Source organism: Salmo salar, chromosome ssa11, assembly GCF_905237065.1.
Source record: "Salmo salar chromosome ssa11, Ssal_v3.1, whole genome shotgun sequence".
NCBI classification, from domain to species: Eukaryota; Metazoa; Chordata; class Actinopteri; order Salmoniformes; family Salmonidae; genus Salmo; species Salmo salar.
This window is the reverse complement of record NC_059452.1, coordinates 96,448,424-96,736,781: the sequence shown is the minus strand read 5'-3', so window position 1 is coordinate 96,736,781 and position 288,358 is coordinate 96,448,424. Positions and strand designations below refer to the sequence as shown.

Sequence of the window (288,358 nt, the reverse complement as noted above, 5' to 3'; positions counted from 1 at the left end):
TTCCCCTACCTACATGTACATATTACCTAAATTACCTCATACCACTGCACCTTGACTCGGTACCGGTACTCTTTGTATATACAGTTGAAGTCGGAAGTTTACATACACCTCAGCCAAATACATTTAAACTCAGTTTTTCACAATTCCTGGCATTTAATCCTAGTAAAAATTCCCTGTCTTAGGTCAGTTAGGATCACCACTTTATTTTAAGAATTTGAAATGTCTGAATAAAAGTAGAGAGAATGATTTATTTCAGCTTTTATTTCATTCATTACATTCCTAGTGGGTCAGAAGTTTACATACACTCAACTAGTATTTGGTAGCATTGCCTTTAAATTGTTTAACTTGGGTCAAACATTTTGGGTAGCCTTCCACAAGCTTCCCACAATAAGTTGGGTGAATTTTGGCCCAATCCTCCTGACAGAGCTGGTGTAACTGAGTCAGGTTTGTAGGCCTCCTTTTTCAGTTCACGCTATTTCAGCTCTGCCCACAAAATTTCTATAGGATTGAGGTCATGGATTTGTGATGGCCACTCCAATACCTTGACTTTGTTGTCCTTATTAAGCTATTTTGCCACTACTTTGGAAGTATGCTTGGGGTCATTGTCCATTTGGAAGACCCATTTGCAACCAAGCTTTAACTTCCTGACTTGATGTCTTGAGATGTTGCTTCAAAATATCCACATATTTTTCCTTACTCATGATGACATTTATTTTGTGAAGTGATTCAGAGGTATAAAAGGCATGACCAAACTCAAGACTCAAAACCAAACGAAAGGCCTCATTTTCTTTGTCTATGTTATAATGGCGTTCACAATAATTAAATGTGCGTTTCGCAACCTACTGTCCGGGTGGATAATAAAGACCCCGCCCCTCAAAAAACGTTAAAAACCTAATTCTAATCAGGTCTCAACACAGGCTCAGAACATTTCCTAGCATCAAAAGTCCTTGTACTGCTTCTGATACCCAAACACTTCTTGGCTGCAGATATAAGGATACCAAGCTTCTTTGACTTCTTTGACTTCTTAGACACTTGTGCTGTACTATTAATCACTGTGACTTTAAATGCCACAAAATCCACCTTCTTCTACATTGAGTGTATCCAGATCACCCGATTGACTTAAAACACTAGCAACTGTTTGCAATGCATCCACCGCCATGTCTTCAACACTATTGCCTCTTGCCCCTTCGACTTTCTTCACTGCCTCCACATAAGAGATCCGCTGAGCAGCCCTGCTCCTTGACACCTCGACCTCGTTCACCTTTACAGGGCACTCAAGGAAAGTCCGGAGTATGATCCCCAACACAGGTGTAACATTTAACATTCACAGATTCTTCAATATCATACTTCCCCGTCTGCATTTGACATTTGACACAAGACCATTTCCTTTAATATTTCTACACTACAACGGTTTGGACACAAATACTCTTACCGCATACCTCACATACACAGGTAGACTCTCCTCAAACAACAATAATAATATCAATAGGCTTTTCTCCTTCCTTACATTTACCATATGGGTCAAGTGATGTACACTGAGCACTTCTGGGACTTTGTGACTACATTTTAGTCATTTAGCAGAAGCTCTTATCCAGAGAAACTTACAGTAGTGAATGCATCCATTTCATGCATTTTTTTTTGTACTGGCCCCCCGTGGGAATCGAACCCACAACCCTGGCGTTGCAAACACCATGCTCTACCAACTGAGCCACAGGGAAGGTACTCATTAGCTATATCCAACGAGACTCCAGCTATAACTTCTTTGGCAGGCGCCCTGCTCAGAAGATCAATACATGTTACTTCTGATGTGGACAATTTTTCCAGATCCAGTGCAGCTTCTTCTGTTCGTTATCAACACAATTAACCAAAACAAGGCCCTTTTAGTCACCTTGATTGAATCCACCTTTCCCACTGCTTTCTTCACAGTCCTCAATATTACAAATGGATTTACCAAATGAATCTACTTGTCAAAAAAACACAGTCCAATAAGAAATGCATTTTTGTACCAGACCTTGTCTTCTACTACAACTTTTGCTCGTTTTGTTCCATTCTTTGATTTCACTATTTTCCATTCATGATCACACACTTTCAGATTCAAGCACAGTCGTCATTTCCTTCCCTGGTAGCTACCTCGCCCTGACAGTTCCTGCTGCTACTACTGTCAACACAGCTTTGACACTTGTGAGCAACGAAAGGCCTCATGGCTGGGACATTCACTGATGACCACCTTAATTGCCTGAACCTGATGTGCTTATCAAGGCTTCCTGGCAGAGCACAGACCTTGACTTGGTTGGTGCTGACACTAGCCAACTGTATGCCCTTCACTATAATATTTAAAAATGTATCTGTTATTTATATGATACGTTATCTTTTGCTATATAACTTTGACAGATATTTAATATATTCTTATGCAGGTGCAAAGACCAAATTTAGGACTGAACTTCACCGAAACAATATTGTTAATAATAATAATAATAATTACCTGCTGGACAGGAAATGCATTTTACACTCTGGGCCTAGTTTAACTTCCCTTATTCTGATGAAACACATCAAACTGTTTTCAGAACAGACTCACCAATAGCCACCTTTACCACAGCTCTTTCTGCTGAGAACATGCACTGCAAAGACTGACTACTGAAAAACACATCTTGATAGATTGGTTACAACTGAGATGTTTTCTATTTGCGGACAGGTATCTAAGCAATTAAACTGGGCCTCAATCATATGAGTAAGCAATACAGAGGTTTTGAGAATGCATCAGGTCTGAACAGAGGCCATGATGCCTCTTTCCTCTTTCCTGAAAGAAGCTCTTCTGCTACTAACTTTACTGTAACCTTAGTAAACTCATCTAAAGGAAGATGAGAGTTCTGGTGAGGCATGAATGCTGGGGATATTTACAGTACATACTCATGTGAGTGTGTTTCTGTTTCAATGTATAACCTTCTGCTGTTTACTTGTTGCATGTGGGAATACTTTTCCTGCAGTTTTGTGTATGCTGTTACTCAAAGAGAAACTGAGGTAGATTATTTATCAAGCAAATGTATTTATTAAATTATATTTACATCTGATAAGATGTCATCCTTGTAAAATAGCTTTTCAAGTTTAAAAATAATTCAAGGAAGATAAGCTATCATGTTCATCAATGTTTCTCTCTTACATTTAGCATTTAACACTCTGACATTGCCAGATAAAGTACACACCCAAGTTAGCAGCAAATGAAGGAGAATGGATGGCAAACACACAATATTACAAAAGATCCCAAACACTGAAAACATCACACAATCATAAAATTAAGATATTTAACAATCATCTTTTGTTTCAGACCGACGTCCCTCCATTTGCTTTAGAGGTATGGTTGAAAAGGTTAAAAGTTCAAGATTTGAAACAATACACATTACCATAGACTCAAATGACAACACAAACATATACAAGGGAGTAATACACTCCCATATTTTTGGATTCTACTAAGTCCTGCCGAAAGTTGTCAGAAAAGATGTGTCATATGTCTGGTTGGTTGACAATTCCATGTCCTTCTGATTCTTGGGGCTTTCTTCCTCATTTAGACTGGCAGCCATTTTGATCTCTCCATACTCCACCATCTCTGTAGCTTTCTGGTTGACTTCTCTCTTTCTTTTATTGAATACTTCAGTGTATACAACAGCAGCACCCTCATCATTAGAGCAACCTGGGGAAAGACTGGTTAGAAGAGCAATAAAACAGCAGGTGTCGATTCTGGCCAAGAAGCAAACATTACATAATTTTACCTGAAGTAGTATGTAAAAATCTCAGTTTCCCACAGAGACGGTTTATGCCAACAAACACCGCAAGAAGTAGGACAAGAGTTCCAACAGCTAGAGCTATAGCTACTGTCACAATTACAAAACGAATCTGGGAGGAGAAAACTGGGAAGAGACAAACAGAATTCTGAGAGTAGGATTAATCAACAGTGTCAACAGTAACCAATCAATAAAATGATCTTATCGGGCAAGTCAAATTCACTTTTCAAATTCACAATTTTTACATTGTGGGAAGGAAACTGTTCTGACATTACCTGGGCAGGCCAGTAGATGAATAGTAGAGTTGCTGGTGCTAACTTTATTCTGAACCATACAGGTCAGGGTTCCTGTCACATCACTCTTCAGTATGATGTCACTGGTAGTGGTGTTCTGGTAGTGGTCATTGGCCACACTCCTGGTCAGATTCTGGCCATTCAGGGTCCAGCTGTATTGAAGACCATCTCCCTCTGAGGAGCATGTGACCTCGGTCTCTCCACGAGGCAGACAGAGGTGAGACAACATTGGCTCTGACACCGGGGCTGACAGATCACAAACATCTTACTGCCACTTAGCATGATCTAACAAAACACTGGTGAACTTTCTTATGGTACTTCTTGGTATCTCTGATTCATGCTAATATCATATTATACATTTTATACTGTAACTATAATACTGGCAGTTTCAATTTTCTCCCTTACTACAGGATACATGATTCTCTATATAAAAAGCACTTCTGTACCTTGTATCTCAAGTTGCATGTTGACTACCCGCAACTTTGTTCCCTCTGAATTAAATATATCCAATTGGTAATCTCCAGAGTCATCCTCTATAACGCTGTCCAGCCTGAATGTTCCATTGTTTAAGAACTCGGAGCGATTCACATAATCCTGATGCAATTTAGATCTCCAGTCTTCTCCAGTTTTGAAGTACAGAATACGATTATCACCTTTCTTCAATGTAATTTTTTCTTCAGCTGTGTTTGCAGTCAGATGTAAGGACAAAGATTCTCCCAGAGCCCCATAACATTGATGATTTCCACTCTCCTCTGTGAGATTACAGAACGTAGCACTAACTGTGGAGAATAGATATTATTTTAGGCACACATAGTCATTTATTAATGTCTGAATGTGCTTTTAAGAAATATTTGTATCAAAGGTGACAAAAATAGCATTGATCTATTGATTTAAACATTTGGTAGCCATTAAAAGGAATACATGTAAATTGGTATTTACAGAACATTTTCAACAGTTTTTCTGATATTTCTGTTTTGGATACAATAGATTCCATTCTAATCTTTGTAATATAATGTCTTACCTTGTGCCGCCGCTGTAACCACCAAAACTTTAATTATCAGGGGGATCATTTCTCTTCTGCCTGCACAAGAAGAGTGAGTTAAGCTACAGGGTTATTATAAAACAGTATAGATAGCAGTGGATGATGATGATGCACTATAAATGAAAGACAGGCTGGTTGACAACACAACTTACTGGTATGTCAGGGAGAGAACACTTCTTTATGTCACATGTTGCTTGGTGTGAACGCCCAACCACAAGTACCTGTTTCAAAAACAGAAGTTGTAACTTATTACACATTGTGAGGTATTATTCACTACCATGTAGTTTGATGAGAACAAGGGATTTTGGGACCATCTGTAAGTGTCAGCAGTACTGAAGCAGGAAGAGGAATAGTAATACAGAAATATCTGATATCTGTAATATCAATACATTAGCAATGTAAGTGTATGATTTCAGTAAAAACAATCATCTTCCACAATTTCAACATCTGTTGTGGGTCATCAGAATTAGTCATCTTATCCAAGGAATTTAACTTACCAAAGCCAAAATCTGGAGAAAAATAGTTTACTTTTTCTAGAATAAAATGGATGACAAATGCTGTAGATGTATTTTAGAAATGATATGCACTCCGCATACCTATCATAAATCCTCTCTTTTACAATATGAAAACAGTTTGAACTACAGTTTGTGATGTTAGTTTGACCTCTGCTCAGTGACCACACTCTACTTAAGACATGTGTAGGTTGGCTGACACACCTTTCATTTATAGCTTCCAGACAACAACAGAAAGGTCAATAATTAGACTCTAAGACTTTAACCTGAATGCCCATAATGTTACTATTCTTACAACATCAGTGTCTTCCTAGTTATGTTTTCCTTATGACTACTTGAAGTATTTGTTTGTATGTCATCAAAAAAGGCAGGAGATTTTGTTTTTTGCAAAGTAAGTACACTGTATGGTCGATCATTTCACTTTCATGGTCTCTCTTTGACTTCCTGTTGGTCTGTTTGTGTGATACAGTACACAATATCTTCAAGTAGAGTCTCTTTTCACAGGGAGACATTGTCTGGTTTATATTCAAAAGGTGTGATTCAATTAAATATTGTGCACTTGATGTTTCAGATTCAAACTGTCCAATATTTTACATCGATGGTGATCTCTAATGTCTCACCAGTGGTCCTCACACCTCCATAACAGATCATGTAACAGTCAGTACATTGTGGAGTGAACATCTTAAAAATATGAACTACCCCCACTGACTTAAAAAGTAAAATGTTGAGTTTACTTTTTTGTAATTTATACAACTATATGCAGTTTTGTCTTATCTTTTATTCTCTTACCAATATAATTTTGCAGAGTTATCACAGCAACAATATATGTAAGAACTCACACATGAATATCTCTAAATACTTTAAACAATGTAAAAGATGTACAAAGCCTTTATTTATTTACAGCCCCTCATTAACAATATATTATATAACAATTGTAAATGAGTATTTGAATTTAAAAGAAACATTGGTACAACAACATGGATTTCTCAAAAGAAAGAAAGCATTACATTTACATTATGATATCGCAGCTCAGTTTACAGGAAATGTTCACATGCGTTCTCTCTAGCATTAGAACTAAGGTCTGACTTGCCTGCACTCTACTCAGGATCCTTTCAAACATTGAAATAGAGAAACATTGATATTATGGTTTTAAGGAAAAGTTACAAAAAAACTGTACACTTTTTATAACATTGTACAATATACAATACAAAATTAGATAGTTATTCGTGTTAACAAACTCAAAACTACATGCAGTGCATCTTCCTAGCATTCCTTGCATGATGCATGATGTCATCTTGTTGTGTTCATTTGACACTAGTCTTTAAGTTTGATGGTCTGTCTCATCTACTCAATCAGTGCATCCACATAATGTTCAGTCAACCCTTGTCTTAATACTGCTTTACAAAGCTACATGTGGTTAAAATGTCTACCCTTGAGTCTATGGGTAGCCTGCCGCTTCTGGGTACACAGCCATTTTGATCTGTCCATACTCCACCATCTCTGTGGCTTGGGGCCTCTGCTTCCTTGCTTGATTTCTTTGCTTGCCTGTTTTCACAGCAGTGTAAACAAAAACCTCGTCAACTCTTTCTGAAAAATGAAAGAAAAGCTGTAGTACAATCTGGACATTAATCAAAATGTCATGTGTATTCAACATTTCAAATGTATGTTCTGGATGTGAAACTAAATTACTAATAACATTTTACCTGAAGTATCAAATCTGGATCTTTGTTTCTTGCATAGATGGTTAATAACGACAAAATGTGTAAGTAATGTGAGAGTTCCAACAGTCAGAGCCACAGACACTGTCACAGCTACTAAAGGAAACTGGGAAGAGACAACTAGAAAGAAAACATCAGAACACAACACTTGTTGACCATGTAAATGAAACAGAGTTGTACTCTTAATTCAAAAGGTGGGAATGAAGTCAACTGTCCTGAGATTACCTGAGCAGGCTAAGGAGAGATCAATAGTAGAGTTGCTGCTGCTAACTTTATTCTGAACCATACAGGTCAGGGTTCCTGTCACATCACTCTTCAGTATGATGACACTGCTCTGGTAGTGGTCATAGGCTACACTCCTGGTCAGATTCTGGCCATTCATGCAAACATTATATATAAAGTAAACCTTCTTGATCCTAATCAGTCAGGTTTCAAGACTGGGCATTCAACTGAGACTGCTCTTCTCTTTGTCACGGAGGCTCTCCGCACTGCTAAAGCTAACTCTCTCTCCTCTGCTCTCATCCTTCTAGACCTATCTGCTGCCTTTGATACTGTGAACCATCAGATCCTCCTCTCCACCCTCTCCGAGTTGGGCATCTCCGGCGCGGCCCACGCTTGGATTGCGTCCTACCTGACAGGTCGCTCCTACCAGGTGGCGTGGCGAGAATCTGTCTCCGCACCATGCGCTCTCACCACTGGTGTCCCCCAGGGCTCTGTTCTAGGCCCTCTCCTATTCTCGCTATACACCAAGTCACTTGGCTCTGTCATATCCTCACATGGTCTCTCCTATCATTGCTATGCAGACGACACACAATTAATCTTCTCCTTTCCCCCTTCTGATAACCAGGCGGCGAATCGCATCTCTGCATGTCTGTCAGACATATCAGTGTGGATGACGGATCACCACCTCAAGCTGAACCTCGACAAGACGGAGCTGCTCTTCCTCCCGGGGAAGGACTGCCCGTTCCATGATCTCGCCATCATGGTTGACAACTCCCTTGTGTCCTCCTCCCAGAGTGCTAAGAACCTTGGCGTGATCCTGGACAACACCCTGTCGTTCTCCACTAACATCAAGGCGGTGACCCGATCCTGTAGGTTCATGCTCTACAACATTCGCAGAGTACGACCCTGCCTCACACAGGAAGCGGCGCAGGTCCTAATCCAGGCACTTGTCATCTCCCGTCTGGATTACTGCAACTCGCTGTTGGCTGGGCTCCCTGCCTGTGCCATTAAACCCCTACAACTCATCCAGAACGCCGCAGCCCGTCTGGTGTTCAACCTTCCCAAGTTCTCTCACGTCACCCCGCTCCTCCGCTCTCTCCACTGGCTTCCAGTTGATGCTCGCATCCGCTACAAGACCATGGTGATTGCCTACGGAGCTGTGAAGGGAACGGCACCTCCATACCTTCAGGCTCTGATCAGGCCCTACACCCAAACAAGGGCACTGCGTTCATCCACCTCTGGCCTGCTGGCCCCCCTACCTCTGAGGAAGCACAGTTCCCGCTCAGCCCAGTCAAAAATGTTCGCTGCTCTGGCACCCCAATGGTGGAACAAGCTCCCTCACGACGCCAGGACAGCGGAGTCAATCACCACCTTCCGGAGACACCTGAAACCCCACCTCTTTAAGGAATACCTAGGATAGGATAAAGTAATCCTTCTAACCCCCCCCCCTTAAAAGATTTAGATGCACTATTGTAAAGTGGTTGTTCCACTGGATATCATAAGGTGAATGCACCAATTTGTAAGTCGCTCTGGATAAGAGCGTCTGCTAAATGACTGAAATGTAAATGTAAATAAAGTATTGTATGATATAACAATATACTCTCTCTGCTGCCAAGTCCTACAGTACAAACCTATTGAGGTACTGACATCCTGGCGACCTTTCAGAAATCCCCCTAAACAGTAAAAGGATGCATGAAGTATTTAGGCCTAACTAAAAACAAAAAGGTTCTGTACCTTGTATCTCAAGTAGAAGGTTGACTCTGCGCAACACTGCTCCCTCTGGATTATATGTTTCCAATAGTTCATCTCCACAGTCTTCCTCTATAACTTTGTCCAGTCTGAATGTTCCATTATTAAAGAACTCAGAGCGATTCACATAATCCTGATGCAATTTGGATCTCCAGTCTTCTCCAGTTTTGAATTGCAGAATTTGATTAAAATCTTTTTCAAAGTTATTTCTTCATTACTGCTGTCTGCAGCCAGCTGTAAGGACAAAGATTCTCCCAAAACCCCATAGCATTGATGAATTCCAATCTTGTGAGAGAGATTACAGGCCACGGCACTAACATTGGAGCAATGATCTTAGGTCAGTATGTTATGATATGGGGACAAGGTTAGTGTTAGGACATAGACCAACACTATACAGCATATACTTCCACACTCTATTCCCCCAGGGGACAGCAAACGGGCATTCTTGAGCATGGGAGACATTCTTGCTAATCTGCCAGAGAACCAGTTTGGATTTAAGAATAACTTTTGTATGACTAAAGTCTTTAGTGAAAGGTCTAATGCTTTAATATTTAATCATTTCCGCACTCCGAATTGATATTCATTATATGAATAGGCCCGTTTTATTTTGTCTGGCTTGCCGTTTCAAATAAAATGGAATATTGTTTTCTCATATAATTAAAAAATAAGTTGTTCTGTGTTGACAAGGCCATAAACAAATAGGTCAACTAAGATATGAATAATTAGTTAATCAAGGTAATTCTTCCACAAATAGACAGGTATTTTTTTTCTGGATTGACAAAAAGCTATCTTTTAAAAAGCATGTTGTATAATATTTGCAATTACATTATGTGTTTTAAATTGTGTGTAATTGTATTTTCTGTAATGTTTCCATGGCACATTTGCAAATGAGACCTAGGTCTCAATGTCTTTTTCCCTGGTTAAATAAAAGTAAAAAAAAAAAAATACATGGTAGCAAGAGCTTATCTATTTTTGCTAACTTTTTATTAAAATGCATTGACAAACTGACAAACTGGGATGTAGACAAAACTATCAGGGGACCATGACACAATGTCCTAAGAACGTCCTGAAAATGACCCTGGGTCAAACCAGGACCTATTAAAAAGGTCCCCCAGAGAACGTTCCCTTTGGACCATCACGAGACATCCTAAGGACTTGTAAAATGAAAATCCTGAGAACGTTCTAAAAAGGTCCTGACATGGTCCTCAGTGACATCCTGGGAACATACAGGGAAATAGACAAAGGTCCCCCAGAGAACGCTTCCTTGGGACCATCACGCAACGTACTGAGAACGTTCTCAGAACGTCAGTGGGATAATGTCACACCGAAACCCATAAGGGACCTAATAGGAACGTCGCCGAATGTCTTCAGGACACTGTTTGCTGGGTCCAGACTCCAAACCTGGAAATCTATTTCTACAACAGCGCCAACTAACGCTACCAAAACCATAGCCAAAGTGGTCAACACAAAATGTTCCTGCCCACGAGCCAAAAAAACATCAGCCCTACAGGAGCTAACCACTACCAGCTGCAAACAATTGACTAACCTCCTGGCTGCCACCCCAAACATTTCTGTTGACCAAAACCATGAGCCAGCTTGCTATCCAGGAAACTGAAACTCACACTAGCGCTACTGCAAACTTCACCTAGCATGCTAGCTCGACACAAACCCATGTTACACACTCAACAAAATGCACAACCAACATTATGAACCATACTCGTTAAAAACCACCCAGACTAACACCACCAATGCTAACCTCTAACAATTAACTCCCATATGTTATGAAACTAATAATTAGCCAACTATATTTGCCGTGCTCGTTATGTCTAGGGGTCTTAGGCCTAGCTAGTTGAACTGTAACCTGACTCGTTATGTCTAGGGGTCTTAGGTCCAGCTACATGGTCTGTAACCTGACTCATTATGTCTAGGGGTCTAAGGCCTAGCTACGTGGTCTGAAACCTGATACGTTATGTCTAGGGGTCTTAGGCCAAGCTACATGGTCTGTAACCTGACATGTTATGTCTAGGGGTCTTAGGTCCAGCTACATGGTCTGCAACCTGACTCATTATGTCTAGGGGTCTAAGGCCTAGCTACATGGTCTGTAACCTGACATGTTATGTCTAGGGGTCTTAGGCCTAGCTATGTGGTCTGAAACCTGATACATTATGTCTAGGGGTCTTAGGCCTAGCTACGTGGTCTGAAACCTGATATGTTATGTCTAGGGGTCTTAGGCCTAGATACGTGGTCTGTAACCTTACTCGATATGTCTTACGCCTAGCTACATGGTCTGTAACCTGATTTGATGTGTGCATAAATGTTGGAAGTAAGCACGTGCGTCTAGGTGTTGAATGTCTGTACTCAAGAGACTGCAACCTTACCATATGTCCAGGTCAAGCTCCTTCTTGACCTCTTGTTTGGCCAGTCTAAGCAGGTTATCATTTGTTCAGATGGTGAAGAAAAATAGATATGTACAAAAATGCATGCCAAAACTCAAGACTCAAAACCAAACGAAAGGCCTCATCTTCTTCTTGTATGGTATAATGGCGTTCGCAACAATTAAATGTGCATTCCGCCACCTACTGTGTGGGTGGATAATACAGACCCCCCCAACCCTAACCCCCCCCCAAAAAAAAAACGAATCATACAAACTACCAAAAAAAATATAACTAAACAAAATCAACCTGCTTTTCAGTAAAAACCTAATTCTAATCAGGTCGCAATAAAGGCACAGAAGACTCCTGTGAATGTGGGATATTTCCTTCAGTCAACGGTCCTTGTAGTGCTTCTGCCGTGAAGTCTCGGATGGTATGTAACCTGACTCATTATGTCTTGGTGTCTTAGGCCTAGCTACATGATCTGTAACCTGAATCGTTATGTGTATGGGTCTTAGGCTTAGCTACAATGTCTGTAACTTGACAAGTTATGTCTTAGGCCTAGCTAAGTGGTCTGTAACCTGACTCGTTATGTCTACAGGGTAGATGTTAAAACCTACAGGACGGTAGCTTACCCATGTGGGTAAGGCTACTGTGACAGATGCAAGCATCTGTTGGGTGTCCAATGTGGTTTAATTGGTTGTCATATGACTGTAAGAGGAAGTGGGAGAGTTCTAGGTCCATTTCCTTCTTAGACGAATCAGCTTTTACAGTATGTTACAAAGCAGACAATCCAAATGGTAACAATCCAAATATAAATATCATTATTCATTGTTTTGGATATAATTAGCTAGTTTTTACATCATACCAAAAAATATATATTAAAATGGAGTACTGAGTGCTTATCTACCAAAACACTAGCCAGTTCAGTAGTTATTTTATAGTGCATATATTTAGAAAAATATTTATAACCCATCTTTCATCTTCATATATTTCCTGAGATTTGGAACTTACAAAGACCTTAGCTATTTCTACAGCATTACCTGCACCCTATTAGATCATCATTTATTTATGTGCAGAATACACATACGTCCTTCTTTATTACACAAGTCTATTGAAGATCATGGGAAATACATTGGAAATACCTTAATGTTTCTTATACCAATTTTAGAATAGCACATTTGGATAAAGTGTTTTGAAATTAGTAAATTGACTTTTATTATTACAATTGATGTGAACTACTTAAGCTACTAATTATTTACATAGTTATTTCATGAAAAAATAACCTGCAAATGTCATTAACTATCCCAAAATATATTTTAGTTAAAAATACATCTAAATATGTACTTTACTACATTTAGAAGATAAAAAAAGTTGTCTTCTCAAAACGTATTTTGTAATAAGTCCTTGTACCTATTACCTAAGATCAGCAATGAAAATCAATTTGCGATTAGAGCCATTGCTACACTGCTAAATGCACTTTGTGTGCCAAATCGTAATTTAAATTGGGGAAGTGACTATATACTGTAGATAGGTGACATTATGCTAGTGTTTTCTTCAGGATTACCAATAGCAATGGTATGAATAAATGAAAATTGGCTAAGATGAGGTTTAAAAACAATCAACATTTACTAAGCTGACATTGCAATTCATACAGTAAAATTATAACAATTATATGTATGCATATATAGTCTATTTGACACTAAAACAAAACTTGTAGTAAGTATATTTACATGTATTTACATTCTTCATTCTAACATCACCTGTAATGAAACTGGACTGATGACTTTAACAATGTAATGAGTGTAGTATGTAGTGCCAGGGCTCTCCAACCCTGTTCCTGGAGAGCTAGCTACCCTCCTGTAGGTTTTCACTCCAACCCCTGTTGTAACTAACCTGACTCTGATTATCAACCAGCTAATTAGTAGAATCCGGTGTGCTAGGTTGGAGTTGGAGTGAAAACCTACAGGAGGGTATCTCTACAGGAACACGGTAGGAGTTAAAACCTACAGGAGAGTAGCTCTACAGGAACACGGTAGGAGTTAAAACCTACAGGAGGGTATCTCTACAGGAACACGGTAGGAGTTAAAACCTACAGGAGGGTATCTCTACAGGAACACGGTAGGAGATAAAACCTACAGGAGGGTATCTCTACAGGAACACGGTAGGAGTTAAAACCTACAGGAGGGTATCTCTACAGGAACACGGTAGAAGTTAAAACCTACAGGAGGGTAGCTCTCCAGGAACAGGGTTGGAGTTAACACCTACAGGAGGGTAGCTCTCCAGGAAAGAGCCCTGGCTATACCTTTATTTAACTAGGGAAGTCAGTTAAGAACACATTCTTATTTACAGCGACTGCCTACCCCGGCCAAACCCAGACGACGCTGGGCCAATTGTGCACCACTCTATGGGACTCCCAATCACAGCCAGTTGTGATACAGCCTGGAATCAAACCAGGGTGTGTAGTGACACCTACAGCACTGAGATGCAGTGCCTTAGACTGCTGCGCCAATCAGGTGTCCTTTAACTGGACGTTTTGAAGAAAAACATATGTTAGACAATAATAACCAGAACCGTTTGAAATGGAATAATTTACAGTCGTCCCAGCAGCGTCCATATATTTTGAAACAACTATTGATGTAATGACAGTAATCATGTGATGTTTCTTCTCACCTCTAGTCACCCTGTTTCTTTAACATACTGTAATGCTTTCACCTAGTGGTTAAGTCTGAAAATGAAGTTATGCGACTACGGGTATGATAAAATATCAAAATACAGGTGAAATAATGCCCTATATGTCGCTTCTCTAGGCTCTACGACTATACAACAAAAATACATCTATCACAAAAATACAACATAATGAATTGTAAAAAATTATCAGTAATTATGGTGCGTAGTTGCATATTTCACATTGAAAAACAAATGGATGCTATTGAAATGTAATGCCATTAACACATTGTTCTTCATACATAGATATCATTCAACTCCAGTGATAGTCTTCTCTTTCTCTGGCTGGAAGCAGGTGCAATAGGTCTGCAGAATTCTGCGGTAAGACAATTTCAACATCTTACAAAATATACATTCATAATCATAAAGCGGTGTTAAAATAAAATACTTGTTACTGTACACAAACTATGATGAAATGACGACGACTGTGATATGTGGTTGTCTCACCAACTACCTTAAGATGAATGCACTAACTTTAAGTCTTACCTCTCACTTAATAAACTGTGATGGAAATGTACTGTGTGTCATTGTCTGTTACCGTAATGGGAGGTGTCTTGGTCCAGGTGGATTGTGGTCTCCTCCTGAGGACATTTGTTGCATAAATTCCCACGCATCTCAATGTAGTTGTTCTCCTCCACATCTAAACACACTACAGTGCAGTTTGAGAAATGGAATATCCCATGTGAATTTTCCATAGAAATGTTTCATGTGAATTTTCCATAGAAATACAACAAAACTGCATAAAGTAGATACTTACATTCAGTCTGACTTTTACCTTTTTTCTTTTTCTGACACCTCATCTTCAAATTTAGAATGGCGACGGCCAGTGTCGTCATTGCAAATGCAAAGAACCCAAATGCAGCCACCGCTGATGTGCGACCTTTTCCCAAAACAAATGCCACAGTTTAATTCTAAATATAGTCATGAATCTTAAAAATGGTACTTTGTTCTGTAGTACCCTGTCACCTGACTCATATGTGTGCCTTCAAAGCTTGGTTCAATACATTCTGTCCTACCCAATTAAAGGACAAGTAATGGGCAGGTCTACTGTACTGTGCAGAGAGAACGGTTCTGGACCAATAGTATGCAGAAAGTCAATGAGGAGTTACTGTACCTCTGCATGTCGGGACAACTGGACTGAAGCCTTCTTCACTTATTTCGTTCATTGCCACACAGGTCAGTTTTCCAGGCGTATAGCTGTCCAGGAATAGAATAGGACCTGAGCTCAGGGTCTGATTGGACCCTGTCCAGGCATATGGCTGCTTGTTCCAGTTCATCACAACTCTGTCTCCTTTATCAACAGAGCAGGTCAGAACAACTCTCCCATCAAAAGTACAGGAGGTTCTCACCTTTGGTTTGGAGACGGGTTCTGAAATGTAAATCAATCATGTCACACAAATATACACTCACACAGTGCAAAGTCAATCAACAAGCTACAACAGAGAATATTATTTTCAGTCAAAATGAAGCAAATACATTAACATTAATGGACAATAAATGAACGAAAGCCAAAATATAAAAAAACTCATATTCTTACATTAAAGGGGCAATTTGCAAGTGGGTACATCGATATTTGGACTTAAATTAATGATATACCCATTGATTCTTGAAGAATATTACTTATACATGCCTCATGAGCTTAGTTCAACTGTTGTACCCCACCAGAAACCAAAATATAAGCCTGTTTTACTCCATTGTTTATAGACAATGTGATTGTAAACAAACTATGTAGCTTCAAAACATTGTTAAAACAATAATTTTGATATTGTGCATCCATAACTCAGTCTGAATTTGAGAGTGGATACAATTTTACAGCCCCATCCCTCAGCTGTTTACCAAAACAATGGCTGGGTGTACACCATTATTGTTTGAATTGCAGATTGCCCCTTTAATCAACATAGATGTGTATGCTTGTGCTAAAACTTCCCTGACGAATTGAAAAATTATGTTTTAGATTATAGCAGATGTCAAAATTTGCAGTAATTTCAAACAACTCACCTAGAATACTGAGCTCAATGCGCCGCTCGGATAGACAATCTCCATTTTCACTGAATTGTTGAACAGTATAAATTCCACTGTCTCTTTTCAGTCCTTCATTAAACTTCAGTGAACCATTTAGAAAGATCTCACACCTATCCGTTAAATTAACAAGCGTACCATTTCTAGCTATTAACATATTTGTATTAACATATTTCCATCTTACGTCAGAGATCTTGGCGTGCAAGTGCATTTTAGGGTGAAGGAATATGGAGTTTCCTACTCGTCCAACTACTCTGGTGTCTTCAGCAATAACTGAAAATAAAGCATTTCAATGCTTTAAAATAGATGAGCAAAAAACTATTGTTTAAAATATTTTGGGATTATCAAGAAAAACTATTCAGCCTACTTACCATATCTTATGTAGAGGTGAAGAAGCAACATCCACATTGGAAGCCCACCAGTAGATGTTAAAGCTCTCAGAGTATGGGTTGAGGACATGTTTGTAAACTAGAAAGTTTGGCAAGAAATGAATGTGTAGTTGTCATTACGCTCAGACAGTTCTGTTTCCTGCTATGGGGAAATGGCCCTCTAGTCATGAAACCACAGCATATGGGTTTAAACAATCTACAAGTTTCACTCACTGAAGAGAGAAATGTAAAAAAATATTTGGTGCTTACAAGTAGCCACAGTGTATACAATGTCAACTCACCTCCATGTCCTACTCATGTTTTCACTTTAAAAAATATGTACATTATTTCACCTTTTCTTAACCAGGTAGGCCAGTTGAGAACAAGTTCTCATTTCCAACTGCTACCTGGCCAAGATAAAGCAAAGCAGTGCGACAAAAACAACACAGAGTTACACTTGGAATAAACAAACGCACAGTCAATAACACAATAACACTTCTTCTTCTCTCCATGAAGAGCAGGCTGACCACAGGCCAGGCAGAGCTACTGAGCTGTAGAAACAGCCACGCTAATAGGTGTGGCTGCGGGACGCTGTTCATATGCATGCTGTACCGCTTCTTTTTTAGCTACTCTGCAAAACACACTCATAACCACTTGATATAAAATATAGAATAATAACCTGCTAAAGCACCATATGCATTTTACACTCTGGGCCTAGTTTAACTTCTGTGGTTTGCCTTGCTCTGTTGATGCACATCAGACCGTTTCATTTTCACATCAGTTAGCCACTTTACCACATTTTGCTAAAACAGTGTACTTGCAATGCAAAGTATCATTCCTTTTTTCTTATGCACGTTTCAAAATCAGTTATTTCTGAAAAGACAATCAACGATGCAATGGAAGGCGTTCCATTGTCTTGATCTTAATAGTTTGGCTACAACTGAGGTTGAAGCAATAGGTTGTAAACTGGTATAGTGAATTAAGCAATTGTAATAGCCAATATGCTGTGAGATGCAAAATGAGATACCTGGATGTGTTTTTCTGCTTTGAATAGAGGTCATGCTGATTCCTGGACAGCCTTATTTTAGTCCTCATGACAGTTGAATACTTTCAGAGAAGTAGCCATTATTTACTATTTTACACTATACATAACTTTAACCCATTGTATAAGAGATTCTCAAAAATTGAAATTTTCCAGGCTTTTATATATAAATTGCAGTTGTACTTTATCAAAAGCCTTTTCAAAGTCAGCTGTGAATATTGGGCCTTGTTTCCCAGATTGTTCATAGTGTTCTATCGTTTCCAGTACTTGTCTAATATAATTTCCAATGTATCGTCCATGTTAAAAACATGTGTGACTAGAATTAATATCTGACAATACCTTTTTAATTCTATGCGCTATTCATTTTAATATCATTGTTGCATCACAACACTGAAGAGTAAGGGTCCTCCAGCTTTTTTTATTGACTTGATCTTTATATTTACCATTTGGGTCCTGTTTCAGAAATAGTTAAATCAGACCTTGTTGAGTATCTAATAATCTACAATTTTTATAGGAGTGGTTAAAACATACAATAACGGTCCTCTGACAACATCAAAAATGGATTAGTTTACTGTGGTGGCTCATTTCTGCATTACCAAATGAGGAGAGTTACAAACACAACAGTCCGAGTTAACTACATCTTTAATAATTAAGATACTTTTGCAAAAGTACTTTCACCTTCAATAATGCACTCTCTCGAATGAACCAGGAAGGTTTTAACACAATGGCTACTGAGATATTTTATACCCAAGAACCACCCCTTCAACGTACATTGACGAACCACAAATCTTAGGAACAGTTCACAAAGGTTAAGTTTGGTATGAAAAGATATCTATAAAACACAGCAGACAGCAGCTGCTATGTCAACAGTGTTCATTATATAGACGAGTGTCTGGTCTTCCTAGAACCGTCCCTCCCTGGTACGGTATAGAACAAAACCATTAGCTCATGTCCTCTGGAATGCTTTTTAGGCGTTCTTATCAAAATACACCATAAATCTCCTCTGTCAGTGCTATCTCAGAGGCCCATCCTCAGTAAGACAACTCTTGTTCCCACTCCTGGACAAGCTCACTGAGGGGAGTGACCTGCACACAGACATTGTGGAGACAAATAATTGGTTCCCCATTAATCACGCCATCCCTTCACATGGTTTAAGAATAGGTAAAGACACATTCACATATGAAGACAATATTTCATTCTGTCCTCCTCTCTTACTGATATTCTGCATAGCAACAGAGACATGTAAAAAACAAGTCTGACCTCTCCCCTCTCTGGGCCCCAAGTGACTGAGCCAAGGGAAACGTGCAACTGAAAGACACCAGATTCCAAAGGACACTTTCTAATGACAAGTATCTCACATAAGCATATTATACTAATAAAACATCTTAATTATCTATGTTACCCAACTAATTCTGATTCATCCACCATATTCCCAAAGGACACTTTCTAATGACAAGTATCTCACATAAGCATATTATACTAATAAAACATCTTAATTATCTATGTTACCCAACTAATTCTGATTCATCCACCATACTCCGTCCCTTCTAGAGAATCAGAACAGTAACTTTACAGGAGACCCAGTATCTAAACACAGACTTCATCACAACTGGAAAGACAGTCAGTCTTCCCTTCTAAACTTAAAAGAAAATCACAAGATTTAAGAACATTCATTCACATGGAAAATACATATATTCTACATAAACCAAAAATCACAAAACAATAACTCATTGCATGGGGTTCCTGCACATGACATCCCAAGAAACTCAGCACTGTCTCTTATTTCAATCCCCCAACATTTACTAAGCACTCTAGCAATTTGTCTGGGAAGGTTATGATACAGTCACCGGTACGAACCCACAAAGAAAAACAAAAAATGCATACAGTTTGAGATTCAAAGCTATATTTTCCATAAACAGTGAAATTCACATAATTAATGCATAATGCAGTGCATGCAACAATTGAGTTTAATAAAATAATATTTAGTTATCTATCACACTCCAATGGATCAGCATAGTATGTTGCCAATGACTATTTCTATCCCAGAAACCAAAATTAGCACATCTTGTTGTACAAATCCAGGTAGTGACTCCTAGTTAAAATATATCCCCTTGGTGCCTAATGAACATCACCCAAGAGAAGCATCATGATTCCACTATTAAGGCAATGCCTATAGATCAAAATAGATTAGAATCATTTTCACTCTCCAGAGCAGAGTTCACCCATGGCAGTCACCATGGCATGCTTATAATAGCGTCAACATCCTTAGTTCAACAACAATCTATCTCCAATACATTAATTCCTTCACTCATTTAGATATTAACATACTCAACTCAAATCAATCCTTCAGTTTTAAAAATCATTCCATTTCCAAATAAAATCAGAACTCAGTTAATTATCCAACCAAAATGTTAAAATGACATTGCTCAGTGATTCAAATTGGTACTATCACTCAAAATAATAACTCAATTTTAACTATCAACATTAACATAATGTACATTCATTTTAACATCCAGTATAATTATCCCATCATTTCTACTATTAACTTTTTTTATCATGATTATTCTACAGATCAGTATCTCAATGCATTCTTAATCAAAATTACTATAATTTCACGTGGTATAGACCTCTACAATCAACCTGAAACCCCAAAAGTCTAAACAGCTTTGGGCACAGTTGACCAAACCCCTCTCTCCAGGCACTGATTCTTCTGGCGTCCTCTTCATTCTTCTTCAGATAGCTTTAAAGTTCAAAGTGAATGGCCCATTATAATGTCCCAATGTCAATGGTCACCTTAGATGCCCATTATGTCTTGTCCATTCGTCAACCAATATATCAGCAACATAAGAAAAGTTTAGAACAGCAGATTTCCCCATGCTCACTCCACGTGGACTCCTCTCACAGTCCTGAGAGAAACATGAGAGAAAAGCAGTTGATAGCTTATATCGGATACTGTACACCGGTTGCTGGCTTGGCTATTCCTCTCGGTAGAAATGGTTTGGACAGGGCCATATTCAACACCTTCGTCACTCCTTCTTCAGTCAATTAGAGGGGGTTTGAGGTACACACACTTTTCGGTCCAATTATCTCTTCCATGCATTAAGATACCGTCTGATGTCACTTTTCATGATAACCTCGAAAGAACAGATCAGAACAACAGTTTAGTTCAGTTCATTAACTACATGATAAATTATTACTTTTACCAATTATTCTTAATACAAATGTCTAAACATATTTCAAAGAGAATAACAACACATTCTATTGGAACTATTCTTTCAAATTGGCTAATACTTCCCATCACAATTTCAACTCCATCGCAGAGCCACAGAATCAGGAAGTTAGACCTATAACCTATCGGGAATAGAACATAACAAACAACACAATACACTCCTTCACATATGACTCAAGGTGTGTAAACTTCAATACAAATTTTAAAGAACTGAATCCAAAACCTCAAAGGACTGTATCCTCCCCCATTTTTAACACATAACTCTCCATGAGAGTAATGTATTTAAAAAAAAAACACTACTGGTCAAAAGATAAAACAAATTTCAAAAGAACATAATCAAATGAAAATCACAACTCTGAAAACCTCCACAAAGAAAAAAATTATTTACCCATATGGTCATAGGAAAATAGACTTAAAGCAGCCTACCCTTAGGTAAAGGCAATGCCCTATATCACATAGGTGCAAATTACAAATGTCTAAGAACTTTAAATTCCATCATAATTATAAATTACACAAATTACCTTGACATCAGCATAACAAATGACCTAAAATTCATTATCCAAATGGCTTTCCCATGAGGCTGATCAGACCACACAGGAAAGCCCTGACAAAGGTCATAAGTCATACCACCCCGTCACAGAAATGTTTCTTACCATTTTAGACAAATTAAAGAAAAACCCTCAAACATTTTCCACATCTTGTATCACAGGTACCCAGAACATTTCATTATCAAAAGAATACACATCTTTAATTAAAACTCAGGAAAAAAACTTCTAAAAATTCCACGTATGTATACCCCTTGAAGATATCTTAGCACAAAGTCAAATGGAAAACTCACCAACCCCACAGGAAAGAGAGAAAAAAAAAATCAAACATACTATTTGAAAAACACCAACAAATAGTAATAACAAATGTTTTGTGTGTGGGTATTTGCAAAACCCTAAAGTAAAGACAAACAAAACATTTCCAGGCCTTTTCCATTTTGGTAGTTTCACTCACCCAAGATTATAGCCCCAGGAAACATTCCAAAGAGAGACAATGAAATCCCCATTTTCCCAAAGAAAAACACTGAAATCCCCATTTTCCCAAAGAAAAACACTTCGGTAGCATTCATTATACTACACCAATTCAGAAACCCAAAAGTTAACTACAAACAAAACCTAATTGTCATATGCGTCGTAATGATCGGACCAAACTGCAGCAGGGATGTGAATCATCTTCTTGATTTATTAAAGAAATGAACACTGAACAAAAGCGCGACAAAAACAGTCCTGTAAGGTAAATATACTATACATGGAACAACCACCCACAAACACAAGAGGAAATAAACCCACTTAAATATGGCCTCCAATTAGAAGCAACGACAACCAGCTGCTTCTAATTGGAGGTCGTTCCCAAAACTAACATAGCAATAAAAAAAATAGAAAACACACATAGAAATAGAAAACATAGAACATAAACCAAAAACCCCGAAACACCCAAAACAAACACCCCCTGCCACGCCCTGACCGAACTTCAATAACAAATAACCCCTTTTACTGGTCAGGACGTGACACTAATGATAATTCCACTGTACTCCCTCAAATCATTAATCATTAGTTTTAATCTACATCAATGTATATGTATGCTTAATTGAACATGCACTACCCTTAGATACAATTATCCTGGTATCATTACTAGATACCAGGATAATGATCCAACAAATATGTGATAGCATTTTTCACCTTTGGATTGTTCCTGTTACCCCATTAAATTGAAAAAAAAATTATGTCGCAAATGTAGGACATTTCTCAGCGTAAGGAATCAGCAATATTTAATCCCAGTCATTTAATAAAATGTAGTTTGAGACGTGTTCTCCCATGTCACCTTTAACATACATACTTTAGTTGACTTCCATCCGTCCTGGAGGAAAGAATCCTACTCAAACACATCAGAAAATACAATGTTTAATTAAGTGAAATCAACACCAAAAATAAACAATAAACAGTAAACAATAAACAAACCCATAACCTCTTTCCAGCAATCAAATCATTTCAACCTGTTGCATAAATTTAGTAAAAACACACATTTTGTTAAACAAATCAAACCTTTCAAAAGTTTGTGCTGTCTCATCAGCGTAAGAATCAAAACTAACTTTTTTCCACTCATAATATACAACGTTTTCATTCCCCAAAGGTCAGTACTGTTCAGCTCGTACATGAATGATCTTCCTTCTGTCTGTACAGGGTCTGAAGTTCCAATGTATACAGATGATACATTGATCAATGCATGCAAATAACAAACAAGCTACACAAGAACTCACTACTGTAATGGTTCAGATGACAAAGTTGCTCAGAGACTCATGTTTGCATCTCAATAAAATAAAAAAAACACGGTCTGCATGTTCCTTACAAAGAAAACACTGATGCCCCTGAGACAGATGTCTATGTATCCAGGGGAAAAGTTCCACGTGAAATCTGATTTTAAGTTCCACTGCATCATACTTGATTCCAACCTCTCTTTTAAAAGCAAATGAAAAAGGTAATTCAAATAACCAAATGCAACCTAGCTAATTTCCAAAACATATGAAACTGTTTTACTACAGAAGTAACAAAACTATGCTTCAAGGTCTCAGAGCGAGTGACGTCACCGATTGAAACGCTATTAGCGCGCACCACCGCTAACCTACTAGCCATTCCACATCGGTTACACTCACCCCCTTTACAAAGATCAAATCCTCGTGCTATCTTGCGGCTCTACGTTTTACAGGAACGCGCTCACCGGCCAAGCACACGCACAACTGTGATTCATTTGCACTGTCCCTGTAAATAAAATTAACTCAACCTGCAATTCACTGTACTGTCCTTACATTGTTCCACGTAATGGAAACAGAGTATAATGTTTGAATACATAAACTTCCTTTTCAAATTCACTGGTGTTACCTAAACATTGAAACCAAGAATCAATAACCAGCTTTCTATCACAAAATGTTTCCTTCTAACCAAACATAGCCCAAGCATAGCCCAGCGCACATAACCAATTCTCTTCTTATCTTTATTTTTTACCCGTAAGCAAAAATATAACCCACTACTCAAACAACTTTCTGCCTTACCTCTGTCGTAAGATTAAAACCAAACTTTACAACTTCCTCTTCTCTTTCGGCTTCACACTTATGAAATGTCCAAGACTTTAAAAATAACATGTAAATCGCCAAATTTATAAAATACTTCATTCAACTCTTTCCCTGTATGTCATTTCCAGCAACAGACAACGTATTATATCAAAATTTGCCTCGCTTTTATTTTGAATGAATTAGTCTTTCAATTTAAACGAATCAAGCTATCAAAACATTACGTTTATATCTTAAACGAACACTAGCGACCGTATCTTTCCAGGCAAAACATATCAATAGTTGAATTACAATCAAAAACACAGGTTTTAGTCCATTGGCCGGGAAACAAACCCAGGCCTCCCGCGTGGCAGTCGAGAATTCTACCACTGAACCACCAATGCTGTTTAAATGGACAAGACTCCCAGCAAATAAACCCATTTACAATTGTCTGTAGTTGTAAAATCAGGCACGTATTACCGAGACAATTCCCAGAAAATAGCCCTAATTTCAAAGTCCAAGCTTTACTCCGGCGATGATTCTCACATGCCAAATGAATAGATTTAGCAGTCAAATAGTAAAATCAACATTCATAGACTAGGAAACAGATCTTGCGCCTTTTAATAAAAGTAGATTATGTTTTCTCATCGTATTTCAATTACTTTACTTCATCACATTAAAATCAGGCAATGATAATTAGTTTGATGGATACCCTAGGATTTGTCCAACTTGATAAATTATGTCGAGATTCCATCTTAATTCGCTCTAACTTTATGGAAAACGGTATATTCAATAAATCCAGCAACTCCTCTCATACTGGGAGGAAAAAAGAAAACAGTTTCAGACCTTAAGGGCATTTTTATTTCAACTGTTGTACCCAGACGGAGATAATCCAATAAGCATTTATAGTTACATCGTTAGGGTGAGATAACCAAAAGTGGACACAGTCCAATCAGATTCTAGAGCACAATTTCCCAAACATTATAGACAGTTTAATAACGCTTAAAACCTCATCTTTATCAAATTATCCATTAAAGATACCAACTCAAAACCTACGAACGTCTACGAATGGGTGGTTTAAATTGTATCTAATTATATTCTCAGCATTCTTTATCAAATCTCTAGTAATCGATTATACACACATACAATTTATCATATTTTCATATATTCACAGAATCCATATAAAACGTTAGAAATGTTTAGGTACTCACACAGAACTTTAAGGATCACCCACACAGGATTGGCACGATACTCACACAGAACTGGTCAGATGTCCACACAGAACATCAGAACATAATTGAAAGGTTACCCACACAGAGTCAACCTACCCGCTCACACAGAACGCTCCTACAAAGATTACCTAATGGTAACTTTAACAAAAATACTCACACAGAGTAACCCAGGGCATACCTGGCTAGCACATTTAAAATAATTGGAATTCACAACCTCTGAGGGTCACTTAGAGAGTCACACAGACATTCTCAGAACTAGGTCCTTATTCCAATAGGGCTTCACCAAGTACCATGTTTCACACAGAACACACAGTCACCCTGGCCCCTCACCCCCACAGACCGCACCAATCCCCCACTGTGATCAATTCAGTGTCAGGACAGCTCTAGGTCGCACGCAACCGACAAGTGGCAGAGTATCATTGAGTCCGCAAACTCTCAGATTTCTCTCCTCTGACTCGGCCCTGTTTACGCCTCCAAGGTGCCCCCCTCACAAAGGAATACACACTCAGAGCTCACGTAACAGAGGCTTTTCTAAAAACTCGACTTCAAGTGTGTTTTGCTCACTTCTTTCTTTAAAAAAAAAATAAGTTGGAGATGTGGTATCCACTCGGCTCGCTGCCTCTCAGATCAAAGGTGGGTCCATCTGCTTCGTTCCCGAAGTGTGGTTTCCCTGAGATCCCAAATTTGAGGGATCCCTCATGCACGGTTTACCCAGATCGTCAGACGCGATCACCAAGTGAAGATTCACATCCCACATCCCCCGTCGCCAAATGTGGTGGCTAATTTCTGCATTACCAAATGAGGAGAGTTACAAACACACCAGTCCGAGTTAACTACATCTTTAATAATTAAGATACTTTTGCAAAAGTACTTTCATCTTCAATAATGCACTCTCTCGAATGAACCAGGAAGGTTTTAACACAATGGCTACTGAGATATTTTATACCCAAAAACCACCCCTTCAACGTACATTGACGAACCACAAATCTTAGGAACAGTTCACAAAGGTTAAGTTTGGTATGAAAAGATATCTATAAAACACAGCAGACAGCAGCTGCTATCTCAACAGTGTTCATTATATAGACGAGTGTCTGGTCTTCCTAGAACCGTCCCTCCCTGGTACGGTATAGAACAAAACCATTAGCTCATGTCCTCTGGAATGCTTTTTAGGTGTTCTTATCAAAATACACCATAAATCTCCTCTGTCAGTGCTATCTCATAGAGGCCCATCCTCAGTAAGACACCTCTTGTTCCCACTCCTGGACAAGCTCACTGAGGGGAGTGACATGCGCACAGACATTGTGGAGACAAATAATTGGTTCCCCATTAATCACGCCATCCCTTCACATGGTTTAAGAATAGGTAAAGACATTCACATATGAAGACAATATTTCATTCTGTCCTCCTCTTTTGCTGATATTCTGCATAGCAACAGAGACATGTAAAAAACAAGTCTGACCTCTCCCCTCTCTGGGCCCCAAGTGACTGAGCCAAGGGAAACGTGCAACTGAAAGACACCAGAGTCCAAAGGACACTTTCTAATGACAAGTATCTCACATAAGCATATTATACTAATAAAACATCTTAATTATCTATGTTACCCAACTAATTCTGATTCATCCACCACAATACCTCAAATGGTAATCCATCCAGCCCTGGAGTTTTCCCAGTCTTAAAGGCTTTAATTGCATCAAGAAGTTCCTGCTCTCCAATTTGGCCTTCACATTACTCTTTCTGTACAGCTGTTAATTTTACATTATTAATAAATAAAAAAATCCATACAGTTAAGTTCAGTTAGTGGAGATGGAGGAGACTGAAATGAAAACATGTGAGACAGTACATAAAGCACTTTGTTTCCTCCTTCAAAATATTGTTGGGTGACTGTCACTTGTAACAGCTATCTGCAAATTTTTTTTGCCTTAATGTAAGTCTGAAGGTGCAAAATATAATAATAGCACAATACAAAATATTCACACTTTTGCAAAGCAAACATTTTATATATCTCCAGTTCTTGATTATTTATCTAACAGTTGTTATTAGTGGACCCACTCTTATATATGGACTGATTATTATTATTGTTTCGTGTACATTTGGTAACAATATTATCAAATAAAATGTGGTCCCGTGTGGCTCAGTTGGTAGAGCATGGTGTTTGCAATGCCAGGGTTGTGGGTTTGATTCCCACGGGAGACCAGTACAGAGAAAAAAAATGTTGGAAATGTATGCATTCACTACTGTAAGTTGCTCTGGATAAGAGTGTCTGCTAAATGACTAAAATGTAAATTGGATAAGCAGAACCTGTTCAAATATTAGGATCATTGCTGTTTGTGTCTTATTAATGCTTGGCTAGGCCTCTGTTCTGTGTAATATCATTTCTCACCTTGTGCTGCCGCCACCACCAGAACTATAGTAATCACAGGATCCATTTCTCTTCAGGCTGCACAAGACGAGTGACATTTAGCAGAAGTCTCACTGGAGCACTACCATAAATACTGAGTGAAATCACGTGAACGGATCATAATGTGGTGATACTCGACAAAAGAAAGACGGGCTTGTAGACAACACAATGTGATTGTTTGTCAGGGTGACAGACATACTTTGACACTTTTGTACGCAGTGCATAACTGGTGTGAACAGAAAACCCCAAGTATACTGTGCCTGCTTGCAAACTTCATATTTTATTCCACTTAACTTGTTGTTAGGCATTTACTACCATATTATTTAATGATGATTGTCCACAGGTGAGGTGGCTGAATAGAGAAAATTAAATATCTAAAATATAATCCAAGGAACACAATTAAAAGGTTACTAACTTTAACCCTTAATAACTGCAATGGAAAAATATAATAAAATACAGAAAAACTATTAAATTCTCTGATCCAATACAAACATTTTTGAAAGCATTGTAGAGATCCTGACAGTAGTTCCCACTGTTGGTATTTGTTTGTTGGAAAAATATGTTTCAAAAGTCAATAACTGTTACTGTTTTCTTTGTTGTTGTAAAGATTGGTTTCATTAGTAATGATAGCTTGGGAAGGTAATACTGTATGGGCCAGTTTCCTTAACAGAGATTAAGCCTAGTCCGCAACTAAAAAACATAATCAATAAAGAATGTCTATTGAAATAGCTTTTTAGTCCAGGACTAGTGTGGCCGGCAAACCAGCAAAGCATTCATATACAGTGAGGGAAAAAAGTATTTGATCCCCTGCTGATTTTGTACGTTTGCCCACTGACAAAGAAATGATCAGTCTATAATTTTAATTGTAGGTTTATTTGAACAGTGAGAGACAGAATAACAACAAAAAAATCCTGAAAAACACATGTCAAAAATGTTAAAAATAATTTGCATTTTAATGAGGGAAATAAGTATTTGACCCCTCTGCAAAACATGACTTAGTACTTGGTGGCAAAACCCTTGTTGGCAATCACAGAGGTCATACGTTTCTTGTAGTAGGCCACCAGGTTTGCACACATCTCAGGAGGGATTCTGTCCCACTCCTCTTTGCAGATCTTCTCCAAGTCATTAAGGTTTCGAGGCTGACGTTTGGCAACTCGAAACTTCAACTCCCTCCACAGATTTTCAATGGGATTAAGGTCTGGAGACTGGCTAGGCCACTCCAGGACCTTAATGCGCTTCTTCTTGAGCCTCTCCTTTGTTGCCTTGGCTGTGTGTTTTGGGTCATTGTCATGCTGGAATACCCATCCACGACCCATTTTCAATGCCCTGGCTGAGGGAAGGAGGTTCTCACCCAAGATTTGACGGTACATGGCCCCGTCCATCGTTCCTTTGATGCGGTGAAGTTGTCCTGTCCCCTTAGCAGAAAAACACCCCCAAAGCATAATTTTCCACCTCCATGTTTGACGGTGGGGATGTTGTTCTTGGGGTCATAGGCAGCATTCCTCCTCCTCCAAACACGGTGAGTTGAGTTGATGCCAAAGAGCTCCAGTTTGGTCTCATCTGACCAGAACACTTTCACCCAGTTGTCCTCTGAATCATTCAGATGTTCATTGGCAAACTTCAGACGGGCATGTATATGTGCTTTCTTGAGCAGGGGGACCTTGCGGGAGCTGCAGGATTTCAGTCCTTCACGGTGTAGTGTTTTACCAATTGTTTTCTTGGTGACTATGGTCCCAGCTGCCTTGAGATCATTGACAAGATCCTCCCGTGTAGTTTTGGGCTGATTCCTCACCGTTCTCATGATCATTGCAACTCCACGAGGTGAGAACTTGCATGGAGCCCCAGGCCGAGGGAGATTGACAGTTCTTTTGTGTTTCTTCCATTTGCGAATAATCGCACCAACTGTTGTCATCTTCTCACCAAGCTGCTTGGCGATGGTATTGTAGCCCATTCCAGCCTTGTGTAGGTCTACAATCTTGTCCCTGACATTCTTGGAAAGCTCTTTGGTCTTGGCCATGGTGGAGAGTTTGGAATCTGATTGGTTGATTGCTTCTGTGGACAGGTGTCTTTTATACAGGTAACAAGCTGAGATTAGGAGCACTCCCTTTAAGAGTGTGCTCCTAATCTCAGCTCGTTACCTGTATAAAAGACACCTGGGAGCCAGAAATATTTGTGATTGAGAGGGGGTCAAATACTTATTTCCCTCATTAAAATGCAAATCAATTTATAACATTTCTGAAATGCATTTTTCTGGATTTTTCTGTTGTTATTCTGTCTCTCACTGTTTAACCTGTTGGGGATAGGGGGCAGTATTTGCACGGCCGGATAAAAAACGTACCCGATTTAATCTGGTTACTACTCCTGCCAAGTAACTAGAATATGCATATAATTATTGGCTTTGGATAGAAAACACCCTAAAGTTTCTAAAACTGTTTGAATGGTGTCTGTGAGTATAACAGAACTCATATGGCAGGCAAAAACCTCGAGAAGATTCCTTACAGGAAGTGGCCTGTCTGACAAGTTCTTGTTCTTCTTGGCTCTGTTTATTGAAAACTGAGGATCTTTGCTGTAACATGACACTTCCTACGGCTCCCATAGGCTGTCAGAACCCGGGAAAAAGCTGAATGATGTAATTCCAGCCTCTGGCTGAAAAACATTGAAAATAGCCCTAACAGGTTAAAATCGGACATAGCGAGTGCATAGAGGAGTTCTGTATCTATAATTCTTAAAATAATTGTTATGTTTTTTGTGAACGTTTATTGTGAGTAATTTAGTAAATTCACCGGAAGTTTGCGGGGGGTATGCTAGTTCTGAACGTCACATGCTAATGTAAAAAGCTGTTTTTTGATATAAATATGAACTTGATTGATCAAAACATGCATATATTGTATAACATAATGTCCTAGGGTTGTCATCTGATGAAGATCATCAAAGGTGAGTGCTGCATTTAGCTGTGGTTTGGGTTTGTGTGACATTATATGCTAGCTTGAAAAATGGGTGTCTGATTATTTCTGGCTGGGTACTCTGCTGACATAATCTAATGTTTTGCTTTCGTTGTAAAGCCTTTTTGAAATCGGACAGTGTGGTTAGATTAACGAGAGTCTTGTCTTTAAAATGGTGTAAAATAGAGAGAGAAATTGAAGTTATTGCATTTATAAGGTATTTGAATAACGCGCCACGGGATTCAACTGGCTGTTGAGTAGGTGGGACGATTTCGTCCCGCCGACCCTGGAGAGGTTAAATAAACCTACCATTAAAATTATAGACTGATCATTTCTTTGTCAGTGGGCAAACATACAAAATCAGCAGGGGATCAAATACTTTTTTGCCTCACTGTATGTTCAACCATAACATTTTCCATAATAATCACAAATTATTCTCAATTGCATACAATTTATAGTAACCTGGAGTGTTTCTATGTATACAGTTTATTCAGAAAGTATTCAGACCCCTTGACGTTTTACATGTTTTGTTACGTTGCAGCCTTATTCTAAAATTGATTAAATCTGGAGAGTTTCTCCCATTCTTTTGTGCAAATCCTCTCTAGCTCTGTCAGGTTGGATGAGGAGCGTTGCAGCACAGCTATTTTCAGGTCTCTCCAGAGACGTTCGTTTGGGTTCAAGTCCGGAATTTGGCTGGTCCATTCAAGAACTTTCAGAGACATGTCCCAAAGCCACTCCTGCGTTGTCTTGGCTGTGTGCTTAGGGTTGTTGTCCTGTTGGAAGGTGAACCTTTGCCGCAGCCTGAGGTCCTGAGCACTCCGGAGCAGGTTATCATCAAGGATCTTTGTGTACCTTGCTCCGTTCATCTTTGCCTCAATCCTGACTAGTCTCCCAGTCCCTTCTGCTGAAAAATATCCCCACAGCATGATGCTGCCACCACCATGCTTCACCATAGGAATGGTGCCAGATTTCCTCCAGACGAGACGCTTGGCATTCAGGTCAAAGAGTTCAATATTGTTTTCATCATAACAGAGACTCTTTTTTCTCATCGTCTCAGAGTCTTTCTGTACTGTTTGGCAAACTCCAAGTGAGCTATCATGTAACTGAGAAGTCGCTTCCGTTAGGCCTCTCTACCATAAAGGCCTGATTGGTGGAGTGCTTCAGAGATGATTGTCCTTCTGGAAGGTTCTCCCATCTCCATTGCTTGTGTTTCTTGACCCTAGCAAGTCTCTTCTTATTATTAGTGTCCTTTAGTAGTGGTTTCTTTGCAGCAATTTGACCATGAAGGCCTGATTCACGCAGTCTCCTCTGAACAGTTGATGTTGAGATGTGGCTGTTACTTGAACTCTGTTAAACCAGGTGATGTCACCGCATATGTGGGAGGTGGAACTAAGTGGTAGGTTAAGGCATATTGAGCAGGGTTAGAGGCTCTGTAGTGAAATAAGACAATAATCACTAACCAGGACAGTGATGGTCAAGGCATATTGATATTAGGGAGAGGCATGCGTAGCCGGGTGATCAATAGGGGTCCAGTGAGTGGTTGGGCTGGCTGGAGACATGGCAATTCAGACAGCTATCAGGCCGGGGCAAGCAAGCTAGCAGGCTGGGGCAAGCAAACTAGCAGACCGGGGGTAGCAAGCTAGCAGACCGGGGCTAGCAAGCTGGCAGAAGGGCCTTAGAGGGACGTCTCGACGGAGGAAAGTCTGTTTTGGCCTCCGCGTAAGGTGACGTCGATTGACCAGTCGTGATGGATTAGTAGGGTTCCGAGTAGCAGAGGGGTCCAAGTCCAATTGGCAAAATAGTTGTAGTGGCCCAAGAAATTGGCCGATGGATCTATACAGCTAGCTGGCTAGAGCATATTGGACTGTAGTTAGCGGATGGGCATTCAGGGGACGGCGCGATGTAGATGCCAGTTGAGTACCCCCTCTAGCAGATTACGTTGTAGTCCAGTCGTGAAGGATCGGCGGGGTTCCGTGCCCCGTACCGGCAGTAGAAGGGGTCCGGGTATTGTAGCCCAGGAGTTGCTGATAGGCCTTTTTAGCTAGCCGGGAGAAAGGTTCTTGCATGGGCTAGCTCCAGGCTAATTGGTGCTTGCTCCGGGACCGACGTTAGCCAGTACTCGGATATCAGCTAGCTAGCTGCGAAGATCCAGCTGAAAATGTCCAGAGCTTGCGGTAGGAATCCAGGGATATGGAGAGAAAATAGGTCCGGTATGCTTTGGTTTGAGTCGCATTGTACAAACTGGCGAGAGCTTTCAAAGCTAAAGGTTACCTGATGACCGCTAGCAGTGGTTAGCTGACTAGTAGCTAGTAGCTAATGAGCTGGCTAGCTTCTGTTGGCGGATTCCGGATTCGAGGTGAATAATACTTTTAAAAAAACAGATCCGCACCACATTGGGTGAGGCGGGTTGCAGGAGAGTGTTTTGAAGTTGAGTTTTAGAAAAAAATATAAAAAAGATATGCGAAGAAAAAAGATATAAAAAGATATATACACGGGACACGACAAGACGAGGACAAAAGACGTCTGACTGCTACTGCTACATCTTGGAACAATAACTGTACAGTACCATAATGAGAACTAGAAACACAAGCAGTGAGAGCCAATGCTCAGTTATAAACTTGCATGCAATAAACAGTGATGTTAACACTGGAGAGTGACAAAATAGAGGGAATGGGACACAAAGTCACAAAAAAGATTTGTCATTTTTTTTATCCACAACTAATCTTTATCAGAAGAACACACTATTTAGTATAAAAACACCAATCTAACTTATTGCAGAAAATCCTGGGGCAGTGTTAGTGGTCTTTTTGAATTGCTTCTTACTCTGAAGTAGGCAGAATACTGTAGTTTACACTGTCTGCTGCAAGTAAGATAACTGCTCTAACAGGTAAGAGAGGGTTTGTATTGACAACAATAAAAAGTGAGAAAGATATATGGTATCTACCCTCAGTCCTCATTGGAAGAACCTAAAGAAGTGCTTTGATGCTCCTCCCACATACAGTATAATATTATATTATGTAGATATTTATGTGACTATTACTTGTTATTTCTGACTGGACTCTTAATGTTATTATTAAATATTAATGTACTGCATTGTTGAGGGAGCATTGTTGAGGGAGCATTGTTGAGGGAGCATTGTTGAGGGAGAATTGTTGAGGGAGCATGGTTGAGAGAGTTAGCAAATAAGCATATCACTGCACATTTTTTACCTGCTGTAAACTGTGTATATGACTAATAAAATGTTATTTTCGTACCCATGTTAAATATACCTGTTTCAACAACATGTTACTATGTATTTCTGTATGGCATTGAAGCCCAGAAATGGCAGACTTCTGCCCTAGTCATAACATCACATGAGGTAAGTGTCTATTCAGACCAACGGTCAGCCATTTAGTAATTTAAACCTGTGAGGGGAAAGTATGGCTTCCTCTGTTGTCTACGTTAAATGTGCTCTTGAGGCGCCATGATCATGTGGTAGTGGATTACCAACTCTGGAACACACCATAAGACATTCATAATCAAAAAGGTGCTGTGGAATTTTTGGGTCGACGAGGGATGTGGCTGAGGATCATTTATTACGAGGCGGGTTTCTCCGCTCTGCTGACAAGTATTGTGCTCTGTTCATACAGGAGTAATAAAGGCCTAGTTCATAAATTTTGTGGGTATTATTAAAAAGACAAATAAAATATATTAGTATAATGTTGTTGGTTTTTTTCAGGGGGTCTGCAGCACCATCAGTATCCCTACTTCCCTCAGCTATACTTTAAATATTGAATCCTACTCATATATCCATTTGTACAAATTGTGCCTCTGCCAAGTACTGTAGTATGACAAGAGACAAGAAAGTCACAGAAGGACGGGTGGAGAGACAGAATGACAAGGCTAAAATGTTCCTGAAACGCACAGCATATGCAGTACGTACATGAGAGCGTGACATAGTGTGACAATGCGATGGAGTTGAGAAGAGGCGTAAACTGATTTCAACTGATTCCACAAATTCACTTTTAACAAGGCACACCTGTTAATTGAAACACATTCCAGATGACTACCTCATGAAGCTGTTTGAGAGAATGCCAAGAGTCTGCAAAGCTGTCATCAAGGCAAAAGTTGACTACTTTGAAGAATCTAAAATGTTAAATATATTTCCATTTGTTTACCACTTTTTTGTTTACTGCATGATTCCATATGTGTTATTTAGTAGTTTTGATGTCTTCACTATTATTCTACAATGTAGACTTTTGACCGGTAGTGTATAAAATGTATGTTTCTTTGTATACTGAACAAAAATATAAATGCAACATGGAACTATTTCAAATATTTTCCTCAGCAGCCCCCACGCCACCTCAGTTGATCCCACAGGTGAAGAAGCTGGATGTGGAGGTACTGGGCTGGCGTGGTTACACGTGGTCTGGTCTGCGGTTGTGAGGCCGGTTTAACGTACTGCCAAATTCTCTAAAAGGACATTTGAGGCAGCTTAGAGAAATTAACATTGAATCCTCTGGCAACAGCTCTGATGGACATTCCTGCAGTTAGCATGCTAAATGTATGCTCCCTCAAAACTTGAGACATCTGTGGCATTGTGTTGAGTGACAAAACTGCACATTTTTAAAGTGGCCTTTTATTGTCCCCAGCACAAGGTGCACCTGTGCATTGATCATGCTGTTTAATCAGCTTCTTGATATGCCACACCTTGGGGATGAAAACAAATTTGTGCACAACATTTGAGAGAAATAAACTTTTTGTGCCTTTGGAAAATATCAGAGATTTTTTTATTTCAGATGCCTAAAGCTCTGACGAAGGCCTTGAGTCCGATACGTAAAGCTTATTAAAGAGCAGTGATACTAGCAAGAGCAATGTGCAGGTTTCTTCTTTTTTCTCATCTCAGATACATGAAACATGGGACTAACATTTTACAGGTTGTGTTTATATTTTTGTTCAGAGTATATATGTTTGGATATAGATGATTAGATAGACTTAGTGGATTACATATTATGTTTTTAAAACACCACAGTTCTTAATAAAAATCATTGACATGGCTAGTTCAGTGTTAGATGTGCAATTCTATACACAACAACGACTCTAATTACTAATATATAAATGTAATAACAAGATGTTCTACTTTATGGTTTTTCATTCAAGACAACATTAACTGACATCAGATACTGTAGACATAAACATGAAACAGAGCGGGTGGAGCACCAAACTGCCATCTCTCAAAAGTGGTTTCATGAAACTCGCCATGCTCAACAGATGGAGCAGTTTGAAGAGAAATGCCATACTGCTTTGAGGAAACAGGTCTCACTCAACGGCCATTTTACATTTGACATTTGAGTCATTTAGCAGACGCTCTCATCCAGAGCGACTTACAGTTAGTGCATTCATCTCCAAAGAGGTAGGTGGGACAAACACATATCACAGTCATAATAAGTCATTTTTTCTTCAACAAAGTAGCTATCAGCAAAGTCAGAGCTAGTAAGGGGGAAGATATTTGTATAATGTTTTTTTATCAGGGGGTGCTGCAGCACCCTCAGTATCCCTACTTCACTCGGTTACACCTTACAGATTGAATCCTACTCATAGATCCATTGGTACTAATTGTGCCTCTGCCAGGTACTGTAGTATGACAAGAAACAAGAAAGTCACAGAAGGACGGGTGGAGAGACAGTGTGACAAGGCTAAAATGTTCCTGACACACACAGCATTGACAGTACATACATAAGAGCGTGACATAGTGTGACGTTAGTGCGATGGGGTTGAGTGGAGGCGTAAACTGATTTCAAGTAAAGAGATGAGAGATGGTTCCTCAGGCCGGTTGGTGGGCTTCCCTCTGTGTCCACATGCAGCCGGCTAATCACCGACCGGTGTCACTCAGACCCTCCTGCTCTGGAGCTCAGCTGGGGTCCTAAGGGGAGACTAGAGGTTAACTGACCTCATTCAAATACAGATAGTAGGGAATTAGAGAAAACTGACCCTTATAAAAGAAGCCCATGCCTGTACAGCTACAGAATCTCAGGCATTGCATAATAGCAGGCATACATGAAGTTGCTACATCTCCCACCAGATGGCAGGCCTACATTAAATTGTTACTTCTCCCACCAGATGACAGGCCTATATTAAATTGTTACTTCTCCCACTAGAATGCAGGCCTACATTAAATTGTTACTTCTCCCACTAGAATGCAGGCCTATATTAAATTGTTACTTCTCCCACTAGAATGCAGGCCTACATTAAATTGTTACTTCTCCCACTAGAATGCAGGCCTACATTAAATTGTTACTTCTCCCACTAGAATGCAGGCCTACATTAAATTGTTACTTCTCCCACTAGAATGCAGGCCTACATTAAATTGTTACTTCTCCCAATAGAATGCAGGCCTACATTAAATTGTTACTTCTCCCAATAGAATGCAGGCCTACATTAAATTGCTACATCTCCCACCAGATGGCAGGCCTACATTACATTGTTACTTCTCCCACCAGATGACAGGCCTATATTAAATTGTTACTTCTCCCACTAGAATGCAGGCCTACATTAAATTGTTACTTCTCCCACTAGAATGCAGGCCTACATTAAATTGTTACTTCTCCCACTAGAATGCAGGCCTACATTAAATTGTTACTTCTCCCACTAGAATGCAGGCCTACATTAAATTGTTACTTCTCCTAATAGAATGCAGGCCTACATTCAATTGTTACTTCTCCCACCAGATGGCAGGCCTACATTAAATTGTTACTTCTCACACCAGATGGCAGGACTATATTAAATTGTTACTTCTCCCACTAGATGGAGCCCTGCACTCAATTGTTACTTCTCCCACTAGATGGCAGCCTGATCTGAGCTGAGTGTTTCCAGTATAGACAGTAGAGGATGGGGGAATACTTTTCCTGCAGTATTGTGTATTCTGGAGAAAACAGCTCTGCTGTGTCCACCGGAACTATAATTATCAGGGGGATCATGTATCTTCTGCCTGCAGAGTGAATTAAGATACAGGGTTAATATAAAACTGTGTAGATAGCAGTAGCTGAGGATGATGCAGTATGAATTAAAGACAGGCTGGTTGACAACACCACTTACTGGCTTGTCAGAGAACACTTCTTTATGTCACATGTTGCTTGGTGTGAACGCCCAACCACAAGTACCTGTTTCAAAAACAGAAGTTGTAACTTATTACACATTGTGAGGGATTATTCACTACCATGTAGTTTGATGAGAACAAGGGATTTTTGGACCATCTGTAAGTGTCAGCAGTACTGAAGCAGGAAGAGGAATAGTAATACTGTAATATCTGATATCTGTAATAGCAATACACTAGCAATATAAGTGTATGATTTCAGTAAAAACAATCATCTTCCACAAGTACCAACATCTGTTGTGGGTCATCACATTCAGTCATTTTATTATAACACAGATTAATTTGATAGAGAAAATATTAATTCATACAAATACCACTGAAATTAACTTACCAAAGTCTAAATGTAGAGAAAAAAAGTTGTCTTTTCCGAGAATGAAATGGATGACAAATGCTGTAGATGTATTTTAGAAATTATATGCTCTTCTCATACCTATCATAAATCCTCTCCTCTACAATATGAAAACAGTTTGAACTACAGTTTGTGATGTTAGTTTGACCTCTGCTCAGTGACCACACTCTACTTAAGACATGTGGAGGTTGGCTGACACACCTTTCACTTATAGCTTCCAGACAACAACAGAAAGGTAAATAATTAGACTCACAGTATAAGCACATGTTTTAACCTGAATGCCCATAATGTTACTATTCCTACAACATCAGTGTCTTCCTAGTTATGTTTTCCTTATGACTACTTGAAGTATTTGTATGATGTCATCAAAAAAGCCATCTTTAGTTTCCTGAAAAGTAAGTACGCTGTATGTTCAAAAATGTTACTTTCATGGTCTCTCTTTGACTGTCTGTTGGTCTGTTTGTGTCGTACAGAACAACATAGGGGGACATTCTGTGATTTATATTCAAAAGGACAGACTATTGATTTACTTTCAAGCACATTCCAGCTGTCCAATAGTACACATTGATGGTGTTCTTTAATGGGTCACCAGGGGTCCTCAAACCTCCTTAACAGAGCATGCAGGGGTCAGTACATTGTGGAGTGAACATCTTTAAAATATTAGTTACCCCCACTTACTTAAAAAGTGCACTTTTGTTAACTTAACTTGATTTCTTGAGTTCACAAAATGTATCTATTTATATACAAATACATTATGAGTTATCACTGCAACAATATAATGTATGTAAGAAATCTAACATGATTCTCTCTAAATACTTCTAGCACCGTAAAAATACATTTATTTACAGCCCCTCATTAACAATATATTATATTACAATTGTAAATCCAGACTTGAGCTCAAATAAACATTGGTACAACAACATGGATGTCACGTCCTGGCCAGTATAAGGGTTAATTGTTATTGTAGTTTGGTCAGGACATGGCAGAGGGTATTTGTTTTATGTGGTTCGGGGTGGTGTGTTAGTTAGGAGGGCGTTTGATTTATTATTTCCGGGTTTTGGGTTATGGTTTGGTGTTGCCTTTGATTGGAAGTCCTATATTAGTTGGGTGTGTTTGTCTTGTATTTTGTGGGAGATTGTTCTTGGATTGCTGTGGTGCCTTCAAGGCTGTCATTTTGTCGTTCATCGTTTTGTTTATTTTTTGTATACGTGTTTGTTTGGTTTTTCCTTCTTTTCCGGTAAATAAAGAAGATGAGTATACACATACCTGCTGCGTTTTGGTCCGCCATTTCTAACAACGAGCGTGACAGAATCTCCCACCAACTAAGGACCAAGCAGCAGAAGAAAGGGGACTTCGAGTTGGACTGGCGGGAGAGATGGACCTGGGAGGAAGTTCTGGACGGGGCTGGACCTTGGCACCAGGCTGGGGATTATCGCCGCCCACAGTGGGAAATTGAGGCAGCCAAGACAGAGAGGCGGAGGTACGAGGCCTTGGACGCGCTGAGGGAGAAGCACGAGAGGCACCCCCAAGACATTTTTTGGGGGGGGCACACGGGTAGTTTGGCTAGGCCTAGGAAGAGCCGGAAGCCAGCTACCCGTGGTTATATGGAGGAGCGTATGAGGTGGAGAGCGTCATGTTTTGCTGAGGAGCGCACTATCTCACCCATACGCACGCACAGTCCGGTGCGCGTTATTCCAGCCCCTCGCAGGTGCCGTGCTAGAGCGGGCATCCAGCCTGGTTGGAGGATGCCTGTGCAGCGCATCTGGTCGCCGGTACGCCTCCGAGGACCAGGCTACCCAACTCCCGCTCTACGCACGGCTACCATCAGGCCCCTGCACAGCCCAGTCTGCCCTGTACAAGCACCCCGCTCGTACAGGGCTACTAGTTCCATCCAGCCAAGACGGGTTGTGCAGGAGGTAAGATCAAGACCGCCTGTGCGCCTCCATAGCCCTGGGTTTCCAGCTCCTGTCTCTCGTGCGGACCCGGAAGTGCGTCAACCCAGTCCGACTCAACCTGTTCCCGCTCCCCGCACTAGCCTGGAGGTGCGTGTTCCCAATCTGGTACGCCCAGTACCAGCACCACGCACCAGGCTTCAAGTGCGTAAACCCAGCCTCGCCAGTCAACAGTCAACAGAGCTGCCCGCCAGTCAACAGTCGCCAGAGCTGCCCGCCAGTCAACAGTCGCCGGAGCTGCCCGCCAGTCAACAGTCGCCGGAGCTGCCCGCCAGTCAAGAGTCGCCGGAGCTGCCCGCCAGTCAAGAGTCGCCGGAGCTGCCCGCCAGTCAAGAGTCGCCGGAGCTGCCCGCCAGTCAAGAGTCGCCGGAGCGGCCCGACCGCCCTGAACCGCCGGAGCGGCCCGACCGCCCTGAACCGCCGGAGCGGCCCGACCGCCCTGAACCGCCGGAGCTGCCAGACCGCCCAGACCGCCCAGACTGTCCCGAGCTGCCAGAGTGGCCCGACTGCCTGGAACGGCCAGAACCGGAGCCACCTCCTGATATAGGTGGGTTGGGGAGGGGGGGTGTAGCACAGTGCCGTCGTTGACGGCAGCCACCCTCCCTTCCCTCCCTTTTAGTAGAGGGGAATTTTTGTTTTGTTTGGGGTTGTGTTTTTTTTTTTTTTTAAGGTTCTTCCGGGGTTAGCACCTTTAAGGGGGGGGGTACTGTCACGTCCTGGCCAGTATAAGGGTTAATTGTTATTGTAGTTTGGTCAGGACGTGGCAGAGGGTATTTGTTTTATGTGGTTCGGGGTGGTGTGTTAGTTAGGAGGGCGTTTGATTTATTATTTCCGGGTTTTGGGTTATGGTTTATGTATTTCTATGTGTAGTCTAGTGAGTGTGTTTCTATGTTGAGTTAATTGGGGTGGACTTCCAATTGAAGGCAGCTGTTTGGTGTTGCCTTTGATTGGAAGTCCTATATTAGTTGGGTGTGTTTGTCTTGTATTTTGTGGGAGATTGTTCTTGGATTGCTGTGGTGCCTTCAAGGCTGTCATTTTGTCGTTCATCGTTTTGTTTATTTTTTGTATACGTGTTTGTTTGGTTTTTCCTTCTTTTCCGGTAAATAAAGAAGATGAGTATACACATACCTGCTGCGTTTTGGTCCGCCATTTCTAACGACGAGCGTGACAATGGATGCCTAAAAATAAAGAAAGCATTACATTTAAAGTATGATATTGCAGCTCAGTTTACAGGAAATGTTCACATGTTTTCTCTCCAGCATTAGAGCTTAGTTATGACTTGCCAGCACTCTAGTCAGAATCCATTCAAACATTAATATACAGATAAATTGATAGTACGGTTAAGGAAAAGTTACAAAATACTGTACACTTTTTATTCCATTGTACAATATACAATACCAAATGAGGCAGTTATTCATGTTAACAAACTCAAAACTACATGCAGTGCATCTTCCTAGCATTCCTTGCATGATGCATGATGTCATCTTGTTGTGTTCATTTGACACTAGTCTTTAAGTTTGATGGTCTGTCTCATCTACTCAATCAGTGCATCCACATAATGTTCAGTCAACTCTTGTCTTAATACTGCTTTACAAAGCTACATGTGGTTAAAATGTCTACCCTTGAATCTCTGGGCTTCCTGCCTCGTCTGGGTTTACAACCATTTTGATCTGTCCATACTCCACCATCTCTGTGGCTTGGGGCCTCTGCTTCCTTGCTTGATTTCTTTGCTTGCCTGTTTTCACAGCAGTGTAAACAACAACCTCAAACGCTTTCTGAAAAATGAAAGTAAAGCTGTTGTACGATCTGGACATGAAACAAAATGTCATATTTATTCAACATTTCAAATGTATGTTCTGGATGTGAAACTAAATTACTTTTTACCTGAAGTATCAAATCTGGATCTTTGTTTCTTGCATAGATGGTTAATACCAACAAAGAGTGCAAGAAGTAATGTGAGAGTTCCAACAGTCAGAGCCACAGACACTGTCACAGCCAGTAAAGGAAACTGGGAAGAGACAACTAGAAAGAAAACATCAGAACACAACACTTGCACCTGTTCACTACACTCTGCTCTCCTGCACCTGACTTCACCTCTGAGACACACGCCTAACAGACTGAATATTGTTATTAGTGGACATACGGAATAATTATTATTTTGTGTACATTTGGTACCTATAGAAGCTAATAAATGTAAATTGGATAAGCAGAACACGTTCAACTATTAGGATCATTGTTTGTGTCTTATTAAGTCTTGGCTAGGCCTCTGTTCTGTGTAATATCATGTCTCACCTTGTGCTGCCACCACCAGAACTATAGTAATCACAGGATCCATTTCTATTCAGGCTGCACAAGACGAGTGACATTTAGCAGAATTCTCACGGGAGCACTACCATAAATTCTGAGTGAAATCACGTGAACGGATCATAATGTGGTGATACTCGACAAATGAAAGACAGGCTTGTAGACAACACAATGTGCTTGTTTGTCAGGGTGACAGACATACTTTGACACTTTTGTAAGCAGTGCATAACTGGTGTGAACAGAAAACCCCAAGTATACTGTGCCTGCTTGCAAACTTCATATTTTATTCCACTTAACTTGTTGTTAGGCATTTACTACCATATTATTTAATGATGATTGTCCACAGGTGAGGTGGATGAATAGAGAAAATTCAATATCTAAAACATAATCCATGGATCACAGTTAAATGGTAACTAACTTTAACCCTTATTAACTGCAATGGAATAAAGATAATAAAATAATCATAAACCAAATAAACTATTTGATCCATTACAACCATTATCGAAATCATTGTAGAGATCCTGACAATAGTTCCCAATGTCGGTATTTTTTTGTTGTTGAAATATATATATATATATATATATATATACAGTACCAATCAAGAGTTTGGAGACACCTACTCATTCAAGTGTTTATCTATATTTTTACTGTTTTCTACATTGTAGAACAATAGTGAAGACGTCAACATTACGAAATAACACGTGGAATAATGTAGTAATCAAAAAAGTGTTAAACAAATCAAAATATATTTCAGATTTTAGATTTTTCAAAGTAGCAACCCTTTGCCTTGATGACAGGCGGGCTCGTGGTTCCTCAGGCCGGTCGGTGGGCATCCCTCTGTGTCCCCATGCAGGCGGCTGGTCACCCACCTGTCATACTCGTCATAGTGATGGGACCAAACTGCAGCGTGTATGTGAATCATCTTCTTGTTTTATTGAAAGAAAATGAACACTGAACAAAAGAACGACGAAAACAGTCCTGTAAGGTACACTGACTATACACAGAGACAACCACCCACAAAACACAAGCTGAAAACCCCTACTTAAATATGGCCTCCAATTAGAGGCAACGAAGAACAGCTGTCTCCAATTGAAGGCCAAACCAAAACCCTGAACATAAGAAATAGAACAACTAGATAACCACATAGAAATAGATGACATAGAACAGTACCCAAAAAACTCTACACCACAAAAGAAACACACCCCTGCCACGTCCTGACCAACTACAATAACAAAATGACCCCTTTACTGGTCAGGACGTGACAGTACCCCCCCCCACCCCAAAGGTGCAGACCCCGAATGCACCTGAGACAAAACTCACAAAAACAATAACCCCAAAATAAAGGGAGGGAAGGGACGGTGTCCACCGTCACCGACGGTTCTTGTGCAACACCCCCCCTTCCCAATCCTCCCCCCTATGGAGGTGGCTCAGGAGCGGGACGCAGACCCCGCTCCACCACTGGCTCACCCCACTTTGGTGGCGCCTCTAGAGTGAGGTCCCTCGCCGGCGGGCGACTCTGGCTGCGCCGGACTGGCGGGCGACTCTGGCTGCGCCGGACTGGCGGGCGACTCTGGCTGCGCCGGAAGCACCGGAACGAACTGACGCACTGGAGGCCTGAGGCGTGGGACTGGCTTAGGTGGCGCCAGACTAGTATCTATGATCGTATGCTATCCATTTGTTCTTTTGTATGTTCTTTGTATGCTCATTCAATGCTGTCTTAGTGCCAGCCTCGGACTGTGGTGGTATGTAAACAGTTTAGAAAAATACAGATGAAAACTATTGAGGTAGATAGTGTGGTCTACAGCTTATCATGAGATACTCTACCTCAGGCAAGAAATAGCTTGAGACTTCCTTCAATATCATGCACCAGCTGTTGTTTACAAAAATACATAGTCCGCCACCCCTTGTCTTACCAGACGCCGCTGTTCTATTCTGCCGGTGCAGAGTAGGTCATCAATTTTATTCTCCAAAGATTGCACGATTGCTAGCAGAATGGAAGGAATTGGGGGTTTATTCAATCGCCTACGAATACTCAGAAGGCAGCCCGCCCTCCGGCCCCTTTTTCTCCACCTCCTCTCCACGCAAAATAAGTAACAAAATAAGTTACAAACAACGCAAAAAACGAACAAAAAAACACAATCGGTTGGGGACATGTAAAATGTCTGCCTTCTCTCGAGCGCCATTTTAAGAGTGTTTTTTCCTGGTTATCATAAGTCCGGTCCTCTACAATATGAAAACAGTTTGAACTACAGTTTGTGATGTTAGTTTGACCTCTGCTCAGTGACCACACTCTACTTAAGACATGTGAAGGTTGGCTGACACACCTTTCACTTATAGCTTCCAGACAACAACAGACAGGTCAATAATTAGACTCTAAGACTTTAACCTGAATGCCCATAATGTTACTCTTCCTACAACATCAGTGTCTTCCTAGTTATGGTTTCCTTAGGACGACTTTAAGTAGTTTTTGTATGATGTCATGAAAAAGGGCACGAGATGTCATTTTAGTTTCATGCAAAGTAAGTACACTGTATGGTCAATCATTTCACTTTCATGGTCTCTCTTTGACTGTCTGTTGGTATTTTTGTGTGATTCAGTACACAATACCTTCAAGTAGAGTCTCTTTTCACAGGGAGACATCGTCTGGTTTATATTCAAAAGGAACGATTCAATTAAATATTGTGCACTTTGAAGTTACACATTCTAACAGTCCAATATTTTACATTGATTGTGCTTTCTAATGTCTCACCAGGGGTCCTCACACCTCCAGAACAAAGCATGCAAGGGTCAGTACATTTTGAAAAAGGTGAGTTTACAAAACTTTTTTTATGTGCAACTACATATAGTTTTGTCTTATCTTTTATTCTCTTATCCATATCATGTTTTCACTGCAACAATATATGTAAGAAATAATACATGAATAGCTGTAAATACTTTAAACAATGTAAAAGATGTACAAAGCCTTTATTTATTCTTTATTTATATTATAGAACAATTGTACATGAGTATTTGATCTCAAATAGACATGGTACAACAACATGGATTTCTCAAAAGAAAGAAAGCATTACATTTACATTATGATATCGCAGCTCAGTTTACAGGAAATGTTCACATGCGTTCTCTCTAGCATTAGAACTAAGGTCTGACTTGCCTGCACTCTACTCAGGATCCTTTCAAACATTGAAAGAGAAACATTGATATTATGGTTTTAAGGAAAAGTTACAAAATACTCTAAAATTGTTATACCATTGTACAATATACAATACAAAATGAGACAGTAATTCATGTTAACAAACTCAAACCTACATGCAGTGCATCTTCCTAGCATTCCTTGCATGATGCATGATGTCATCTTGTTGTGTTCATTTGACACTAGTCTTTAAGTTTGATGGTCTGTCTCATCTACTCAATCAGTGCATCCACTTAATGTTCAGTCAACCCTTGTCTTAATACTGCTTTACAAAGCTACATGCGGTTAAAATGTCTACCCTTGAATCTCTGGGCTTCCTGCCACGTCTGGGTTCACAGCCATTTTGATCTGTCCATACTCCACCATCTCTGTGGCTGGGGGCCTCTGCTTCCTTGCTTGATTTCTTTTCTTGCCTATTTTCACAGCAGCGTAAACAACAACCTTGTCAACGCCTTCTGAAAAATGAAAAGAAAGCTGTTGTACAATCTGAACATTAAACAAAATGTCATGTTTATTCAACATTTAAAACGTTCTGGACATGTAACTAAATTACCTATAAAATTGTACCTGAATTATCAAATCTGGATCTTTGTTTCTTGCATAGATGGTTAATACCAACAAAGAGTGCAAGAAGTAATGTGAGAGTTCCAACAGTCAGAGCCACAGACACTGTTACAGCCAGTAAAGGAAACTGGGAAGAGACAACTAGAAAGAAAACATCAGAACACAACACTTGTTGACCATGTAAATGAAACAGAGTTGTACTCTTAATTCAAAAGGTGGGAATGAAGTCAACTGTCCTGAGATTACCTGAGCAGGCCAAGGAGAGATCAATAGTGGAGTTGCTGTTGCTAACTTTATTCTGAACCATACAGGTCAGGGTTCCTGTCACATCACTCTTCAGTATGATGTCACTGCTCTGGTAGTGGTCATTGGCTACACTCCTGGTCAGATTCTGGGCATTCAGGGTCCAGATGTACTGAAGACCATCTCCCTCTGAGGAGCATGTGACCACGGTTTCTCCATGAGGCAGACAGAGGTGAGACAACACTGGCTCTGACACCGGGGCTGACAGACACAAACACAAAAGATCACTCAAATACCCTAATTCTGATTCATGCAAACATTGTATCTAAAGTACTGTATGATTTAACAATATGCTCTTTATGCGTTTACTGCTGCCAAGTCCTACAGTACAAACCTATTGAAGTACTGAAATCCTGGCAAACTTTCAGAAACCCCCCTCACCAGAAAAAGGATGCATGAAGTCTTTAGGCCTAACTAAAAAATAAAGGATTCTGTACCTTGTATCTCAAGTAGCATGTTGACTCTGCGCAACAGTGTTCCCTCAGAACTATATGTTTCCAATTGGTATTCTCCACAGTCTTCCTCTATAACTCTGTCCAGTCTGAATGTTCCATTATTAAAGAACTCAGAGCGATTCACATAATCCTGATTCAATTTATATCTCCAGTCTTCTCCAGTTTTGAAGTTCAGAATACGAGTAGAATTGTTTTTCAATGTTATTTCTTTGTTACTGCTATCTGCATCCAGGTGTAAGGACAAAGATTCTCCCAAAGCCCCATAGCATCGATGAGTTCCATTCTTGTGAAAGAGATTACAGGCCGCGTCACTAACTGTGGAGCAATGATCTTAGGTCAGTATTTTGCTGATAAAGGGACAATGTTAGTGTTAGGACATAGACAAACACTATACAGCATACACTTCCAAACTCCATTCCCCCAGGGGACAGCAAAAAGCCATTCTTGAACATGGGAGACATTCTTACTAATCTGCTAGAGAACCAGTTTGGATTTAAGTATAACTTTTGCATGACTAAAGCCTTTAGTGAAAGTTCTAATGCTTTAATATTTAATCATTTCCGCACTCTGAATTGATATTCATGATATGAATAGGCACATTTTATTTTGTCTGGCTACCAGTTTCAAATAAAACTGAATCTTCTATTCTCATATAATTAAAAAAATATGTTGCTATGTGTAGACAAGGTCATAAGCAAACAGGTCAACTGAGATATGACTAAAGAGTTAATCAGGGTGATTTTTCCACAAAGAGACAGGTGTTTTTTTTCTGGATTGACGAAAAGCTATCTTTAAAAAGCATGTTAATGAGTTAGTGAAGAAAATAAGAATTAAGTTGGGCTTCTTCTATAGGAATAGGGCTTGCCTTTCATTAAATAGTTGAAAACAGATAATTCAGTCTACATTTATTCCTGTTATAGATTGTGCCGATATTACATATACATGAATGCAGCTACTAGTGTTTTCAAGCCCTTGGACAAAATGTATCATTGCGCACTTCGTTTTATAACATCTGACAGTTTTGACACCAATGTATCCTTTATCATAAAGTTGATTGGACCTCGTTAAAAACACATAGGTCACTTCATTATCCTGTTTTGTTTATAAAGCCTTAGACAATAGACTACCAATTTACTTAACATCCTTGTTGAAATATAAAGATCACAGGGTTGGTTAATGATGGAGACTCCACGTGTATCCACAGAGTTGGGTAAATCTGTCTTTTCCTCCCAGGCCCCTATCATGTGGAATAATTCCAAGTAACGTATTGTAGTGAGATCATTTCTTTCTTTCTAGATATGAATACCGTGTATGTCCACGTCACCGTCAGACCATTTTATTGGTAAACTATATGGTAATGTAAAAGCTTTTTTTGTGATCCAGTAGGTACACTTATCATAATTTGGTTGTAATCCAGAGAAGTTAGAAAAAGTATCTAGATCCTCTATGAGGCGATGAAGGGATCCAGAATGTGGATTTAAAAGAAAACAGGAATCATTAGCGTACAATTGACACCTCAGTTTTCAAACCCTGGATTTCTAGCACCTTGATATTATTGTTGGATCTGATTTTAATAACAAACATTTCAATTGTTATAATAAATAGATATGCCGATAGTGGACAGCCTTGTTTTAGTCCTCTTGATGGTTGAATACTTTCAGAGAAGTAGCCATTATTTACTATTTTACACTATACATAACTTTAACCCATTGTATAAGAGAGAAAATTGAAATATTCCAGGCATTTATATATAAATTGCAGTCATACTTTATCAAAAGCCTTTTCAAAGTCAGCTATGAATACCAGGCCTGTTTTCCCAGACTGTTCAAAGTTGGCAATCGTTTCCAGTACTTGTCTTATATTATCTCCAATGTATCGTCCATGTTAAAATCCTGTGTGACATGGATGAATAATATCCGAAAGTACCTTTTAAATTCTATGCGCTATTCATTTTAATATCATTTTTGCATCACAACACTGAAGTGGAAGGGGCCTCCACATTATTAAATGGACTGGATCTTTATATTTATCACTTGGGTCCTGTTTCAGTTCAAATTAAATCAGACCTTGTTGAGTCTTCTTATCTGATAATCCACCATTTTTATAGGAGTGGTTATAACATGCAATAACCATCCTCTGAGTATATCAAAAAGGATTTGGTATACCTGAACTGGTATTCCATCCAGATCTGGAGATTTCCCAGACTTAAAGGCTTTAATTGCATCAAGAAGTTCCGCCTCTCCAATTTGGCCTTCACATGAGTCTTTCTGTACAGCTGTTAATTTTACATTATTAATAGATAAAAATGTACTTTGGTTAATGGAGATGGAGGAGACTGAAATGAAGACATGCTTAAAGTACTTTGCTTCCTCTTTCAAATTATTGTTTGGTGAATCATGGGTGACACTGTCATTTGTAACAAGTTTATGTGAATTATTTTTGTTAGCAATTCTATGTTGAAGATTAAAAAATAATTTGGTGCATTTTCCCAATACATTTTTATAATATATTACACTTGATCTTTCTTGAATAGGTTCCTCCATTTATTTTGGTATTTCCTCTAACTTATTCTTTGCCTGTCTGGTTCAGTTTTTATTGCCATATATCTGTACAATTAGTACTTCTATTTACTTTGTTAATACGAACTCTTTTGACCTAAATTGCTTTTGTTTTAAATATGATTAATGTAATTGCATGCCCTCTAAAGGCACATTTAAAAGTGTCCCATACAATAAGGGGATCTGCTGTACCTACAGTATGTTATGTCAGAAAAAGTCAGTTCTTCATTCTTTTGTCCGAGATCTTAAGGATCCGCCTCAATTTTCACCTATGCATGTTCTTGTTACCATTTGAAAGGAAACACTCTTAAGTTTGTGGAAATGTGAAAGGAATGTACATTTTACATTTACATTTCAGTCATTTAGCAGACGCTCTTATCCAGAGCGACTTACAGTAGTGAATGCATACATTTCATTTCATGTATTTTTTTTTTTTAAATTATTTTTTGTACTGGCCCCCCATGGGAATCAAACCCACAACCCTGGCGTTGCACACACCATGCTGGCGTTGCAAACACCATGCTCTACCAACTGAGCCACAGGGAAGGCTGAAGGGACACTGATCCCAAAGAAGTTTTAGAAACAAGTTATCATCAAATTGGCTTTGATTACATTTCCAATATCCTCACCCACGTGGAAATTCTGTAACAATAATGTGTATGCCAATTATTTGATGGTCCGACCGCATTCTATCCCCTATCAACACTTTTTAAACTTTTTGTGACAACGAGAATTACATCTGTATATTTCACTAGGTCAGGATATGTATGCCTCCATATATCCACTAGTTCCAATATATCAATGATATTTGACATTTCCTTAAGTGCAGGAGGGTGATAGTTTGTAATATGATTTCCTTTACAGTCCATTGAGGTATTTAAAAACGTATTATAATCTCCCACCATAATAATAGAGTTTTGTATTGCTTGTAGGCTTGATCAATTATTATATACATTTTCAAAGAACCCTAGACTTAGCGATTACACCAGTATTAGCAGGCTAGTTAATCGGTTTCATAACAAGTATGTAAGTGTATGTCTGTGATGCATTAATGCAATACCAAATATTCACATTTTTGATAAGCAAACATATTAACTTTCTCAGTTCTTGATTATTGACACTTGTTATTAGTGCATACGGACTGATTATTATTATTTTGTGTACATTTGGTAACTATATTATCTAATAAATGTAAAATTGGATTAGCAGAACATTTCCAACTATTAGGATCATTGTTTGTGTCTTATTAAGCCTTAGCTAGTCCTCTGTTCTGTGTAATATAATTTCTCACCTTGTACTGCTGCTGCTACTGCTGCCGCCACCACCAGAACTATAGTAATCAGAGGATCCATTTCTATTCAGGCTGCACAAGACGAGTGACATTTAGCAGAATTCTCACAGGAGCACTACCATAAATACTGAGTGAATTGTCGTGAACTGATCATAATGTGGTGATACTCTACAAATGAAAGACATGCTTGTGGAGAAGACAATGTACATGTTTGTCAGGGTGACAAACAGACCTTGACACTTTTGTAAGCAGTGCATACCTAGTGTGAACAGAAAACCACAAGTATACTGTGCCTGCTTGCAAACTTTACATTGTATTCCACTTAACTTGTTGTTAGGATTTACTACCATATTATTTAATGATGATTGTCCACAGCTAAGGTGGATGAATAGTGTCAATTAAATATCTAAAATATAATCCAAGGAACACAAATAAAAAGTCACTAACTTTAACCCTTATCAACTGCAATGGAAAAGATAATAAAATAAAGAAAAAACAATTAAATTCTCGGCTCCAATACAACCATTATTAAAATCATTGTAGAGATCCTGACAATAGTACCCACTGTTAGTATTTGTTTTTTGGAAAACTATATTTCAAAATTCAATACTGTTTGTCTTTTTTGTTGTTGTAAAGACTGGTTTCGTTAGTAATGGTACCTTGGGAAGGTTAATACTGTATGGGCCAGTTTCCCAGACAGAGATTAAGTCTAGTCTGCAACCTAAAAAACATTATCAATAGAGAATGTCTATTGAAATAACTTTTTAGTCCAGGACTAGTGAAGCCGGCAAACCAGCAAAGCGTTCAAATATGTTCAACCATATCATTTTCCATTATAATCACAAAATATTATCAATTGCATGCAATTAATAGTAACCTGGAGTGTTTCCATGTATAGAGTGCTTCCCGAAAGTATTCAGACCCCTAAACTTTCTTGTTTTTTTTTACGTTACAGCCTTATCCTAAAATGTATTAAATCGTTTTTTTTAGCCCCTCATCAGTCTACACACAATACCCCATAATGACAAACCAAAAACAGGTGTTTCGAATTGTTTTGCAAATGTATAAAAAAGCTGAAACATCACATTTACATAAGTATTCAGACCCTTTACTCAGTACTTTGTAGAAGCACCTTTGGCAGCGATTACAGCCTCGAGTCTTCTTTGGTATAACGCTACAATCTTGGCACACCTGTATTTGGAAAGTTTCTCCCATTTTTCTCTGCAGATCCTCTCTAGCTCTGTCAGGTTGGATGGGGAGCGTTGCTGAACAGCTATTTTCAGGTCTCTCCAGAGATGTTAGTTCGGGCTGGGCCATTCAAGAACATTCAGAGATTTGCCCCGAAGCCACTCCTGCGTTGTTTTGGCTATGTGCTTAGGGTCTTTCCACTGTTGGAAGGTGATCCTTTGCCCCAGTCTGAGGTCCTGAGCACTCTGGAGCAGGTTTTCATCAAGGATCTCTGTATACCTTGTTCCGTTCATCTTTGCCTCGATCCTGACTTGTCTCCCAGTCCTTGCTGCTGAAAAATATCCCCACAGCATGATGCTGCCACCATCATGCTTCACTGTAGGGATGGTGCCAGGTTTCCTCCAGATGAGACGCATGGCATTCAGGCCAAGGAGTTCAATCTTGTTTTCATCAGAACAGAGACTCGTGTTTCTCATGGTCTGAGAGTCTTTAGGTACCGTTTGGCAAACTCCAAGTGAGTTATCATGTGCCTGAGAGGTGGCTTCTGTCTGGCCACTCTACCATAAAGGCCTGATTGGTGGAGCGCTGCAGAGATGGATATCCTTCTGGAAGGCTCTCCCATCTCCACAGAGGAACTCTTGAGCTCTGTCAGAGTGACCATCGGGTTCTTGGTCACCTCCCTGACTATTCGATTGCTCAGTTTTGCTGCTCAGTTTTGCCGGGCGGCCTGTTCTATGAAGAGTCTTGGTGGTTCCAAACTTCTTCCATTTAATAATGATGGAGGCCCACTGTGTTCTTGGGGACCTTCGATGCAAACACTTCCCCAGATCTGTCCCTCAACACAATGCTGTCTCGGAGCTCTGCGGACAACTCCCTTGATTATTGGCTTGGTTTTTGCTCTGACATGCACTGTCAACTGTGGGACATTATATAGACAGGTGTGTGCCTTTCTAAATCATGTCCAATCAGTTGAATTTACCACAGATGGATTTTGTTGAAGAAACATCTCAAGGATGATCAATGAAAACAGAATTCAACTGAGCTCAATTACGAGTCTCATAGCAAAGGGTATGAATACTTACGAAAATAAGGCATTTCTGGGTTTTTGAATTCATACATTTACAAACATTTCTAAAAACCTGTTTTGGCTTTTGTCAATATGGGGTATTGTTTGTAGATTGCTGGGTATTTTCCTTTTTTAAATCCATTTTAGAATAAGGCTGTAATGTAACAAAATGTGAACACGGTCAAGGGGTCTGAAAACTTTCCGAAGGCAATGTACATATACACACAGTACCAGTCAAAGGTTTGGACACACCTGCTCATTCAAGGGTTTTTCTTTATTTTTACTATTTTCTACATTGTGGAATAATAGTGAAGACATCAACACTATTAAATAACACATATTGAATCATGTAGTAACCAAAAAAGAGTTAAACTAATCAAAATATATTTTATATTTGAGATTCTTCAAAGTAGCCACCCTTTGCCTTGATGACAGCTTTGCACACTCTTGGCATTCCCCAACCAGCTTCACCTGGAATGCTTTTTCAACAGTCTTGATGGAGTTCCCACATATGCTGAGCACTTGTAGGCGGCTTTTTCTTCACTCTGCGGTCCAACTCATCCCAAATCATCTCAATTGGGTTGAGGTTGGGTGATTATGGAGGCCAGGTCATCTGATGTTGCACTCCATCCCTCTCGTTCTTGGTCAAATAACCCTTACACAGCCTGGGGGTGTGTTGGGTCATTGTCATGTTGAATAAAAAATGATAGTCCCACTATGCGCAAACCAGATGGGATGGTGTATCACTGCAGAATGGTGTGATAGCCATGCTGTTATGCCCTGACCTGAGAGAGCCGTTTTATTTCTCTATTTTGTTAGGTCAGGGTGTGGGGTGGGCATTCTATGTGATGTATTTCTTTGTTTTGGCTGAGTATGGTTCCTAATCAGAGGCAGCTGTCTATCATTGTCTCTGATCGGGAATCATACTTAGGCAGCCTTTTCCCACCTGTGTTTGTGGGTAGTTGTTTTCTGTTTAGTGATTCTGTACCTGACGGAACTGTTTGGCTTTTCGTTTTTGTTTATTTTGTTCATGTGTTTCATAGTAAATAAAATATGAACACTTACCACGCTGCGCTTTGGTCCACTCCTTCAACTTCAGACGACAGCCCTTACAGAACTACCCACCAAAAACGGACCAAGCAGCGTGCCCAGGAGGAGCAGGGATCCTGGGCTCGGGAGAAGAGAGAGTGGAGGACGTCCTGGACCTGGGAGGAGGTATTGGCAGGGAACAAGACCCTGCTATGGAAGCAGGTGGAGACGGCGAGAGAGGAACGACAACGACGGAAGCACGAGAGACAGCCCCCCCAAAAAATTGGGGGAGGGGCACATGGATAGATTGGCAGAGTCAGGTTGGAGACCTGAGCCAACTCCCCGTGCTTACCGTGGGGAGCAGGTGAACAGCCAGGCACCGTGTTATGCTGTGATGCGCACTATATCTCCAGTGCGCATTCATAGCCCGGTGCGCGCTGTGCCTGCGCCCCGCATTTGCCGTGCTAGAGTGCGCATTCAGCCAAGACGGATTGTGCCTGCTCAGCGCTCCTGGTCTCCAGTGCGCTTCCTCGGTCCAGGATATCCTGCACCAGCTCTACGCACTGTGTCGCCAGTATGCCTTCACAGCCCAGTTCGTCCTGTGCCAGCGCCCCGCACTTGCCGGGCTAAACTGAACATCCAGCTAGGACGGGTTGTGCCAGCCATACGCTCCAGACCTCCAGTGCGCCTCCACGGCCCAGTATATCCTGCGCCCGCTCTACACACTGTGTCGCCAGTGCGCCTTCACAGCCCAGTTCGTCCTGTGCCAGCGCCCCGCACTTGCCGGGCTAAAGTAAGCATCCAGCCAGGACGGGTTGTGCTAGCCTTACGCTCCAGACTGCCAGTGCGCCTCCACAGCCCAGTATATCCTGTGCCTGCTCTGCGCACCCAGCCTCCAGTGCGTCTCCCCAGTCCGGTGAGACCTGTTCCAGCTCCACGTAAGAAGCCTCCAGTGATGATCCATGGTCCGAAGCCTCCAGTGATGATCCATGGCACGAAGCCTCCAGTGATGATCCATGGCACGAAGCCTCCAGTGATGATCCATGGCCCGGAGCCTCCAGTGATGATCCATGGCACAAAGCCTCAAGTGATAATCCATGGCCCGGAGCCTCCAGTGATGATCCATGGCACAAAGCCTCAAGTGATGATCCATGGCACGGAGCCTCAAGTGATGATCCATGGCACGGAGCCTGCAGTGATGATCCATGGCACGGAACCTGCAGCGACGGCACACAGTCCGGAACCTCCTGAGATGGCCCCCAGTCCGGAACCTTCAGCGACGGTCTGCACTCCAGAGTCTTCAGCGGCGGTCTGCAGTCCAGAGTCTTCAGCGGCGGTCTGCAGTCCAGAGTCTTCAGCGGCTGTCTGCAGTCCAGAGTCTTCAGCGGCTGTCTGCAGTCCAGAGTCTTCAGCGGCTGTCTGCAGTCCAGAGTCTTCAGCGGCTGTCTGCAGTCCAGAGTCTTCAGCGGCGGTCTGCAGTCCAGAGTCTTCAGCGGCGGTCTGCAGTCCAGAGTCTCCAGCGGCGGTCTGCAGTCCAGAGTCTCCAGCGGCGGTCTGCAGTCCAGAGTCTCCAGCGGCGGTCTGCAGTCCAGAGTCTCCAGCGGCGGTCTGCAGTCCAGAGTCTCCAGCGGCGGTCTGCAGTCCAGAGTCTCCAGCGGCGGTCTGCAGTCCAGAGTCTCCAGCGGCGGTCTACAGTCCAGAGTCTCCAGCGGTGGTCTGCAGTCCAGAGTCTCCAGCAGCGGTCTGCAGTTCAGAGCCTCCGGTGATGATCCACGGTCCGGTTCCTTTGTTGACGATCCAGGGTCCGGTGACACAAAAGCAGAGGGATCAGGGGGCGGAGTGGGGGCTATGCCCCGAGACGGCCCCCAGTCCGGAACCTTCAACGACGGTCTGCAGTCCAGAGTCTTCAGCGGCGGTCTGCAGTCCAGAGTCTTCAACGGCGGTCTGCAGTCCAGAGTCTCCAGCGGCGGTCTGCAGTCCAGAGTCTCCAGCGGCGGTCTCCAGCGGCGGTCTCCAGCAGCGGTCTGCAGTTCAGAGCCTCCGGTGATGATCCACGGTCCGGTTCCTTCGGCGACGATCCAGGGTCCGGTGACACAAAAGCAGAGGGATCAGCGGGCGGAGTGGGTGTTATGCCCCGAACCGGAGCCGCCACCATGGGTAGATAACCACCCGGACCCTCCCCTATAGGTTCAGGTTTCCTGCCGGGAGTCCGCACCTTTGGGGGGGGGGAACTGTCATGCCCTGATCTGAGAGAGACGTTTTATTTCTCTATTTTGTTAGGTCAGGGTGTGGGGTGGGCATTCTATGTGATGTATTGCTTTGTTTTGGCCGAGTATGGTTCCTAATCAGAGGCAGCTGCCTATCGTTGTCTCTGATCGGGAATCATACTTAGGCAGCCTTTTCCCACCTGTGTTTGTGGGTAGTGGTTTTCTGTTTAGTGATTCTGTACCTGACGGAACTGTTTGGCTTTTCGTTCTTTGTTTCTTTTGTTCATGTGTTTCATAGTAAATAAAATATGACCGCTTACCACTCTGCGCTTTGGTCCACTCCTTCAACTTCAGACGACAGCCCTTTCACATGCTGGTTAACGTGTGCATTGATTTCTAAATAAATCACAGACAGTGTCACCAGCAAAGCACCCCCACACCATCACATCTCCTCCTCCATGCTTCACGGTGGGAACTATACATGCGGAGATCATCTGTTCAGCTTCTCTGCATCTCACAAAGACACAGCGGTTGGAACCAAAAATCTCAAATTTGGACTCATCAGACCGAAGGACAGATTTCCACCTTCTAATGTCCATTGCTTGTGTTTCTTGACCCAAGCAAGCCTCTTCTTATTATTAGTGTCCTTTAGTAGTGGCTTTTCTGAAGGCCTGATTCATGCAGTCTCCTCTGAACAGTTGATGTTGAGATGTGTCTGTTACTTGAAATCTGTGAAGCATTTATTTGGGCTGCAATTTCTGAGGCTCTCATGAACTTATCCTCTGCAGCAGAGGTAACTCTGGGTCTTCCTTTCCTGTGGCGGTCCTCATTTTCGCGACTGCACTTGAAGAAACGTTCAAAGTTCTTGAAATGTTCCGTATTGACTGACCTTCTGTAACGCCCTGGCCATAGAGAGGGGTTTTTGTTCTTTATTTTGGTTAGGCCAGGGTTTTACATTGGGTGGGCGTTCTATGTTCTTTTTCTATGTTTTTGTATTTCTTTGTTTTGGGCCGTGTGTGGCTCCCAATCAGGCACAGCTGAAGTTTGTTGTTGTTGATTGGGAGTCACACATAAGTGCATGTTTTTCCGTTGGGGTTTTGTGGGTAATTGTTTCTGTCATTGTGGTTCACCTGACAGGACTGTTTGGCTGTCGTTTTTTTCTTGTTTTGTTTGTATAGTGTTCTTTCTTAATTAAATATGATGAACACTAACTCCGCTGCGTTTTGGTCCACTCTCTCTTCAGACAGCCGTTACACCTTCATATCTTAAAGTAATGATGGACTGTCGTTCCTCTTTGCTTATTTGAGCTGTTCTTACCATAATATGGACTTGGTCTTTTACCAAATAGGGCCATCTTCTGTATACCAACCCTACCTTGTCACAACACAACTGATTGGCTCAAACGCATTCATAAGGAAAAAAATTCCACAAATTAAGTTTTAAATAGGTACACCTGTTAATTTAAATGCATTCCAGGTGACTATGTCATGAAGCTGGTTGAGCGAATGCCAAGAGTGTGCAAAGCTATCATCAAGGCAAAGGGTGGCTACTTTGAAGAATCTCAAATATATTTTGATTTGTTTAACACTTTTTTGATTATGAAATGATTCCATGTGTTATTTCATAGTAGTGATGTCTTCACTATTATCCTACAATGTAGAACATAGTACAAATAAAGGAAAAACCCTTGAATGAGTAGGTTTACATGTAATAACAAGATGCTCTACTTTATGGTGTTTCATTCAAAACAACATTAACTGTCATCTAGCTCTCAACACAGGAAGAACATCCGATACTTTAGACATAAACATGAAAACAGAGTGGGAGGTGCACCAAACTGCCATCTCTCAGAAGTGGTTTCAAGAAACTTGCTCAACAGATGGAGCAGTTTGAAGAGAAATGCCATAATGCTTTGAGAAAACAGATCTCACTCCATAGGCTTTTTACATTTTACATTTTAGTCATTTAGCAGACGCTCTTATCCAGTGTGACTTACAGTTAGTACATTCATCTTAACCTGTTGGGGGTAGGGGGCAGTATTGACACGGCTGGATAAAAAACGTACCCGATTTAATCTGGTTACTACTCCTGCCCAGTAACTAGAATATGCATATAATTATTGGCTTTGGATAGAAAACACTCCAAAGTTTCTAAAACTGTTTGAATGGTGTCTGTGAGTATAACAGAACTCAAATGGCAGGTCAAAACCTGAGAGATTCCTTTACAGGAAGTGGCCTGTCTGACCATTTATTGGCTTTCTTTGACATCTCTTTCCAAAACTTAGGATCTCTGCGGTAACGTGACACTTCCCACGGCTCCAATAGGCTCTCAGAGCCTGGGAAAAACCTGAATGTCGTCATTCCAGCCCCAGGCTGAAACACATTATCGCCTTTCTCAAGTGGCCGATCAAGGGACTGTGGGCTTAGGCGAGTGCACTGGCCGCCCCCGTCTTTGTGTTTTTTCCTCTGTTTACCGAAAAGGAGATTCCCGGTCGGAATATTATCGCTTTTTTACGAGATAAATTGCATAAAAATTTATTTTAACCTGTTATGGCTAGGGGGCAGTATTTTCACGGCTGGATAAAAAACGTACCCGATTTAATCTGGTTACCACTCCTACCCATTAACTAGAATATGCATATACTTATTACATATGGATAGAAAACACCCTAAAGTTTCTAAAACTGTTTGAATGGTGTCTGTGAGTTTAACAGAACTCATTTGGCAGGCAAAAAACTGAGAAGGTTTCATGCAGGAAGTGGCCTGTCTGACAAGGTGTCGTTCTTCTTGTCTCTGTTTATTGAAGAGTGAGGATCTTAGCTGTCCCGTGACACTTCCTACGGCTGCCATAGGGTCTCAGAAGGCGGTAAAAAGCTGAATCGTGGCTTTGCAGGCTCTGGCTGAAAAAAAGTAGCGCGTTTGGGTAGTGGCTGGTTACAGTACTGTGAGACTCAGGCTCGTGCCCGCGTCGACCGAAAGCTTTGTTTACTTTCCTCTGTTTAGCTAAATGGACATTCCCGGTCGGAATATTATCGCTTTTTTACGAGAAAAATGGCATAAAAATGGATTTTAAACAGCGGTTGACATGCTTCGAAGTACGGTAATGGAATATTTAGATTTTTTTTGTCATGAATTGCGCCATGCGCGTGACCCATATTTACCCTTTCAGATAGTGTCTGGAACGCACGAACAAAACGCCGCAATTTGGATATAACGATGGATTATTTTGGACCAAACCAACATTTGTTATTGAAGTAGCAGTCCTGGGAGTGCATTCTGACGAAGACAACAAAAGGTAATCAAACTTTTATAATAGTAAATCTGATATTGGTGAGTGCTAAACTTGCCGGGTGTCTAAATAGCTAGCCCTGTGATGCCGGGCTATGTACTTAGAATATTGCAAAATGTGCTTTCACCGAAAAGCTATTTTAAAATCGGACATATCGAGTGCATAGAGGAGTTCTGTATCTATAATTCTTAAAATAATTGTTATGCTTTTTGTGAACGTTTATCGTGAGTAATTGTCAAGTCCTCCTCTTGTTCACCATCCAAAGGACACAGGGACAACTCAATTTTCTAACTCAATCTTTTTTATTTTTAGTTTGCCTTCAGTTGGTTGGTCTGTCCAGTAATTTAGCCAGTAAATTAGCCAGTAAATTAGCCAGTAAATTAGCCAGTAAATTAGGTTGTAAACCTTTAAAGACAGAACAAAAAGTTACCATCTTAATTAAACATTTTAATGAACTTAAATTAGTTTAAACATTTAAGTAACATTCTAAATAACTAAGATTAATTAATCATTTAATAAGCCTTTTACCATTGGCGTCTTTGGACTGAACCTGTGAGTGAACTTGGAGTTTTCCCTCTGAAGTTTGTTCTTCTGAATGACTGACGCCCTCCATGCCTTCACAGGTGCTCCAAATAAGTGAAAATTATTGATCAGGTGACAAGCAGCCGGTTTGCTGCTGCTGGTGCACTCTGGGAAGTGTAGTTCTTTGACTCACTCCTGATATTCAGCTCAACACCTCCCACTTGAGCTCCTGGTTTTTTTCAAATCCAGAGAGGTCACAAGCCCTTCACACCTCTGTTTGTTCTTCAATGGGTAGTAGAATGACAAGGCGTCTGACATCTCTATGAAGAATTGTGCCTGGGATTTTGGTTTGAAGCCTCTTCGTTCTTTCACCGTTTGCTCTTGTGGGCCCTTTTTTGCTGTTTGACTTTGTGATGTGAACAGGATTGCTGGGAAAAGTCTTCACAAGCACATCTCTAACGATGCCTTTGCTGTCAGCATTGACACCGACCACTCTAGCCAGCTTGTACTGTCCTCTTAGCGCGTTTTGGTCAGCCAACCAGACCACATCTCCAACAGCAACATTTCGCTTTTTGGTGTGCCATTTGTTCCTTATGAACAGATTAGGTCCAGCCAATTGGCTCCACTTCTTCCAGAAACGGCTTACCTCTGCTTGAATATGTTTAAGTCTTTTGTAAGGGTAGCCATCAAACTGAAAATCTCCAGGGTCTCCCTTTGGATTGGTACGTCCTAAAAGCAGAGAATTCGGGGTGATGTACTCTACACAGTCTTCTCTGCTTTGAGTTCTTGCATCGATGGGTCTCTCATTAGCAAGGTTGGCTGCCATGAAGAGAAATGTTTGGAATTCTCCCCAAGTAAAACCACCATCTCCACCAAGGTTGCTCAACGCCCGCTTCACTACTTTGACAGCTGCCTCTGAGGCACCATTCCTATGGGGAGAGTCTGCAGGGTGGATCTTCCATGACCATTCTGTACCATGCTTGGCAGCTGTGTCTTCAAGTTCAGACTTATTTTGTTGGTTAAAGAATTTTTGAAGTGCGGGTTTGGCTCCCACAAAGTTTGTGCCAGGGTCTGACCAGAGTTTCCTGGGGTGTCCTCTCAGTGAAGTGAACCTTTGATAGGCTAGCAGGAATCCTTCAGATGACATGTCACTCACCACTTCAGTGTGTATGGCTCGGGAAGCCATGCAGCAGAAGACTATTCCCCATACTTTGAGTCTAGTTCTCTTCTTGACCTCATCTTTCACTTCATAAGGGCTGAACAGGTCCATGGCGGTGAATTCAAAAGGTGCAGCTGGGCCTGTTCGTTCTAGAGGCAGGTCAGCCATGATTTGTTGACACTGTTTTGCCTTGTTTTTCCTGCAGACCACACAGCTGTCAACCATTTTTTTGGGAAGTCTACGGCTTTTTATTACCCAGGCTTTCTTCCTCATCCGGAGAAGGGTTCCTGCCACTCCCTCGTGGTTTGCTTTGTGGGATTCTTGTGCCAGCAGTGTAGACACCCATGCTTCAAAGGGTAAAACTGGCACTGCTGTCTTAACTTCGTTGAATGTCTGAATTCTGCCTCCACAAACTAGCAGCCCAGACTTCACATCTTTGTACACTGTCAGTCTGCTTAGAGTTGTGTCTGAAAAATCTGTACTTTCTTGAGCTGCGAGAAAAAGGTCTTTGAGTGCATCTTCATGTTCTTTGACAGTCGGCACAGCTTGCTTGGGTGATCTTACCTCCCTCTTTGCCTGTTTAGGGGCCCGGCCCTTCCTCTTCAGCCATTGCTTGGCTGCTAGACAAACCCAGGCAACGACTCTCACCAGTTTGGACAGGCTACTGAATCTTCTTACTTCCACGAGATCTTTAACCCAACCAGTGGGCTTCCTTCTAAGAAGAGTTGGGTTCACCACAGGTATTCCCCCTTGAGTTTCACTCTTTGGACTTTCCCGAGTGCCTTGTAGGTCTTCTTTCTGCTGACTACTTCTCGCTTCAGCTCTTGTCAATGCACCTGAGAATGCCTTCCTCTGGAGCTTGTTTACACTCTCCCTGGCATGAGCTGCAACCTCTCCAGCTGATTTTATAGGCCACTCCTCCACTGGCCACTTTAGGAACTCTGGTCCCTCTTGCCATGTGGAATTCTCCTTCAAATCTTCAGGAGCACCCCCTCTTGTTATGATGTCAGCTATGTTTAGATCCCCACGGATCCACCACCAGTCTTGCACTTGTCCAGCCTTCTGGATTTCACCCACTCTGTTTGCAAAAAAGGTTTTGTACCCATAACTGACTCTTTGAATGGCTCCCAAGACCGTTTGACTGTCAAGTAGATGGAACCATCTCTCAATCTTCATTCGAGCATGCTTTTCCACATACTTCCTGATCCTGGCTGCGAAGACAGCACCACAGATCTCAGCTTTTACAGCGTCTCCCTTCTGATCCAGGGGTGTCAGCTTGGCTTTTGATTCAACAAATCGAACTTTAGTGCCTTGACTTGTCTCCCATCTTAAGTACATCACAGCTCCATAGGTTTTATCACTTCCATCAGAGAATGTGATGCCCCACGGTTTCCCTTCCCAGCCAGCTGGTGTGAGGCTCCTGTGGAATTTCACCTCTCCAAGCTGCACATATTCTTCAAAAAGCTGGATGGCTTCTTCCCTGAGGCTTTCTGAGAGAGGTTGGTCCCAGGTTTCTTGGGTTAGTTTCCCACCCCCTCCTTCTTGGAATGCTTTTCGAACAAGAATTGCTCCCTTCTGTTTGGCAGGTGTAACTAAGCCAATTGGGTCGTACAGTCCAGCCACTAGGCTTAAGAGGGCCCTCCTAGTCAGTGGGTTAGGTGTCTCAGTTCTCACCTCCTCCTTGAGAAGATTTTTCCCAACTCTCATCTTCTTTTTCCTTTTTGAAAAGTTAACTGAGGTTAACATGTAGAGCTTGTCTTCATCCATTCGGTAGCCGATACCCAAGGCTTTGTTGTCTTCGTCCCTCATTTGATTTGGAAGAATTAAGGTTTTACTTTGTGCCTTTGATAGACCCTCCACCTCCATTCCTTGCCTCCCACTTTGCCCTGACCGGACCCATGGTTTGAGGAAGAACCCTCCAGCTTTCAAGATCTCTTCTACATTTGCTGTGATTTTGTCAAGTTTATCCAGGTCATTTTGGGAGGTTAAGAGGTCATCCACATAACTGTCCTCTTCAATGACTCTGCGCTCATCCTCCAAGTGAAGAAAGTTGGGCAGGCGTACCGTTTCCCTCATAGCCAACTGAGCAATGCAACCAGCAGGTCTCTCCCCAATGTTGACTCTGGTTATTGCATATTCACTTATCTCTTCAACTGGGCTGTCCCTCCAGAGGAACCTGTGAAGATGCATCTCACGCTCCTCCAGCCATACAGAGTTGTACATCTTTTTGATGTCTCCTAGAGATGCATACGTCCCCTCTCTGAACCTCAGCAAGACAGCTCTTATAGGGTTGAGAACGTCTGGTCCCTTCAGAAGAAGATCATTCATACTCACACCTTTGTATTTCTGGCTACTATTCCATACAATACGAACCAGTGTTGTTACCGAATGAGGGTTTGGTGCCACCAGGTGGCTTACGTACCACACTGGTCCATTCCACTCGTCCATGATTTTGTTGGTGAGTTTTATGGCTGCGCCTCGCTCGACCATTTCATGGATTTGGGTAGCATATGCGACTTTCCAGTCTGGCTCTCTGCTTAGTTGTTTTTCCATCCTTAACCTCTATGGGCTAGGTGGGATGCTAGCGTCCCACCCGTGGTGCACTCCATCAACAGCAGGTGCATTTCAAGAGCGGCAAATTTGAATCCAAATAAATTTCAAAATTCAAATTTTTCAAACATACAACTATTTTACACCCTTTGAAAGATAAACATCTCCTTAATCTAACCACGTTTTACGATTTCAAAAAGGTTTTACGGCGAAAGCATAAATTTAGAGTATGTTAGGACAGTACATTTACAAGAGTTGTGTGTAATGTTTTGTCAATTCAAAGACAGGGTCACCAAAACCATAAAACCAGCTAAAATGATGCACTAACCTTTTACAATCTCCATCAGATGACACTCCTAGGACATTATGTTAGACAATGCATGCATTTTTAGTTCTATCAAGTTCATATTTATATCCAAAAACAGCGTTTTACTATGGCATTGATGTTGAGGAAATCGTTTCCCTCCAATAACCGGCAGTCAAGTCAACACCACAAATTAAATAATTAAAATTAGAAAACATTGGTAAAATATTATATTGTCATTTAAAGAATTATAGATTTACATCTCTTGAACGCAATCAACTTGCCAGATTTAAAAATAACCTTACTGGGAAATCACACTTTGCAATAATCTGAGCACTGCGCCCAGAAAAATACGCGTTGCGATACAGACTAGACGTCATGTTGGGGAGATCTAAAATCGAAAATACTATGTAAATAATCCATTACCTTTGATTCTCTTCATCAGATGTCACTTCCAGGTATCACAGGTCCATAACAAATGTAGTTTTGTTCAAAAAAGCTCATCATTTATGTCCAAAAATCTCCGTCTTGTTAGCACATGATCTAAGCCAGCCGGACTTCTCGTCATGAACGAGGGGAAAAAATATATTTACGTTCATTCAAACATGTCAAACGTTGTATAGCATAAATCATTAGGGCCTTTTTAACCAGAACATGAATAATATTCAAGGTGGACGAATGCATACTCTTTTATAACGTATTGGAACGAGGGTACCCAACATGAACTCGCGCGCCAGGTGTCTAATGGGCCATCATCGTTCCATGGCTCTTGTTCGGTCAGATCTCCCTCCAGAAGACTCAAAACACTTTGTAAAGGCTGGTGACATCTAGTGGAAGCAATAGGAAGTGCCAAAATATTCCTCAGCCCCTGTGTTTTTCAATGGGATAGGTTTAAAGGTAATACAACACATCAGGTATCCACTTCCTGTCAGAAAATGTCTCAGGGTTTTGCCTGCCAAATGAGTTCTGTTATACTCACAGACACCATTCAAACAGTTTTAGAAACTTTAGAGTGTTTTCTATCCATATATAATAAGTATATGCATATTCTAGTTACTGGGTAGGATTAGTAACCAGATTAAATCGGGTACGTTTTTTTATCCAGCCGTGCAAATACTGCCCCCTAGCCCTAACAGGTTAAGAAACAAGCCTGGACTGCACTTTTGTTATTCGGGAGAGAGGCTGGATCTACCGTCCAAGGATACTTTGCATCCCAATGTGGAGCCGGTGTGTGAGCATCCCCCTTCTCATAGGTGAGGCCTCCTTTAATGATCTCCAGTTCCCTCTCCTCTGCCAGGGTCATTTCTTTTCCTCCCGGTGGACAGTTTCCACATCGGCATTTTCCACATCTTGGCTCACATGCAGCTACGATGCTGTCCCAGTGCCACCACTCAAGGAACTCACGGTTATTGGCAGCTGTAAATTTGGTCAGAGTCACATCCTCCTGCTGTAGCTGGGCTGTGTCAGTAGTTGGACTTGTGATTTCTTGATATTTGACAGCTGCTGTCCTCATGGAGCGAGCAAAGTGTGTTTTGGACTCATATAGTGCAACCTCCACTTCTTCAAATAAGTTGGGATGTGCTCCACCCACTGTTTTCCCCAATGGACCCTCCCACAAGACGAGGTCTCCCATGATTTTTACCCTCTGGGGAGCGAGTCTTCCCTCTCGGTGGCTAATGAGAAGTTCGACCTCTTCTGGCCTTTCCAATTCTGTAAGTTTGACTTCTGGGAAGAATCTTTTCAACTTCTCAGGTTCAATTACTTGATGCACTCTGGCCATTTCATCCAAGCCGTAGCAGACCATTTCATGAGCTCTCTCTGTCCCTTTAGGTGTCTTGACTCTGACTTTGAGGAGATACCTTAGTGTGTTCACTTTCATGGTCATACCACCAACCCCATGAACAACTAAAGTTATCTTCTCATGTCTTAACCTCAGTCTTTCAGCAGCCTTATGGGTAATGTAGTTTGTGTCTGAAGCAAGGTCAATTAAAGTCCCAATCTTCTGCCCTGCGTTCGCCGTGACTTGCATCAACATCATGATGACAGGAAGTTCAGTGAGCCCATTTCTCTGCAGTAGCTCAGACTGGCCTGAAGCATCGAGTGTCACTGCGGTTTTATTGGTGTTGGTGAAAGCCTTTCTGCATCGATCTGCCATTTCCTGGGAAAGTTCAGACAAGATCTTCTCTTGTTCCTCCGTTAGCTTGCTTTCACCTTTGCCGTCTCTTCCACTCTTTCTCTCTTCCCCTCTTTTGACTTCTCCTTTTGGGCAGAGGAAAAAATGGTGGTCTGGGGCACCACCTTCCCTTTTACAGTCTTTGTTTCTGCATAGGAAAGTGTCTCTGCAGTATCCATCTTCATCATGGCATCCGAGACATTTTCTGCATGCTCCCAGCTTTCTTAATACCGTTTTCTTTTCAGGTAGCTTAAGTCTTTTGAACTTTCTACAGAAGAAGATCTTGTTTTTGTGCCCACTATCACCACATACACCACATACCTCATCAAGCTCTTCTTTCCTTGTGGTTTTTGTTGAGGCAATCTTTCTGTCATACTTCTTGTCCAAACGATCCGATTTTTCCACCTTCTCCTCAGTTCTGAGCTGTTCGAGTCTCTCCAGTATTCCTTCTTGACTTTTCAGGAACTTCAAGAGCATGACAAAGTGGTTGTCTGATGTGACATCGTTTCTGGGTTCAACCATGAACATAACCCAGTCTCTTTTAATGAAGTCAGGCAACTTGCTTTCAATGGATCTAATTACCAGTGGGTTATTTATGGCTCCAGAGTTTCCTAACTCTGTGAGATCTGCTAGAGCCTTCTCCACTGACTGTATGAGATCAATGACCTTTCTTGGTTGGTTCCCTTTCACATGTGGCATCTTCTCCAGCTCTTCCAGGATTTCCACTATGATGGTTGACTTGTTGCCATACCTGTTCTCCAGGACTCTGAACATGTCATCGGCAGTGGTGTAGGTTGAAAGTCTGAGGTCTTTTGAGATTTTTTCATCCACACTCTCCAGGAGTTGAATCTTCTTAACTTCAGTTGATCCGGTTGGCTCTCCCTGCTGTTGCAGGCTTTCCCAGTCTTTCCTCCATCTGTGATATTCTCTCCTGCTTCCATTGAAGATAGGTAGAGAGATTGGCTTGATTCTCACTATTGGTGTGGATGTTGCCGGTTGGTGTAGTAGTTTCACTCCTGTGCCTCGCTCATTGGTCGTCCGTGCAGTGGCAAATTCAGGTCTCCTTGACTCAAGCCTGTAGTAGAACGCTCTTACGTCCTTGACTCTCCCATCTAATTCGTCTTTTAATTCTACAGGGATCCATCGCTCCCATGATGACATTGCTGAGATGGCCTCTTTTATCCTCTTGTCCAAGAGAGCGAGGTGCACTTCATAGCCCTCTAAATTGGCACTTTCCACTGGTACATAAGCCGCTTTATCATTGGCTTTTTTTGCTTCCAGGATTGCCACAAGAAGTTCACTCCTTCCATACCTCGACCACAGGTTTGTTTGAACAATGTCTCTTATTTCCGCCAACTTTGTTTCACCTTCATTTACAGATCTATCAATGTCAGCCTCTTGCTGTTCATTAACCTCTTACATCTAGACGTTCCGCTAGCGGAACACCTGCTCCAATATCCAATGATGGGCGTGGCGCGAAATACAAACTCCTCTAAAATACAAAAACTTCAATTTTTCAAACATATGACTATTTCACAGCATTTTAAAGATAAGACTCTCCTTTATCTAACCACACTGTCCGATTTCAAAAAGGCTTTACAACGAAAGCAAAACATTAGATTATGTCAGCAGAGTACCAAGCCAGAAATAATCAGACACTCATTTTTCAAGCTAGCATATAATGTCACAAAACCCAGAAGACAGCTAAATGCAACACTAACCTTTGATGATCTTCATCAGATGACAACCCTAGGACATTATGTTATACAATACATGCATGTTTTGTTCAATGAAGTTCATATTTATATCAAAAACCAGCTTTTTACATTAGCATGTGACGTTCAGAACTAGCATACCCCCCGCAAACTTCCGGGGAATTCGCTAACATTTTACTAAATTACTCACGATAAACGTTCACAAAAAGCATAACAATTATTTTAAGAATTATAGATACAGACCTCCTCTATGCACTCGATATGTCCGATTTTAAAATAGCTTTTCGGTGAAAGCACATTTTGCAATATTCTAAGTACATAGCCCAGGCATCACGGGCTAGCTATTTAGACACCCGGCAAGTTTAGCACTCACCAATATCAGCTTTACTATTATAAAAGTTTCATTACCTTTTGTTGTCTTCGTCAGAATGCACTCCCAGGACTGCTACTTCAATAACAAATGTTGGTTTGGTCCAAAATAATCCATCGTTATATCCGAATAGCGGCGTTTTGTTCGTGCGTCCCAGACACTATCTGAAATGGTAAATCAGGGTTGCCCGCATGGCGCAATTCGTGACAAAAAAAATCTAAATATTCCATTACCGTACTTCGAAGCATGTCAACCGCTGTTTAAAATCCATTTTTATGCCATTTTTCTCGTAAAAAAGCGATAATATTCCGACCGGGAATCTCCTTTTAGTTAAACTGAGGAAAGTAAACAAAGCTTTCGGTCGACGCGGGCACGAGCCTGAGTCTCACAGTACTGTAACCAGCCACTACCCAAACGCGCTACTTTGTTTCAGCCAGAGCCTGCAAAGCCACGATTCAGCTTTTTACCGCCTTCTGAGACCCTATGGCAGCCGTAGGAAGTGTTACGGGACAGCTAAGATCCTCACTCTTCAATAAACAGAGACAAGAAGAACGACACCTTGTCAGACAGGCCACTTCCTGCCTGAAACCTTGTCAGGTTTTTGCCTGCCAAATGAGTTCTGTTATACTCACAGACACCATTAAAACAGTTTTAGAAACTTTGGAGTGTTTTCTATCCATATGTAATAAGTATATGCATATTCTAGTTACTGGGTAGGAGTGGTAACCAGATTAAATCGGGTATGTTTTTTATCCAGCCGTGAAAATACTGCCCCCTAGCCATAACAGGTTAAGACCTGGTTCCTCATCCTCAGTCATGTCAGCCTCCAGTCCAATCCTGTAGTCATCGTTGGCATCGAGCATCTTTCTGAAACAATCTGAAAGCTTAGCGAATTCCTCCTTTAACTCCACTTGAAGCATGCTACTTGCTCCTTTTGAAATGAAGTTGGCTTGTCTGGTGAAGCTGCTTTTTGCAGTGGTCCTCTCCTTTTTGAGCTGCTGGACCGACTTCCCCAGGACATCTTCCGCCATCTTGACTTCCTCTGCGTCAACAGCTTATTTCTGGATCTGAAGCCGTTTATCCTCAGGACCAGGCCGCTCCGCGTGGTTTACAACTGTCAAGTCCTCCTCTTGTTCACCATCCAAAGGACACAGGGACAACTCAATTTTCCAACTCAATCTTTTTTATTTTTAGTTTGCCTTCAGTTGGTTGGTCTGTCCAGTAATTTAGCCAGTAAATTAGCCAGTAATTTAGCCAGTAAATTAGCCAGTAAATTAGCCAGTAAATTAGCCAGTAAACCTTTAAAGACAGAACAAAAAGTTACCATCTTAATTAAACATTTTAATGAACTTAAATTAGTTTAAACATTTAAGTAACATTCTAAATAACTGAGATTAATTAATCATTTAAGCCTTTTACCATTGGCGTCTTTGGACTGAACCTGTGAGTGAACTTGGAGTTTTCCCTCTGAAGTTTGTTCTTCTGAATGACTGACACCCTCCATGCCTTCACAGGTGCTCCAAATAAGTGAAAATTATTGATCAGGTGACAAGCAGCAGGTTTGCTGCTGCTGGTGCACTCTGGGAAGTGTAGTTCTTTGACTCACTCCTGATATTCAGCTCAACAGTAATTTAGTAAATTCACCGGCAGTGTTCGGTGGGAATGCTAGTCACATGCTAGTCACATGCTAATGTAAAAAGCTGGTTTTTGATATAAATATGAACTTGATTGAACAAAACATGCATGTATTGTATAACATAATGTCCAAGGGTTGTCATCTGATGAAGATCATCAAAGGTTAGTGCTACATTTAGCTGTGGTTTGGGTTTATGTGACATTATATGCTAGCTTGAAAAATGGGTGTCTGATTATTTCTGGCTCGGTACTCTGCTGACATAATCTAATGTTTTGCTTTCGTTGTAAAGCCTTTTTGAAATCGGACAGTGTGGTTAGATTAACGAGAGTCTTATCTTTAAAATGGTGTAAAATAGTCATATTTTAAAAAATTGAAGTAATAGCATATCTAAGGATTTGAATAACGCGCCACAGGATTCAACTGGCTGTTGAGTAGGTGGGACGCAAGCGTCCCACCTAGCCCAGAGAGGTTAACTTTTAGACTATTGATACCGACAGAATAAGAACAAGTCTTTGATATTAATTATTAGTCTGCAGCTAAGTAAATGATATCATCGAACGCGAAGACCAACGAAACAACCATTCTATGACGACATTAATGAATGTCGCTTTGAAAGATCCATTCTAACCGAGAGAGAGAGAGAGAGAGACAAAACTCTCCACAGAACGAAGCTCCAACAAAGAACGACGACACATGAGCGTAAATATATATTGATTGCAATTGTTCCCGAATGAGCGAGCCTTCAATTGTCAATTGTTAATATTAATGAACTCTGTACCTTCTCAGCTGACCGTTTATGACCCATTGTCTAACAGACCAGCCATGCCTGTTAGCCATTAGCACACATTACTATACCAATCCTTTGTGACGATAATTACTGTTTGTATGTTTTCTGTTAATTACTTAGTGTAGTAAATAAATGATTTTAAGACAATTGATGTATGGATGATTTTAGTAAAGACTGGGTTCGTGCAGATACAACAATTTACGACGTTTGGAATGAGACTGGACTCGAGGTAAAATACACCATTTAAACCAGAAGATAATCGGCCTATACTATAGTAGAATATAATATTATAGTACAGGAAAGTTATATTAGGAAAATTATAGCTTTGTAATCTGAATATTCTCCTTGGTGCCCCGATCTCCTAGTTAATTACAATTAAACGATTAATCAGTTTAATCGCGTCATAATAATGACAGGGAGCTAATTGATAAACATGTCTTCAGTTTAATGGTACCCCCAAAGACACGACAACAATTTAACTCCCTCCAGTAACCACGAGCACAACCGTTCCTTGATTTTTACTGGCGGCTTTATTCTGTAGTTTAGTCAGAATTATCACCTTCCGTGAGAACTATAAAGTAAATGAAAATACAGTTTAAGCACACTCTTACACCTTCTTGTCTTATGAGTGACTTATTAGCTTGGTATAACTCTGAAGTGCTTACATACATAAACAGTTTAGCCGGAGCTATAACAGTATCAGATTGAACACACGAATAAAGGAAAAAATACCTCATTGGCTGCTTATTACAGAAGGGAGGAAATCAAACTTCACACTTATTATTCCTGGCATGAATTCACGCTTCATCCTAACATACACATATCAACCTTTACGAACTATACCCGGTAACATGAAAACTTAGCTAACATCGCGCGGGAAAGCCTTCACCCCCAAAGATGTGTTGCTACGATAATGATCCCCGTTACAACAGTTATTAGCCACGTAGTTCCACCTGTCTTATCATTTCCTCCGCATAGCGAACACGTAAACAATTCAAACAAAAAACAACAACATAGACTTACAGATTAACTGTCAGTTACAAACAATATAATCATATTCATGCAAAGCAAACGTTTTATGTATCTCAGTTCTTGATTATTTATCTAACAGTTGTTATTAGTGGACCCACTCTTATATATATGGACTGATTATTATTATTATTTTGTGTACATTTGGTAACTATATTATCTAATAAATGTAAATTGGATTAGAAGAACATGTTCAACTAATAGGATCATTGTTGATTATGTCTTAATAAGTCTTGGCTAGGCCTCTGTTCTGTGTAATATCATGTCTCACCTTATGCTGCTGCAGCTACTGCTGCTGTCACCACCTAAACTAAAGTAATCACAGGATACATTTCTCTTCAGGCTGCACAAGACGAGTGACATTTAGCAGAAGTCTTACAGGAGCATTACCATCCAAACTGTGTGAATTGACGTGAACGGATCATAATGTGCTGATACATAATGTGCTGACAGACAGATTTTGTCACTTTGGCAAGCAGTGCATGCCTGGTGTGAAGAGCAAACCACAAGTATACTGTGCCTGCTTGCAAACAATATATTTTATTCCACTTGACATTGTTAGACATTAACTACCATATTACTTAAACCTTGTGTGGTGTTTTTGTTATTCACCCAATGTTCGTGGGTCTGATGGACCCACAACATTATAGAATTTTTAAAACATACAGCCATAACAATTTACGTAAAAATACTTAGATATTGACTTATATCAATTACAACAATATGGACATTATACATGGTTAATATTTGTCATTTACCTCGGATAGATAACATTTATCAATGAAAGCACTATTCGTAAAAATAAAAATGTATATATATTATAAACAAGACATGGGTGGAATAAATCATGTTTATCTTGAACAAATATAAATTAAACAAGGTTTTCATCACTATTGATGTTTATTGCTTTGAACTGAACAAATTGAAAGGACACATTTTACATACAGTATTTAATGAAATAATAAATGAGCCCCATTGAACACAAATTAAGGCCGGTCTACACACCACATGAGAGACAGAGTTTTACTGTGTGTGTGTTGCAAATGTATTTCTTGCACTTGATGCATGTGTACTGTGTCTTCCTGTCCTTCTTGGGTCCACACACATCGCAACGCTTCTTCTTGTTGCTTCCGGCTGCAATCTAGAATGATGAAATAACTTAGATCAGGAATTTTACTAACATCTCACTCACATGTATATTTACAGCAGACCAAGTTAGGAGAGTCAGACACACACATGCAACAACATCCCTCACGCTTACTTCTGGTATTGGAGCTGTTGGTTCTGTGGGTCAGGCGAATGGGGCACAAGCCTTGATGTTATCCTCACATATAATCATGATAGGTATCAGTCTGGTGTTTTCTGTAATGACCTTAGTGATCACTGTTTTACAGCCTGCATTCGTAATGGCTGCTCAGTGATACGACCTGTCCTGATTTGTCATAGTTGCTTGAAACGACCTCACTGACGCTCAATTCTCCGTCTTATCTAAGGGCCTCTCTTTTGTACCTACATGTACAGATAAACCATTCGATACGAAAGTAGATCTGTTTAAATTCTTTCGCAAAATTAAACTTAAGCATGTGTTTTCACAAAACACTGTTTCGGGCCTAGAAACACGTCAACAAACTGGTACCCATTGTAAGCCCAAAAGCAAATTCTGTCCCATGGTTAACAACTCCTCGATTGATACCTATTGTAGGTTAGTCGAACTTTGAAGCCATGTCAGTGTATACGAGAGACAAACAAACCACATTAAGAAAAATCTCACTAGAACAGAAGAACAAGCACTTAATGAATTAATGAAAGATTCATCTTTGGTTATTAAACCTGCAGACAAGGGGGTGCTGTGGTTGTTTTAGACTATGAAAAATATAAAGAAGAAATTCAGAGACAACTCAGTAATGAACGTTTCTATAGAAAACTGAGTGTTGATCCCACACAGGTGTTCCAAAGGGATATATGCTTTAATCTGGAGCAAGCCCTATTAAACCACCTTATCTCAAAACCTGAATATGAATATCTTTGCTGTAAATGTGCCATACGTCCATGTCTGTACATTTTACCGAAATTACACAAACCTAAAACACAACAAGGCAATTATCCAAGCAGACCAGTGGTTGCAGGAATAGGCTCAATGCTAGAGCCATTGTCGAACTTTGTAGACGCTTTTATTAAAACTCATGTGCAAGCATTGCCATCATATGTAAAAGACTATAGACTTCATAAACAAGATCTCACCAATAACGGGTTTAAAAGAAGACTGTATTCTGGTCACATTAGATGTGGAGAGTCTATATACCAGCATTCCCCATGTGGGGTGGCTGGCAGCACTAGCTCACTATTTGGGAGACAGAGATACTAATGAATATCCACCAACAAACTTATTTCTAGAGCACACCACATATACTTTCAATTCGTGAAAAGTGGGAGGTGTGGTCAAGAAACACTGGCATATTTTATCATCGGACCCAGCTTTGCCGGCTGAATTTAAAAATCCACCACTTATTGTGTATAGGAGAGGTCGCAATTTACGCAATAAATTGGTTCATGCCAACTGCCAGCCACAAAAGAAAATCAGCCAGGCTCTTTTACGCCCTCTACCAAATGGTAGCTATAAATGCAGAGGATGCGCACAGTGCAACAATATGATGAAGTGTGAATATTTCTGCCACCCCCACACAGGAAAACGGTTCCAAATAAATGATATCATTATGTGTTCCACCACCCATGTTATTTACATTATTAAATGTCCATGTGGGCTCTGCTATGTCGGTAAGACCTCCCGCTCTCTCAAACAGAGAATTAGTGAACATAAAAGTTCAATCAGGCGAAACGACAGGGATTATCCAGTCGCAGTACATTTTAATGACCTAAAACATGACATTTCTACCTTTTAGATTTTGTGGCATAGAGAAAGTCAAGATATCAGACAGGGGAGGTGATATTAATAATACACTGAGCAAAAGAGAATGTTTTTGGATTTTCACCCTCCAGACATTATTTCCTAAAGGACTTAATGATGAAATGCCTATGTATGTTATGTTGTGAATTTGAACATGAATATGTGCCTATTTAAGATTACTCTGATGTTTTTCCACAGCTAAATGCAGCACTAACCTTTGATGATCTTCATCAGATGACAACCTTAGGACATTATGTTATACAATACATGCCTGTTTTGTTCAATCAAGTTCATATTTATATAAAAAAACAGCTTTTTACATTAGCATGTGACGTTCAGAACTAGCATACCCCCCGCAAACTTCCGGGGAATTTACTAACAATTTACTAAATTACTCACGATAAACGTTCACAAAAAGCATAACAATTATTTTAAGAATTATAGATACAGAACTCCTCTATGCACTCGATGTGTCCGATTTTAAAATAGCTTTTTGGTGAAAGCACATTTTGCAATATTCTAAGTACATAGCCCAGCCATCACGGGCTAGCTATTTAGACACCCGGCAAGTTTAGCCTTCACCAAAATCAGATTTACTATAACAAAAATGTTATTACCTTTGTTGTCTTCGTCAGAATGCACTCCCAGGACTTCTACTTCAATAACAAATGTTGGTTTGGTCCAAAATAATCCATCGTTATATCCAAATAGCGGCGTTTTGTTCGTGCGTTCCAGAAACTATCCGAAATGGTAAATCGAGGCGTCGCGCAATTCGTGACAAAAAAATTCTAAATATTCCATGACCGTACAAGCATGTCAACCGCTGTTTAAAATCAATTTTTATGCAATTTATCTCGTAAAAAAGCGATAATATTCCGACCGGGAATCTCCTTTTCGGTAAACAGAGGAAAAAACACAAAGACGGGGGCGGCCAGTGCACTCGCCTAAGCCCACAGTCCCTTGATCGGCCACTTGAGAAAGGCGATAATGTGTTTCAGCCTGGGGCTGGAATGACGACATTCAGGTTTTTCCCGGGCTCTGAGAGCCTATTGGAGCCGTGGGAAGTGTCACGTTACCGCAGAGATCCTAAGTTTTAGAAAGAGATGTCAAAGAAAGACAATAAATGGTCAGACAGGCCACTTCCTGTAAAGGAATCTCTCAGGTTTTGACCTGCCATTTGAGTTCTGTTATACTCACAGACACCATTCAAACAGTTTTAGAAACTTTGGAGTGTTTTCTATCCAAAGCCAATAATTATATGCATATTCTGGTTACTGGGCAGGAGTAGTAACCAGATTAAATCGGGTACGTTTTTTATCCAGCCGTGTCAATACTGCCCCCTACCCTCAACAGGTTAATGAACTCTGTGTACCTCCTCAGCTGACCGTTTATGACCCATTGTCTAACAGACCAGCCATGCCTGTTTTAGCCCACTAGGGCACATTACTCTACCAATTCTTTGTGATGATAATTACTGTTTGTATACTTTCTGGGAATTAATTAATTTAGTAAATAAATGATTTTAAGAGAATTGATGTATTGATCACTCTTAGTAAAGACTGGGTTCGTGCAGATACAACAATTTACGACGTTTGGAATGAGACTGGACGCGAGGTAAAATACACCATTTAAACCAGAAGATAATCGGCCTATACTATAATAGAATATAATATATAATGTTATAATATAGGAAAGTTATATTAGGAAAATTATAACTTTGTAATCTGAATATTTTCCTTGGTGCCCCGATCTCCTAGTTAATTACAATTAAACGATGAATCAGTTTGATCACGTGATAATAATTACAGGGAGTTAATTGATAAACATGTCTTCAGTTTAATGGTACCCCAAAGACACGACACATATATGTCACAAAAAAACCAAACCACAGCTAAATGCAGCACTAACCTTTGATGATCTTCATCAGATGACACTCCTAGGACATTATGTTATACAATACATGCATGTTTTGTTCAATCAATTTCATATTTATATCAAAAACCAGCTTTTTACATTAGCATGTGATGATCAGAACTAGCATACCCACCCAAAACTTCCGGTGAATTTACTAAATTACTCAGCATAAATGTTGACAAAATACATAACAATTATTTTAAGAATTATAGATACAGAACTCCTTTATGCAATCGCAGTGTCAGATTTTAAAATAGCTTTTTGGCAAAAGCACATTTTGCAATATTCTGAGTACATAGCTCGGCAATCACGGCTAGCTATTCAGACACTCGCCAACGTCGAGGCTCAATAAACTCAGAATTACTATTACAAAAATTGGATTACCTTTGCTGTTCTTCGTCAGAATGCACTCCCAGGACTTCTACTTCAACAACAAATGTTGTTTTGGTCTAAAATAATCCATATTTATATTCAAATAGCTCCGTTTTGTTCGTGCGTTCAGGTCACTATCCAAACGGTAACGCGCAGGCGCATTCGTCACAAAAAAATTCAAAATGTTCCTTTACCGTACTTAGAAGCATGTCAAACGCTGTTTAAAATACATTTTTATGCGATTTTTCTCGTAAAATAGCGATAATATTCCAACCGGACAACTTTGTATTCATTCAAATAGAGAAAGAAAAACATGGTGGTCTCTCGTGCCCGCGCATCTCCAGGCTCTGAGCCACTAGGCTGACCACTCACAAACAGAGCTCCGATACTTTGCCCAGAGACAGCAGACGCCCCAATCCACATTCTGGTGCCTTCAGAGAGCCAATGGAAGCCTTAGAACTTGTCACGTTACAGCAAAGATACTGTCATTTCGATAGAGATAACCCAGAAGGAACACAAATTGTCAGACAGGCCACTTCCTGTATGGAATCTTTTCAGGTTTTGGCCTGCCATATTAGTTCTGTTATACTCACAGACACCATGCAAACAGTTTTAGAAACTTTAGAGTGTTTCCTATCCAAATATACTAATTATATGCATATTCTCGTTTCTGGGCAAGAGTAGTAACCAGTTTAAATTGGGTACGTTTTTTATCCGGCCACGAAAATACTGCCCCCTAGCCCCAACAGGTTAAAGGGGGAGATCAAGTAGATCCTAACTGTTTATAGGCCTATTTTTATTTTGCCCTGTTTATCAAAAGTGTTGGAAAAACGTGTCAATAATCAACTGACTGGCTTTCTTGATGTCTATGGTATTCTCTCTGGTATGCAATCTGGTTTCCGCTCAGGTTATGGATGTGTCACTGCAAACTTAAATGTCCTCAATGATGTCACCATTGCCCTTGATTCTAAGCAATGTTGTGCTGCTATTTTTATTGACTTGGCCAAAGCTTACGATAGATCATTCCATTCTTGTGGGCCGGCTAAGGAATATTGGTTTCTCTGAGGGGACTTTGGCCTGGTTTGCTAACTACCTCTCTCAAAGAGTGCAGCCATGAACACAAACTTGGAGGAATTGATAGGTCTGTTCCGTGTATTTAACAGATGAAGTGGGAGCTCTGGCTTCTTTTTCATACTGTTCCTACCATCGTCAGCCTCCTCTTGAGGAGCCCCTGTCCCAGCTTGTGCAATGTAAAAAAGTTATCACGTTATGTTGTGGCCACGGAGTCCCTGTGTCACGTCCAGAACAACCCACATCCCATGGTTCTTCTCAGGGGCTCCCCCATCTGGCTTCCCGTATACACTTGCAAGTTCCATGCATATGATGAAGCAGCATCACAGGCAGCCCAGATCTTGATTCCATATTTTGCAGGTTTAGACTGTATGTACTGCCTGAAGGGGCAGCGGCCCCTAAATGGCATAAGCTGCTTATCAACGGTAACGCTGGGCCCAGAATTATAAAACAGGGGAAGGCGGTCCACCCACTTGTCCCACACAGACCTGATTGCAGCTAGCTTGTCTCTCTGCCGCTGAGCTGGTCTGGTGTCTCGTTTCTCGAAGCGCATAATCCTCAAAATAATGTGGAAGTTTTCCAGAGACATTGTTGCACGGAAAAGTTATCTGCCAGTTTCTTCATCCGACAGGAATTCTGTGGATTCCCAATTGGATCTGAAAACACCAGCAAAGATAAGATCCCCAAAGTATGCATGTAAATGAGTTTGGTCCATCTCCTTCAATCTCTTTCCAAAAACACGCCTTCCCTCCAAATTGGTACAGTCCAGAATGATTTTCTGGATGGTGTCTGGTATGAACAGTTAAAAAAAGACTTTATGTCCTGCACTTGAGTAACCACCATCCGCGTCGGCTATGGTTGCATCCTTATCACATTGGCAGCCATGCGGGGTGGCTCATTCCTTGTGCAAGAAGACCATTCAATTTCACAATTTTTACATCAAATCATCAAATCAAATCAAATCAAATGTATTTATATAGCCCTTCGTACATCAGCTGATATCTCAAAGTGCTGTACAGAAACCCAGCCTAAAACCCCAAACAGCAAGCAAAGCATGTGAAAGAAGCACGGTGGCTAGGAAAAACTCCCTAGGAAAAACTCCCTAGAAAGGCCAAAAACCTAGGAAGAAACCTAGAGAGGAACCAGGCTATGAGGGGTGGCCAGCCTCTGGCTGTGCAGGGTGGATATTATAAAAACATGGAAGATGTTAAAATGTTCATAAATGACCAGCATGGTAAATAATAATAATCATAGTAGTTGTCGAGGGTGCAACAAGCACATCCGGTGAACAGGTCAGGGTTCCATAGCCGCAGGCAGAACAGTTGAAACTGGAGCAGCAGCACGGCCAGGTGGACATCCATATTTCTCCTCTTGCAGGCTGCTAATGAGCTGGTTGCTTACGGCTGGTTCTGGGGCTGGCTGCTGACAGGCTGGTCTTGGGGCTGGCTGAGGGTCAATCTCATCCTCTTCTTCCAACTCACATTGATGCCATCTCATCAGCATGGACCAAAATCCCTGTGAAACGTTTCCGACAACTTGAAGAATGCCCAAAGATTTCAGTTTGTTTTGGAGGCAAAGGGGGGTCCAACTCTGTACTAAATGGGTGTGCCTAATAAACAAGCCAGTGAGTATAGGTAACAACTATATATTGTTTATATGTTTCTATGCAGATATGATTCTATGCATATATGTTTATATATATATATATATATATATATATATATATATATATATATATATATATATATATATATCATATATTAATATATAGTGCATTCAGAAAGACCTTTTCCACATTTTGTTACTTTACAGCCTTACTCTAAAATTGATTTTTATTTTATTTTATATATCCTCAACAATCTACACACAATACCCCATTATGACAAAGCGAAAACAAGTTTTTAGAAATGTTTGCAAATGTATATACAGTACCAGCCAAAAGTTTGGACTCTCGTACTCATTCAAAGGTTTTCTTTATTTTTACTATTTTCTACGTTGTAGAATACTAATGAAGACATCAAAACTATTAAATAACACATATGGAATCATGTAGTAACCAAAAAAGTGTTAAACATCAAAATATATTTTATATTTTTGATTCTTTAAAGTAGCCACCCTTTGCCTTGATGACAGCTTTCCACACTCTTGGCATTCCCCAACCAGCTTCTCCTGAAATGCTTTTTCAACAGTTTTGAAGGACTTCCACATATGCTGAGCACTTGTTGGCTGCTTTTCCTTTTCCACTCTGCGGTCCAACTCATCCCAAACCATCTCAATTAGGTTGAGGTCGGGTGATTGTGGAGGCCAGGTCATCTGATACAGCACTCCATCCCTCTCATTCTTGGTCAAATAACCCTTCACACAGCCTGGTGTGTTAGGTCATTGTCCTGTTGAAAAACAAATGATTGTCCCACTAAGCGCAAATCAGATGTGATGGTGTATCGCTGCAGAATGCTGTGGTAGCCATGCTTTTTAAGTGTGCCTTGAAATCTAAATGAATCACAGACAGTGTCACAAGCAAAGCACCCCCACCCCATCACACATCCTCCTCCATGCTTCACGGTAGGAACCACGCATGCGGAGATCATCCGTTCACTTACTCTGCGTCTCACAAAGACACGGTTGGAACCAAACATCTCAAATTTGGACTCATCAGACCAAAGGATAGATTTCCACCAGTCTAATGTCCATGAAGGCCTGATTCACACAGTTTCCTCTGAACAGTTGATGTTGAGATGTCAGGTCTTAAAGTAATGATGGACTTTAGTTTCACTCTGCTTATTTGAGCTGTTCTTACCATAATATGGACTTGGTCTTTTACCAAATAGGGCTATCTTCTGTATACCAACCCTACCTTGTCACAAAACAACAGATTGGCTCAAACACATTAAGTCGGAAAGAAATTCCACAAATTTACTTTTAACAAGGCACACCTGCTAATTGAAATGCATTCCAGGTGACTACCTCATGAAGCTGGTTGAGAGAATGCCAAGAGTGTGCATAGCTGTCATCAAGGCAGGGTGGCTACTTTGAAGAATCTAAAATCTAAAATCTATTTTGATTTGTTAAACACTTTTTGGGTTACTACATGATTCCATATGTGTTATATCATAGTTTTGATGTCTTCACTAATATTCTACGTTGGAGAAAATAGTAAAAATAAAGAAAAAACCCTTCATTGAGTAGGTGTGTTCAAACTTTTCACTGGTCCTGTTATATATATATATAAAATTACTTATTTACATAATTATTTAGAACCATTGCTATGAGACTCGAAATTGAGCTCAGGTGCATCCTTTTTCCATTGATCATCCTTGAGATATTTCTACAACTTCATTAGAGTCCACCTGTGGTAAATTCAAGCCATGAGGTCGAAGGAATTGTCCGTAGAGATTGTGTCGAGGCACAAACCTGGGGAAGGGTACCAAAAACGTTCTGCAGCATTGAAGGTCCCCAAGAACACAGTGGCCTCCATCATTCTTAAACGGAACAAGTTTGGAACCACCTGTCACATCAGCTCCCACTACGCCCTCTGGTGTCCATCTGGTGTAGTCCAAACCTGCATCTCTCTCTCTCTCTCTCTCTCTCTCTCTCTCTCTCTCTCTTCTCTCTCTCTCGGTGTGATTGGATGGTTGGAGACAGGTGTGGTGGAGTCAGAGCAGATCCCTATCAGCTGCAAATCGTCCCATAAATCAAGACCTCTACATATACTCATTCCTGCCACCTCCACTCTGCCAGATCGTAATCTCTGCTCAGTCAGTTGTTATACTAGCCTTTTGTCAGTTCTCAAGATCCTATTGCCCTGCTGTGCTTGTTTCCCTGCCTTACACCGTTTTGTCCTCTCGTTGCAGTACCGCTCTGTCTCTGGCTCCTGTCTCTTGTACCACATCTCACCACCAACCACCTTGCTCTGGACTTCACTCACCACTACCACCTTGGATTCGCCTCAGGACCTGTTTACCCTGTTCAACTCAGTCAACTACAACCTCACTCTACATTTTGGGTTTTTCTGCAACTCATCTGAGCTACCCCGGTTCTGCACTCCATATCTCTCTGTGTACAATAAACATTTTGGTTCATTCATCCCTGCTTCTGCATCTGAGTCCGCTCTTGGGTTCCCCTGTGTTCGCTCCGCGTAACAGTACGATCTGGCCAAAAGATGAACCCAGCAGACTCTCCAACTCTTCACCAAATTCTTGTTGGTCAAGGCACCCTTCTTGACCAACATAACCAAGCCCTGAAAACCCTGCTGGAGAACATCAAGGAGTTTTCACTGAGCCTGTCTGAGCTACAGGTCCGAACCTCCGTCCAGAATTCACAACCTGTCTCCAGTTCCTCTTCTCCACTCCGGGAGCCTTTTGTTCCGACTCCTGAGCGCTATGATGGCAATCTTGGGCTTTGCAGAGCCTTTCTTGTACAACGTTCACTAGTGTTTGAGCAACAGCCCTACTCTTATGCTCTCCTGGGCCACTGCGGTTTGGGAGAGACAGTCATCTATCTGCTTCTCCTACAGTGGATTCAAAGATGAGATGAGGAAGGTCTTCGACCACCCGGTCTGTGGAAAGGATGCTGCTAAATGACTTCTGTCCGTTCGTCAAGGTTCTCAGAATGTGGCTGAGATGGCATGTGAGTTCCGCACCCTCACCGCAGAGAGCGGCTGGAATGAAGAGGTCCTTCAGGGAGTATTCCGGAACGCACTCCTCGTCCTTGAGGGTCCTTGAGACCTAGTTGGTATGGGTTGCATGTCCCATAACGTCTGCTTCTGTGCCTTGCTCAATTTCACCGACTGCATCACATCACCAGACAGGTTCCAATCCTGAACCCATGCAGCTCAGCCGGACTCGTCTATCTCCAGAGGAGAGGCAGCGGTGTATCAGTACTAGGAGCTGTCTGTATTGTGGACAGGTTGGTCACCTGGTCTCCACTTGTGCCCTGTGTCCAGCAAAAGAGAGGGCTCAGCAGTAGTGGGGGATATAAATCAATTGCCCATCATCTCCCAGACCCCTGCTTGAGGCCAACCTTGTGTGGCAGAGCCAGGCTTTTCCTCTGCCTGCTCTCATCAATTCAGGCGCCGACGAGAGTTTTCTGTACCGATTGGTTGTTAAGCAGTTGGACCTGGACACTGTTTTGCTTGATTCACCTCTGGAATCCAACGCTCTCAATGGAAAGCTACTCTTCCGTATTTTGTAGAGAACAGTTCCTGTTATCCTGCGTCTCTCTGGTAATCACCAGGAAAAGATCAGTTTTCATATCATCGACTGTTCTCACTCACCTCTGGTTCTGGGCCATCCATGGTTAAAGCTACACAACCCACAGATTGACTGGTCTACCGGAAGGGTTACTACTTGGAGTACATTTTGCCATTCTTATTGTCTACATTCTGCACTTCCTCCTGCCTTGTCTGCACCCCAGTCCACTCCAGAACCCCCAGACCTGTCTTCTGTTCCTCTAGAATATCACAGTCTAGCTCCTGTATTCAGCAAGCACCACACCCCATCTCTGCCGCCTCATCGGCCTTACGACTGTGCTATTGAGCTTCAGCCTGGAGCTCCTCTCCTTAGTAGCAGGTTGTATAACCTCTCTCGCCCCGAGCAAGAGGCCATGGAGTAATACATCCAGGACTCACTTGCTGTCGGACATGTCAGGCCTTCTTCCTCTCCGGTGGGAGCTGGATTTTTCTTTGTCAAGAAGAAGGACGGGTCACTGAGGACATGCATAGACTTCTGTGGGTTGAATAGTATCACCGTCAGGAATAAGTATCCCGAGCCACTTATCAGTTCTGCTTTTGCCCCCCTCCATGGTGCCACAGTATTTACTAAACTGGACCTCCAGAATGCCTACCACCTTGTCCGCATCAGAGAGGGAGATGGGTGGAAAACGCCGTTCAACACACCACTTGGACATACTGAGTACCTCGTTATGCTTTTTGGCCTCACTAACGCCCCGGCTGCTTTTCAGGGCCTGGTGAATGATGTCCTGAAGGATGTCATTGGGCGTTTTGTTTTTGTCTATGTGGATGACATTCTTATTTTTTCGAAGGACATTGAGGCTCACAAGCAACACGTCCACCAAGTTCTCCAAAGGCTATTGGAGAATAAGCTATTTGTTTAGGCTGAGAAATGTGAGTTTCATGTTTCCTCTGTGTCCTTCTTGGGTTAAATTATTGTTCAAGGACAGCTACGAATGGACCCTGCCAAGGTTAGGGCAGTCACAGAGTGGCCTGTGCCCGCGAATCTGAAGCAGTTACAGTGTTTTCTGGGGTTTGCTCATTTTTATAGACGATTCATCTGTGACTACAGTCGTTTGGCAGCTCCTCTCACCACTCTCACCTCAACCACCACTCCATTCCACTGGTTCCCCGTGGCAGAGGCAGCATTCCGGGAACTCAAGCACCACTTCACTTCTGCTCCAATTCTTACCCAGCCAGAACTCCAGTTCGTCCTCGAGGTGGACGCTTCCGACACCGGGGTAGGTGCAGTCCTGTCTCAACGTTCTCCCGTGGATCAGAAGCTCCATCCTTGTGCCTTCTTGTCCCGCAAGCTCTCACCTGCAGAGAGAAATTTTGACGTAGGCAACCGGTAACTCTCGGCTGTTAAGCTGGCTCTTGAGGAGTATCCCGAGCCTGGTAAGAGGGTTCAGTACTTCCCTTCATTGTGTGGACGGATCATAAAAATCGAGCCTACATCCAGACCGCCAAACATCTCAACTCTCGTCAGGCTTGGTGGGCATTCTTTTCTGGAAGATTCAACTTCACACTCACTTATCGACCCGGATCTAAGAATACCAAGCCTGATGCCCTCTCTCGTCAGTTCACCGCAGACAACAAAAGTTCAGAGCCTGAGACCATTATGCCATCATCTTGCATCATTGCTGCTGTCTCCTGGGAGATTGAGTCTCGTGTTCGTCAGGCTCAGCTGAACCAGCCTGATCCTAGAAACGGCCATTGTAAGGCTATGTTTGTGCCAGATTCAGTTCGTTCTGATGTTCTTCAATGGGCCCATTCTACGCACCTCACCTGTCACCCTGGCATGAACCGGACAGTCGCCTTCCTGCATCAGCAATTTTGGTGGCCCACCATGGAGAGAGACACTCAGGAATTCATATCAGCCTGCTCAGTCTGTGCCCGGAATAAAACCTCCACCAAACCTTCATCTGGTCTGCTTCATCCTCTTCCCATACCTAGTCGTCGCTGGTCACACATAGTTTTGGATTTCGTCACTGGGCTTCCCCCATCAAATGGTAACTCAGTCATTCTCACTATTATTGACCAATTTTCTAAAACGGCTCACTTCATTCCCCTCTCCAAGCTTCCATCCTCCAGGGAGACTGCGGACCTGCTGGTATCCCATGTTTTGCGGCTGCATGGAATCCCCAGTGACATTGTTTCTGACAGAGGACCCCAGTTCACATCCCAGGTATGGAGAGCCTTCTGCACAGCTCTTGTTATTAAGGTCAGCCTTTCGTCTGGATATCAACCCTAGACCAACGGTCAGACCGAGCGGGCCAACCAGGAGTTGGAAACTGCTATACGCTGTGTTACTTCAGCTAACCCTTCCTCCTGGAGTGCCCAGCTATCCTGGGTGGAATATGCCCACAACACCCTCATCAACGCCTCATCAGGTATGTCTCCCTTTGAGTGTGCTCTGGGTTACCAACCTCCCTTGTTCCCTGCCCAAGAGGTTGAAGTAGTGGTGCCCTCAGTCCAGGACCACATGCGCCATTGTCGTCGCACCTGGAGGAGGACCCGGGCTGCCCTTATTCGTGCCTCCGCCAGGACCCGATCCAAGGCTAACCATCGTCGTGCTGCAGCTCCAGTCTACACTCCAGGCCAAAGGGTATGGCTTTCTTCAAAGGACTTGCCTCAAAGTTTTTTTGAAAAGAACTAGCTCCCCGATTCATTGGCCCCTTTGAGATTGATCATGTCATAAACCCCTCTGCTGTTCATCTAAAACGCCCTGATTCTCTCAAAATTCACCCCACCTTCCATGTATCATTAATCAAACCAGTCTGCTTAAGTCCCTTGTCCCCTCCTGCAGCTGCTCCTCCCCCCCCTTGTCTCGCTCCAAGTCTTCCTAGAGCTAGCCGCACAGACAAACTGAGCAATCAAAAGAAAAAGGGCATTGGTCAGGGAGGTGACCAAGACCCGATGGTCATTCTGACAGAGCACCAGAGTTCCTCTGTGGAGATGGGAGAACCTTCCAGAAGGACAACCATCTCTGCTGCACTCCACCAATCAGACCTTTATGCTAAAGTGGCCAGATGGAAGACACTTCTCAGTCAAAGGCACATGACAGCCCAATTGGAGTTTGCCAAAAGGCACCTAAATGACTCTCAGATCATGAGAAACAAGATTCTCTGGTCTGATGAAACCAAGACTCTTTGGTCTGAATGTCAAGCGTCACGTCTGGAGGAAACCTGGCACCATCCCTACAGTGAAGCATGGTGGTGGCAGCATCATGCTGTGGGGATGTTTTTCAGAGGCAGGACTGGGAGACTAGTCATGATCGAGGGAAAGATGAACAGAGCAAAGTACAGAGAGATCCTTGATGAAAACCTGCTCCCAGAGCTCTCAGGTCCTCAGACTGTGGCGAAGGTTCACCTTTCAACAGGTTAACATCCCTAAGCACACAGCCAGAGTCTCTGAATGTCCTTGAGTGGCCCAGCCAGAGCCCAGACTTGAACCCGATCGAACATCTCTGGATAGACTTAGAAATAGCTGTGCAGTGACGCTCTCCATCCAACCTGACAGAGCTTGAGAGGATCTACAGAGAAGAATGGGAGGAACTCCCCAAATGCAGGTGTGCCAAGCTTTTAGCTGCATACCCAAGAAGACTGTAATCGCTACCAAAGTTGCTTCAACAAAGTACTAACTAAAGGGTCTGAATACTTATGTAAATGTGATATTTCAGTGTTTTATTTTTATACATTTTGAAAAAAAATGTGCTTCGTCATTATGGGTTATGGTGTGTAGATTGATGAAAAAAGCTATTTAATACATTTTAGAATAAGGCTGTAATGTAACAAAATGGGGAAAAGTCAGTTGGTCTGAATACTTATGTTTCTATGTCTATATGTTAATACATACGTTTCTTTGTATGTATGTTTATACATATGTTTCTATGTATATGTGTTCCTATCAGTGTTCAGTGTTCCTATCCAAGATGGCATAGCAGTCAGACGTCATTTGTCCTCGTCTTGTCGTGTCCCGTGTGTATATATATTTACATATTTTCTTTGCATATCTTTTTAGAGCTTCTAAAAACTCAACTTCAAAACACTCTCCTGCAACCCTCCTCACCAATTGTTTAAAAAAATAAGTATTATTCACCTCAAATCTGAAATCCACAACAGAAGCTAGCCAGAAGCTAGCCAGAAGTTAGCCAGTTCACTGGCTAACGTTAGTATTCAGCTAACCACGGTTGGTGGTCATCAGCTATCCTTTAGCTTGAAAAAGCTATCGCCGGTTTTTTAACGCGACTCACACCAGAGCATACCGGACCTATTTTCTCTCCATATCCCCGAATTTCTACCGCAAGCTCTGGACATTTACACCTGGATCTTACAGCTAGCTAGCTGCTATCCGAGTGACTATTGGCTAACGTCGGTCCCGGAGCAAACATCAATTATTCCGGAGCTAGCCAGCTGAAGAGTTCCATCAGCCACTCCTGGGCTACAATCACCTATCCGGAACCGTTTTACTGCCGATGCGGAGCCCCACCGGGCCTTCACGACTGGACTACCGACGTTATCTGCCCGAGGGAGTTATCCAACTGGCCCCTCCGTCGCGACGTAACCTGAACGCCCATCTGCAGTCCGCTAATCGTTAGCTGTCTTATCGGCTGCTATCTGAATAGGTCTATCGGACAATTTTCTTGGGCCACTATAACTATAATTATTTTGCCAATTGGATTGGTCCCCTCCACCACACGGAACCCCACTAATCTACTGACGGAAACGCACGAGGTGGCTAAAAACAGACCTTCTACCAGCTTGCTACCCATGGCCCGGCTAGCTGTCTGAATCGCCGTGACCCCAACCAACCTCACTACTCACTGGACCCTTATGATTCACTCGGCTAAGCATGTCTCTCCTTAACGTCAATATGCCTTGTCCATTGCTGTTCTGGTTAGTGTTTATTGGCTTATTTCACTGTAGAGCCTCTAGCTCTGCTCATTATACCTTATCCAACCTTTCAGTTTCACCACCCACACATGCGATGACATCACCTGGTTTCAATGATGTTTCTAGAGACAATATCTCTCTCATCATCACTCAATCACTAGGTTTACCTCCACTGTATTCATATCCTACCATACCTTTGTCTGTACATTATACCTTGAAGCTATTTTATCGCCCCCAGAAACCTGCTCCTTTTACTCTCTGTTCCGGACGTCCTATATGACCAATTCTCATAGCTTTTAGCCGTACCCTTATCCTACTTCTCCTCTGTTCCTCTGGCGACGTAGAGGTGAATCCAGGCCCTGCAGTGCCTAGCTCCACTCCTATTCCCCAGGCGCTCTCTTTTGATGACTTCTGTAACCGTAATAGCCTTGGTTTCATGCATGTTAACATAAGAAGCCTCCTCCCTAAGTTTGTTTTATTCACTGCTTTAGCACACTCTGCCAACCCGGATGTCCTAGCCGTGTCTGAATCCTGGCTTAGGAAGACCACCAAACACTCTGAAATCTCCATCCCTAACTACAACATTTTCAGACAAGATAGAACGGCCAAAGGGGGTGGTGTTGCAATCTACTGCAGAGATAGCCTGCAGAGTTCTGTCCTACTATCCAGGTCTGTACCCAAACAATTTGAACTTCTACGTTTAAAAATCCACCTCTCTAAAAACAAGTCTCTCACCGTTGCCGCCTGCTATAGACCACCCTCTGCCCCCAGCTGTGCTCTGGACACCATATGTGAACTGATTTCCACATCTATCTTCAGAGCTCGTGCTGCTAGGTGACCTAAACTGGGACATGCTTAACACCCCAGCCATCCTACAATCTAAGCTTGATGCCCTCAATCTCACACAAATTATCAATGAACATACCAGGTACCACCCCAAAGCCGTAAACACGGGCAGCCTCATAGATATCATCCCAACCAACTTGCCCTCTAAATACACCTCTGCTGTTTTCAACAAAGATCTCAGCGATCATTGCCTGCATCTGTAATGGGTCAGAGGTCAAACAACCTCCACTCATCACTATCAAACACTCCCTGAAACACTTCAGCGAGCAGGCCTTTCTAATCGACCTGGCCCGGGTATCCTGGAAGGATATTGACCTCATCCCGTCAGTAGAGGATGCCTGGTTATTTATTTTAAATGCCTTCCTCACGATCTTAAATAAGCATGCCCCATTCAAGAAATTTAGAACCAGGAACAGATATAGCCCTTGGTTCTCTCCAGACCTGACTGCCCTTAACCAACACAAAAACATCCTGTGGCATTCTGCATTAGCATCGAACAGCCCCCGTGATATGCAACTTTTCAGGGAAGTTAGAAACCAATATACACATGCAGTTAGAGAAGCCAAGACTAGCTTTTTCAAGCAGAAATTTGCTTCCTGCAACACAAACTCAAAAAAGTTCTGGGACACTGTAAGGTCCATGGAGAATAAGAGCACCTCCTCCCAGCTGCCCACTGCACTGAGGCTAGGAAACCACGCTCAATGTCCCAAACGATATCATAGCCGCCATCGATAAGAGACAATACAGTGTAGCTGTATTCATCAACCTGGCCAAGGCTTTCGACTCTGTCATTCACCACATTCTTATCGGTAGACTCAACATCCTTGGCTTCTCAAATGACTACCTTGCCTGGTTCACCAACTACTTCTCAGACAGAGTTCAGTGTGTCAAATCGGAGGGCCTGATGTCCGCACCTCTGGTAGTCTCTATTGGGGTGCCACAGGGTTCAATTCTCGGGCTGACTCTTTTCTCTGTATACATCAATGATGTTGCTCTTGCTGCTGGTGATTCTCTGATCCACCTCTATGCAGACAACACCATTCTGTATACTTCTAGCCCTTCTTTGTACACTGTGTTGACAAACCTCCTGATGAGCTTCAATGCCATACAACTCTCCTTCCGTGGCCTCCAACTGCTTTTAAATGCAAGTAAAACTAAGTGCATGCTTTTCAACCGTTCAATGCCCGCACCTGCACGCCCGTCCAGCATCACTACTCTGGACGGTTCTGACTTAGAATATGTGGACAACTACAAATACCTAGGTGTCTGGTTAGACTGTAAACTCTCCTTCCAGACTCACATTAAGCATCTCCAATCCAAAATGAAATCTAGAATAGGCTTCCTATTTCGCAACAAAGCATCCTTCACTCATGCTGCCAAACATACCCTTGTAAAACTGACTATCCTGCCTATCCTTGACTTCGGCGATGTCATTTACAAAATAGCCTCCAACACTCTATTCAGCAAATTGGATGTAGTCTATCACAGTGCCATCCGTTTTGTCACCAAAGCCCCATATACTACCCACCACTGTGACCTCAATGCTCTCGTTGGCTGGCCCTCGCTTCATATTCATCGCTAAACCCACTGGCTCCAGGTCATCTATATGTTTTTGCTAGATAAAGCCCCGCCAACTCAGCTCACTGGTCACCATAGCAGCACCCACCCATAGCACACGCTCCAGCAGGTATATTTCACTGGTCACCCCCAAAGCCAATTCCTCCTTTGGCCACCTTTCCTTCCAGTTCTCTGCTGCCAATGACTGGAACGAATTGCAAAAATCACTGAAGCTGGAGACCCATATCTCCCTCACTAACTTTAAGCACCAGCTGTCAGAGCAGCTCCCATATCACTGCACCTTTACATAATCCATCTGTAAATAGCCCATCCAACTACCTCATCTCCATACTGTTATTTTTTTGTTGTTGCTCTTTTGCACCCCAGTATCTCTACTTGCACATTCATCTTCTGCACATCTATCACTCCAGTGTTTAATTCCTAAATTGTAATTATTTTGCCACTATGGCCTATTTATCATCTTACCTCATTTGCAAACACTGTATATAGACTTTTTTTTCTCTATTGTATTTACTGTATGTTTGTTTATTCCATGTGTAACTCTGTGTTGTTGTTTGTGTCGCTTTGCTTTATCTTGGCCGGGTCGCAGTTGTAAATGAGAACTTGTTCTCAACCTGCCTACCTGGTTAAATAAAGGTGAAATAAAATTTAAAAAAGATATTAAATGCCACAATTAATTTTTCCAACAATTGTTTACAGACAGATTATTTCACTTATAATTCAATGTTTCACAATTCCAGTGGGTCAGAAGTTTACATACACTAAGTTGACTGTGCCTTTAAAAAATTCCAGAAAATAATGTCATGGCTTTAGAAGCTTCTGATAGGCTAATTGACCTCATTTGAGTCAGTTGGAGGTGTACCTGTGGATGTATTTCAAGGCCTACCTTCAAACTCAGTGCCTCTTTGCTTGACATCATTGGAAAATCAAAAGGAATCAGCCAATACCTCAGAAAAGAATTGTAGACCTCCACAAGTTAGTTCATCCTTGGGAGCAATTTACAAATACCTGAAGGTACCACGTTCATCTGTACAAACAATAGTACGCAAGTATAAACACCGTGGGACCACGCAGCCGTCATACCGCTCAGGAAGGAGACGCGTTCTGTCTCCTAGAGATGAACGTACTTTGGCGTGAAAAGGTGCAAATCAATCCCAGAACAACAGCAAAGGACATTGTGAAGATGCTGGAGGAAACGGGTACAAAGTATCTATATCCACAGTAAAACGAGTCCTATAACCTGAAAGGCCGCTCAGCAAGGAAGAAGCCACTGCTCCAAAACCGCCATAAAAAAGCCAGACTACGGTTTGCAACTGCACATGGGGACAAAGATCGTACTTTGGTCTGATGAAACAAAAATATAACTGTTTGGCCATAATGACCATTTGTTATGTTTGGAGGAAAAGGGCGGAGGCTTGCAAGCCGAAGAACACCATCCCAACCGGGAAGCACGGGGGTGGCAGCATCATGTTGTGGGGGTGCTTTGCTGCAGGAGGGACTGCAGCACTTCACAAAATAGATGGCATCACGAGGAGGGAAATGATGTGGATATATTGAAGCAACATCTCAAGACATCAGTCAGGAAGTTAAAGCTTGGTTCTTGGGTCTTCCAAATGGACAATGACCCCAAGCATACTTCCAAAGTTGTGGCAAAATGGCTTAAGGACAACAAAGTCAAGGTATTGGAGTGGCCATCACAAAGCACTGACCTCAATCCCATAGAAAATTTGTGGGCAGAACTGAAAAAGCGTGTGCGAGCAAGGAGGCCTACAAACCTGACATCTGTCATAAGAAACTAGCTCCCTGGTATACACAAAATACACGAGCTCTGAAGCAAGCTTCCAGAAAATTGGAACGGAAATGGCGCCACACCAAACTGGAAGTCTTCCGACTAGCTTGGAAAGACAGTACCGTGCAGTATCGAAGAGCCCTCACTGCTGCTCGATCATCCTATTTTTCCAACTTAACTGAGGAAAATAAGAACAATACGAAATTTCTTTTTGATACTGTCGCAAAGCTAACTAAAAAGCAGCCTTCGCAAATAAAGGATGGCTTTCACTTCAGCAGTAATAAATTTATGAACTTCTTTGAGGAAAAGATCATGATCATTAGAAAGCAAATTACAGACTCCTCTTTAAATCTGGGTATTCCTCCAAAGCTCCATTGTCCTGAGTCTACACAACTCTGCCAGGACATAGGATCAAGGGAGATACTAAAGTGTTTTAGTACTATATCTCTTGACACAATGATGAAAATAATCATGGCCTCCAAACCCTCAAGCTGCATACTGGACCCTATTCCAACTAAACTACTGAAAGAGCTGCTTCCTGTGCTTGGCCCTCCTATGTTGAACATAATAAACGTCTCTCTATCCACCGGATGTGTACCAAGCTCAATAAAAGTGGCAGTAATAAAGCCTCTCTTGAAAAAGCCGAATCTTGATCCAGAAATTATAAAAAACTATCGGCCTATGTTGAATCTTCCATTCCTCTCAATTTTTTTTGAAAAAGCTGTTGCACAGCAACTCACTGCCTTCCTGAAGACAAACAATGTATACGAAACGCTTCAGTCTGGTTTTAGACCCCATCATAGCACTGAGACTGCACTTGTGAAGGTGGTAAATTACCTTTTAATGACGTCAGACCGAGGCTCTGCATCTGTCCTCGTGCTCCTAGATCTTAGTGCCGCTTTTGATACCATCGATCACCACATTCTTTTGGAGAGATTGGAAACCCAAATTGGTCTACATGGCCAAGTTCTGGCCTGGTTTAGATCTTATCTGTCGGAAAGATATCAGTTTGTCTCTGTGAATGGTTTGTCCTCTGACAAATCAATTGTAAATTTCGGTGTTCCTCAAGGTTCCGTTTTAGGACTACTATTGTTTTCACTATATATTTTACCTCTTGGGGATGTCATTCGAAAACATAATGTTACATTTCACTGCTATGCGGACGACACACAGCTGTACATTTCAATGAAACATGGTGAAGCCCCAAAATTGCCCTCGCTAGAAGCCTGTGTTTCAGACATAAAGAAGTGGATGGCTGCAAACTTTCTACTTTTAAACTCGGACAAAACAGAGATGCTTGTTCGAGGTCCCAAGAAACAAAGAGATCTTCTGTTGAATCTGACAATTAATCTGGATGGTTGTACAGTCGTCTCAAATAAAACTGTGAAGGACCTCGGCGTTACTCTGGACCCTGATCTCTCGTTTGAAGAACATATCAAGACTGTTTCAAGGACAGCTTTTTTCCATCTACGTAACATTGCAAAAATCAGAAACTTTCTGTCCAAAAATGACGCAGAAAAATGTAATCCATGCTTTTGTTAATCCAATGATCTACTTTCCAGCTACCCGGATAAAGCACTAAACAAACTTCAGTTAGTGCTAAATACGGCTGCTAGAATCCTGACTAGAACCAAAAAATTATATATTACTCCAGTGCTAGCCTCCCTACACTGGCTTCCTGTTAAGGCAAGGGCTGATTTCAAGGTTTTACTGCTAACCTACAAAGCATTACATGGGCTTGCTCCTACCTATCTTTCCGATTTGGTCCTGCCGTACATACCTACACGTACGCTACGGTCACAAGACGCAGGCCTCCTAATTGTCCCTAGAATTTCTAAGCAAACGGCTGGAGGTAGGGCTTTCTCCTATAGAGCTCCATTTTTATGGAATGGTCTGCCTTCCAATGTGAGAGACGCAGACTCAGTCTCAACCTTTAAGTCTTTACTGAAGACTTATCTCTTCAGTAGGTCCTATGATTAAGTATAGTCTGGCCCAGGAGTGTGAAGGTGAACGGAAAGGCTGGAGCAACGAACCGCCCTTGCTGTCTCTGCCTTGCCGGTTCCCCTCTTTCCACTGGGATTCTCTGCCTCTAACCCTTTTACAGGGGCTGAGTCACTGGCTTACTGGTGTTCTTCCATGCCGTCCATGGGAGGGGTGCGTCACTTGAGTGGGTTGAGTCACTGACGTGGTCTTCCTGTCTGGGTTGGCGCCCCCCCTTGGGTTGTGCCATGGCGGAGATCGTTGTGGGCTATACTCGGCCTTGTCTTATGACGGTAAGTCCTCTCTTTCTCTCTTTCTCTCTTTCTGTCTTTCTCTCGGAGGACCTGAGCCCTAGGACCATGCCTCAGGACTACCTGGTATGATGACTCCTTGCTGTCCCCAGTCCACCTGGCCGTGCTGCTGCTCCAGTTTCAACTGTTCTGCCTGCGGCTATGGAACCCTGACCTGTTCACCGGATGTGCTTGTTGCACCCTCGACAACTACTATGATTATTATTATTTGACCATGCTGGTCATTTATGAACATTTTAACATCTTGACCATGTTCTGTTATAATATCCACCCTGCACAGCCAGAAGAGGACTGGCCACCCCTCATAGCCTGGTTCCTCTCTAGGTTTCTTCCTAGGTTTTTGGCCTTTCTAGGGAGTTTTTCCTACCGAGTTTTTCCTAGCCACCGTGCTTCTTTCACATGCTTTGCTTGCTGTTTGGGGTTTTAGGCTGGGTTTCTGTACAGCACTTTGAGATATCAGCTGATGTACGAAGGGCTATATAAATAAATTTGATTTGATTTGATTTGATTTGACTCAGTTACACAAGCTCTGTCAGGAGAAATGGGCCAAAATTCACCCAACTTATTGTGGAAAGCGTCTGGAAGGCTACCAAAAATGTTTAACCCAAGTTAAACAATGTAAAGGCAATGCTACCAAATACTTTTTGAGTGAATGTAAACTTCTGACCCACTGGGAATGTGATGAAAGAAATGAAAGCTATTATTCTGACATTTAATATTTTTTAAATAAAGTGGTGATCCTAACTGACCTAAGACAGGGAATTCTTACTAGGATTAAATGTCAGGAATTGTGGAACACTAAGTCTAAATGTATTTGGCTAAGATGTATGTACATTTATGACTTCAACTGTTGCTTCAGGGGGAAACTAGTTCCGCCATTGGGGTGCCAGGACAAAGAAGAGCTTGGACTGGGCTGACCGGGAGCTGCCCACCCAAAAGGGTGGGAGGGCCAAGAGACCAGAGGTGTCAGAATGAATCACTCAGGTTTGGTTGTAGGGTTTAAGCAGAGCCAATAAGTAGGGAGGGGCAGTTCCTCTTCCTCTTAGTGAATGTGACATGGGAGAACTTGGGAAGGTTGAACACCAGACGGGTTGTAGCGTTTTTGATAAGTTGCAGGGGTTTAATGGCACAAGCCGGGAGCCAACAGAAAGTTGTATAATTCTTCCACAGCGACAGGAAAGTGTCATCATAATCAAATCAATTCAATAATTTATAATACTATGATTAAATACCTATAGATAGCATTACTAAAACTGAAAACTTAAAAAGGGGCTCCCAAGTGGGGCAGCGGTCTAAGGCACTGTATCTCTGTGCTAGAGGTATTTCAAGGACAGCTTTTTTCAATCTTCGTAACATTGCAAAAATCTGAAACTTTCTGTCCAAAAATGGTGCAGAAAAATGTATCCATGCTTGTGTCACTTCTAGGTTAGACTACTGCAATGCTCTACTTTCTGGCTACCCGGAAAAAGCACAAAATAAACTTCAGTTAGTGCTAAACATGGCTGCTAGAATCTTGACTAGAACCGAAACATTTGATCATATTACTCCAGTGCTAGCCTCTCTACACTGGCTTCCTGTTAAGGCTAGGGCTGATTTCAAGGTTTTACTGCTAACCTACAAAGCATTACATGGGCTTTCTCCTACCTATCTTTCCGATTTGCTCCTGCCGTACATACCTATACATACGCTACGGTCACATGACACTGTCCCTAGAATTTCTAAGCAATCTGCTGGAGGTAGGGCTTTCTCCTATAGAGCTCCATTTTTATGGAACGGTCAGCCTATCCATGTGAGAGACGCAGACTCGGTCTCGACCTTTAAGTCTTTATTGAAGACTCATCTCTTCAGTAGGTTCTATGATTGAGTGTAGTCTGGCCCAGGAGTGTGAAGGTGAACGGAAAGGCACTGGAGCGACAAACCGCCCTTGCTGTCTCTGCCTGGCTGGTTCCCCTCTCTCCACCCGGTTTCTCTGCCTCTAACCCTAAGGGCTGAGTCACTGACTTACTGGTGCTCTTCCATTCCGTCCTTAGGAGGGGTGCCCCACTTGAGTGGGTTGAGTCACTGACGTGATCTTCCTGTCTGGGTTGGCGCCCCCTTCGGGTTCGTGCCGTTGGGGAGATCTTCGTGGGCTGTACTCGGCCTCGTCTCAGGGTAGTAGGTTGGTGGTTGAAGATATCCCTCTAGTGGTGTAGGGGCTGTGCTTTGGCAAAGTGGGTGGGGTTATATCCTGCCTGTTTGGCCCAGTCCGGGGGTATCGTCGGACAGGGCCACAGTGTCTCCCGACCTCTCCTGTCTCAGCCTCCAGTATGCATGCTGCAATAGTTTATGTGTCGGGGGGCTAGAGTCAGTCTGTTATATCTGGAGTATTTCTCCTGTCACATCCGGTGTCCTGTGTGAATTTAAATATGCTCACTCTAATTCTCGCTCTCTCTCTTTTTCTCTTTTTCTCTCTTTTTCTCTCTCTTTCTCTCTCGGAGGACCTGAGCCCTAGGACCATGGCTCAGGACTACCTGGCCTGATAACTATTTTTTGTCCCCAGTCCACCTGGTCATGCTGCTGATCCAGTTTCAACTATTCTGCCTGTAGCTATGGAACCCTGACCTGTTCACTGGACGAGCTACCTTGTGCCGGACCTGCTGTTTTGGACTCTCTCTCTCTACCGCACCTGCTGTCGCTAACTCTGAATGATCGGCTATGAAAAGCCAACTGACCTGTTGTCCTCTACAACCACTGTGATTATTATTATCTCACCCTGCTGTCATCAATGAACGTTTGAACATCTTGGCCATGTTCTGTTATAATCTCCACCCGGCACAGCCAGAAGAGGACTGGCCACCCCTCATAGCCTGGTTCCTCTCTAGGTTTCTTCCTAGGTTCTGGCCTTTCTAGGGAGTTTTTCCTAGCCACCGTGCTTCTACATCTGCATTGCTTGCTGGTTGGGGGTTTAGGCTGGGTTTCTGTACAGCACTTTGTGACATCGGCTGATGTAAAAAGGGTTTCATGAATAGATTTGATCGATTGATAGAGGTGTCACTACAGACCCTGGTTCGATTCCAGGCTGTATCACAACCTGCCATGATTGGGAGTCCCATAGGGCGGCGCACAATTGGCCCAGCGTCATCCGGGTAAGGATCTGGCCGGGGTAGGACGTCACTGTAAATAATAATTTGTTCTTAACTGACTTACCTAGTTAAATAAAGGTTAAATAAAATATATTTTAAAAAAACACCAAACAATGTGGAATGCCTTATCATTATAATGTTTTTATTTACAGACCCAAATTCACAGTATATTATATAACAATTGCAAATGATGACTTTGACCCTTCAGAAAATAATTTTCAAAAACAGACACATTAACTTCGAGCACATAACAAACTCACATGCTTCAAAGGAAAGGCATATATCCAGAATAATAAAAAGAAAGCTTCACATAACCAGAATAATATAAAGAAATAAAGTGCCACATGTCTAGAATAATAAAAAGAAAGCTTCACATAACCAGAATAATATAAAGAAAGAGTCTCATATCCAGAATAATATAAAGAAAGAGTTTCATATCCAGAATAATATAAAGAAAGAGTTTCATATCCAGAATAATATAAAGAAAGAGTTTCATATCCAGAATAATATAAAGAAAGCGTCTCATATCCAGAATAATATAAAGAAATAAAGCGTCACATATCCAGAATAGTATAAAGAAAGCATCTCATATCCAGAATAATATAAATCCTACAATAGCTCCTATACAGTACCATAAGGTCCTCAATGTGCTCCGTTGAATAGTGCCAGGAAAGAAACAGCAACATCAGAGCAGCAGTGCTGTTTTAAAGCAGTAGGCTGTAGGCCTGGCCATTTACACTAAAATACTAAACTACTGTATAAAACAAGTATACAATCTGTAGAATCAGTTCTAGAAAGCATACACAGAGGATTTGGCTGTTGTGGTTCTTCTTTTATCCTTTATTTTGAGGAAAAGATTTGTTTGTCGTATTCAGCAGATTTTTCACAAATTGCTTTACAGTACAAAGTTTGATATATATCTGTGTTGATCTGCCAATAGTAAACACATTTTGTTTAAATCAAATTCAATTCTGGCAGTTTTTCAAAGCACAATCAAATATTCCATGAGGCATTTATTGTTAAAACACAGGGAAACACAACTGCAGTTTAGAGGTGATATCATGTTCTTATTTGTCCCATTTTGACATTCTTCGAACAGTAAAAAGATAAAATAATTTATACATCTCTGAGAGTACATCTGAAATATCACATTTGACAAATTTGAGAACTAGAAACACAAGCAGAGAGATCCAAAGTTAATTTATACACTTGCATGTAATAAACAGTGATGTTAACACTGGAGAGTGACGAAATAGAGGGAATGGGACATCAATAAAACAAAGTCATTCAAATCAATTGTCATTTTTTAAAATCCACAACAAATCTATAATCAGAAGATCACACTATTTAGTATAAAAACACCAATCTAACTTATTGCAGAAAATCCTGGGGCAGTGTTAGTGGTCTTTTTGAATTGCTTCTTACTCTGAAGTAGGCAGAATACTGTAGTTTACACTGTCTGCTGCAAGTAAGATAACTGCTCTAACAGGTAAGAGAGGGTTTGTATTGACAACAATAAAAAGGAGGAAGATATATGGTATCTACCCTCAGTCCTCATTGGAAGAACCTAAAGAAGTGCTTTGATGCTCCTCCCACATACAGTATAATATTATATTATGTAGAAATTTATGTGACTATTATATTACTATGACTTGTTATTTCTGACTGGACTTTTAATGTAATAATTAAATATTAATGTACTGATTTGTTGAGGGAGCATTGTTGAGGGAGCATTGTTGAGGGAGAATTGTTGAGGGAGCATTGTTGAATAAAAACATTTAAGTGTAAGGGAAACTGTAGGTACCGATTACTGCGAGCGCTTTAGAGCAGCGGGAAGATGTTTACGGGGGTGGGTTATAAGGAGATTTTGGTCGATGAGGGGTGTGGCTGAGGATAATTTATATTGAGGGGAGGGGTATTTCTCTGCTCTGCAAACAGGAGTAATAAAGGCCTAGTTCACACATTTTGTGGGGATTATAAAAAAATCAGCACACTCAGTATCCCTACTTCCCTCAGCTATATTTTACAGATTGAATCTTACTCATAGATCCATTGGTACTAATTGTGCCTCTGCCAAGTACTGTAGTATGACAAGAACCAAGAAGGTCAGAGAAGAACGAGCAGAGAGACAGTGTGACAAGGCTTAAATGTTCCTGACACACACAGCATATACAATACATACATGAGAGCGTGACATAGTGTGACGTTAATGTGATTTGCTTGTGATGGATATGAGAGGAGACGTAAACTGATTTCAAGTAAAGAAATGAGATGTGGCGTGTAGGAGGGCGGGCTCGTGGTTCCTCAGGCCGGTCGGTGGGCGTCCCTCTGTGTCCCCATGCAGCCGGCTGGTAACCCACCGGTGTCACTCAGAGGGACGTCTCACTCAAACCCTCCTGCTCTAGAGCTCAGCTGGGGTCAGAAGGGAAGACGAGAGATTGCCTGACCTCATTCAATAACAAATAGTAGGGAATAAGAGAAAACTGACCCTTATTACAGATGCCCATGCCGATACAGCTACAGAATCTCTGGCATTGAGTACTAGCAGGCCTACATGAAATAGCTACATCTCCCACCAGATGGCAGGCCTATATTAAATAGCTACATCTCCCACCAGATGGCAGGCCTTTATTAAATAGCTACAACTCCCACCAGATGTCAGGCCTATATTAAATAGCTACATCTTCCATTAGATGGCAGGCCTATATTAAATAGCTACATCTCCCACCAGATGGCAGGCCTATATTAAATAGCTACATCTCCCACCAGATGGCAGGCCTATATTAAATAGCTACATCTTTCATCAGATGGCAGGCCTATATTAAATAGCTACATCTCCCACCAGATGGCAGGCCTTTATTAAATAGCTACAACTCCCACCAGATGTCAGGCCTATATTAAATAGCTACATCTTCCATCAGATGGCAGGCCTATATTAAATAGCTACATCTCCCACCAGATGGCAGGCCTATATTAAATAGCTACATCTCCCACCAGATGGCAGGCCTATATTAAATAGCTACATCTTCCATCAGATGGCAGGCCTATATTAAATAGCTACATCTCCCACCAGATGGCAGGCCTATATTAAATAGCTACATCTCCCACTAGATGTCAGTCCTATATTAAATAGCTACATCTCCCATCAGATGTCAGGCCTATATTAAATAGCTACATCTCCCACTAGATGTCAGGCCTATATTAAATAGCTACATCTCCCATCAGATGGCAGGCCTTTATTAAATAGCTACAACTCCCACCAGATGTCAGGCCTATATTAAATAGCTACATCTTCCATCAGATGGCAGGCCTATATTAAATAGCTACATCTCCCACCAGATGGCAGGCCTATATTAAATAGCTACATCTCCCACCAGATGGCAGGCCTATATTAAATAGCTACATCTCCCATCAGATGGCAGGCCTATATTAAATAGATACATCTCCCACCACCTGAGTGTTTCCAGTATAGCGAGTAAAGGAGAGGTGAGGAGACACTCACCAGACTGGTTTACTTGGTGATGGCGGAGGGTGATCCAGAGCGGTGAAAGTGGACTATCTGCCACTTGCCGTCACGGCGGTGCCAGATGCGTGTCTCCTCAGACTGGGCAGTGCGGGGCATGCCGTTGGTGTCGATGTACTGGGTGATGCGGATGTAGGCGATGCAGGCAGCTTCCTCCCCGATCAGGTGGATGTGGGGGTTCAGGATGGTGGTGTGGACAGGCTTACTGTTCTTAGACCACACTGGGGGACGAGTAACATACACACAAGACAACAGTCAGTCAATGAATAAGTCATTCTATGACTGCAGGAGATTTCACACTGGTTTATGACTAGGTATGCCATAGTCTGTCTCACTGATGATGATGCTGTGCCTTTATCAATGCTTTACAGAATTAATATTTGAGAGGGTTAATTAGTTTCACTCTCATTATGTTTCTCTCCATTTCTCTCTTCTTTAATTTCTCTCTTCCTCTCTTTCTCTCTTCCTTGCTCTGTCATTTTCCCAATCAGTCCAATCAGGCCCATTGGAGCTGTTTCCTCTGGCTGGGAGAACAGTAGCTGACAGGAGAGGATTATCCATTACTCATCACAATGAGCCAAAAGCATTCAGTCTGCAGCCACTGTAGCAGCTAATGAACACTACATTCACTTACAGATAATGGCCCCAAGGTTCTGTTCTCCACAACTTGCTGTAATCCTAACCACATCTCATGAAATAGAAATTACATTTTGTTACCTATTATGGAAACAGTAAGCTAGAGCTTATGAGCACATATAAAGGACTATTAAAGGATATTCCAAAATATATATTATAAACTGGGTGGTTCAAGCCCTGAATGCTGATTGGCTGACAGCTGTGGTATATCAGACCATATATCACGGGTATGACAAAACATTTATTTTTACTGTTTTACTTACATTGGTAACCAGTTTGTAATAGCAATATGGCACCTCTGGGGTTTGTGGTATGTGGCCAATATACCACGGCTAAGGGCTGTATCCAGGAAGAACAGCCCTTAGCCGTGGTATATTGTCCATATACCACACCCCCTCGTGCCTTATTGCTTAATTATACTATAGTGTGTATAATATGTATACTCTCCCTTCACTGGGAAAGTAAATGAGTTGTTAGTGCTGTATAGCAAGAGTTTGTACAGCCCTCCTGTCTGTGTACAGCTCTGGAATTTGATGATATATCCCAAACAATTAAACACAGGTTTCCTGTAGCTTGAAACTGTCTGTGTATAATGTAAAATTAGAATTCTGAAATTGATATAGTAGGAGGGAGGCAAGGAGAGAGCAATGCAACTTACAGTTCTCAAAGTAGAAGCGATGGAAGTCCAGGCCTTCCACCAGATTACCCAGAGCTTCTGGCTCAAACGCTGTCACACTGGGGTCACACATCTTACTATAGGGGGAAGAGATGAGAGACGAGAGAGAGAGAGAGAGAGAGAGAGAGAGAGAGAGAGAGAGAGAGAGAGAGAGAGAGAGAGAGAGAGAGAGAGAGAGAGAGAGAGAGAGAGAGAGAGAGAGAGAGAGAGAGAGAGAGAGTCGGGAAATGTGACGGACAGGCTGGGGTGTTGTTACTCCCCTCAGGATGCTAAGTTCGAAGATAAACTGCTGCTGAATAGGACTATATCTGGCACGGTGTAGTGGGCTTGTGGGAGATTCACACTACTCAAACACTTCAGATAGGCTATTGGGATATAGACATTTACTGTTTACTCAGAGCTGCATCAGCTAGAGTTGAATGAAATACAATGGCCTTGTTATTCATATGGTTCACACAGAGGGATCTATTTTAACAAACCTAACTTATGGTAAATCTAAGCGCTGGAGGTAGTGCTATAGATCCAGGGGTGTGTCCGAAATATTTTAGCTATTTTCACAGCCGTTATTATGAGTGCAATAGCTGGCGGTGCAGTGAAAGGGCTGGGTTTTGATGAATGAACAAGTTGTACGTGTGGCGAGGGCTTGGCCACTCACTGGCCATTCAAGGCATTCCATGGATGTGCTTGTCTCCAGTTCTGTAGGTTATTGACGATCTTTGCCTTGTCATCAACTCCAATTCGGCTGGGGGCACGGAATGTTCTAGTCCTAGTCCATTGTGGATTGATTCTACAGTTTATTAAACAGCATAGAATACAATAACGAGTAATAGTAACACAAAAAAAATATCCAGTGTTGCTCAATATGTTTGGAGTGTTGATTGTCAACATTGTTGTAATTGGCATCAATGAGTATAAGCCTTTTACGCGTCGCACTTCACCTCAAATAAAAAATACTAGGCTCCCATAAATGTGTGAGGTAGGTTCTCAATAAGCCAGATATTTCCTCAGCCTCCCCTTGATATGGCCTTATAGGACTGAACATTTTGAATAGCCTACACTATTTAAAAAAAACACAAATCCAGATGCTTCAACTAATTATTATTAAGTAACTGGTTCCACAGCCTTTTTTTGTTTACTCAACTTTTGTTACCTGAACTTAAGATTTTTAGTTGAGCCAAACTTAGCTCCAACATGAGAAAACATAGGCAAAAATACGGTCAATTAAAAATGACGAGTTTGCTCAATTTGTCTCATATGTTAATTCAACTACAAATTATTATTTTTGGCATCTTACCCCCAAAAAAGGCTGTGGAACTAGTTACACACACAGAGTGCTTTTAACATTGTGTTTTCAATGTACATATTTGACACATGTTGACTATATAGTGCATGATTGTTTATATAGTCATTATTATTCAACATGTCTTCAATTGGGATTTGAACTCACAAACTCTTGGCTCACAGCATTCCGATCATCCTGCTATGCCACCATGTCTACACCACCATGTCTACACCAATTATCAGTTAATCTGACTATACTCTCATCATTGATTTGATGTAACTATTTAAGCAATTTTAGGTTTTTCTGTATAGGTGTCTAATGTTGGTGGAGGCATATTACTGTTTTAATGTTAATCTATCATTAATCACCATGATAAATAAAGCAGTTTTTGTTGAGTGTACAAAGTACAAAGTGTAGCAATACAGGTGTAATTAGTTATAGACACAGATATGGTGGCGTAGCAGGAAGATTGGAATGCTATGAACCAAGCGGTTGTGAGTTCAAATCCCAGGTTAGGACATGTTGAATACCATTTTCTGTATAGCCCTCACCCTCCGATCCAACAGGTCCCAGACGTGCTCAATGGGATTGAGATCCGGGCTCTTCGCTGGCCATGGCAGAACACTGACATTCCTGTCTTGCAGGATATCATGAGCAGTATGGCTGGTCATTTCAGGATGAGCCTGAAGGAAGGGTACCACATGAGGGAGGAGGATGTCTTCCCTGTAACGCACAGCATTGAGATTGCCTGTAATGACAACAATCTCAGTCCGATGATTCTGTGACACACCGCCCCAGACCATGACGGATCCTTCACCTCCAAATCGACCCCGCTACAGAGTACAGGCCTCGGTGTAACGCTCTTTCCTTCTACGATAAACGCAAATCCGATCATCACCCCTGGTGAGACAAAACAGTGACTCGTCAGTAAAGAGCACATTTTGCCAGTCCTGTCTGGTCCAGCGACGGTGGGTTTATGCCCAAAGGCAACGTTGTTGCTGGTGATGTCTGGTGAGGACCTGCCTTACAACAGGCCTACAAGCCCTCAGTCCAGCTTCTCTCAGCCTATTGCGGACAGTCTGAGCACTGATGGAGGGATTGTGCGTTCCTGGTGTAACTCGGGCAGTTGTTGTTGCCATCCTGTACCTGTCCCGCAGGTGTGATGTTCGGATGTACTGATCCAGGTGTTGTTACATGTGGTCTGCCACTGCGAGGATGATCAGCTGTCCGTCCTGTCTCCCTGTAGTGCTGTCTTAGGCGTCTCACAGTACGGACATTGCAATTTATTGCCCTGGCCACATCTGCAGTCCTCAACCTCCTTGCAGCATGCCTAAGGCACGTTCACGCAGATGAGCAGGGACCCTGGGCATCTATCTTTTAGTGTTTTTCAGAGTCAATAGAAAGGCCTCTTTAGTGTCCTAAGTTTTCATAACCTACCGTCTAAGCTGTTATTGTCTTAACGACCGTTCCACAGGTGCATGTTCATTCATTGTTTATGGTTTATTGAACAAGCATGAGAAACAGCGTTTAAACCCTATACAATGAAGATCGATGAAGTTATTTGGATTTTTACAAATTATCTTTGAAAGACAGGGTCCTGAAAAAGGACGTTTCTTTTTTTGCAGCCTTTTTAGGGGGCGTAAAATGCAAAAATAATAATTTCTAGTTGAATGAACATATGAGAAATATTTAGCAAACACATCATTTTAAGTTGACAAAAATGTTGTCCTACGTTTGCTCATGTTGGAGCCAAGTTTGGGCATTTTTTTTTATCTTAATCATTTAACACTTGACTGAAAAGTTTAGTAAAAAAAAAAGCCTAATTGGAAGCAGTTACTTAATAATAATAGTTTTACAGTGTGTTTTTGCAGCACCGCGTCTTTGGTAACCTGACAAGAGGCGCTCTTTGGAAAAGGGGATGGATATAAGCCGAATGGAGTATGCACTGCAGGTAGGCCTACTGTATGTAAATAATGCAAAAGCATGTTGAGAAAAAAGCCTCACGAGTACACCATTTAGAAACATTTTCTGGATATAGGCTACTGTACTTGGCTAATGCATGGCCAGGATAAGAGAAATAGCAGACGTATTGCTGTTGAACCAGTTTTCGTACTACCCTGTAGTAGGGTAACGGTCGTCTACTAAGGACTTGTTTTTTAATCAAACAAAATCGAAAACAAGCAAGCATTGTCGCAGGAAAATTACTTACATTTTTCAAACAGGTTAAAATTGCAAAGGACGGCTTGCTTAACGCCAGACGAACATATAGCCCGGAATATCTTAACATATGTGCATCGTCTTGGAGCAAATTAATGCTATGCACAGCTATTCATGATCAAGGGATTAACTTGTTCAGCGTCCGAATGGCCTTGATTGGTCATACAGACAGTTTTCTCCCTCTTTGATTAGAAGAATTTAGTCCCCGACACATGCACTGGGAGTAATATATCTGTAAAATCAGTAAGGACATAGACCTACGGAGGTTTCCCCTCACAACCACCTCAAAGCAATCTTAGAATAATGTCTAAAGCCAAACACTGAGCTTTCAATTACACTGTTACAGTTAAGACAAACCCTGAGTTATCAATTACACTGTTACAGTTAAGACAAACCCTGAGTTATCAATTACACTGTTACAGTTAAGACAAACCCTGAGTTACCAATTACACTGTTACAGTTAAGACAAACCCTGAGTTATCAATTACACTGTTACAGTTAAGACAAACCCTGAGTTATCAATTACACTGTTACAGTTAAGACAAACCCTGAGTTATCAATTACACTGTTACAGTTAAGACAAACCCTGAGTTATCAATTACACTGTTACAGTTAAGACAAACCCTGAGTCACCAATTACACTGTTACAGTTAAGACAAACCCTGAGTTACCAATTACACTGTTACAGTTAAGACAAACCCTGAGTTATCAATTACACTGTTACAGTTAAGACAAACCCTGAGTTATCAATTACACTGTTACAGTTAAGACAAACCCTGAGTTATCAATTACACTGTTACAGTTAAGACAAACCCTGAGTTATCAATTACCAATGTTACAGTTAAGACAAACCCTGAGTTACCAATTACACTGTTACAGTTAAGACAAACCCTGAGTTATCAATTACCAATGTTACAGTTAAGACAAACCCTGAGTTATCAATTACACTGTTACAGTTAAGACAAACCCTGAGTTATCAATTACCAATGTTACAGTTAAGACAAACCCTGAGTTATCAATTACACTGTTACAGTTAAGACAAACCCTGAGTTACCAATTACACTGTTACAGTTAAGACAAACCCTGAGTTATCAATTACCAATGTTACAGTTAAGACAAACCCTGAGTTATCAATTACACTGTTACAGTTAAGACAAACCCTGAGTTATCAATTACACTGTTACAGTTAAGACAAACCCTGAGTTACCAATTACACTGTTACAGTTAAGACAAACCCTGAGTTATCAATTACCAATGTTACAGTTAAGACAAACCCTGAGTTACCAATTACACTGTTACAGTTAAGACAAACCCTGAGTTATCAATTACCAATGTTACAGTTAAGACAAACCCTGAGTTATCAATTACACTGTTACAGTTAAGACAAACCCTGAGTTACCAATTACACTGTTACAGTTAAGACAAACCCTGAGTTACCAATTACACTGTTACAGTTAAGACAAACCCTGAGTTATCAATTACCAATGTTACAGTTAAGACAAACCCTGAGTTACCAATTACACTGTTACAGTTAAGACAAACCCTGAGTTATCAATTACCAATGTTACAGTTAAGACAAACCCTGAGTTAAGCCAATCATAGTGCTGTATCAGTAGGAGACATGTTCGTTACCAACGTATGTTTCTAACCCTCTTTATCACTTCTCTACAGCAAGACAGTGAGTGAACAGTGAGTGAACAGTGAGTGAGCAGTGAGTGAACAGTGAGTGAACAGTGAGTGAACAGAGAGTGAGCAGTGAGTGAGCAGTGAGTGAGAAGTGAGTGAGCAGTGAGTGAACAGTGAGTGAACAGTGAGTGAACAGTGAGTGGGCAGTGAGTGAACAGTGAGTGAACAGTGAGTGAACGGGTGCAGTATCTGGTCTGTTTACTTACGTGTAGCTCTCAAAGTCTCCATTGCTGATGGCTTCTATGAGCTGCTCTGTTACCTTGATGATCTCCTGTTTCCTCACTGTGAAACATAGACACACAGCACTGACACACAGCACTGACACACAGCACTGACACACAGCTCTGACACACAGCTCTGACACACCGGTCTGACACACAGCACTGACACACAGCACTGACACACCATTCTGACACACAGCACTGACACACAGCTCTGACACACAGCTCTGACACACCGCTCTGACACACCGTTCTGACACACCGCTCTGACACACCGCTCTGACACACCGCTCTGACACACCTTTCTGACACACCGTTCTGACACACAGCACTGACACACCGCTCTGACACACCGTTCTGACACACAGCACTGACACACAGCACTGACACACCGTTCTGACACACAGCACTGACACACCGTTCTGACACACCGTTCTGACACACAGCACTGACACACCGCTCTGACACACCGCTCTGACACACCGCTCTGACACACCTTTCTGACACACCGTTCTGACACACAGCACTGACACACCGCTCTGACACACCGTTCTGACACACAGCACTGACACACAGCACTGACACACCGTTCTGACACACAGCACTGACACACCGTTCTGACACACCGTTCTGACACACCGTTCTGATACACAGCTCTGACACACCGTTCTGACACACCGCTCTGACACACCGTTCTGACACACCGCTCTGACACACAGCTCTGGCACACAGCTCTGCCACACCGTTATGGCACACAGCTCTGACACACCATTCTGACACACCGTTCTGACACACCGCTCTGACACACAGCTCTGCACCATGATGAATAGGACTGTAGGACTACAGTATTCCTGGCACTGGAATATATAAATGATTTGTTCCTGCTGTATAGCAACAGTTTTTATTTAGCGTTATAGACCTTTTGTACAGACCTGGGATGTGTGCGTGTGTGTGTGTTGTCTGTTTGTGTGTGTGTGTGTCTGCCTGCTGCCTCTCAGTGCTTTGTTGAGTGTGAGGGGGCTGTTCTCTGCCCACACTGAGAGATGCACTGTGCCAGCAGAGGGAGAGTTTCACTCCCACCAGCTCTGGGTTGCAGCTCAGAGTTGGGAAAGCAAGGTCGTGCCTTGCATATGGTGAAGAGGGGATGCTCACAGAGGGTTACATCCTCACAGTTTGTCCTCCTAACTCCCTCTTTCTCTTCAATAAATACAGAACTGGGAGAATTCAAGCTACCTAGAAATCAGTAGAATGCAGATGATATTTGACATACACTAGCTATTAGAGGCTATGCCAGTGATTGACAGTCAAAGCTAGCAAATTATCAAGTACACATGTTTATATCGCTTGTCATGTGCTTTAGGAAGTCTTTCATCTTTCATATCTCTCTCTCTCTCTCTCTCTCTCCTTTCTCTCTCTCTAACCTTCCTTCACCCCCCCCCAACACCTTCAACGACTGCAGAGATCATTGTTCTATCTCTCGTCTCACCCACTCTCCACCTACACAGTTTCTCTGCATCGCCCTAATTGTAGCTCTTCCACATGCATCTACCTCCTCTCTGGAGAAATCCCAATGACATTTTCTCAAACCACTCTTGTAGGAGGAGGTAACGTGTTGAAATGTATCCATTTGTTTCCAAAACATCAATGAGCTGCTGTAGTCAAAGAGGAGCATTACCTCACAACAGACCCGTCTCTTAGGAAGAGCTGTAAGGTTTACTGACAGAGAGAAGACAGGCTTTCTATCTATTTATTCCCATTCCATAGAACACGGATGCTCAAACTGGCATAAGCAACAGCAATGCAACTCCACCACCAGCCATTATTGAACTGACTTACTCATATTCATTCATGAGAGTACTGCCTCAGTCAAGCTATTAAATAGAGTTCCATACAGTAGCTATTTGCATTGCTTTATTAACGGAAATGCTTTCACAGTAGCCAATCGTCATGGTAGACCCTTCTCGAAAAACATAAGGCAGAGATTGTCAATCTGTTCTCCCCCTCTGTTAGGTTGTCAGTCATGTAAATGGACGGTAACTGAAGTAAGAGTGAACCTATCCACAGCAGTGTTGTGCTGGTTTTGGGGTTATTTTTAGCATTATCGAGTATCACTTCCTGAGCCAGAGAAAGCCATATCTCAACAGCTCAATATGTGAGTGTGTGCAACATATATGACCACCGTAGGATATCTGTTTAGTTTAGCAGAGATCTATTCCCCCTGACAGCTGTCACCCTGTCCTATTAACATGTCCAGACTGCTAGTGGTGAGGCGATGAGAGGTGAGACGAGGGGAGAACCTTACCTCTGGTGTCTTCGTCCTCAATAGTGGTGTTGGTGCTTTCAGAGGATTCCTAGAAACGACACACAGACGGGTTCAGAGATTCACACTCAATCATAGAAAGTGGTATTCTCTCCACACCAGGAAGTGGAAGAGCCGGGTCAACACAACACACACACACCTCCAACAGACAGCTGCCTCCCTGTCTGCACCTTTAAGAGAGAGAGAACAGGCTGTTTGGTTATTTCTGAGGTCTAGCTGGTTAGGAGTAGGGTGAGATATGGGAGGGAGGGAAACACCTAGAGAAGGAGAGATGGGTTACCCCCCCGATGAACCCCCAAGAGCATATCAAAAAGCATCGGGATTAGGCAACGTTAGAGATGGGATGGTCACACACAAAAACAAAAAGAAAGTCCAGCTCCATTTTGAATGACAGCTTTATTCGCTTGCTCATTGGTTCGTTTGGATTTTCTAAAGCTATTATCACTTTCCCTGTTAGGTGGAAAGCCGAGAGGCGTGGCCGAGAGGCATGGCCAAGCGGGTGGGGAATATCACACTCACCATCAGCTGGACGCTGGAACTGGACTTCCTTTTCTGGAAGAGAAATGAGAAGAGGTTAGACAGGAACACACAGGATGAGATGGAGACGCCAGGGAGCGACAGAGGGAGGAGCGGGACACCTCCATCCTGCGGAGGGAGGAGAGGGACACCTCCATGCTGCGGAGGGAGGAGAGGGACACCTCCATGCTGCGGAGGGAGGAGAGGGACACCTCCATGCTGCGGAGGGAGGAGAGGGACATCTCCATGCTGCGGAGGGAGGAGAGGGACACCTCCATGCTGCGGAGGGAGGAGAGGGACACCTCCATGCTGCGGAGGGAGGAGAGGGACACATCCATGCTGCGGAGGGAGGAGAGGGACACCTCCATGCTGCAGAGGGAGGAGAGGGACACCTCCATGCTGCGGAGGGAGGAGAGGGACACCTCCATGCTGCGGAGGGAGGAGAGGGACACCTCCATGCTACAGAGGGAGGAGAGGGACACCTCCATGCTGCAGAGGGAGGACATGTATGTGGGTTTGAGGCTCAGGATGTGTGTGTGTGTGTTTGGGGTTCGTGTTGCCAACGTTGCCGTTGTCATCTCCCCAGGACACCTCTGTGAGCAGTCTGGTCGGCGGGCGGTGTGGCGGTGTGGCTGTTGTGGCGGTGTGGCTGTTGTGGCGGTGTGGCTGTTGTGGCGGTGTGGCTGTTGTGGCGGTGTGGTGGTGTGGCTGTTGTTGCTGTTGTGGCGGTGTGGCTGTTGTGGCGGTGTGGCGGTTGTGGAGGTGTGGCTGTTGTGGCGGTTGTGGCGGTGTGGCTGTTGTGGAGGTGTGGCTGTTGTGGAGGTGTGGCTGTTATGGAGGTGTGGCTGTTGTGGAGGTGTGGCTGTTGTGGAGGTGTGGCTGTTGTGGAGGTGTGGCTGTTATGGCGGTGTGGCGGTTGTGGTGGTTGTGGCTGTGTGGCGGTGTGGAGGTGTGGCTGTTGTGGCTGTTGGGGCGGTTGTGGCGGTGTGGCTGTTGTGGCGGTGTGGCGGTTGTGGGGGTTGAAGAGGTGTGGCTGTTGTGGCGGTTGAAGAGGTGTGGCGGTTGTGGCGGTGTGGCTGTTGTGGTGATGTGGCTGTTGTGGCAGTGTGGAGGTGTGGCGGTTGTGGCGGTTGAGGAGGTGTGGCGGTTGAGGAGGTGTGGCGGTTGTGGCGGTTGAGGAGGTGTGGCGGTTGAGGAGGTGTGGCGGTTGTGGCGGTTGTGGCGGTTGAGGAGGTGTGGCGGTTGTGGCGGTTGTGGCGGCTAAGGAGGTGTGGCGGTTGAGGAGGCGTGGCGGTTGTGGCGATTGTGGCGGTTGTGGCGGTTGAGGAGGTGTGGCAGTTGAGGAGGTGTGGAGGTTGTGGCGGTGTGGTGGTTGAGGAGGTGTGGCGGTTTTGGCGGTTGAGGAGGTGTGGCGATTGTGGCGGTTGTGGCTGTTGAGGAGGTGTGGAGGTTGTGGCGGTTGTGGCGATTGAGTAGGTGTGGTAGTTGAGGAGGTGTGACGGTTGTGGCGGTTGTGGAGGTGTGGCGTTTGTGGCGGTTGAGGAGGTGTGGCGATTGTGGCGGTTGTGGCTGTTGAGGAGGTGTGGCGGTTGTGGCGGTTGAGGAGGTGTGGCAGTGTGGCGGTTGTGGCGGTGTGGCCCTTGTGGCGGTTGTGGCGGTTGTACCCCTTGTGGCGGTGTGTAGTGTAGGAAACCTCTGGGCCCGGCAGGGCTGTGGTCAGGGAGGAATGCCTTTGATAAGGCAGAGCTGGCAAGGCTGTGGTCAGGGAGGAATGCCTTTGATAAGGCAGAGCTGGCAGGGCTGTGGTCAGGGATGAATGTCTTTGATAAGGCAGAGCTGGTAGGGCTGTGGTCAGGGATGAATGTCTTTGATAAGGCAGAGCTGGCAAGGCTGTGGTCAGGGAGGAATGTCTTTGATAAGGCAGAGCTGGCAGGGCTGTGGTCAGGGATGAATGTCTTTGATAAGGCAGAGCTGGCAGGGCTGTGGTCAGGGATGAATGTCTTTGATAAGGCAGAGCTGGCAGGGCTGTGGTCAGGGATGAATGTCTTTGATAAGGCAGAGCTGGCAGGGCTGTGGTCAGGGAGGAATGTCTTTGATAAGGCAGAGCTGGCAGGGCTGTGGTCAGGGAGGAATGTCTTTGATAAGGCAGAGCTGGCAGGGCTGTGGTCAGGGATGAATGTCTTTGATAAGGCAGAGCTGGCAGGGCTGTGGTCAGGGATGAATGTCTTTGATAAGGCAGAGCTGGCAGGGCTGTGGTCAGGGATGAATGTCTTTGATAAGGCAGAGCTGGCAGGGCTGTGGTCAGGGATGAATGTCTTTGATAAGGCAGAGCTGGCAGGGCTGTGTGGCCAGCAGCATGCCTCACTAATCCCAGTATCAGACACCCTGGACTGGACTGGCTGCTCCTTAAGGCCCCAGCGGCAACTGGGGGAATACCACCGGTGGAGCCTATCCCTGATACATGTATTTAGTAACTCACACAGACTAACTTACAGAAACACACTTATAATAGTGGAACACTCACAAACACAAATAAACAGACAGACTCTCCTACTGGCTTTGATACAGATGAACTGTCAAAGCACTAATCCCATTAGATACCTATCTCATAGTACTGTCCTGGGACTGGACTGGACTGGAGGACACATTTTGGGTGGGGCCAGCCGGTGTGTTCAGAGAGAATGGAGCAGACATTGAAACTCCCACAATCCCATTGACTACTTGGATCTGTGATGTTACCTTTTCAAAGAGCATGTTTGATTTATTCAGTTTTGCATAGAAGGTGAAAATAGCTTACAACTTTCACAAAATGTTGAATAACGGCCACATTTTTAAATAATGTTCCTCCAGGCCAGGTTTACTCCACGGTGAAAAGAGAACCCTGTGGAGCTGAAGCCCTACCTTCACACCATCAGTCTTCTTGTTGGCCTTGTTACCTCCTGCGCGGGACACAAAGAGAAACAGGATGGTGAAAAAGGGCACTAACGCCCAAAAGACGAGGGAGAAGGACATGGCCAACAGTCTCAGTCAAATGAAAAGAGGAGGGCGAAGGGCATGGCCAACAGTCTCAGTCAAATGAAAAGAGGAGGGCGAAGGACAACAGTCTCAGTCAAATGAAAAGAGGAGGGCGAAGGACAACAGTCTCAGTCAAATGAAAAGAGGAGGGCGAAGGGCAAGGCCAACAGTCTCAGTCAAATGAAAAGAGGAGGGCGAAGGGCATGGCCAACAGTCTCAGTCAAATGAAAAGAGGAGGGCGAAGGGCATGGCCAACAGTCTCAGTCAAATGAAAAGAGGAGGGCGAAGGACAACAGTCTCAGTCAAATGAAAAGAGGAGGGCGAAGGGCATGGCCAACAGTCTCAGTCAAATGAAAAGAGGAGGGCGAAGGGCATGGCCAACAGTCTCAGTCAAATGAAAAGAAGAGGGTGAAGGCCAACAGTCTCAGTCAAATGAAAAGAGGAAGGCGAAGGTCAACAGTCTCAGTCAAATAAAAAGAGGTAGAAGAACATTTTAGAAAACCTGATCCATAAGTCTCCTGGGAAATAAAATATAATATTTTATTCAAATCAAGCCTTCTTCCTGATCTCCACTGATCAAAAACTCAATGAGACGGTCATATTGCCGAAGAGTCACTAGGAGTATCCAAACCCAGCGGCTTGTTGAAGATTCTCTCAGGTCATTCAACTGGTCAAACAAGGGTTTTTAGGGAAGTTAAGCACCATAAAATAAGAAAAACTCTAATTCCTAATGGTTCACTCTATAGTGTAACACCAGGGGTCCAGACTGCTCTGCTACAGAGGCTGAGAGATGTCCAGACTGCTCTGCTACAGAGGTTGAGAGATGTCCAGACTGCTCTGCTACAGAGGCTGAGAGATGTCCAGACTGCTCTGCTACAGAGGTTGAGAGATGTCCAGACTGCTCTGCTACAGAGGTTGAGAGATGTCCAGACTGCTCTGCTACAGAGGTTGAGAGATGTCCAGACTGCTCTGCTACAGAGGCTGAGAGATGTCCAGACTGCTCAGCTACAGAGGTTGAGAGATGTCCCGACTGCTCTGCTACAGAGGCTGAGAGATGTCCAGACTGCTCTGCTACAGAGGTTGAGAGATGTCCCGACTGCTCTGCTACAGAGGCTGAGAGATGTCCAGACTGCTCTGCTACAGAGGCTGAGAGATGTCCCGACTGCTCTGCTACAGAGGTTGAGAGATGTCCAGACTGCTCTGCTACAGAGGCTGAGAGATGTCCAGACTGCTCTGCTACAGAGGCTGAGAGATGTCCAGACTGCTCTGCTACAGAGGCTGAGAGATGTCCGGACTGCTCTGCTACAGAGGTTGAGAGATGTCCGGACTGCTCTGCTACAGAGGCTGAGAGATATCCGGACTGCTCTGCTACAGAGGCTGAGAGATGTCCGGACTGCTCTGCTACAGAGGCTGAGAGATGTCCGGACTGCTCTGCTACAGAGGCTGAGAGATGTCCGGACTGCTCTGCTACAGAGGTTGAGAGATGTCCGGACTGCTCTGCTGCAGAGGTTGAGAGATGTCCGGACTGCTCTGCTACAGAGGCTGAGAGATGTCCGGACTGCTCTGCTACAGAGGCTGAGAGATGTCCGGACTGCTCTGCTACAGAGGCTGAGAGATGTCCGGACTGCTCTGCTACAGAGGCTGAGAGATGTCCGGACTGCTCTGCTACAGAGGCTGAGAGATGTCCGGACTGCTCTGCTACAGAGGCTGAGAGATGTCCGGACTGCTCTGCTACAGAGGTTGAGAGATGTCCGGACTGCTCTGCTACAGAGGCTGAGAGATGTCCGGACTGCTCTGCTACAGAGGTTGAGAGATGTCCGGACTGCTCTGCTACAGAGGCTGAGAGATGTCCGGACTGCTCTGCTACAGAGGTTGAGAGATGTCCGGAATGCTCTGCTACAGAGGCTGAGAGATGTCCGGACTGCTCTGCTACAGAGGCTGAGAGATGTCCGGACTGCTCTGCTACAGAGGCTGAGAGATGTCCGGACTGCTCTGCTACAGAGGCTGAGAGATGTCCGGACTGCTCTGCTACAGAGGCTGAGAGATGTCCGGACTGCTCTGCTACAGAGGCTGAGAGATGTCCGGACTGCTCTGCTACAGAGGCTGAGAGATGTCCGGACTGCTCTGCTACAGAGGCTGAGAGATGTCCGGACTGCTCTGCTACAGAGGCTGAGAGATGTCCAGACTGCTCTGCTACAGAGGCTGAGAGATGTCCGGACTGCTCTGCTACAGATGCTGAGAGATGTCCAGACTGCTCTGCTACAGAGGCTGAGAGATGTCCGGACTGCTCTGCTACAGAGGCTGAGAGATGTCCAGACTGCTCTGCTACAGAGGCTGAGAGATGTCCGGACTGCTCTGCTACAGAGGCTGAGAGATGTCCAGACTGCTCTGCTACAGAGGCTGAGAGAGGTCCAGACTGCTCTGCTACAGAGGCTGGCCAGTGGGTGAGAGAGGTCCAGACTGGGCTCTGCTACAGAGGCTGGCCGGTGGGTGAGAGAGGTCCAGACTGGGCTCTGCTACAGAGGCTGGCCGGTGGGTGAGAGAGGTCCAGACTGGGCTCTGCTACAGAGGCTGAGAGATGTCCAGACTGGGCTCTGCTACAGAGGCTGGCCGGTGGGTGAGAGAGATCCCAGATAGAGGAGCACTTGAGATAGGGAGAAAGCATGGGCACATTCCTACCCTGCTCAATCACTCTATAAAGTTTGGCTATGACCCGTACAGTACACCACGTCCTGTTGTTCCCCTAGAGTTTGTTACCGATCCTTCTACCTATCATCTTCACGTCCTCTCTTCCTCCTGGTCTCTGAGCTGGAATCATGTTTTGTCCTCTCTCTGAGAGCTGAACCATGGTGTTCCCCCCACTTTATTTTCTTCAACATGACGACAAATTTTCGCCTTTGTGGGGACAGGGGGCTGTGTGGAGCATGGCCTCTTGTCAGCTGGGGTGTAGCCTGATTCCTAGTCCCCCTGGCCCCCAGACCCCTGGCTCCGTGACCCCACTCTCCCCTGCTGCTGGGAGTGTGGCTATATGCCGATGGGGGTCCCCCTGGTCTGCAATGGACTGGCTCTGGGAACCCCAAGCCCTGGCTTCTCTACTCTAATCATTTTATCATTTTAAAAGTGAATCTGGCCCTGAACCAGCGTTTACACAGCACTTCTGACCCACCCAAGCATCATAGGAGTCAATACGATTAGGAAAACAGCCATTAAAAGCTGAAAGGGCAGATTTGGCTCCAGCCATACTATCTGAACAGTGAGGACTTTATAAATAGGCATAAGGCTGTAACCTTGCTGTATATCTGTGGACTGTGGTTCTCCACGGCTGGAGGGTAAAGATAGACCAAGAGTGGAGAGCGGAAAATCAAAGATGAATGGTAGTGCTTAGAGGTGCTGAGATGGTTTTACGGTCCTCCAGGGTGAGTCTTATGGGGCTTGGCTATCGGACAAAATTCCCTGGCAGGTGGGGGATATGGGGTGGGGGGGGAGGGGGTCTATACCTGATTGATATGACAATGCCTACACGTTGAAAGATGACCCCTTACTGCTATTATTTTCCTTGTCCATTTCAGGTCCACACGTTTAATATGAGTGATTGTGGAGTTCTGAGAGGAGAACAATTATATTACGCTGGTTGGAGATTGGTAGGGATGTGTAAACTGTGGGCTTTGAAGGGGATCCCTCCATCTCTGAGTCTGTGAGAGTGCCTACATTGATTATACGCTTGTGTGACCTTATGGTGTAGCGGGAGCCTGCCAAAGACACACAAGGCTACACGCCAGAGGGAACTCCATCCTCTTTATTTTCTAACAACATTCCACTGTGACTCCTTCATCTCAGCTGGCCCTTCCTTGCAGCCAAGGGGAGTATAAGAATGTAGAGGATTTTGACAAAACATTTCAGATAACAGCAACATAGGGATGGTCCATACCCACATACTATGTTCCACCTGAAGTGGTGGATTCCACGGCCCATCTGAGTGAAGTCATGGAGGGACTGAGGACCCAATAGCAGATGGCTCAGCCACAGTAAGTGGGCTGTAATGATAATAACACATGCACATTTGTCAAGCAGCAAATGTACATTGTGATAACTAGTGTTTGTAAGCAGATGGCCAGGCTATTCCATCGTCCCTATCACCGTTCAGCTATTGATTTACAGTCGAAGCACAACTTGTCCATCTTGTGTCGGTTTTGAACAGACATCCCAGACGTCATTCTAACTTGTGACAGTGAATTAGTGTGTTGTAACGATCGGAGTGTCGGACAGGGGAGTGTCAATTGGCATGGGGAAGTGTCTTGATGCATGACCAGTGAGTCTACAAGCTGTCATCATCTCCTCCCTGCTCCATGGGCTTGGAGTCCCCCAGTCTAGGACCAGCCTCCTCCCTGCTCCATGGGCTTGGAGCCCCCCAGTCTAGGACCAGCCTCCTCCCTGCTCCATGGGCTTGGAGCCCCCCAGTCTAGGACCAGCCTCCTCCCTGCTCCATGGGCTTGGAGCCCCCCAGTCTAGGACCAGCCCCCTCCCTGCTCCATGGGCTTGGAGCCCCCCCAGTCTAGGACCAGCCTCCTCCCTGCTCCATGGGCTTGGAGCCCCCCAGTCTAGGGCCAGCCTCCTCCCTGATCCATGGCCATGGGCTTGGAGCCCCCCAGTCTAGGACCAGCCTCCTCCCTGCTCCGTGCACTTGGAGCCCCCCAGTCTAGGACCAGCCTCCTCCCTGCTACCATGGGCTTGGAGCCCCCCAGTCTAGGACCAGCCTCCTCCCTGCTCCGTGCACTTGGAGCCCCCCAGTCTAGGACCAGCCTCCTCCCTGCTCCATGGGCTTGGAGCCCCCCAGTCTAGGACCAGCCTCCTCCCTGATCCATGGCCATGGGCTTGGAGCCCCCCAGTCTAGGGCCAGCCTCCTCCCTGCTCCCTGGGCTTGGAGCCCCCCAGTCTAGGACCAGCCATCTCCCTGATCCATGGGCTTGGAGTCCCCCAGTCTAGGGCCAGCCTCCTCCCTGCTCCATGGGCTTGGAGCCCCCCAGTCTAGGACCAGCCTCCTCCCTGCTCCATGGGCTTGGAGTCCCCCAGTCTAGGGCCAGCCTCCTCCCTGCTCCTTGGGCTTGGAGCCCCCCAGTCTAGGGCCAGCCATCTCCCTGCTCCATGGGCTTGGAGTCCCCCAGTCTAGGGCCAGCCTCCTGAGCCCATGTCGTTCCTCTAGAATAGTGACCGAATAGTGGCAGTCCTCTAGTCTGTAGCTCCGTTGGTAGAGCATGGAGCTTGCAACGTCAGGATAGTGGGTTCCATTCCTGGGACCACCCGTATGTAGAAATGTTATGCATCCATGATTGTAAGTCTCTTTGGATAGAAAGTCTGACAAATGTCATATATAATTAGTATTAATAAGCCCACTCTCACTCCAGAAGGTAGAGGAGGACCGTTCTGACAAGGCACCTCTACAGGACTTACCTGAGAAGTTCCGAGTCGCCAACATGGTGGTGAGAATGGCACCCTGATAAGAAGAGACGGATCGTTACATAAGAAATGAAAATACAAAAGGATTCATTAAAAAGTACATTTTATAATGCCACCGTGTTCTTGGCAACCAAGCTTGGCTGGAATATATTATCAACAGCTTGATTAGCTTGCTTACATGTAATATCAACAGTTTGGATTGCTGCTTATTGTCAAGGGAATAACCTAGAGTACTGTCACAGTTGCTATGTTTTAACAGCACCAAATAAAAATGTTTGCATTGGCAAATAATTGGCAAAACTCAATTTAAAAAGCATTTGGTATTACTGCATGAACAATTTCACACTGCCGTTGTGTGTGTAGATCAGACCTGGGCAGAACATAGATGTATTTTGTAGTTTATTTGAAAAGGTAGTCTAATATAGTTTAGATAGAGTTTCAACTAAAAGGCCACTATTTTCTTTAATATTGAAATACAGGTCTCAGACATTTTTTTAGGTATTTGAATATATGCAAGTTATTTGAAAACAAAAAAAGATGTATTTGATGGCTGCCAAATATTTGATGAAGAACCAGAAACTACAACAGTGAGATCTGATATATGATCATAAGCACATGGTTTGGAGGGGTCTTGGATATTTCTTTAATATAGCCTATAGCTTAGAATTAAATACACAATGGGCACAATCACCTCAACATTAAAGCGTACCACTTGTGCGGCTTCAAAATGATAAACAGATATATTTTCATAATGAGTGAGACATACAGTGACACATCAAGTACTTATACATGTCTAGTAACTTTGTGACAATAGCAACATTGCAGTTACATTGGAATGTGGAAATTGCTTTAAAATTGCATAATGATGGAGTTATTGCATAAGTGGAATAAGGAACAGTCACTTGTGTACAGTAGTTACAAACTCTCAGCTCGTTGCTATGCGATTAAAATGCAATTACCAAAGTATAATGTTAACAATGTGCTAATAAAAAGTCGCTCCAAAAGTAATTTTGTTTTATTACACAGGCGCAAGAACAGTTTAATGTTAAGTGTTACTGAGGAGGCTAACAATAACAAAATATGTCTATTAAGTGTCGAAAGGAAAATAAATATCCCAAAACTGCCTTCTCGAATCAACTACAGCTAAAAGATTGCATAGCGTGTAGTTGAGAACACTTACCCTCAAATGGACAAAGAGGTTCAAAGTTGTTTTTACTAAACATCCAACTTGAACTTTGCAAATGGCTTTGAGTTACTCTGCAGTATTTTCAGGTATCATAAAATGAATTGCAGCTTTCAACCTTTTCAGTGGCATGTTGAAAGAGTCACACAGTAGTTGAGCATCACAACGTATTTATACTTATCTGTACAACATGTAATTGGTTAATTGGTTTGACTTGATTATGTACACCTGGGGCAATGGACGTATGTGGCAGGATCTAGAGACAATCACAATTAGAAAAAGAAAACCTGCCCCGTCGCGAACATCAACATCTTGCTTCCAGACAAATTGAACAACTTCTTTACTCGCTTTGAGGACAATACAGTGCCACCGACGAGGCCCACTCATCCGGGTTAAGGGAGGGTTTGTCCCATCGCAAACTAGCGACTCCTGTGGCAGGCCGGGCGCAGTGCACGCTGACATGGTTGCCAGGTGTACGGTGTTTCCTCCAACATATTGGTGCGGCTGGCTTCCGGATTAAGTGGGCATTGTGCCAAGAAGCAGTGCGGCTTGGTTGGGTTGTGTTTCAGAGGACGCACGGCTCTCGACCTTCGCCTCTCTCGAGTCCGTATGGGAGTTGCCGCGATGAGACAAGACTGTAACTATCAATTGGATACCATGAAATTGGGGTAAAAAAATATTAAAAATAAGAAATAAGTTTGCTGACGACACAACAGTGGTAGGCTTTATTACCAACAATGACGGGACAGCCTACAGGGAGGAGGTGAGGGCCCTTGGAGTGTGATGTCAGGAAAATAACCTCTCACTCAATGTCAGCAAAACAAAAGAGATGATCGTGGACTTCAGGAAAGAGCAAAGGGAGCACCCCCCTATCCACATCGACGGGACAGCAGTGGAGAAGGTGGAAAGTTTTAAGTTCCTCGGTGTACATATCACAAACTGAAATGGTTCACGCACACAGACAGGGTGGTGAAGAAGGTACAACAGCGCATCTTCAACCTCAGGAGGCTGAAAAAATGTGGCTTGTCACCGAAAACACTCACTAACGTTTACAGGTGCACAATCGAGAGCATCCTGTCAGGCTGTATCACCACCTGGTACGACAAATGTACCGCCTACAACCGCAGGGCTCTCCAGAGGCTGGTGCACAACGCATCACCAGGGGCAAACTACCAGCTCTCCAGGACACCTACAACACCCGATGTCACAGGAGGCAAAAAGATAATCAAGGACAATCAACACCCGAGCCTCTACCTGTTCCCCTCGCTTCCATCCAGAAGGTGAGATCAGTACAGCTGCATCAAAGCTGGGAGAGAGAGATTGAAAAACAGCTTATATCTCAAGTCCATAAGATTGTTAATCAGCCATCTCTAGAGGCGGCTGCCGACCAACATACTTGATATCATTGGCCTCTTTAATAAATGGAACACCAGCCACTTTAATTTTATTTTACCAGGCAAGTCAGTTAAGAACAAATTCCTATTTTCAATGACAGCCTAGGAACAGTGGGATAACAGCCTTGTTCAGGGGCAGAACAATAGATTTGTACCTTGTGAGCTCAGGGATTTGATCTTGCAACCTTTCGGTTATTAGTCCAACACTCTAACCACTAGGCTATGCTGCCACCCCCAATAATGTCACTTTAATAATGCCACTTTAAGAATGTTTACATATCTCGCATTACTTATCTCATATGTACTGTATATACTGTATACTGTATCCTACACTATCTATTCTTGTTACACCCTGATCTGTTTCACCTGTCCTTGTGCTTGTCTCCAACCCCCTCCAGGTGTCCCCCATCTTCCCCATTATCCACTGGGTATTCATACCTGACCCTGAGCCAGCCTGCTGTTCCGGTGCCTTACACCCTCTCTGGATTATTGAGCCCTGCCTGCCTACCTTAAAACATGATCATTCTATATTATCTATTGCATCTTAGCCGCTCTATCACTTCTCATCCATATATTTTATACTTATATATTCTCATCCCATTCCTTTACTAGATTGTGTGTATTAGGTTTTGTTGTGGAATTGTTAGATATTACCTGTTAGATACTGCTGCACTGTCGGATCTAGAACCATAAGCATTTCGCTGCACTCGTAATAATATCTGCTAACCATGTGTATGTGACCAATAAAATTGTATTTGATTTGATTCAGGGGAATGGACATTTACAGAATGTTCAGATATACATTTATTGTGTAGATCAAATATGACTGTCAGATAGATTGGAATAGTACAGGAGATTGTGTGTGCTCTATTAATTATATTTATATCTTCAACATGCGGTTCCAGATACAGCCCTGCCATTAGTTGAAGCCAGCCAATCCAATAGTCGCTTCCTGAGAAATCTTTTTTTAAGTAGTTGCTTTATACGATCTGTATTCAAATAGTTTAAAAAAGTAGTCACTTTCTGAGATCTGTATTCCAATCGTTTTAAAAAGTAGTCACTTTCTGAGATCTGTACTCCAATAGTTTAAAAAAGTTGTCATTTTTTAGGATCTGTATCCAGATGGTTCCAAAGTCACTATTTGTTCCTCTGAAAAGTGGAACCTGAATGAATTACAATTAAATGGACCTGTCTAAAAGGGGTCATATAAAAGATCAAACACAAATGCTGTAGTTACATAGCCAAATGAATGAGAGTTTTCACGTCACACAAATGAAACAAAGAGATGTCCTCTCATCTTGAACCGTGCTTGGACTCGTTTAATGAAAGCCATTTTGCCTTGATAGATCACATTTCCAATGTCACTCAAACTCCCATCACTAGTGACCCAGAAAATCTGATATTGTTTTCCTACCCTGGTCAAAAGAGAGTAACATGGACTGTTCCATTATCATATCTACATGTCATGTTGCTCCCAGAAGTTGACTATACCTTGAGTTTTCTTCTGGCGTTGAACTTTTTCAGGCACTCCACCGTCTCCTGTCTGTGCATGCAGGAGGCCACAGTGGAGCGGTGCTGTAGAGAGAGAGAGAGAGCGATAGAAGGAAAAAATAAAGACATATCAGGTTAGACACCGGGCCGGATCTTACTGGACAAGGTGATCATTGTGAGAATGCTCTGAACTCACTGAGATCCAGGGATGTTTGAGAACCTCAGAGGCTGTGATGCGCTTGGCAGGGTTGATGGTCAACATCTTGTTGATGAGATCCTTGGCCTCTGGAGTAACAGTGTCCCACTCTGGCGAGGGGAACTACAGGACACGAGGAGGTATTTGGTATTAACATACAATTATAAACTGGGTGGTTCGAGCCCTGAATGCTGATTGGCTGACAGCAGTGGTATATCAGACCGTATACCACAGGTATGGCAAACATTTATTTTTACTGCTCTAATTACATTGGTAACCAGTTTATAATAGCAAGAAGGCACCTCAGGGGTTTGTGGTATATGTCCAATATACCACGGCTAAGGGCTGTATCCAGGCACTCCACATTGCGCCATGCTTAAGAACAGCCCTTAGCCGTGGTATATTGGTCATGTACCACACCCCCTCGGGCCTTATTGCTTACATAAATCATGGGAATTCAAACTGGTGATGATCTTCAAATGAGTGAAAATAATCCTAAAGGTACATTTTCCAAACGATATATGAGGGTAAACATTCTGTAGGCAGAGGATAGGAATGTGAAAGGACCGAGTAGAGAAATATGAAAGGACTGTCACGCCCTGATCTGTTTCACCTGTCTTTGTACTTGTCTCCACCCCCCTCCAGGTGTCGCCCATCTTCCCCATTATCCCTTGTGTATTTATACCTGTGTTCTCTGTTTGTCTGTTGCCAGTTCGTTTTGTTCATAGAACCTACCAGCATTTTGTTTCCCTGCTCCCATTTGTTTCTTGCTCCTGTTTAGTTTCCCGGTTCTGAATGTTCTGCCTGCCCTGACCCTGACCCTGAGCCTGCCTGCTGTCCTGTACCTTTGCACCCTCTCTGGATTATTGACCCCTGCCTGCCTTGACCTGTTGTTTGCCTGCCCCTGTTTAAGGAATAAACTTTTGTTTCTTCAACACTGTCTGCATCTGGGTCACACCTTGAAACGTGATAAGGACAGAGTAGAAAAATATTAAAGAACAGAGCCATGGGCTGCTAGGACTGCAATTGAAGAAGAAAAAGTAGAAGATGTGTTTTCCTCCCAGCAGAAAGAAACCATTATCAGGCACTGAATTCAGGATGATTCATCTCTTTGGAAACTGGTGTGTTACACAATCCTGAAGAGACACTGTGCTTTTCCCCAGCAGCCGTGAGCAGTGATGGAATGGAGGGATATAGTTACAGTAAGAACAGGAGCTAGGATAGATGTGACTCTTCACCCCTACCTACATGTACAAATTACCTCAACTAACCTGTACCCCTGCACATTGACTCGGTACTGGTACCCCGTATATAGCCTCGTTATTGATATTTTATTGTGTTACTTTTTATTATTTTTTACATTTTTTTATTTGGTAAATATTTTCTTAACTCTTTCTTGAACTGCACTGTTAATTAAGGGCTTGTAAGTAAGCATTTCACAGTAAGATCTACACATGTTGTATTCGGCACATGTGACAAATAAAGTTTGATTTGATTTGACTCACATCGTAGGCCCCAGCCTTGATCTGCTGGTACAGTCTGTGCTGGTCCTCATCCCAGAACGGAGGATATCCCACCAGTAGGATGTACAGGATCACACCTGGCAACACATACAGTACGTTATACATCACTATACAATAGAAGAAAGGCAACACATACAGTACATTATACATCACTATACAATAGAAGACTGGCAACACATAAAGTACGTTATACATCACTATACAATAGAAGAAAGGCAACACATACAGTACATTATACATCACTATACAATAGAAGACTGGCAACACATACAGTACGTTATACATCACTATACAATAGAAGAAAGGCAACACATACAGTACATTATACATCACTATACAATAGAAGACTGTCACACCTGGCAACACAGATGTTATACATCACTATACAATAGAAGACTGTCACACCTGGCAACACATACAGTACGTTATACATCACTATACAATAGAAGACTGGCAACACATACAGTACGTTATACATCACTATACAATAGAAGACTGTCACACCTGGCAACACAGATGTTATACATCACTATACAATAGAAGACTGTCACAACTGGCAACACAGACGTTATATATCACTATACAATAGAAGACGCACAACTGGCAACACAGATGTTATATATCACTATACAATAGAAGACTGTCACAACTGGCAACACAGACGTTATATATCACTATACAATAGAAGACTGTCACACCTGGCAACACAGACGTTATATATCACTATACAATAGAAGACTGTCACAACTGGCAACACAGACGTTATATATCACTATACAATAGAAGACTGTCACAACTGGCAACACAGACGTTATACATCACTATACAATAGACGACTGTCAAACCTGACAATACATACAATAGAAGACTGTCACACCTGGCAACACAGACGTTATATATCACTATACAATAGAAGACTGTCACAACTGGCAACACAGACGTTATATATCACTATACAATAGAAGACTGTCACAACTGGCAACACAGACGTTATATATCACTATACAATAGAAGACTGTCACACCTGGCAACACAGATGTTATATATCACTATACAATAGAAGACTGTCACAACTGGCAACACAGACGTTATATATCACTATACAATAGAAGACTGTCACAACTGGCAACACAGATGTTATATATCACTATACAATAGAAGACTGTCACACCTGGCAACACAGACGTTATACATCACTATACAATAGAAGACTGGCAACACCTGGCAACACAGATGTTATATATCACTATACAATAGAAGACTGTCACACCTGGCAACACAGATGTTATACATCACTATACAATAGACGACTGTCAAACCTGACATTACATACAATAGAAGACTGTCACACCTGGCACCACAGACGTTATATATCACTATACAATAGAAGACTGTCACAACTGGCAACACAGACGTTATACATCACTTGACGATGTCAAACCTGACAATACATACAATAGAAGACTGTCACACCTGGCAACACAGACGTTATATATCACTATACAATAGAAGACTGTCACAACTGGCAACACAGACGTTATATATCACTATACAATAGAAGACTGTCACACCTGGCAACACAGACGTTATATATCACTATACAATAGAAGACTGTCACAACTGGCAACACAGACGTTATATATCACTATACAATAGAAGACTGTCACAACTGGCAACACAGACGTTATATATAACTATACAATAGAAGACTGTCACAACTGGCAACACAGACGTTATACATCACTATACAATAGAAGACTGTCACAACTGGCAACACAGATGTTATATATCACTATACAATAGAAGACTGTCACAGCTGGCAACAGATCGTTATATATCACTATACAATAGAAGACTGTCACAGCTGGCAACACATACGTTATACACTGAGTATACAAAACATTAAGAACACCTGCTCTTTCCATGGCATAGACTGACCAGGTAAATCCAGGTGAAAGCTATGATCCCTTATTGATGTCACTTGTTAAATCCACTTCAATCAGTGTAGATGAAGGGGAGGAGACAGGTTAAAGAAGGAATTTTAAGCCTTGAGACAATTGAGACATGGACTGTGTATGTGTGCCATTCAGAGAGTGAATGGGCAACACAAAATAATTAAGTGCCTTTGAACGAGGTATGGTAGTAGGTGCCAGGCGCACCGGTTTGTGTCAAGAACTGTAACGCTGCTGGGGTTTTCCCGCTCAACAGTTTCCAGTGTGTATCAAGAATGGTCCACCACCCAAAGAACATCCAGCCAACTTGGCACAACTGTGGGAAGCATTGTAGTCAACATGGGCCAGCATCCCTGTGGAGCACTTTCAACACCTTGTAGGCTCCATGTCCCGAATTGAGGATGTTCTGAGGGCAAAATGGGGGGCAACTCAATATTAGGAAGGTGTTCCTAAGGTTTTATAAACTCAGTGTACATCACTATACAATAGAAGGCTGTCACACCTGGCAACACAACACAGCACTCTGGTTACTTAAGAATTAACTAGCATAAAGTACATACTGAAAATCTCTCTATCTTTGATGAAAAGAAAAGGTGCTGCAGTAATTGATAGTGCTGAATCTTGATCGCTCACTAGGGAGTAGTGTATATGTGTGTCTTTGTGTGTGTGTGTGTGTGCTAGCATGTGTGTGTGTGTGTGTGTGCGTGTGTGTTGTATGTATTCCATACCCCCCAACCACCACTGAGAACTCCCTTTCTCTGGGTGAAAGGTCTCTCTGTGGGGTTAACAATACACACAGTTCTGTGCACATACAGATCCAGCTCCATGTCAGGACGTTAGAAATCTGAGAATGAACTCCTGCCCACTCCCGCCTGCCCACACTGTCGCCCCCCTCAGCCCTCAACCTTATGTCTCTTGTGAATTCATCTCACTGCTGCGAAGCCTGCCAGGCTCACAGACCCATCGGCCATGAAGCCCACACACTTCTCAAGGGGAGCAGCAGCACAAAGCCCATATCAAAAGGCAGGGAAATATAGCTGTGCATAGCAATGAGCTTCTCCCGCTTCAAAAGACCAATGTGCACAGAGTGATAGCTTGAAACGTCAATAAGTTTGAAAAGAAATCTAACCAAACCGGGTTAAACGGCTGAATCCAGCCGAGCTGAAGAGCAGCTACTCAAATCAATGTGAAAAGAGGCTGTACTACTACATATTGTCAAAATAATGATTTATATATGATTCATATGATGTAGATATACACTGAGTGTAAAAACATTAAAAACACATACAGTGGGGCAAAAAAGTATTTAGTCAGCCACCAATTGTGCAAGTTCTCCCACTTAAAAAGATGAGAGAGACCTGTAATTTTCATCATAGGTACACGTCAACTATGACAGACAAAATGAGAAAACAAATCCAGAAAATCACATTGTAGGATTATTAATGAATTTATTTGCAAATTATGGTGGAAAATAAGTATTTGGTCACCTACAAACAAGCAAGATTTCTGGCTCTCACAGACCTGTAACTTCTTCTTTAAGAGGCTCCTCTGTCCTCCACCTGTATTAATGGCACCTGTTTGAACTTGTTATCAGTATAAAAGACACCTGTCCACAACCTCAAACAGTCACACTCCAAACTCCACTATGGCCAAGACCAAAGAGCTGTCAAAGGACACCAGAAACAAAATTGTAGACCTGCACCAGGCTGGGAAGACTGAATCTGCAATAGGTAAGCAGCTTGGTTTGAAGAAATCGACTGTGGGAGCAATTATTAGGAAATGGAAGACATACAAGACCACTGATAATCTCCCTCGATCTGGGGCTCCACGCAAAATCTCACCCCGTGGGGTCAAAATGATCACAAGAACGGTGAGCAAAAATCCCAGAACCACACGGGGGGACCTAGTGAATGACATGCAGAGAGCTGGGACCAAAGTAACAAAGCCTACCATCAGTAACACACTACGCCGCCAGGGACTCAAAACCTGCAGTGCCAGACGTGTCCCCCTGCTTAAGCCAGTACATGTCCAGGCCCGTCTGAAGTTTGCTAGAGAGCATTTGGATGATCCAGAAGAGGATTGGGAGAATGTCATATTATGGTCAGATGAAACCAAAATATAACTTTTTGGTAAAAACTCAACTCGTCGTGTTTGGAGGACAAAGAATGCTGAGTTGCATCCAAAGAACACCATACCTACTGTGAAGCATGGGGGTGGAAACATCATGCTTTGGGGCTGTTTTTCTGCAAAGGGACCAGGACGACTGATACGTGTAAAGGAAAGAATGAATGGGGCCATGTATCGTGAGATTTTGAGTGAAAACCTCCTTCCATCAGCAAGGGCATTGAAGATTGAAACGTGGCTGGGTCTTTCAGCATGACAATGATCCCAAACACACCACCCGGGCAACAAAGAAGTGGCTTCGTAAGAAGCATTTCAAGGTCCTGGAGTGGCCTAGCCAGTCTCCAGATCTCAACCCCATAGAAAATCTTTGGAGGGAGTTGAAAGTCCGTTTGGCCAGCGACAGCCCCAAAACATCACTGCTCTAGAGGAGATCTGCATGGAGGAATGGGCCAAAATACCAGCAACAGTGTGTGAAAACCTTGTGAAGACTTACAGAAAACGTTTGACCTGTGTCATTGCCAACAAAGGGTATATAACAAAGTATTGAGATAAACTTTTGTTATTGACCAAATACTTACTTTCCACCATAATTTGCAAATAAATTAATAAAAAATCCTACAATGTGATTTTCTGGATTTTTTTTCTCATTTTGTCTGTCATAGTTGAAGTGTACCTATGATGAAAATTACAGGCCTCTCTCATCTTTTTAAGTGGGAGAACTTGCACAATTGGTGGCTGACTAAAGACTTTTTTGCCCCACTGTACTCTTTCCAATACTATAATATACACTATATATACTGTACATACTATGTTCTAGGTAAGAGTTGTCCATGCATCAGTGTAGCAGGAGGATGTCTAGCAGATTCATTCTGCCAACTTGTTGACACAGAGGCCTGTGGTACTGAGGCGCATAGTACTGTGGCCCGTGATATTGAGGCCCTTGGTATTGAGGCCTGTGGTACTGAGGCCTGTGGTAATGAGGCCCGTAGTACTGAGGCCTGTGGCACTGTGGCCCGTTAAACTGAGGCCCGTTAAACTGAGACCCGTGGTACTGAGGCCTGTGGTACTGAGGCCAGTGGTATTGAGGCCTGTGGTACTACGGCCCATGGTACTGAGGCCCGTGGTACTAAAGCCCATGGTACTGTATGTATATAGACATAGAGAGAGAGCTATGATCAGATCGACACACTGCTGCCTTGTCTTCTCTGACTGAGAGCTCATCTATGCACCTTTGGATGAAACAGACTCATCTATGCACCTTTGGATGAAACAGACCCCATAAATAAACTGGTGCCCTAAATCATCTGTGACATTGAGGCGGGCAGGTTTTGTGTCAGCACAACTCTAGTAGGTTAGGCTCTGAAGCAATCCCCAGTCTGGCCAAATGAGAAAACATAAAGCTTGAGATGAAGAAGCTAGGAAACGCATCACACCAGGTGTGAAGTCTATATCATGTTTTCTTTAGGCAGCAGCAACTTACAGTAGATGTTGACAGAAACAAAGAAGGAAAGAGGTGGATATCTGAAAGTCATCCTGCTTACCGCATGCCCACAGGTCCACAGCTTTGCCATATGGGTCCTTCCTCAGGACCTCAGGAGACAGGTAACCAGGTGTCCCTGCAAAGCCTGCATCACATCCAGACAGAGAGGCAGTGAGTCACAGATAATACAGCTCTATTGAAAATCAAATGCTAGGCAACAAGCAATGGGAAACAATGTCTAGATGCATTTTTCCAGTGGAGATCAAGTTTATGAATTGCCTGGATGGGCTGTAGGACAGTGGATGTGCATTGATAATTCAAATGGAACTGTTAACGGGCATTACCTTTGGATTATCTTCAATAACTAACGACTATCAACCTATCAGCATCCAGGATGCAAACATACCATTTTAGAAAGCTCTAAAAGGGATACTCTCAGTGTAATAAAATAACAAGTTGATAGAGTTTAGCTCTATAGAATGTTCTAAATACTGGTACAAGCGTAATGCTATACAATACATAGTGATATAGGCTTTGATCAAAGACACATGCTGTTTTAAGTGTGAAGTGACACGAACCATATAAATCCATTATATATTATGATAGAGTACAGTAAAGTGATGAGAGTTCAGTGTCTTTGAATTGTTAAATGCAATATAACAAGGGGGAAAAAAGAACAACAAATTAACTTTGTATTCTGTCACAAACCAGGAAAAGATCACAGTATTAGAGAGATCTGCTCTGATAATTCTATTCCCCGGAATGTAAGAGAGAGTAATAACATTATACACATGTTCCTGGTCCCGCCTGCCTCACATTTCTCTCAATAGAGCTTCATTTGAGGTGTGAGGTCCATATGCTTATTACCTACCCTGACCAGACAGGCTGTCAATGTTCTAAGTCTGGTCATTAACTCTTTCTGACGGGTGATGAGACTCTTTATTTTACTGTTCAAGAATCACCACATCTTCTCATGTTCCAGCCTTGTTATGTGGACAAATGGATTATATATCAATCATCCGACAGAGAAGAAGAACGCATTCTTCCGTTTATTCTCCAGACCCAGGGAACCAGCCTGGGATTTTACGCACTGTGAACAAAGGACAGGTTGAAATATCCAGACTCATTTTCATTAAAGAAATGATAAAGCATCATGTGAAGAGTACAGTATAATCATAATGACCAGCAGAGCTGGGTGTGACAGCTACACCAGCTGTCCTGAGGAAAAGCAGCCAGCCAGGCGTTCCCCAAAACACTTTAGAAAAATCATCCTGATCTAAGAGAGGTGAGTCTGTAAACATGAACTGTGGGTATTGGATACGTGTCCTGTGGCTCATTAAAAGGGAACTGAATTCTAAGAGACATTCCTAGTTCCCTAGTTTTAAAACATATGTTTGATTCTGCTCCATGTGTTTTTCAGCGTATCCAAAGGGCAGGCTGGTGAAACATTGAAGGTACTGTGAGCCAACGCAACAGACTCAAAACTATGGGTGACAGGGCTTTCAAGACTGTGCCGTTCAGAAAAGCTTTCCAACACCTCTGTTAATTCTGTTCTCATGTCCTCTGGATCTGACGACACCTGTATATAGCTTTGGTTGTTGTCTGTGTTCTATGTTGCGTTTTGTTTTTTATATTGTTTTTTACGCCTTGAGTGTGAGAAATGCACTTTAACATATTCAATATATATATATATATATTTTTTTTTTTTGTAAATAATTTTTATTAAATTACTGAGCACATACTCAGGCAGGCATGGAAAACCAAAGCAGAGAGATTGTGTCAGCAGAGAGATTGGGTCAGCAGAGAGATTGGGTCAGCAGAGAGATCAAATAAAATAACATTTTATTGGTCACATACACATGGTTAGCAGATGTTAATGCGAGTTTTGCGAAATGCTTGTGCTTCTAGTTCCGACAATGCAGTAATATCTAACAAGTAATCTAACAAATTCACAACAACTACCTTATACCCAAATGTAAAGGGATGAATAAGAATATGCACATATAAATATATGGATGAGCGATGGCCGTGCGGCATAGGCAAGATGCAGTAGATGGTATAGAATACAGTATATACATATGAGATGATTAATATAATATTTAAACATTATTAAAGTGCCATTATTTAAAGTGACTAGTGATACATTTATTAAGTCCATTTATTAAAGTGGCCAGAGATTTGAGTCAGTATGTTGGCATCAGCCTCTCTATGTTAGTGATGGCTGTTTAACAGTCTGATGGCCTTAGAGATAGAAGCTGTTTTTCCAGTCTCTCGGTCCCAGCTTTGATACTCCTCTACTGACCTCGCCTTCAGGATGATCGCGGGGTGAACAGGCAGTGGCTCGGGTGGTTGTTGTCCTTGATGATATTTTTGGCCTTCCTGTGACATTGGGTGCTGTAGGTGTCCTGGAGGGCAGGTAGTTTGCCCCTGGTGATGCGTTGTGCAGACCTCACTACCCTCTGGAGAGCCTTGCGATTAAGGGTGGTGCAGTTGCCATACCAGCCCGACAGCATGCTCTCGATTATGCACCTGTAAAAGTTTGTGAGTGTTTTAGGTGACAAGACAAATTTCTTCAGCCTCCTGAGGTTTATTCTTCAAACCCAGGAAACCAGCCTGGGATTTTACGCACCGTGAACAAAGGACAGGTTGAAATATCCAGACTCATTTTCATTAAGGAAATGATAAAGCATCATGTGAAGAGTACAGTTCTTCACCACACTGTCTGTGTGGGTGGACCATTTCAGTTTGTCCGTGATGTGTACGCCGAGGAACTTAAAACCTTCCACCTTCTCCACTACTGTCCCGTCGATGTGGAATGTGGGTCGTTCCCTGAAGTCCACAATCATCTCCTTTGTTTTGTTGATGTTGAGTAAGTGGTTGTTTTCCTGACACCACACTCCGAGGGCCCTCAACTCCTCCCTGTAGGCCGTCTCGTCATTGTTGGTAATCGGGCCTACCACTGTCGTGTCATCTGCAAACTTGATGATTGAGTTGGAAGCGTGCATGGCCACGCAGTCAGGGGTGAACAGGGAGTACAGTAGAGGGCTGAGAACGCACCCTTGTGGGGCCCCAGTGTTGAGGATCAGCGGGGTGGAGATGTTGTTTCCTACCTTCACCACCTGGCGGCGGCCCGTCAGAAAGTCCAGGACCCAGTTGCACAGGGTGGGGTTAATGAAGAGTTTGGAGGGTACTATGGTGTTAAACGCTGAACTGTAGTCAATGAACAACATTCTTACATAGGTATTCCTCTTGTACAGATGGGATAGGGCAGTGTGCAGTGTGATGGCGATTGCATCGTCAGTGGACCTATTGTGGCGGTAAGCAAATTGGAGTGGGTCTAGGGTATCAGGTAGGGTGGAGGTGATACGCGCTCCAGCAGGTATATCTCTTTGGTCACCCCAAAAGCCAATTCCTCCTTTGGCTGCCTCTCCTTCCAGTTCTCTTCTGCCAATGACTGGAAAGAACTACAAAAATCACTGAAGCTGGAGACTCATATCTCCCTCACTAGCTTTAAGCACCAGCTGTCAGAGCAGCTCACAGATCACTGCACCTGTACAAAGCCCATCTGTAAACAGCCCATCCAACTACCTCATCCCCATACTGTATTTATTTATTTATCTTGCTCCTTTGCACCCCAGTATCTCTACTTGCACATTCATCTTCTGCACATCTACCATTCCAGTGTTTAATTGCTATATTGTAATTACTTCGCCACCATGGCCTATTTATTGCCTTAACTCCCTTATCTTATCTCATTTCCACTCACTGTATATAGACTTTCTGTTTTCTTTTTTTCTACTGTATTATTGACTGTATGTTTTGTTTATTCCATGTGTAACTCTGTGTTGTTGTATGTGTTGAACTGCTATGCATTATCTTGGCCAGGTTGCAGTTGCAAATGAGAACTTGTTCTCAACTAGCCTACCTGGTTAAATAAAGGTGAAATAAAAAATAAATAAAAAAATATGATCCTTGACCAGTCTCTCAAAGCACTTCATGATGACAGAAGTGAGGGCAACGGGGCAATAGTCATTTAGTTCAGTTACCTTTGCTTTCTCGGGAACAGGAACAACGGTGGCCATCTTGAAGCATGTGGGGACAACAGACTGGGATAGGGATTAATTAAATATGTCCATAAACACACCAGCCAGCTGGTCTGCGCATGCTCTGGTGATGCGGCCAGGGATGCCGTCTGAGCCAGCAGCCTTGCGAGGGTTAACATGTTTAAATATTTTACTCACATTGGCCATGGAGAAGGAGAGCCCACAGGCTTTGGTAGGGGGCCGTGTCAGTGGCACTGTATTGTCCTCAAAGCGAGTAAAGAAGTTGTTTAATTCATCTGTGAGCAAGACTTTGATGTTCGCGACGGGGCTGGTTTACTTTTTGTAAACCGTGATTGTCTGTAGACCCTGCCACATAAGTTTCGTGTTTGAGCCGTTGAATTGCGACTCTACTTTGTCTCTATACTGACGCTTTGCTTGTTTGATTGCCTTGCAGAGAGAATAGCTGCACTGTTTGTATTTGGTCATGTTTCTAGTCGCCTTGCCATGATTAAAAGCGGTGGTTCGTGCTTAATTTTTGTGCGAATGCTGCCATCAATCCACGTTTTCTGGTTAGGAAAGGTTTAAATAGTCACAGTGGGTACGACATATCCGATGCACTTGCTAATAAACTTGCTCAGAGATTCAGCGCATACATCAATGTTATTGTCTGAGGCTATCCGGAACATATCCCAGTCCACATGATCGAAGCAGTCTTGAAGCGTGGAATCTGATTGGTCAGACCAGCGTTGTATAGACCTGAGCACGGGCGTTTCCTGTTTTAGTTTCTGTCTATAGGCTGGGAGCAACAAAATGGAGTCGTGGTCAGATTTTCCCAAAGGCAGGGTGAGGGAGGGCTTGGAATGCATCGAGGAAGTTAGAGTAGCAATGATCCAGAATGCTACCAGCTCGTGTTGCGCATTCAATGTGCTGATAGAATTTAGGTAGTCTTGTTTTCAGATTAGCTTTGTTAAAATCCCCAGCTACAGTAAATGCAGCCTCAGGATGTATGGTTTCCAGTTTACATAGAGTCCAGTGAAGTTCTTTTAGGGCCTACGAGGTATCTGCCTGAGTGGGGATATACACGGCTGTGATTATAATCGAAGATAATTGTCTTGGAAGATAATGCTCTTGGAAGATAATCTCTTGGAGATGTTTGTTTCTGTCGGCGCGATGCATGAAGAAACCGGGCGGCTGCACCAACTCTGACAACATATCCCAAGTGAGCCATGTTTCCATGAAACAGAGAATGTTACAATCTCTGATGTCTCTCTGGAAGGCAACTCGTGCCCTAATTTCGTCCACTTTGTTATTTAGAGATTGGACATTGGCGAGTAATATGCTCAGAAGCGGTGGATGATGTGCTCGCCTTCTGAGTCTGACCAGTAGGCCGCTCCGTCTGCCTCTCCTGAGGCGACCGCGTTGTTTTGGGTCGGCCTCTGGGATAAGATCCCATGTCCAGGGTGAAGGTCCGAACAAAGAATCCGCTTCGGGAAAGACGTATTCCTGGTCGTAATGTTGGTAAGTTGACATCGCTATAATACCCAATAGTTATCCCAGGTGTATGTAATAACACTTGAGATTTTCTGGGCTAACAATGTCGGAAAAAATACATTAAAAAAACAAATAACTGCATAGTTTTATAAGGACCTGAAGCGAGGCGACCATCTCTGTTGACGCCATTTTGCTTGGGCCAGCAGAGAGATTGGGACAGCAGAGAGAGACTTCCCTCCTGGTTACGGTAGAGCTCCTATCCCAAGGGCTCATGTGATTGGCTGGATAAAAAGTCATTTATTTCCTGTGACCTTCTTAACCGAAGGGCACCAATCACACGGCAGGACCAGTCTGGTTAGTTACACCAGTCGTTCAGCTAGGTTAGTTAGACCAGTTGGTCAGGTAGGTTAGTTAGACCAGTCAGCTAGGTTAGTTAGACCAGTCAGTTAGGTTAGTTGGTGGGGCTAGCGGCAGCTTAGATATTCAACATACTTCTTCTTATTATTATTCCCCCGCCTACTCCTCCTACAGCGTTTATGCTAGAAACCGTTCCAAATTCAGAACGTGCGGAATGGTCTGGATCGAGTTGCTTGTATACAACTTTTTGATATCTGCTACACTTTTTATGTTATTAAACTTTTCGTACAATTTTGGCACAAATCCGCCCACATGGGATTTTTCAAGATTTTAATCCTCTCCATTGTGACGTCATCACTTCCAACTGTCATTTTCTCATTAAACATTTGACGCAAATCAGATAATAATCCTAGACAAAATATTTCAGGCTGTACCAGCTTTGTATACTTCTCTGTTACTCAAATCTGGAGTTTGGACGAATAAAATTTGTATCAAAAGATACAGCAGTTTAAGTAGCCGCATCAACATCATTTTCTGTAACATTTTGGCAAACAACGTCCATTTTGACCACTCCCGCAACAAGTTAGACAAAAAGTTAGAGCGTATGGGATATTCATCTACTTCTCTGCTATTCATAGCTGTGCGCGGAATCAAAATGTTCCATACGGAACTTACGGTACAGCTGTTTTTGTAACACATGTTTTTCAAACTTTCCCAAACAGCTGCCGTTTTGTCCACTAACGCTATTACATACCACAACTTTACAACTTCTGACAGCAACCACACAACTGCTTATCCTATCTAGTGGCAACAACCACACAATTACATACCACAACCGTAAAACTTTTGACAGCAACCACACAACTTCTAACCTCAAACACACAACTTCTGACCTCAACCGCACAACTTCTGAACACAACCACACAATTACATACCTCAACCAGATAACTTCTGACTGCAACCGCACAACTTCTGACCATATCTAGTGACCACAACCACACAATTACATACCATGACCACACAACTTTTGACCACAAAACTTTTGATCACACATCTAACGACTTACCATATCCACACAACTTTTTTTTACCACAACCACACAACTACCGAACCACATCTAGTGAACACAACTTCTGTTCTCAACCACACAACTTCTGACCTCAACCACACAACTTCTGACCACATCTAGTGACCACAACCACACAATGACATACCTCAACCACATAACTTCTGACCGCTATCAAACAGATTCTGACCACATCTAGTGTCCACAACCACACAACTCCTGACCTCAACCACACAATTACATACAACAACAACACAACTTCTGACCACAAAACTTCTGATCACACATTTAACTACTAACCATATCCAAACAACTTTTGACAACAACTACTGAACCACATAACTACTGACCACTACTACCAAAACTTCTAGATCAGTCGGTCAGCTAGGTTAGTTAGGCCAGTTGGTCAGCTAGGTTAGTTAGACCAGTCAGTCAGTTAGGTTAGTTAGACCAGTCAGTCAGCTCGGTTAGTTAGACCAGTCAGTCTGACTGATTAGTTAGACCAGTCAGTCAGCTAGGTTAGTTAGACCAGTCATCAACTAGGTTAGTTAGACCAGTCAGTCAACTAGGTTAGTTAGACCAGTCTGTCAGCTAGGTTAGTTAGACCAGTCATCAACTAGGTTAGTTAGACCAGTCTGTAAGCTAGGTTAGTTAAACCAGTCAGTCAGCTATGTTAATTAGACCAGTCAGTCAGCTAGGTTAGTTAGACCAGTCTGTAAGCTAGGTTAGTTAAACCAGTCAGTCAGCTAGGTTAGTTAGAGCAGTCATAGTGATGGAAAATGAGCTGTGTCAAACCTACTCAAACAAGATGGTTTTACACTGCAGGCCTCACTACTAATGAGTCTGGATGGGGCTGTGGTATTTCTATTTCTGGTGGCAATGGAATTCATAAATAAAACAAGCGGTAAACAGCTCTCTTTGCCCTGTGGTGGTCATGACGCCACAAAACTAGTTATTCCTACCAGGATTATCTTTTTTTAATGTAAACTTTCCCCTTTGTTTTAGTTTTGGTGTTTCTCCGGAATAGATGTAGAGGAAATGTTCCTTTTTTGATGATATTCGATGCAAAGCATTTGTTTGATTGGATTCCATAGGAGTCTTTGAATTATTGATTTCCCTCTGAAGGCTGTTTCCCTGGTGGAAATATTAACATTAAACATCCTAAATCTTGCATAAGTCGACCTGCTTTAGAAGCCAGTCTTTATTTGCATTCCTGTTTTGTGTGTGTGCGTGCGTGTGTAATTACGATTCATATCAGCCATTACCAAACCAGGCTTGTTGGTCCCCCTCCACCTCGATGGCCAGGCCAAAGTCTGCCAGCTTCACTGCAGCTCCCTTGGACTTGGAGGCAAGCAGAAGGTTCTCAGGCTGCGTAGAAAGAGAGAGGTCAGCCAGTCAGTCAGCAGTCAGTTAGTCAGCCAGTTAGCCAGCCAGTCAGTCAGCAGTCAGTCAGCCAGCAGTCAGTCAGTCAGCAGTCAGTTAGTCAGCCAGTTAGCCAGCCAGTCAGTCAGCAGTCAGTCAGTCAGCAGCCAGTCAACAGTCAGTTAGCCAGCCAGTTAGTCAGCAGTCAGTCAGTCAGCAGTCAGTCAGCAGTCAGTTAGTCAGCCAGTTAGCCAGCCAGTCAGTCAGCAGTCAGTCAGTCAGCAGTCAGTTAGCCAGCCAGTCAGTCAGCAGTCAGTCAGTCAGCAGTCAGTCAGTCAGCAGTCAATTAGTCAGCCAGTTAGCCAGCCAGTCAGTCAGCAGTCAGTCAGTCAGCACTCAGTCAGCAGTCAGTTAGTCAGCCAGTTAGCCAGCCAGTTAGTCAGCAGTCAGTCAGTCAGCAGTCAGTCAGTCAGCAGTCAGTTAGTCAGCCAGTTAGCCAGCCAGTCAGTTAGCAGTCAGTCAGTCAGCAGTCAGTCAGTCAGCAGTCAGTTAGCCAGCCAGTCAGCAGTCAGTCAGTCAGCAGTCAGTTAGTCAGCCAGTCAGTCAGCAGTCAGTTAGTCAGCCAGTTAGCCAGCCAGTCAGTCAGCAGTCAGTTAGTCAGTCAGTCAGTCAGTCAGTCAGCAGTCAGTTAGTCAGCCAGTTAGCCAGCCAGTCAGTCAGCAGTCAGTTAGTCAGCCAGTTAGTCAGCAGTCAGTTAGTCAGTCACTCAGTCAGCAGTCAGTTAGTCAGCCAGTTAGTCAGCCAGTTAGCCAGCCAGTCAGTCAGCAGTCAGTCAGTCAGCAGTCAGTTAGTCAGCCAGTTAGCCAGACAGTCAGTCAGCAGCCAGTCAGTCAGCAGTCAGTCAGTCAGCAGTCAGTTAGTCAGCCAGTCAGTCAGCAGTCAGTCAGTCAGCAGTCAGTTAGTCAGCCAGTTAGTCAGCAGTCAGTTAGCCAGCCAGTCAGTCAGCAGTCAGTCAGTCAACAGTCAGTTAGTCAGCCAGTTAGCCAGTCAGTCAGCAGTCAGTCAGTCAGCAGTCAGTTAGTCAGTCAGCAGTCAGTTAGTCAGCCAGTTAGTCAGCCAGTCAGTCAGCAGTCAGTTAGCCAGCCAGTCAGTCAGCAGTCAGTCAGTCAGTCAACAGTCAGTTAGTCAGCCAGTTAGCCAGTCAGTCAGCAGTCAGTCAGTCAGCAGTCAGTTAGTCAGTCAGCAGTCAGTTAGTCAGCCAGTTAGCCAGCCAGTCAGTCAGCAGTCAGTCACCCAAAGGAGACAGGAGGCCTGAGCAGAAGCAGGGATACGGTGGCAGACAGACATGACTCTAGGCTGGGCCAGATTGAATAGTGTTAATGACTTTGTGTGGTTGCAGCATGACAGAGCTCTGATAAATACAGCACCCAGCCACTTCTATCCCACACAGACGGAGGAATGAACACCCCACCTCCTGCCGCCAATCACTCTACTGCTGCTGCTATGAGATGTTATCCACCCCCTGATAAACACAGACACACACCACACGCACGACTGCACACAGGCACACATACACAAACACACACACACCTAAAATCGCAGCCTACACAGATGAATTTTATCACTCCATCTTCCCTCAGTTCCCAGGTGCTGGGAGGCAGATGTGAAACCATGTGAACGGAACATGTATCTGTTGGGCAGAAGGGTCTCTCTTTGTACTAGCATGTGTTAGTGCATGATAATCACAGTGTGAGTGTTGAAGAAGTCCATAAGAAACATTTGAAAAAATACATTTTGATGTAATAAACAAAAATGTACCTTTGAAAGAGTGTGGGTATATATAGCGGTAACTGAACAATTATTTTGGTTACTACATTGTTCCATATGTGTTATTTCATAGTTGTGATGTCTTTACTACTTTTGTACAATGTAGAAAATAGTAAAAATAAAGAAAAACCCTTGAATGAGTAGGTGTATAGCCAGTACTTGAATATGTGTATTAATAAATGAAACAGTACTGGAACCTGTGATTTATCTGTCCCTCTTTGACACTACAACAGGGTAGACATACTGTAGCACACGCCAATGCTGTCTGACGTGATGGAGATGGTGTGAGGGCTTGTTTCCATTTTTACTCCCATGAGCTGATGTTGAGATATGGAGTACATGTACTGTACAAGACAAGTTGGCAACAGAACAGTGGATCAATGGTGGTTGCACTGTAAGTGAATGCCTATTTTATAATCATCAAACTGTGTGCAGGGGAAATTACTTATGACAGAAGAGGGTTTAGCAGCATCTCCCCTGAATTCTCTGATTGGTTTGATTGGGCTTTTGTTATTCTGTCTACATACCTACAGGTGAATCACACTGAAAGTCTTGGCTAGGGTTGCAAAATTCTGGGAACTTTAAATAAATTCCCTGGTTTTCCAGAAATCCTGGATGGAGAATTCCTGACTCTGGGATCCTCCAACCGGGATTTTGGAAAAACCAGGGAATGTATTGAACATTTGTGGAATTTTGCAACCTTAGTCAAGGCAGAGAGGAATGGCCTGTTGGCCTGTTATCTGCTGCCTGAGGAGCAAACATTACATAGATGTGTCCTCAAGGTTCAAATTAAAAAGAGCCTGGATGGTTAAAATGAATGTTTTAAATGTGTTTAAATTAATGAAAATATCAACAAATGTATCATCTGAAGTTTCTGACTACACTCTTAGAAGAAAAGTTGTTATCTGGAACCTAAAAGGATTCTTTGGCTGTCCCCATAGGATAACCCTTTAAAGAACCCTATTTGGTTCAAGGTAAAACCCTTTTGAGTTCCATGCAGAACCCTTTACACAGAGGGTTCACATGGAACCCAAAAGAGTTCTACCTGAAACCAAAAATGGTTCTACTTGGAACCAAAAAAGGGTTCTCCTATGGGGACAGCTATGGACTGGGCCATTGCTCCGAAGAACCCTTTAGGAACCCTATTTTCTAAGAGTGTACAGATTATTTAAATCCAAATCCATTTTTTATCAAATCAATCAGATAATAACAATGTCATCAAAGTGATATCTTGCAGTGGATAAGCAGTCTGTGCCTGTGCAGAACACAGTCTGTCTTTTCATTGAATTGTTATTAAATCTTACCTTGAGGTCTCTGTGAACGACTCCCATCTGATGACAATGAAGCACTGCCTCCAGAATCTGCTGAATACAATGACTATGAAAAGAGAGAGAGAAAACTGAAAGACTGAGTGAGCTGGGAGTTTTGAGAGGCTAAATTGAATGCTATTGAAAATGGGCTTCACTTCAGCATTAATCCACACAGCATTTTGGATAAAATGGCTTATGCACCTCCAAAACAATACAAAGACACACAGAGGTGTTAGATTTGGCCATTCATTTTCCTAAACTGTCGATCAACACAGTAGCACGGGCCAAAGCCTGATGAGTTTTTGCATGTTTGGCTGGGAGTCAGTGGGAAGATAATTAGCAACAAGACTCAGCTGTCAATCAAGCAGTGGAGCAGTGGAGCAGGGAGAACCCGGTCCGCAGAGATAGAGAGACTGACACGCTAAACCCGGGCGAAGTGTGTACATTGATGTGAGGTCGCTCCTACACGTCCACAGCCATCTGTTTCCATTTGTTTCTGTTCATTAATTTGTTTTGTGGCCCTGTTGCTTTGTCACTGCAAGCAATGGCCCAGTCCATAGCTGGTGTTGGGTGAATTAGTGAGATACTCTATCATGAATAGATTTACGGAGGTAAAGCTGTTCAATCCAAATGAACAGTCCAATAACGGACCTGCAGACAAAACAAAGGCCTCTGACTGTGACGACATGACAACAAAGTTTTAACTGAAAGGCTTTAGACAATCAGAGGAGGCTCCTCAGAGGAGGAAGGGGAGGACCATCCTCCTCAATAAATGTCATAATAATAGTGAAACATTAAAAACGTTATCCTTTTTAGATAAAACTATACTAAATATATTCACATTACCAAATAACCAATTTAAACACACTGTTTTGCAATGAACATACATGGCCCATCTGTAAATCTGTAAATAGCCCAACCAACTACCTCATCCCCTACTGTATTTATTTATTTATCTTGCTCCTTTGCACCCTAGTATTTCTACTTTGCACATTCATCTACTGCACATCTACCATTCCAGTGTTTAATTGCTATATTGTAATTACTTCGCCACCATGGCCTATTTATTGCCTTACCTCCCTTATCTGATCTCATTTGCACACGTTGTGTACAGACTTGTTTTTCTACTGTATTATTGACTGTGTGTTTGTTTACTCCATGTGTAACTCTGTGTTGTTGTATGTGTCGAACTGCGTTGCTTTATCTTGGCCAGGTCGCAGTTGTAAATGAGAACTTTTTCTCAACTTGCCTACCTGGTCAAAAAAAAGGTGAAATAAAAAAAATAAAAAAATGAAGGTCTAAAGTAACCTCAACAGCACTCTGTAGGGTAGCACCGTGGTGTAGCCAGAGGACAGCTAGCTTCCGTCCTTCTCTGGGTACATTGACTTCAATACAAAACCTAGGAGGCTCGTGGTTCTCACCCCCTTTCATAGACTTAAACAGTAATTATGACAACTTCCGGAAGATGTCCTCCAACCTATCAGAGCTCTTTCAGCATGAACTGACATGTTGTCCACCCAATCAAAGGATCAGAGAATGAATCTAGTACTGAAAGCATAAGCTACACCTAGCTACTGTAGCACTCCAGTGCATAAAATGTGGTGAGTAGTTGACGCAAAGAGAGAGAAAGACAATAGTTGAAAAGTTTTGAACAAATTCATTTCTTTATAATGAAGGAGAAGCGAGAGAGAGAGAGAGAGAGAGAGAGAGAGCTAGCTATATTTTGTTGTATTTTTTTTTCACTTTCACTTACTTAGCTAGTGAATGCAGCTAGCTAATTTAATCTACTCAAACACCTGACTCAAACAGAGAAGGCTGCTATGTTACCTAGCTGGTTATGGCTATCCAACACTGGAACTTCCAAGTCAAGGTAAGCTTTTGGTTTTATTAATATATTGCCACCGAGGCCCGCCGGTCTAACTGCTAATCAGCTTTCTGCTGACTGTACACTGTACTGCATGTTTGTAGAGGGTTTACTAATGTGTTAGTTCTAGTAGCTATGTTGACTATGATATTAATATGGTGACAACGATGTAGGCTGTGTAGCGGTTAGCGGTTATGATATGAAGGTTTGGCTTGGATACGTTTTTTCGCCTGGTCACAGAAAGATGATATGTTCTGCAAGTCCACAAGCGAAGGAAAAAAGTGAGAGGAGGAGAGTGTACAGATGCAAGAAGGAATACAACAATCAAAGAGATCATGCTGTTTGTATGTGGCTTCTATGAAAGTGAACTGTGTGTACATGTGATCAGGGGTGTATTCATACTGCCGATTCTGTTGAAAAACGTTTCTTAAACGGATGTAAACGAAACGGGGATGAACATCCAATCAAATTGTATTTGTGTAACGCCCTGGCCATAGAGAGGGGTTTTTTGTTCTTTATTTTGGTTAGGCCAGGGTGTTACATTGGGTGGGCGTTCTATGTTCCTTTTTCTATGTTTTGGTATTTCTTTGTTTTGGGCCATGTGTGTGGCTCCCAATCAGGCACAGCTGAAGCTCGTTGCTGCTGATTGGGAGTCACACATAAGGAGCATGTTTTTCCTTTGGGTTTTGTGGGTAATTGTTTCTGTTTTGAGTATTTTCCTAACAGGACTGTTTGCAGTCGTTTTGTTCATTTTGTAGTGTTCTCTTGTTTATTTGAATTAAAATTCTAATGATGAACACATCCTCTGCTGCACCTTGGTTCCCTCTTCCAGACAGCTGTTACAGAATTACCCACCAACAACGGACCAAGCAGCAGAGGAAGGAGCAGCACAAGGAGAGGCACCAGGAGAAAAGCTATCTGGAGTCATGGACTTGGGAGGAAATCCTGGACGGGAAAGGACCATGGACTCAAGCTGGGGATTATCGCCGCCCACAGTGGGAGATCGAGGCGGCGAGAGCTGAGAGGCGCTGGTATGAGGAAAGGGAGCGCAACGGACACGGGAGGCAGCCCCACAATTTTGTTTGGGGGGGGTCACACGGGGAGATTGGCGGAGTCAGGTGGTAGACCTAAGCCAACTCCCCGTGCTTACCGGAAGCAGCGTGGTACTGGTAAGACACCGTGTTATGCTGTGGAGCGCACGGTGTCCCCAGTGCGCGTTCAAAGCCTGGTGCGCTACATACCAGCCCCCCGCAAGTGCCATGCGAGTGCAGGCATCGAGCCAGGGCGGATGGTGCCAGCTCAGCGCGTCTGGTCTCCAGTGCGCCTCCTCGGTCCAGGTTATCCTGCGCCAGCGTTGCGCACTGTGTCTCCAGAGCGCTGGGAGGGTCCAGTTCGCCCAATGCCTGCTCTCCGCCCGTGCCGGGCCAAAGTGGGCATTCAGCCTGGAGTGTGGGTAAAGAGTGTCCGTACCAGAACTCCAGTGCTCCCCCACAGCCCGGTTTATCCTGTGCCTCCTCCTCGGACCAGGCCTCCGGTGGGTCTCCCCATCCTGGTCCATCCTGTGCCACCTCCCAGGGCCAGGCCTCCAGTGGGTCTCCCCATCCTGGTCCATCCTGTGCCACCTCCCAGGACTAGGCCTCCAGTGGGTCTCACCTGTCCAGAGCAGTCAGAGCTGCCCGCCAGTCAACAGTCGCCAGAGCTGCCCGCCAGTCAACAGTCGCCAGAGCTGCCCGCCAGTCAACAGTCGCCAGAGCTGCCCGCCAGTCAACAGTCGTCAGAGCTGCCCGCCAGTCAACAGTCGTCAGAGCTGCCCGCCAGTCAACAGTCGTCAGAGCTGCCCGCCAGTCAACAGTCGTCAGAGCTGCCCGCCAGTCAACAGTCGTCAGAGCTGCCCGCCAGTCAAAAGTCGCCAGAGAGGCCAGACTGCGCTGAACTGCCGGAGTGGCCAGACTGCGCTGAACTGCCGGAGTGGCCAGACTGCGCTGAACTGCCAGAGTGGCCAGACTGCCCTGAACTGCCAGAGTGGCCAGGGACGCCCGCCAGCCGGGCGCGGCCAGGGACGCCCGCCAGCCGGGCGCGGCCAGGGACGCCCACCAGCCGGGCGCAACCTTCGCCGCCCGCCAGCCGGGCGCAACCAGGGTCGCCCGCCAGCCGGGCGCGGCCAGGGACGCCCGCCAGCCGGGCGCGGCCAGGGACGCCCACCAGCCGGGCGCAACCTTCGCCGCCCGCCAGCCGGGCGCAACCAGGGTCGCCCGCCAGCCGGGCGCAACCATCGCCGGCCGCCAGCCGGGCGCAACCAGGGTCGCCCGCCAGCCGGGCGCAGCCATCGCCGCCCACCAGACCTTCGGCGCGGCCAGGTGCGCCACCTAAGAGGGCGACGCCAAGGGTGGAGCAGAGGCCACGTCCCGCACCTGAGCCGCCGCCGTAAGAAGGCCCACCCGGACCCTCCCCTTCAGAGTCAGGTTTTGCGGCCGGAGTCCGCACCTTTGGGGGGGGTACTGTAACGCCCTGGCCATAGAGAGGGGTTTTTTGTTCTTTATTTTGGTTAGGCCAGGGTGTTACATTGGGTGGGCGTTCTATGTTCCTTTTTCTATGTTTTGGTATTTCTTTGTTTTGGCCATGTGTGTGGCTCCCAATCAGGCACAGCTGAAGCTCGTTGCTGCTGATTGGGAGTCACACATAAGGAGCATGTTTTTCCTTTGGGTTTTGTGGGTAATTGTTTCTGTTTTGAGTATTTTCCTAACAGGACTGTTTGCTGTCGTTTTGTTCATTTTGTAGTGTTCTCTTGTTTATTTGAATTAAAATTCTAATGATGAACACATCCTCTGCTGCACCTTGGTTCCCTCTTCCAGACAGCCGTTACAATTTGTCACATGCACTGAATACAACAGGTGAAATGCTTACTTACAACCCCTTAACCAACAATGCAGTTTTTATAAAACAGAGTTAAGAAAATATTTCGTAAATAAACCAAAGTCATTTTTTTTTTTTTTTAAATAACACATAACAATAATGAGGATATATACAAGGGGTACCTGTACCGAGTCAATGTGCAGGGATGCAGGTTAGTTGAGGTAATTTGTACATTAGAAACTCTCATTTGCAACTGTTGGACTAATGATTGCATCCTAGATTAGCTACATGCAGGCAAGAGTGTGTAAGGCGGTATTGAATGTGTCAATGTCTGTCACCTTGATTACTCCAATTTATCTCGACCTGTGCACCTACGTTGTAAACTTTCACTCATAGGCTAGGTTGTAGTAACCTCATGATGGGTATAGTGAAAATGTGAGTATTATGTAGTAGCCTAAAACTATTGATGTTACATTGAGCTAGGGTAATGGAATATGAATGACAGTTATCCCCTTATCCCTGCCTGTGCCATTAAACCCCTACAACTCATCCAGAACGCCGCAGCCCGTCTGGTGTTCAACCTTCCCAAGTTCTCTCACGTCACCCCGCTCCTCCGCACACTCCACTGGCTTCCAGTTGAAGCTCGCATCTGCTACAAGACCATGGTGCTTGCCTACGGAGCTGTGAGGGGAACGGCACCTCCGTACCTTCAGGCTCTGATCAGGCCCTACACCCAAACAAGGGCACTGCGTTCATCCACCTCTGGCCTGCTGGCCCCCCTACCTCTGCGGAAGCACAGTTCCCGCTCAGCCCAGTCAAAACTGTTCGCTGCTCTGGCACGCCAATGGTGGGACAAGCTCCCTCACGACGCCAGGACAGCGGAGTCAATCACCACCTTCCGTAGACACCTGAAACCCCACCTCTTTAAGGAATACCTGGGATAGGATATAGTAATCCTTCTAAACATCCCCCCCCCCAAAAAAAGATATAGATGTACTATTGTAAAGTGGTTGTTCCACTGGATATCATAAGGTGAATGCACCAATTTGTAAGTCGCTCTGGATAAGAGCGTCTGCTAAATGACGTAACTGTAAAATGTAAATGTAAATCCAATATTCTGTAAAATAAATAAGGCCATGCACATTAAAATAAAATATCATCCTCCCTCATCTTAAACGGCAACGACCGCCACTGTAGACCGGGGGGGGGGGGGGCAATTCCAGTCCTCGGGGGCCTGATTGGTGTCACAGTTTTGCCCCAGCTCCAGCTAACACACCTGACTCCAATAATCAGATAATCATGATCTTCAGTTTAGAATGATTAATCAGATGTGTTTGCTAGGGATGGAGAAACAGTGTGACACCAATCAGGCTCCTGAGGACTGTAGTTGCCCACCCCTGGTCTAGACGATATACAGTATATCAGGGTTCTATATATATATATATATGCCTTTAGATGATCTCCTGGTTTGGGAATGCTGGGACCTCTGTATAATTCAATGAATCCATGTTACATTGAAAATTTGAACTCTCTAAATTTCTTTGTCACGTATCTGTGTTTGGGTTTATTCCATGTGTTTTGTGAGGTGGTTCCACTGACCTGGCGTCAGCCTCACTGTAGTACTCTCGAGCAACAATGTCTTCGAAGAGTTCACCGCCCGTCACTCTGAGGAAGAGAGAGGATTGTTAGGCTGCCTGTCTCAAGAGGATGAAGGTGGCCACCAGAGCATGGAGCCAGCGTGAGAGAAATACTCCCTTCCCAATGCCCCCCATATCAGCCACTGAGACACACTGACAAAGATCAGCTTTAATACTGCAAATAGAGTGTGGCTTCCATCAGTGTAATTGTCTGAATCATTTCCAATCCTCCATATGTTTTTTTGTAAAAATATTTTTTTAAATTGGGAGAAAACTGTGTGTTGACATGGAACCTAACAGGCACCTCAAATGTACATTTCTGATGTGGGAAAAGGCATAACCCAAGCAGTTGTCTCACTGTTGCTAAGTTCAGAATTTGAGAGTATGAATCTTCTACAGGATACTCTAGGAGACAGCTAAATGTTACCCAGTCCTGCCTTCACAGGATACTAGGAGACAGCTAAATGTTACCCAGTCCTGCCTTCACAGGATACTAGGAGACAGCTAAATGTTACCCAGTCCTGCCTTCACAGGATACTAGGAGACAGCTAAATGTTACCCAGTCCTGCCTTCACAGGATACTAGGAGACAGCTAAATGTTACCCAGTCCTGCCTTCACAGGATACTATGAGACAGCTAAATGTTACCCAGTCCTGCCTTCACAGGATACTAGGAGACAGCTAAATGTTACCCAGTCCTGCCTTCACAGGATACTATGAGACAGCTAAATTGTAACGCCCTGGCCATAGAGAGGGGTTTTTTGTTCTTTATTTTGGTTAGGCCAGGGTGTTACATTGGGTGGGCGTTCTATGTTCCTTTTTCTATGTTTTGGTATTTCTTTGTTTTGGGCCATGTGTGTGGCTCCCAATCAGGCACAGCTGAAGCTCGTTGCTGCTGATTGGGAGTCACACATAAGGAGCATGTTTTTCCTTTGGGTTTTGTGGGTAATTGTTTCTGTTTGAGTATTTTCCTAACAGGACTGTTTGCTGTCGTTTTTGTTCATTTTGTAGTGTTCTCTTGTTTTTTTAAATTAAAATTCTAATGATGAACACATCCTCTGCTGCACCTTGGTTCCCTCTTCCAGACAGCCGTTACATAAATGTTACCCAGTCCTGCCTTCACAGGATACTATGAGACAGCTAAATGTTACCCAGTCCTGCCTTCACAGGATACAAGGAGACAGCTAAATGTTACCCAGTCCTGCCTTCACAGGATACTATGAGACAGCTAAATGTTACCCAGTCCTGCCTTCACAGGATACTATGAGACAGCTAAATGTTACCCAGTCCTGCCTTCACAGGATACTATGAGACAGCTAAATGTTACCCAGTCCTGCCTTCACAGGATACAAGGAGACAGCTAAATGTTACCCAGTCCTGCCTTCACAGGATACTATGAGACAGCTAAATGTTACCCAGTCATGCCTTCACAGGATACTATGAGACAGCTAAATGTTACCCAGTCCTGCCTTCACAGGATACTATGAGACAGCTAAATGTTACCCAGTCATGCCTTCACAGGCTACAAGGAGACAGCTAAATGTTACCCAGTCATGCCTTCACAGGATACTAGGAGACAGCTAAATGTTACCCAGTCCTGCCTTCACAGGATACAAGGAGACAGCTAAATGTTACCCAGTCATGCCTTCACAGGATACAAGGAGACAGCTAAATGTTAACGAGTTATGCCTTCACAGGATTAACACATAGACTGGCACACACTGACCATGTATCGCTAAATATACAGTACGAATGACGTAAACAAATATACACTCAGAATGATAAGTAGATTAAGTCTGATATTTGTAGGCTTATTTCATAAACCTGCTAGTACAAAGTGATTGGGCTCTGACAAACTAGTTTGCTCCTAAATGTGTCAGCTTTAAAGACTATGGAAGGGAATTTAGTTTTTCTTAGTCTCTCATTTTTGTCAGTTTCGAAACTTTCACTACGTCACTGTGTATTATCCCAAAGAATTAAGCAAGTGTGATCTTTATGATTTGGGCACTATAGGAAGACACATTTCAGTTGAATGCATTCAGTTGTACAATTGACTAGGTTCGTTTCTTAATCAAAGAGAATCTATAGCAAGGGACTGCTTCTAAACACCATCCTGCTGTTTCAGATGAGTTAAGAACAACTTGCATTGTCATCAAGATCTTCTTATGCAACACTTTGTCCTGCTGCTCATTGTCACACTTACAAAGCTGTTCTTATTCATTCAGAGACTTTAATAGGGAAGAGGCAGCTAAGAGAAGACGCCTCATAACCGAGGCAAGAAGAATTCTCTTGAAGGTACAATATAATTCCAGTTTCTGTATTATAATTCCAGTTTCTGTAATATAATTCCAGTTTCTGTAATATAATTCCAATTTCTGTAATATAATTCCAGTTCCTATAATATAATTCCAGTTTCTGTAATATAATTCCAGTTTCTGTAATATAATTCCAGTTTCTGTAATATAATTCCAATTTCTGTAATATAATTCCAGTTCCTATAATATAATTCCAGTTTCTGTAATATAATTCCAGTTTCTGTAATATAATTCCAGTTCCTGTAATATAAATACAATTTTTGTAATATAATTCCAGTTCCTGTAATATAATTCCAGTTCCTGTAATATAATTCCAGTTTCTGTAATGAAAAGCATTCAACACCTCCAGGGGACTGTAATCACTGTTATGCAGACTGAAATCAACAGTTCCTTGAAAGGCATTGAAAGATATTACAACAGTTGAGTGTTTACAATGCATATAATAGTGATATTTACAGAACTAATATATTATGGTGCACTCAGAGAGTACGGAGCACACTCAACACTACAGGTCTCTCTAGTCATAATTAGTGGTTAGATACAAACCATAGCCTATGGCAGGGATCATCAACTAGATTCAGCAGCGGGACAATTTTTTTGTTGTTGAGCAGATGGTCAGGGGGCTGGAAAATAATTACAAATAATTTGTGGACTGAAAATGTACCATAAGAAGCCAAAACTGATGTAATAGTTGACTAAACATAATAATGTCAAACCTTGCTTACATTTGTATTCGATCAAATATACTGTATATCTCTATTATGCATGGGAATACTTAAGAACAGAAATGTTTGCAATTTTATTACAAATAATGAACAGAAATACCTTATTTATGTAAGTATTCAGCCCTTTTGCTATGAGACTTGAAATTGAGCACAGCTGCATCCTGTTTCCACTGATCATCCTTGAGATGTTCAATTTAAATTAAATTTATTGGACATTATTTGGAAAGGCACACACCTGTCTATATAAGGTCACACACTTGACAGTGCATGTCAAAGAAAAAAAAAACAAGCCATGAGGACAAAGGATTTGCCCGTAGAGCTCCGAGGCAGGATTGTGTCGAGGCACAGATCTGGGGAAGGATACCAAAACATTTCTGCAGCATTGAAGTTGTTGCCTCCAACATTCTTAAATAGAAGATGTTTGGAACCAGCAAGACTCTTCCTAGAGCTGGCCGCCCGGACAAACTGAGCAATAGAGGGAGAAGGGCCTTGGTCAGGAAGATGGTCATTCTGACAGAGCTCTAGAGTTCCTCTGTGGAGATGGGTGAACCTTCCAGAAGAACAACCTGCAGCACTCCACCAAGCAGGTCTTTATGGTAGAGTGGCCAGATGGAAGCCATTCCTCAGTAAAAGGCACATGACAGCCCACTTGGAGTTTACCAAAAGGCACCTAAAGACTCTCAGACCATGAGAAACAAGATCTGATGGTCTGATGAAATCTGATGAAACCAAGATTGAACACTTTGGTCAAAATGCCAAGCGTCAAGCCTGGAGGAAATCTGGCACCATCCCTACAGTGAAGCATGGTGGTGGCAGCATCATGCTGTGAGGATGTTTTTCAGCAGCAGGGACTGGGAGACTAGTCAGGATCGAGGCAAATATGAACAGAGCAAAGTACAAAGACATTTTTTTATCATTTAGTTTTTTACTCTTTTTCTCCCCAATTGTGTGATATCCAATTGGTAGTTACAGTATTGTCCCATCGCTGCAACTCCTGTACGGACTCGGGAGAGGATATGGTCGAGAGCCATGCATCCTTCAATACACGACCCTGCCAAGCCGCACAGCTTCTTCACACACTGCTCACTTAACCCGGAAGCCAGCAGCACCAATGCGTCGGAGGAAACACCGTCCAACTGGTGACCGTGTCAGCGTGCATGCGCCCGGCCCACCACAGGAGTCGCTAGAGCGTGATGGGACAAGGACATCCCGGCTAGCCAAACCCTCCCCTAATCTGGACAACGCTGGGCCAATTGTGCGCCGCCTCATGAGTCTCCCAGTCGTGTTCAAACCCGGATCTGTAGTGACGCCTCTAGCACTGCGATTCAGTACCTTAGACCGCTGCGCCACTCGGGAGGCCGTACAGAGAGATACTTGATGAAAACCTGCTCCAGAGCACTCAGGACCTCAGACTGGGGCTAAGTGGCTTCGGGACAAGTCTGTGGCTTCAGGACAAGTCTCGGGAATGTCCTTGATTAGCCCAGCCAGTGCCTGGATTTGAACACGATCGAACATCCCTGAAGAAAGCTGCACAGCAACGCTCCCCATCCAACCTGACAGAGTTTGAAAGGATCTGCAGAGAAGAATGAGAGAAACTCCCCAAATACAGGTGTGCCTTGCTTTTCTTTCAAAAACAAGGACATTTCTAAGTGACCCCAAACTCATTTCTAGGTGACGCCCCCCCCCGACCATCCACTCAAGAAAACATTGGCATGTGGCTGAATGTCGCTGGGGCCCCTAGTGTATAGCTTACTGAGGAGCTTATTGAAATCAGGACCACTGCCTAGCTCAATGGTAGATATTCATGTACTGTGGTTCTGTCTCATACAGGCTGTTGTGCCGAGTGTGATTAGAACTCACATCAAGACTCACATCAAGCCACCTCTCAGCCTTGAAAGAATCATTGTGTCATTAATGTCAATCATTCCCACTGTGTGTGTGAGTGGATGAATTATGCAGTAAATAGATTCACTGCAGTGCATTACTCACAGGTCAAAGATCAGGTAGTGATGTCCTTCCTCCGAGATGCTGTCATGGAGACGCACTGGATGGAGAAAAGAGAGAAAGGAAGTAAACATGTTTTTAAGGGAATTGCTGGGACTGAAAGCTCTAATATTTCCCACATGGAATGCACAGTCAGTGACCTTAAAATGTCTAAATCACACATTTCTCAAACACCCAGCCTACTTCAATTCACAGTGTCTCACATTCCCCAAAATATATGTTTTTCAAGAATATCTAGGTCTGGATTATAGGTAGGGGTAATTGAAGTGATGATGCACAATGTTCATTAACTACTTAAGTGAAGCTTGGATAGTGCTTGTGGTGTCCCATTGATGTCGTTATGTTATCTTCATGATGGAGAGAAGAGTATACACTCTTTCTCTCTCCCTCTCCCTCTTTCTCTCTCTGTTTCTCCTCTCCCTCTCGCTCTCTTTCTGTTGCATTGTTCTCCTCACCAGTGCCAATCACCACCCCTCCCCGTCCTCCCCACCCCTCCCCATCCCTCCCAAACCCTCCTATCCCCTCCCTCTCCCAGCAGGCAGTGTGTTATACTGCTCTGTGTGCATGTGTGTGGGTGTGTTTGTAGTGAGAGGAGAGGACAGGTGTGTGTTAGAGTGTGTGTATGTGTGCTTGTGTGTGTGGGTGCCCGAGATAGAAAGGAGAACAAGAGGAAGACTGCAGTATAGATACCTTCACCAGTATAGATACCTTCACCAGTATAGATACCTTCACCAGTACAGATACCTTCACCATTATAGATACCTTCACCAGCATAGATACCTTCACCTGTATAGATACCTTCACCTGTATAGATACACTCACCAGTATAAATACCTTCACCTGTATAGATACCTTCACCAGTATAGATACAGTGAGGGAAAAAAGTATTTGATCCCCTGCTGATTTTGTACGTTTGCCCATTGACAAAGTCTATCATTTTAATGCTAGGTTTATTTGAACAGTGAGAGACAGAATAACAACAACAAAAAATTCAGAAAAACGCATGTCAAAAATGTTATAAATTGATTTGCATTTTAATGAGGGAAATAAGTATTTGACCCCCTCTCAATCAGAAAGATTTCTGGCTCCCAGGTGTCTTTTATACCGGTACCGAGCTGAGATTAGGAGCACACTCCTAATCTCAGTTTGTTACCTGTATAAAAGACATCTGTCCACAGAAGCAATCAATCAATCAGATTCCAAACTCTCCACCATGGCCAAGACCAAAGAGCTCTCCAAGGATGTCAGGGACAAGATTGTAGACCTACACAAGGCTGGAATGGGCTACAAGACCATCGCCAAGCAGCTTGGTGAGGTGACACCAGTTGGTGCGATTATTCGCAAATGGAAGAAACACAAAAGAACTGTCAATCTCTCAGCCTGGGGCTTCATGCAAGATCTCACCTCGTGGAGTTGCAATGATCATGAGAACGGTGAGGAATCAGCCCAGAACTACACGGGAGGATCTTGTCAATGATCTCAAGGCAGCTGGGACCATAGTCACCAAGAAAACAATTGGTAACACACTACACCGTGAAGGACTGAAATCCTGCAGCGCCCGCAAGGTCCCTCTGCTCAAGAAAGCACATATACATGCCCGTCTGAAGTTTGCCAATGAACATCTGAATGATTCAGAGGACAACTGGGTGAAAGTGTTGTGGTCAGATGAGACCAAAATGGAGCTCTTTGGCATCAACTCAACTCGCCGTGTTTGGAGGAGGAGGAATGCTGCCTATGACCCCAAGAACAACATCCCCACCGTCAAACATGGAGGTGGAAACATTATGCTTTGGGGGTGTTTTTCAGCTAAGGGGACAGGACAACATCACAGCATCAAAGGGACGATGGACGGGGCCATGTACCGTCAAATCTTGGGTGAGAACCTCCTTCCCTCAGCCAGGGCATTGAAAATGGGTCGTGGATGGGTATTCCAGCATGACAATGACCCAAAACACACGGCCAAGGCAACAAAGGAGTGGCTCAAGAAGAAGCACATTAAGGTCCTGGAGTGGGCTAGCCAGTCTCCAGACCTTAATCCCATAGAAAATCTGTGGAGTGAGCTGAAGGTTCGAGTTGCCAAACGTCAGACTCGAAACCTAAATGACTTGGAGAAGATCTGTAAAGAGGAGTGGGACAAAAACCTGGTGGCCTACTACAAGAAACATCTGACCTCTGTGATTACCAACAAGGGTTTTGCCACCAAGTACTAAGTCATGTTTTGCAGAGGGGTCAAATACTTATTTCCCTCGTTAAAATGCAAATCAATTTGTAACATTTCTGACATGCGTTTTTCAGGATTTTTTTGTTGTTATTCTGTCTCTCACTGTTCAAATAAACCTACTATTAAAATTATAGACTGATCATTTCTTTGTCAGTGGGAAAACGTCCAAAATCAGCAGGGGATCAAATACTTTTTTCCCTCACTGTACCTTAACCTGTATAGATACCTTCTCCTGTATAGTTATCTTCAAAAGTATAAATACCTTCACCTGTATAGATACCTTCACCTGTATAGATACACTCACCAGTATAAATACCTTCACCTGTATAGATACCTTCACCAGTACAGATACCTTCACCTCTATAGGTACCTTCTCCTGTATAGATACCTTCACCTGCCAACACCAATGCTTAGCAACAGTCTCTCCATTACATAAGCCTGAAACAGCAATCTCAGATAATTCTCCCCAACTTTGCCAAAAAAGCAAAGGTCATGGAAGTAGTGTGATCCTGAGCTGCTTTTTGTCCAGAAAGGTAGTCTGTGTACCAGTCTGGTTAGAATTCCACACCTTGCCACTTCTTGGAGCTAAACAGACAGGTACCCAGGCTGCCAGAGAGGATCTACCAGAGGAAACGGCCAATCTGGTGTTACTGATGGTGATTTTGGCCTGTCACTGGCTGTGTTGGTTTCCCTTGGCAAGGCTTCCCCTATCAGTCAAAGGGACACTCCAGTCCCTTTGTTATGGGTTGTGTCATGACGTTGGCCTGTGGGTAAGGTTTATGACCCCCCCCCATCATAAATACCTTTCTCTCTTCCCCTCTCTGAATCTACTGAAGGACCTGAATAGCCTGTGTTAAATATAGAGAGTCTGGGAACATCAAACAAATGGGGAAAGGTACCACATATTTTGTTAATAAAACCAGTTGGAAATATGCTTGGGAACGTAATGAGTATGTATGTCAGTTCGGTTGTCATCTGAGACATTATGACTGATGACAGGACGACATAAACTGTATCTGAGAAAGTATACACCCTCTAGTTATCAGAGTCACATGGAATTGTTATGCAATTGAAATGTTTGATATTGAAAATGTTTGTTAGGAGATTAAATGTAATTTTAGCTTCCGAATGAGAGATTTGGGTTTTCATAAGGAAAGTGCCCTGCTCGATCAGTAACCCAACCCTGTGAAGAGACAGGGGTTATAAACGATGAAACACCTCCCTCCCCCTCTCCACTATATAATCCTTTGACGAAAAGATAACCAGTGGTTCCAGTACGGGAGGTCTGCAGCCTCTACGTTAGAAGGACACACATGTCAAGTACAGAACTAAGCCAACCTCGGCGTGAGCTCTGGTATGAACTGGTATGAACTTTGAGCTTATTCACTACAGAAGTGCTACTTCCTAGCCGTTGAGTTAGCAGCGGCCGCTGCTAACGTGGGTTAGGAAAGGACGGACGACGGATCCAGTCTAACAACCAGACGAAGATACCACCACGTATCCAATGGACCACCATTGACATTCTTCCGAAAACAGGGAGATCTGTTGGCCAACCCGGCCAGCATCTACGACCAATCTACCGAAGCGCAGCTCAGAGTAAATATTTATTGCATTTTCCTTTTCCAAATGGGCGGTAATTTAGAATGCATAAGATAATGTATTTACGATAGCATAGCTGCTGTTTCTGTGTTCCTAAATCTTCCCGCTCTTTCATTCAAGCCCAACCCCCTTTCCTTTGTGTAACTAGCTTTCATACAGGTTCCGTCCACCAGGACGTTTTCTGTATGACATCATTGTATTCTGTGTATTTGTAATTCTGTGTGATTAGTTAGGTATTTAGTAAATAAATAATTAAACCCAATTTTGTATTGCTGATTCAACTTGTTAGCCAGGGTTCGTGAAGATAGCCAAGAATTTACAACTTTCATTATGAGACTGAAAATAAGACAAGGGTTAATATTGACTGCTATCGAGGTAAAATATTACTAAGTATTTTAAGAGTTTATTCGGAAGATAACAGCTCTATAAACGTTCTTCCGTGGTGCCCCGACTTTCTAGTTAATTACATTTACATGATTAGCTTAATCAGGTAATATTAATTACAGAGAAACCATTTTATAAGTTAGCATGTCATATCACTTAATCCGGCATAGCCAAAGACGCGACAGTTGTGACTAGGTTAAGACACTAAAGAGTATCAATTTTGATGGAAACCTTTGATCCCAGACTCCTTAAGAACCTTTCATTTACCAATCGCTTGTCTAGGCTGTTGTCAACCATCAATCTGAGGAATTTCTACAGGAAACGCAAACTGAATAGGGATGTGTCTAGCTGAATAGGGATGTGTCTAACTGAATAGGGATGTGTCTAACTGAACAGGGATGAGTCTAACTGAATAGGGATGTGTCTAACTGAATAGGGATGTGCCTAACTGAATAGGGATGAGTCTAACTGAATAGGGATGTGTCTAGCTGAATATGGATGTCCCTAGCTGAATAGGGATGTGTCTAACTGAATAGGGATGTGCCTAGCTGAATAGGGATGTGTCTAACTGAATAGGGATCTACCTAGCTGAATAGGGATGTGTCTAGCTGAATATGGATGTCCCTAGCTGAATAGGGATGTGTCTAACGGAATAGATATGTGTCTAACTGAATAGGGATGTATCTAACTAGATATGTATCTAACTGAATAGGGATGTGTCTAACTGAATAGGGATGTATCTAACTAGATATGTATCTAACTGAATAGGGATGTGTCTAACTGAATAGGGATGTGTCTAACGGAATAGATATGTGTCTAACTGAATAGGGATGTGTCTAACTGAATAGGGATGTATCTAACTAGATATGTATCTAACTGAATAGGGACGTGTCTAACTGAATAGGGATGTGTCTAACTGAATAGGGATGTATCTAACTAGATATGTATCTAACTGAATAGGGATGTGTCTAACTTCTCTAGGGCCAGTGGGACGATTTCGTCCCACCTACGTAACAGCCAGTGGAATCCCGTGGCACGTTATTCAAATACCTAAGAAATGCTATTACTTCAATTTCTCAAACATATGACTATTTTACACCATTTTAAAGACAAGACTCTCGTTAATCTAACCACACAGTCCGATTTCAAAAAGGCTTTACAACGAAAGCAAAACATTAGATTATGTCAGCAGAGTACCCAGCCAGAAATAATCAGACACACATTTTTCAAGCTAGCATATAATGTCACATAAACCCAAACCACAGCTAAACGCAGCACTAACCTTTGATGATCTTCATCAGATGACAATCTTAGGACATTATGTTATACAATACATGCATGTTTTGTTCAATCAAGTTCATATTTATATAAAAAAACAGCTTTTACATTAGCATGTGACGTTCAGAACTAGCATACCCCCCGCAAACTTCCGGTGAATTTACTAAATTACTCACGATAAACGTTCACAAAAAACATAACAATTATTTTAAGAATTATAGATACAGAACTCCTCTATGCACTCGCTATGTCCGATTTTAAAATAGCTTTTCGGTGAAAGCACATTTTGCAATATTCTAAGTAGATAGCCCGGCATCACAGGGCTAGCTATTTAGACACCCACCAAGTTTAGCCCTCACCAAAGTCAGATTTACTATAAGAAAAATTGGATTACCTTTGCTGTTCTTCGTCAGAATGCACTCCCAGGACTTCTACTTCAATAACAAATGTTGGTTTGGTTCAAAATAATCCATAGTTATGTTCAAATATCCTCTGTTTTGTTCATGCGTTCAAGACACTATCCGAAGTGTAAAGAAGGGTGACGCGCACAACGCGTTTCATGACAAAACATTTCTAAATATTCCATTACCGTACTTCGAAGCATGTCAACCGCTGTTTAAAATCAATTTTTATGCCTATAATTATATGCATATTCTAGTTTCTGGGCAGGAGTAATAACCAGATTAAATCGGGTACGTTTTTTATCCGGCCGTGTAAATACTGCCCCCTAGCGCTAACAGGCTAACTGAATAGGGATGTGTCTAGCTGAATAGGGATGTGTCTAACTGAATAGGGATGTGTCTAACTGAATAGGGATGAGTCTAACTGAATAGGGATAGGTCTAATTGAATAGGGATGTGCCTAACTGGATAGGGATGAGTCTAACTAAATACGGATGTGTCTAGCTGAATATGGATGTGCCTAGCTGAATAGGGATGTGTCTAACTGAATATATATGTGTCTAACTGAATAGGGATGTGTCTAACTGAATAGGGATGTGTCTAACTGAGTAGGGATGTATCTAACTAGATATGTGTCTAACAAAATAGGGATGTGTCTAACTGAATAGATATGTGTCTAACTGAATAGGGATGTGTCTAACTGAATATATATGTGTCTAACTGAATAAGGATGTGTCTAACTGAATAGGGATGTGCCTAGCTGAATAGGGATGTGTCTAACTGAATAGATATGTGTTTAACTGAATAGGGATGTGTCTAACTGAATAGGGATATGGCCAAGCTGAATAGGGGATGTGTCTAACTGTATAGGGATGTGCCTAGCTGAATAGGGATGTGTCTAACTGAATATATATGTGTCTAACTGAATAGGGATGTGTCTAACTGAATAGATATGTTTCTAACTGAATAGGGATGTGTCTAACTGAATAGGGATGTGTCTAACTGAATAGATATGTGTCTAACTGAATATATATGTGTCTAACTGATTAGATATGTGTCTAACTGAATATATATGTGTCTAACTGAATAGGGATGTGTCTAACTGAATAGGGATGTATCTAACTAGATATGTGTCTAACTGAATAGGGATGTGTCTAACTGAATATATATGTGTCTAACTGAGTAGGGATGTGTCTAACTGAATAGGGATGTGCCTAGCTGAATAGGGATGTGTCTAACTGAATAGGGATGTGTCTAACTGAATAGATATGTTTCTAACTGAATAGGGATGTGTCTAACTGAATAGGGATGTGTCTAACTGAATAGATATGTGTCTAACTGATTAGATATGTGTCTAACTGAATAGATATGTGTCTAACTGAATAGGGATGTGTCTTACTGAATAGGGATATGGCCAAGCTGAATAGGGGATGTGTCTAACTGTATAGGGATGTGACTAGCTGAACAGGGATGTGTCTAACTGAATATATATGTGTCTAACTGAATAGGGATGTGTCTAACTGAATATATATGTGTCTAACTGAATAGGGATGTGTCTAACTGAATAGGGATGTATCTAACTAGATATGTGTCTAACTGAATAGGGATGTGTCTAACTGAATATATATGTGTCTAACTGAGTAGGGATGTGTCTAACTGAATAGGGATGTGCCTAGCTGAATAGGGATGTGTCTAACTGAATAGGGATTTGTCTAACTGAATAGATATGTTTCTAACTGAATAGGGATGTGTCTAACTGAATAGGGATGTGTCTAACTGAATAGATATGTGTCTAACTGAATATATATGTGTCTAACTGATTAGATATGTGTCTAACTGAATATATATGTGTCTAACTGAATAGGGATGTGTCTAACTGAATAGGGATGTATCTAACTAGATATGTGTCTAACTGTGTAGGGATGTGTCTAACTGAATAGGGATGTACCTAGCTGAATAGGGATGTGTCTAACTGAACAGGGGTGTGCCTAACTGAATAGGGATCAGTCTAACTGAATAGGGATGTCTAACTGAACAGGGGTGTGCCTAACTGAATAGGGATGAGTCTAACTGAATAGGGATGTGTCTAGCTGAATATGGATGTGCCTAGCTGAATAGGGATGTGTCTAACTGAATAGGGATGTGCCTAGCTGAATAGGGATGTGTCTAACTGAATAGGGATGTGTCTTACTGAACAGGGGTGTGCCTAACTGAATAGGGATGAGTCTAACTGAATAGGGATGTGTCTAGCTGAATATGGATGTGCCTAGCTGAATAGGGATGTGTCTAACTGAATACGGATGTGCCTAGCTGAATAGGGATGTGTCTAACTGAATAGGGATGTGTCTAACTGAATAGATATGTGTCTAACTGAATAGAGATGTGTCTAACTGAATAGGGATGTGTCTAACTGAATAGATATGTGTCTAACTGAATATATATGTGTCTAACTGAATAGGGATGTGTCTAACGGAATATATATGTTTCTAACTGAATAGGGATGTGTCTAACTGAATAGGGATGTACCTAGCTGAATAGTGACGTGTCTAACTGAATAGGGATGTGCCTAGCTGAATAGGGGATGTGTCTAACTGAGTATATGTGTCTAACTGAATAGAGATGTGTCTAACTGAATAGGGATGTGCCTAGCTGAACAGGGATGTGTCTAACTGAATAGGGATGTGTCTAACTGAATAGGGATGTGTCTAGCTGAATATGGATGTGCCTAGCTGAATAGGGATGTGTCTAACTGAATAGGGATGTGCCTAGCTGAATAGGGACGTGTCTAACTGAATAGGGATGTGTCTAACTGAACAGGGGTGTGCCTAACTGAATAGGGATGAGTCTAACTGAATAGGGATGTGTCTAGCTGAATATGGATGTGCCTAGCTGAATAGGGATGTGTCTAACTGAATATGGATGTGCCTAGCTGAATAGGGATGTGTCTAACTGAATAGGGATGTGTCTAACTGAATAGATATGTGTCTAACTGAATAGGGATGTGTCTAACTGAATAGGGATGTATCTAACTAGATATGTGTCTAACTGAATAGGGATGTGTCTAACTGAATATATATGTGTCTAACTGAGTAGGGATGTGTCTAACTGAATAGGGATGTGCCTAGCTGAATAGGGATGTGTCTAACTGAATAGGGATTTGTCTAACTGAATAGATATGTTTCTAACTGAATAGGGATGTGTCTAACTGAATAGGGATGTGTCTAACTGAATAGATATGTGTCTAACTGAATATATATGTGTCTAACTGATTAGATATGTGTCTAACTGAATATATATGTGTCTAACTGAATAGGGATGTGTCTAACTGAATAGGGATGTATCTAACTAGATATGTGTCTAACTGTGTAGGGATGTGTCTAACTGAATAGGGATGTACCTAGCTGAATAGGGATGTGTCTAACTGAACAGGGGTGTGCCTAACTGAATAGGGATCAGTCTAACTGAATAGGGATGTCTAACTGAACAGGGGTGTGCCTAACTGAATAGGGATGAGTCTAACTGAATAGGGATGTGTCTAGCTGAATATGGATGTGCCTAGCTGAATAGGGATGTGTCTAACTGAATAGGGATGTGCCTAGCTGAATAGGGATGTGTCTAACTGAATAGGGATGTGTCTTACTGAACAGGGGTGTGCCTAACTGAATAGGGATGAGTCTAACTGAATAGGGATGTGTCTAGCTGAATATGGATGTGCCTAGCTGAATAGGGATGTGTCTAACTGAATACGGATGTGCCTAGCTGAATAGGGATGTGTCTAACTGAATAGGGATGTGTCTAACTGAATAGATATGTGTCTAACTGAATAGAGATGTGTCTAACTGAATAGGGATGTGTCTAACTGAATAGATATGTGTCTAACTGAATATATATGTGTCTAACTGAATAGGGATGTGTCTAACGGAATATATATGTTTCTAACTGAATAGGGATGTGTCTAACTGAATAGGGATGTACCTAGCTGAATAGTGACGTGTCTAACTGAATAGGGATGTGCCTAGCTGAATAGGGGATGTGTCTAACTGAGTATATGTGTCTAACTGAATAGAGATGTGTCTAACTGAATAGGGATGTGCCTAGCTGAACAGGGATGTGTCTAACTGAATAGGGATGTGTCTAACTGAATAGGGATGTGTCTAGCTGAATATGGATGTGCCTAGCTGAATAGGGATGTGTCTAACTGAATAGGGATGTGCCTAGCTGAATAGGGACGTGTCTAACTGAATAGGGATGTGTCTAACTGAACAGGGGTGTGCCTAACTGAATAGGGATGAGTCTAACTGAATAGGGATGTGTCTAGCTGAATATGGATGTGCCTAGCTGAATAGGGATGTGTCTAACTGAATATGGATGTGCCTAGCTGAATAGGGATGTGTCTAACTGAATAGGGATGTGTCTAACTGAATAGATATGTGTCTAACTGAATAGAGATGTGTCTAACTGAATAGGGATGTGTCTAACTGAATAGATATGTGTCTAACTGAATATATATGTGTCTAACTGAATAGGGATGTGTCTAACTGAATATATATGTGTCTAACTGAATAGGGATGTGTCTAACTGAATAGGGATGTACCTAGCTGAATAGGGATGTGTCTAACTGAATAGGGATGTGTCTAACTGAATAGGGATGTGTCTAGCTGAATATGGATGTGCCTAGCTGAATATATATGTTTCTACCTAAATAGGGATGTGTCTAACTGAATAGGGATGTGTCTAACTGAATAGGGATGTGCCTAGCTGAACAGGGATGTGTCTAACTGAATAGGGATGTGTCTAACTGAATAGGGATGTGTCTAGCTGAATATGGATGTGCCTAGCTGAATATATATGTTTCTACCTAAATAGGGATGTGTCGAACTGAATAGGGGTGTGCCTAACTGAATAGGGATGAGTCTAACTGAATAGGGATGTGTCTAACTGAATAGGGATGTATCTAACTAGATATGTGTCTAACTGAATAGGGATGTGTCTAACTGAATATATATGTGTCTAACTGAGTAGGGATGTGTCTAACTGAATAGGGATGTGCCTAGCTGAATAGGGATGTGTCTAACTGAATAGATATGTTTCTAACTGAATAGGGATGTGTCTAACTGAACAGGGATGTGTCTAACTGAATAGATATGTGTCTAACTGAATATATATGTGTCTAACTGATTAGATATGTGTCTAACTGAATATATATGTGTCTAACTGAATAGGGATGTGTCTAACTGAATAGGGATGTATCTAACTAGATATGTGTCTAACTGAATAGGGATGTGTCTAACTGAGTATATATGTGTCTAACTGTGTAGGGATGTGTCTAACTGAATAGGGATGTACCTAGCTGAATAGGGATGTGTCTAACTGAACAGGGGTGTGCCTAACTGAATAGGGATGAGTCTAACTGAATAGGGATGTCTAACTTAACAGGGGTATGCCTAACTGAATAGGGATGAGTCTAACTGAATAGGGATGTGTCTAGCTGAATATGGATGTGCCTAGCTGAATAGGGATGTGTCTAACTGAATAGGGATGTGTCTAACTGAATAGATATGTTTCTAACTGAATAGGGATGTGTCTAACTGAATAGGGATGTGTCTAACTGAATAGATATGTGTCTAACTGAATATATATGTGTCTAACTGATTAGATATGTGTCTAACTGAATATATATGTGTCTAACTGAATAGGGATGTGTCTAACTGAATAGGGATGTATCTAACTAGATATGTTTCTAACTGAATAGGGATGTGTCTAACTGAATATATATGTGTCTAACTGTGTAGGGATGTGTCTAACTGAATAGGGATGTACCTAGCTGAATAGGGATGTGTCTAACTGAACAGGGGTGTGCCTAACTGAATAGGGATCAGTCTAACTGAATAGGGATGTCTAACTGAACAGGGGTGTGCCTAACTGAATAGGGATGAGTCTAACTGAATAGGGATGTGTCTAGCTGAATATGGATGTGCCTAGCTGAATAGGGATGTGTCTAACTGAATAGGGATGTGCCTAGCTGAATAGGGATGTGTCTAACTGAATAGGGATGTGTCTAACTGAACAGGGGTGTGCCTAACTGAATAGGGATGAGTCTAACTGAATAGGGATGTGTCTAGCTGAATATGGATGTGCCTAGCTGAATAGGGATGTGTCTAACTGAATATGGATGTGCCTAGCTGAATAGGGATGTGTCTAACTGAATAGGGATGTGTCTAACTGAATAGATATGTGTCTAACTGAATAGAGATGTGTCTAACTGAATAGGGATGTGTCTAACTGAATAGATATGTGTCTAACTGATTAGATATGTGTCTAACTGAATATATATGTGTCTAACTGAATAGGGATGTGTCTAACTGAATAGATATGTGTCTAACTGAATATATATGTGTCTAACTGATTAGATATGTGTCTAACTGAATATATATGTGTCTAACTGAATAGGGATGTGTCTAACTGAATAGGGATGTATCTAACTAGATATGTGTCTAACTGAATAGGGATGTGTCTAACTGAGTATATATGTGTCTAACTGTGTAGGGATGTGTCTAACTGAATAGGGATGTACCTAGCTGAATAGGGATGTGTCTAACTGAACAGGGGTGTGCCTAACTGAATAGGGATGAGTCTAACTGAATAGGGATGTCTAACTGAACAGGGGTATGCCTAACTGAATAGGGATGAGTCTAACTGAATAGGGATGTGTCTAGCTGAATATGGATGTGCCTAGCTGAATAGGGATGTGTCTAACTGAATAGGGATGTGTCTAACTGAATAGATATGTTTCTAACTGAATAGGGATGTGTCTAACTGAATAGGGATGTGTCTAACTGAATAGATATGTGTCTAACTGAATATATATGTGTCTAACTGATTAGATATGTGTCTAACTGAATATATATGTGTCTAACTGTGTAGGGATGTGTCTAACTGAATAGGGATGTACCTAGCTGAATAGGGATGTGTCTAACTGAACAGGGGTGTGCCTAACTGAATAGGGATGAGTCTAACTGAATAGGGATGTCTAACTGAACAGGGGTATGCCTAACTGAATAGGGATGAGTCTAACTGAATAGGGATGTGTCTAGCTGAATATGGATGTGCCTAGCTGAATAGGGATGTGTCTAACTGAATAGGGATGTGTCTAACTGAATAGATATGTTTCTAACTGAATAGGGATGTGTCTAACTGAATAGGGATGTGTCTAACTGAATAGATATGTGTCTAACTGAATATATATGTGTCTAACTGATTAGATATGTGTCTAACTGAATATATATGTGTCTAACTGAATAGGGATGTGTCTAACTGAATAGGGATGTATCTAACTAGATATGTTTCTAACTGAATAGGGATGTGTCTAACTGAATAGGGATGTACCTAGCTGAATAGGGATGTGTCTAACTGAACAGGGGTGTGCCTAACTGAATAGGGATGAGTCTAACTGAATAGGGATGTCTAACTGAACAGGGGTGTGCCTAACTGAATAGGGATGAGTCTAACTGAATAGGGATGTGTCTAGCTGAATATGGATGTGCCTAGCTGAATAGGGATGTGTCTAACTGAATAGGGATGTGCCTAGCTGAATAGGGATGTGTCTAACTGAATAGGGATGTGTCTAACTGAACAGGGGTGTGCCTAACTGAATAGGGATGAGTCTAACTGAATAGGGATGTGTCTAGCTGAATATGGATGTGCCTAGCTGAATAGGGATGTGTCTAACTGAATATGGATGTGCCTAGCTGAATAGGGATGTGTCTAACTGAATAGGGATGTGTCTAACTGAATAGATATGTGTCTAACTGAATAGAGATGTGTCTAACTGAATAGGGATGTGTCTAACTGAATAGATATGTGTCTAACTGAATATATATGTGTCTAACTGAATAGGGATGTGTCTAACTGAATATATATGTGTCTAACTGAATAGGGATGTGTCTAACTGAATAGGGATGTACCTAGCTGAATAGGGATGTGTCTAACTGAATAGGGATGTGTCTAACTGAATAGGGATGTGTCTAGCTGAATATGGATGTGCCTAGCTGAATATATATGTTTCTACCTAAATAGGGATGTGTCTAACTGAATAGGGATGTGTCTAACTGAATAGGGATGTGCCTAGCTGAACAGGGATGTGTCTAACTGAATAGGGATGTGTCTAACTGAATAGATATGTGTCTAACTGAATAGAGATGTGTCTAACTGAATAGGGATGTGTCTAACTGAATAGATATGTGTCTAACTGAATATATATGTGTCTAACTGAATAGGGATGTGTCTAACTGAATATATATGTGTCTAACTGAATAGGGATGTGTCTAACTGAATAGGGATGTACCTAGCTGAATAGGGATGTGTCTAACTGAATAGGGATGTGTCTAACTGAATAGGGATGTGTCTAGCTGAATATGGATGTGCCTAGCTGAATATATATGTTTCTACCTAAATAGGGATGTGTCTAACTGAATAGGGATGTGTCTAACTGAATAGGGATGTGTCTAACTGAATAGATATGTGTCTAACTGAATATATATGTGTCTAACTGAATAGGGATGTGTCTAACTGAATATATATGTGTCTAACTGAATAGGGATGTGTCTAACTGAATAGGGATGTACCTAGCTGAATAGGGATGTGTCTAACTGAATAGGGATGTGTCTAACGGAATAGGGATGTGTCTAGCTGAATATGGATGTGCCTAGCTGAATATATATGTTTCTACCTAAATAGGGATGTGTCTAACTGAATAGGGATGTGTCTAACTGAATATATATGTGTCTAACTGAATAGGGATGTGTCTAACTGAATAGGGATGTACCTAGCTGAATAGGGATGTGTCTAACTGAATAGGGATGTGTCTAACTGAATAGGGATGTGTCTAGCTGAATATGGATGTGCCTAGCTGAATATATATGTTTCTACCTAAATAGGGATGTGTCTAACTGAATAGGGATGTGTCTAACTGAATAGGGATGTGCCTAGCTGAACAGGGATGTGTCTAACTGAATAGGGATGTGTCTAACTGAATAGGGATGTGTCTAGCTGAATATGGATGTGCCTAGCTGAATATATATGTTTCTACCTAAATAGGGATGTGTCGAACTGAATAGGGGTGTGCCTAACTGAATAGGGATGAGTCTAACTGAATAGGGATGTGTCTAACTGAATAGGGATGTATCTAACTAGATATGTGTCTAACTGAATAGGGATGTGTCTAACTGAATATATATGTGTCTAACTGAGTAGGGATGTGTCTAACTGAATAGGGATGTGCCTAGCTGAATAGGGATGTGTCTAACTGAATAGATATGTTTCTAACTGAATAGGGATGTGTCTAACTGAACAGGGATGTGTCTAACTGAATAGATATGTGTCTAACTGAATATATATGTGTCTAACTGATTAGATATGTGTCTAACTGAATATATATGTGTCTAACTGAATAGGGATGTGTCTAACTGAATAGGGATGTATCTAACTAGATATGTGTCTAACTGAATAGGGATGTGTCTAACTGAGTATATATGTGTCTAACTGTGTAGGGATGTGTCTAACTGAATAGGGATGTACCTAGCTGAATAGGGATGTGTCTAACTGAACAGGGGTGTGCCTAACTGAATAGGGATGAGTCTAACTGAATAGGGATGTCTAACTGAACAGGGGTATGCCTAACTGAATAGGGATGAGTCTAACTGAATAGGGATGTGTCTAGCTGAATATGGATGTGCCTAGCTGAATAGGGATGTGTCTAACTGAATAGGGATGTGTCTAACTGAATAGATATGTTTCTAACTGAATAGGGATGTGTCTAACTGAATAGGGATGTGTCTAACTGAATAGATATGTGTCTAACTGAATATATATGTGTCTAACTGATTAGATATGTGTCTAACTGAATATATATGTGTCTAACTGAATAGGGATGTGTCTAACTGAATAGGGATGTATCTAACTAGATATGTTTCTAACTGAATAGGGATGTGTCTAACTGAATATATATGTGTCTAACTGTGTAGGGATGAGTCTAACTGAATAGGGATGTCTAACTGAACAGGGGTGTGCCTAACTGAATAGGGATGAGTCTAACTGAATAGGGATGTGTCTAGCTGAATATGGATGTGCCTAGCTGAATAGGGATGTGTCTAACTGAATAGGGATGTGCCTAGCTGAATAGGGATGTGTCTAACTGAATAGGGATGTGTCTAACTGAACAGGGGTGTGCCTAACTGAATAGGGATGAGTCTAACTGAATAGGGATGTGTCTAGCTGAATATGGATGTGCCTAGCTGAATAGGGATGTGTCTAACTGAATATGGATGTGCCTAGCTGAATAGGGATGTGTCTAACTGAATAGGGATGTGTCTAACTGAATAGATATGTGTCTAACTGAATAGAGATGTGTCTAACTGAATAGGGATGTGTCTAACTGAATAGATATGTGTCTAACTGAATATATATGTGTCTAACTGAATAGGGAAGTGTCTAACTGAATATATATGTGTCTAACTGAATAGGGATGTGTCTAACTGAATAGGGATGTACCTAGCTGAATAGGGATGTGTCTAACTGAATAGGGATGTGTCTAACTGAATAGGGATGTGTCTAGCTGAATATGGATGTGCCTAGCTGAATATATATGTTTCTACCTAAATAGGGATGTGTCTAACTGAATAGGGATGTGTCTAACTGAATAGGGATGTGCCTAGCTGAACAGGGATGTGTCTAACTGAATAGGGATGTGTCTAACTGAATAGGGATGTGTCTAGCTGAATATGGATGTGCCTAGCTGAATATATATGTTTCTACCTAAATAGGGATGTGTCGAACTGAATAGGGGTGTGCCTAACTGAATAGGGATGAGTCTAACTGAATAGGGATGTGTGTAACTGAATAGGGATGTATCTAACTAGATATGTGTCTAACTGAATAGGGATGTGTCTAACTGAATATATATGTGTCTAACTGAGTAGGGATGTGTCTAACTGAATAGGGATGTGCCTAGCTGAATAGGGATGTGTCTAACTGAATAGGGATGTGTCTAACTGAATAGATATGTTTCTAACTGAATAGGGATGTGTCTAACTGAACAGGGATGTGTCTAACTGAATAGATATGTGTCTAACTGAATATATATGTGTCTAACTGATTAGATATGTGTCTAACTGAATATATATGTGTCTAACTGAATAGGGATGTGTCTAACTGAATAGGGATGTATCTAACTAGATATGTGTCTAACTGAATAGGGATGTGTCTAACTGAATATATATGTGTCTAACTGTGTAGGGATGTGTCTAACTGAATAGGGATGTACCTAGCTGAATAGGGATGTGTCTAACTGAACAGGGGTGTGCCTAACTGAATAGGGATGAGTCTAACTGAATAGGGATGTCTAACTGAACAGGGGTGTGCCTAACTGAATAGGGATGAGTCTAACTGAATAGGGATGTGTCTAGCTGAATATGGATGTGCCTAGCTGAATAGGGATGTGTCTAACTGAATAGGGATGTGCCTAGCTGAATAGGGATGTGTCTAACTGAATAGGGATGTGTCTAACTGAACAGGGATGTGTCTAACTGAATAGATATGTGTCTAACTGAATATATATGTGTCTAACTGAATAGGGATGTCTCTAACTGAATATATATGTGTCTAACTGAATAGGGATGTGTCTAACTGAATAGGGATGTACCTAGCTGAATAGGGATGTGTCTAACTGAATAGGGATGTGCCTAGCTGAATAGGGGATGTGTCTAACTGAGTATATGTGTCTTACTGAATAGAGATGTGTCAAACTGAATAGGGATGTGCTTAGCTGAACAGGGATGTCTCTAACTGAATAGGGATGTGTCTAACTGAATAGGGATGTGTCTAGCTGAATATGGATGTGCCTAGCTGAATATATATGTTTCTACCTTAATAGGGATGTGTCTAACTGAATAGGGATGTGTCTAACTGAATAGGGATGTGCCTAGCTGAACAGGGATGTGTCTAACTGAATATATATGTGTCTACCTGAATAGGGATGTGTATAACTGAAAAGGGATGTGCCTAGCTGAACAGGGATGTGTCTAACTGAATAGGGATGTGTCGAACTGAATAGGGGTGTGCCTAACTGAATAGGGATGAGTCTAACTGAATAGGGATGTGTCTAACTGAATAGGGATGTATCTAACTAGATATGTGTCTAACTGAATAGGGATGTGTCTAACTGAATATATATGTGTCTAACTGAGTAGGGATGTGTCTAACTGAATAGGGATGTGCCTAGCTGAATAGGGATGTGTCTAACTGAATAGGGATGTGTCTAACTGAATAGATATGTTTCTAACTGAACAGGGATGTGTCTAACTGAATAGGGATGTGTCTAACTGAATAGATATGTGTCTAACTAAATATATATGTGTCTAACTGATTAGATATGTGTCTAACTGAATATATATGTGACTAACTGAATAGGGATGTGTCTAACTGAATAGGGATGTATCTAACTAGATATGTGTCTAACTGAATAGGGATGTGTCTAACTGAATATATATGTGTCTAACTGTGTAGGGATGTGTCTAACTGAATAGGGATGTACCTAGCTGAATAGGGATGTGTCTAACTGAACAGGGGAGTGCCTAACTGAATAGGGATGAGTCTAACTGAATAGGGATGTCTAACTGAACAGGGGTGTGCCTAACTGAATAGGGATGAGTCTAACTGAATAGGGATATGTCTAGCTGAATTTGGATGTGCCTAGCTGAATAGGGATGTGTCTAACTGAATAGGGATGTGCCTAGCTGAATAGGGATGTGTCTAACTGAATAGGGATGTGTCTAACTGAACAGGGATGTGTCTAACTGAATAGATATGTGTCTAACTGAATATATATGTGTCTAACTGAATAGGGATGTGTCTAACTGAATATATATGTGTCTAACTGAATAGGGATGTGTCTAACTGAATATGGATGTACCTAGCTGAATAGGGATGTGTCTAACTGAATAGGGATGTGCCTAGCTGAATAGGGGATGTGTCTAACTGAGTATATGTGTCTTACTGAATAGAGATGTGTCAAACTGAATAGGGATGTGCTTAGCTGAACAGGGATGTGTCTAACTGAATAGGGATGTGTCTAACTGAATAGGGATGTGTCTAGCTGAATATGGATTTGCCTAGCTGAATATATATGTTTCTACCTGAATAGGGATGTGTCTAACTGAATAGGGATGTGTCTAACTGAATAGGGATGTGCCTAGCTGAACAGGGATGTGTCTAACTGAATATATATGTGTCTACCTGAATAGGGATGTGTCTAACTGAAAAGGGATGTGCCTAGCTGAACAGGGATGTGTCTAACTGAATAGGGATGTGTCGAACTGAATAGGGGTGTGCCTAACTGAATAGGGATGAGTCTAACTGAATAGGGATGTGTCTAACTGAATAGGGATGTATCTAACTAGATATGTGTCTAACTGAATAGGGATGTGTCTAACTGAATATATATGTGTCTAACTGAGTAGGGATGTGTCTAACTGAATAGGGATGTGCCTAGCTGAATAGGGATGTGTCTAACTGAATAGGGATGTGTCTAATTGAATATGGATGTACCTAGCTGAATAGGGATGTGTCTAACTGAATAGGGATGTGCCTAGCTGAATAGGGGATGTGTCTAACTGAGTATATGTGTCTTACTGAATAGAGATGTGTCAAACTGAATAGGGATGTGCTTAGCTGAACAGGGATGTGTCTAACTGAATAGGGATGTGTCTAACTGAATAGGGATGTGTCTAGCTGAATATGGATGTGCCTAGCTGAATATATATGTTTCTACCTGAATAGGGATGTGTCTAACTGAATAGGGATGTGTCTAACTGAATAGATATGTGTCTAACTGAATAGAGATGTGTCTAACTGAATAGGGATGTGTCTAACTGAATAGATATGTGTCTAACTGAATATATATGTGTCTAACTGAATAGGGATGTGTCTAACTGAATATATATGTGTCTAACTGAATAGGGATGTTTCTAACTGAATAGGGATGTACCTAGCTGAATAGGGATGAGTCTAACTGAATAGGGATGTGTCTAACTGAATAGGGATGTGTCTAGCTGAATAGGGATGTATCTAACTAGATATGTGTCTAACTGAATAGGGATGTGTCTAACTGAATATATATGTGTCTAACTGAGTAGGGATGTGTCTAACTGAATAGGGATGTGCCTAGCTGAATAGGGATGTGTCTAACTGAATAGGGATGTGTCTAACTGAATATGGATGTACCTAGCTGAATAGGGATGTGTCTAACTGAATAGGGATGTGCCTAGCTGAATAGGGGATGTGTCTAACTGAGTATATGTGTCTTACTGAATAGAGATGTGTCAAACTGAATAGGGATGTGCTTAGCTGAACAGGGATGTGTCTAACTGAATAGGGATGTGTCTAACTGAATAGGGATGTGTCTAGCTGAATATGGATGTGCCTAGCTGAATATATATGTTTCTACCTGAATAGGGATGTGTCTAACTGAATAGGGATGTGTCTAACTGAATAGATATGTGTCTAACTGAATAGAGATGTGTCTAACTAAATAGGGATGTGTCTAACTGAATAGATATGTGTCTAACTGAATATATATGTGTCTAACTGAATAGGGATGTGTCTAACTGAATATATATGTGTCTAACTGAATAGGGATGTGTCTAACTGAATAGGGATGTACCTAGCTGAATAGGGATGTGTCTAACTGAATAGGGATGTGTCTAACTGAATAGGGATGTGTCTAGCTGAATATGGATGTGCCTAGCTGAATATATATGTTTCTACCTAAATAGGGATGTGTCTAACTGAATAGGGATGTGTCTAACTGAATAGGGATGTGCCTAGCTGAACAGGGATGTGTCTAACTGAATAGGGATGTGTCTAACTGAATAGGGATGTGTCTAGCTGAATATGGATGTGCCTAGCTGAATATATATGTTTCTACCTAAATAGGGATGTGTCGAACTGAATAGGGGTGTGCCTAACTGAATAGGGATGAGTCTAACTGAATAGGGATGTGTCTAACTGAATAGGGATGTATCTAACTAGATATGTGTCTAACTGAATAGGGATGTGTCTAACTGAATATATATGTGTCTAACTGAGTAGGGATGTGTCTAACTGAATAGGGATGTGCCTAGCTGAATAGGGATGTGTCTAACTGAATAGGGATGTGTCTAACTGAATAGATATGTTTCTAACTGAATAGGGATGTGTCTAACTGAACAGGGATGTGTCTAACTGAATAGATATGTGTCTAACTGAATATATATGTGTCTAACTGATTAGATATGTGTCTAACTGAATATATATGTGTCTAACTGAATAGGGATGTGTCTAACTGAATAGGGATGTATCTAACTAGATATGTGTCTAACTGAATAGGGATGTGTCTAACTGAATATATTTGTGTCTAACTGTGTAGGGATGTGTCTAACTGAATAGGGATGTACCTAGCTGAATAGGGATGTGTCTAACTGAACAGGGGTGTGCCTAACTGAATAGGGATGAGTCTAACTGAATAGGGATGTCTAACTGAACAGGGGGTGTGCCTAACTGAATAGGGATGAGTCTAACTGAATAGGGATGTGTCTAGCTGAATATGGATGTGCCTAGCTGAATAGGGATGTGTCTAACTGAATAGGGATGTGCCTAGCTGAATAGGGATGTGTCTAACTGAATAGGGATGTGTCTAACTGAACAGGGATGTGTCTAACTGAATAGATATGTGTCTAACTGAATATATATGTGTCTAACTGAATAGGGATGTCTCTAACTGAATATATATGTGTCTAACTGAATAGGGATGTGTCTAACTGAATAGGGATGTACCTAGCTGAATAGGGATGTGTCTAACTGAATAGGGATGTGCCTAGCTGAATAGGGGATGTGTCTAACTGAGTATATGTGTCTTACTGAATAGAGATGTGTCAAACTGAATAGGGATGTGCTTAGCTGAACAGGGATGTGTCTAACTGAATAGGGATGTGTCTAACTGAATAGGGATGTGTCTAGCTGAATATGGATGTGCCTAGCTGAATATATATGTTTCTACCTTAATAGGGATGTGTCTAACTGAATAGGGATGTGTCTAACTGAATAGGGATGTGCCTAGCTGAACAGGGATGTGTCTAACTGAATATATATGTGTCTACCTGAATAGGGATGTGTATAACTGAAAAGGGATGTGCCTAGCTGAACAGGGATGTGTCTAACTGAATAGGGATGTGTCGAACTGAATAGGGGTGTGCCTAACTGAATAGGGATGAGTCTAACTGAATAGGGATGTGTCTAACTGAATAGGGATGTATCTAACTAGATATGTGTCTAACTGAATAGGGATGTGTCTAACTGAATATATATGTGTCTAACTGAGTAGGGATGTGTCTAACTGAATAGGGATGTGCCTAGCTGAATAGGGATGTGTCTAACTGAATAGGGATGTGTCTAACTGAATAGATATGTTTCTAACTGAACAGGGATGTGTCTAACTGAATAGGGATGTGTCTAACTGAATAGATATGTGTCTAACTAAATATATATGTGTCTAACTGATTAGATATGTGTCTAACTGAATATATATGTGACTAACTGAATAGGGATGTGTCTAACTGAATAGGGATGTATCTAACTAGATATGTGTCTAACTGAATAGGGATGTGTCTAACTGAATATATATGTGTCTAACTGTGTAGGGATGTGTCTAACTGAATAGGGATGTACCTAGCTGAATAGGGATGTGTCTAACTGAACAGGGGAGTGCCTAACTGAATAGGGATGAGTCTAACTGAATAGGGATGTCTAACTGAACAGGGGTGTGCCTAACTGAATAGGGATGAGTCTAACTGAATAGGGATATGTCTAGCTGAATTTGGATGTGCCTAGCTGAATAGGGATGTGTCTAACTGAATAGGGATGTGCCTAGCTGAATAGGGATGTGTCTAACTGAATAGGGATGTGTCTAACTGAACAGGGATGTGTCTAACTGAATATATATGTGTCTAACTGAATATATATGTGTCTAACTGAATAGGGATGTGTCTAACTGAATATATATGTGTCTAACTGAATAGGGATGTGTCTAACTGAATATGGATGTACCTAGCTGAATAGGGATGTGTCTAACTGAATAGGGATGTGCCTCGCTGAATAGGGGATGTGTCTAACTGAGTATATGTGTCTTACTGAATAGAGATGTGTCAAACTGAATAGGGATGTGCTTAGCTGAACAGGGATGTGTCTAACTGAATAGGGATGTGTCTAACTGAATAGGGATGTGTATAGCTGAATATGGATTTGCCTAGCTGAATATATATGTTTCTACCTGAATAGGGATGTGTCTAACTGAATAGGGATGTCTCTAACTGAATAGGGATGTGCCTAGCTGAACAGGGATGTGTCTAACTGAATATATATGTGTCTACCTGAATAGGGATGTGTCTAACTGAATAGGGATGAGTCTAACTGAATAGGGATGTGTCTAACTGAATAGGGATGTATCTAACTAGATATGTGTCTAACTGAATAGGGATGTGTCTAACTGAATATATATGTGTCTAACTGAGTAGGGATGTGTCTAACTGAATAGGGATGTGCCTAGCTGAATAGGGATGTGTCTAACTGAATAGGGATGTGTCTAACTGAATATGGATGTACCTAGCTGAATAGGGATGTGTCTAACTGAATAGGGATGTGCCTAGCTGAATAGGGGATGTGTCTAACTGAGTATATGTGTCTTACTGAATAGAGATGTGTCAAACTGAATAGGGATGTGCTTAGCTGAACAGGGATGTGTCTAACTGAATAGGGATGTGTCTAACTGAATAGGGATGTGTCTAGCTGAATATGGATGTGCCTAGCTGAATATATATGTTTCTACCTGAATAGGGATGTGTCTAACTGAATAGGGATGTGTCTAACTGAATAGGGATGTGCCTAGCTGAACAGGGATGTGTCTAACTGAATATATATGTGTCTACCTGAATAGGGATGTGTCTAACTGAAAAGGGATGTGCCTAGCTGAACAGGGATGTGTCTAACTGAATAGGGATGTTTCGAACTGAATAGGGGTGTGCCTAACTGCATAGGGATGTGTCTAACTGATTAGGGATGTATCTAACTAGATATGTGTCTAACTGAATAGGGATGTGTCTAACTGAATATATATGTGTCTAACTGAGTAGGGATGTGTCTAACTGAATTGGGATGTGCCTAGCTGAATTGGGATGTGTCTAACTGAATAGGGATGTGTCTAACTGAATAGATATGTTTCTAACTGAACAGGGATGTGTCTAACTGAATAGGGATGTGTCTAACTGAATAGATATGTGTCTAACTGAATATATATGTGTCTAACTGATTAGATATGTGTCTAACTGAATTTATATGTGTCTAACTGAATAGGGATGTGTCTAACTGAATAGGGATGTATCTAACTAGATATGTGTCTAACTGAATAGGGATGTGTCTAACTGAATATATATGTGTCTAACTGTGTAGGGATGTGTCTAACTGAATAGGGATGTACCTAGCTGAATAGGGATGTGTCTAACTGAACAGGGGTGTGCCTAACTGAATAGGGATGAGTCTAACTGAATAGGGATGTCTAACTGAACAGGGGTGTGCCTAACTGAATAGGGATGAGTCTAACTGAATAGGGATGTGTCTAGCTGAATATGGATGTGCCTAGCTGAATAGGGATGTGTCTAACTGAATACGGATGTGCCTAGCTGAATAGGGATGTGTCTAACTGAATAGGGATGTGTCTAACTGAATAGATATGTGTCTAACTGAATAGAGATGTGTCTAACTGAATAGGGATGTGTCTAACTGAATAGATATGTGTCTAACTGAATATATATGTGTCTAACTGAATAGGGATGTGTCTAACTGAATATATATGTGTCTAACTGAATAGGGATGTGTCTAACTGAATAGGGATGTACCTAGCTGAATAGGGATGTGTCTAACTGAATAGGGATGTGCCTAGCTGAATAGGGGATGTGTCTAACTGAGTATATGTGTCTAACTGAATAGAGATGTGTCTAACTGAATAGGGATGTGCCTAGCTGAACAGGGATGTGTCTAACTGAATAGGGATGTGTCTAACTGAATAGGGATGTGCCTACCTGAACAGGGATGTGTCTAACTGAATATATATGTGTCTACCTGAATAGGGATGTGTCTAACTGAATAGGGATGTGCCTAGCTGAACAGGGATGTGTCTAACTGAATAGGGATGTGTCGAACTGAATAGGGGTGTGTCTAACTGAATAGGGATGAGTCTAACTGAATAGGGATGTGTCTAGCTGAATATGGATGTGCCTAGCTGAATAGGGATGTGTCTAACTGAATAGGGAAGTGTCTAACTGAATAGATATGTTTCTAACTGAATAGTGATGTGTCTAACTGAATAGGCATGTGTCTAACTGAATAGATATGTGTCTAACTGAGTATATGTGTCTAACTGAATAGAGATGTGTCTAACTGAATAGGGATGTGCCTAGCTGAACAGGGATGTGTCTAACTGAATATATATGTGTCTACCTGAATAGGGATGTGTCTAACTGAATAGGGATGTGCCTAGCTGAACAGGGATGTGTCTAACTGAATAGGGATGTGTCGAACTGAATAGGGGGTGTGTCTAACTGAATAGGGATGAGTCTAACTGAATAGGGATGTGTCTAGCTGAATATGGATGTGCCTAGCTGAATAGGGATGTGTCTAACTGAATAGGGAAGTGTCTAACTGAATAGATATGTTTCTAACTGAATAGGGATGTGTCTAACTGAATAGGGATGTGTCTAACTGAATAGATATGTGTCTAACTGAATATATATGTGTCTAACTGATTAGATATGTGTCTAACTGAATATATATGTGTCTAACTGAATAGGGATGTGTCTAACTGAATAGGGATGTATCTAACTAGATATGTGTCTAACTGAATAGGGATGTGTCTAACTGAATATATATGTGTCTAACTGAGTAGGGATGTGTCTAACTGAATAGGGATGTACCTAGCTGAATAGGGGTGTGTCTAACTGAACAGGGGTGTGCCTAACTGAATAGGGATGAGTCTAACTGAATAGGGGTGTCTAACTGAACAGGGGTGTGCCTAACTGAATAGGGATGAGTCTAACTGAATAGGGATGTGTCTAGCTGAATATGGATGTGCCTAGCTGAATAGGGATGTGTCTAACTGAATAGGGATGTGCCTAGCTGAATAGGGATGTGTCTAACTGAATAGGGATGTGTCTAACTGAACAGGGGGTGTGCCTAACTGAATAGGGATTAGTCTAACTGAATAGGGTTGTGTCTAGCTGAATATGGATGTGCCTAGCTGAATAGGGATGTGTCTAACTGAATATGGATGTGCCTAGCTGAATAGGGATGTGTCTAACTGAATAGGGATGTGTCTAACTGAATAGATATGTGTCTAACTGAATAGAGATGTGTCTAACTGAATAAGGATGTGCCTAGCTGAATAGGGGATGTGTCTAACTGAGTATATGTGTCTAACTGAGTAGACATGTGTCTAACTGAATAGGGATGTGTCTAGCTGAATATGGATGTGCCTAGCTGAATATATATGTTTCTACCTGAATAGGGATGTGTCTAACTGAATAGGGATGTGTCTAACTGAATAGGGATGTGCCTAGCTGAACAGGGATGTGTCTAACTGAATATATATGTGTCTACCTGAATAGGGATGTGTCTAACTGAAAAGGGATGTGCCTAGCTGAACAGGGATGTGTCTAACTGAATAGGGATGTGTCGAACTGAATAGGGGTGTGCCTAACTGAATAGGGATGAGTCTAACTGAATAGGGATGTGTCTAACTGATTAGGGATGTATCTAACTAGATATGTGTCTAACTGAATAGGGATGTGTCTAACTGAATATAAATGTGTCTAACTGAGTAGGGATGTGTCTAACTGAATTGGGATGTGCCTAGCTGAATTGGGATGTGTCTAACTGAATAGGGATGTGTCTAACTGAATAGATATGTTTCTAACTGAATAGGGATGTGTCTAACTGAACAGGGATGTGTCTAACTGAATAGATATGTGTCTAACTGAATATATATGTGTCTAACTGATTAGATATGTGTCTAACTGAATATATATGTGTCTAACTGAATAGGGATGTGTCTAACTGAATAGGGATGTATCTAACTAGATATGTGTCTAACTGAATAGGGATGTGTCTAACTGAATATATTTGTGTCTAACTGTGTAGGGATGTGTCTAACTGAATAGGGATGTACCTAGCTGAATAGGGATGTGTCTAACTGAACAGGGGTGTGCCTAACTGAATAGGGATGAGTCTAACTGAATAGGGATGTCTAACTGAACAGGGGTGTGCCTAACTGAATAGGGATGAGTCTAACTGAATAGGGATGTGTCTAGCTGAATATGGATGTGCCTAGCTGAATAGGGATGTGTCTAACTGAATAGGGATGTGCCTAGCTGAATAGGGATGTGTCTAACTGAATAGGGATGTGTCTAACTGAACAGGGATGTGTCTAACTGAATAGATATGTGTCTAACTGAATATATATGTGTCTAACTGAATAGGGATGTCTCTAACTGAATATATATGTGTCTAACTGAATAGGGATGTGTCTAACTGAATAGGGATGTACCTAGCTGAATAGGGATGTGTCTAACTGAATAGGGATGTGCCTAGCTGAATAGGGGATGTGTCTAACTGAGTATATGTGTCTTACTGAATAGAGATGTGTCAAACTGAATAGGGATGTGCTTAGCTGAACAGGGATGTGTCTAACTGAATAGGGATGTGTCTAACTGAATAGGGATGTGTCTAGCTGAATATGGATGTGCCTAGCTGAATATATATGTTTCTACCTTAATAGGGATGTGTCTAACTGAATAGGGATGTGTCTAACTGAATAGGGATGTGCCTAGCTGAACAGGGATGTGTCTAACTGAATATATATGTGTCTACCTGAATAGGGATGTGTATAACTGAATAGGGATGTGCCTAGCTGAACAGGGATGTGTCTAACTGAATAGGGATGTGTCGAACTGAATAGGGGTGTGCCTAACTGAATAGGGATGAGTCTAACTGAATAGGGATGTGTCTAACTGAATAGGGATGTATCTAACTAGATATGTGTCTAACTGAATAGGGATGTGTCTAACTGAATATATATGTGTCTAACTGAGTAGGGATGTGTCTAACTGAATAGGGATGTGCCTAGCTGAATAGGGATGTGTCTAACTGAATAGGGATGTGTCTAACTGAATAGATATGTTTCTAACTGAACAGGGATGTGTCTAACTGAATAGGGATGTGTCTAACTGAATAGATATGTGTCTAACTAAATATATATGTGTCTAACTGATTAGATATGTGTCTAACTGAATATATATGTGACTAACTGAATAGGGATGTGTCTAACTGAATAGGGATGTGCCTAGCTGAATAGGGATGTGTCTAACTGAATAGGGATGTGTCTAACTGAACAGGGATGTGTCTAACTGAATATATATGTGTCTAACTGAATATATATGTGTCTAACTGAATAGGGATGTGTCTAACTGAATATATATGTGTCTAACTGAATAGGGATGTGTCTAACTGAATATGGATGTACCTAGCTGAATAGGGATGTGTCTAACTGAATAGGGATGTGCCTCGCTGAATAGGGGATGTGTCTAACTGAGTATATGTGTCTTACTGAATAGAGGTGTGTCAAACTGAATAGGGATGTGCTTAGCTGAACAGGGATGTGTCTAACTGAATAGGGATGTGTCTAACTGAATAGGGATGTGTCTAGCTGAATATGGATTTGCCTAGCTGAATATATATGTTTCTACCTGAATAGGGATGTGTCTAACTGAATAGGGATGTGTCTAACTGAATAGGGATGTGCCTAGCTGAACAGGGATGTGTCTAACTGAATATATATGTGTCTACCTGAATAGGGATGTGTCTAACTGAAAAGGGATGTGCCTAGCTGAACAGGGATGTGTCTAACTGAATAGGGATGTGTCGAACTGAATAGGGGTGTGCCTAACTGAATAGGGATGAGTCTAACTGAATAGGGATGTGTCTAACTGAATAGGGATGTATCTAACTAGATATGTGTCTAACTGAATAGGGATGTGTCTAACTGAATATATATGTGTCTAACTGAGTAGGGATGTGTCTAACTGAATAGGGATGTGCCTAGCTGAATAGGGATGTGTCTAACTGAATAGGGATGTGTCTAACTGAATATGGATGTACCTAGCTGAATAGGGATGTGTCTAACTGAATAGGGATGTGCCTAGCTGAATAGGGGATGTGTCTAACTGAGTATATGTGTCTTACTGAATAGAGATGTGTCAAACTGAATAGGGATGTGCTTAGCTGAACAGGGATGTGTCTAACTGAATAGGGATGTGTCTAACTGAATAGGGATGTGTCTAACTGAATAGGGATGTATCTAACTAGATATGTGTCTAACTGAATAGGGATGTGTCTAACTGAATATATATGTGTCTAACTGAGTAGGGATGTGTCTAACTGAATAGGGATGTGCCTAGCTGAATAGGGATGTGTCTAACTGAATAGGGATGTGTCTAACTGAATAGATATGTTTCTAACTGAACAGGGATGTGTCTAACTGAATAGGGATGTGTCTAACTGAATAGATATGTGTCTAACTAAATATATATGTGTCTAACTGATTAGATATGTGTCTAACTGAATATATATGTGACTAACTGAATAGGGATGTGTCTAACTGAATAGGGATGTATCTAACTGTGTAGGGATGTGTCTAACTGAATAGGGATGTACCTAGCTGAATAGGGATGTGTCTAACTGAACAGGGGAGTGCCTAACTGAATAGGGATGAGTCTAACTGAATAGGGATGTCTAACTGAACAGGGGTGTGCCTAACTGAATAGGGATGAGTCTAACTGAATAGGGATATGTCTAGCTGAATTTGGATGTGCCTAGCTGAATAGGGATGTGTCTAACTGAATAGGGATGTGCCTAGCTGAATAGGGATGTGTCTAACTGAATAGGGATGTGTCTAACTGAACAGGGATGTGTCTAACTGAATATATATGTGTCTAACTGAATATATATGTGTCTAACTGAATAGGGATGTGTCTAACTGAATATATATGTGTCTAACTGAATAGGGATGTGTCTAACTGAATATGGATGTACCTAGCTGAATAGGGATGTGTCTAACTGAATAGGGATGTGCCTCGCTGAATAGGGGATGTGTCTAACTGAGTATATGTGTCTTACTGAATAGAGGTGTGTCAAACTGAATAGGGATGTGCTTAGCTGAACAGGGATGTGTCTAACTGAATAGGGATGTGTCTAACTGAATAGGGATGTGTCTAGCTGAATATGGATTTGCCTAGCTGAATATATATGTTTCTACCTGAATAGGGATGTGTCTAACTGAATAGGGATGTGTCTAACTGAATAGGGATGTGCCTAGCTGAACAGGGATGTGTCTAACTGAATATATATGTGTCTACCTGAATAGGGATGTGTCTAACTGAAAAGGGATGTGCCTAGCTGAACAGGGATGTGTCTAACTGAATAGGGATGTGTCGAACTGAATAGGGGTGTGTCTAACTGAATAGGGATGAGTCTAACTGAATAGGGATGTGTCTAACTGAATAGGGATGTATCTAACTAGATATGTGTCTAACTGAATAGGGATGTGTCTAACTGAATATATATGTGTCTAACTGAGTAGGGATGTGTCTAACTGAATAGGGATGTGCCTAGCTGAATAGGGATGTGTCTAACTGAATAGGGATGTGTCTAACTGAATATGGATGTACCTAGCTGAATAGGGATGTGTCTAACTGAATAGGGATGTGCCTAGCTGAATAGGGGATGTGTCTAACTGAGTATATGTGTCTTACTGAATAGAGATGTGTCAAACTGAATAGGGATGTGCTTAGCTGAACAGGGATGTGTCTAACTGAATAGGGATGTGTCTAACTGAATAGGGATGTGTCTAGCTGAATATGGATGTGCCTAGCTGAATATATATGTTTCTACCTGAATAGGGATGTGTCTAACTGAATAGGGATGTGTCTAACTGAATAGGGATGTGCCTAGCTGAACAGGGATGTGTCTAACTGAATATATATGTGTCTACCTGAATAGGGATGTGTCTAACTGAAAAGGGATGTGCCTAGCTGAACAGGGATGTGTCTAACTGAATAGGGATGTTTCGAACTGAATAGGGGTGTGCCTAACTGAATAGGGATGTGTCTAACTGATTAGGGATGTATCTAACTAGATATGTGTCTAACTGAATAGGGATGTGTCTAACTGAATATATATGTGTCTAACTGAGTAGGGATGTGTCTAACTGAATTGGGATGTGCCTAGCTGAATTGGGATGTGTCTAACTGAATAGGGATGTGTCTAACTGAATAGATATGTTTCTAACTGAACAGGGATGTGTCTAACTGAATAGGGATGTGTCTAACTGAATAGATATGTGTCTAACTGAATATATATGTGTCTAACTGATTAGATATGTGTCTAACTGAATTTATATGTGTCTAACTGAATAGGGATGTGTCTAACTGAATAGGGATGTATCTAACTAGATATGTGTCTAACTGAATAGGGATGTCTAACTGAACAGGGGTGTGCCTAACTGAATAGGGATGAGTCTAACTGAATAGGGATGTGTCTAGCTGAATATGGATGTGCCTAGCTGAATAGGGATGTGTCTAACTGAATACGGATGTGCCTAGCTGAATAGGGATGTGTCTAACTGAATAGGGATGTGTCTAACTGAATAGATATGTGTCTAACTGAATAGAGATGTGTCTAACTGAATAGGGATGTGTCTAACTGAATAGATATGTGTCTAACTGAATATATATGTGTCTAACTGAATAGGGATGTGTCTAACTGAATATATATGTGTCTAACTGAATAGGGATGTGTCTAACTGAATAGGGATGTACCTAGCTGAATAGGGATGTGTCTAACTGAATAGGGATGTGCCTAGCTGAATAGGGGATGTGTCTAACTGAGTATATGTGTCTAACTGAATAGAGATGTGTCTAACTGAATAGGGATGTGCCTAGCTGAACAGGGATGTGTCTAACTGAATAGGGATGTGTCTAACTGAATAGGGATGTGCCTACCTGAACAGGGATGTGTCTAACTGAATATATATGTGTCTACCTGAATAGGGATGTGTCTAACTGAATAGGGATGTGCCTAGCTGAACAGGGATGTGTCTAACTGAATAGGGATGTGTCGAACTGAATAGGGGTGTGTCTAACTGAATAGGGATGAGTCTAACTGAATAGGGATGTGTCTAGCTGAATATGGATGTGCCTAGCTGAATAGGGATGTGTCTAACTGAATAGGGAAGTGTCTAACTGAATAGATATGTTTCTAACTGAATAGTGATGTGTCTAACTGAATAGGCATGTGTCTAACTGAATAGATATGTGTCTAACTGAGTATATGTGTCTAACTGAATAGAGATGTGTCTAACTGAATAGGGATGTGCCTAGCTGAACAGGGATGTGTCTAACTGAATATATATGTGTCTACCTGAATAGGGATGTGTCTAACTGAATAGGGATGTGCCTAGCTGAACAGGGATGTGTCTAACTGAATAGGGATGTGTCGAACTGAATAGGGGTGTGTCTAACTGAATAGGGATGAGTCTAACTGAATAGGGATGTGTCTAGCTGAATATGGATGTGCCTAGCTGAATAGGGATGTGTCTAACTGAATAGGGAAGTGTCTAACTGAATAGATATGTTTCTAACTGAATAGGGATGTGTCTAACTGAATAGGGATGTGTCTAACTGAATAGATATGTGTCTAACTGAATATATATGTGTCTAACTGATTAGATATGTGTCTAACTGAATATATATGTGTCTAACTGAATAGGGATGTGTCTAACTGAATAGGGATGTATCTAACTAGATATGTGTCTAACTGAATAGGGATGTGTCTAACTGAATATATATGTGTCTAACTGTGTAGGGATGTGTCTAACTGAATAGGGATGTACCTAGCTGAATAGGGGTGTGTCTAACTGAACAGGGGTGTGCCTAACTGAATAGGGATGAGTCTAACTGAATAGGGGTGTCTAACTGAACAGGGGTGTGCCTAACTGAATAGGGATGAGTCTAACTGAATAGGGATGTGTCTAGCTGAATATGGATGTGCCTAGCTGAATAGGGATGTGTCTAACTGAATAGGGATGTGCCTAGCTGAATAGGGATGTGTCTAACTGAATAGGGATGTGTCTAACTGAACAGGGGTGTGCCTAACTGAATAGGGATTAGTCTAACTGAATAGGGTTGTGTCTAGCTGAATATGGATGTGCCTAGCTGAATAGGGATGTGTCTAACTGAATATGGATGTGCCTAGCTGAATAGGGACGTGTCTAACTGAATAGGGATGTGTCTAACTGAATAGATATGTGTCTAACTGAATAGAGATGTGTCTAACTGAATAAGGATGTGCCTAGCTGAATAGGGGATGTGTCTAACTGAGTATATGTGTCTAACTGAGTAGACATGTGTCTAACTGAATAGGGATGTGTCTAGCTGAATATGGATGTGCCTAGCTGAATATATATGTTTCTACCTGAATAGGGATGTGTCTAACTGAATAGGGATGTGTCTAACTGAATAGGGATGTGCCTAGCTGAACAGGGATGTGTCTAACTGAATATATATGTGTCTACCTGAATAGGGATGTGTCTAACTGAAAAGGGATGTGCCTAGCTGAACAGGGATGTGTCTAACTGAATAGGGATGTGTCGAACTGAATAGGGGTGTGCCTAACTGAATAGGGATGAGTCTAACTGAATAGGGATGTGTCTAACTGATTAGGGATGTATCTAACTAGATATGTGTCTAACTGAATAGGGATGTGTCTAACTGAATATAAATGTGTCTAACTGAGTAGGGATGTGTCTAACTGAATTGGGATGTGCCTAGCTGAATTGGGATGTGTCTAACTGAATAGGGATGTGTCTAACTGAATAGATATGTTTCTAACTGAACAGGGATGTGTCTAACTGAATAGGGATGTGTCTAACTGAATAGATATGTGTCTAACTGAATATATATGTGTCTAACTGATTAGATATGTGTCTAACTGAATTTATATGTGTCTAACTGAATAGGGATGTGTCTAACTGAATAGGGATGTATCTAACTAGATATGTGTCTAACTGAATAGGGATGTGTCTAACTGAATATATATGTGTCTAACTGTGTAGGGATGTGTCTAACTGAATAGGGATGTACCTAGCTGAATAGGGATGTGTCTAACTGAACAGGGGTGTGCCTAACTGAATAGGGATGAGTCTAACTGAATAGGGATGTCTAACTGAACAGGGGTGTGCCTAACTGAATAGGGATGAGTCTAACTGAATAGGGATGTGTCTAGCTGAATATGGATGTGCCTAGCTGAATAGGGATGTGTCTAACTGAATAGGGATGTGCCTAGCTGAATAGGGATGTGTCTAACTGAATAGGGATGTGTCTAACTGAACAGGGGTGTGCCTAACTGAATAGGGATGAGTCTAACTGAATAGGGATGTGTCTAGCTGAATATGGATGTGCCTAGCTGAATAGGGATGTGTCTAACTAAATACGGATGTGCCTAGCTGAATAGGGATGTGTCTAACTGAATAGGGATGTGTCTAACTGAATAGATATGTGTCTAACTGAATAGAGATGTGTCTAACTGAATAGGGATGTGTCTAACTGAATAGATATGTGTCTAACTGAATATATATGTGTCTAACTGAATAGGGATGTGTCTAACTGAATATATATGTGTCTAACTGAATAGGGATGTGTCTAACTGAATAGGGATGTACCTAGCTGAATAGGGATGTGTCTAACTGAATAGGGATGTGCCTAGCTGAATAGGGGATGTGTCTAACTGAGTATATGTGTCTAACTGAATAGAGATGTGTCTAACTGAATAGGGATGTGCCTAGCTGAACAGGGATGTGTCTAACTGAATAGGGATGTGTCTAACTGAATAGGGATGTGCCTAGCTGAACAGGGATGTGTCTAACTGAATATATATGTGTCTACCTGAATAGGGATGTGTCTAACTGAATATGGATGTGCCTAGCTGAACAGGGATGTGTCTAACTGAATAGGGATGTGTCGAACTGAATAGGGGTGTGTCTAACTGAATAGGGATGAGTCTAACTGAATAGGGATGTGTCTAGCTGAATATGGATGTGCCTAGCTGAATAGGGATGTGTCTAACTGAATAGGGAAGTGTCTAACTGAATAGATATGTTTCTAACTGAATAGTGATGTGTCTAACTGAATAGGCATGTGTCTAACTGAATAGATATGTGTCTAACTGAGTATATGTGTCTAACTGAATAGAGATGTGTCTAACTGAATAGGGATGTGCCTAGCTGAACAGGGATGTGTCTAACTGAATAGGGATGTGTCTAACTGAATAGGGATGTGTCTAACTGAATAGGGATGTGCCTAGCTGAACAGGGATGTGTCTAACTGAATATATATGTGTCTACCTGAATAGGGATGTGTCTAACTGAATAGGGATGTGCCTAGCTGAACAGGGATGTGTCTAACTGAATAGGGATGTGTCGAACTGAATAGGGGTGTGTCTAACTGAATAGGGATGAGTCTAACTGAATAGGGATGTGTCTAGCTGAATATGGATGTGCCTAGCTGAATAGGGATGTGTCTAACTGAATAGGGAAGTGTCTAACTGAATAGATATGTTTCTAACTGAATAGGGATGTGTCTAACTGAATAGGGATGTGTCTAACTGAATAGATATGTGTCTAACTGAATATATATGTGTCTAACTGATTAGATATGTGTCTAACTGAATATATATGTGTCTAACTGAATAGGGATGTGTCTAACTGAATAGGGATGTATCTAACTAGATATGTGTCTAACTGAATAGGGATGTGTCTAACTGAATATATATGTGTCTAACTGTGTAGGGATGTGTCTAACTGAATAGGGATGTACCTAGCTGAATAGGGGTGTGTCTAACTGAACAGGGGTGTGCCTAACTGAATAGGGATGAGTCTAACTGAATAGGGGTGTCTAACTGAACAGGGGTGTGCCTAACTGAATAGGGATGAGTCTAACTGAATAGGGATGTGTCTAGCTGAATAGGGATGTGCCTAGCTGAATAGGGATGTGTCTAACTGAATAGGGATGTGTCTAACTGAACAGGGGTGTGCCTAACTGAATAGGGATTAGTCTAACTGAATAGGGTTGTGTCTAGCTGAATATGGATGTGCCTAGCTGAATAGGGATGTGTCTAACTGAATATGGATGTGCCTAGCTTAATAGGGATGTGTCTAACTGAATAGGGATGTGTCTAACTGAATAGATATGTGTCTAACTGAATAGAGATGTGTCTAACTGAATAAGGATGTGCCTAGCTGAATAGGGGATGTGTCTAACTGAGTATATGTGTCTAACTGAGTAGACATGTGTCTAACTGAATAGGGATGTGCCTAGCTGAACAGGGATGTGTCTAACTGAATATGGATGTGTCTAACTGAATAGGGATGTGTCTAGCTGAATATGGATGTGCCTAGCTGAATATATATGTGTCTACCTGAATAGGGATGTGTCTAACTGAATAGGGATGTGTCTAACTGAATAGGGATGTGCCTAGCTGAACAGGGATGTGTCTAACTGAATATATATGTGTCTACCTGAATAGGGATGTGTCTAACTGAATAGGGATGTGCCTAGCTGAACAGGGATGTGTCTAACTGAATATATATGTGTCTAGCTGAATAGGGATGTGTCTAACTGAATAGGGATGTGTCTAACTGAATAGGGATGTGCCTAGGTAAATAGGGGATGTGTCTAACTGAGTATATGTGTCGAACTGAATAGAGATGTGTCTAACTGAATAGGGATGTGCCTAGCTGAACAGGGATGTGTCTAACTGAATAGGGATGTGTCTAACTGAATAGGGATGTGTCTAGCTGAATATGGATGTGCCTAGCTGAATATATATGTGTCTACCTGAATAGGGATGTGTCTAACTGAATAGGGATGTGTCTAGCTGAATATGGATGTGCCTAGCTGAATATATATGTTTCTACCTAAATAGGGATGTGTCGAACTGAATAGGGGTGTGCCTAACTGAATAGGGATGAGTCTAACTGAATAGGGATGTGTCTAACTGAATAGGGATGTATCTAACTAGATATGTGTCTAACTGAATAGGGATGTGTCTAACTGAATATATATGTGTCTAACTGAGTAGGGATGTGTCTAACTGAATAGGGATGTGCCTAGCTGAATAGGGATGTGTCTAACTGAATAGGGATGTGTCTAACTGAATTGATATGTTTCTAACTGAATAGGGATCTGTCTAACTGAATAGGGATGTGTCTAACTGAATAGATATGTGTCTAACTGAATATATATGTGTCTAACTGATTAGATATGTGTCTAACTGAATATATATGTGTCTAACTGAATAGGGATGTGTCTAACTGAATAGGGATGTATCTAACTAAATATGTGTCTAACTGAATAGGGATGTGTCTAACTGAATATATATGTGTCTAACTGTGTAGGGATGTGTCTAACTGAATAGGGATGTACCTAGCTGAATAGGGATGTGTCTAACAGAACAGGGGTGTTCCTAACTGAATAGGGATGAGTCTAACTGAATAGGGATGTCTAACTGAACAGGGGTGTGCCTAACTGAATAGGGATGAGTCTAACTGAATAGGGATGTGTCTAGCTGAATATGGATGTGCCTAGCTGAATAGGGATGTGTCTAACTGAATAGGGATTTGCCTAGCTGAATAGGGATGTGTCTAACTGAATAGGGATGTGTCTAACTGAACAGGGATGTGTCTAACTGAATAGATATGTGTCTAACTGAATATATATGTGTCTAACTGAATAGGGATGTGTCTAACTGAATAGATATGTGTCTAACTGAATAGGGATGTGTCTAACTGAATAGGGATGTACCTAGCTGAATAGGGATGTGTCTAACTGAATAGGGATGTGCCTAGCTGAATAGGGGATGTGTCTAACTGAGTATATGTGTCTAACTGAATAGAGATGTGTCAAACTGAATAGGGATGTGCTTAGCTGAACAGGGATGTGTCTAACTGAATAGGGATGTGTCTAACTGAATAGGGATGTGTCTAGCTGAATATGGATGTGCCTAGCTGAATATATATGTTTCTACCTGAATAGGGATGTGTCTAACTGAATAGGGATGTGTCTAACTGAATAGGGATGTGCCTAGCTGAACAGGGAAGTGTCTAACTGAATATATATGTGTCTACCTGAATAGGGATGTGTCTAACTGAATAGGGATGTGCCTAGCTGAACAGGGATGTGTCTAACTGAATAGGGATGTGTCGAACTGAATAGGGGTGTGCCTAACTGAATAGGGATGAGTCTAACTGAATAGGGATGTGCCTAGCTGAATAGGGATGTGTCTAACTGAATAGGGATGTGTCTAACTGAATAGATATGTTTCTAACTGAATAGGGATGTGTCTAACTGAATAGGGATGTGTCTAACTGAATAGATATGTGTCTAACTGAATATATATGTGTCTAACTGATTAGATATGTGTCTAACTGAATATATATGTGTCTAACTGAATAGGGATGTGTCTAACTGAATAGGGATGTATCTAACTAGATATGTGTCTAACTGAATAGGGATGTGTCTATCTGAATATATATGTGTCTAACTGTGTAGGGATGTGTCTAACTGAATAGGGATGTACCTAGCTGAATAGGGATGTGTCTAACTGAACAGGGGTGTGCCTAACTGAATAGGGATGAGTCTAACTGAATAGGGATGTCTAACTGAACAGGGGTGTGCCTAACTGAATAGGGATGAGTCTAACTGAATAGGGATGTGTCTAGCTGAATATGGATGTGCCTAGCTGAATAGGGATGTGTCTAACTGAATAGGGATGTGTCTAACTGAATAGGGATGTGTCTAACTGAATAGGGATGTGCCTAGCTGAACAGGGATGTGTCTAACTGAATATATATGTGTCTACCTGAATAGGGATGTGTCTAACTGAATAGGGATGTGCCTAGCTGAACAGGGATGTGTCTAACTGAATAGGGATGTGTCGAACTGAATAGGGGTGTGCCTAACTGAATAGGGATGAGTCTAACTGAATAGGGATGTGTCTAGCTGAATATGGATGTGCCTAGCTGAATAGGGATGTGTCTAACTGAATAGGGATGTGTCTAACTGAATAGATATGTTTCTAACTGAATAGGGATGTGTCTAACTGAATAGGGATGTGTCTAGCTGAATATGGATGTGCCTAGCTGAATATATATGTGTCTACCTGAATAGGGATGTGTCTAACTGAATAGGGATGTGTCTAACTGAATAGGGATGTGCCTAGCTGAACAGGGATGTGTCTAACTGAATATATATGTGTCTACCTGAATAGGGATGTGTCTAACTGAATAGGGATGTGCCTAGCTGAACAGGGATGTGTCTAACTGAAAAGATATGTGTCTAGCTGAATAGGGATGTGTCTAACTGAAGAGGGATGTGTCTAACTGAATAGATATGTTTCTAACTGAACAGGGATGTGTCTAACTGAATAGGGATGTGTCTAACTGAATAGATATGTGTCTAACTGAATATATATGTGTCTAACTGATTAGATATGTGTCTAACTGAATATATATGTGTCTAACTGAATAGGGATGTGTCTAACTGAATAGGGATGTCTAACTGAACAGGGGTGTGCCTAACTGAATAGGGATGAGTCTAACTGAATAAGGATGTGTCTAGCTGAATATGGATGTGCCTAGCTGAATAGGGATGTGTCTAACTGAATAGGGATGTGCCTAGCTGAATAGGGATGTGTCTAACTGAATAGGGATGTGTCTAACTGAACAGGGGTGTGCCTAACTGAATAGGGATGAGTCTAACTGAATAGGGATGTGTCTAGCTGAATATGGATGTGCCTAGCTGAATAGGGATGTGTCAAACTGAATACGGATTTGCCTAGCTGAATAGGGATGTGTCTAACTGAATAGGGATGTGTCTAACTGAATAGATATGTGTCTAACTGAATAGAGATGTGTCTAACTGAATAGGGATGTGTCTAACTGAATAGATATGTGTCTAACTGAATATATATGTGTCTAACTGAATAGGGATGTGTCTAACTGAATATATATGTGTCTAACTGAATAGGGATGTGTCTAAATGAATAGGGATGTACCTAGCTGAATAGGGATGTGTCTAACTGAATAGGGATGTGCCTAGCTGAATAGGGGATGTGTCTAACTGAGTATATGTGTCTAACTGAATAGAGATGTGTCTAACTGAATAGGGATGTGCCTAGCTGAACAGGGATGTGTCTAACTGAATAGGGATGTGTCTAACTGAATAGGGATGTGTCTAGCTGAATATGGATGTGCCTAGCTGAATGTATATGTGTCTACCTGAATAGGGATGTGTCTAACTGAATAGGGATGTGTCTAACTGAATAGGGATGTGCCTAGCTGAACAGGGATGTGTCTAACTGAATATATATGTGTCTACCTGAATAGGGATGTGTCTAACTGAATAGGGATGTGCCTAGCTGAACAGGGATGTGTCTAACTGAATAGGGATGTGTCGAACTGAATAGGGGTGTGTCTAACTGAATAGGGATGAGTCTAACTGAATATGGATGTGCCTAGCTGGATAGGGATGTGTCTAACTGAATAGGGATGTGTCTAACTGAATAGATATGTTTCTAACTGAATAGGGATGTGTCTAACTGAATAGGGATGTGTCTAACTGAATAGATATGTGTCTAACTGAATATATATGTGTCTAACTGATTAGATATGTGTCTAACTGAATATATATGTGTCTAACTGAATAGGGATGTATCTAACTAGATATGTGTCTAACTGAATAGGGATGTGTCTAACTGAATAAATATGTGTCTAACTGTGTAGGGATGTGTCTAACTGAATAGGGATGTACCTAGCTGAATAGGGGTGTGTCTAACTGAACAGGGGTGTGCCTAACTGAATAGGGATGAGTCTAACTGAATAGGGGTGTCTAACTGAACAGGGGTGTGCCTAACTGAATAGGGATGAGTCTAACTGAATAGGGATGTGTCTAGCTGAATATGGATGTGCCTAGCTGAATAGGGATGTGTCTAACTGAATAGGGATGTGCCTAGCTGAATAGGGATGTGTCTAACTGAATAGGGATGTGTCTAACTGAACAGGGGTGTGCCTAACTGAATAGGGATGAGTCTAACTGAATAGGGATGTGTCTAGCTGAATATGGATGTGCCTAGCTGAATAGGGATGTGTCTAACTGAATATGGATGTGCCTAGCTGAATAGGGATGTGTCTAACTGAATAGGGATGTGTCTAACTGAATAGATATGTGTCTAACTGAATAGAGATGTGTCTAACTGAATAAGGATGTGCATAGCTGAATAGGGGATGTGTCTAACTGAGTATATGTGTCTAACTGAGTAGACATGTGTCTAACTGAATAGGGATGTGCCTAGCTGAACAGGGATGTGTCTAACTGAATATGGATGTGTCTAACTGAATAGGGATGTGTCTAGCTGAATATGGATGTGCCTAGCTGAATATATATGTGTCTACTTGAATAGGGATGTGTCTAACTGAATAGGGATGTGTCTAACTGAATAGGGATGTGCCTAGCTGAACAGGGATGTGTCTAACTGAATATATATGTGTCTACCTGAATAGGGATGTGTCTAACTGAATAGGGATGTGCCTAGCTGAACAGGGATGTGTCTAACTGAATAGATATGTGTCTAGCTGAATAGGGATGTGTCTAACTGAATAGGGATGTGTCTAACTGAATAGGGATGTGCCTAGCTAAATAGGGGATGTGTCTAACTGAGTATATGTGTCTAACTGAATAGAGATGTGTCTAACTGAATAGGGATGTGCCTAGCTGAACAGGGATGTGTCTAACTGAATAGGGATGTGTCTAACTGAATAGGGATGTGTCTAGCTGAATATGGATGTGCCTAGCTGAATATATATGTGTCTACCTGAATAGGGATGTGTCTAACTAAATAGGGATGTGTCTAGCTGAATATGGATGTGCCTTGCTGAATATATATGTTTCTACCTAAATAGGGATGTGTCGAACTGAATAGGGGTGTGCCTAACTGAATAGGGATGAGTCTAACTGAATAGGGATGTGTCTAACTGAATAGGGATGTATCTAACTAGATATGTGTCTAACTGAATAGGGATGTGTCTAACTGAATAGGGATGTGTCTAACTGAATAGGGATGTATCTAACTAGATATGTGTCTAACTGAATACGGATGTGTCTAACTGAATATATATGTGTCTAACTGAGTAGGGATGTGTCTAACTGAATAGGGATGTGCCTAGCTGAATAGGGATGTGTCTAACTGAATAGGGATGTGTCTAACTGAATAGATATGTTTCTAACTGAATAGGGATGTGTCTAACTGAATAGGGATGTGTCTAACTGAATAGATATGTGTCTAACTGAATATATATGTGTCTAACTGATTAGATATGTGTCTAACTGAATATATATGTGTCTAACTGAATAGGGATGTGTCTAACTGAATAGGGACGTATCTAACTAAATATGTGTCTAACTGAATAGGGATGTGTCTAACTGAATATATATGTGTCTAACTGTGTAGGGATGTGTCTAACTGAATAGGGATGTACCTAGCTGAATAGGGATGTGTCTAACAGAACAGGGGTGTGCCTAACTGAATAGGGATGAGTCTAACTGAATAGGGATGTCTAACTGAACAGGGGTGTGCCTAACTGAATAGGGATGAGTCTAACTGAATAGGGATGTGTCTAGCTGAATATGGATGTGCCTAGCTGAATAGGGATGTGTCTAACTGAATAGGGATTTGCCTAGCTGAATAGGGATGTGTCTAACTGAATAGGGATGTGTCTAACTGAACAGGGATGTGTCTAACTGAATAGATATGTGTCTAACTGAATATATATGTGTCTAACTGAATAGGGATGTGTCTAACTGAATATATATGTGTCTAACTGAATAGGGATGTGTCTAACTGAATAGGGATGTACCTAGCTGAATAGGGATGTGTCTAACTGAATAGGGATGTGCCTAGCTGAACAGGGATGTGTCTAACTGAATAGGGATGTGTCGAACTGAATAGGGGTGTGCCTAACTGAATAGGGATGAGTCTAACTGAATAGGGATGTGTCTAACTGAATATATATGTGTCTAAGTGAATAGGGATGTGCCTAGCTGAATAGGGATGTGTCTAACTGAATAGATATGTGTCGAGCTGAATAGAGACATGATGGCTCCTCTGTCTCACCCACAAAGCAATATGACAACGTAATGTCTTAATAATGTAAAATTAACATCTGTACAGAAAGACTAATGTGAAGGCCAAATTGGAGAGGAGGAACTTCTTGATGCAATTAAAGCCTTTCAGTCTGGGAAAACTACAGGGCTGGATGGAATACCAGTTGAGATATACCCATCTTTTTTTTTATGTTCTCAGAGGACGATTATTACCATGTTTTAACCACTCCTATAAAAATGGAAGATTATCAGATACTCAACAAGAAGGTCTGATTTAATTATTAATGAAACAGGACCCAAGTGGTAAATATAAAGATCAAGTCCATTAAATAACGTGGAGGCCCCTTACGATTCAGTGTTGTGATGCGAAAATTATATTAAAATGAATAGCGCATAGAATTAAAAAGGTATTGTTGGATATTATTCATCCTAGTCACACAGGTTTTTAACATGGACGATACATTGGAGATAATATAAGACAAGTACTGGAAACGATAGAACACTTAAAAAAATCTGGGAAACCAGGCCTGGTATTCATAGCTGACTTTGAAAGGGCTTTTGAAAAAGTACGACTGGAATTTATATACAGTGCATTCGGAAAGTATTCTGACCCCTTGACTTTTTCCACATTTTCTTACGTTACAGCCTTATTCTAAAATTGATTAAATCATTTTCCCCCCATCAATCTACACACAATACCCCATAATGACAAAGCAAAAACAGGTTTTTAGAAATGTATTCTAAAATGGATTACATTGTCATCTCTGGAGGAAACCTGGCACCATCCCTACAGTGAAGCATCTTGGTGGCAGCATCATGCTGTGGATGTTTTTCAGTGGCAGGGACTGGAAGACTAGTCAGGATCGAAGGAAAGATGAACGGAGCAAAGTAGAGAGAGATCTTTGATGAAAACCTGCGCCAGATCGGTCAGGACCTCAGACTGGGGCGAAGAGTCACCTTCCAACAGGACAATGACCCTAAGCACACAGCCAAAACAGCGCAGGAGCGGCTTCGGGACAAGTCTCTGAATGTCCTTGAGTGGCCCAGCCAGAGCCCGGACTTGAACCCGATCGAACATCTGTGGAGAGACCTGAAAATAGCTGTGCAGCGATACTCCCCATCTAACCTTGAGAGGATCTGCAGAGAGGAATGGGAGAAACTCCCCAAATACAGGTGTGCCAAACTTGTAGCGTCATACCCACGAAGACTTGAGGCTGTAATCATAATTGCTTCAACACAGTACTAAGTAAAGGGTCTGAATACTTATGTAAATGTGATATTGCAGTTTTTGATTTTTAATACGTTTCAACAACAAAAAATGCTTTGTCATTATGGGGTATTGTGTGTAGATTGATAATGGGGGGGAAAAAACAATGTAATCCATTTTAGAATAAGGCTGCAACGAAACAAAATGTGGAGAAAGTCAAGTGGTCTGAATACTTTCCGAATGCACTGTATGTGGGTGGACTTTGGCTCGTTGACGAATAACCGCCCCCGGGTACTGCAGAGGAAGGCTGCCATGTAAAGAATGCGCCGATAAACAAAACGAGGCTGAGGATCTAACTGCCGCTCTGCACAGTGTCAATCAGCATAGTGGATACAGGAGAACAGAGAGAGTGCTGGATAAGGGTCTGTTAATAGCCTGTGATGGCTGCAGGTTAGGCTGAGGGATAGAGAGCGCTGGATGAGAGCAGTGAATCTCAATGCATCCAGCTCATTTTGGGGGGGGGGGCAGCTAGCTTATATCTAAAACAACCACCCTTCGGTAGAACCAGGGTCTCAACTTCTACATTAACAGGGGAGAACTTGACACCGTGTCACAATGCTCTTTGTCCTATTGAGTAGTAGTCTGTGCAGGATCATTTCCCACAAGGTCTTTAAAATGTATCAACAGCCACAGGGGCAAATAGTCAGCGAGATCATGTATTCCTTTCCCCCCAGTCTGTCTGTGTGGGGCAGGAATAATTCTGCTGGTGCTGATAGAAGGCTAGATGTTTCAGCTTCCCCCTCTATCCCTATTCTCTCTCTATCCCTCTCTCTATTCCTCTCCTCTCTCAATCCCTCTCCCTCTCTACATCCTCTCTCTATCCCACTCCCTCTCTCTATCCATATTCTCTCTCTATCCCTCTCTCTCATCCTCTCCCTATCTCTATCCTCTCTCTATCCTTTCTCTATCCCTCTCTCTATCCCTCTCTCTGTTCATTTCTTCTCTCTCCCTCTCTCTATTCCTCTCCTCTCTCTATCCCTCTCCTCTCTCTCTATCCCTATTCTCTCTCTATCCCTCTGTCTATCTCAACCCTCCCTCTATCCTCTCTATCCCTATCCCTCTCTCCTCTTTCTGTCCCTCTCTCTATCCCTATTCTATCTCTATCCCCCTCTCCCATCCTCTCCCTATCTCTATCCTCTCTCTATCCTCCCTCTATCCCTCTCTCTATTAATCTCCTCTCCCTCTCCCTCTCCCTATCAATTCAATTCAATTTAAGGGCTTTATTGGCATGGGAAACATATGTTTACAATGCCAAAGCAAGTGAAATAGATAATAAACAAAAAATTAACAGTAAACATTACACTTCCAAAAGTTCCAAAAGAATAAAGACATTTCACATATTATGTGCAAATTGTTAAAGTACAAAAGGGAAAATAAATACACATAAATATGGGTTGTATTTACAATGGTGTTTGTTCTTCACTGGTTGCCCTTTTCTTGTAGCAACAGGTTACACATCTTGCTACTGTGATTTCACACTGTGGAATTTTACACAAAAGATATAGGAGGTTAGGAAGTGCAGCTCAGTTTCAACCTCCTTTTGTGGGCAGTGTGCACATAGCCTGTCTTCTCTTGAGAGCCATGTCTGCCTACGGTGGCCTTTCTCAATAGCAAGGCTACGCTCACTGAGTCTGTACATAGTCAAAGCTTTCCTTACATTTGAGTCAGTCACAGTGGTCAGGTATTCTGCCACTGTGTACTCTCTGTTTAGGGCCAAATAGCATTCTAGTTTGCTCAGTTTTTTTGGTGATTGTTTCCAAATGTGTGAAGTAATGATCTTTTTGTTTTCTCATGATTTGTTTGGGTCTAATTGTGTTGCTGTCCTGGTACTCTGTGCGATCTGTTTGTGAACAGAGCTCCAGGACCAGCTTGCTTAGGGTGCTCTTCTCAAGGTTAATCTCTCTGTAGGTGATGACTTTGTTATGGAAGGTCTGGGAATCGCTTGTAGAATTTAACGGTTATTTTCTGTAATTTGATAATTAGAGCAGAATTTGATAATTCTGCTCTGCATGCATTATTTGGTGTTTTACATTGTACACTGAGGATATTTTTGCAGAATTCTGCATGCAGAGTCTCAATTTGGTGTTTGTCCCATTTTGTGAATTCTTAGTCGGTGAGCAGATCCCTGACCTCACAACCATAAAGGGCAATGGGTTCTATAACTGATTCAAGTATTTTTAGCCAAATCAAAATTGGTATGTCGAATTTTATGTTCCTTTTGATGGCATAGAAGGCCCTTCTTGTCATGTCTCTCAGATCATTCACAGCTTTGTGGAAGTTACCTGTGGCGCTGATGTTTAGGCTGAGGTATGTATAGTTTTTTGTGTGCTCTAGGGCAATGGTGTCTAGATGGAATTTGTATTTGTGGTCCTTGCAACTGGACCTTTTTTGGGACATTATTTTTGTCTTACTGAGATTTACTGTCAGGGCCCAGGTCTGACAGAATCTGTGTAGAAGATCTAGGTGCTGCTCTAGGCCCTCCTCTTCCTTGGTTGGGGACATAAGCACCAGATCGTTGGTAAACAGTAGACATTTGACTTCAGACTCTAGTAGGGTGAGGCCGGGTGCTGCAGACTGTTGTAGTGCCCTCGCCAATTCGTTGATATATATGTTGAAGAGGGTGGGGCTTTAGCTGCATCCATGTCTCATCCCACGGCCTTGTGAAAAGAAATGTGTGTGTTTTTTGCCCATTTTAACCACACACTTGGTGTTTGTGAACATAGATTTTATAATGACGTATGTTTTTCCCCCAAAACTTTCCATCAATTTGTATAGCAGACCCTCATGCCAAATGGAGTCAAAAGCTTTTCTTAAATCTTAAGAATTTGCCTTTGCTTTGGTTTGTTTCTTTGTCAATTAGGGTGTGCAGGATGAATACGTGGTCTGTCATACAGTAATTTAGTAAAAAGACAATTTGACATTTGCTCAGTACATTGTTTTCACTGAGGAAATGTACAAGTCGCCTGTCTTACATTATTTTATTTATTTTACATTTTACACATTTAGCAGATGCTCTTATCCAGAGCGACTTACAGTAGTGAATGCATACATTTCATACAATTTCATAAATTGTTTTTCTGTGCTGGCCCCCCGTGGGAATCGAACCCACAACCCTGGTGTTGCAAACACCATGCTCTACCAACTGAGCTACAGGGAAGGCCTGTTAATGATAATACAGAGGATTTTCCCAAGGTTGCTGTTGACGCATAGTCCACTGTAGTTATTAGGGTCAAATTTATCTCCACATTAGTGGATTGGGGTGATCAGTCCTTGGTTCCAAATATTGGGGAAGACGCCAGAGCTAAGGATGATGTTAAAGAGTTTAAGTATAGCCAATTGGAATTTGTGGTCTGTTTATTTTATCATTTCATTTATGCTTTTTGGGTTGGAGGGTTTGTATTTTGTCCTGTAGTTCATTCAATGTAATTGGAGAATACAGTTGGTTTTGGTAGTCTTTAATAGTTGATTCTAAGATTGGTATTTGGTCATCTATGTTTTTGCTGTTTCTTCTTATCCGTTTTGGATAAATAACTCTTCGTGTTGTTGTTTGTTTAGTGTTTTCCAATTTTCCTAGAAGTGATTAGAGTCTATGGATTCTTCAATTACATTGAGCTGATTTCTGACGTGCTGTTCCTTCTTTTTCCGTAGTGTATTTCTGTAATGTTTTAGTGATTCACCATAGTGAAGGCGTAGGCTCAGGTTTTCTGGGTCTCTATGTTTTTGGTTGGATAGGTTTCTCAATTTCTTCCTTAGGTTTTTGCATTCTTCATCAAATCACTTGTCATTGTTCTGCTTAACATTTTTTGATTTGATAGGAAAGCTGAGAGGTCAAATATACTGTTTAGGTTTTCTACTGCCAAGTTTACACCTTCACTATTACAGTGAATCGTTTTGTCCAGGAAGATGTCTAAAAGGGATTGAATTTGTTGTTGCCTTACTGTTTTTTGGTAAATTTCCACACTACTTTCCTTCCATTTATAGCATTTCTTAATACTATTCAGTTCCTTTGGCTTTGATACTTCATAATTGAGTATTGCTCTGTTCAAGTAGACTGTGATTTTGCTGTGATCTGATAAGGGTATTAGTGGGCTGACTGTGAATGCTCTGAGAGACTCTGGGTTGAGGTCAGTGATAAAGTAGTCTACTGCCAAGAGATGAGCTATAGGTGTACCTACCGTAGGAGTCCCCTCGAAATCTACCATTGACTATGTACAGACCCAGCGTGCGACAGAGCTGCAGGAGTTGTGACCCGCTTTTGTTGGTTATGTTGTCGTATTTGTGCCTAGGAGGCCATATGGGGGAGGGAATGCTGTCACCTCCAGGTAGGTGTTTGACTTTTTTGTTATTTTTGAACTTTTACCCCTTTTTCTCCCCAATTTTCGTGGTATCCAATTGGTAGTTAGTCTTGTCTCATCGCTGCAACTCCCGTACAGACTCGGGAGAGGCGAAGGTCGAGAGCCGTGAGTCATCCAAAACATAACCCAACCAAGCCAAATCAAATCAAATTTTATTGGTCACATACACATGGTTAGCAGATGTTAATGTGAGTGTAGCGAAATGCTTGTGCTTCTAGTTCCGACCGTGCAGTAATATCTAACAAGTAATCTAACAATTTTACAACAACTACCTTATACACACAAGTGTAAAGGAATGAATAAGAATATGTACATATAAATATATGGATGAGCGATGGCCGTGCGGCATAGGCAAGATGCAGTAGATGGTATAGAGTACAGTATATACATATGAGATGAGTAATGTAGGGTATGTAAACATTATATAAAGTCGCATTGTTTAAAGTGACCAGTGATACATTTATTACATCCAATTTATATTATTAAAGTGGCTAGAGATTTGAGTCAGTATGTTGGCAGCAGCCACTCAATGTTAGTGATGGCTGTTTAACAGTCTGATGGCCTTGAGATAGAAGCTGTTTTTCAGTCTCTCGGTCCCAGCTTTGATGCACCTGTACTGACCTCGCCACACTGCTTCTTGACACAATGCCCGCTTAACCCGGAAGCCAGCCACACCAATGTGTCGGAGGAAACACCGTACACCTGGCGACCATGTCAGCGTGCATGCACCCGGCCTGCCACAGGAGTCGCTAAAGCTTGATGGGACAAGGACATCCCTGCTCCCTGCCGGCCAAACTGACCGCAAACCCGGACGCCGTAGGGCCAATTGTGCATCGCCCCATGGGTCTCCCGGTTGCGCCTGGCTGTGACAGAGCCTGGACTCGAACCAGGATCTCTAGTGGCACAGCTAGCAACTGCAGTGCCTTAGACCTTAGACCTACTTCCAGGTAGGTGTTTGTCCCCCTGTGTGCTGAGGGTGTCAGGTTCTTGTTCAGTTCTGGCATTTAGGTCGCCATAGACTAGTACATGTCCCTGGGCCTGGAAATGATTGATTTCCCCCTCCAGGATGGAGAAGCTGTCTTCATTAAAGTATGGGGATTCTAGTGGAGGGATATAGGTAGCACACAGGAGGACATTTCTCTCTGTTGAGATCATTTCTTTTGAATTTCTAGCCAAATGCAAAACGTTCCTGTTTTGACTCATTTAATGAGTTAGGTCTGCGCTATACCAAATTAGCATACCCCCTGAGTCTCTTCCCTGTTTCACACCTGGTAGTTTGGTGGATGGGACTACCATCTCTCTGTAACCTAGAGGGCAACCAGTGGGCCCATTTCCTCTATACCATGTTTCTTGTAGGATGACAATGTCTGTATTTCCGATTTCTTTGATGAAGTCCAGGTTCCTGCTCTTTAGGTCAAAGGCAGATGACCTCAGGCCTTGGATATTCCAGGATGAGATAGTGAAGGCTTTGTGTTCCATAAAGTTTCCAATGTGTTGGTCGTGTGGTTTGGACTCAGACCAGAAAATGTGAGCAGAGCCTGCTGAGCATCTGGTACATGCCATTGGCTTGGGCTAGTGTAAGAGTGGGGGTTAGGCCTGTTTGCCTTCTCACAGCCTGGGCGTAGGTGTGATTCTCATGTTGAGGCCATTTTTTTGGGGGGGGATAGGTCTGATCTGAAGGGGCCTATATGGGGTATGGGCATGGTTGGTTCCCTATCCTAATCCTCTCTATATCATCTCTCTATCCCTCTCTATATCCCTCTCTCTATCCTCTATCCATCCTCTCTATCCTCTCTCTATCCTTCTCAATATAATCTATCTATCCTCTAGCTATCATCTCTCTATCCTCTCTATATAATCTATCTATCCTCTATCTATCCTCTCTCTATCCTTCTCTCTATCCTCTCTATATAATATATCTATCCTCTATCTATCCTCTCTATATAATCTATCTATCCTCTATCTATCCTCTCTCAATCCTCTGTATATAATCTATCTATCCTCTATCTATCCTCTCTCTATCCTCTGTATATAATCTATCTATCCTCTATCTATCCTCTCTCTATATCCCTCTCTATCCTCTCACTATCCTCTCTCTATACTCTCTCTATCCTTCTCTCTATCCTCTCTATATAATCTATCTATCCTCTCTCTATCCTCTCAATATAATCTATATATCCTCTAGCTATCCTCTCTCTATCATCTCTCTATCCTCTCTCTATCCTCTCTCTATCCTTCTCTCTATCCTCTCTATATAATCGATCATTCCTCTATCTATCCTCTCTATATAATCTATCTATCCTCTATCTATCCTCTCTCTATCCTCTCTATATCCTCTCTACATCCTCTCTATCCCTCTCTATCCTCTCTCTATCCTCTCTCTATCCTCTCTCTATCCTTCTCTCTATCCTCTCTATATAATCTATCTATCCTCTATCTATCCTCTCTATATAATCTATCTATCCTCTATCTATCCTCTCTCTATCCTCTCTATATAATCTATCTATCCTCTATCTATCCTCCCTCTCTATCCCTCTCTCTATCCTCTCTCTATCCTCTCTCTATCCTTCTCTCTATCCTCTCTATATAATCTATCTATCCTCTATCTATCCTCTCTATATAATCTATCTATCCTATATCTATCCTCTCTCTATCCCTCTCTCTATATCCTCTCTATCCCGCTATCTATCCTCTCTCTATCATCTCTCTCTATCCTCTCTCTATAACCTCTATCTATCCTTCTATCTATCCTCTCTATATAATCTATCTATCCTCTATCTATCCTCTCTCTATTCTATCATATCCTATATCTATCCTCTCTATCCCTCTCTATATCTCTCTCTATCCTCTCTCTATCCTCTCTCTATCATTCTCTCTATCCTCTCTATATAATCTATCTATCCTCTATCTATCCTCTCTATATAATCTATCTATCCTCTATCTATCCTCTCTCTATTCTCTCTATATCCTCTCTACATCCTCTCTATCCTCTCTCTATCCTCTCTCTATCCTCTCTCTATCCTTCTCTCTATCCTCTCTTACTCTATCTATCCTCTCTATATAATCTATCTATCCTCTATCTATCCCTATCCTCTCTATATCCTCTCTCTATCCTCTCTATATCATCTCTATCCCTCTCTCAATCCTCTCTCTATCCTCTCTATATCCTCTCTCTATCCTCTCTCTATCTTCTCTCTATCCTCTCTCCTCTCTCTATCCTCTCTCTAACCTCTTTATATATTCTCTCTATTCTCTCTCTATTCACTCTCTATCCTCTCTATCCCTTTATATCCTCTCTATCCTCCGTCTATCCTCTCTCTATCGTATATCTATCCTCTCTATATCATCTCTATCACTCTCTCTATCCTCTCTCTATCCTCTCTCTATCCTCTCTCTATCCTCTCTCCTCTCTATATAATCTATCTATCCTCTATCTATCCTCTCTCTATCCTTCTCTCTATCCTCTCTATATAATATATCTATCCTCTATCTATCCTCTCTATATAATCTATCTATCCTCTATCTATCCTCTCTCTATCCTCTGTATATAATCTATCTATCCTCTATCTATCCTCTCTCTATCCTCTGTATATAATCTATCTATCCTCTATCTATCCTCTCTCTATATCCCTCTCTATCCTCTCTCTATCCTCTCTCTATACTCTCTCTATCCTTCTCTCTATCCTCTCTATATAATCTATCTATCCTCTCTCTATCCTCTCAATATAATCTATATATCCTCTAGCTATCCTCTCTCTATCATCTCTCTATCCTCTCTCTATCCTTCTCTCTATCCTCTCTATATAATCGATCTATCCTCTATCTATCCTCTCTATATAATCTATCTATCCTCTATCTATCCTCTCTCTATCCTCTCTATATCCTCTCTACATCCTCTCTATCCCTCTCTATCCTCTCTCTATCCTCTCTCTATCCTCTCTCTATCCTTCTCTCTATCCTCTCTATATAATCTATCTATCCTCTATCTATCCTCTCTATATAATCTATCTATCCTCTATCTATCCTCTCTCTATCCTCTCTATATCCTCTCTACATCCTCTCTATCCTTCTCTATCTTCTCTCTATCCCTCTCTCAATCCTCTCTATCTTCTCTCTATCCTCTCTCCTCTCTCCTCTAGCTATCCTCTCTATCCTCTCTATATAATCTATCTATCCTCTATCTATCCTCTCTATATAACCTATCTATCCTCTATCTATCCTCTCTATATAATCTATCTATCCTCTATCTATCCTCTCTCTATCCTCTGTATATAATCTATCTATCCTCTATCTATCCTCCCTCTCTATCCCTCTCTCTATCCTCTCTCTATCCTCTCTCTATCCTTCTCTCTATCCTCTATATAATCTATCTATCCTCTATCTATCCTCTCTATATAATCTATCTATCCTATATCTATCCTCTCTCTATCCTCTCTATATCCTCTCTATCCCGCTCTATCCTCTCTCTATCATTCTCTCTATCCTCTCTATATAATCTATCTATCCTCTATCTATCCTCTCTATATAATCTATCTATCCTCTATCTATCCTCTCTCTATTCTCTCTATATCCTCTCTACATCCTCTCTATCCCTCTCTATCCTCTCTCTATCCTCTCTCTATCCTCTCTCTATCCTCTCTCTATCCTTCTCTCTATCCTCTCTATATAATCTATCTATCCTCTATCTATCCTCTCTATATAATCTATCTATCCTCTATCTATCTTCTCTCTATTCTCTCTATATCCTCTCTACATCCTCTCTATCCCTCTCTATCCTCTCTCTATCCTCTCTCTATCCTTCTCTCTATCCTCTCTATATAATCTATCTATCCTCTATCTATCCTCTCTATATCCTCTCTCTATCCTCTCTATATCATCTCTATCCCTCTCTCAATCCTCTCTCTATCCTCTCTATATCCTCTCTCTATCCTCTCTCTGTCTTCTCTCTATCCTCTCTCCTCTCTCTATCCTCTCTCTAACCTCTTTATATATTCTCTCTATTCTCTCTCTATTCACTCTCTATCCTCTCTATCCCTTTATATCCTCTCTATCCTCCGTCTATCCTCTCTCTATCGTATATCTATCCTCTCTATATCATCTCTATCACTCTCTCTATCCTCTCTCTATCCTCTCTCTATCCTCTCTCTATCCTCTCTCCTCTCTATATAATCTATCTATCCTCTATCTATCCTCTCTATGTAATCTATCTATCCTCTATCTATCCTCTATCTATCCTCTCTCTATCCTCTCTATATCCTCTCTATATCCTCTCTATCCCTCTCTATCCTCTCTCTATCCTCTCTATACTCTCTCTATCCTCTCTATATCCTCTCTCTCTATCGTTCTCTATATAATCTATCTATCCTCTATCTATCCTCTATCTATCCTCTCTATATCCTCTCTCTATCCTCTTTCTATCGTCTCTATACTCTCTCTATCCTCTCTCTCTATCCCCCTCTCTAAATCATCTATCTATCCACTCTCTATCCTCTCTATATCCTCTCTATATCCTCTCTATCCCTCTCTATCCTCTCTATCCACTCTCTATCCTTCTCTCTATCCTCTCTCTATCTTCTCTCTATCCTCTCTCTATCATCTCTATATCTTCTCTATCCTCTCTCTATCCTCTCTATATCCTCTCTCTATCCTCTCTCTATCTTCTCTCTATCCTCTCTCCTCTCTCCTCTCTCTATCCTCTCTCTAACCTCTTTATATATTCTCTCTATTCTCTCTCTATTCACTCTCTATCCTCTCAATCTTCTTTCTATCTTCTCTCTATCCTCTCTCTATCTTCTCTCTATCCTCTCTCCTCTATCCTCTCTCTATCCCCTCTCTATATCCTCTCTCGATCCTCTCTCTATTCTCTCTATGTCATCTCTATCCCCTCTCTATCTCCTCTATATATCTTCTCTCTCTCCTCTCTCTAACTTCTTTATCCCTCTCTCTATCTTTTCTCTATCCTCTGTCTATCCCTCTCTCTATCTTCTCTCTATCCTCTCTCTATCCTCTCTCTATCCTCTCTACCCCTCTCTCTATCCTCTCTCTCTCTCTATCCTCTCAATCCTCTCTCAATCCTCTCTCTATCCTCTCTCTATCCTTTCTCTATCCTCTCTCTCTCTCTCTCTATCCTCTCAATCCTCTCTCTATCCTCTCTCTATCCTCTCTTCTCTCTCTCTCTCTCTATATATATATATATATTGTCTCTATTCTCTCTCTATTCTCTCTCTATCCCCTCTATCACTTTATATCCTCTCTATATCCTCTCTATATCCTCTCTATCCCTCTCTATCCTCTCTATCCACTCTCTATCCTGTCTCTATCCTCTCTATCCTCTCTATATCTTCTCTCTATCCTTCTCTCTATCCTCTATCTTCTCTCTATCTTCTCTCTATCCTCTCTCTATCATCTCTATATCTTCTCTATCCCTCTCTCAATCCTCTCTCTATCCTCTCTATATCCTCTCTCTATCCTCTCTCTATCTTCTCTCTATCCTCTCTCCTCTCTCCTCTCTCTATCCTCTCTCTAACCTCTTTATATATTCTCTCTATTCTCTCTCTATTCACTCTCTATCCTCTCAATCTTCTTTCTATCTTCTCTCTATCCTCTCTCTATCTTCTCTCTATCCTCTCTCCTCTATCCTCTCTCTATCCCCTCTCTATATCCTCTCTCAATCCTCTCTCTATTCCTCTATGTCATCTCTATCCCCTCTCTATCTCCTCTATATATCTTCTCTCTCTCCTCTCTCTAACTTCTTTATCCCTCTCTCTATCTTCTCTCTATCCTCTGTCTATCCCTCTCTCTATCTTCTCTCTATCCTCTGTCTATCCCTCTCTCTATCTTCTCTCTATCCTCTCTCTATCCTCTCTCTATCCTCTCTACCCCTCTCTCTATCCTCTCTCTCTCTCTATCCTCTCAATCCTCTCTCAATCCTCTCTCTATCCTCTCTCTATCCTTTCTCTATCCTCTCTCTCTCTCTCTATCCTCTCAATCCTCTCTCTATCCTCTCTCTATCCTCTCTTCTCTCTCTCTCTCTATATATATATATATATATTGTCTCTATTCTCTCTCTATTCTCTCTCTATCCCCTCTATCACTTTATATCCTCTCTATCCTCTGTCTATCCTCTATCTTATATCTATCCCCTCTAATCAGCTCTATCCCTCTCTCAATCTTCTCTCTATCTTCTCTCTATCCTCTCTCTATCCTCTCTCTATTCTCTCTCTATCTTCTCTCTGTCCTTTCTCCTCTCTCCTCTCTCCATCCTCTCTCTAACCTCTTTAAATCCTCTCTCTATTCTCTCTCTATCCTCTCTATCCCTTTATATCCTCTCTCTATCCACTCTCTATATCCTCTCTCTATCCTCTTTCTATCCCCCTCTCCATATCCTCTTTATATACCCCTCTCTCTATCCTCTCTCTATCATCTCTCTATCACTCTCTCTATCCCCCTCTTTCTATTATCTCTATATCATCTCTATCCTCTCTCTATCCCCCTCTCTCTATCCCCCTCTCTCTATCCTCTCTCTATCCTCTCTCTATGCTCTCTCTATGCTCTCTCTATCCTCTATCCCTGACAGATCACAAAGCAGCGTACAACCTGACATGAGGTCATCCACAGGTCACACTTGTATTAGTTCTCTCTCTCTCTCTCTCTCTCTCTCTCTCTCTCACACACACACACACATTTCAAACACGGATGAAAATATCTTTGGATTGATAATGCAGCTGATCTTGTCCATGGCAGCGAGTGGGATGCATTATTAAACACGTGTGGGGCTAAGAAAAGTAGAAAAGGGTTTCTCAGCCTGATAATCAGTAAATTACACACCGTGGTCTGACGGTGCCAGCTGTACACACAGCAACCACAACAACGAGCTAGCTTTCTATCTCTCTGGATGACTGTTGCACTTTCACTGGGTGCATGATTCAGCTCAATGGAAGCAGATGACGTCAATACTGTACTATAGTGAACTGAAAGTTTACTATGCTCTCAACAGAATCTGACCCAAGGCTAGTGACATATATTTCTGAAGTGTCCCAATCTGAACTACTTCATAGGTAGTGTGAAAGAATGTGTGTAATGTGACACATAGGAAAACTGATATTGTGGAATCAGGCCAATCAATAATGAAACGAAATAGAAGACATTTTTATGGATCATAGTACTTTTTGTGTGTTTCCAAGCTGCATTTGCCATAGAGCTTATGATATATACTGAAAGAGTGGGAGTAGGAGGAGGAAGACTGCATGACCTGATCGGTCTGCTACAGAACTCACCGATGTTGGAGTGCTTCAGCAGTCGGCAGATCCTGGCCTCTCTGTCCAGCTTCTGGTGATCTGAAAGCCAAACACGCAGACAGATAGTTTCATGACGCAGGAAACATTACAGGTGTACTATCTTCATTTTTCCCTGCTTCTCACAGCAGGAAAATTGTTCTGCAGTGACAGGAAATGTGAATTATTATTATTATTGGACATTTTTGTATGGGGTTGTTAGGGCAAATCAAGTCTGAAATTTTAAAATGGAAATTACAAACTTTAGAAGCCTTTCTAAACCTTGAGTACACTCCAATTAGCATTTCCTGCTGAGCAGGAAAGTTCTCTGTGACAACAGATAGATCAAATTAAGATAGTTCTAGAAAGATGCCTGAGTTTCCGACCTAAAATTCCGAATTGGATGACAATTCAAAACGATACTTAAAAACCTTATTCCTTATGATAGATTTTTTTTGACTGTCTGTTATGCCATGTACGAATGTGTTATTCAATGTGTTTCTATGGGCTACAGCAGTAAAGGCCAAATTCAACGTTTCATCAATTCATTTTCAAATATATTTTTTATACCTACAGGGGTGGTAGGGAGGCATGAGGGTGGGTGGTAGGGAGGGATGAGGGTGGGCGGTAGAGAGGGAAGAGGGTGGGTGGTAGGGAGGGAGGGATGAGGGTGGGCGGTAGGGAGGGAAGGAAGGAAGGAAGCAGAGGGAGGGAGGAAGGAAGGAAGGAAGGAAGGAAGGAAGGGGAAGGAAGGAAGGAAGGAAGGAAGGAAGGAAGGAAGGAAGGAAGGAAGGAAGGAAGGAAGGAAGGAAGGAAGGAAGGAAGGAAGGAAGGAAGGAAGGAAGGAAGGAAGGAAGGAAGGAAGGAAGGAAGGAAGGAAGGAAGGAAGGAAGGAAGGAAGGAAGGAAGATGGTAGGTGAAAGGGTGATGGTGGGTACGGTACAGAGGGAGGAGGTTGGGAAGGAGAGAGAGGTCACATTGACACAAGCTACTCTCCCCAGTAATGAAAGTGAGGGGGCGGGCAGTCAGCAAGATAACAATGCCGCTTTGCCAAATAAATGCTCTCTTTCTGTCCGAGAGTGGAGGGCTTTCTGCAGTAGTAATGAGTGACCCAAATTGGCAGGGGAGACCCCCTTTTTCCCCCTAATATCTGCCCCTCTGTTCATAAACTCCTTCACTGTCTGCTCAATCTGCACAGCTCAATCTCTTTCACTGTCTGCTCAGTCTGTACAGCTCATTCTCCTTCACTGTCTGCTCAATCTGCACAGCTCAATCTCTTTCACTGTCTGCTCAGTCTGCACAGCTCATTCTCCTTCACTGTCTGCTCAGTCTGTACAGCTCATTCTCCTTCACTGTCTGCTCAGTCTGTACAGCTCATTCTCCTTCACTGTCTGCTCAGTCTGTACAGCTCATTCTCCTTCACTGTCTGCTCAGTCTGTACAGCTCATTCTCCTTCACTGTCTGCTCAGTCTGTACAGCTCATTCTCCTTCACTGTCTGCTCAGTCTGTACAGCTCATTCTCCTTCACCAATCAAGAGGGGTGTATCAGTCTTACAGTAAAAAGCCATTGCCCCTTGATCAAGTTCATGATTGCATCGGAGATGAGATAAACCAAGCCTCCTCCATCATCCAGGCTTTTCTTGTGTGAGCAGTAGCTTCACAAAAACCCATCTGCTGTGTAGCAGCAGCATTTATCATTATCAGTAAGTACTGTTTCGGCAGTATCACCATACCACAGGAGGTTAGTGGCACCTTAATTGGGGAGGACGGGCTTGTGGTAACGGCTGGAGTGGAATTAGTGGAATGGTATCAAACACATCAAACACATGGTTTCCATGGTTTCCATGTGTTTGATGCCTTTCCATTTGCTCCGTTCCAGACATTATTATGAGCCGTCCTCCCCTCACCAGCCTCCACTGCGCCATTACACATATAAGAAATGAAACAAATATAATATCTCGTTCTTTCCTTGTAGAATATTTGCCGTCGTACCAGCTTTTAAGCGTGTGCCAATCTCCTCCTCCGTCCCTACAGCCTTCCTGTACTGTACGCCATCCACTGTAATGTATACGCAAAGATATGCTCTGGACTTTAAAAATGGTGTTGCTAAGCAACCCTGCGGAATACACCAGGACTAGAATGATAAGATATAGCTATGAGTAAAAATACAGAGGGAGAAATGGAGTTCATGCATCACTTGTATAAATCCTCCAACAGGGGTATAATGAAAGACAAATGAAGCTTCAACAGCACTGATCACAAAACACAAGTCAAGGGCAATATACCAGGATAGTGTGAGACTACAATGAGCCTTACAAAACCATTTTCCAATCATATATTAAACAATGACAATCAAACAGGAAATGACATAAGCCGTAGAATAATAGACCCTTCTGCATTTCAATGCAATAATAAAACACAGGTCTGTAGCCTTAAATGGCTTTAAATGTATTATACTGTATGTCCAATACATTGTATCAGTGTAACTTTGTACAGTATCATTGATGCTCACTGTATTAGTTCATTGATTAACACATTGACATTGACACAGACAGTATACTGCAGATTAACACATTGACACAGACATGTACAGTATACTGTAGATTAACACATTGACACAGACAGTATACTGTAGATTAACATATTGACACTGACATGTACAGTATACTGTAGATTAACATATTGACACAGACATGTACAGTATACTGTAGATTAACACATTGACACAGACAGTATACTGTAGATTAACACACTGACACAGACATATACAGTATAGTGTAGATTAACATATTGACACAGACATGTAAGGTATACTGTACATTAACACACTGACACAGACAGTATACTGTAGATTAACACATTGACACAGACAGTATACTGTAGATTAACACACTGACACAGACATATACAGTATACTGTAGATTAACACATTGACACAGACAGTATACTGTAGATTAACACACTGACACAGACATATACAGTATAGTGTAGATTAACATATTGACACAGACATGTAAGGTATACTGTACATTAACACACTGACACAGACAGTATACTGTAGATTAACACATTGACACAGACAGTATACTGTAGATTAACACACTGACACAGACATATACAGTATACTGTAGATTAACACACTGACACAGACAGTATACTGTAGATTAACATATTGACATTGACATGTACAGTATACTGTAGATTAACACATTGACACAGACAGTATACTGTAGATTAACACACTGACACAGACATGTACAGTATACTGTAGATTAACACACTGACACAGACAGTATACTGTAGATTAACATATTGACATTGACATGTACAGTATACTGTAGATTAACACATTGACACAGACATGTACAGTATACTGTAGATTAACATATTGACACAGACATGTACAGTATACTGTAGATTAACACACTGAAACAGACATATACAGTATACTGTAGATTAACACACTGACACAGACAGTATACTGTAGATTAACATATTGACATTGACATGTACAGTATACTGTAGATTAACACACTGACACAGACAGTATACTGTAGATTAACACATTGACAAAGACAGTATACTGTAGATTAACACACTGACACAGACATATACAGTATACTGTAGATTAACATATTGACACAGACATGTACAGTATACTGTAGATTAACACATTGACACAGACAGTATACTGTAGATTAACACACTGACACAGACATATACAGTATACTGTAGATTAACATATTGACACAGACATGTACAGTATACTGTACATTAACACACTGACACAGACAGTATACTGTAGATTAACACATTGACACAGACAGTATACTGTAGATTAACACACTGACACAGACAGTATACTGTAGATTAACATATTGACATTGACATGTACAGTATACTGTAGATTAACACACTGACACAGACAGTATACTGTAGATTAACACATTGACACAGACAGTATACTGTAGATTAACACACTGACACAGACATATACAGTATACTGTAGATTAACACATTGACACAGACAGTATACTGTAGATTAACACATTGACACAGACATGTACAGTATACTGTAGATTAACACATTGACACAGAAGGTATACTGTAGATTAACACATTGACACAGACATGTACAGTATACTGTAGATTAACACACTGACACAGACATGTACAGTATACTGTAGATTAACACACTGACACAGATATATACAGTATACTGTAGATTAACACACTGACACAGATAGTATACTGTAGATTAACATATTGACATTGACATGTACAGTATACTGTAGATTAACACATTGACACAGACATGTACAGTATACTGTAGATTAACACATTGACACAGAAGGTATACTGTAGATTAACACATTGACACAGACATGTACAGTATACTGTAGATTAACACATTGACACAGACAGTATACTGTAGATTAACACATTGACACAGACATGTACAGTATACTGTAGATTAACACACTGACACAGACATATACAGTATACTGTAGATTAACACACTGACACAGACAGTATACTGTAGATTAACATATTGACAGTGACATGTACAGTATACTGTAGATTAACACATTGACACAGACATGTACAGTATACTGTAGATTAACACACTGACACAGACAGTATACTGTAGATTAACACATTGACACAGACAGTATACTGTAGATTAACACACTGACACAGACATATACAGTATACTGTAGATTAACACATTGACACAGACAGTATACTGTAGATTAACACATTGACACAGACAGTATACTGTAGATTAACACACTGACACAGACATATACAGTATACTGTAGATTAACACATTGACACAGACAGTATACTGTAGATTAACACACTGACACAGACATATACAGTATACTGTAGATTAACACACTGACACAGACATATACAGTATACTGTAGATTAACACACTGACACAGACAGTATACTGTAGATTAACACATTGACACAGACATGTACAGTATACTGTAGATTAACACATTGACACAGACATGTACAGTATACTGTAGATTAACATATTGACATTGACATGTACAGTATACTGTAGATTAACACACTGACACAGACAGTATACTGTAGATTAACACATTGACACAGACAGTATACTGTAGATTAACACACTGACACAGACATATACAGTATACTGTAGATTAACACATTGACACAGACAGTATACTGTAGATTAACACATTGACACAGACATGTACAGTATACTGTAGATTAACACATTGACACAGACAGTATACTGTAGATTAACACATTGACACAGACAGTATACTGTAGATTAACACATTGACACAGACAGTATACTGTAAATTAACATATTGACATGTACAGGACACTGTAGATTAACATATTGACAAAGACACGTACAGTATACTGTAGATTAACATATTGACACAGACAGTATACTGTAGATTAACACATTGACACAGACAGTGTACTGTAGATTAACACATTGACACAGACAGGTACAGTATACTGTAGATTAACACACTGACACAGACATGTACAGTATACTGTAGATTAACACATTGACACAGACATGTACAGTATACTGTAGATTAACACATTGACACAGACAGTATACTGTAGATTAACACATTGACACAGACAGTATACTGTAGATTAACATATTGACACTGACATGTACAGTATACTGTAGATTAACACATTGACACAGACATATACAGTATACTGTAGATTAACACATTGACACAGACATATACAGTATACTGTAGATTAACACATTGACACAGACAGTATACTGTAGATTAACATATTGACACAGACAGTATACTGTAGATTAACACATTGACACAGACAGGTACAGTATACTGTAGATTAACACATTGACACAGACAGTATACTGTAGATTAACACACTGACACAGACAGTATACTGTAGATTAACATATTGACATTGACATGTACAGTATACTGTAGATTAACACACTGACACAGACAGTATACTGTAGATTAACACATTGACACAGACATGTACAGTATACTGTAGATTAACACATTGACACAGACAGGTACAGTATACTGTAGATTAACTCATTGACACAGACATGTACAGTATACTGTAGATTAACACATTGACACAGACATGTACAGTATACTGTAGATTAACACACTGACACAGACAGTATACTGTAGATTAACATATTGACATTGACATGTACAGTATACTGTAGATTAACACATTGACACAGACAGGTACAGTATACTGTAGATTAACATATTGACACAGACAGTGTACTGTAGATTAACACATTGACACAGACATGTACAGTGTACTGTAGATTAACATATTGACACAGACACGTACGGTATACTGTAGATTAACACATTGACACAGACATGTACAGTATACTGTAGATTAACATATTGACACAGACACGTACGGTATACTGTAGATTAACACATTGACACAGACATGTACAGTATACTGTAGATTAACACATTGACACAGACAGTATACTGTAGATTAACACATTGACATTGACACAGACAGTATACTGTAGATTAACACACTGACACAGACAGTATACTGTAGATTAACATATTGACATTGACATGTACAGTATACTGTAGATTAACACATTGACACAGACAGGTACAGTATACTGTAGATTAACATATTGACACAGACAGTGTACTGTAGATTAACACATTGACACAGACATGTACAGTGTACTGTAGATTAACATATTGACACAGACACGTACAGTATACTGTAGATTAACACATTGACACAGACATGTACAGTATACTGTAGATTAACACATTGACACAGACATGTACAGTATACTGTAGATTAACATATTGACACAGACACGTACGGTATACTGTAGATTAACACATTGACACTTATACCATGACAATTGCTGGTCTTATTTTACACTCCTGCTGCATGCACATTAACCTGCAGCTAGACGAACATGGACCTGACCCTGGAAGACGACCTGCGTAGTTTGTCTCAATGTAGACAGACAATCAATCAATCCACTGTTGGATAGTTTAATACCTTAAGTGATATTCCCAGCACCAGTAGGCCAACACGTTTTGGTGTGAAGCGTTTTTAATCTAAATAACAGCTCACTCACAGCTGATTCGGGTTAAATGATCTGCCCTACTCCTCCTGGTCCAGGTGATCAGAATTCTAATAATCCTCCACTGCTACTCCGCCAGATGTCTTTCCCTGCTCCATGCAATCTGTTCTGCTCACCATTACACCTGATCCTTACATCTGAGGGTTCCCAACCCGACAGCCAGTCGGTCTCTACAGAGCAAGTAGAGAGGCAGCCTTCGTGTAGAATGAGTCTCTACAGAGCAAGTAGAGAGGCAGCCTTCGTGTAGAATGAGTCTCTACAGAGCAAGTAGAGAGGCAGGCTTCGTGTAGAATGAGTCTCTACAGAGCAAGTAGAGAGGCAGCCTTCGTGTAGAATGAGTCTCTACAGAGCAAGTAGAGAGGCAGCCTTCGTGTAGAATGAGTCTCTACAGAGCAAGTAGAGAGGCAGCCTTCGTGTAGAATGAGTCTCTACAGAGCAAGTAGAGAGGCAGCCTTCGTGTAGAATGAGGCTCTACAGAGCAAGTAGAGAGGCAGCCTTCGTGTAGAATGAGTCTCTACAGAGCAAGTAGAGAGGCAGCCTTCGTGTAGAATGAGTCTCTACAGAGCAAGTAGAGAGGCAGCCTTCGTGTAGAATGAGTCTCTACAGAGAAAGTAGAGAGGCAGGCTTCATGGGAGTAAATGTAAAATCCTAACAAATCCTTTTGGACCAAAGCAGCTGCATGTCTGTGATCTCCAGGAGAAATGTCTACCACAGTCATTTACAGAGGCACACCAACTCATCTTGGTATTATTGTGACATTGACTATGATTTTACGCATGAGGAACTCATATTAACGCCATGAATTACTTGAAGTCAGACCATCTCTAACAACCAACCCCACAGGATATAATGGAACAGGCTACAACATGGTGAGAAAAGGAGAATCCAGTTTGAATGATCATTCAGCTCCTCTAGTGTAGAAGTAGGGAGGGTGGATTGCTAGGGCATATATTTATTTACAATAAATCATGTTATGGTATCAACAGAGTCCCCTGGCAGAGGGCCAAGCAGGCAGCTGGTTGATCGTTTTTAATGATATCACTGCTTCCTCCCAGGGTTCTATCTAACGCGCACGCACACACACCTGTAACCTAAGGAACATCAAAATCACATGCAAACAATATACAATGTGTGCTCCCCTGCATGCACAGCCACGACAACATCATTTACACTGTGCTGCACAAAACACAGTATGTACTCTCCTAGAAGCACATGCCACATGAATACAAATAGGCACTCACTGAAACGAAAGTAAACAACAAAGGAATAGAGAATGGGATAAACAGGCAGGAAGCAGCAGGGGTTTCTGGGCTCACTGAGGAGTAGTCTGTCAGTCAGTCACAGGCCAACAGGGAGCTGTCTGTTTGTGGTTCCTCTCTACACACTCTGTCACCCTTACACAGGAACACACACAGAATACCAAACAACCTGCCTCCTCTCAGAACTCAGCATGCCAGCTGACAACACAGCTCTCTACCAGACCCCTAGCCAGCCATTCAGTATGGAGGCGTGACCACAACACACCTCTCTACCAGACCCCTAGCCAGCCATTCAGTATGGAGGCGTGACCACAACACACCTCTCTACCAGACCCCTAGCCAGCCATTCAGTATGGAGGCGTGACCACAACACACCTCTCTACCAGACCCCTAGCCAGCCATTCAGTATGGAGGCGTGACCACAACATGCCTCTCTACCAGACCCCTAGCCAGCCATTCAGTATGGAGGCGTGGCCACAACACACCTCTCTACCAGACTCCTAGCCAGCCATTCAGTATGGAGGCGTGTCCACAACACACCTCTACCAGACTCCTAGCCAGCCATTCAGTATGGAGGCGTGACCACAACACACCTCTCTACCAGACCCCTAGCCAGCCATTCAGTATGGAGGCGTGACCACAACACACCTCTCTACCAGACCCCTAGCCAGCCATTCAGTATGGAGGCGTGACCACAACACACCTCTCTACCAGACTCCTAGCCAGCCATTCAGTATGGAGGCGTGTCCACAACACCTCTCTACCAGACCCCTAGCCAGCCATTCAGTATGGAGGCGTGTCCACAACACACCTCTCTACCAGACCCCTAGCCAGCCATTCAGTATGGAGGCGTGTCCACAACACCTCTCTACCAGACCCCTAGCCAGCCATTCAGTATGGAGGCGTGACCACAACACACCTCTCTACCAGACCCCTAGCCAGCCATTCAGTATGGAGGCGTGTCCACAACACCTCTCTACCAGACCCCTAGCCAGCCATTCAGTATGGAGGCGTGTCCACAACACACCTCTCTACCAGACCCCTAGCCAGCCATTCAGTATGGAGGCGTGGCCACAACACACCTCTCTACCAGACCCCTAGCCAGCCCTCCCCTCCCCTTCCTCCTCCCTACCTACTCCTCCCCTACCTACTCCTCCCCTCCCTACCCTCCCCTCCCCTTCCTCCTCCCTACTTACCCCTCCCCTCCCTACCCTCCCCTTCCTCCTCCCTACCTACCCCTCCCCTCCCTACCCTCCCCTTCCTCCTCCCTACCTACCCCTCCCCTCCCTACCCTCCCCTCCCCTTCCTCCTCCCTACCTACCCCTCCCCTCCCTACCCTCCCCTTCCTCCTCCCTACCTACCCCTCCCCTCCCTACCCTCCCCTTCCTCCTCCCTACCTACTCCTCCCCTACCTACCCCTCCCCTCCCTACCCTCCCCTCCCCTTCCTCCTCCCTACCTACCCCTCCCCTCCCTACCCTCCCCTTCCTCCTCCCTACCTACCCCTCCCCTCCCTACCCTCCCCTCCCCTTCCTCCTCCCTACTTACCCCTCCCCTCCCTACCCTCCCCTTCCTCCTCCCTACCTACCCCTCCCCTCCCTACCCTCCCCTTCCTCCTCCCTACCTACTCCTCCCCTACCTACCCCTCCCCTCCCTACCCTCCCCTCCCCTTCCTCCTCCCTACTTACCCCTCCCCTCCCTACCCTCCCCTTCCTCCTCCCTACCTACTCCTCCCCTCCCTACCCTCCCCTCCCCTTCCTCCTCCCTACCTACCCCTCCCCTCCCTACCCTCCCCTCCCCTTCCTCCTCCCTACCTACCCCTCCCCTCCCTACCCTCCCCTCCCCTTCCTCCTCCCTACCTACCCCTCCCCTCCCCTCCCTACCCTCCCCTTCCTCCTCCCTACCTACCCCTCCCCTCCCTACCCTCCCCTTCCTCCTCCCTACCTACCCCTCCCCTCCCTACCCTCCCCTTCCTCCTCCCTACCTACTCCTCCCCTCCCCTCCCTACCCTCCCCTTCCTCCTCCCTACCTACTCCTCCCCTCCCTACCCTCCCCTCCCCTTCCTCCTCCCTACCTACTCCTCCCCTCCCTACCCTCCCCTTCCTCCTCCCTACCTAGATATGTAGTGTAGTTCTCAATAGAACGGTTGTGAAATGGTGAGACTGCAATACGATACACAACAGCAATACGTATAGAAACTCACCAAATGCCATTGTAAATATCAAACAAGAATTGGCAGTATGTATATAATGTCCTGAAATGACGTAGCACTTATCTGAAAAAGGAGCAGTTTAGGCATAATTGAGTTAGAATGGTAAAAGCTATAACTCCAGTAAATTACCCTGGAAATTTCAAAGACCATTTAACATGTCAAATCAAATCAAAAACATTGTTATTTGTAACATGCGCCAAATACAACATGTGTAGACCTTACCGTGAAATGCTTACTCACGAGCCCTTAACCAACAATGCAGTTAAAAAGTATGAAATTTAACAAATAGATAAAAATAAAATAGTAACAATAAAATAAAATAAAATAACATTAGCGAGGCTATATACAGGCTATATACAGGCTATATACAGGCTATATACAGGCTATATAGAGGCTATATACAGGCTATATACAGGCTATATAGAGGCTATATACAGGCTATATACAGGCTATATACAGGCTATATAGAGGCTATATAGAGGCTATATACAGGCTATATACAGGCTATATACAGGCTATATACAGGCTATATAGAGGCTATATAGAGGCTATATACAGGCTATATACAGGCTATATACAGGCTATATAGAGGCTATATACAGGCTATATACAGGCTATATAGAGGCTATATACAGGCTATATAGAGGCTATATACAGGCTATATACAGGCTATATACAGGCTATATACAGGCTATATACAGGCTATATAGAAGCTATATACAGGCTATATAGAGGCTATATAGAGGCTATATACAGGCTATATACAGGCTATATACAGGCTATATACAGGCTATATAGAGGCTGTATAGAGGCTATATAGTGGCTATATACAGGCTATATAGAGGCTATATAAAGGCTATATACAGGCTATATACAGGCTATATACAGGCTATATAGAGGCTATATAGAGGCTATATACAGGCTATATACAGGCTATATACAGGCTATATAGAGGCTATATAGAGGCTATATACAGGCTATATACAGGCTATATAGAGGCTATATAGAGGCTATATAGAGGCTATATAGAGGCTATATACAGGCTATATAGAGGCTATATACAGGCTATATAGAGGCTATATACAGGCTATATAGAGGCTATATACAGGCTATATACAGGCTATATAGAAGCTATATAGAAGCTATATACAGGCTATATAGAGGCTATATACAGGCTATATAGAGGCTATATACAGGCTATATACAGGCTATATACAGGCTATATACAGGCTATATACAAAGAGTACCGGTACTGAGTCAGTGTACTGGGGTATGAGGTAGTTGGGGTGATTGAGGTAATATGTACATGTCGGTTTGGTTAGGTGATTGATTGAAGTGCTATGTACATGTAGGTAGGGGGTGGGTGGAGTCCAGACAGCCGTTTAATTAACTATTCAGCAGTCTCATGGCTTTGGGGTAGACGCTGTTCAGGAGCCTTTTAGTCCCAGACTTGGCGCTCCAGTACAGCTTGCCATACGGTAGTAGAGAGAACAGACTGTGACTTGGGTGGCTGGAGTCTTTGACAATTTTTAGGGCCTTCCTCTGACACCGCCTGGTATAGAGGTCCATGGATGGATGGGAGCTCGGCCCCATTGATGTACTGGGCCGTACGCTCTACCCTCTGTAGCGCCTTGCAGTCAGAAGCTGAGCAGTTGCCATAACAAGCGGTGATGCAACCAGTCAAGATGCTCTCGATAGTACAGCTGTGGAAGTTTTTGAGGATCTGATGGCCCATGCCAAATCTTTTCAGTCTCCTGACGGGGAAGAGGCGTTGTCGTGCTCTCTTCACGACTGTGTTGGTGTGTTTGGATCTTGCTAGGTCCTTAGTGATGTGGACACAGAAGAACTTAAAGCTCTCGAGAGTCTCCACTACAGCCCCATCGATGTGAATGGGGGCATGCTTGGCCCTCCGTTTCCTGTAGTCCATGATCAGCTCCTTTGTCTTGCTGAAGTTGAGGGAGAGGTTGTTGTCCTGTCACCACACTGCCAGGTCTCTGAACTCCTCCCTATAGGCTGTCTCATCGTTGTCGGTGATCAAGCCAACCACCGTCGTGTTGTCAACAACCTTAATGATGGTGTTGGAGTCGTGTGCTACTGTGCAGTTGTGGGTGAAGAGGAAGTACAGGAGGGGGCTAAGCACACACCCGAGGGGCCCCCGTGTTGTTGTCTACCCTCACCACCTTGGGACGCCCGTCAGAAAGTCCAGTATACAATTGCAGAGGGAGGTGTTTAATCCCAGGGTCCTTAGCTTAGTGATGAATTTGGAGGGCACTATGGTGTTGAATGCTGAGCCGTAGTCAAAGTACATTATTCTTATGTAGGTGTTCCTTTTGTCCAGGTGGGAAAGGGTCATATTACACTCTTAGAAAAAATGGTTCCAAAGGGGTTCTTCGGCTGGCCCCATAGGGTAACCCTTTTTGGTTCCAGGTAGAATTATTTTGGGTTCCCTCTGTGGGAAGATTTCTACATGGAACCAAAAAGGGTTCTACGAACCAAAAGGGTTCTATCCGGAACCAAAAAGGGTTCTGCAAAGGGTTCTCCTATGGGGACAGCCGAAGAACCCTTTTAGGTTCAAGATAGCACCTTTTTTTCTAGGAATGCAGTACAGTACACCCATTTTAAGCCAATATGTTAGCGTTGATGTTGTTTTTCCCTGAGCCGTCAGTTGGCCCAGGAGCCTTTCCTTCAGCAGCTCAGCTGGCTGTTACATGGGCTGTATCACAACAGACTGAAGAAAAGGCGGGAATTGTTACTTCATTAATATTAATGCATCCAAATGTTTGAGTCATCACAGTCTTTCTCAGTAAAGTCTACCATGCAAAAAGTAATTATGTAAAAGTAATAATGTTTTTGTTTGGTTAGCATTTGGAAACATTAGATAGTGCATACAACTTTCCCTGACATCACACAAGGGTGGTCCATTTAAAATGAATTCATTCTTTCCTCGCCCCTTGCCCTGCAAGTGTCAACTCATCATACGCCATGATACATCATTAGAAGTGTCCACTTAATTTTGGGGCTGTGGGGAGAGGATGTGTCTTTCACGTGTTTGGAATGGAGCCAGAAACTGCTTCTCCAATAGAAATCCCTGATCATGCTTGTAGGCAATGTCATGGCAAAGTTGGCTAGCTAAACTTATGCGCAGAAATACGTCAGCGGGTCTAACAGTCGTCTTGCGCCGAAATGTACATGTGCAGGCCATCAAATCAAAACACACATTGAAGTTCTGTAGGTTCATGCTCTACAACATTCGTAGAGTACGACCCTGCCTCACACAGGAAGCGGCGCAGGTCCTAATCCAGGCACTTGTCATCTCCCGTCTGGATTACTGCAACTCGCTGTTGGCTGGGCTCCCTGCCTGTGCCATTAAACCCCTACAACTCATCCAGAACGCCGCAGCCCGTCTGGTGTTCAACCTTCCCAAGTTCTCTCACGTCACCCCGCTCCTCCGCTTTCTCCACTGGCTTCCAGTTGAAGCTCGCATCTGCTACAAGACCATGGTGCTTGCCTACGGAGCCGTGAGGGGAACGGCACCTCCGTACCTTCAGGCTCTGATCAGTCCCTACACCCAAACGAGGGCACTGCGCTCATCCACCGCTGGCCTGCTGGCCCCCCTAACTCTGAGGAAGCACAGTTCCCGCTCAGCCCAGTCAAAACTGTTCGCTGCTCTGGCACCCCTATGGTGGAACAAGCTCCCTCACGACGCCAGGACAGCGGAGTCAATCACCACCTTCCGGAGACACCTGAAACCCCACCTCTTTAAGGAAATCCTGGGATAGGACAAAGTAATCCTTCTAACCCCCCCCTAAAAGATTTAGATGCACTATTGTAAAGTGGTTGTTCCACTGGATATCATAAGGTGAATGCACCAATTTGTAAGTCGCTCTGGATAAGAGCGTCTGCTAAATGACTTAGATGTAAATGTTAAATGTAAGTTGTTTTCAATGAAAAATTCAAACGTCAGTTTGTCACTTTCACGAGGTTGGAGTAATAACATGTTCAACTCCTTAAGACTGTGGTCTAGGTTGCGTTTTTAGATTTCAAGAAAATTAAGAAATAAGGAAGAATTCATCACTTCTCTCATTCTCAAACCCCAAACCCCAGCCTGGTCTGTTGGTGTGTTTCCCAAGTGTTCCCGCGATGTTGCGCCTCTGGGTTTAGAAACTGTATTATTACCTTCATACAGTATATACATTCATTGACTTTAACACCTGTTACATTAGGCTGGATACACACATACAGCATAGACCAAATAAGAGAGGAATGTAGACAACACAATAACTAGTGGGTTTGAAGAACTAGTAAAATTATTTTAGTCATGTCACGGTTGTCGTAGGGTAAAGCAGACCAAGACGCAGCGGGGAAATGTGCACTCATCTTCTTTTTATTTAAACGGACAAAGAAGGTAAACCAAAATAAATACGTACACAACAAAAACACAACGACTAATAACAGGCCGGTAAGGCAACAAAGCTATACCTAGCACAATCTCCCACAAAACACTAAAACAAACACATACCTATTTATAGAACCCTCAATCAGAGGCAACTAGAAAACACCTGCCTCCAATTGAGAGTCCAATCCCCAATTAACTAAACATAGAAATACAAAGAACTAGACTAAACATAGAAATACATTAACATAGACCAGTGCCCAAAACCCAGAATAATAAATCAAACACACCACTAAACACACAACCACCCCGAACCACATAAAACAAATACCCTCTGCCACGTCCTGACCAAACTACAATAACAAATAACCCCTATTACTGGTCAGGACGTGACAAGTCAGACAGCTCTGCAGCATACTCAGGAAGGCTAGCTAAATAGGATGACTAAAGCAATATAGTATTGGAGCACAGAGATAACATTATGGTTGTTTGGCTGGCTGCTACTGTCTGAGTAGAGATGAGATGATGACTTTATGGAATGAAAAATAATAATGTCATAAAATAAAAATGAAGTAATATATCCAACTGAAATGTTTTATTATTTCACAGTAATTTCCTATTTTTCTATTGATGTCTACCAAATGTGGACCTGACAGAGACAAAGGAATATTTTTTAATGTTTTGGCAATTCGATATTCACTATTGTTGCCTTTGGAATTTCCATTAAAAAGCAAAAAAAGAATTTGTATGTCATTATTTCATAATGCATTTAATGTAAAAAAAAATATCACAACCGAAATCCGTGATAATTTTTCATAATCAAACCAAAACCGAACCAACCTCCAAAATTGGTTAATAGACCAATAACAAAGAGAGTTCCAAACCTCTCTGCCAATAACAGCTAGTTTTCAGTTTTCCCCTCCCCAATCAGACCACTCCCAGACAGTCCTAGCAGAGTGTTTTGGGGATAAAAAGCTCTTTTTAACCATTTTAATGGAAATCTATTACAGTAACTACGTTTCCATCCAGTTTTTTGCGAGTAAAGTCATACAGCATAAAAAAAAAATCATGACAGTTTTGATGGAAACAGGTAATTTCGGTACAGTTTTATAAATGGCGACATAATTGGTTCGTTCGACATGGTGGGATCTTTTGTGTCAGTAAAATTAATTATGCAAGAAATGGTGGTGGAAACGCCTTTATGCACAAATATTAATATAATAACCATCATACTTGAAGTAAATTGCGAGTCACTCGATGATGGGCTGTGTGGTCCTCCCACTATGACTCGGGAAACCATGCAGTTTATTAGGCTACAGATGAAATAAGTTATGAGGAACTTCACAAGGTGGTGAAAGTGCACAGTGATCTTGTAATCGATGCTTGAATACCGTTTGACAAATTAAAATGTTCTCACTCTTATCCATAATAATCTCATCCTATAGACAAACCTATGTATCTGTGAGCTGTTGGCCAGAGCGCACGTGTCAAAACCAGAGTAGGCACAGTTCTTATTTAACGGAATAGTTTTTGTGACAAAACTCTCTAGAGTTGAAAATGCGATGGAAACACATTGCACTTTAGATTTGTATTAGGTACATTAAATCTTAAGCTAAAAAGTACATTTTGTGTGCACAATGTCATCACGCACTGACTTTTATCCGCAACAAGTCCAAGGGTAGGGAACAACACATCTGCCACTCTAATCCTCAACACGGGGACCCCCTCAGGGGTGCGCGCTTAGTCCCCTCCTGTACTCCCCATTTACCCATGACTGAGTGCCCAAGCACGACTCCAAGACCATCATTAAGTTTGCTGATGACACAACGGTGTTCTGCTTGATCACCGACAACGATGAGACAGCCTATAGGGAAGAGGTCAGAGACCTGGCAGTGTGGTGCCAGGACAACAACCTCTTCCTCAACGTGAGCAAGACAAAAGAGATGATTGTGGACTACAGGAAAAGGAGGGCCGAACACACCCCCATTAACAGCAACAGGGCTGTAGTGGAGTGGGTCAAGAGTTTCAAGTTCCTTGGTGTCCACATCACCAACGAACTATCATGGTCCAAACACACCAAGACAGTTGTGAAGAGGACATGACAACACCTTTTCCCACTCAGGAGACTGGAAAGATTTGACATGGGTCCCCAGATCCTCAAAACGTTCTACAGCTGCACCATCGAGAGCATCCTGACTGGTTGCTACACCAGCTGGTATGGCAACTGCTCGGCATCAGACAGTAAGGCACTACAGAGAGTAATGCGTACAGCCCAGTACATTACTGGGACCAAGTTTCCTGCCATCCAGGACCTATATACTAGGCAGTTTCAAAGGAAGGCCCAAAACATTGTCAAAGACTCCAGTCACCCAAGTCATAGACTGTTCTCTCTGCTACCGCAAGGCAAGCAGTACTGAAGCGCCAAGTCTAGGTCCAAAAGGCTCTTTAACAGCTTCTACCCCCAAGCCATAAGACTGCTGAACAATAATCAAATGGCCATCCGGACTGTTTGCATTGATACTGCCCCCCCGCCTTGTCACGGCTGTCTGAAGAATGGGACCAAAGCGCAGCGTGTATATCGTTCCACATTTTATTATAACAATGAAACTATGCAAGACATATAAATAAACTAAATAAACAAAACAACAAACCGTGACGAAGAGGTGCAACATACACTAACTCAAAACAATCTCCCACAAACCCAGGTGGTAAAACAACTACTTAAGTATGATCTCCAATTAGAGACAACAATGGCCTCTAATTGGAGATCATCCCCCCCAAAAAAACATAGAAATACAGAAACATGACAACATAGAAAATCTAAACTAGACACAACCCCGTCATGCCCTGACCTACTCTACCATAGAAAATAAAAGCTTCTATGGTCAGAACGTGACACGCCTGCTGCTACTCACTGTTTATTATCTATGCATAGTTACTTTACCCCTACCTACATGTACAAATTACCTCGACCAACATGTACCCCCGCACATTGACTTGGTACCAATACCCCCTGTATATAGCCTCATTATTGTTATTTTACACCTGTTGGACTCCGCACATGTGACAAATAAAATTTGATTTGATTTTGGTGAAAACACACCACAAATGGGAATTCAGATGTTCTTTATGCAGATTTTAGAATATTCGCAAGAAAATCTGTCACCAATTGGATGGAAACCTAGCTACTAAGGTATTTCTTTCATTGTTAACCAGAAAATATTTGATATTGATATTAAAACGGCTGCATTGGGCCTTTAATGGGACGACAGAGAGGGAGGAGAGGAAATATTTGATGCTCTGCTTATCTTTTGTCTCTTTCTCTGGTGCACTACTCCGGTGCACTACTCCGTGATACAGCTCCATGATACAGCTCCGATACAGCTCCGTGATACAGCCCTGTGATACAGCTCCGTGATACAGCTCCGTGATACAGCCCTGTGATACAGCTCCGTGATACAGCTCCGTGATACAGCTCCGTGATACAGCTCTGTGATACAGCTCTGTGATACAGCTCCGTGATAGAGCTCTGTAATACAGCTCCGTCATACAGCTCCATCATACAGCTCCGTGATACAGCTCCGTGATACATGTTGTTAGTTAGATCAGGAGTCACACTCCCTGCACTCCACCACCTACACGCTCTGTACCGTGTTTGTAAAAGTTATATTATTGACCCAAATCACAAATGTACTTGACCCAACACTGCCTTTGAATTGATTTAGCAGCCTAGTAGCTAAAGCCCACTGTATGGAACTTGATAATATACAGTAGGTCTGTCATTGCATTTCCCTCAGTGATGCTAATGCTAATGCTAATGATGTAACTAGAATTATAAACCCTAATCCTGGCTCTCCAGGTCAAAAGACTATAGGTGACAGTTAGATTAGGTACAGTGCATTCGGAAAGTATTCAGACCCCTTGACTTTTTCCACATTTTGTTACATTACAGCCTTATTCTAACATTGATTAAATTGTTTTTTTCCCTTATCAATCTACACACAATACCCATAATGACAAAGCAAAAACAGATTTTTAGAAATGTTTGCTAATTTATACAAAATAAAAACTGAAATATCACATTTACATAAGTATTCAGACCCTTTACTCAGTACTTTGTTGAAGCAGCTCTTGCAGCAATTACAGTCTTGAGTCTTCTTGGGTATGACGCTACAAGCTTGGCACACCTGTATTTGGGGAGTTTCTCCCATTCCTCTCTGCAGATCCTCTCAAGCTCTGTCAGGTTGGATGGGGAGCGTCACTGCACCGCTATTTCAAGGTCTCTCCAGAGATGTTAGATCGGGTTCAAGTCCGGGCACTGGCTGGGCCACTCAAGGATATTCAGTGACATGTCCCGAAGCCACTCCTGTGTTGTCTTGTCTGTGTGCTTAGGGTCGTTGTCCTGTTGGAAGGTGAACCTTCGCCCCAGTCTGAGGTCCGGACCGCTCTGGAGCAGGTTTTCATCAAGGATCTCTCTGTACTTTGCTCCGTTAGTCTTTCCCTCAATCCTGACTAGTCTCCCAGTCCCTGGCACTGAAAAATATCACCACAGCATGATGCTGCCACCACCATGCTTCACCGTAGGGATGGTGCCAGATTTCCTCCAGACTTGACGCTTGGCATTGAGGCCAAATAGTTCAACATTGGCTTCATCAGTCCAGAGAATCTTGTTTCACACGGTCTGAGAGTCTTTCGGTGTATTTTGGCAAACTCCAAGCAAGCTGTCATGTGCCTTTTACTTTAATTTTATGTTTTTGCACCTAAAATAGTTAATGCATCATTCATTTCATGGTCAAAATGAAAACGCAAGCTAAGTGTTGACCAAGGCTTCCACTCTTTCACAGTCTAATTTACTGAGGAGTGGCTTCTGCCTGGCCCCTCTACCATAAAGGCTTGATTGGTGGAGTGCTGCAGAGAGAAAACTCTAGAGCTCTGTCAGAGTGACCATCAGGTTCTTGGTCACCTCCCTGACCAAGGCCCTTCTCCCCCGATTGCTCAGTTTGACCGCATGGCCAGCTGTAGGAAGAGTCTTGGTGGTTCCAAACTTCTTCCATTTAAGAATTATGGAGGCAACTGTGTTCCTGGGGACCTTCAATGCTGCAGACATTTTTTGGTACCCTTCCCCAGATCTGTGCCTCGACATAATCCTGTCTCTGAGCTCTACGGACAATTTCTTCGAGCTCATGGCTTGGTTTTTGCTCTGACATGCACTGTCAACTGTGGGACCTTATATAGACAGGTGTGTGTCTTTCCAAATCATGTCCAACAATTGAATTTACCACAGGTGGACTTCAATCAAGTTGTAGAAACATCTCAAGGATGATCAATGGAAACCGGATGCACCTGAGCTCAATTTTGAGTCTCATAGCAAAGGGTCTGAATACTTATGTAAATAAGGTATTTATATTTATTACCTGTAATACATTTGCAAAAATGTCTAAAAACTTGTTTTCGCTTTGTCATTATGGGGTAATAAAAAATAAAAACAATTTAGAATAAGGCTGTAACGTAACAAAATGTGGAAAAAGTCAAGGGGTCTGAATACTTTCCGAAGGCACTGTACATTTGAAATTTGCGTAAAATATAGTTCCTGTCCTTCCTCCGTCTTATATAGTCTCTCTGTAGCAGAGACATCAACATGTTACTAGACACTCTTATCGAGAGCGACTTACAGGAGTAATTAGGGATAAGTGCCTTGCTCAATGGCACATCAACAGACTTTTTACCTAGTAGGCTCAGGGATTCAAACCAGTGACCTTTTGGTTGCTGGTCCAATTTCCGCTCATGTCAACGTGTTTCTGCTGCTGCCCCTGAAGGCCAATTCAGCTCAGCCAGCATGACGCAGAATGAATGCAAGTGGATGTCAGACAGACAGACATCACATAGACAGACGTCAACCGCTTGACAGCAATTCAGTGTATCTCAAGGAGACATGATATGTCTTGATTGTGCTAGGATGGATTCCTTTGACTTGAATGAATGTGTGCAATGCATGTATTTGTTTTTTTAAGTGTCACAAGATATATAGAGATTTCTATACTGCTTTATATCATAAGATACAGTACATACGTACGTTGATGAACAGTATATCACATGAACATTGTGTAGGAGGTGTGAGTTGCTACTGTACTTTTAGGGCATTCTGCTTCCTCCCACACTCCAGACAGTAGGTCTTTAATCTCACAACAGAACCAGAAAATCTGATTTTCAAAAAGTGAAAAGAGAGGAAACCTTTTGGCTGGTGTGTGGTCCCTCAAAATGCCTTGGTATGTCAGCCTTTCATTAAACATTAAGGCGCCTCAGCTCCACTGAATATTATTCAATCAGACTCACTGCTACTACAAGACGTCTTGTTTGTCTCCTTTCAATGGACCAGTAACGGCTCTTGCAGTTTGATGTCTCTGGAGAAGTATTTTACTCCAAACCTGCTGTCAAGCAAAGGATCTAATCAAAAACCTTGGTTTACATTCCCTTATATAATGTTAAGATTATAATTCAATTAGCAGATCATCATGTCTTTATGACAAGAGGGGGGAACTGAAAAATGAATGTGCCAATCAAACTGTGACCAACAACAGTCAGATATCCAGTCAGTTCAAAGCTTCATTTCAAAACTGTGAGCCAGCAGCATTTTCCAGGTCAGTCAGTACCATCAAAGGGTTCTGGCAACACTGAGGAAGAAATATCACTGCTCTACTTAAATAAACATTTGGAGGAGTACGGAGGGATTCACAAAAGACAACACAATAACAATCTTTCTGAACAAAAACCCTACTGTCTGCAGCAAATAAATAGAATCCACCCATTATGTCATAATTGACTTGAATGAGGAGGCTTGTTCTATGGATTCTACTTCTACTGTCTCCACCACATGGACTGTTAAAACATATTTAAAGCGGGGTGTTGGGGGATAGGCGAGTCACTTACCCCTGGCAGATAGCTTCTTGGTGTTGATGATCTTAGCAGCATACTCTTGGCCTGAGAGGACCTTCAGGCACCGCCGCACCACTGAAAAAGCTCCCCTGGGAAGCGCAGGAGACAGAAATGCATATTGAACTGCATAGTTATAGTAAATATTAATTTTGTTTTCCAATAAAAATTGTATGTAATGTTTTTCACCTAAAATGGTTAATGCATCCATCATTCATTTCATGGTCAAAATGAAACTGCAAGCTAAGTGTTGACCAAGTGTAGACAGTCTATTTTGAAAGATAAATAGCTTAAATCCATTCCCTAGCAATAGCACAGTGAGCATCTTTTAGGAAAATGTGTAAAATACTGTGGTTGATATCTGATCTGGTGTTTTGCAATTATGCATGAAACACTTCTGAGTAGTACAGTAAAACAGATTTAAAGAACAGCACCTGATCCCTGATAGATTGGTCACGAGTCTCTTGTGGACAGATGCACGTCACATAAATGGCAGTAGCGTCTGTCGACAGACTGTGGGAAGCCTTGACTAACGAGGAGTTTGTTCAGGTACGCTGATTTCTTTCGTTGCTGGACAGGTGCTCGCATCTTTAGAAGATGATTTTTGGCCCATAGACTTGCCTGAAACTGGCTGACGTTCAGAGGGGTGAAGACTTCACTAGTCTGGTTAGTATAGATGGTGTTAGTCTAGATAGAAAATATTATTTTCTAACCCATCTCCCCCCCAGAGTTTAATCAAGCATCTGATGCAATTACACAATATTTTTGTTCTGGGTTTTCCGAGATTAGTTTACTCGGCTTTGTGATTGAGAACATTGCCATGCAGGCATATGTATCACTAACGATCTGAAATGGTCCGCCCACACAGACAGTGTGGTGAAGAAGGCGCAACAGTGCCTCTTCAACCTCAGGAGGCTGAAGACATTCGGCTTGGCCCCTAAGACCCTCACAAACTTTTACAGATGTACAATTGAGAGCATCCTGTCGGACTGTATCACTGCCTGGTACGTCAGTTGCACCGGGAGCAACCGCAGGGCTCTCCCGAGGGTGGTGCGAGTATTTCCAACGCATCACCAGGGGCAAACTGCCTGCCGTCCAGGACACCTACAGCACCCGATGTCACAGGAAGCGCAAAAAGATCATCAAGGACAACAACCACTCGAGCCACAGCCTGTTCACTGGTCACTTTAATAATGGAACACTAAATCAAATCAAATGAAATTGTATTAGTACATGCACCGAATACAACAGGTAATGCTTACTTACGAGCCCCTAACCAACAATGCAGTTAAAAAAATATAAATGGATAAGAATAAGAAATAAAAATAAGAAGTAATTAAAGAGCAGCAGTAAAATAACAATAGCTAGACAATATAAAGGGGGGTACTGGTACAGAGTCAATCTCCGGGGGCACCGGTTAGTTGAGGTAATATGTACATGTGGGTAGAGTTATTAAAGTGACTATGCATAGATGATAACAACAGAGAGTAGCAGCAGTGTAAAAGAGGGGGGGGCAATGCAAATAGTCTGGGTAGCCATTTGATTAGGTGTTCAGGAGTCTTATGGCTTGAGCGTAGAAGCTGTTTAGATGCCTCTTGGACCTAGACTTGGCGCTCCGGTACTGCTTGCCATGCGGTAGCAGAGAGAACAGTCTATGACTAGGGTGGCTGGAGTCTATGACAATTTTTAGGGCCTTCCACTGACACTGCATGGTATAGAGGTCCTGAATGGCAGGGAGCTTGGCCCCAGTGATGTACTGGGTCATTCGCATTACCCTCTGTAGTGCCTTGCGGTCGGAGGCCGAGCAGTTGCCATACCTAGAATCTTTTGAGGATCTGAGGACCCATGCCAAATCTTTTCAGTCTCCTGAAAAGATTTTGTCGTGCCCTCTTCACGACTGTCTTGATGTGTTTGGACCATGTTAGTTTGTTGGTGATGTGGACACCAATGAACTTGAAGCTCTCAACCTGCTCCACAGCAACCCCATCGATGAGACTGGGGATGTGCTCAGTCCTCTTTTTCCTGTAGTCCTCAATCATCTCCTTTGTCTTGATCACATTGAGGGAGAGGTTGTTGTCCTGGCACCACATGGCCAGGTCTCTGACCTCCTCCCTGTAGGCTGTCTCGTCGTTGTCGGTGATCAGGCCTACCACTGTTGTGTCATCGACATACTTAATGATGGTGTTGGAGTCGTGCCTGTCCGTGCAGTCATGAGTGAAAGGGAAGTACAGGAGTGGACTGAGCACGCACCCCTTAGTGGCCCCTGTGTTGAGGATCAGCGTGGCGAATGTGTTGTTACCTAGCCTTACCTCCAGGATCCAGTTGCAGACGGAGGTGTTTAGTCCCAGGGTCCTTAGAGCTTTGATGGCACTATGGTGTTGAACGCTGAGCTGTAGTCAATGAATAGCATTCTCACATAGGTGTTCCTTTTGTCCAGGTGGGAAAGGGCAGTGTAGAGTACAATAGAGATTGCATCATCTGTGGATCTGTTGGGGCGGTATGCAAAGTGGAGTCAGTCTAGGGTTTCTGGGATAACGGTGTTGATGTGAGCCATGACCAGCCTTTCAAAGCACTTCATGGCTACAGACGTGAGTGCTACGGGTCAGTAGTCATTTAGGCAGGTTACCTTAGTGTTCTTGGGCACAGGCACTATGTTGGTATTACAGACTCGGACAGGGAGAGGATGAAAATATCAGTGAAGACACTGGCCAGTTGGTCAGCGCATGCTCGCAGTATATGTCCTGGTATTCCATCTTGCCCCATGGCCTTGTGAATGTTGACTTGTTTAAAGGCTGCGGAGAGCAAGATCACACAGTCTTCCGGAACAGCTGGTGGTCTCTTGCATGTTTCAGTGCCATTTGCCTCGAAGCAAGCATAGAAGTAGTTTAGCTCGTCTGGTAGGCTCGTGTGGGTAGCTCTCGGCTGTGCTTCCCTTTGTAGTTTGTAATGGTTTGCAAGCCCTGCCAAATCCGACGAGCGTCAGAGCCGGTGTAGTACGATTCGATCTTAGTCCTGTATTGACACTTTGCCTGTTTGATGGTTCGTCGGAGGGCATAGCGGGATTTGTTATAAGCTGCCGGGTTAGAGTCCCATCCCTTGAAAGCAGCAGCTCTAGCCTTTAGCTCAGTGCGGATGTTGCCTGTAATCCATGGCTTCTGGTTGGGGTATGTACGCACGGTCACTGTGGGGACGACGTCATCGATGCACTTACGATGAAGCAGATGACTGATGTGGTGTACTCTTCAATGCCATCGGAGGAATCCCGGAACATATTCCAGTCTGTGCTAGCAAAACAGTCCTGTAGCTTAGCATCTGCTTCATCTGACCACTTTTTTATTGATCTAGTCACTGGTGCTTCCTGCTTACATTTTTGCTTGTAAGCAAGAATCAGGAGGATAGAATCATGGTCAGATTTCCTAAATGGAGGGCGAGAGAGAGCTTTGTTTGCGTATCTGTGTGTTGGAGTAAAGGTGGTCCACAGTTTTTTTTCCCCTCTGGTTGCACATTTAACATGCTGAAAGAAATTTGGTAAAACGGATTAAAGTTTCCTTGCATAAAAGTCCCCTGCTTCTAGGAGCGCCACCTCTGGGTGAGAGTTTTCTTGTTTGCTTATGGCAGAATACAGCTCATTCAATGCTGTCTTAGTGCCAGCCTCTGACTGTGGTGGTATGTAAACAGCTACGAAAAATACAGATGAAAACTATTTAGGTAGATAGTGTGGTCTACAGCTTTAATAATGTTTGCATATGGCTTTACTCATCTCATATATACTGTATTCTATTGTACTGTATTTTAGTCAATGCCACTCCGACATTGCTCGTCCTAATATTGATATATTTCTTAATTCCATTTTTTTTGTTTTAGATTTGTGTGTATTGTTGTGAATTGTTAGCTACTACTGCACTGCTGGGGCTTGGAACACAAGCATTTTGCTACACCTGCAATAACATCTGCTAAATATGTGTATGTTTCCAATGCAATTTGATTGGATTTGATGCCTGAGCATCACATTTCAAACTCAACACAGAGACATGAGGTCAGTGCTAGCCCAAGCTTCTGTTCCAAACCAAACCTGCCGCTGCTTTCATTCAACAGAGTTACTGCGTTAGGAATTACTTGTGAGTCTTGAAATGACACATGAACTTGATTGTGTGCTGCTTAATGGATTCAGATTGGGCTTCTCCCTGGTCACTGTAACATCATGCATCATGTATCTCCTCAGTGCTACTGTCAGTACTCATCAGTACTTATCACTGACAGATCCTCATAATCTGTCAGTGCCTTAATACTTATTGTCACTGTCTTAACAGATCTCTGTTCTGATCCTAAATGTCAGCTCTGATAATTCATCAGACATGTTGTGAGCTCAGTACAACCATCAACTGTAGGAGAAAAGCATTAAAAAAAATATGACATTATGAAATGTGTCCATGTCAAACTATTGGATTACCACCCCCAAATTAAATTATGTAAGCGGTTTTGGCTGCTTGACGTGTGTGTGTGTGTGTGTGTGTGTGTGTGTGTGTGTGTGTGTGTGTGTGTGTGTGTGTGTGTGTGTGTGTGTGTGTCTGAGAGAGAGAGACACAGAAAAGCTGTGAGGGTGGGGGACAGTGGGGATCTGGAGACCCTTACTCTAGATGTGTCACAACTCTCAGATGGTTGAGCACTCTGTGTTCCTCAGCATACATACTGCACACAGCCAGGTTCCTCTGCATGCATACTATACAGCCAGGTTCCTCTGCATACATACTATACAGCCAGGTACCTCTGCATACATACTATACAGCCAGGTTCCTCAGCATACATACTATACAGCCAGGTTCCTCAACATACATACTGCATACAGCCAGGTTCCTCTGCATGCATACTATACAGCCAGGTTCCTCAGCATACACACTATACAGCCAAGTTCTTCTGCATACATACTATACAGCCAGGTTCCTCAGCATACATACTATACAGCCAGGTTCCTCAACATACATACTGCATACAGCCAGGTTCCTCTGCATACATACTGCATACAGCCAGGTTCCTCTGCATACATACTATACAGCCAGGTTCCTCAGCATACACTACATACTGCATACAGCACATACGGCGGCAGCGTAGCCTAGTGGTTAGAGCGTTGGACTAGTAACTGAAATGTTACAAGTTCAAATCCCTGAACTGACAAGGTACAAATCTGTTGTTCTGCCCCTGAACAAGGCACTGTTCCTAGGCTGTCATTGAAAATGAGAATTTGTTCTTAACTGACTTGCCTAGTTAAATAAAGGTAAAAAAATAAATACAGCCAGGTTCCTCTGCATACATAGTATACAGCCAGATTCCTCAGCATACATACATACGTGCTATGCTGTGTGTTTTGTTGCCAATCTTACTTTGCTACTTGACAACTTTACGGTTTTTAATTACAGTTTATATTTTTAGTTTTTACCTCACTCAACTTCTTTTTTTTCATTCAACTTTTTCACTCCGGACGCTTTATCTGGACGTGGTTCGTCAGGACCTCCACCAGCCGAAGCTAAGTAGTAACATTAACATGATGCCTTCTAATTGCAGTCGCTGTACTCATAATATACAGGAGAATGATTGCCTTACGGCGAGGATAGCTGTGCTGCAAGCCCAGCTTCAGACACAATCGTTAGGCAAGGGTAATTTCAGTGTAGGAAAGGATGAAACAGCGTCTGTGCCACCAGTAAGTACAGATAACGTTAGTAGTATAAACCCCCTCGCAAGGTCCCCGCAGCCGGACAACTTTCTCATGGCTTCTGGAGGAAATGCTGTAGGAATGCTCAACCGGTGTAGCTTATTCAGCCGACAGAAACTTTCAATCGGTTCTCCCCATTAAGCAGCGAGTCGGAGTCAGAGGCCGAGCCTCCTCTTGTCTCTACTCCTCCCGTTATGGGGTCTGAGACGCCGAAGCCTCCCACCATTAGCTTTGACAAATTGAAAACCCTAGTCATTGGCGACTCCATTACCCGCAGCATTAGACTTAAAACGAATCATCCAGCGATTATACACTGTTTACCAGGGGGCAGGGCTACCAACGTTAAGGCTAATCTGAAGATGGTGCTGGCTAAAGCTAAAACTGGCGAGTGTAGAGAGTATAGAGATATTGTTATCCACGTCGGCACCAACGATGTTAGGATGAAACAGTCAGAGGTCACCAAGCGCAACATAGCTTCAGCGTGTAAATCAGCTAGAAAGATGTGTCGGCATCGATTAATTGTCTCTGGCCCCCTCCCAGTTAGGGGGAGTGATGAGCTCTACAGCAGAGTCTCACAACTCAATCACTGGTTGAAAACTGTTTTCTGCCCCTCCCAAAAGATAGAATTTGTAGATAATTGGCCCTCTTTCTGGGACTCACCCACAAACAGGACCAAGCCTGGCCTGTTGAGGAGTGACAGACTCCATCCTAGCTGGAGGGGTGCTCTCATCTTATCTACGAACATAGACAGGGCTCTAACTCCTCTAGCTCCACAATGAAATAGGGTGCAGGCCAGACAGCAGGCTGTTAGCCAGCCTGCCAGCTAAGTGGAGTCTGCCACTAGCACAGTCAGTGTAGTCAGCTCAGCTATCTCCATTGAGACCGTGTCTGTGCCTCGACCTAGGTTGGGCAAAATTAAAGACGGCGGTGTTCGCCTTAGCAATCTCACTAGAATAAAGACCTCCTCCATCCCTGCCATTATTGAAAGAGATTGTGATACCTCACATCTCAAAATAGGGCTACTTAATGTTAGATCCCTCACTTCAAAGGCAGTTATAGTCAATGAACTAATCACTGATCATAATCTTGATGTGATTGGCCTGACTGAAACATGGCTTAAGCCTGATGAATTTACTGTGTTAAATGAGGCCTCACCTCCTGGTTACACTAGTGACCATATCCCCCGCACGTCCCGCAAAGGCGGAGGTGTTGTTAACATTTACGATAGCAAATTTCAATTTACAAAAAAAAAAAACAACAACAACGTTTTCGTCTTCTAGTCATGAAATCTATGCAGCCTACTCAATCACTTTTTATAGCTACTGTTTACAGGCCTCCTGGGCCATATGCAGCGTTCCTCACTGAGTTCCCTGAATTCCTATCGGACCTTGTAGTCATCGCAGATAATATTCACATTTTTGGTGACTTTAATATTCACATGGAAAAGTCCACAGACCCACTCCAAAAGGCTTTCGGAGCCATCATCGACTCAGTGGGTTTTGTCCAACATGTCTCTGGACCTACTCACTGCCACAGTCATACTCTGGACCTAGTTTTGTCCCATGGAATAAATGTTGTGGATCTTAATGTTTTTCCTCATAATCCTGGACTATCGGACCACCATTTTATTACGTTTGCAATCGCAACAAATAATCTGCTCAGACCCCAACCAAGGAGCATTAAAAGTCGTGCTATAAATTCTCAGACAACCCAAAGATTCCTTGATGCCCTTCCAGACTCCCTCTGCCTGCCCAAGGACGTCAGAGGACAAAAATCAGTTAACCACCTAACTGAGGAACTCAATTTAACCTTGCGCAATACCCTAGATGCAGTTGCACCCCTAAAAACTAAAAACATTTGTCATAAGAAACTAGCTCCCTGGTATACAGAAAATACACGAGCTCTGAAGCAAGCTTCCAGAAAATTGGAACGGAAACGCCACACCAAACTGGAAGTCTTCCGACTAGCTTGGAAAGACAGTACCGTGCAGTATCGAAGAGCCCTCACTGCTGCTCGATCATCCTATTTTTCCAACTTAATTGAGGAAAATAAGAACAATCCGAAATGTCTTTTTGATACTGTCGCAAAGCTAACTAAAAAGCAGCATTCCCCAAGAGAGGATGGCTTTCACTTCAGGAGTAATGAATTCATGAACTTCTTTGAGGAAAAGATCATAATCATTAGAAAGCAAATTACGGACTCCTCTTTAAATCTGCGTATTCCTCCCAAGCTCCGTTGTCCTGAGTCTGCACAACTCTGCCAGGACCTAAGATCAAGGGAGACACTAAAGTGTTTTAGTACTATATCTCTTGACACAATGATGAAAATAATCATGGCCTCTAAACCTTCAAGCTGCATACTGGACCCTATTCCAACTAAACTAATGAAAGAGCTGCTTCCTGTGCTTGGCCCTCCTATGTTGAACATAATAAACGGCTCTCTATCCACCGGATGTGTACCAAACTCCCTAAAAATGGCAGTAATAAAGCCTCTCTTGAAAAAGCCAAATCTTGACCCAGAAATTATAAAAAACTATCGGCCTATATCGAATCTTCCATTCCTCTCAAAGATTTTAGAAAAAGCTGTTGCGCAGCAACTCACTGCCTTCCCGAAGACAAACAATGTATACGAAACGCTTCAGTCTGGTTTTAGACCCCATCAAAGCACTGAGACTGCACATGTGAAGGTGGTAAATTACCTTTTAATGACGTTAGACGGAGGCTCTGCATCTGTCCTCGTGCTCCTAGATCTTAGTGCTCCTTTTGATACCATCGATCACCACATTCTTTTGGAGAGATTGGAAACCCAAATTGGTCTACATGGACAAGTTCTGGACTGGTTTAGATCTTATCTGTCGGAAAGATATCAGTTTGTCTCTGTGAATGGTTTGTCCTCTGACAAATCAACTGTAAATTTCGGTGTTCCTCAAGGTTCCGTTTTAGGACCACTATTGTTTTCACTATATATTTTACCTCTTGGGGATGTCATTCGAAAACATAATGTTCAATTTCATTGCTATGCGGATGACACACAGCTGTACATTTCAATGAAACATGGTGAAGCCCCAAAATTGCCCTCGCTAGAAGCCTGTGTTTCAGACATAAGGGATTGGATGGCTGCAAACTTTCTACTTTTAAACTCGGACAAAACAGAGATGCTTGTTCTTGGTCCCAAGAAACAAAGAGATCTTCTGTTGAATCTGACAATTAATCTGGATGGTTGTACAGTCGTCTCAAATAAAACTGTGAAGGACCTTGGCGTTACTCTGGACCCTGATCTCTCTTTTGAAGAACATATCAAGACTGTTTCAAGGACAGCTTTTTTCCATCTACGTAACATTGCAAAAATCAGAAACTTTCTGTCCAAAAATGATGCAGAAAAATGTATCCATGCTTTTGTTACTTCTAGGTTGGACTACTGCAATGCTCTACTTTCCGGCTACCCGGATAAAGCACTAGAACCAAAGAATTTGATCATATTACTCCAGTGCTAGCCTCCCTACACTGGCTTCCTGTTAAGGCAAGGGCTGATTTCAAGGTTTTACTGGTAACCTACAAAGCATTACATGGACTTGCTCCTACCTATCTTTCCGATTTGGTCCTGCCGTACAGACCTTTAAGTCTTTACTGAAGACTCATCTCTTCACTAGGTCCTATGATTAAGTGTAGTCTGGCCCAGGGGTGTGAAGGTGAACGGAAAGGCTGGAGCAACGAACCGCCCTTGCTGTCTCTGCCTGGCCGGTTCCCCTCTCTCCACTGGGATTCTCTGCCTCTAACCCTATTACAGGGGCTGAGTCACTGGCTTACTGGTGTTCTTCCATGCCATCCCACGGAGGGGTGCGTCACTTGAGTGGGTTGAGTCACTGACGTGGTCTTCCTGTCTGGGTTGGCGCCACCCCTTGGGTTGTGCCGTGGCGGAGATCTTTGTGGGCTATACTCGGCCTTGTCTCAGGATGGTAAGTTGGTGGTTGTCCCTCCAGTGGTGTGGGGGCTGTGCTTTGGCAAAGTGGGTGGGGTTATATCCTGCCTGTTTTGCCCTGTCCGGGGGTTTCAACGGATGGGGCCACAGTGTCTCCTGACCCCTCCTGTCTCAGCCTCCAGTATTTATGCTGCAGTAGTTTATGTGTCAGGGGGCTAGGGTCAGTCTGTTACATCTGGAGTATTTCTCTTGTCTTATCCGGTGTCCTGTGTGAATTTAAATATGCTCTCTCTAATTCTCTCTTTATCTCTTTCTTTCTCTCTCTCGGAGGACCTCAGCCCTAGGACCATGCCTCAGGACTACCTGGCATGATGACTCCTTGCTGTCCCCAGTCCACCTGGCCGTGCTGCTGCTCCAGTTTCAACTGTTCTGCCTGTGGCTATGGAACCCTGACCTGTTCACCGGACGTGCTACCTGTCCCAGATCTGCTGTCCCAGACCTGCTGGAACCCTGACCTGTTCATCGGACGTGCTACCTGTCCCAGACCTGCTGTTTTCAACTCTCTAGAGACAGCAGGAGCGGTAGAGATACTCTCAAAGATTGGCTATGAAAAAGCCAACTGACACTTAGTCTTGAGTTGCTGACTTGTTGCACCCTCGACAACTACTATGATTATTATTATTTGACCATGCTGGTCATTTATGAACATTTGAACATCTTGGCCATGTGCTGTTATAATCTCCACCCGGCACAGCCAGAAGAGGACTGGCCACCCCTCATAGCCTGGTTCCTCTCTAGGTTTCTTCCTAGGTTTTGGCCTTTCTAGGGAGTTTTTCCTAGCCACCGTGCTTCTACACCTGCATTGCTTGCTGTTTGGGGTTTTAGGCTGGGTTTCTGTACAGCACTTTGAGATATCAGCTGATGTAAGAAGGGCTATATAAATAAATGTGATTCGATTTGACATACTATACAGCCAGGTTCCTCTGCATACATACTATACAGCCAGGTTCCTCTGCATACATACTATACAGCCAGGTTCCTCAGCATACATACTGCGTGCAGCCACAGGAAGGCCAAAAAGATCATCAAGGACCACAACCACCCGAGCCACTGCCTGTTCACCCTGCTATCATCCAGAAGGCGAGGTCAGTACAGGTGCATCAAAGCGGGGACTGAGAGACTGAAAAACAGCTTCTATCTCAAGGCCATCAGACTGTTAAACAGCCATCACTAACATTGAGTGGCTGCTGCCAACATACTGACTCAACTCCATCCACTTTAATAATGGAAAAATTGATGTAATCAATTTATCACGAGCCACTTTATATTATATAATGTTTACTTACCCTACATTACTCATCTCATATGTATATACTGTACGCTATACCATCAACTGCATCTTGCCATCTTGATGTAATGTATCACTAGCCACTTTAAATAATCTTTTCATACCCTACATTACTCATCTCAAATGTATATACTGTACTCTATAACATCTACTGCATCTTGCCATCTTGATGTAATGTATCACTAGCCACTTTAAACAATGGCACTTTATATACTGCTCAAAAAAATAAAGGGAACACTTAAACAACAATGTAACTTCAAGTCAATCACACTTCTGTGAAATCAAACTGTCCACTTAGGAAGCAACACTGATTGACAATACATTTCACATGCTGTTGTGCAAATGGAATAGACAACAGGTGGAAATTATAGGCAATTAGCAAGACACCCCCAATAAAGGAGTGGTTCTGCAGGTGGACCACAGACCACTTCTCAGTTCCTATGCTTCCTGGATGATGTTTTGGTCACTTTTGAATGTTGGCAGTGTTTTCACTCTAGTGGTAGCATGAGACGGAGTCTACAACCCACACAAGTGGCTCAGGTAGTGCAGCTCATCCAGGATGTCACATCAATGCGAGCTGTGGCAAGAAGGTTTGCTGTGTCTGTCAGCGTAGTGTCCAGAGCATGGAGGCGCTACCAGGAGACAGGCCAGTACATCAGGAGACGTGGAGGAGGCCGTAGGAGGGCAACAACCCAGCAGCAGGACCGCTACCTCCGCCTTTGTGCAAGGAGGAGCAGGAGGAGCACTGCCAGAGCCCTGCAAAATAACCTCCAGCAGGCCACAAATGTGCATGTGTCTGCTCAAACGGTCAGATACAGACTCCATGAGGGTGGTATGAGGGCCCGCCGTCCACAGGTGGGGGTTGTGCTTATAGCCCAACACCGTGCAGGACGTTTGGCATTTGCCAGAGAACACCAAGATTGGCAAATTCGCCACTGGCGCCCTGTGCTCTTCACAGATGAAAGTAGGTTCACACTGAGCACGTGACAGATGTGACAGAGTCTGGAGACGCCGTGGAGAACGTTCTGCAACATCCTCCAGCATGACCGGTTTGGCGGTGGGTCAGTCATGGTGTGGGGTGGCATTTCTTTGGGGGGGCCACACAGCCCTCCATGTGCTCGCCAGAGGTAGCCTGACTGCCATTAGGTACTGAGATGAGATCCTCAGACCCCTTGTGAGACCATATGCTGGTGTGGTTGGCCCTGGGTTCCTCCTAATGCAAGACAATGCTAGACCTCATGTGGCTAGAGTGTGTCAGCAGTTCCTGCAAGAGGAAGGCATTGATGCTATGGACTGGCCCGCCCATTCCCCAGACCTGAATCCAATTGAGCACATCTGGGACATCATGTCTCGCTCCATCCACCAACGCCACGTTGCACCACAGACTGTCCAGGAGTTGGCAGATGCTTTAGTCCAGATCTGGCAGGAGATCCCTCAGGAGACCATCCGCCACCTAAGGAGCATGCCCAGGCGTTGTAGGGAGGTCATACAGGCACGTGGAGGCCACACACACTACTGAGCCTCATTTTTACTTGTTTTAAGGACATTACATCAAAGTTGGATCAGTCTGTAGTGTGGTTTTCCACTTTAATTTTGAGTGTGACTCCAAATCCAGACCTCCATGGGTTGATAAATTGGATTTCCATTGATTATTTTTGTGTGATTTTGTTGTCAGCACATTCAACTATGTAAAGAAAAACGTATTTAATAAGATTATTTATTTCATTCAGATCTAGGATGTGTTGTTTAAGTGTTCCCTTTATTTTTTGGAGCAGTGTATAATGTTTTCATACCCTACATTACTCGTCTCACATGTATATACTGTACCCTATACCATCTACTGCATCTTGCCTATGCCGTTCGGCCATCACTCATTTATATATTTTTATGTACATATTCGTATTCATTCCTTTACACTTGTGTGTATAAGGTAGTTGTTGTGGAATTGTTAGGTTATATTACTTGTTAGATATTACTGCATGGTCAGAACCAGAAGCATTTTGCCACACTTGCATTAACACCTGCTAACCATGTGTATGTGACAAATAAATTTGATTTAGATTTTTTACATACTGCATACAACCAGTGTAACGGTCGTCGTGAGGAATGGACCAAGGCGCAGCGGGTTGAGTGCTCATAATTAAACTTTTAATGTGAACACTGATAAACAACAAAACAAGACCACGATGACAAACAGTCTTGACGGCAACACACAGCAATACAAGAACAACCTCCCACAAAACCCCATGAAAACAAACTCCTAATTATAGGACCTTCAATCAGAAGCAACGATAACCAGCTGCTTCCAATTTAAGGTCCAACCCCAATAAACTAAACATAGAACTACAATAGACTAGATAGAACATAGAAATATACTAACATAGAACAATACAACAACAAAAAACGGAATACATAAACCAAACACCCCTCTACATACACATACAACCCGAACCATATAAAACAAATACCCCCCTGCCACGTCCTGACCAAACTACAATAACAAATAACCCCTATACTGGTCAGGACGTGACAACCAGATACAGCATAATGCTATAAACAATGGGGTTTGATGAAGAACCATCAAACATTTCATGTAGCACCATCAAGCATTTCATGTAGCACAATCAAACATTTCATGTAGCACCATCAAGTATTTCATGTAGCACCATCAAGTATTTCATGTAGCACCATCAAACATTTCATGTAGCACCATCAAGCATTTCATGTAGCACAATCAAACATTTCATGTAGCACCATGAAGTATTTCATGTAGCACCATCAAACATTTCATGTAGCACCATCAAGCATTTCATGTAGCACAATCAAACATTTCATGTAGCACCATCAAGTATTTCATGTAGCACCATCAAGTATTTCATGTAGCACCATCAAACATTTCATGTAGCACCATCAAGTATTTCATGTAGCACCATCAAGTATTTCATGTAGCACCATCAAGTATTTCAATCCAACATACTTAAAAAAATGTAACTCCTAGACCCCTGAGGACTTTTTCAAATTGTGAACTAACAATAAACAGGTGCGTTGTACTGTAGCTTCGGTCCTTCGTAGCTCAGTTTGTAGAGCTTTGTGCTTGTAATGCCAGAGCAGTGAGTTCGATTCCTGGGACCACCCATATGTAAAATGTATCCACGCATGACATAAAATGTATGCACGCATAAAAGTGTCTGCTAAATAATATATATTCTGTTATATATTACCAGAATGTATATATAATAAGCTAACTCAATATGTCCTCTTTTCCATTTATGTAGATTGGCAGAGAACCATTCAATGTTCTTTTACCTGGTGTGAAATCTTTGATAACTGTCAGACAATCGAAATAATTGAGCTGTCAAGTTAGCAGAAGATATTGGAAAAGAAGGATAGTGTGTGTTTTGTGTGTGTGTGTGTATGTGTGTGTTTTGTGTGTGTGTGCATGTGTGTTACCACCTAGAGGATGAACGTGAACCACCGAGCACCGATATCCAATATTAAAGTCGAGTCTTCTCGCTTTATTCCACCAGGCTGAATCTCTGTCTCGACCTAGGGTCCAATATGACATTGAAAGATATCCTCCAGCTTCCTGTGTGAACAGGTAATCACTTACGGCAGATCCGTTATGTCTTCTAAGTGATGATATTACTCTCTCAAAATGCACTCCATTTAGGAAAATGTTATTTGACTCAAGACTCCTGAAATAATTATCAGATGAGAAATAAGTTGGCACTCCCACCTGTTCATTCCCACCTGATTGTTCTCTTTACTCTTTCCTTCTCTCATCTAAATTATATTTCCTCAGCTAAAAGACCTTTCCGGTCTCCTACCATAAAGGGATTTCTTTAGAAGAGTAATGTTATTCAGTTCTTACACCAAATATTTAATCAATACTCCCTCACTTGCTGTGAACAAATCCCTCTGACTCAAACTGAACAAAGAGGTAATCTTTCATTGTCATATAGGCCCCAAATGCAATGCCAAATACCCCTTTGTATGAGTAAAAAAAATGAAAAATGTCTTGTGGAACTTACTTGCCCAGTTCCTCAAACATCTGGAATTCCTCAGTGAAGCGGGTGCAGATGGTGGTGGTCATGATCTGAGGTGGAGGGTTTCAGGTGGCCCTTTAGTCGAGTGCTTTTTGGAGTGGAAGCGATTGGAAGCGATAGATAGAGGATGGTTGGAAGCCTTGATGAGAGCCAAGCTTCTCTATCACTATCCTGATCTACGGAGTGGAAGTGAAGGGGGGCAATGCTGGCTGTCAGTTTTGCTCCAACATTTCGCCCGCCCGCTTCGCCTGGTTCCTCCAATCGCAGCTCTGCCTGCACTCCTGAATACACAGCCCCATTGCCATGGCAACTGCATCCCCCTCCTCTCCAAGCGCACACTTCACAGGCAGACAGACAGACAGACAGACAGGCAGACAGGCAGACAGACAGACAGACAGACAGACAGACAGACAGACAGACAGACAGACAGACAGACAGACAGACAGACAGACAGACAGACAGACAGACAGACAGACAGACAGACAGACAGACAGACAGACAGACAGACAGACAGACAGACAGACAGACAGACAGACAGGAGAGGAGGCAGCTTAACACGGTGGCGTTCAAACAGTGCACACATATAGACAACCACATACATGAGCACAAACACGTAAACATATGTGCATACACGCATATACTTAGCAAAGTGTAAGATGAAATATACATCCATTTCAATCCACTAATATAACTAATCATGCAACCAAGCAAGTCCCAAAGACATTAAGATATCAATCATTTAACTTTTGATTAAGGAATCATTAATATCTCTAATTTCTTCAGTCTGAATATATTTCTCTGATGTACTATTATGTTATTATTATGAAAATAACAAACCAACAAACTGTAGGCCCTCACAATGAAGGTTAAGTCAGAATCCAGAATCGTATTATTCTGTACATAAATCCGAGACACTCCATTTAGTATGATATGCTACGTTTCGTATGGTAGGCATTCATTTGTGGATGTCCAACATGTTCGCGAATTTGAAAAATATACAATATGCTACGAATTTGAAAAATGTATGATATGCTACAAATTCTAGCTAGGTGCTAATGTTAGCTATCTGGATAACTTTAGCTAGGCTAGGGGTTAGGGTTAGGGGTTAAGGTTAAGTTTAGGAGTTAAGTTAAAGGGGAAGGGTTAGCTAAAAGGGTTAGGGTTAGGGAAATGGTTAGCTAACATGCTAAATAATTGAAAAGTAACTCAAAAGTAGTAAGTATTTGAAAAGTTGCTAATTAACAAAACTGGTCTGTGACGAGATTTGAAATCACAACCTTTGGGTTTCTAGATGTTCCCATTATACACCTACCTATCCACCCCCACCCACCCTCCCTACTTTCATTTTTGCCTTAACCTTCTATCTCATGTAACCATACCAAACGTATCATATCATACTAAATGGAGTGTCCCGTATTTACATGTACCATGTTACGTCTAGTCTATGAGACCAGGCTGTATAGCCTGCAGGTTAATGCATTACACGCCATGATCAATGACCAGATACTAGTCTAGTGGAAACCATGTCACATATAGCCTAAAGGGAATATATCCTAATTATTCATGAAGAAGATATTTAAGGTCTTTGTCACTTGATTTCTGCATAGCCCCTTTGTCAATCACAACACATTCAGCCACTAACCCACTCAGCCCATTGTGAACCTGTACACCCCACTGGGAAAAACAAAAAGCTTGACTAAGTCATTTCTCCTTGTTGACGTATACAGTCTGTCTCTGACACAGTTGGGAGATTCATGAAGATTTCATCACAGCCCTTCCCCCTCTTCCATACTTCCAATAGAGATACAGTATACCGACACTCCTGCTAAACAAGCAACGTTGGAAATATGTTCTACCCTCTTGTGGCTTTGAGTCAGTAACTCAATGCCACTCAAAGTAACTCAAAGACACTCCCGCAGATCGCCTGGTCCACCCTTAGGGGTATCAGCCCGGCTCAGGGCTTTGTGATTCACTTCTATTACAGGCCACGTATTGGCCACATGGCTTTGTTGCTGTCAAGCCTGGACAAGGCTGAGCGTTCACGGTCTGCTGGATGCGAGTGCATCTCTTCAGAAAGCAGAGAGTGATAGAGAAAGGGGGGGGGGGGGGGGGTGACTTGGAGGGGGAGAGAGATAGGCCTTCTTTCCCTATACATTTAGATTTCAGTCAATTAGCAAATGCTCCCATCTAGAGAGACTTCCATAAGTGCCTTCCTGTGTGGGAGCTGAAACAACTACAGTCCATAACATGAGCATCATTAGTAAAACATTATATTTCACTAATGAACAAGATGGTGGAATACAGTATCATGCTGTACAATCTCAACAACAGACTCTTAGGCATCAATCTCCTCCTTGACTGACACCTGCAAAAATGAGTTGGTTAGGACAAAAATGTTGTATAAACTGAGTAATAAATTAGAAAACTGTAGAGAATGGAAAGGGTTTGGATCCACATATATCATCTAAATGTCCAGCAGGTCTCCCTGGAATAACACACACACACACACACACACACACACACACACACACACACACACACACACACACACACACACACACACACACACACACACACACACACACACACACACACACACACACACCTGGGGAAGCCTGAGCCAACAGGAGCCACATTCAATGGATGAAGTCAGACCCAGTCTATGGATGAAGTCAGACCCAGTCTATGGATGAAGTCAGACCCAGTCTATGGATGAAGTCAGACCCAGTCTATGGATAAAGTCAGACCCAGTCGTGGTCTTCCTGTCTGGGTTGCCCCCCCCCCTTGGGTTGTGCCGTGGCGGAGATCTTTGTGGGCTATACTCGGCCTTGTCTTAGGACGGTAAGTTGGTGGTTGGAGACATCCCTCTAGTGGTGTGGGGGCTGTGCTTTGGCAAAGTGGGTGGGGTTATATCCTGCCTGTTTGGCCCTGTCCGGGGGTATCATCGGATGGGGCCACAGTGTCTTCTGATCCCTCCTGTCTCAGCCTCCAGTATTTATGCTGCAGTACTTTATGTGTCGGCGGGCTAGGGTCAGTCTGTTACATCTGAAGTATTTCTCTTGTCTTATCCGGTGTCCTGTGTGAATTTAAATATGCTCTCTCTAATTCTCTCTTTCTTTCTTTCCCTAGGACCATGCCTCAGGACTACCTGGCATGATGACTCCTTGCTGTTCCCAGTCCACCTGGCCGTGCTGCTGCTCCAGTTTCAACTGTTCTGCCTGCGGCTATGGAACCCTGACCTGTTCACCGGACGTGCTTGTTGCACCCTTGACAACTACTATGATTATTATTATTTGACCATGCTGGTCATTTATGAACATTTTAACATCTTGACCATGTTCTGTTATAATATCCACCTGGCACAGCCAGAAGAGGACTGGCCACCCCTCATAGCCTGGTTCCTCTCTAGGTTTCTTCCTAGGTTTTTGGCCTTTCTACAGAGTTTTTCCTAGGGAGTTTTTCCTAGCCACCGTGCTTCTTTCACATGCATTGCTTGCTGTTTGGGGTTTTAGGCTGGGTTTCTGTACAGCACTTTGAGATATCAGCTGATGTACGAAGGGCTATATAAATACATTTGATTTGATTTGATTTGGTCTATGGATGAAGTCAGTCCCATTTTATGGATGCTGTCAGACCCAGTCTATGGATGAAGGCAGTCCCAGTCTATGGATGAAGTCAGACCCAGTCTATGGATGCTGTCAGACCCATTCTATGGACGCTGTCAGACCCAGTCTATGGACGCTGTCAGACCCAGTCTATGGATGAAGTCAGACCCAGTCTATGGACGCTGTCAGACCCAGTCTATGGATGAAGTCAGACCCAGTCTATGGATGCTGTCAGACCCAGTCTATGGATGAAGTCAGACCCAGTCTATGGACGCTGGCAGACCCAGTCTATGGATGAAGTCAGACCCAGTCTATGGATGCTGTCAGACCCAGTCTATGGATGCTGTCAGACCCAGTCTATGGACGCTGTCAGACCCAGTCTATGGATGAAGTCAGACCCAGTCTATGGACGCTGGCAGACCCAGTCTATGGATGAAGTCAGACCCAGTCTATGGATGCTGTCAGACCCAGTCTATGGATGCTGTCAGACCCAGTCTATGGACGCTGTCAGACCCAGTCTATGGACGCTGTCAGACCCAGTCTATGGATGAAGTCAGACCCAGTCTATGGACGCTGTCAGACCCAGTCTATGGATGAAGTCAGACCCAGTCTATGGATGCTGTCAGACCCAGTCTATGGATGCTGTCAGACCCAGTCTATGGATGAAGTCAGACCCAGTCTATGGACGCTGGCAGACCCAGTCTATGGATGAAGTCAGACCCAGTCTATGGATGCTGTCAGACCCAGTCTATGGATGCTGTCAGACCCAGTCTATGGACGCTGTCAGACCCAGTCTATGGATGCTGTCAGACCCAGTCTATGGATGAAGTCAGACCCAGTCTATGGACGCTGTCAGACCCAGTCTATGGATGAAGTCAGACCCAGTCTATGGGACAGATCTCTGCAGCCAGGGACAGAGCTAACCCAGAGATGGATAGAGACAGGCTGGTCAGTGTTGATCTTCATCTGGAAATCCCAATTCCCTGTTGGTTTCTGGCAGGCGGCCTATCGCCTCAATCAGAACAACCTGCTCTAGTTGATGTTTCTTTATAATGTGATGTGAACACATCTATTCAGGCATCTCACAGAGCTGTTAATTTGCCACATGTGGTGAAAAGAGGGGCTTCCAAGGTGCATTACATCACCAAACATTATAATTGCCCCTGTTGAAGACCCAAGGCACTAATGGAGTGGGATATGACACAGGATAATGACTGTCCCCAAGTGTTGACAGGTGGTATGACACTCACATCAATGTGTTGATTTTACATTGAATAACGGTTCAGCAAATACTGAGGCACTGAAGAATGAATGATTCTCACATATCTAATTGGATCACAGGTTGTCCTAGGCCTAATTCATTTAAATGGAAACACCTTAAGATCACAAGGTCTATCTGGGAAACCAAATACAGTATGTGTCATATGTATAGTATGACATAATGATGGAAATGTATGAGCAGGGCAATATTCCCCGTACACTCAAATTGACATCATGAGTAATGAATTGAAGCCAATAAACCTCCATGAGCCAACATGAAGTATTGTCCTCAGATCAGGGCGGCAGGTAGCCTAGCTGTTAAGAGTGTTGGGCTGACAACCGAAAGGCCTGGAATAAAAGCAGAGAGGTTAAGATAGAAGAGAGGACATAGGCTACAAAGTGTGTGGGCTCATTGAGGGTGACTCATATAACCATCCTGGAAGGAATAAACAAATCCAGGTCTTGCAACGTATCAGTGATATGAAGATGCATGTATATGTCATATGTTTGGCCTCTCTTTAAGGAGATGAGTGTGTGTGTGTGTGTGTGTGTGTGTGTGTATTTCGGCTGCCTCCTAGCAAGTTGTGCTAACGTTGTGGGCTAACGAGCAGAGAGAGAGAGAGCGGACATTTGAAAACTCATCTGGGCAGGCAATCAGCCAGAGCAGCATTTGATATTACAGTACTTGAAGCTGTGCTACTCTTAGCTGGATTATAATGCTGTGAGCAGGTGCCCTGACTCTGGCCTGTTCCTCTACTGTAATGTCCTCCACTGTAGGAGGCCCAGATACAGTGGTGATTCTAATGGATCAAAGGGGATTTTGACAAATGTACAAGTGATTATACAGACTATTCTCCCTGCTTTAACAGTCTTCTAGTTCCACAGCAACAAGAGCAAAACTCCACAACTGGTCCTAAATACTTCCTCTGTCACTAATGACATTCAGTGGCCTATCTTACCTTTTTCGAACTAGTGTTTGTCTCTACTGAATGCCATGAGTTCCCCAGGGATTCCTGAGGCTCCTTCCTGCAGTTCTGCTCCTGTAGGATTTAGCTATCTGACAGACATGATCAACATCAGTGGTGCCTCTGCCTGACTGCCTGACTACCTGACTGGTTGGCTGACTACCTGACTGGCTGCCTGACTCGCAGACTGACTACCTGACTGCCTGACTACTTGTCTGCCTGACTACTTGTCTGCCTGGCTGCCTGCTTGGCTGCCTGACTGGCTGCCTGACTACCTGACTGACAGCCAGGGTGCAATGCTAGGTTTAGGGTCAATTCCCATTTCAATACCTGTCAATTCCGGAAGTGTTGACAGTCTCTTCAATGCTTTTCAATTGGGAAAATGTTGAATTGGAATTGGGTTTACTTTCTGAATTGACTGGAATTAAAATGGAATTGACCCTATCCCTGCAGCCTACTTAGTGGGAGAGCTGTCTTACTGTGGAGACAGTGGACGCACAGTCGATGTTAGAAGACATTAGAAAAGCTTTGCTAACTCTTAGGAAATACAAATTATTAAGATTGAATTATATAGCTAAAAGAAATATGTGGATATTCATTAAATTTACTATACTATTATTGCTGAGGAATGCTCTGTAGATAGAATTCAAACTGAGGTCTAACAAGTCTGAGCAGATCTTTCCCCTCCAATCTAACTAAAATTGATAGGATGTGCATTGTGTAGAGGAAAACGCAGAGGTGTGTGAGAGCGAGTCAAAATTAAGTCTGACTATTCCCCAGGCTCCATGATATGACTATCCCCCAGGCTCCATGATAAGACTATCCCCCAGGCTCCATGATATGACTATACCCCAGGCTCCATGATATGACTATCCCCCAGGCTCCATGATAAGACTATCCCCCAGGCTCCATGATATGACTATCCCCCAGGCTCCATGATATGACTACTCCCCAGGCTCCATGATATGACTATCCCCCAGGCTCCATGATAAGACTATCCCCCAGGCTCCATGATATGACTATCCCCCAGGCTCCATGATAAGACTATACCCCAGGCTCCATGACAAAACTATCCCCCAGGCTCCATGATATGACTATCCCCCAGGCTCCATGATATGACTATCCCCCAGGCTCCATGATATGACTATCCCCCAGGCTCCATGATAAGATTATCCCCCAGGCTCCATGATATGACTATACCCCAGGCTCCATGATAAGACTACACCCCAGGCTCCATGATATGACTATACCCCAGGCTCCATGATATGACTATTCCCCAGGCTCCATGATAAGACTATCCCCCAGGCTCCATGATATGACTATACCCCAGGCTCCATGACAAAACTATCCCCCAGGCTCCATGATATGACTATCCCCCAGGCTCCGTGATAAGACTATACCCCAGGCTTCATGATAAGACTATCCCCCAGGCTCCATGATATGACTATACCCCAGGCTCCATGATATGACTATCCCCCAGGCTCCATGATAAGACTTTACCCCAGGCTCCATGATATGACTATCCCCCAGGCTCCATGATATGACTATCCCCCAGGCTCCATGATAAGACTATACCCCAGGCTCCATGATATGACTATCCCCCAGGCTCCATGATATGACTATCCCCCAGGCTCCATGATATGACTATACCCCAGGCTCCATGATATGACTATCCCCCAGGCTCCATGATAAGACTATACCCCAGGCTCCATGATATGACTATCCCCCAGGCTCCATGATATGACTATCCCCCAGGCTCCATGATATGACTATCCCCCAGGCTCCATGATATGACTATACCCCAGGCTCCATGATATGACTATCCCCCAGGCTCCATGATAAGACTATACCCCAGGCTCCATGATATGACTATTCCCCAGGCTCCATGATATGACTATCCCCCAGGCTCCATGATATGACTATCCCCCAGGCTCCATGATAAGACTATACCCCAGGCTCCATGATATTACTATACCCTGTGCTCCATGATGTAATGATGCTGAAGAGTGTAAATCACTTGAATGTCAACAATGTTGACAGCCTCAGTTATGTATGTTTCTACCGTGCAGTGGGCCATAACCTTTTTCCCCAACTATTGCATGTTGTTAGCGCATGAGGATATGCAGGATCTGAGCGAGAGAGAGAGCGAATGAGAGAGAGAGATCAGGTAACAACAGGGGTTGATGTGACTGACATTGATGGTCCAAACCCAGACTTCAGTCTAGTGAGCAGAGAACATTCTTTGGCAGTAGTCATGGTAACATGAGATGAGGCTGAGGCATGCCAGTACTATATGGAGTAATGGATCAGATTAGGAGACTTTGGGTTGAGTTTGTCTGCAGGGTCCGTGAGTGCAGCCAGGGATACAGGCAGCTGCACCATAGAATCAAGCTCTGGAAGAGAACTGGCAGGGAGTTCAGAGGCCAAGCTAGTGGTGAAAAACCTGTTGTTGCCTGAAATGTCGCTAGCTCTGGACACAATATTTCACATCTGAAAGAAATCTGGGTAACACTTTATTTGAATAGTCCAAATAGTAGACGGTTTAGATGTAGTAGATGGTTTAGATGTAGTAGATGGTTTAGATGTAGTATTTGGTTTAGATGTAGTATTTGGTTTAGATGTAGTAGAGGGTTTAGATGTAGTAGAGGGTTTAGATGTAGTAGATGGTTTAGATGTAGTAGATGGTTTAGATGTAGTAGATGGTTTCGATGTAGTAGTTGGTTTAGATGTAGTAGATGGTTTAGATGTAGTAGATGGTTTAGATGTAGTAGTTGGTTTAGATGTAGTAGATGGTTTAGATGTAGTAGTTGGTTTAGATGTAGTAGAGGGTTTAGATGTAGTAGATGGTTTAGATGTAGTAGATGGTTTAGATGTAGTAGATGGTTTAGATGTAGTAGTTGGTTTAGATGTAGTAGATGGTTTAGATGTAGTAGTTGGTTTAGATGTAGTAGATGGTTTCGATGTAGTAGTTGGTTTAGATGTAGTAGAGGGTTTAGATGTAGTAGAGGGTTTAGATGTAGTAGATGGTTTAGATGTAGTAGATGGTTTAGATGTAGTAGATGGTTTAGATGTAGTAGATGGTTTAGATGTAGTAGATGGTTTAGATGTAGTAGTTGGTTTAGATGTAGTAGATGGTTTCGATGTAGTAGTTGGTTTAGATGTAGTAGATGGTTTAGATGTAGTAGTTGGTTTAGATGTAGTAGATGGTTTAGATGTAGTATTTGGTTTAGATGTAGTAGATGGTTTAGATGTAGTAGATGGTTTAGATGTAGTAGTTGGTTTAGATGTAGTATTTGGTTTAGATGTAGTAGATGGTTTAGATGTAGTAGTTGGTTTAGATGTAGTAGATGGTTTAGATGTAGTAGATGGTTTAGATGTAGTAGTTGGTTTAGATGTAGTAGATGGTTTAGATGTAGTAGATGGTTTAGATGTAGTATTTGGTTTAGATGTAGTAGATGGTTTAGATGTAGTAGATGGTTTAGATGTAGTAGATGGTTTAGATGTAGTAGATGGTTTAGATGTAGTAGATGGTTTAGATGTAGTAGATGGTTTAGATGGTCAGTATATGGTGAATAACTGTCAACAACATTTAAACTATCTACTAACCCTAGCCCTAACCCTAACCTTAACACATATCCTAACCCTAAACTTAACACACATCCTAACCCTAAACTTAAAGGCCCAGTGTAGTCAAAATTCAAATGTTCCTGTGTTTTGTATCATATTGTACAACAGCTGATGAAACTAACACGGTAAAAGTGTGAAAATATTGTATCAGCGTTATTTCCTTATAGCTGCTGGTTGAAAATACAATCTACACATGACCATCTAATCAGCAGGTTTACAAGGACGGGAGTTTTAGCTTGTCTGGGGACATCACCAGGCGATGAATTGGTTAACAGACCAATAACAAAGCGAGTTCCAAACCTTTCTGCCAATAACAGCTAGTATTCAGTTTCCCCCTCCCAACTCAGACCACTCCCAGACAGTCCTAGCAAAATTCTTGCTTGAGAATTTATTTAGCTAAATAGCTATGTGTCAATTTTAATGTACAACTATTACAGTAAGGTAATTATTGTTAACCAGAAATGATTTGTGTCACGTATACTCCCTCTCCGGCGCTCAAGGTCGTCAGGGTGCTCATTATTCTAAACCCTACCCTAACCCTAACTGTAACCTTAGCAAGCAGTTGCTTATCAACAGGAACACCTGCTCTTTCCAAGACAAAGACTGACCAGGTGAATCCAGGTGAAAGCTATGATCCCTTATAGATGTCACTTGTCACTTCAATCAGTGTATGTAGTTGAAGGGGAGGAGAGGTTAAAGAAGGATTTTTAAGACTTGAGACATGGATTGTGTTTGTGTGCCATTCAGAGGGTGAATGGGAAAGACAAAATATTGAAGTACCTTTGAAGGGGGTATGGTAGTAGGTGCCAAGCGCAGCGGTTTGTGTCAAGAACTGCAACACTGCTGGGTTTTTCCACACTCAACAGTTTCCTGTGTGTATCAAGAATGGTCCCCCACCCAAAGGACATCCAGCCAACTTGACACAACTGTGGGAAGCATTGGAGTCAACATGGGCCAGCATCCCTGTGGAACGCTTCCGACACCTTGTAGAGTCCATGCCCTGACGAATTGAGGTGGTTCTGTGGACAATACAATATTAGGAAGGTGTTCCTAATGTTTTGTTTGGGACTATCCAAATAATGTGTGACAAAAATGTGTCTCAGTCATAAGGAGCGAACCACAGTGATAAGAATAACATTATAACATGTAAAGAAATCATGAGTCACTCAACACAATCATCTGCTGCCTGACAACTGCATTGTGTCAACTCTGACAAGCTTCTTCTCTGAGAGCTCACTAATAGAAACAAATTCATTCTGTAATTCCTCCTCTACCACATCCATACATTTCTCTTAGCTGTCTTTTATATTCAAGCCAAATCAAATTGTATTTGTCACATGCGCCGAATACAACACCTTACAGTGAAATGCTTACTTACCAAATCAAATCAAATCAAATGTATTTATATAGCCCTTCGTACATCAGCTGATATCTCAAAGTGCTGTACAGAAACCCAGCCTAAAACCCCAAACAGCAAGCAATGCATGTGAAAGAAGCACGGTGGCTAGGAAAAACTCCATAGGAAAAACTCCCTAGAAAGGCCAAAACCTAGGAAGAAACCTAGAGAGGAACCAGGCTATGAGGGGTGGCCAGTCCTCTTCTGGCTGTGCAGGGTGGATATTATAACAGAACATGGTCAAGATGTTAAAATGTTCATAAATTACCAGCATGGTCAAATAATAATAATCATAGTAGTTGTCGAGGGTGCAACAAGCACGTCCGGTGAACAGGTCAGGGTTCCATAGCCGCAGGCAGAGCAGTTGAAACTGGAGCAGCAGCACGGCCAGGTGGACTGGGGACAGCAAGGAGTCATCATAGCAGGTAGTCCTGAGGCATGGTCCTAGGGCTCAGGTCCTCCGAGAGAAAGACAGAAAGAGAGAAAGAGAGAATTAGAGAGAGCATATTTAAATTTACACAGGACACGGATAAGACAAGAGAAATACTCCAGATGTAACAGACTGACCCTAGCCCCCCGACACATAAAGTACTGCAGCATAAATACTGGAGGCTGAGACAGGAGGGATTAGAAGACACTGTGGCCCCATCCGATGATACCCCCGGACAGGGCCAAACAGGCAGGATATAACCCCACCCACTTTGCCAAAGCACAGCCCCCACACCACTAGAGGGATGTCTCCAACCACCAACTTACCGTCCTAAGACAAGGCCGAGTATAGCCCACAACGATCTCCGCCACGGCACAACCCAAGGGGGGGCGCCAACCCAGACAGGAAGACCACGTCAGTGACTCAACCCACTCAAGTGACACACCCCTCCCATGGACGGCATGGAAGAACACCAGTAAGCCAGTGACTCAGCCCCTGTAAAAGGGTTAGAGGCAGAGAATCCCAGTGGAAAGAGGGGGACCGGCAAGGCAGAGACAGCAAGGGCGGTTCGTTGCTCCAGCCTTTCCGTTCACCTTCACACTCCTGGGCCAGACTATACTTAATCATAGGACCTACTGAAGAGATAAGTCTTCTGTAAAGACTTAAAGGTTGAGACTGAGTCTGCGTCTCTCACATTGGTAGGCAGACCATTCCATAAAAATGGAGCTCTATAGGAGAAAGCCCTACCTCCAGCCGTTTGCTTAGAAATTCTAGGGACAATTAGGAGGCCTGCGTCTTGTGACCGTAGCGTACGTGTAGGTATGTACGGCAGGACCAAATCGGAAAGATAGGTAGGAGCAAGCCCATGTAATGCTTTGTAGGTTAGCAGTAAAACCTTGAAATCAGCCCTTGCCTTGACAGGAAGCCAGTGTAGGGAGGCTAGCACTGGAGTAATATGATCCAATTTTTTGGTTCTAGTCAGGATTCTAGCAGCCGTATTTAGCACTAACTGAAGTTTGTTTAGTGCTTTATCCGGGTAGCCGGAAAGTAGAGCATTGCAGTAGTCCAGCCTAGAAGTAACAAAAGCATGGATTAATTTTTCTGCGTCATTTTTGGACAGAAAGTTTCTGATTTTTGCAATGTTACGTAGATGGAAAAAAGCTGTCCTTGAAACAGTCTTGATATGTTCTTCAAAAGAGAGATCAGGGTCCAGAGTAACGCCGAGGTCCTTCACAGTTTTATTTGAGACGACTGTACAACCATCCAGATTAATTGTCAGATTCAACAGAAGATCTCTTTGTTTCTTGGGACCTAGAACAAGCATCTCTGTTTTGTCCGAGTTTAAAAGTAGAAAGTTTGCAGCCATCCACTTCTTTATGTCTGAAACACAGGCTTCTAGCGAGGGCAATTTTGGGGCTTCACCATGTTTCATTGAAATGTACAGCTGTGTGTCATCCGCATAGCAATGAAATTTAACATTATGTTTTCGAATGACATCCCCAAGAGGTAAAATATATAGTGAAAACAATAGTGGTCCTAAAACGGAACCTTGAGGAAACCTTGAGGAAACTTACAAGCCCTTAACCAACAATGCAGTTTTAAGAAAAATAATAGTTAAGAAAATATTTACTAAATAAACTAAAGTTTTTTTTTTAAATTACAATTTACACTTGTCAATTCTCCTTTTCATACTGGTAAAGGTCACAGGAGGATTGTAGCTCACATAGTAAAAGCTCTTCAGGTAGCACAACATCGACAGTGCAATAAACTCCATGGCTAAGTAGAATGGGGAGTAAATGGCCTAAAATGGCAATATCTCCCATTAACTCTATGTAGAGTCATCTCTATGAGAGATTCACATTACTGTGAAAAGACAAAATCATGTGCATCAAGATCTGTCCATGTCATTAATCAGACAGTAGTAATGGCCAGTGAGTCAGTCTTGGTTCACTTTAGATGCATTAGGGTATTTAATAAATGCACTTATCCTATCTCTATCTCTCTCCCCCTCCTAGTTACCCCCTCTCTCTCACACACACACACAGCTGGACAGAGATCGTCTGTCATCTCTTCGTCTTCTATTCCAAGAGACGTCTGCCCTCTCTATAGTTCCCTTATGGAGACTAACATCTGCTTTACTGAACAGTTAAGAGATAATGGCCCAAGCATTTTTCCTGGACATTTTGTTTTTCTTGGATGCCTCAGATTCCGAGATATCATTAACTATTTTTTGAGATGATGAGTCTCTCTGCAGCTGCTCCTCTTACAATCTTGAGTGTTTTTGAAAGCCACTGTAATACTTTGACTTACTACTAGAGTAGTTTTCTTGGAGTGCTTCCTGAAAGCTTGTGTCATGCAGTGTTGAGGGAAATCTGGGAGAGGGAGAGCAGAGTCTAAGACTATCGTGTGTTGATGAATACATTATTTACAGTGTGTAGAGGGAGTAGGTTGAATCAACTAGATTCAGCCGTGGGACGATTTTTTTCTTGAGTGGAGGGTTAGGGGGTTGGAACATAATTACAAATAATTTTTAGACTGCTAATTGACTGCAATTGGCCCAAACAGATATAATATTTGACTGAAACACAGTCCTGTGTGGCTCAGTTGGTAGAGCATGGTGTTTGCAATGCCAGGGTTGTGGGTTCGATTCCCATGGGGGATCTGTTTGGGAAGAAAATGTATGAAATGTATGCATTCACTACTGTAAGTTGCTGTGGATAAGAGCATCTGCTAAATGACTAAAATGTGAAACCTTTACATTTCAAACCTTGGTTACGTTTGTATACGATCACATATCTCTCTATTATGCATTGGAATACTTTGGAACAGATTTCCATAATGAAAACCAATTGGAGCTGATTTTCTGGTACTTTTACAGTATTTTATGTCCAACAGTAAAAAAAAAAAGAAAAAAAGATAGATAACAAAATTTGAAATAAATGATATATATTTTTGGCTCAGAATACTTGGGGTGTCAAATAACATCCCCTGCGGGCCAAGTTTGGCACCAGTAGGCCCTAGCTGTGTTTAGGAAGGCCAGACAGACCTTTGTATTTAAATTCCCTGCTGAGGCCTGATTACATTCTTGGTAGATTTCTCTATCAATCATTTACTACAGAGTTGAATGGTTTCCATTGGAGAAAATCCACTATCAGCACAGCCCCTTTACAACCTTCTACAGACTGTTGTGACATGAAGAGAGCAGTCTTAAGAGAATAACTCCAAGACATATCATTTCACTAACACTCTTCCTTTCAGTTTTCATTAGGTTGTGCACAGTTGCCTACCTGAGTAGGATGACATACCTTCATACCCACCAATGGTCTGTCTGTTGTCAAGATGAGGATGTCACAAAGAAGTAAAAAGGTGAGGGTGTCCTGTGGTTATCACAAAGAAATATAGAGGAATATGATGTTAGATCCTGTGGTTATCACAAAGAAATATAGAGGAATATGATGTTAGATCCTGTGGTTATCACAAAGAAATATAGAGGAATATGATGTTAGATCCTGTGGTTATCACAAAGAAATATAGAGGAATATGATGTTAGATCCTGTGGTTATCACAAAGAAATATAGAGGAATATGATGTTAGATCCTGTGGTTATCACAAAGAAATATAGAGGAATATCGTGTCTTTGGCTATTATGTGATATGACATGCTATTCTATAAAATCCTTTCTCTGTAATTAATATTACCTGATTAAGCTAATCAGGTAACTGTAATTAACTACAAAGTCGGGGCACCACGAAATAATGTTTATAGAGCTGTTATCTTCCGAATAAACTCTTAAAGACCTAGTAATCTTTTACATCAGTAGCAGTCAATATTTAATCGTCACCTTATTTAGTCTCATCTGAAAGTTGTCAATTCTTGGTTATCTTCACGAACCCTGGCTAACAAGTTGAATCAGCAATACAACATTTTGTTTAATTATTTATTTACTAAATACCTAAATAATCACACAGAATTACATATACACAGAATGTATCATACATTGATTACAAATTATGTCATAAAGGAAAACGTCCCTAGTGGACGGAACAGATATGACAGCTGGTTACACAAAGAAAGGGGGGGTTGGATTTTGAATGAAAGAGCGGGAAGACTGAGGAACAAAGGGAGAAGCTACATCTCTATCGGGCCGTAGGCAGCTACTCTATCGTAAATACAGAATCTTATGCATTCTAAATAACCGCCCATTTGAAAAAGGAAAATGCAATAAATATTTACTCTGAGCTGCGCTTTGGTAGATTGGTCGCAGATAGACGGCCGGGTTGGTCCAGCATGGATCTCTGGTCCTCTGAAGAATGTCTAGTGGTGAACTGGAGCGTGGTAGAATGGATACTCTGTCCGTCCTCTCCTAGCCCAAGTCTACAGTTGCTGCGCTAACGCAACGGCTAGGAGGTATCACTTCTTTAGTGAATAAGAGTTAAAAGTTCATACCAACTTGCCATACTTTTAACCTCATGCTATATTCTGGCTGGCATAGTCGAAATTCATCCTTTCGGCGTGTAGGTCGTCACCTTCACATTGAAATTTGATGCTAATTTCGTTAGGTTCTTGCTGAGGTTGGCTTATGTCTGTAGGTGGTCTTTGTCCTTTCAACGTGGGGACCTCAAGTCCGCGCGTCCTTGGAACAGGAAGTTACGTTTTCGTCAACGGGTTTATGTAGTGGTGAAAGAAGGGCGTGTTTCATAGTTTACAACCCATGTCTGTTCACCTGGGCGGGGCCTCTGAGTGAGCAGAGTGGTGTTCTTCTGACAAACCGTTCTCTCATTAAGAACCTAAAAATTACATTTCATCTTTTCACAAATAGTTTCATATTTAAACATTTAAATTGCACAACAATTCCATGTGAATCTGATAACTATAATGAGTAGATTTTCCAGGATACAGTTTATGTCGTCCTGTCATCAGTAATCATGTCTCAGACGCCAACTGAACTGACATCATATTCATTAAGTCCCAATGCATATTCTCAACTGGTTGGATTACCGAAATATGGTTCTGTTTCCCATCTTTTGATGTCCCCAGACTCTCTCTCAATGTTAACAAAGGCTTTACTAGAGTCAACTCGGTAGAGTAGGGAGAGGAAAAAGGGGAAAGGTATTTATGGGGGTCATAAACCTCCCCCATCAGGCCAATGTCATGACAGGAATATGATGTTAGTTTCTCTGGTTATCACAAAGAAATATAGAGGAATATGATGTTAGATCCTGTGGTTATCACAAAGAAATATAGAGGAATAGGATGTTAGATCCTGTGGTTATCACAAAGAAATATAGAGGAATAGGATATTAGATCCTGTGGTTATCACAAAGAAATATAGGGGAATATGATGTTAGATCCTGTGGTTATCACAAAGAAATATAGAGGAATATGATGTTAGATCCTGTGGTTATCACAAAGAAATATAGGGGAATATGATGTTAGATCCTGTGGTTATCACAAAGAAATATAGAGGAATATGATGTTAGATCCTGTGGTTATCACAAAGAAATATAGAGGAATATGATGTTAGATCCTGTGGTTATCACAAAGAAATATAGAGGAATATGATGCTAGATCCTGTGGTTATCACAAAGAAATATAGAGGAATATGATGTTAGATCCTGTGGTTATCACAAAGAAATATAGAGGAATATGATGCTAGATCCTGTGGTTATCACAAAGAAATATAGAGGAATATGATGTTAGATCCTGTGGTTATCACAAAGAAATATAGAGGAATATGATGTTATATCCTGTGGTTATCACAAAGAAATATAGAGGAATATGATGTTAGATCCTGTGGTTATCACAAAGAAATATAGAGGAATATGATAATACCCACTGGGCACAGACGTCAGTTCAACGTCTAGCTTTGATTTATATTTGGTTGAGTTGTCAGCAAATGTGAATTCAACAAGACATGTCACCATGTCATTGGATTTAGGTTAAAGGCTGGGTGTAAAAAAGACTAAATGCCTTACGTTCATGACTTATTGTGAATCCAATGAGTTTTCTACATTGAATCAACATCATCACATCGATTTTTGGGGGGATTGAAATGACGTGGAAACAACATTGACTCAACCAGTTTTTGCCCAGTGGGTAGTTTCTTTGGTTATCACAAAGAAGTAAAGAGGAATCTGATGTTACTTTCTGTGGTTATCAACAACAAAAAAGAAGTTGTTTCATTTCTTAGACATTCTCAAAAACATTCCCAAAACAGGCCAGTTAATTAGTAGTCCATTAACCCACAATTGATTAGGTCAAAGTATACATGCAGCATGCTCAATTCACTTAGCTACACACTACATATAGATGTAATGGAACATTTAACAAATACCATAGAACCCAATAGTCTTACATCCAAAAACATCAAAGGCACAGACAAAGAGATGCACAATAGTAAATATAATTTTCCCTTATCACACGCACACACAGGTGTGAAAACGGATATTGCTGGCTCAGAATATTGTTGCAGTGTTAAATGAATAGGCAGGATTGGGGAGTAACGGATTACATTTAGAAAGTAACCTACCCAACCCTGTTAAAGGCTACATGTGACTGAGTGTCATTCACTTTCCCAACTCATATTCTATTGGACATTATCCTTGTATTCAGTTTCTTGAAAAAGGATCTCAGTTTACCCAGCTTGCATTTCTTCTTCCTTTTATTCCTCCCCTTTTTGTAGACCCCGTTCCATTTCTGCTCGTCTTCGTCCCCCCCGACCCAGGGTACCCAGGCCCCCCCGTTGCGGTCTGGGTTGGCCCGGGGGTCGTCAGTTGGGAACCGGACCGGGACGGCAGTGCGGTTGTAGTAGGCCAGACGTGCTAACAGCTGTTTGACCACATCAGGCCTCTGCAGCGCCAGGTCACTGCGTTCATAGGGGTCTACTGTGATGTTAAAGAGCCACACAGACTTCCCTGTTCCTCCAGTGTTCCGCTCCAGGGTCCACCAGCTGCCGGGGAAGTTGGCCAGTACCTGTGGTGGGACCCAGTCTCCATGGCCCGGGTCCCCTGTTAGAAGCTTCCAGTCCCCCACCCGGATGGCAGCCTGGACTGTGGTGTCCCACAAATGCTGGGCCTCCTGCCCAGAACCAGACGGGGGCAGGCCAGTGCGCCGATGGAGCGGATCAATGTTATGGAGTATCTCCAGGCGTGGAGACTCTTTGCCTTCACTGATGGTTGGCCACACATTGTAGCCATCCAGACCCTCAGTCAGTGACACGTTACCCCCAGCCAGACCCACTAGGGTTGGATACCAGTCAGTGATGTGCATGAGGGCCTTGGAGACCCTCCGCTTGTTACGCAGCAGTGGGCTGTGTACGAAGCCCACCCCACGGACACCTCCCTCCCAGTAGGTCCCCTTACGCCCCCGTAGGGGCCAGTTACTCCCCCCAGTGAACGGCTGGGCACCGTTGTCAGTGGAGAAGATGAGCACACTGTTGCGATAGTAGCCGTACTTCCGCAGAGCGTAGGTGACATTGTGTACAGCCTCATCTACGATGGACACCAAGGCTGCGTACTTCCTTCTGGCTACATTCCCCATCCCGCGGTAGGGGTAGATGTAGGCCTTGGGTGACTGAAGGGGCGTGTGGACTGCCTGGAGGGAGAGGAACATGAAGAGGGGCTGGCAGGACGGGTTGTGAGTGGATAGGATCTTGCGTACCCTCTGTGTGTAGAGGTGGGTGGAGAACTTGCCTCCACGGCCCCAGGCCACGGTCTCCCCCTCGTGGAGGTCATAGCCACACAGGCCTGGTCCGTCACAGGAACCATACGTGTAGTAGTCCACACTGCCCGTCAGAGAGCCAAAGTAGCTGTGGAAGCCTCGGCGCGTGGGCAGACACTCCTTCCTGTAGAAGCCAAGATGCCATTTGCCCACCATGTGAGTTGCGTACCCTGCTTCCTGCAGTCGCTGTGGGAACGTGGTCATGTCCAGGGGGAGGCAGTTGGGCTGTCGAGGCCGGATGATGGAATGCTGAAGGCCTGTGTGGATCTGGTATCTGTGTAAAGGGAAATAATATCCAATAGCAAATCTTAATCATCCTCATTGACTATGTACAAAACACGTTCAGCTGGAACTGATTCCAAAATATAGTCATGATGCTGAGAACACCCTTATTGAAGATAATCTGTCATTACAGATAAGTAGTTTGTGCTCTACCAACCATTTAATTACAGTGTGGTTGACAAAGCTTGTTTTACAGCCTGACTACAGCTTTCAAGCCATAAAAGGCAACTAATGAAGTCAATTAGTCTTTAAGGAACCACTCGTCTAAACATAAGCATTTGTTTTCTGCCAGGAGTCTGCTTAAATGGAAGGAGAAGGGTATTACTGGCATACTTTGCGAGGATACACTCTTTGAAAAAAAGGAGTTCAAAAGGATTCTTTGGCTGTTCCTATATGATAACCTCTGTGGAAAGGGTTCTGCATGGAACCCAAAAGAGTTCTACCTGGAACCAAAAGAGTTCTACCTGGAACCAAAAGGGTTCTACCTGGAACCAAATATTATTCTTCAAAGGGTTCTCCAATGGGTACAGTCAAATAACCCTTTTAGGTTCTAGATAGCACCTTTTTTAATAAGAGTGTTACGGGTGAGAAAAGGAATGTTGCAGAAATATGAAGAACAAGCATAGCCCCCTACTGAACTATAATAAACACTACGATGTCTGTGCTGCGGCCACTAACAGAAATACCAAACCATTCTACATAAAAAATATTGCATTTTTCATGAACCTTGAACATTTCCCTATTTTTAGTAGCGTGTAGTACTTCAGTTACATTATACCACGTTAAAACACTTGCACCTTGTCCCTGTATAACTGTTGACTGGCCGCCTAGGTTCTTTGCATGGTCTGATATTTGGGTGGTCTGCACTGCAATAAGCATGCAGACACACTCCACTTCCTTCAGGCAAGCCCCTTCCCTTTCCATATCCGACCCGCACTGAGTCGAATGAGCCCCTTCCTCCCACGACCCACACTGAGTCTGAATGAGCCCCTTCCTCCTTCGACCCACACTGATTCTGTTTGAGCCCCTTCCTACCCAACCCACACTGGGTCTGAATGAGCCTGTTCCTCCTACAACCCACAGTGATTCTGAATGAACCCCTTCCACCTACGACCCACACTGGATCTGAATGAGCCCCTTCCACCTACGACCCACACTGATTCTGAATGAGCCCCTTCCCTCACGACCCACACTGGGTCTGAATGAGCCCCTTCCTCCTACGACCCACACTGAGTCTAAATGAGCCCCTTCCCCTCACGACCCACACTGGGTCTGAATGAGCCTCTTCCTTCTACGACCCACACTGGGGTCTGAATGAGCCCCTTCCTCTCACGACCCACACTGGGGTCTGAATGAGCCCCTTCCTCTCACGACCCACACTGGGGTCTGAATGAGCCCCTTCCTCTCACGACCCACACTGGGTCTGAATGAGCATGTGGTGATAGGGTCTACTGAGAGTTGATGTAAAGGGTGATGCAGTGCAGATATACACACGCCTACACAGAAACATTCCACGGCTCTATTCCCTCCCTCCCTATCTCCTTACCTCCCTCCCTCCCTCCCTATCTCCTTACCTCCCTCCCTCCCTACCTCCCCATCTCCTTACCTCCCTATCTCCTTACCTCCCTACCTCCCTATCTCCTTACCTCCCTACCTCCCTATCTCCTTACCTCCCTACCTCCCTACCTGCCTACCTACTTCCCTCCCTCCCTACATCCTTACCTCCCTCCCTCCCTCCCTATCTCCTTACCTCCCTATCTCCTTACCTCCCTACCTCCCTCCCTACCTCCTTACCTCCCTACCTCCCTACCTACCTCCCTATCTCCTTACCTCCCTATCTCCTTACCTCCCTCCCTCCCTCCCTATCTCCCTATCTCCTTACCTCCCTCCCTCCCTCCCTATCTCCCTACCTCCCTCACTCCCATCTCTAACTGTAAATGGGCCCGTTTCTGGATTCGGGTGGATGGCTATTACGCTATTATACTCTTTCAGTAAGATCGTGTGTCATGTCCTCACTCCTCAGCCTAAAAAACAAGTGTGTTGCTCCTGTCTGTTCACCACCTCCTCTTGCTCTTGTTCATTACCTGGGTGTTGCCGGGGAGACAACAGCTAATTACACTCTCCTTTCAAACGCTCAGGAGATCCAGATCTAGGTTGAACTGTTCCCCTAGTGACAGGCTACCAACCGACCCCATAACACACACACACACACACACACACACACACACACACACAGTGCTCTGATGGCCCCACAGCTGTTGTCCAGGCTGCAGCCCAACAGCAGCTGTGTGATATGCCAACATCCCCACTCCTGAAAAGTACTTCAAGCAAACGCCACAACTGAGATTCCTAGTAATCCATTCTCACCAAAAAAGATTTAGCAACTCTACATTTTCTCGATAAGACCTCCCCAAGTTGTGAACTTTAAAAGACGTTAAGGCATATCAATAAGTACAACCTTCTCTGAGTACTTCAATAGAGGTAACATAATGTGTGTTTTAGGTACATTACTCTGAGGAGACAAGGACTCCATCCAAGCGTTGTGTCGTTCATTTTCAATTATCTTCCTACACTGGTGCTCATATGGTTGTTCTCTTCCTACGCTGGTGCTCATATGGTTGTTCTCTTCCTACGCTGGTGCTCATATGGTTGTTCTCTTCCTACGCTGGTGCTCATATGGTTGTGTTTATCCGGTCTCTGCTTGCTAGAGCAGATGAAGCAGCCCTCAACCGTTGTTTCACAATACTGGCCTCTCGCCCTGCAGCTCTCCACAGTCCATTTCAACAACAGATGTTTCTGCTCATGTACCTGGGGTAGAAAGCGAGTTATCTACAGCATTTATCTTCCCCAACAATTTACAGCTCTTTCCTGGTAAAGTACACTAAGTGCATGACTATGTAGAATATGGACGTATCCCTCACCTCTATTGTATATGTATTCAAACCCTGTTCAATGTCTGTGTAATGGCTTTCTGAGACTTACAGGACAGCCAGGGTTTACCGTTTCCCATGGGAAAACAAAACGACTTTGTTTAGATTTACTGACAATTCTTATTGACTTATGAATGATCATCAGACTAAGTAATCTGTTATGACTGACTATAGCTGCCAGCAGGAGTACTTCCAGTAAATGTTGCTGTTGTTCTGTGTTACACTGGATGAAGATCACTGTGGACAGCTCAAGGGACAGCTCATTAGTGCATACCTTTTACATACCAACAGTTGTTTCCAGTGCTGGGGGAGACATTTCTAGGTACTCTACGTGAGTGAGGGCATTGTACTGTTCTGACTCTGAGGCCCTATGGGGAACACCAGTTGGCTAATAATGGAATGCATTGTAACATGCGCATATTTATCTCTAAACGCACCCTGCATCTTGATCATGATGTGATGCATCACAACTTTATGTAGTTTAGCAATAAATAGGTGTATAATTAGGAAACTACATTGTAATTCCTCACCTAGATGTACACCGTAATTACATATAAAAATGTAGCCTTCACAAAACAATAAGTGTAACGTTGTGATCAAGAGAAAAACTAACATTTTCTTAATTCTGCAGAACCTCTTATCCAGAGCAACGATGTTTACGTGACTTGCTCAAGTGCATATTGACATATTGTCTTCAACTAGTCGGCTTTAGGAAGTGCTAAAAAATGGTAGTCAGATGCTGACGCAAACTTAGGTATAGGTTTATGTTCACCTGCCCGTGATCAGCTGACTGCGTGACGGAGTGCAGATAGGTTGAACGTAGTAATTCTCCAGCTTCACCCCCTCCGAGGCCAGTTTGTCTAGAGTTGGAGTACGAATGTCCGGGTTGTGATAACCTATGTCATTGAAGCCTTGGTCATCCGTCAGTATGAATATGATGTGTGGTGGTTGTTTGGGCTCAAACGTAATAGAGGAATCATTTTGATTGTGCTCCTCCACTTTATTCGGCTTGGTCCATTCCATTGATAGGTAGCCAAAACTTAGCAAACTGACCATTGAGAGGCTGGTAGCTGCGTGCATTTTTACAACTTTAGATTGTAATTGGACATTAGAGTCGTTACGGTCCTCGCACTATAGTACTCCTCGCACTGTGTATCACACACATTCTTGAAATTAAACGAATACACACGCGCATAATTGATCCAAGGATGCAGATTGGAAACAGATGAAACCTTGTTATCGCCACAGATTCTCATTCGTCATGACCGTCCAGCGCTTACAATGTCCAAGCTTCTGTTCTGTAAACTTGGCCTCTAAACTTTGAACGCTACTCCTGCACATTAGAACGTTGCATCGCTTCCAGCCTCATAACAATTCCCCATTCCCCACTAAACACGGACCGGCCAAGTATGGTTTAATATTTCTTTACAGTTAGCCTATCTATACATTTTCCACTGATCCTCCTTCTCAGTGGTTGCTGTTACTCCGCCCGCGTCTCAGCACAGAATTTGAAACAAGACCCTTCATAGACCCATCCCTCCGCCTCTGGTACAATGCAAGCCCCGTGCGCCTCATCTCAAGGAAAGTTGGCTCCATTGCATTGAAAAAAGAGCATCCCATTCATTTTACTATGCAAAAAGTTATTCAAGGGACCATGCATAGACCGTACATCTAAAATCTCAGATTATGGGTAGAAAAACTTTATTATCAAAGTCGACCTACTACAATTAGGCCTATGTTGTGTTTAAGTATGCCAGTGCTATTAACCCAGGCCTTCTACATTTCAAAGGTTGTAAGACCTTATACCCCTTGCAGACCATAACCTTTAGTGTACTCATAGAATGATTATTCTGAGGTATCCTATATTTAATGACATGATTATAACTATAGTATCAAAGTTAGAACGGGAGTAGCTATGTACAGTAGGCTTCAGTCAACCTACAATTAGGCCTATGGTGTGGCTACTTCTACATTCTAAAGGTTGCAAGATCACGGACCATACCCCTTAGAGAGCAGAGTCATGAAACAATGGACCCCTCATAATCATTCTATGAGCACCAGCGTACAGTAATCTAGCAATACCTGATATATCCCATTATAGACGTCGTGCCTTAGGATAGGGTGTGGCTTGACAGAGAAGGTTGACATAAGGTTGATGAAGCATCAGATTTACCTGTCTGCTTCAGAGGAACCTGCACTGTTCATACTTGTGTGTTCACATGGAACGTTTCACCCTGTCAAATCAAAAACACACCCTAACAAGCTTTTCCCTCTTCCCTCTATACCCCTGGGCACAATATTACCAGTACAGTGCAACTACAGCATACCAAAGGTTTATTCTCTCCACGCACAGCAATTTATACTTTTGCTGCTTCACGGCTGTACCACCACCAAAAAGTGGTCTTAGCACAATGTTTTTGTATCAGTGTCAAGAATCTGCCAATGTTGCCTGACTAAAATCTATGCCTGCAACTGTTTACTTTATTAACGCCTGTTTGCCAAGACTAGAATAACCTCGTTACAATTCCCAGAGCAGAGGAAGGTGCAGCTGGATATTTATGGTGCACCTTGGCATTGGGAGACGGACAGTGCAGGTTGTCATACCGCTCTGTACCATTCCACCACTGAAGATTGCTTTTCTCTCTCCAGTCCACTGGAGAGGGAAGTGCTTCAACCTCAGTTCATAAGAGCTGCCTTTCATAGTTCCGTTACTGAGGTTATTGAAACTTTCTGCTTGCCTTCTGTCCTTGAAAGTCCTATCCTCCCACACTACAAAGGGAATAGGTATTTATAAGGAGACGGCTTTAATAACTTCAAAACTGTACATCTTTGTGAAGGGGGAAATTCCAACAAAACAGAGAGTACGAGAGTTAACTTTATTCATTTTCTGTTGAATTGATGGATTCATTGTTCTCTGTGGTGGTGCGGGTGTATGAGGCCACAGGATATGGACAGTAGATGCATGTGCAAACTTCCTCAATGGAGAGCTGCTTTGAGAGGGGGTGTATTAGTAATGCTTGCAGTAAGCAAGCAGGGTGTTAGTCTTTAGTAGACTGCAATAATACCAAACCATTCCTAGGATTTGTTCTGGCATTAAATAAGGTTTCCATGGAACCTTGCATCTACACTGATTGAAACAGGTTTAATGACAGAAGTTCCTCTGTAAACCCACCCAAATATTTTCTTCATTTCTCCTCTCTCCCATCCCTTGGCGCAAAATAACAGCCAACAGGAGAGTTGTCAAAGGGCATTCATTTCCCCTTTACTAGAGTAGGTGGCAGGTAGCCTCGTGATTAAGAGTGTTGGGCCAGTAACTGAAAGGTAGATGGTTCGAATCATTGAGCTGACTAGGTGAAAAATCAGTTGATTTGCTCCTGTAAGTCACTCTGGATAAGAGCATCTGCTAAGTTACAAAAATGTAGAGTTAGCTTTTCACAAGTCTAATTCAATGGAATAGTCACTGTAGTCATTGTCTGGTGTTGACGGGATGAAAAGTGGGTCTTCCAGAGCTGCCGGCCCATTGCAGACACAATCTCCTGCTACTCCAGTCTGGTGTCGCTCCTAAACTGGTCCACATACGTGACTTCGGACCTGTCCCTTCTGCTGGACCTATGAGGTAGTAATGGGTATGAAATAATGATAAGAACACAAAAATAAGTCAAAAGGTCTTTGAAATCCAATACAATTCTTAGTGAATGGCTGACAATAATAATTCATGTTTGAACATGTTCCTACTTTTAGTATAACTGTTAAAGTGGTCAGGCCAGAGGAAGGGTTAGGGTTAGAAGTGGAGGGCAACAGGCAAACGTGTCATGTCCCATCACAAGACTATGCTCATGTGGTTAGCAATCACATTTCTTATGCCTAAACTACTCATTAGAAGTCACACATCTGTTACAGCATATCTGACAGTTTTGTCATGATATTCATACAGAAAGTAAAATAGCCAGTATGTTATTGGTGGTGCATTGACAATAATATCCAGGGGGGCAACTTTCACAAAAAATTTATTTTTGCCCCCCCCCCCACAGTTTTTTTATTGGAATGTGATAAAAAGAGAGCCAGTAGTGTGCTTTAGGACCATGCGGACGTCTCCGAGCACTCAGGTACGCTGTTAGAAGTGTTATCCGACTGGATCAACAAAAATAAATTATAAGAAGTGATGTCCCCCCCACTTCTAAAGTTGCGCCCCTGATAATATCGATATCGATAATATCGATACTACTCCCATCCCAGTGAGCACAATACGTCTTTTCTACATCTTTTCAACGTCTTGTGCTCATTGGGATGAACCATGGTTTGAACAGGAAGAGTCTGTTGTTTGTTTGTCGGTGATTTAGGCCATATCTATTCTCTACCAGAGCCAGGTATGACATCAGATTAGAAAATGTACTGTGTGACAAGTTGTTCTTGTTGGTTCCCTCAGCACAAACTCAATGGATTTCTGTGTGGGTTTCTTGTTAATGCAGCACAATTATTTAATATTATACTGATAAATAACACAGGCTACTTTCTACTGTAACATTATCTTCTCAGTTTCAGTTTTTGAAACTGTCATTTTCAGTGGTGTGTTTGGGCTTGTACCCATTTTATTTTATTTAACTAGGCAAGTCAGTAAAGAACAAATTCTTATTTACAATGACAGCCTACCGGGGAACAGTGGGTTAATTGTTCAGGGGCAGAACGACAGATTTTTACCTTGTCAACTCGGGGATTAGATCCAGCAACTTTACGGTTACTGGCCCAACGTTCTAACCACTAGGCTACCTGCCGCCCCTCTCCTACTTTAACTGACACCCAACATCATGCCATTTTGGTAGAATAATCTGTTTCAGATATTTTCCTATATTCATTTGCACAGCCTTTTGTAGTTTAATTTTTGGGAGAGTTACAGGGTGTTTGATGCCATCGTGTGGTATGTTGATGAATTGAAAACAAATAAATACGTTTATGACGGCACAGTCCTACGTTACTCTGCCACGATCCACGTTCAAAACAACTGGTAACTCGGAACTCGGAAATCTCTTCCGATTTTGGTGCGTTCAAAACAACTGGGAACTCGGAAAAAACGAGCAGCGAATGAGAAAATCGATGTGAACGGTCATCCAACTCTGGACTTGGGCCTCTTTCTAGAGCTCCGACTTTCCGACCTAAAGATCACTGACGTCATGATTTGATCTCGTACTTTTCGGAGTTCCCAGTTGTTGTGAACGCGACATTAGTTTACAAACGATGGTTTGAGACCCACAGGTGGATTGGGACAAATAAAAAGGATTGTATTTATTTGGTGGGTCATAAAAATGCCAAAAGGTTTTACGGGGTGGATCACAAACATACGTTAAGTTTGTTATACACATTTAAGAGGGGATCACACCCGTGTATTGTGTACTGTGTGATGTATTTCTGATCATTTTGTAAGAATTTTACTCTCAAATGCAATGGTTCTGAATCCCCAGGACACATGTCACTCACATGGTCCTGACATCATTGATGACGCTGCGGGTATAATGCTTTGTGGCTTGTTATAAGCATGCATGAGCCTTTATAATAATCCTATTATAAGGCTAATAATATGTTACGACTCTCTATGTATGGAATTGTTAGATCATTGTGAGATGATAACAACACATTTTAAGTGGCAACAAGGTAGTGTCAAGTCAGTGAGAAATGCTGGAGCAATTAAAAGACTCAGGTGCATTTCACTACATGTCCCATCATGCACATCGAAGGGGGCGTAGTCGCTGTAAATACATGGCAAATTCCTGCAGACCGTGAGGATGAAGAGCTCTTAATCAGTAGATTAAAGCCCTTTAATTGATTATTTTGATTGTGCTAGTCGTTCTACCTTAAAACGATGACTTCAAAGGACCCGAATGCATCAAACAGTGCCTTGCTTTATTTGATTTATCAGCATTTAAAGGAGAATGGTTACCAGAAGGCTGCAAACGTGCTGAAAAAACATGCAACTCAGGTATGTTTTGATACTGGCCAACTCTTTTTTTTAAATTTCGTTTCAACTCCTCATTAAACCTATATTAGCACATAGTGTATCTGACCATTTTGAAATATGTGTGGTTATCCAGGATTGAAGTAGTGTAATTTAATATTAGGTGAGATTTTCTTTAATTATTTTCAATATGTTGTATCTGAATAAACCTACATTTATGCAAATAATGTTTGCAATTGACCTTTCCTTTGCATGGTGCGTCTTTCTGAATCTCTACCTTGGATTTAGTCAGCCATAACTGATGTAGAACATTATGTAACAGTTGAACACACGTTGGGGCCATGAATGGTGGCACTGTACATTTTGTGAAATGCGCACCATGGTCGTTGTTGCGAAATGATCTACGTCTACTTGTTTTTCAGATGAATAAATGTATTTAAAGCAATTGTATATGTATTCAGTTGTCTTTAATACTTTTTGAAGAATGTATAGAGACGTATTTAATATAAAATACTCTGCCCTATGCATTTATGCTTTTGGTGACCTACAGATGGAAACACCAGAAGATATCACCTCTTTACATGACATCTACACAAGTTGGACCAAGTAAGTATAGTATAATATGTCATATTAGTTTAGTTAGCCTCAGGCACATATTGTCATTATGCAGTGCCTATATAACATAATGTACTATGTGCCTTTGGGCGGCAGGTAGCCCAGTGGTTAAGAGCATTGGGCCAGTAACTGAAAGGTCGCTGGTTTGAACCCTGAGCTTGACTAGGTGAAAATAAATCTGCCAATGTGCCCTTGAGCAAGACACTTAACCCTAGTTTCTCCTGTAAGACACTCTGGATAAGAGCATCTACTAAATGACTTAAATGTAAACATGTTATGGCATCTTAAGGTAAATCATTTGTTATGTACTGCTGCTATAACACATTTTCAGGGTCTCAGAAATCGGACAAAATCCAAAACAAGAGCCTGAAGTGGATTCCACCACCCTGAAGAAGATTAAGGCCGATCCATCAACCAAAGAGGAAGATGTGGACTCAAAACCAATTGGTAGGCTACCTCCTGCCCTACATTAAATATAATGTTCACAGTGTATCAAATTCACAAACCTTTAATCAACCAAAAAACAGCATTAAACTGTTCCACGGAGAAGATAGACTTGATACAATAAAACTTTATTGTCCATGTTAACGACGAACAATGAAAATGTGTCTTCTGCTCCGTTCTCAACCTCCCTCTCAGAGGGCACACATAATTGAGACAAGCACTGTGGTAAAGTTACATGGGTCAAGCTGCCCAACGGTAGGGGAATGTTTTCAGGATGTGAACATAGCAGCCCTCTAGTTGCCAGATCAATTCCCCCCTTTTTCAGCACCCTGGCCCGGAATTCGAATTGGCCACCCTTCAGCTACAGGCCCAACTCCTTAGCGGCTGGGCTACCTACCGCCCCATCTGGCATGCATAGCTGCACGTGATCAACCATGTAAATTCAGCATTCCTCATTACTCAGCTGTTTTTCAGATTCTCTACCTCCTGCCCCCCACACACCCCAGTCTGCGGATGCAGAAACCCCCCAGGCTGCAACCCCAGAGAATGAGGAGCCGGTCCCACAGGATGAGGTGGGTAGATAGAGGAGGAGCTGTGATTTGGGTTGGGCCTTGGCACCAGAGCTATATATATATATATTGTGGTGTAGAGATTTATGTCAAGACAATACAGCCTTTTGGGGACTTGAATACGTTTGGATTAGCAAATTGAACATTGTTTAATTTTTCTAGGATACTTAAAACAATCATAACACAGATATAATACAGTATTTATAGGTATTTAGCTCCATTTGATGTAGTTGCTGACTACTGACATTCCAATTTCTGTGTCATTATCAAAGTTGCCATCTACTCCAGTCAGTAACGGGACAGTGGAAACATCAGCCCCTGTACCAGCGGTCACCGCTTTAAAACAAGCAGAGAGCTCAGACAGTGACTCTGATAGCAACGAGGAGATTCCCGTCACACAGGTGAAACATGGTGTTCCATTTGGAGGATAAAGGCTTTCTTGATAAATGAGGTATATACGTTATATGAAATTGACTGTTTATCCCATGTGTCTGAATGCTTACCTCTCTTCCAGGGAGTTACTGTCACCCCAAAGGCCTCTACACCTGCCCCTACCACCACGCCCTCAAAACATGTAGACAGTAACAGCGAATCAGACAGTGAGAATGAAATTCCTCCATCACAGGTGAGGGGTCTTACGACAATTGTGTTATAACTACATTCTGTGAAATTCAGATTTATGAAATGTTTACTCTGTGTATTTCAGACTGTTGTCATTCCCAGTAAGGCCTCAGCTCCCAGTAAGACTCCAGCCACCCCTACAGCTCCCAGTAAAGCAGAGAGTTCAGACAGTGACACCTCAGACAGTGAAGAGGAGGTTACTGTCAAGGTATGTCACACATGAATCGTTGTAAATGAAATTAATTTCAGCTAAATTATTGGACTGGTAATGGTTACTCCTAGGTAATAGCATGGTTATTCAACAACGCCTGACTGCCATGCATTTGTCTTTCCATCTTCTCTCCTCTGTGTTTTTAGAAACTAACATCTAAAGCTGCTCCTGTGAAACCAGCCAAGGCGCCCCCAGCAGCCCCAGTGAAACCCAGTGTAGTCACCCCCAGTCAGGCTAAAGCTGCTCCCAAGACTCCTGCTGCAGGGAAGAAAGCACAGAGCTCTGATAGCGACAGCTCAGACTCAAACACTGAGGAGGAGGCTCCTAAAAAGGTGAATCCTAATGATACCTGACTACAGTAATGCTCTCACACAAATTTAAGCTTGTGTCTGAAATATATTCTATAACATACAAGCTGGACAGTCATATAATAATAAAAAAACTTGGCGCACAATGATTGGTGACTTCCTGAACTTCCTTTGACCCATTGTACAGTATTTTTTATGAATCAACTTTAACAGTAGAGATACACAGACAACCATATCTGTCGTCCAGTCACTGTAATGATGTGTGTGGACATTGGCATAGATATTATTATAGTCCTCTAAATTCACAGCTAACACCCCCATGGACAGTTTGTATTTGGCAGGGCTGTACTGCTCCTCTGTCTTTGTGCTGAAGCAGTGATCCATGGTCCTGTAACTCTGTTTGGACAGGGTCAATCCCCTTGGCTCTAGCCTGACAAGCTCTATAGTGGCACTCAGCTTCGAGTGACTGTCTGTGACACCGACCAGGAAACATGGTTCTCATGCCATGTTTCATTTGTCTCTGTTCCAGAAACCTGTGGCAACCCCCAAAGCCAAGCCTGTGGCTGCAACTCTGGTCAAGGCAGAAGCAGTGAAATCCACCCCTATTAAAAAACCAACAAACAGCTCAGACAGTGACAGTGATGACACTGAGGAGGAGGCTCCTGTAATTGTAGGTCACAACTGACTAATATCATGCTACCCTGTCCTATAGCAAGTTCATTTGCTTGAAGAGCTTGATATCATTTTTTGTTTCAGAAATCAACACAGACACCCAAAGCTGCTCCTGTGAAACCAGCCAAGGCGTCCCCAGCAGCCCCAGTGAAACCCAGTGTAGTCACCCCCAGTCAGGCTAAAGCTGCTCCCAAGACTCCTGCTGCAGGGAAGAAAGCACAGAGCTCTGATAGCGACAGCTCCGACTCAGACAGTGAAGATGAGTTATTTATAAAGGTAAGTCATACCTGAGAAATACACTGAACAAAAATATAAATGCAACATGCAAAGTGTTGGTCCCATGTTTCATGAGCTGAAATAAAAGATCCCAGAAATGTTCCGTACGCACTAAAAGCTTATTTCTCTCTAATTTTGTGCACAAATTTGTTTACATCCCTGTTAGTGAGCGTTTCTCCTTTGCCAGCCAGGATAATCCACCCACCTAACTGGTGTGGCATATCAAGAAGATGCTGAATAAACAGCATGATTATTACACAGGTGCACCTTGTGCTGGTGACAATAAAAGGCCACTATAAAATGTGCAGTTTTGTCACACAAAACAATGCCACACGTCTCAAGTTTTGAGGGAGCGTGCAATTGGTATGCTGATTGCAGGAATGTTCAACAGGGCTGTTGCCAGAGAATTGTATGTTAATTTCTCTACCATAAGCTGCCTCCAACGTCATTTTGGAGAATTTGGCAGTACATCCAACCTGCCTCACAGCGGCAGACCATGAGTAACCACGCCAGCCCAGGACCTCCACAACCGGCTTCTTCACCTGCCGGATGGTCTGAGGAGGGTGGGATGCTGAGGAGTATTTCTGTCTGTAAAAGCCCTTTTGTGTGGAAAAACAAATTCTGATTGGCTGGGCCTAGCTCCCCAGTGGGTGGGCCTGGCTGCCAAGTGGATTGGCCTATGCCCTCCAAGGCCCACCCATGGCTGCACCACTGCCCAGTCATGTTAAATCCATAGATTAGGGCTTAATCAATTTATTTCAATTGATGGATTTCCTTTTATGAAGTGTAACTCAGTAAAATCTTTGAAATTGTTGCATGTTGCGTTCATATTTTTGTTCAGTATAGTAATTAAACCATTTCTTGTCACTAATAAAAACAAATATTGAGTTGGTTTTATTCCTGATATAATACCTTGATATAATTTTTTGTTTCAGAAATCAACACAGACACCCAAAGCTGCTCCTGTGAAACCAGCCAAGGCGCCCCCAGCAGCCCCAGTGAAGCCCAGTGTAGTCACCCCCAGTCAGGCTAAAGCTGCTCCCAAGACTCCTGCTGCAGGGAAGAAAGCACAGAGCTCTGATAGCGACAGCTCTGACTCAGACACTGAGGAGGAGTTAACTGTAAAGGTAAGTCACACCTGAGAAATAGTAATTAAACCATTTCTCCTTGTCACTAATAAAAACAAATATTGAGTTGGTTTTATTCCTGATATAATACCTTGATGTAATTTTTGTTTCAGAAATCAACACAGACACCCAAAGCTGCTCCTGTGAAACCAGCCAAGGCGCCCCCAGCAGCCCCAGTGAAGCCCAGTGTAGTCACCCCCAGTCAGGCTAAAGCTGCTCCTGTGAAACCAGCCAAGGCGAGCCCAGCAGCCCCAGTGAAGCCCAGTGTAGTCACCCCCAGTCAGGCTAAAGCTGCTCCCAAGACTCCTGCTGCAGGGAAGAAAGCACAGAGCTCTGATAGCGACAGCTCAGACTCAGACAGTGAGGAGGAGGCTCCTAAGGTTTGTACAATAATCCTACTATTTCGATCCCTTTTACGGTACAACGTACAACATGATCTACTGTAGGTCAATGTAGACATAGGAAGTGCAGTAGACCATAAACACCATAAGTCATTACTTCTGTGATAGTCTCCAGATCTGCATCTGCTCTCTCCCTAAGACCAAGCCGGGGGCAGCTGCTCCAGTCAAGGCTGTAGCAGTGAAATCACCAGAACCAGTGAAGTCCAGCAAACTAGCTATCACTCCCTCAAAACCAGCAGAGAGCTCAGAGAGTGACAGCAGTGAAGATGACATTCCTTTCACACAGGTGAAAGAATATTTGCACTATTAGAACATGCAAACAGCTTTTTTTCTGTGGAATCATGTCTTGAAAATGTACAACTATAATGTTGTTTATTGACACTGGTCTGTGTGGATTTGTGTTTCAGACTCCTGCTAAAGTCATAGAGGCAGCTCCCAGTAAGGCCGCTCCCAGTAAGGCCTCAGCTCCCAGTAAGGCCTCAGCTCCCAGTAAAGCAGAGAGTTCAGACAGTGACACCTCAGACAGTGAAGAGGAGTTTACTGTCAAGGTATGTCACACTTGAGAAATAGTCATTAAACCACTTCCCCTTGTCAATAAGAAAAACAAATATTGAGTTGGTTTTATTTCTGATATAATTATTTGTTCCAGAAACCTGCACTGACACCCAAAGCTGCTCCTGTGAAACCAGCCAAGGCGAGCCCAGCAGCCCCAGTGAAACCCAGTGTAGTCACCCCCAGTCAGGCTAAAGCTGCTCCCAAGACTCCTGCTGCAGGGAAGAAAGCACAGAGCTCTGACAGTGACAGCTCAGACGCAGACAATGAGGAGGAGGCTCCTGTAAAGGTCTGTATCATATGCCAGAAATATATGATTTGATAGTGTTGTGTTAATCCTGTGATAATACTGAGGATAAATTGGTGTATAATCCTAGAACTTTCTTAAACCTGAATCTACTACCAAGCAGAAAACCACCCCAGCCTCAACCCCAAGCAAGGCCAAAGCCACTCCTAAGACCCCAGCAGCAGCAGCTGCTAAGATGGAGACTGACAGCTCAGACGCCTCTGACAGTGAGGATGAGGCTCCAGCCAAGCAGGCCCCTGCCAAGCCCACCCCCAGCCCGGCTAAAACCACACCCAAGGCCCCTGCTGCAGCTAAGAAGGCCGACAGCTCGGACAGTGATGAGTCTGACACTGAGGAGGGCAAGCCAGCTAAAGTAAGTCACACATGTTATTAACCTGTTGTAATGTGCTTTTGGTGATGTTTTGGCGTCTGCAGTTGTACCTACATTCTGTTTATTTGTTTTTGTTTCTACAGAAGGTCACTGCTACCTCCGTAGGCAAACCGTCAACTCCAGTACAGGAGGACAAAGATTCCTCAGACAGTGAGGATGAAGAAACACCATCGGTCAGTCTCATAGCCCATCAAATTTATGTAGGGCTGTCCCGGACTAAAAAAAATCTTTGGCAACCCAAAGTCGTCTGGTATAAAAAAAAAAAGGTGTATTTTTCCATATATAGATGTGTTTTAATAAAATGTACTTCATGCATTGAGCTTATCTGAGGCTTAAAGCTTACGGTTTGATGAAAAAAACCTTATGATGGCGCCAGAGGTCTAGATAACCAGAAGAGAAAAACCTGACTCCACTATTCTCCTCCCTCTCCTGCTGGCTTTCACAGGTTCTGCCATTACTCTCCTGAAGTTGCCGGTAATAGGCTACATGAGGAGTTAGAAACCTTTTTCATGTGGAATGCAAATTTATCTTACCAATCCTACCCATCTGTGTGCCAGTTATGGTTTTCATATGCACATTTTCGTGAAACAGTTTAATTTAATTTATAATAACGGCTTCATATCTGAAAATCATTGTCATGTGGTTAATAAAAATTCTATCCAAATCTAAATGAAAATGATACAAACCTAAAAAGTAACTTCTATTGCCTTTGCCAACTATGTAAAATGTGTCTACATAAAGCCAACAAATAAAAACTGCAGCTTGCAGGTAGAAAGTATCCTGATAAAAATAAATATCCTATAAATCACATTGGCTACACATGGCCTGTCTGCAACAAACTTGAATCAATGTATCAACTATTAAGTTGGGTCCAGCCTAAAGCTTGCACTAGCCAACTTGCAACACTGTATAAAATAGTCTGGGCCCTCAGAGTTTCCCAGCTCCAGTGAGCTCAGGACAGACACAGCTGGAGGCTATTTTCACCAGGGATAAGAAGCAGTGGTTGACTTGGGCAGGAGCTCACCGGAGCGGAGTACCAGCACCTCAAATGTTCTACTGCTTGAGCTCCTGTTCCTCTTACAGAATATTAGCTCAAAAGTATTGTGGAGCTCCTGCACCTAAATATAACCAGTACCAGCACCCAAAATGAGTACCGGCACATATTTCAGTCCAAGTCAAACACTGATAAGAAGTAATCAGGTAGGCCTATTTTATGACGTTTCAACTGGCCCAGAGCATGACATTTTTAGCTTTCACGCTAAGTGGTTATCAAAAGGGAGAGAGCTGGGAAGATTATTCAGGTAGCCTATGGCCTACTTCTATTTGTGCTCGTCTTTACTCAACATGGACAGGAGCGCTCCAAATAAAAGACAATGACTAAATTGACAAAACTCGTAAATGAAATGAAATAAACCAAAACTAGTTTCTCACAAGTGTAGCATAGGTTGTGCACTCTGTTAACTATGTGTCCACTCCGACAATGACAACGGGAAGACTGGAATAATAATATTGAATGCATTAAAATAATTACCATAAACAAAGTAACAAACATTGTACATTATAAATTATAGGAATTAAAGGTAAATGTACTACTGGTGATATACAGTACCAGACAAAGGTTTGGACACACCTACTCATTCAAGGGTTTTTCTTTATTTTTACACTGAAGAATAATAGTGAAGACATCAAAACTATGAAATAACACATATGGAATCATGTAGTAACCAAAATAATGTTTAACAAATCAAAATATATTTTAGATTCTTCAAAGTTGCCACCCTTTGCCTTGATGACAGCTTTGCACACTTGTTGCATTCTCTCAACCAGCTTCACCTGAAATGCTTTTCCAACAGTCTTGAAGGAGTTCCCACATATGCTGAACACTTGTTGGCGGCTTTTCCTTCACTCTGCGGTCCAACTCATCCCAAACCATCTCAATTGGGTTAAGGTCGGGTGATTGTGGAGGCCAGGTCATCAGATGCAGCACTCCATCACTCTCTTTAGTTAAATAGCCCTTACACAGCCTGAAGGTGTGTTGGGTCATTGTCCTGTTGAAAAACAAATTATAGTCCCACTGAGCGCAAACCAGATGTTATGGCGTATTGCTGCAGAACGCTGTGGTAGCCATGCTGGTTAAGTGTGCCTTGAATTCTAAATAAATCACTGACAGTGTCACCAGCAAAGCACCCCCACACCATCACACCTCCTCCTCCATGCTTCACGGTGGGAACCACACATGCAGAGATCATCCGTTCACCTACTCTGCATCTCACAAAGACACGGCGGTTGGAACCAAAAATTTCTAATTTCGACTCATTAGTCCAAAGGACAGATTTCCACCGTTCTAATGTCCATAGCTAGTGTTTCTTGGCCAAATCAAGTCTCTTCTTCTTATTGGTGTTATCTAGTAGTGGTTTCTTTGCAGCAATTCGACCATGAAGGCCTGATTCACGCCGTCTCCTCTGAACAGTTGATGTTGAGATGTGTCTGTTACTTGGAACTCTGTGAAGCATTTATTTGGGCTGCAATTTCTGAGGCTGGTAACTGAATGAACGTATCCTCTGCAGCAGAGGTAACTCTGGGTCTTCCTTTCCTGTGGCGGTCCTCATGAGAGACAGTTTCGTCATAGCGTTGATGGTTTTTGCGACTGCACTTGAAGAAACTTTCAAAGTTCTTAATTTACTGGATTGACTGACCTTCATGTCTTAAAGTAATGATGGCCTGTCGTTTCTCTTTGCTTATTTGAGCTGTTCTTGCCATAATATGGACTTGGTCTTTTACCAAATAGGGCTATCTTCTGTATACCACCCCTCCCTTGTCACAACACAACTGATTGGCTCAAAAGCATTAAGAAGGAAAGAAATTCAACAAATGAACTTTTAACAAGGCACACTTGTTAATTGAAATGCAGTTGGTTGAGAAAATGCAAAGAGTGTGCAAAGCAGTCATCAAGGCAAAGGGTGGCTACTTTGAAGAATTTCAAATATAAAATATATTTTGATTTGTTTGACACTTTTGTTTACTACATGATTCCATATGTTTTATTTCATAGTTTTGATGTCTTCACTACTTGTCTACAATGTAGAAAATAGTACAAAATATAGAAAAAGCCTGGAATGAGTAGGTGTGTCCAAACTTTTGACTGCTACTGTATATATTTGTTACTGCTTGACTAAACAATCTCGGTCGACCAACAGCCAAACAATCGAACAATCAACTAATTGGGGTCAGCCCTAAATTAAACGGATAATTACTGTGCATATCAAAGTGAAAATGTTTGGCAATGGCATTTATTATATAAACTTCAACTTGCATACATTAAATTGACCTTGTATTTTATCTGTGCTTATGAATCTGACGTATGTGACCAGAACCCAGAATCCACACCATCTGAAACAGCTGTCACTCAAACCCAGGCTACGCCTCCTGCTGGCAAGGAGGGAGGTACAGAGGAACACAGTCCAGCAGAGGTACATACGGTATGGGTGATGTAGGGATGTCATGGAACACAGTCCAGCAGAGGTATGTACGGTACGGTGATGTAGGGATGTCATCAACACAGTCCAACGGGTGTGTACGGTATGGGTGATGTAGGGATGTCATGGAACACAGTTCAACGGGTATGTACGGTACGGTGATGTAGGGATGTCATGGAACACAGTCCAACGGGTATGTACGGTACGGGTGATGTAGGGATGTTATGGAACACAGTCCAACGGGTATGTATGGTATGGGTGATGTAGGGATGTCATGGAACACAGTCCAACGGGTATGTACTGTATGGGTGATGTAGGGATGTCATGGAACACAGTCCAACGGGTATGTACGGTATGGGTGATGTAGGGATGTCATGGAACACAGTCCAACGGGTATGTATGGTATGGGTGATGTAGGGATGTTATGGCCATTCTTTCTGGACTGATAATTGTTCATTTTCCCACCAACACCATATGGGCTCCTTATTCATATTTGCACTTCATGCCTTGACAGAAAGTTGAAGCTGCTCCAGTCATACCTACAACTGAAGCAGCAGCTGAGGACAACAGCAGTGATGATCCAACCGATATTGAAGGATCTTCTCCTGAAGGTACACCAGCCCAGACCTCACTCATGTCATGTGTTGTTTTCTGGTGCTGTTCATTTTGCTTGGTGTAGTTGCATTTTGGTTAGTTCTGTGTCTGTGTCTATCTATGACCTCCTCCTTTCCATGACAGTCCCTGAGGTGGACACACCCCCTGCCTCTGGGCCAGAGAGTGCAAAGGAGGAGGAGGTCCCAGAGAGTCCCCAGAAGGTCTTAAAGACAGACACTTCTTCAGAGAAGCCCAAGACAGAGGATCAGATAGTGACCTCTACAACATCAGAGGACAAGAGTGACACCGCTGAACTCCCGTCAGAAGCCCCTGCTACGGGTAAGACCAGCCATTTCTCCCCACCTGGTCTAGAAGAACCATACGTGGACTCCACTGACAACTTGGATCACTTTATAGCTAAGGCCAGAAAAGGTACAGACCACACATCATAATACAGTATCTAAATTAACAAAGGACAGGAACATAAGCTAAGTTAAAATGAGTGTTCAACGAAAGTGAAACACAGAGAGAGGACAGTCAAAACAGAAACACTGTTCATAAAGCTTTCATAAAGTTTGGGATAAAATAAAAAAAGATATGACTTACCATCATCTTGCAATGAAATAACTGAGAGGAAGAACAACAAGCAAAATACTGTCAAACAAGTAAATGACCAGTCTTATGAAATGTATTTTTAAATGTATCTTTAGCTGCTGAGACCAGAACTGCTTTAGAAGAGGAATCAAAGGTGTGTGTTGACCCAGTTATCCCCAATTCAGCATCTGAAGACTTGGAGGTAAGTAAAGTAATCAATGATGTAACCATGTGTCTGTGAGACACCCTGTGCACGGCTGATATGAATCAAAGTGACCAAATGCTTCGATTGAAGGTTTTGCTTTGATCTAAACAATATTCTATTGTTGTTGCCCCTCTGTTTTTCGTCACCATGTAGCCTGAAAAAGTGACCATTGAGACAGTTGCTGAGACAATCCCCACAGAGACAGAGGAACCGCCCACAGAGAAGCCAACCACTGATACCCCAACACCTGGATCAAAGAGGAAGAGGAGTAAAGAGACAACGGACGCAACTCCCAAGAAGATGAAGAAGAAGAAGAAGAAGAAGAAGGGGGAGGTTGAAGAGAATGGGCAGCCTGCAGTAGAGGAGCATGGTGATGCGTCCAGTCTGGACACCAAGTGGTTGGAGCTGACTCCATCAGGTACACTATCCAGAGCTCTGTAACCCTGTTTCCAGAGAGATACCGTCCTGTAGGTTAACTTCAACCCTGTTCCTGGAAAGCTACTGTCCTGTAGGTTTTAACTCCAACCCTAATGTAGCACACCTGATTCTAATAATTAGCTGGTTGATAAGCTGAATCAGGTTAGTAACAACTGGGGTTGAAGTTAAAACCTACAGGATGTTAGCTCTCCAGGAACAGGGTTGGAGTTAAAACCTACAGGAGGGTAGATCTCCAGGAACAGGGTTGGAGTTAAAACCTACTGGATGGTAGATCTCCAGGAACAGGGTTGGAGTTAAAACCTACAGGAGGGTAGATCTCCAGGAACAGGGTTGGAGAGCCCTGAGAGAAAGAGGCACAAGAGAAAGCTAATGATCATTAGACCTGGACCATAAACAACCCTTAGCCACTACTAGGCAAAGGGTAGGGCTAGGGGTTGCCTTGTATTACCTGCTAAATAACTGAATGTAACCTGTAACCATCATCTATAGTCAACATTTCTGTTACATTGATTTTCTCCGTTTTACAGACGATTCCAAGGTGGATACCACCCTGGCTTCAGAGTCTGGCTCCACCACTCTTGTTCTGTCAGCAAAGTCCCTCAAGAAAAGGAAAAGAAAGAGGGTGAAGAAAAGAAGAGGGGCGAAGGCCGAGAGGGAGTCACCGGAAGAGAACGAA

At 42.5% G+C, this 288,358-nt stretch overlaps 6 protein-coding genes and 1 long non-coding RNA gene across 16 annotated transcripts; 1 reads left to right on the top strand and 6 right to left on the bottom strand.

The window, feature by feature from the left end:
• Positions 1 to 3,023: 3,023 nt before the first annotated feature.
• On the bottom strand, positions 3,024 to 5,266 carry LOC106563737 (hepatocyte cell adhesion molecule). The gene is made up of 5 exons (XM_014129564.2): positions 5,091 to 5,266; positions 4,516 to 4,848; positions 4,052 to 4,315; positions 3,765 to 3,902; positions 3,024 to 3,685 (listed from the first exon to the last, which is right to left on the bottom strand). Exons 1-5 carry the CDS (start codon positions 5,137 to 5,139, stop codon positions 3,465 to 3,467), a joined length of 1,005 nt encoding a protein of 334 aa, XP_013985039.2. The 5' UTR covers positions 5,140 to 5,266; the 3' UTR covers positions 3,024 to 3,464.
• An 8,714-nt stretch (positions 5,267 to 13,980) lies between these two features.
• Positions 13,981 to 17,012, bottom strand: LOC106563738 (T-cell surface antigen CD2). 5 transcript variants are annotated; one of them, XM_014129568.2, is made up of 6 exons: positions 16,802 to 17,012; positions 16,410 to 16,703; positions 15,526 to 15,780; positions 15,187 to 15,291; positions 14,950 to 15,051; positions 13,981 to 14,727 (listed from the first exon to the last, which is right to left on the bottom strand). In XM_014129568.2, exons 1-6 carry the CDS (start codon positions 16,887 to 16,889, stop codon positions 14,648 to 14,650), a joined length of 924 nt encoding a protein of 307 aa, XP_013985043.2. In that variant the 5' UTR covers positions 16,890 to 17,012; the 3' UTR covers positions 13,981 to 14,647. The 5 variants fall into 5 exon arrangements, with proteins under 5 accessions (XP_013985043.2, XP_013985040.2, XP_013985041.2 ...); XM_014129565.2 differs by having other exon boundaries at positions 13,983 to 14,727; positions 14,950 to 15,060; positions 15,169 to 15,291; XM_014129566.2 differs by having other exon boundaries at positions 13,983 to 14,727; positions 15,169 to 15,291.
• Positions 17,013 to 19,726: 2,714 nt separating this feature from the next.
• On the bottom strand, positions 19,727 to 22,396 carry LOC106563740 (uncharacterized). Its single transcript, XR_001319309.2, has 2 exons — positions 20,862 to 22,396; positions 19,727 to 20,746 (listed from the first exon to the last, which is right to left on the bottom strand). It is a non-coding gene; the product is annotated as an uncharacterized lncRNA (long non-coding RNA).
• Positions 22,397 to 45,411: 23,015 nt separating this feature from the next.
• On the bottom strand, positions 45,412 to 51,088 carry LOC106563742 (uncharacterized). 3 transcript variants are annotated; one of them, XM_045690140.1, is made up of 5 exons: positions 50,828 to 51,088; positions 46,961 to 47,293; positions 46,467 to 46,724; positions 46,224 to 46,361; positions 45,412 to 46,108 (listed from the first exon to the last, which is right to left on the bottom strand). In XM_045690140.1, the coding sequence occupies exons 1-5, from the start codon at positions 50,886 to 50,888 to the stop codon at positions 45,951 to 45,953; spliced, it is 948 nt and encodes a 315-aa protein (XP_045546096.1). In that variant the 5' UTR covers positions 50,889 to 51,088; the 3' UTR covers positions 45,412 to 45,950. The 3 variants fall into 3 exon arrangements, with proteins under 3 accessions (XP_045546096.1, XP_045546097.1, XP_013985051.2); XM_045690141.1 differs by having other exon boundaries at positions 45,412 to 46,111; positions 46,210 to 46,361; positions 50,828 to 51,087; XM_014129576.2 differs by having other exon boundaries at positions 45,412 to 46,111; positions 50,828 to 51,079.
• A 46,893-nt stretch (positions 51,089 to 97,981) lies between these two features.
• Positions 97,982 to 248,001, bottom strand: camk2a (calcium/calmodulin-dependent protein kinase II alpha). Of its 4 annotated transcripts, none has more exons than XM_014129573.2 (19): positions 247,727 to 248,001; positions 232,720 to 232,814; positions 210,787 to 210,846; positions 153,588 to 153,642; positions 148,522 to 148,587; positions 142,200 to 142,272; positions 138,972 to 139,074; positions 130,811 to 130,894; positions 125,176 to 125,270; positions 123,671 to 123,793; positions 123,475 to 123,558; positions 119,401 to 119,443; positions 113,839 to 113,876; positions 110,941 to 110,973; positions 110,404 to 110,452; positions 108,087 to 108,162; positions 102,678 to 102,772; positions 101,363 to 101,604; positions 97,982 to 100,307 (listed from the first exon to the last, which is right to left on the bottom strand). In XM_014129573.2, the coding sequence occupies exons 1-18, from the start codon at positions 247,786 to 247,788 to the stop codon at positions 101,372 to 101,374; spliced, it is 1,467 nt and encodes a 488-aa protein (XP_013985048.1). In that variant the 5' UTR covers positions 247,789 to 248,001; the 3' UTR covers positions 97,982 to 100,307; positions 101,363 to 101,371. The 4 variants fall into 4 exon arrangements, with proteins under 4 accessions (XP_013985048.1, XP_013985049.1, XP_013985047.1 ...); XM_014129574.2 differs by having other exon boundaries at positions 97,982 to 100,302; XM_014129572.2 differs by having other exon boundaries at positions 97,982 to 100,272; positions 247,727 to 247,998.
• A 16,551-nt stretch (positions 248,002 to 264,552) lies between these two features.
• Positions 264,553 to 271,515, bottom strand: arsib (arylsulfatase family, member Ib). Its single transcript, XM_014129577.2, has 2 exons — positions 270,728 to 271,515; positions 264,553 to 267,017 (listed from the first exon to the last, which is right to left on the bottom strand). The coding sequence occupies exons 1-2, from the start codon at positions 271,033 to 271,035 to the stop codon at positions 265,604 to 265,606; spliced, it is 1,722 nt and encodes a 573-aa protein (XP_013985052.2). The 5' UTR covers positions 271,036 to 271,515; the 3' UTR covers positions 264,553 to 265,603.
• A 4,212-nt stretch (positions 271,516 to 275,727) lies between these two features.
• tcof (Treacle protein) lies at positions 275,728 to 278,818 on the top strand. Its single transcript, NM_001140630.2, is given in 8 exon segments — positions 275,728 to 275,926; positions 276,453 to 276,508; positions 276,849 to 276,964; positions 277,436 to 277,533; positions 277,803 to 277,931; positions 278,045 to 278,155; positions 278,237 to 278,359; positions 278,509 to 278,818. Coding segments are annotated over 8 exon segments (957 nt in total). The 5' UTR covers positions 275,728 to 275,809; the 3' UTR covers positions 278,716 to 278,818.
• The last annotated feature ends 9,540 nt before the right edge of the window (positions 278,819 to 288,358 follow it).

Coding starts and splice junctions, on each gene's coding strand:
- LOC106563737 (XM_014129564.2), bottom strand. CDS start 5,139: ATGATCCCCCTGATAATTAAAGTTTTGGTGGTTACAGCGGCGGCACAA. Junction 4,849..5,090: donor GGTTACAGCGGCGGCACAAG/GTAAGACATTAT, acceptor TATTCTCCACAG/TTAGTGCTACGTTCTGTAAT. Junction 3,903..4,051: donor TCATCTACTGGCCTGCCCAG/GTAATGTCAGAA, acceptor GTCTCTTCCCAG/TTTTCTCCTCCCAGATTCGT.
- LOC106563738 (XM_014129565.2), bottom strand. CDS start 16,889: ATGTCCTCAACCCATACTCTGAGAGCTTTAACATCTACTGGTGGGCTT. Junction 15,292..15,525: donor AGTTGTCCCGACATGCAGAG/GTACAGTAACTC, acceptor TTTTGGGAAAAG/GTCGCACATCAGCGGTGGCT. Junction 15,061..15,168: donor AGGTAAAAGTCAGACTGAAT/GTAAGTATCTAC, acceptor ACTGCACTGTAG/TGTGTTTAGATGTGGAGGAG.
- LOC106563742 (XM_014129576.2), bottom strand. CDS start 50,888: ATGGATCCTCTGATTACTATAGTTCTGGTGGTGGCGGCAGCAGTAGCA. Junction 47,294..50,827: donor AGTAGCAGCAGCAGTACAAG/GTGAGAAATTAT, acceptor ATTGCTCCACAG/TTAGTGACGCGGCCTGTAAT. Junction 46,112..46,223: donor ATCCAGATTTGATAATTCAG/GTACAATTTTAT, acceptor TTCATTTTTCAG/AAGGCGTTGACAAGGTTGTT.
- camk2a (XM_014129573.2), bottom strand. CDS start 247,788: ATGACCACCACCATCTGCACCCGCTTCACTGAGGAATTCCAGATGTTT. Junction 123,559..123,670: donor TCAAACATCCCTGGATCTCA/GTGAGTTCAGAG, acceptor CTCTCTCTACAG/CACCGCTCCACTGTGGCCTC. Junction 110,453..110,940: donor GTTCCAGCGTCCAGCTGATG/GTGAGTGTGATA, acceptor TGTCGTTTCTAG/GAATCCTCTGAAAGCACCAA.
- arsib (XM_014129577.2), bottom strand. CDS start 271,035: ATGCACGCAGCTACCAGCCTCTCAATGGTCAGTTTGCTAAGTTTTGGC. Junction 267,018..270,727: donor AGTCAGCTGATCACGGGCAG/GTGAACATAAAC, acceptor CCCTTTACACAG/ATACCAGATCCACACAGGCC.